General features: G+C 37.5%; 3 protein-coding genes across 15 annotated transcripts; 2 read left to right on the top strand and 1 right to left on the bottom strand.

The window, feature by feature from the left end:
• Positions 1-10,657: 10,657 nt before the first annotated feature.
• On the bottom strand, positions 10,658-22,450 carry TLR3 (toll like receptor 3). Of its 2 annotated transcripts, XM_050973809.1 has the most exons (6): positions 22,342-22,450; positions 21,946-22,143; positions 19,170-19,618; positions 17,749-17,940; positions 14,351-16,176; positions 10,658-13,524 (listed from the first exon to the last, which is right to left on the bottom strand). In XM_050973809.1, the coding sequence occupies exons 3-6, from the start codon at positions 19,611-19,613 to the stop codon at positions 13,296-13,298; spliced, it is 2,691 nt and encodes an 896-aa protein (XP_050829766.1). In that variant the 5' UTR covers positions 19,614-19,618; positions 21,946-22,143; positions 22,342-22,450; the 3' UTR covers positions 10,658-13,295. The 2 variants fall into 2 exon arrangements, with proteins under 2 accessions (XP_050829766.1, XP_050829765.1); XM_050973808.1 differs by lacking the exon at positions 21,946-22,143.
• A 21,426-nt stretch (positions 22,451-43,876) lies between these two features.
• SORBS2 (sorbin and SH3 domain containing 2) lies at positions 43,877-248,072 on the top strand. Of its 12 annotated transcripts, XM_050973797.1 has the most exons (26): positions 43,877-44,092; positions 120,361-120,488; positions 168,573-168,622; positions 176,190-176,216; positions 177,271-177,326; positions 178,294-178,911; positions 186,118-186,603; positions 191,491-191,635; positions 193,949-194,124; positions 199,501-199,567; positions 200,371-200,415; positions 201,605-201,788; positions 204,846-204,960; positions 211,821-211,904; positions 213,980-214,036; positions 217,720-217,772; positions 218,444-218,631; positions 220,859-222,418; positions 225,119-225,207; positions 227,728-227,774; positions 229,080-229,194; positions 229,289-229,417; positions 231,185-231,388; positions 242,363-242,412; positions 245,159-245,265; positions 246,035-248,072. In XM_050973797.1, exons 3-26 carry the CDS (start codon positions 168,613-168,615, stop codon positions 246,094-246,096), a joined length of 4,674 nt encoding a protein of 1,557 aa, XP_050829754.1. In that variant the 5' UTR covers positions 43,877-44,092; positions 120,361-120,488; positions 168,573-168,612; the 3' UTR covers positions 246,097-248,072. The 12 variants fall into 12 exon arrangements, with proteins under 12 accessions (XP_050829754.1, XP_050829763.1, XP_050829755.1 ...); XM_050973798.1 differs by lacking the exons at positions 43,877-44,092; positions 120,361-120,488; positions 178,294-178,911; positions 186,118-186,603 and adding an exon at positions 175,485-175,577 and having other exon boundaries at positions 168,613-168,622; positions 177,202-177,326; XM_050973799.1 differs by lacking the exons at positions 43,877-44,092; positions 120,361-120,488; positions 178,294-178,911; positions 186,118-186,603; positions 211,821-211,904 and adding an exon at positions 175,485-175,577 and having other exon boundaries at positions 168,613-168,622; positions 177,202-177,326.
• On the top strand, positions 234,561-235,979 carry LOC108964901 (uncharacterized). The gene has a single exon (XM_050973820.1). The coding sequence runs from the start codon at positions 234,622-234,624 to the stop codon at positions 235,435-235,437; it is 816 nt and encodes a 271-aa protein (XP_050829777.1). The 5' UTR covers positions 234,561-234,621; the 3' UTR covers positions 235,438-235,979.
• Positions 248,073-248,468: the final 396 nt, after the last annotated feature.

Here is a 248,468-nt window from a genome sequence, read left to right as displayed (position 1 = left end):
GTCAAGGTGTATATTATTAGTAGTAATACTACTTCCATCACTCTAAGTTGGAACTGGAGACAACTAACAAAGGACATGCCAAAAGAAATTAAACCAGAGGAGTTTAGAAAAGTCAATTAAGAGAGAAAAATGCTGACTTTATTATTTGTCACACATGCTATGAGACCTCTTTAAGAGATGATTCAAAGTCTGTTTTGTAGCCACAGCCCCAATAAAAATTATTCATTATGCATTGTTCCCTAGCCAACAATATATAATATCCTAATTTCTAATTAAGCTGCTGCCTTGTTGTCTGAAATAATTAATTTTATTAGATTTCACATCTTTACATGTTCTTTACTATTTTGGAAGCATGATTTGTAACAAATGTAAAGATACTAACCACATCATGCTCTCATAACAAGACATGCTTTATCTTTTAACCTACCATTTACAGCTGGGGCAGTGAAACCTGGAGGAAAAGAGGGTTCAGGGGGACCTTATCACTCTCTACAATGACCTGAAAGGAGTTCATAGCCAGCTAGGGGTTGTTCTCTCCTCCCAAGCAGCAAGTGGCAGGATGAGCAGAAGTAGCCTCAAGTTGTGCCTGAGGACATTTAGTTTGGATATTAGAAAAATATTCTTCACTGACAGCATGGCCAAGCCTTGCAATAAGGCTGCCTAGGAAAGTGGTGGAATCCCCAACCCTGGAGGTGTAGGTGTGACACCTTGGGACACAGTTTAATAGTGAACATGTCAGTGCTGGGTTAACGGTTGGACTTAATGATTTAGGGGTCTTCTCCAACCTTAATGATTTTCTTTATTAATTTCATTCATATTCTCACTTTCTGCTTGTTTGTCTATCCCATACTTGGTTTGTAAAACCAAAAGATTAGTATTTGTATGCCAGATTTCTATAAAATTTTGATGTGAGAGAAAAAAAAATTAAACTATAAGCTCTCTCTAGCATAAATGTGGAAATACATCTGGGGGAAAAAACAGATTTTGAAATCACACAAATCTTTCTTAAACTGGTCTGGGACAATTACCATGGAAGTCTATTTCTCATTCTTCTTTGAAGTGATATAGCAAACAGAAGCCTAATGCCACAAATCTGGGCTGCTCAAATATTCCTCTCTAAAGGGTCCCTCTCAACACAGTACCCACCTGTCAGGGGCATTTTCTTAGAAGTGAATAGACACTACTGGTCAGTATCTTATTAACTGAGCAGAATGTACAAACTTTGTTGCAAACAACACTGAAAAACCATCACTGCACAAAATGGTCCTTCCACACGTTCACCAGCTAATGCTGCTCCATCTTCAGAGCAAGCAAGAAACAGACATGACATGGCTACTTTCCACATTGATAATGTACAACATTCCAGGCATGCATCACAGTATTGTAGTTGAATATTTATACCACAGAAAATTCATAAGAAATACACACATCCTTTTCCTTCTAAGTCAGGTGGTCATCTGTCCAACTTGGTTGCAGTCAGCCATGGTAAGCTCTCCCTCTATTGCTTGAGAAAACACGTCTTTTTCAAGACTGAGAGGATCTTTAGGAAAAGCACTTTCAATCTCTGTAACAACTTCAGCAACCACAAACTTCCAGTAATAACAGAAAGGACTGAATGCCTTTGGCAGACCCCAGAGGAGGTCATACCATCTGAAGACTGCTGTAACTATGCCAGGGCTTACACTTGGTTAATACAACGGCACCAAGTTCTTCCTTCAGCAGTCTGTACCTTTTATGAGACATATCCAGTGACTTTTACAGCTCAGGAAAGCAGTCAGTTTGGCTCAGCATTTAATCACTTATTGCAGCAATACAAAGAAAATCCACGTAGATGACAAAAAGGCCTGCCCCTGCTTACAGTCCCTGTGCCTCAGCTTCCTCAAAATCAGGCTCATTGTGGCATATCTTGAAAAAGCATCCTGGGAATAGTTTAGCTGATGTAACTCCAGTAGGTGCATGTAAATGAAATCGAATTATGAAAAATTGGATAGAACATTCATCTAGCCTTCTGCAGTAAATTATTTTAAGGCAGCTATAATATGTTTGGCTTGTCTGTTTAGAAATGACATGGCATATTAAGGAGAAGGAAAAAGAAAACTTGCCTTGAAAGGTCATACAGTAAATGTTGACCTTCTTAGCTGTTGTTCTAGCAACACATCTTTATCATTACTGTTACTGAACATGCCAGAGGCTTGACAGCTAGCAAAAATACGTTCCCAAAATTATAGCACATCTCCATTTGAGAGTGTCACTCCAGGCTTGGAGGCAATTTTTATTTTGTTCTCATCTTTATTAATGAGTACTGCCAGAAGTGTTTCAGTGCTTTTAGTCATCTGGTTGTTGGTCAATGAATGAAGTACTGACTGTATCTGAAGCATGAAAATACAAATCTTTATCAGAGTCTTTCCACTGATAGTGTTTAATCACACCACCTGATTAGCCCTTTCCTCTTACAAAACTGTCACTTACTGTCTTTGAAGCCATGTATGGGTTACTGATGCTTTGGTGATCATACTACCTTGGGAGCATTTAAACAGTTGAATACCTGGTGAGTTTTTCCTGTGACTATCTTTTTGATCTGACCAAATTACCAGAATTTGCCACAATGCAAATTTTCTTCATATGTTGCTAAAACTCTATTTGTAAATAAACATAAAAGCCTCATTTGGTTCAAAAAGTAGGTAGAATTAGAACAAAAGCATGAAAGTTTCTCTTTGCTTGCCTGCATCACCACCTACAGTTTGTCAGTCCTCTGTGGCTGCCTCCTGCACAGTGATCACTAGGTGCATTCAAAATCATCTCTTCTACCCATGACCTGCTTTCCCTTAGGGTCAAGGCTTTCACTTCTTATTTCATCTGGAGTGAAGAAAAATAATAAAGAAGTGAATGTAATTATTTTCTTAAATCACTGACAACATTGAAAGCAGGCCATCATTTTTAATATTATCTCAATCTGCGTGCATACAACACAGCATCTCAGGCAGCTGTTTGTAGTACGTACACTTAAGTGCAATGCCTCCTATTAGACATTTTCATATTGAATCCTGAAACAGATTTAAAGCTTTTCCAGCCATGATCTGTGTTGAGTTCTGCTCCTATATTTATAAAACAAAGTTAGAATAAACTGCTCCAATTTTTAAGACAGGCTTATTTGTTTATAGTAATTTTATTCTTCTGCAAATTTTAAAGGCTTTGTAATTTTGAAATGCATTCAAGATGGCATTTTAAATCTATTTTTAATTTTGATTCACTGTAAAAATGTAACTGCAAGCATAATTCTTGAAATATAAACAATTTCTGAGTGCAAGATACTATAGAAGTAAATCTGACTTTTTAATATAAATTATGAATGAACATCAAGAAAAATACTATCATCTTAATTAACTGCAATAATAAAGAATGCTAATTAGTGTCTTAGAGAAGGTGTTTTATTTCTTAGGATTTGATAGGAGGCTATTACTGCTGCAGGATCAAGTGTCTGAACAGACAGGGACAGAGTAGCACCCTAACAAAACACTTGGAAGTGATCCACAAGACTATTCTTTTTATGTAAATTTGGAAATCGAGTCGATTTTTTTTGTTAATCAGACTTCTTTGAGCAGCATAACCTCATAGAGATTGGAACACATTTCCCCTTCTGTTCATTGATCTATGAAGAAAATTGCACATATAATGAATCACTGAGAACAGGTGCAGAACTTTATCCTCTCAAAATTTAAAAAAACAAAAACCAAAAATAATCTGAAATGTGACAGTTCTATAGCACAGAGTGAAGCAATGCAATTGTGGAGACACCTTAGTCTGCATATGCTTGGGCATACTAAATACTTTTCTCCTTCCTCTGTAACCACAAATACCCCTGGCTTGAGCTGTCAAGATGCGCCATCATTGCTAAACCATTACGTAGCCAAACTGATTTGAGGACCTGAAAGGTTTCCTCTATTCTACTAAACCATTACGTAGCCAAACTGATTTGAGGACCTGAAAGGTTTCCTCTATTCTACAGCGTGACTTCCATGGTGGTGTACTGGAAGAAAGGCACTACTGAAAAACAAAGTAACAATCCTTTATTCATCCCACAACCACAACTCCTTTCCTAAAAAACAGAGAGAGAGAGAGAGAGAGAGAGCTGAAGCAATAAAATGCAAATAAAAACCAAGCAATTGCACAATACCACTGCTCACCACCTGTGTGGAATATCCATTTAGCTAGTTCAGGTCAGCTGTCCTGGCCATGCTCCCTCACAGCTTCTTGTGCACTTCTCACTGGCAGAGCCCGGGACAGAGAAAATTCCTTGACTTGGGGTAAGCACTGCTTGGCAACAACCAAATATCAGTCAGCATCATTCTCATGCTGAATTAAAACCACAGCATCTACTCAGGAGACAGAAGTCATCAAAGCAAGGGTGTAAAAACTATCACATGCCAACTTGTGAACATTATGAACGTATGTTTTCAAGTGAAGGACTCAAAACATCACAGAAATCCCCACACTGTTATCCATATAGTGTACATACACTTATCCATATAGTGTACATACATCCACAAGAACACATTCACATCCAAACTTTGTACCACATCAAAACTTTTCCAACAAGACTGTAGCAACAGTAAGAAAAGACTGACTGATTCAGTCCCTAGTATTTTGTGAGACAAGAAATCTCTAATTCCTTTAGCATTTGACAAAAATGACAGGAATAATCTCACCACTGCAAAGACTATAAATTTTCACCAAACTACTGCAGTATCCAAGGATCTTCTTCCCTACCAAAAATATTGATGAAAAATAAAAAGCCTATTATGGGCCCAAAACTTAACTAAAAGTATGACCCCCATGAACAATGCATGCTGAACTCTACAGTAATGAACAATTAAAAAGAAACATACCCCTAACTCACAAATTTTTAAAAGAGTTCATGACAGGACAGTTAAGAGTAGCAACAAAGACTGAGGGTCCTTCCTCTTCTTTTCATGGTTGACTTAATAATCCAGTTTATTGAGCACTGGATCAGAAATAAAACGCCTGGTTGTAAACGTATCATCTTCATTTCCAACAAACAATACAAGTCCTTTGCATCTAAGAACAATAAAAGGACTTAGAGCTAAAATGAGATTCGTTGGGTTTAAGGGCTCTGTGGTTGCCTTTTTTTTATTTTTACATTTATTCTTTAACTGATTAGCTTGTACTGCGTCTAGCTCTTGGACCCCCAGTATAAGAAGGATGTCAGCCCCTTGGAGCAATCCCAGAGGAAGGCCATGAAGATGATCAGAGACCCGGAACACCTCTCCTATGAGGACCGGCTGAGAATGCAGGAATTGTTCAGCCTGGGGAAGAAAAGGAGAGACCTTAGAGAAGGCTTCTACTACCTAAAGGGGGCCTGCAGGACAGCTGGATGACTGTGGATGACCCACCCCTGAAAGTGTTCAAGACCAGGTTGAATAGGGCTTTGAGCAATCTGGTCTAGCAGAAGGTGCCCCTGCCCATGGCAATGGAATTGGAACTAGATGATGTTTAAGGTCCCTTGCAACCCAAACCATTGCTGGAAGTCCATAACATTTTCCACAAAACTGAGGTTTATATACAATATTACTAAATGTTAGTAATTATTTTTAGTTGCATCCTTCTAGAGAGTGTAGATGAACGTGTAGCACCATGTGAAATTAAAATTTACTTCTGAGATCTAGTACACCTAATTGCAACAAAAACGTAGACTGTAGCAAACCACCACATTACTATATTTACTATTTTAGATCAGTACAGTAAGGAAAGTGACCAGCTTTGTAAAACTACAATGCCCCATCTAGGTTAGTATGCATTACAGTGTGAAAGAGATCTAGTGCTTTTAGTGGTTAAAACAGGAGACAGGGAACCAGAGTTCCCACCTTCTTCTGCAGCTCATCAGGTTACTTATAAGCACATTTTCAAAGTTAGTAATTAGTCATTTTGAAACCCAAAGCTTGAGCCTCGAGAAATAAAAATTGACAAAAGATAATGATATTGTACATCACAGATAAAGCTGCACTTCTCATACCAAAGTCACAAACATTTTTTTCCATGTGTCAGAACCATTCTGCAAAACTAGTTTCTACAAAATATTACCCACCCTTAAACAACTTAACTTAAGCTTTGCCCAATTTATCTTTAGATTAGGTAGGGGTTGTTATCTCATCTCACCTAGCTATTGAAACATGTTAGGATAGCAACAATAATGTTTCTTTAAAAAGGAATCTGTGTATCTTGGTACATTAACATATTATTGTAAGTGTAGCATAAAGCATCTTCATATTCTCTGAAGAAATGTCATGGTCTTTTATAGCAAAATATACTTTCTCTCAAAAAAGATTTTGAAAGCTTCAAATTTCAAATAAGAATAAGAATATTATCTTTCATATAAGTAAGAGTAAAAAGTTGTGAATTTTTTTCTCCATTATGAAGAAAAAGATTTATTCATTATAAGTCCTCCTTCAATTTGGCTAAAAGAACAGGAAATTTCTATGTAAATAAATAGTAAATGTTAAATCTCACAAAGTATTGACATAGTTTAGCCCTATACACTATTAGGACAAGTAGTTAGTAGTTGTGGAAATCAGAAAATTTAGCATATCTGAGAAAGATAGAAAGAAATCAGTGCTGGATTTTCATTATTTTACACTATCTATGTATTGTCATTGCTATCAGCTTGTATGTACTTAAAAAAAAAAAACTAAGATATAAAATGGATCCTTTCCTTTATTAACTAGTTACTCTTTGTAGATTGCTATCAATGAAAATACACTGGCCATTGAGGTCTTTTAAATAATTTTAAAGAGCAATAAAACTCGTAATGAAGGAACTTTATTTAAGTAAGCAAAAGCTTCCTGTGTGTAACTATCAATAATGTATTATCATATTCTGTAACTCACAAATTCTAATCTCAACTCTAAGCAAGGAATACTAAGGTTTTCAATATTTAATTAAGATGCTTCTTCTAAAAGCTTAAGTGAAGACATCTAATTAAAAAAATGCTAATGGGGAGGTATAGACTTTCCTTGTCAAAGTGATGTATTTTTTTCCTTGTTCTACCTTGTTCTGGTTTGGTTTTGGTTTTTTAAAGACAGACAATACCTTATCAGTATAACTTTTATTGCTATTAACAAAATATTTGAAATGCCACCATGCATACAAAAGTTCAAGTTAGGGGATAATTAGGTGATATCAATTAGAAGTGGTTCAATAGCAAGTCAAAATGAGTATTTGGCTGGACACAATCAGTTTTAAAATAATAGGGTTTATTCTTCATCCCAATACAATCAGTTTAAGAGTGGATTCCATTCTTCAATTTTTATAATGATAAAAGTCATAGACATTTTACTTGGATTTATTTTTGGTACTGAGAAAAAGAAGTAGCTAGGGGGAAATTACAGGGACATAACACTGATTTGTTCTGGCATTGTTTATATAAAGCAATAAACATAAACAGAGCTCTATTACTACACCTAAAACCAGATTAACCTCCCTATTCATAAAAGGCTAGTATTTTACATGAATACAGTAAAAGTTTAAGCCTGAAAGAGCTTACAATGCATTCTGAAACAAAATAAAAAGCTCTAGATTGGAGTAGGGGGAAATAAAAGTACATCAGGGAGGATTTGTGCTCCTACTTTAAATATTATGCTGCATGGAAACCGAAGTTAAAGCAGAGGTTCCAAAATCCAGCTGAAAATGTAAGTGTGCTAGAAGAGATTCCAGCCCTTTAGAGTTAATAACTTAAATATACATTCATTCCTATCAACACCTAACAAAACATAACTGTTCTTCTGATTATCAGTTGTAAAGATTAGCACAGAAGCAGCAATTATAGATGTCCATGAAATATATACAGTAGCTTCCCTTTTTTTTTTAATACTATGAAAAATTCCACCAATACAGTTTTATAAACTCTTCTGTTTTAAATGCACTGAGAAACCACTTCAGTATACCTTCGCTGTAGCAAAATATCACCAAACGGAAGCTTATTTAACAGGTTTCTTTTATATGCTGCAAACCCTAAACGTTCCAAGGTGAGACTTGAAAATTAAACACAGAAGTATCCAAACCAAGTTTCACACCTGTTATTGACACTTTAGAAGCCCACTCGGCAGTGACTGAAATGCCTGCTTTGACGCGCAGTGGCAACCTCGGGACAGAACTTGATCCAACTCACACACCTACGAGAGGGACCTTTACGATCCCTACCCAAGCTCACCATCCCCTGCGCGCCCTCTGCACCTCGGCTTCTCTCCCGGCGCATCCCGAGGCGGGGTCGGGACAGTTTTTCTCCGGCCGTGCGGGGCCGGGCTCTGACCGCTGTCCCCTTCCACGCGGAACCGCGAGCGTTTTCCAGCTCTTCGTTCCTCACGGCGCCGCACACAGCCCGTGCGAGCCACCGCTCCTGCCCGTGAAGATGCGCTTCCCTGCCTCTGGCATACTGCCGGGGGAAGGAAAATCCTGCCCACGGAGATGTTCGGTACCTCTCAGGACACCCAGAGGCAGAAAAAGCCAGGTGGAAGGAAGCCACAGGAGTGAGGGGCGCACACCTCTCCCGCACCCCAGGTTTACGGGGCGCTCACTCACGTGGGAAGCTGTGGGCTGCCGGCCGCCTCGTCGCCCTCGGCCGCCGCCTCCTCCCCGATGTCGGGCAGGTTGATGAGCAGCCCCTTGGCCGCCGCCCGCCCCCCGGGCTCCTTGTCCTTCTCGCTGGGCGCCGGGCGCGGGGTGCGGCCCCCGCCGGACGGGGGTCGCGGGCTGGGGGCCGGCGGGGAGCGGCGCAGCCTGGAGAGAAGGGCGCCCGCCCTCAGGGCCGCCACCTTCATGGCAGGCTGGGACGGGAGCCCCTTCCCGGCGCCGCAAGCCCTATTGAAGGGCCGGCGGCCTCCGGCGGGAGCTGCCCGCTGCCTGCGGCCCGGCAGGCGTTGCTAAGCAAAACAAACCCCGCCGGGCACGCACCGCCCTGGGCGGGGAGCACCGCTCCGGCGGAAGGCCCGGGAGCGGCCCCGACCGGCCTGCGCACCTGCGGGGTGCCGGGCAGCCGCCGGCCGCCAGCAAAGCGTGAGATTTCCCCCTCCAGTTAGAATCCTATCTAATATTACAGGGCAAAAACGAAGCCCACCTGCCAGGGCAGCCGGGCCCTCTTCACACATCTGTGCGTAGGAAGGGCTTAACCAGAAGTGGGGAGTCAGAGCGACCCAAGGCGGCACATCTTTATGGCCGTGCCAGGCGGACACAGAAAGGAGTTGTGTGGAAGCAACAGCTCGCGTGCTTTTAAAGGCGCTCCCAGCCATCCTAGGCACTTTGGAGGGCAGCAGAGGGTGACAGTGGCACAAGCCAGACAGCTGAGGGCACACGAGTGGGGAATAATTAACTTTGCCCTAGTTTTCCAACATTGGGTTGTCTGCCTGGCTGAAGAGAAATATGAACACACCAGCAGCAGTTTAGGAACACTGTAATGCTTAGTATTATGGACAAGGCAAATATGATACCAGCTCAGAACATGAAGGTCATGTGGCCCTTGGAGTGCCCAAGAGAACAGAACAGGCTGAAAGTTAGACCAGTTGCTTTTTATGTATGAGCCCCAGGATCATACATCAAGCAACTAGTTGTACTATCGATTAAGTTGGCAGCTGCTGGTCCACAACAACCAAGGGTACAAAGTGAGGAATTTTATGCCTGCCTTGTCTTCCTAGTACATCAAGGAGTGCAATGAGCTGGCAGAGAGAGCACACAGAACATCAAGTAGAGGACTGAGATTTGGAACTGGGGCATTCCTGGCCTTTTTCTTACAAACCAGGATAAATATGTTCTGACAAAACCTTATGGAATAGATGCACTTAAATCTAAGAGCATCACAATCTGAATTTATTCCTACCATGGTAAAAAGCCCTGACTAAGCCACAATGAAAGTAGCATAATTGACTTCATTGGTGGGTAGTATATTTATCTCAGCTATATATATAAACATCACTACCTGTACCTTGTTCATTACTCCCTGTGTCCTGGTTCTGGCCAGGACTAGGTTAATGTTTGCAGTACCAAGGAGGGGCATGGCTAGGACCCTGAGGTAATTTTGTGTCACCTCACACCAAGCGCAAGGCCCAGGGGTCCTTTCTGTTTCCTGCGGTAAGAACTCACATGTGAAACGATCGCCTCTCTTGTACACTCTGTTATTAATATTGCTCCTGTTACTGTTTGGTTTTTGTTTCATTGCTTTATCAAGTAAATTGTTTATATCTCAACCCATGGTCTTTACCTTTTGTGCCTCCAGTTCTGCTCTCCAGCCTGCCAGGGGAGGGAGGAGTGAGCAAGCAGCACATGGTATAGAATTCTAAACTGGGGAATACTACTCCTAAGCCATGACACACTGTCATTCAAGAGCTGCAAAAACAGTCAGGTTCCACTCCAAATCTCCAGACTTGAGCATTCTGCCTCACTCAAGTCCTTTACATATTCTGCTTTTAATACAAATGGCTCTTCTTTAATCCTATGTAACATTTTTGATATTACAAGTTTGGAACTACTTTTCATTTATTTGGTGTTCAATTCATCAGCAAATCAGCATAATGTAATCTGATGCTGCCCACTGCAATGAGACTGCCCAGTTCAGAAACAGACTGTGAATCCTGAAAGCACTTACAACTGTTAGTCATAGTAACCAAAGCATTTATTTACTCTCATTAAAATTGTCAAACAAATCTACAGGAGCAGACAGAAGTGGGTAACTTTAGAAAAACAGGGGAAATTTATAGGAAAACTTAAGGTCTGATGTAACTGTGATTATTACTTTTGTGCCCTTTTTTTATACATTATGAACCTTTTTTTAATTTTATACATTTTGAACCTTTATAATGTCTTTTTCTGTGGTAGATTATTTTAAACTTAATCTAGGTACTAAAATAACTGTTTAGAACATATACATAATATTTTTATAATTTAAAGGGATTTTTCATTCATCACCAAGTACTTCTTGTTTGCATTCCTAGTTGTATTACAAACCTAAGCATTTATAAGATTTTTTACACTGTTCTGAAACCAATTTTGGGAGCTTTTGTAGTGACTAGAAAAATCTTTAAGAATTTAGACATGCTGTCATTTGTCAGGCTCTAAGGGTCAGAAAAGACCATTAGATAATCTAGTCTGATCTCTTGTATCACATTTCACTGCGGCATTTCTCCATGTGTTCTCTTCATCTTTATGTTATTTTTAATATCCAGGTGAATACTAATAAGATCTATGTGATCTACTAGCATTTTCTAACCAATTTATATTGATATGGAAAGAGAAATTCTGGTGCTATGTGTCACTGCAGATTCAGGACAGGAACTGTGTCACATGTTAGTCTTTAAGTAAGGGAAAGAACAGTTGATATGGTGCATACCTGACACACCATAATTACCAACTTGCCTCCTCAACTTTCATGGCCTAAGCATGAAGAAAGAATTTGTCACTTCGCCTGAAAAGGTGAGAAAGATGAGATGAAAGCGATGAAAGCTTCACAATGGGGATAATCCTATTACTGTAATTAGGGAATCATCATCTATCACTTCAGCTGTAAACAGAACTTGTTTTGTTTTCACTCAGGACTTCCCCAGCAAGTGAAGACATCTGAACCCCCTTCACTATTCCAGTGCATGAGAAATCCTATTTAACTAATTATTTCTCTTGTTTAGGTTTTTATCACCATGGGACTAGGAAACCTATTAAAACCCATTTTTTCATCTACACATATAGCAAATAATGAGAAAAGCTGTTTAAAATGTGAAGTATAGGACTGTTTTCTTAAGCAGTAAAACAGCATTCTTGTAGCAATAGTGGTATTGAAGTTGATGAGGGAAATGCTAGGGGGAAAAAGCAATTTAAAAATATCCCTGAGCTATTGAAGGACCACAGACCTACTAAAAGCTGACAAAGTTTTAAAAGGTCCTTGCAGCAGCAATCAAATTTTAGCAAAACTATACAAATGTCTGCCTTGTGTCTAATTTACAATAACTTGTGCTCAAATTCACCATAAAATTTTAGCCAGTGTTAAAGATTATAAACACTCTTGAAAGCACATTTTGCTCAGCCTCAAGCTGCTAGGCCATATGTTTGAACCTTAATGCCCTGGCAATTGCCATCTAGCCCACATTTCTGTAAAATATGTTCAGGAAAAAAATCAAACTAACTTGATATGCAAGAAATGAACTACAGAATTCTATCTGATTTTTTTAGAGTTTTCTTTTTAGATATCAAAGGCAAAGCTGTGCATAGAGGGAAACAAAAAAATTGAAATTAATCTAGTGTTGAAATTTTTTTCCCACTCCACCTCTAACTGGGGTCACAATAATGTTTCTGATACTATTTAAAACAATTTCTTTGTTTTTGTTGTTGTTGCTTTACCAGTAACAAAATTTTTGGTAATGAAATTGCAGTAGCACCACTTTCTCCACAAAGTTGTCTTCTCGTTATATTATAAAAATATCTGTGCCCTTATTCATTTTTTATAGGTGCAGCAGCTGTGCCTTGGCCACACTTCACATTGATTTCAAGTTCTGTGTACAGGCCCACATCCAGTTTTGTGTGCATTCTAAGAATCAATATGACATCTCTCAGTGTTAATGTCCTGCCAGCTCTCTGAATTTCACCAGAGAAGAGCAAAAATTCTTTTACCTGATACCAAATTTCTTAAATCAAGTGACTCATCAGCCTGAAAGTCACTTTTTGATAGCAACCAGTATTAGACCCCTCAGAAGGCATAATCACAAAGCTATTAAAACTCACTTTGAAGCTCACTTTTGAACTGCAAATTCTTGTTTTGAATTACAGAAGTAATTTTCTATGTTACTTAATGTGTTTCACAAGGAAAGCTTTCCAGCTGGAGATACTGAATCCCCCATGTTTCAAAAGCAAGAGCTAGTGTCCACTCTACCTTCTACAAAGATTTTGCTGTTTTATCATTAATGCATTTTCTTTTCTATATCCCCTTAGAGAGTCTGTCTTTTCTACTCTACATCATTTCATAGAACATCAGGGGTTCTCATGGCTTTTCAGAATTTCTACCACATTTTTAATACACTGATTGAAATGACTATCCACCATGATCCCTTTTAACATCACTTCAGTGCAGCTGAGTTAAAATATCATCAAAAATATTAATATAAACAAATACATTTAAGTTATAGCGCCCATTACATATATTTACAGGATGACAAACCTTTTCAGACCTTCATGAAGACTTGCTAATTTTCCAGTGGTAGAAAATATACAATAAAATGACCCCACAATTCAAATCTGTAGTTCAAAAATCATTCCACTTTACTTTTACTTTTAAGTGCCATCACTAATTGCTGATGAAATGCACTAACTCGTTCCTTCTGGGCTGGCCAGTTCAAGATGCAGCGAGATCTGAACATTCCTCTTCTCAGGTGCAGTGCATGATACAACTTGTAATCTTGGATATCATCAAGAAAGATCAGTATGATGGAGTCCCGACTTTGTTCAATAGCTTGCTGGAGAGCATGATACACCTTGAAACTGAAGCAAAAATAAGGCAAAATCAGTGTTTTCTTTTAAAAAATAAAAAGAGAAAGAAAAGATTAACAGGGGTCTTAATGTCTATTTTGTGATATACAATGGTTATTACTTTTCTTAAATTAGTTGCCTCTAACTAAAAAAAAAATAAAATAATGCTCTAAAAGTATAATTTAAGTGTACTGTCTTGATATAGCCTTGTTTAGCAAAATCCCTTTCTTTATGAGACCACTATATAAAAATAGTGAAAAGACTAATTTAAAGGCAAACAAAAATATTCTTTCAATGCTAGTGGTCTCACTCATTGTTGCTCTTCTTCAAATGTGTGATTTAAGGAAAGCAGTCTGCAAAGATGTCAGCCTAACTTGAGAAAAAAACCCCAACCAAACAAAACAAAGCAAAATACAGCCCCTCCACAAAAAAAAAAAAACCCAAAAAAAAAACAAAAGCATAAAGAAAACCAACAAACCAACCAACCAAAAAAAAAAACCCAAAAACCACAACAAAAACAAACCTAAAACCCAAACAAATAAATCAAACAAACAAACAAACAAAAAACCCACAAAAACCATCCAAGAAAATGCCTAAAACATTGACTTAAATATTCAAATATACACTACCGTATGTGTGAAACAATTAGCTTTATTAACTTAGGAATTATTTTGAAGTATATTTTACAATATATTAGGTAAATATATTGAGGTAGATTTTGAGAGGGTATTTTTCATTAAATGCTATTTTTTATTAAATTACAATTAAAAAATGGTCTTATTAAAATATATCTTAAGAAATTTTTCCCCTTACAGATAAAATTTCAAATCCTACTCACTTTTTACACCAGGGATCCTGTAAAAGGTGTTCAGTCACAACAAAAATAATCTTCCTGCTCATTTTTATGCTGTTAATTGTGGCTTCAAATACACATACACCTGCTTCAAAATCCCGTTCTTCTAAACAAAACTTAATTTCAAAGTGGTTATTTTTTTCCAGAGACATGAAATTTTTAGACACCCAATTCTTGTCTTCTCTTGCATGAATAACATAGGCATCATAATCATACTCTTCCTCTTGTCTCTCAAATTCTTTAAAACCAAGCATTCGATTGACTAAAATATTCCAGTAGAAAGCTATTCTCCACCCTTCAAAATGGATGGTAAGGACAATAAAAATGAATAGCATCACAATACTGGAAGAGATCACAAAAAGAAGTTTAAAAGGAGCACTGTCTTTGCAGGCTGAACTATCAAAATACAAAACCAGACTACCATGATATTTAGGTGGGGTGTTGCAAATGTACTGGGACCTCAATCCAGGTATATCTGCTTGGGTCTCATTAAGCCAATCAGCAAACCAAGCAATGCTTTCACAGGTACAATCAAATGGATTGGAATCCATCTCTAGTCTTCTCAAACTCCTGAAAGGTGGGCCAAATACTTTTTCTTCAACTGAGGTTATCAGATTTTTCTGAAGGTTCAATGAATTCAGAGAGGCTTGGTCATCGAACAGAGCTGCTGGAAGCAAATTCAAATTATTTGAGCCTAAATCCAAGTGTTTTAATTGAAACAGACCCTTGAAAACCTGAACCGGAATTTCATCAAGCCCATTTGATTTTAAATTAAGAATTTGCAAATTGGGAAGACCCTTTAAAAAAAGAACAGGGCCATCTGGATTTGCATGTTTCCAAAGCCGGGCTAAATTATTGTGCTGCAAATCCAAGATGTCAAGTTTGTCAAGTCCATCAAACAAGTCTTCTTTTATGTTTGCTATGTTGTTATTGCTGATGTCCAGGACAGTGAGGTTTCGTAGAGGATGAAAAGGTGAAGGAGAAAGTGCCAGATTACTGCAGCCTACCTTCCTCAGCATCAGTTTTCTAAGGCTTGGGACAAAAATGAATGATTCACTTTGCAAAGTCAAGTTTTTATTATAGGAAAGATAAATATCTTGTAGATTATTGAGACCTTTAAACTCATGACCTGTAAGCTGTTGACTAATTTCATTGAGACCAAGATCAAGAATTTTCAGGTGTCCCAGGGAAGAAAATGCCCCACTTTCTATTGTAGAGATTCTGGTTTTTGTGAGGTTGAGAACCTGTAAGCTAGAATTAGCAAGTGATGAAAATGTTTTATTAGTTATTCTTTGTAAATTTATGTTGCAGTTGCAGAGACTCAGATATTTCAGGTTGTTCAGACCTGTGAACATATTAGCAGTAATTCCTGGAAAATTGTTATTATCCATTATAAGGTACTCCAGGTGGTATAGCCAATGAAAAGAAAAATCTTCAATTTTCCCAGTAAGTGAGTTTATGAGATTCAAATATTTAAGGCTGGATAATCCATAAAATAAACGTGAAGATACACGAATATTATTAAACTTCAGGTTTAAGTACTGTAAACTTGAAAGCCACTGAAATGAGTCATTTTCTATGACAGAGAGAGAATTTTGGGAAAGGTTTAAAATGGTAAGATTTGTTCCTTGCAGTCCCTGGAAAGTTGACTTGCCAATGTAGGAAAGTTTCACATGGCTCAGTGAGAGGTTTCGAATTGCTGTGTTTGATAATTCTGTACAAAGTTTCTTTGTGCGATTTTCACCAAGTTCAACATTGTTCAGTATGAGGCCACACAAATTTCCAATTGTATGGAAACATCCTGGATGAAACTGAAAGGACAAGAAAAAAAAAGTCTTGAGCTAAACAAGGGGATTATGTAAGAAAGTTGTCCAATAAAACGAAAACTTGGAAAGGCTTTCAAACGTGATTTCCAAGAAGAATAGAACTCCTAAACTCAGACTGCTCAATAGCCAAGTTCAGACAAACACTTTTTGGAGTTTACACCTCTTGTGACAACAGTTCTACCATTTATAACATGATTATCATAAATCTGAGTAGTATTATTTTAGAAGAAGACAGAAAATGGCTTAGTGAGATGCAAGTTTGTATCCAACAACCAAAACTCCTTCTCTGGAAGTATCCTAAAATTTTTGATATCTTTCTTCAGTTTCCTTTTATTGGTATCTGCTAGGTATACTAATTTACTAGTTTTTAGGTCTGCAGACAGACAAGAAACCCAGTTTCTCTGTGCAAGCCGAAGCTACTATGAAATCTAATGCTATACACTTGGTTTCACAGTATGGATCGCAAGTTTTTATCATAGTGCTGGCCCCTCATCTTGATTAAGCTATCAGCTGAGGCATTAAATACTCCCTTTTTCAGAATGATTCAAATGCATAAGGCTGCTTTTTAAATAGCAGTACTGCAAAACCAGAGTAGCTGAAAGTGGCACAAAGTAGCAGCGCCCAAGAAAGGAGTAGTGCCATTTACCATCCTTGTGCCAGAATAGCCCCACTTGCAGTCACACAATGAACCAGGTAGGGAATGAGTGTGCCTACAAGCTAACCAAGCCAAAACACCTGTAGAGTTTCCCCAGTGGTCCAGCACCTAGCCTCATAAAAGCTGGTATCAGGAAGAGGGAGGGATGAAGAGGCCAAGTAAATGAGGATGGTGGGATTCACTCTTAGCAGAGATACAAAATTATACCACCTTAAAATATTCTTGTAGGTTCAAGGTACCTATTTTTTAGAGATTAATCAACTGGGAAACAAAGCAAAAGAAACAAACAAAACCCAAATGAACCAAGGAAATTCAGTATTCATGTGCTGAGGGGCAACCAGTTTAGAATTGCCACACTTAACCATCACTCTTCAAAGAATCAAAACACTGAAAAGCAGATCAGATAGCACAGATGGAAGACAAAGCACACGTGGGGTTTTTTTAAAGGAGCGGGTATATGTTTCTGAAATGATTATTTCTCTGATGTTCTCACAGCCACAAGTTGAACACTCTCTTTGATTAATTGGGAAGTGAAACCTAGATTGTATAATCAGACTTGCACAGTACCACACTTTTTACCCACTTAGAAAGTGTGTCGGGCCTTCACCTTCAGCACATGCAAAAAAAGTTTTGCACAGAAAATAGCTGGTAAGGATTCTAAGAGCATCTCAATTTAGGTCTGGCTTGAGACCTCTGATCTACATGAAACCAGCCTTTGCTGATTTCAGTGGCAAAACAGTAATTCTGTAAATCACTGCTGGAGGTCAGGAGGAATGCTGTATAAAATAGAATGGGTTTTGGACCTCAGTGGATCAGAACTGTAATGTAAATGCCATACAACCATAAAGGATAGTTCCATTTTATACTTACACCTGTTAAATTTCTGTTGAAATGCTTCCTACCTCTTTTAGTGGATTTGATGACAAATCAAGACTATTCAATGAGGTGTTGCTAAGAAAACTGAAGTCTTCCTTTTTCAACTCAGTGATTTGATTGCTCTCCAACATGAGTACATGAAGTTTCTCCAACTGTTGCTCCAATCCTAAATTGGCTGACTTCAAAGAATTATGAGATAGGTCCAAAATTTTCAAGTTCTGGAGAGAAGATGCAAGAAAAAAAAGTACAATTTTTTTTTAAATTTTGATTTTATGTAATACACAGAAAAAATTGGGAATATTTCATTAGAGTATAACTGATTAGAAATTAGTTGCAATACTACACTTAAAATAAATGTATAATACAGAAATGGCAGCTTCAAGCTCCTACTGGAAGAAGTATTCTGAATTTTTCACACCAGTAACTTTCATGGTATTAATGGTATTAACCTGCTAATGTATCTACTGCAAACCAAAGTAGATTTAGTTCCTTGATTCACTGATTCATCTGATCCTGCCTCAGATAAAGTGATAAATGCAAAAGTCTACAGCTGGCTGCAGTTACAACTACTGCAGTATTAAACATTGCATTCCGTGCAATGTTTAATACATTTTCAGCGTGGTCCAGCCCCGTAATGGAATGAGGAAGGTGAAGTTCCCAACATGGAAGCTGGTTGCACTCGCTTGTATTTAGTTGTGCCAGCAGTCCTACAATGCAAGCAAGTACACCTCATGCAATTGTGCTGGAATACTGAGTTTAGCAGGAAAGTTCAGACTGACTCAAAACCACATGCACACTCATTGGAACACTGAGTGACAATTAGTACCTACACATTGTCCTTACTTTACTTTTTTTTGTCCTTAGGCTCTTCCCTTTGCATGAGTCCTGCCTGGTGCAAAGATAGTGAAATAGTCCTTCCCTGCTTTCTGTGGTGGTCCCCCAATCTCTGCTACAGACAAGAATATTTAACCACATGTAAACTACCAGAGAAAGTAAAGGTACAATAAAAACATTTTTACTCTTTCTCAGTTCTTAAAGTCCTGAGAGACACTACATTCAGCCTAAACAATGGCCTTCCTGGTTTGAATACTTAAACCTCAACCTTGAGAATTGAGGTTACCAGCTACCCAGGCAGCTCAGATTCCACAGCATCCACTTTGCTATTCTCATCTGCTGCTGCTATTGGCTCAGCACACATCCTGCATGGGAGAGATGCTTCAAAGGGATGCAATACGGAAAAAGGAATGGAGAGCATTGACTCACAAAGATGACTGAGACTCCAACATGCTATAACAGAAGAAGCCACAAGGCCTCTTCTGCAGCAAAAATCAGTGAAAGATTATATGTTGGGTATTTTGAGATATCAAGGAAGTTCTGCATAACACTGGACAATACAGTAAATTTCCCATTTATACTTTACATGAAAAGGTGTATTTCTAACTCTTACCTTCAGGGCTTTGAAAGGATGATTTTTTATATTTAGTCTGTTGTATCCTAGACTGAGCTCAGTCAGGTTGGTGCAGGAAGCAAAGACTCTGTCAGGGAGCTTATACAATTCATTATGTTCTAACTTCAGAATCTGCAACAGGGGCACATTTTGGCACAATTCTGGTTGCAGTTTAGAGATGCTGTTGTAGCCTGCATTCAAGAAAACCAACTGGCTGTACTTGGTCAAATTTGCAGGACCTAGCTGTTTTAGCTGATTATGAGAAATGTCCAAACTCGTTATATTGTTTGGAAGATCAGAGGGAATTTGAGTCAGCTTTAGGTGACTGCAGTCAGCCATTTCATTTTGGATATGACATTGCTTTCCAGTTGATGCACATGGCCAGAAGACAAACATCAGTCTGACACATAAGCTGCTCCACCAAAGAATAGCGTTTCGCATCATTCTATCTGCAAAGGCAAAAAGAACACTGCAGATTACAATCATTTCGACATGACTTGAGTCTTCAACTGAAAGCTAAGCAAGCAAGGCTTAAAAAATATGTGATTTCATAGTAAGCAAACAGTGGTTTTTTAACCCATGAATTTTTTCTGCATTTATTTCTGCAGAAGAGTTATGTCTAATAATATCTCTAAATAAATACTTTTATTTAAAAGCAACATTGTTTTGCACAAAAATAGATATATTCAAAAAGCGACCAACTTTATCTATTATCAATGAACAATTCCAATCGCTTTCTCTTTTCTGATTAACTTTGCATTGCTTTAACATTCATAAAATACAATAAACATGACAAATTGTACATAAGCATCTCAATATTAGTAACTAATCTCTGAGCTTAATTACATCTAAAATATTTATAGTTATATGCAGTAAAAATACATAATATATCACTTCTTTCTTTTACTGTTCTTGCCAGTTTTTATTTTACAAGTCAATCACACAAAATTCTGTCTTTCCATCTTATAAAGAAAGAAGGAATACCAGGCTATAGAAACATATATGAGAAAGTAAGAACACACAAAATAAATCAGTACCAACCTAATCAGAGAAATAAACAGATAACAGCCAAGGTGTAGAGGAGACACTGCCCCTAGATTCAATATATTTATCCAAATACTTTCAGGAAAACTTATACCTTTAAGAATTTATATACTCCACTCCATTTATATCTTTTGGTCATTTAGATTAGGATATCAACACTGAAACTGTAATTTTCAATGTCTCTACCTGTTTTGTCATTACATTTCTAATGAATCTTAGGCTTTTTCATATTTTGTTCCTTTTCCATTTGGTATCCATTAAATTCACCTGGTGATCTTGTAATGAAATTTTATTGTGCAAAGAAAGAAAATTAATTCCATAAAAATTCTGATGAGAGCAGAGCTGTGAGAGCTCAGAAGGGTTTGACTAGCCTTCTGAGTCATAGAGCTTGTCTAATTAAATGGCATTTCTTCTAATCAAAAGAAGAGTCCTCTGTATCTTCCATATTATTCTCTACAGAACTAATCTTTAGTAGAGGGAGAACATACATTGTGAGTGCTTGCCAGAACGTTTTTTTCATGCTGCAGCAGAGGACAGTAAGCTTAGGTTCCTGTCTTCAATATTTTTCTTTTTTAAAAAATAGAAAGCTTATACTTTCAACCCTGATGTGTGACAGTGTCTCCAGTCTTGATACACACTTATCTGTATGGCCTTCTGCCAACAAACTTGGAACCTACCTACCAACCTCAATTTACCAATTAGTTCAGTCTCAGCAGGATGGGCTCCCAGGCAGAGAAGGCTATTAGTGCCCCAGTACAGAACAGGCTTTAGATGGGAATAAACCTGCCTAGACTTAGCAGGAAGCTAGAGGAGCCTCTCAAAAGACTAACTCATGGGAAGTGTGAGCTTTCTTTCTTCTACAGCTCCCATTTTCCTTTGCTAGGAAGCTGTGTTTAATTAATATGATCGAGCTTTGAGCACATTAGACTATCACACTTTAGCAAACAATGAAACAAGAAATGAGAAGAGAAATTAAGCCTGCACATTTGTATAGAAAAAAGGAAGAATTCTTCATAACTGATGTTTTCTAAAGAAACAAATTTCCACTAGCATAACAAAACACTCTAAGGAGTTGACAGTGTAACCTGCAGCCAAACAGGAGCTTAGCAGGTCAGACCCCAGCAGAGTTTGATTCCATAGCTGACATGCCTTTTCAGAGGGCATGCATTAGTACTGCTCCAGTGGCAAGAAGTCACATTATAGTGGCCAGAGGGGAATCTCATGGCTGCCTTTTTGGGAGCAACCTGGCCATCTAAGGGGAGACAGTTGTATAATCCAGTAGGAGTGGGGGTACAAGCAAGGGATAGAGGGACATAAAACATTGCAAAGGCACACACAACGGATTACAAAAGATGGGTTAAAATAAACCTTAATGAAAAAAACAATTCCCTGCTGGGTACTGCATGTCAGGCTGACCCACATCCTGCAGCTCTTATAGCCTGGCTCTCCACTTATCTGCCACCGGTAAATGGGGAGGAGGAGGGGACAACAAACTCTTGGTCCTGCCGACAGCTGCTTCTATGCATAGCCCCCGTATCCCTGTAGCTGAGAAAATAAAGGACCACTTATCCTACCTCTTTCCTGTGCACCCCAACTGCTGGAAACACTAAGGAAGACAAAAGGGAAGCTTATCTGTGCCAGAAGCTTGCATCCTGGTCTGCATCATTCTCAAGGCTTGTTTTAGGGTGACCAGCCAGCTGCTGGTTCCTGCAGCAATTGTGGCCAGGCTCACCTTTAAGTTTGAAAGGCGGAAGAAATGTACTGCGCAATCACAAACCAGGTTCTTTAGCTGACTTCCAGCGAGGCCAAATGGGCTGCCTTTTCCTGGATATTTCATTGTAAAAAGTCTGGAACCAGCTTTAGGTGTTTTAGCTGTATCTGGGGGTCCAGTGAAGAAAGCACACACCCACTGTCAAAATTCAGGGACAGCCTTTCAGGTGGGCAAAAGAAAGAAATACAGTTTTAACATTATGAGCAAGAACTTTAAAAACTGGCGCTGACTTGGCTAACTTGCAAGTGAAGAAAAATCCAGTATCAAGGAAATCACCCGAACTCCTGAGCAGCGCTTTACCTTTGCACCTCGATATTCACATTTCTTACTTTGAAGTGAAGAATTTTACCGACTCACCTCTGCGGACTTTATCCCTGTGTGTCTGGAAGCATCCCACCTCTGCACTTGTTTCTCAGCACACGAAAACCGTGAGGAAACACTCTGCCCAGAGCCAGAAGTGAAACCGAAAGCCGAGGGAAGCGGGGAGCAGCGGGGCCGGCTCCGGCAGTCGGCGGGATCAGCGTCCCGAGCAGCGGCAGCCGCGGTCCCCCGTCCGCAGCGAACCCTCCTGAGATGAGAGGTTTCAGAGGTGCTGAGGATGGAGATAGCTCCTAACCCCACAGTCGGGCTGCTGCTTGTGGATGCTGAGCACGAGTAAACGAATTGAAACATACAGATTTATCACAAAAAAAGCAGGAAAGAGCAGACCTGAACACTAAAGATCTGAGTCAAGTCTTGTCGGGGGACTTCCTGCAACATCAAGGCAGCAAGAAGGGAGGACAGTGTGGCACAGAGTTAGCTTGGATGTGCCTCCTGAGACAATAATAGGTGCTTCTTCTCTTGTGATTACATCGATTTGGCTAAGTTTAACTGTGCTGTTGAAATACCTATCAGGTCACCTGACTTTTAGATGAATTAATTCTTCTAAGGTTGCTCAGTCAATTATTGCTAATTTACAAGCTGTAAAAATTAAATTACATTATCTTTTTGTTGACACAAAAGTGGAAAAGAGTACGTGGGGGATTCACAGGCAGAATATGTTCACTAGCATCATCCCAAACTTCAAAGACAGAAGCATTTACTTCCATACATTTCTTTGTTTAATTCCTCTTGTAGAATAAAAAATGTGTTTGTGAATGAAATCTGGGAACATGGCCAGGGCAGGTAGCTGAGAACTCCAGGCATTGTTTGGGATTTAAGATATCTAGCAGCCAGCCAAGAGCAGTGGCTTTGACTAAAGTGTTTTTCACCTGGAAGTAACATTCAAAATGCCAGTAAATATGAAGAGATAAAGTACAGCTTTGACTCATCAGCTTTGACACTTCTCTGATGTGTTGCTCTGACTGTAAAGATCAACTGCTACTGCAGAATAGGTCACATTGCCTGAACAGAACAGGTATCTGGAATATTCTGGCTTGTAAGAGCAGTCACAACAGTTCATTTCACTATGGTTAGGTTGCTTTAACTTAGCCTAGCCAGGAGGCAAATTAGAGAACTGAGAATTCAGCTCTAGGATGGATTCCTGTTCAAACACAACCTCTCCTCTCTTTATTGAGACAGTTTCAAAGGCAGCCTTTGGAACCCTTTTCACTGCATCTTCCACTGCTCCAGCAAGCATGCATCAGTACTAGCACATATATTATGTCAATGCCTTTACTTTTCATCCAGGGAATTCTAATCCCAAAGAGAGGACCCTGGAGCCAGACAAAGGAGAAGTCACTAACTTTTGAGTTAACCTTTTAGACAGGGTTAGAGAAGGTCAAAATATTTCACTTCATTATACTGCCATTTTATAAAAGAGGTTCCTCAATGTTTCATGTTTGCAGTGCTGGATTCATGTATATATAACTATTGCTCTTAAATATTTTAGCCTTTTTTCATAAGGAAGTAGTAAAGAAGTTAGAATTTAGGACTTAGATATTCTTGTGTTGTGGAAATATTTTTGTATCTCTAAGAACTCTCCCTGAAAGCTGACAGCCTTCCTAAAATCTTGTTCTTATCCAGATTTCTCAATTAAGCATGCATATTAAATATTTCTGATTTGCAATAGTTTCTATTTAACAGCATCTCCCACCGTATTTAATTGTCTGGTTTCAGAATCTCTTCCTTTTTTGTTGTTCCCCCTTTTTCTGGCACATTGCCATGCATGTTTTTACTGTATATTTCCAACAGGAAATCTCTATCCCACTTCAGGTCACACACAGTGGCTCCCATGCCAAGTGGTTTCACTGTGAACACAACAAACTTTAATAATAAGGTAGAAATTCCGTAATTAGATTTACAGTCATGCTTGCAACACAAAGAGCAAACATTAGGACAAGCCTACCACTTTTAGAAATATTTTCCCACTATGCTTTTAAGGCAATGTGATCTCTGGAATCTGAAGTTAACCTGTAGTAAGAAGAGCCACAGGTGTATTTTAGCTTCCCATTTACTGAAATCTCTATCCAGTATCTTTTTTCATTGATTATTTTCACTGAGGAATCACTGTGGCTTCAAAGCCTTAAATGCTCAGATTCCCTTTGAGCTCACAGAAGGTAAGATGCACAGAAGTAAATTGTGGATGCTGTGGGACAGGGAGAGAGAAACACCAAGCGTTTCTCGCAGCAGCTTGTGAGAAATTTTAGGGAGCAGTAAAGATGTGATAACCATTGCCTATAAACAATTTGCAAGTGCTGTTTTTCTATTTTATTTTTCTGTTCCTCTCAAGGACAGTGTGTGAGGAAGATGTTTCTGTTAGTTACCCAATGGAATAGAATCCATCGTAGCGCTCTATAAAAACCGCACAGTTCTTTTGAATAAAGCCTTCTTCACCTTTGCTGTGATCCTGCCTCTCATCTGTTCCTGCCCCAACCCCAGCACACAAGTTACAGTAAATACCTGTGAAAACAGCCAGATAGACCACACTTTGTAATTCCTCATTCCCAATAAGTATTTGGCTGTGCTGACAGCTGACTTCAAATCCTTAATTACTTCTTTACAATGGCCCAAGCACATGTCTTGTCCACATTTTTTTTCTAATGTCTCTCATGAAAATATGGAAACAGCAGCAATAAGTTATTCTTTAGGTTGTTTTTTCTTCATGAAAATAAGCATATTTTAAACTCTATCTGATTTCAGTGCAACGAAAGGAGACAGTCTCAGCTGCCAGGTATTTAAAAGTTTCTGAAGTGCATCACTACAGCCATAGACATGAGTTGCCACATCTAACTTCCCTTACAAGGTAGTAATCAAATCATGAGCATGTTTTTAAAGGCAGTGAATATTGATGGTGAGCCTTCTGGAAAGATTATTGTTTATATGGACTCCACAGGGATGATCCAACTTCTGTCTATTCTACATAGTGTGTGGGATTTTGGTAATGCTCTGTTTTATTGTGAAAATTCAAATATATTCACACATTTCTCCCAATACAACTTTACTTAATTTGCCTTCTATTACCTACTGAAATCAACATAATACAATTTTAGTTACAGATTTGAGGTTGCTGAGCACGATAACCAAAGAAATTGTAACAGTCCTTGTAAAATCAAATTCTGGTATCTGGGGTAGAGCTACTTGGACAAAGTTTTCAAAGAAAAAAAATCAAATAATTTCAACTTCCTCGTTCATGTTAGATTTTATTTTAGTAGTGGTAAACATGACCTGTGTAATCTTAAATGTAACAAATGTAACACAAAAATTATGAATTTAGTAAAAGTATAGGACGAAGTAACCTGATTCAGTGTTCTTAGAACAAAATTTTGCTTCTACAGGTGTTTAAAATTTCTGGTTTTCATTCTGATTCCAAGTGAATACAAAAGCTATTTCAATCCAATCAACAGCTTTTTTAGATCCATTGTCTACAGTGCCATTGTAGCCCTCTCTTTGCAAGACAAACAGGGAGAGTTAGAAAATCATTCACAGAGAAGAAAAAAAAGAAAGGTCAACCATAACTACTGGCAAAAATATCAGGCTTTAACTATGATATTGCTGGATTGAGATAGGAGGTCCTGTGTGTTAGATTATTAAAAAATTCACCTGCAGGCCTTACACATCTGGTTTTTTTCTAAGATTAATAGTGAAAAGTCTTATCTATAAATAAAGCATGGAACAATATCTTTCAATTCCTTCTCCTAGCCAGAACAAGGGCACAAAAAATAGAGAAGTGTGTCTTATTGTAACTGGCTAAATAAAGTACTAGGTTTAACAGTTGATACACATTTACAATTTCATTTATTTATTATGCCAAGTTTTATGCAAGTAGTGGAAATATTGCTATTTTGGACAGAAGTTTATCTATTAAAATTTGTGAAATCCAGGAAAATATTTTAAAACCAAATTCTAAGTCACTGGGCCTGATTCAGTGTGTTGAAGCTAGAGACTATTACAATTTTTTTACTGTATTGCACAAAATGTATTCCTTGAGGTCAGTTTCTTCTTGCCTACAGCTTATTGCTTTGAGCATACAAAATAAATTTGGAAACATTTGTTTGTAAATATAAGTAGGCATTTGCATATAAATATGTTCCCCTGCATGGTAATAGCTCTGCTGTTCTCCATTAACCATCCTGATAAGTGGATTTAATTACCTAATGTGCCAGTAACTTGGCTGTAATTTTGACCCAGTGGGGAATTTAATGGAATAACAGCATAATGTTCAGACTAATTTGCATTAGGGAAAGTAAAACTGGAGAACAATGTTAAGGAAGTGTGAGTCACCACTCTGTGTAGCACAACTAAAGCAGCATGTCTGTAACATTGAAAACTGGTTATCTGTAGGGTTTCTATTTTCTAAAGTATCAGGGGGTGCTTGAGGATAATAAAAATGGGCAGTAAAGACAAGAAGAAATCCTGCAGTGTGTTGTGCATTTAGGCAAACAACAGAAAGTGAGATGCAGAGTTTAAAAAAAAATAGATCCTTAAAATATGGGTCCTTGCTGCAGGAATGAGAGCACCCCAGGCACACAGAAACATAAGAAGCCTGGGGATCTGAACAGAGCATAAAGAAAAATTCCATCTAAGACTGGCAGCTTTCTCCACAGCAGGTTACATTGGGTGAATTCTGACCTAATTTACCAGAAGTAAGGATTTATCACTCACTGCTAATAACACAGGAAATATGCAAGATGACCTGATGATTGAAGGTCACCAGAGAGACTACTTAAATCTAATTAGTTTTTAATATCCAGTTGAAACCTTGTGTTATGCAACCAATCACTGATCATTGTTAATTAAAAAAGAAAAGATACTGAGAGCTAGAAAGATTCTGCAAGAGATGATTTTACATTCTGCAGAAAATCTTGCCAAGCAACACAGCCAAATAAAACCTGTAAGTGACAATCCGTGTCATTGGGATCTGCTTCCTGCTCTAACAGACAGTCTAGATCAGGAGGATCTATCAAACCTCTGCACAGGCCACTGTCACAGACCACAAAACACTACCTACAAGGTAAGGAGCCCCAAACCTGCAGTACAAGTTGAAAAGCAAAGAGAATATTACACAGGAAAATTGGAGGAGTGAGAACATACATTGACAACGGTAGCATCCCTCAATAAAAGAATTTGTTATACTTGAATTTTTGTTATACTTGAATTTTTTTATACTTGCCTATAATATCTACACGGCAAAGAATTATAAGAAAAAATGTCACACGAAGAAAGACATTGCCTTCTGTCAACTGATAGCTCGCTTATGGTTTACAGATATTATATCACACACTTATCTGAATTGCTGGGTTGCTCAGCATTACTTTTTCAGGAAACTAAATCTATTTTTAACAGAAGAATGGGAGATTTTAGAATCCCTGTATTCTGTTTCTCCAAAAAGGAAAATGCAAGCATGTAACATGTTGGTCTATTTGTTGCAGTCATGTCATTCACATAATGCACGTTCAGGAACTGTCTTTTAAAGACAAGTTAATAGGCTTCTTGTGATTTGATCAATAGAAAACAAGTAAAACTTAGCACTCTGATATTCCTCTGGATGTGAAGATAGCCTGAAAAAAAAAATCTCTATTCACAGATTTAGTTAATTATTTTTTGTTAAGGTTTCAATTCTTTCCTCTTGCTTACTGGATGATGAAAGCGGGGCTACTTGTTTGGAAGTTGCTTAAGGAGAAAGCAAGTGTAAAGAGACAGACAGCAAGAGGAAATTATCAGAAGAGCATTAAAAAGTTCTGTGAAAAACTTACATTAATGTTGTAGCATTACAGTCTGTAGAAGCAATACACAGTGGGGAAGAAAAGGGGGAACTTGCCAAGCAGGGCTTTCTGGTCTAGAAGCCTTCTGAAGCAGCAGTTTCTGCATGTGTCTTGCATGTATCTTGAAAGACTTGAGAAAGGTTTGGTGGGTTTCACCTGCCTGAAGATCATTGCCCTGACATCACTACCGAAGATGAGGAAAGTAAACCCAGAACATGCATTTAGCCAATACACCATGCCTGTGTTCTAGCTTCTCTAGAGCCCTTCCCTTTGGAATACTGCCTTTTTTGATTGCTTCAACCTTAGTGCAATTTCTTTGCAATGTTGTTCTCCCATGTTTATACTGTTTCTGATCATGTACACATGTGAAAATAAGACTTACACACAAAGATCATTGACAGTTTAAATTTACAAAATAGGCAAACCTTCTGAAGGTCATCTATTAGGAGCCTCTTGCATCCTTGCCCTAATACTACCCAAATAAATAAACACAACCCATCAGGAATTTTCTATTAATTGTCCAAAGATTAAGTCTACAATTATAACTCTATCATTGTTTGCATCTGTCTAGTTAATAGTTCCAATGTTTTGGACATCCTGGTATATCAAAATAACCTACTTCAGTTCAGAATGCATGGCTATGTCAAGCATAAAGTATAACCCATATTGTGGAAATAAAGTACATAGGCTGTGTTGTCTAAAAGTGACTTCACATCAATTATTTCCTTTTAATTACATCACACAAGCTAGGTATGTTATTATGTTCTTCATCCCAGCTCCTGACCACGCTGGGAAATATTTTGTAAAATCAGGGCCATATATATACATAAACGTGACTGTAAAACAAATTCATTTCTCTTCAATTGAAGTTCAGCATCTTAAATCTATATACCTAATATCTGTGCCTGTAGTGAAAAGAAATGCATGTGAATAGCATGTGAAAAGAATAGCATCAACCAGAGTGTCTCAAAACTGTTATTTGTATCCTCCAAACTACATAATTGAAGTTTCTCTAACTGCCTAAGAATGTACTTTGGAAGTGTACTTTATAAGCAGACCGCGTTACAATGCATCTCCTCTGATCTGAATTCCTTGTGTTATCAGTATCGGAGAAAAAATCCAAATAAACCAAAACCTTAAATTAAAAGCATTAAAACAAAAAGAGAGTTTTTCATTTGGAGAAACTAAAGGAGGTAGTAAAGACAGCAGATGTGATCCCATATAGTACTACCTGACCAAATACATGAGCAATTATTGAATGGGTTTCTTGCAATTCCTTGAGATTTTTAGACTGAAGCTATTTGTCACTGCTTTACTATGGCTAATAGTTGAAATACAAAATGGTTGATACAAAAATAATGGATCCAGAATACTTTTTTTTTGCACTGCATTATTTAGCAACTGACCTAATAATGGAACTATGAGATATAGCTTATTTTAGGTACCTTTATTATAAGAAAGTAAGGAGAAATGCATTGAATCACCTTTTCTGTATAAGAGAGTAAAATAATTTCAAAAGCATAGAGCTGCAATTGGTGCTACTGGCATATTCCACCCCACCCCTACCAAAGAAAAGTATTTATAACAGGAAGTGTCACATTGTTTTATTTTGAAAAGGCGTCGTCGAAGTATCAGATTAGCAGTTTCACTTACTCATGAAGGTGTCACGTCTGTCAGGGTTTGGTACTCTCAAAGAACACCACTAGATGTCAGCAGTAACTTTCTGCAAAATGCTAACCAACCGGTTGGTTTCTATTTAGAAATCGGCACAAGCCCTAAAAGTAGCTCATAAAGTCCAAAGTTCATTATGGAACACGGATCCTTCAACAGCTTCAGAATTCAGGGCTATTTGACTGGCATGATTCCATTTGTTGAATTAAATTTAGAATTACAAGAAATTCCACAGTCTTATCCCAAGTAACTGAACATTTAATACACATTGAATGAATCATTTTATTCAGCTAAAAAAGGACAACAGCCTATGGAATCTGGTATATGTACTGCAATCACTACTCATAAGCCACCTGCTGCTGCTACTGAATTTACCAGAATTTTATCCAAATAACATAAGGAGTAACATATGGACAGAACTGCACTTTAACAGTTTTATAACAGACTATGTCTTGAAAAATTCAGAGGTGTGTCATTATGACAGTGCTGAGATACCTAAAATACATGGCTTATTATTCCTAAGATACAAGCCTTAACCTTTCCCAAGTCTGCCCACAAACTATTCATATGACTTTCTGGTGGTGGATTAATTACAATTATCAAACAAACAAACAAACAAACAAAACACCAAACCAGAAAGCTGAAAACACTTGGAAGGTTTTTTTTTTGGCAACAGAGAAGACATCTGAGAATTTCTCTTCTGATTCAGCTGTGTGTCTCTTCTATCAGCTTACTTTGCTTCCTGCCATGAGGATATATGCCTTACTAAAATGCCTTTGACCTGGCTTTTCTTTCTGAATTCTTGGGCTAATTTATAGAAGCAAGCAGATCTGAACACATAGTGTGAAAATTCACAATGTAGGAACACTTGGTATTGGAATCTAGACTTTTGCACTGCTCATCAAAGCCAGCTATGAAATCTATTCTTACACAGTAATGGTAAATTGTTTTAAATTGGCAGCAGAGTTAGTTGAACATTTTTGTACTTAAATTTCAGTACAGGTTACTGCATCTAAGAAGACACGAATTGAAGGCAGATGTGAAGAATAATTTTGATTTAATACTTTTGTTCCAAGCAATGTCAATAAGAAGTCATGTTATTAGTTTTGTTTCAGATAAGGGTAAGGGCAAGATGTGTTGCAGATAGCATGCAGATCACAAGAAATTCTGTCCTTTGATGTTCCCCTACAGTGTAAGCCTGGGCTGGCTATTTTACTACCCTTTTATCAGTTTCTCTATCTTATAGGTGGAGATTAAATTAGGTTTCAATTTTTAGTGCAAACATGGCCACCTGCAGATAGAATATACTGCATATTATCTGCTGTATTTGTGTTTGCAACCAGGAATGAACAGCCTAAAATTGAACTGGTTTTCCAAATCAGTTCTTTCCATGAGATTTTTCCCACCTGTATTGAAAGTGAACTGACCATGAAATCCAAGGCCTTACCAGTTTCCTTAAGCAGATTATTGCATTGCTATTTTCTCCATTATCTCTTGTTCCTTCAAAATGACTCTTACAGGTAGTTGGGTATTGTGTGAATTAAGTTTTAAGTCCTTTAGCACAGAAAATATCTGAATTTATAGAGCACCTGACAGCCGTAATTCTGGACATTACCAAAGTGTTAGTGCTGGTTGAAAGATTCTATTTTGAAATGTCAAAAAATCTGCAAAATATCCACAATGCAAGTTCTACAGTCCTTGCAAGTTCTATATTCCAGAAACACTTCAGGGTGTGCAACAGCATTGAGCTGTCTTACCTAAGTCACAATGGCTGGACATATCTAAGCACACAGCAAAACTGCTTGAGTCAAACAGTGCTTCCTTGAGCTACACTGTTTAACTTCCAAATCATTTCTGCTACCAAGGCCATTGCAGCAGATATTCAGGAAACAATAGGTAAGAGACAGCAAATCCTTCAAATTGCAAATAAAATCACTTCTGTCAAGAAGCAAGACAGTTCCCAGCACAGCACAGTATTTGTCTACTTTGTGGATTGCCAAAAAAAAAAAAAATTAAAAATTATGGAGGAAAAAAAATATTTACAAATTTAACAATAAAGGGGTTCAAATCTTATTTTAATTGTCTGTTGAGTTGCCTGGATAACATTTTGACTACAAACAGTTATTAGGAGAAGAAAAATAAAAGGGTACATTTCACAGAATCCAGGATCTTAAAGCTAAAAATTAGTTATCCCTTGATAAATGTCTTTTCAATAGTAATATTTACTTTAAGTTAAACAAGTACACAAAGGAATCTAGTGCAGACCAGTAGATCTCACCACTGTTGCCAACTGAAACCACGACACACACATAATTTAGATTCTCAGAAAAATTCAGCTTGGCTTGAAATTGACCTGACATCAGGAGTAAAACTTTGGGCTAAGAATGCTTTATTTTGCATGTTAGTCCAATTATGTTGACAGCTGGAAGCTCTTACATAAATATGACAGCTAATGAATAGCCTTCCCTGCAAACAAGCTGAGATTGTTTTGTTTTGTTTTGTTTTAAAAGAATTATTATTAAAATTATAGCTTTAACACAAAACAGTGAGACAAGCAAGAAAGCTGCAGATCAGGAACACTGAATATACAGAAAATTTTTGTATGCTCTTTCTATGCTTTAAAAATTTTCATGTAATTTTAAGTTATCTCATGCCTCCTTGTTACAGAGCTAAATTTTTGTACATTCTCAGAGTAACTATTCAAAAGCAATTTCTCTCCATCTGAAGCCATGCCCCTCACAATATTGACAAGGTCAGTGAGGTCCACAGGAAGTCATTTGCTGAGTAAGTGCTAGTCATGCAATTTACAGCTGCTTGGATGAGCTGTTTTAATTTACAGCACAGTTTTTCAAGCTGACAACCTGCCTAAAGAAAAATGCCCAAATTATTCCTGTCACTGTTGTATTCTCTCCATGAGTAGAATGTCATCCAGATTTTTAATGCCAGATATAAGTAGGATTATGGTTTTATGTATAGCAGGAACTAGAAGAGGAAGTATTGCCCACTTCTTTTTTACAGGCTCTTTTCATTCCTGTCACATGTAATATGAGATGAAGAAATAAGATATCAGAGCTCTGGAAGCAGTTCAGGGACATAATTGAAGGAGTGATTAATGCTATTGCACAGACACGATCTCCTTAATCATTTGGATACAGAATAGATCGTGACTCTTCAAAAATACTTACAGCAGACATTAGAACACTGTTCTCTGCCAGTTTCCCTGCTTTGTTTCACAGAAGTTTTACATCAACAACTTGAAAAGTTGAAAAGGGGGTGTGGGGGGAAGGTCAAAGGATATCAAAAAAAAAATTACTAGTTCTCTTAAGCAAATAAAACATTGTGTGCATAAATACATTCCTGAACAGTGCCTGGAAACACATCACAGAAGGGTCTTCTAATAAAGTAATCATATTATTCATTACCATTTAAAAACTATTCCAGCACACTGCTCTGTGGTATGTTCTCAGCCTGCTTTGCTGCAGTTAAGAAAAGGGTCCAGGGTTCATAGGGGAGGGCTTGTAAGCAGCTCACAAACAACGTGCTTGAAATTCCTTCCTTTTGTAGCAGGAGTGCAAAACTACAGTTGAATAATCAAGCTATTGAACTAGGATTTATGCCAAAAAGACTAATTTGTAAGCTGTGTCCAAAGTGTCTGGGTTTGAAGTGATTTGCATATTTCTTCCTCTGTTATTCTAGGAATGCTATGGGAAACTTGCTACCCCAGGTCTCAGCAGTAGGTTTCTCATGCATACCTTTCCATACTTGTCTTTGGAAACATGAAAGCAATGACTGTGACAAGCATCAATGTTATATTGGTGTAACTTCTGAATACAGGTATTCATGAAACAGGATTCTAACTTAAAATTTCTCACAATGTACAGTGAGGTTCTATTTATCAAGGCCAGATTAAAAACCAATTGTAATGATTTATGCAAAAGCATAAGGGCTGTGATAAACATAAATAATGAAAGTCTGCCAAATATTTATGTGCCAAGATAAAAGGCAGTAGCTTTCTTATAGCTGTGAAATAGGAAATAGAGATGACAATGCATCCAATGCTGGGCAGCCGTGGGCATTCCCCAGCACAAACTCATTATTCACTACTCTTCTACAAAGCCTGCTCTTGCAGCTGGAACTGAGCAAAAGTGAAGTTTGACTGTGACACCTCAGTGTTCACATTATGGCCCTTATTTCACTGCATAATAAATTACTAATTTAGTAATGGGAAGATATTAAACTACCAACTTAAGTTACTCATCCCTATGAAATTGCTTTTGAATGCTTCTTTAAAGAATGGATGAAAATTATGGCACAAGTGGCTCACTTAGCTCCAGTCAAATAATATTGAACAGGAAAGCTGATGCACTGCAGTGGCAGTTGGATATAAGTCTTTTTTTATAGGGCACAGTTGGATATAAGTCTTTTTTTGTTTACTTCAACCTACACATACAGATGTATCTTCCAGGGTCTGACATTTTACCAGGGTGCTTTGCTTTTGATGTACTTTACTTCTTGTGTGAACTATTATGATTGTATCTCCTACACAGACTGAAGCAGAATCCTTTGGAAAGAGAGTGGAAGATGTGCTGAGGTTCCTTTCTGAAGGACAGCTAATGGAAAGAACATTCAGCACACTGCAGAGTGTCACTTAGTGCTGCCTCACTGCATTGACCTGCCAGGCACCAGGAGCAGGGAACCTTTCTAGTGCTGAGTATGATGGGGACTGTATTTAGTCATCCTTGAGATGCTAAAAGATAAGCTGTCACCACCTCTTTTCACTATCAACCTTGTTGTGGTGTGAAGAGCCCTCCTACAACCACAGTCCAACAAGGGGGTGGAGTTACAGACCCCTAATTTTAATTGCTATTTTTTACTTTAGAGTATCTCAAAAAGATGCTTTCACAGAGGTTTGATACCACATTTATCTGCAGAAGACAGAGCAATATATCAAATTCTTTGCAGCTTGTACAGTATTTTATTAGTTTTTACTTCAGTTTTTAATTGATCAGCAAGTTTTTCCACAGCTTTGCTGCTTAACCAAACTTATCATACTTTCATCAATGTGCAATGCATTGCAATGAATTTAAGGCCCTAAGAACAATCATCTCATTTCTTGATAGCAATGAAGCCATATTAAGTCTTCCCCAGCTACACAAGATCTCTGCTGCAAATCTGTCATCACAACAAATACATATGTTGTGGCAAATGCAACCTAGCTGGCTTTTAAGCTCTTTAATTTTTTATTTTGATGCTTGAAATGCTCTTGCAGTGAAATACAACAAAGAAATCTTTCACTTATTAATAGAAAGTTTTCACTATATTACTACCCTGGATCAAGCATTAGTAAAAGGAAAAATATCTTTATAGATGCATGTACACACATGGCCAGCAAGGATAGGAGAATAGTGACATTACAACTAATCACTCAGACTGGAAGCATAGCCTAAGCTCACGACCAATGGCTGCATGAAAAGAACAAAACAATTCCAAGCTGATTTTAGATATCCTAAATAGGACATTTGGGGGTTTTTGGACTGAATTTTAAGGCTGGTTTTGGATAAACATAACCTTTACAGAAGCCAAAAGCCCATCATGTGGCTTGGAAAGAAGTATTCGAAGATCATTGCTTGAATGAATTTTGGCAGGGTCAAGGCAAAATTCCAACAGTACATACCACCAGTGCCACCCACTTGCAGGACTGCACAAATAGTTTTAGAAAATAAAATCTGGAAGAGACACTTTGTACAAAACTACCAGCCCTCACTTGCAAATTTGCATTTTCTAGGAAGTATTAGGGAAATAAATGGTGACATTATGATAAAATGACTGTCTATATAAACTCATTTTACATCTGTACTTACCCACAAGTTTTGATTTATCGTTGCAGTATTTAGAGCTGGCAAGGTCCTGATTTGCTTTTCTGATTCTCACAGTCCTACCCAAATCCAAACCATTTTGCTATTGAAGCTTTATGTAATCTCTAAGAAAAACAGTATTTCAGTAGACATACTTTTAATGCAAGGGATGTGCAAAAATCCTTCACCCGAGGAGGAATGATCCCAAGTACCCAGGCACACAGGGGTGCACTTGAATGGAAAGTGGCATGGTAGTGGAAAACCTGGAGATCTTAATGGAAAACAAGTTGAACCCAACCTGTGCAGCAAAACTTGCCGACCTCTTGAGTTGCATTAGCCAGCAGGCTGATGGAGACTGTTTTCTCCCTAGGCTCAGCACTGCTGAGGCCACTGTGTGCAATCTGGGCTCCCTGGCTACAGGACAGACATAGACATACCAGAACAAGGGCAGCAAAAGCAATTAAAGGATTGCAGTGTTTTTCACATGACAGTTTGAAAGTACTGTGGATGTTCAGCCTGGAGAAGTATCTGATGGGAGATCTGATGTACAATACTCTTCTCAGTAGCAGACAGAGAAAGGATGGGAATACTGGAAATTGTTTAAAAAAATGTTTTACTTAGGATGATGAAACACTGGAACAGGTTTCAGAGGTTATAAAGTCTCCATCCTTGGAGATATTCAAGACCAGACTGGACACAGCTGATATCAAGCTGCTCTACATGGCCTTCCTTTGCACAGAGCTTTGACTAAATAATCTTCAGAGGTCCTTCCTCCATCCTCAACTATGACTTCACACAATCCATTCCAAAGAGACCAGGCCAACTTAGTTTCCTTTTAATGTGTTTTCACTTGGTCAAATCTGAGTTAGATTAAAGGAAAACACCAAATGTACCACTTAAATGAAAGCAAATTTCAGGCTCCCCTTTACCTTATATGTGATACAGGAAAATATTTGCTGATAATATTGTTAGAAAGCCATGAGCCTTAACTGGGATCTTTACAGGGTGCTGATGAGAAACTGAAACAGCCTATGCCAATGTATTTACTTATACATTTAAGCATTATTAAACATGCATTTAAACAGACATAGTGTATACTATGCAATGCTGCAGCAAACTCAAATGAATTGGTGCACAGGGGTGCACCAATACCTCTGTATTCAAATTTAGATTTTAAATGCAGTTGGTCTTATTCCACCAAGAACAGGGTATAGGGATTCATTTGAAATGAGGGATTAACATCTGCTTCAACAGAGTCTAGAATTTTTGCTAACCCGTTTGTATTGTGCTGATAGCCAAGGGTGGAGAAATAAATACCCCTTGCAATGTCTGACAGTAGGTAAGAATTAGAAATGTGTCCTAAAGCATGATATTTTCAGCTCTGCAGGCCTCTGCATAATCTAGAAGAGGGAATAAAGTTATATAGTGCTTCAATTTAACTAGCCAAAGCTTCTAATACTCTTAATGTCCTGAAATGAGGGCTTCTGTTGACTGTTCTCTCTCTTGCTGGGTCCAAGATTACTTTGTCTAGAACAGCTTCTGATCAGCTCTGAGTACAAATGCCAAGACTCATTAATATGCTTAGTCTTACAGTGTCCCTCATGTAGATGTCTTCAGAGTCATCATTCAAGAAATTAAATTAAATATTTAAAAACATAAAAGTTAACATCAGTGAAAGAAAATATCTACTGGCATTTTCTTGCTGTAAATACTGTGCACTAGAAAAAGGTGAGGGAGCAAGAAGGTTTCCTCTATTGTCGTTTTACTCATCATTTTAGTTTTCAACTAAAATATGGGGAAATTGATACTATATAGGAAACCATAAAATTAGAATATGTAAATCAATATTATATATAATATATTATATTAGAAGACTCTTGGATTTTTATTGCTTATATGTAGGTGATAGCAAAAGATTTTTTAAATTGTAGGTAGCAAATATATTCAAATACATTATGAGTGACATGTTTAATTTCACTCTTCCAAATATACTTACCATATATCCCAAATGATGCACATATGGGAAAAACATGATCATGTAATAGAATAAAATTCTGTATATTGGCCAAGCCAAAAAAAAATTATTGAACTTTAAACACCTGATTTTTCAATAGAAGGAAACATATTTACTATGGAAACATATTTACTAGGAAACATATTCTACTATTTCAATAGAAGGAAACATATAAAGTTTTCTTTACATCCTATAATTCCTTCTAAAGAAACTGATAATGTAACTCCTTCACAGGCTATAAGATGTAATATTGTGTCTTCTTTATCAACAGCAAATTTTTAACTCTGACCATTCTACCACACAACAGTAAGCAGCCAACACATGCATAAATAATCTAATACAGGTTTTGTCTTCAGTCCTAGAGCTGGATGTCTCCTGTTCCAACTCTTCTGAGCTGATATTAGCCATTGACATCTTCATGCTGGACCTGGGAGTAAATAGAACTTTTCTTAAGGTTCTGATGCTCTAGAATTTCATGGATGTTCCAGTAAATGAGGAGCCTCATTTCAAGTGACTGGTAGTACTGACCAGGCTGAAAATACTTACTGAGCAGAGGAAAATTAAAACTATTTCCTTCATTCAGCAGCATTTATTGAAGCCTGTTGCAAGCAGTTCTATAGGGCCTCAAGAGAAAACTTTGCAAGACTTCTTTTCAACAAAACCTGATTGTGGGATGGTAACAGCTCTCTACCCAGTACCTTATTGTATTGTAAAGGCTCAACACAGCCCTCTTGGAATCAATGGAAGTTATACCCATTTGCATCAGCAAAGGATCTGTCTGCAACTATTTAGTGATCAACAGTATATTCTAAAGAACTTGTTTGTTTTGCATTCTCTCGACTTTGAAAACCGTTCAGTTAATGTATAAAAACTTGCACTGTTCAGGAACATGGATCTATTTGCAAGAGGTGACTCATGCTTTTGCTAGGAACAGAATTAAAAGTAAAACAAACTGAACTTAAGTTAGAAAGGAAATAAATACACTGGCAGACAGAACTAAAAGGCTCACTGATGTCACGCTATTAAGTCCTAGAAAATTACTCTATCATTCTGCTGCCTGAGCCTAGGATTCTTTCCTTTCTTCTTAATCTCACTTTCTGGACATTATCCAGCTTACTTGATTCACCTCTCAACTTGTAGCCTCTGTCAATCTTTAGAAAAAACAAGTCCTTTGGATTTTTTTTACTCCTTTCTTCTTGTTGCCAAGGATTCTGTTTAAAAAGCATGCTTGCTTGACTTTCAGGAATTTGCACCAATATAGAATAGCGATGAGTTACAGCATGTTCAAGAAATGCACACACTTCCAAGCACAGAAAGAACTGATGACCATCAAGGCAGCTACAGTATTATGGTGTGTTTATTACACCATTTCCTTTTTATCAGCAAGAAGCTTTATAAATATTTAGTTGTATTTGTTTGAAACTAACAACCAAGATCCTAATAAGCCTGACAAACATTTCAGTACATGTTATCAAGTAAAATATTACAAGCCAGGTGGATATAAAAAGTATGTCTGGAAAGTTAACAAACTCCTGCTTAAAAACAACACTACAAAGAATTTCAGCAGAAGTCATTTTTCATGATAATCCTCAAAGTAATTGGGCATGCTGTCAAACATTAACTTTCAGGGTCATGTCTTGTATTTTATAGTCCAAAATTTCTCACTAAGCTCAACCATAAATCCAACTTTCTGTAATTAAGGGAAGGGAGGTCTAAACAAGGTGAGACAGACAGAGAAGCAGCCTACCTTCAAATTTTTGCATCACCTAGGACAGCAACCTGTGCCTTCCACAAAGTGGGATTATCCTATGCACCTCACTTGACTAAGGTTTGTCCCTATGTCTTGTCCTGGAATTATCTTTCCCTCTGGAAAGTTACTAAACATTTCCAGGAAAAATTCTTGATCCTGAGCATCCCAGATCCATGGACACAGCTTGTAATTGGATTTATATCCTCATCAGCCATTTTTATCAGTGCATGGACTTAGGTGAAAGGCAGTAGAAACTTCCTTGGCCTTAAAGCTTCTTCTCATCTTCATTAACAGAACTTCCCTTTCCCTGGCATCTATCTAATTATAATCCTGATTAAGAATAATGCATCAATTTTATGGTGTAATTCAGACACTGATAGGCAAATGGATTTCTGTTGGGTCAGAAGCAAATTGAAAATCTGCTTCAGAATAACAATCTAATCTAAATAGAATTTTTTTAAATGTTAGTTATCCCACTTTCAGATGAGCCCTACACCCTCCCCACCTCAAGAGTTTTGTGTAGGTAGCTTCCCTTATTGTGAACACATCTTTAATGTAATAAAAAGGAATCCACCTTCCTGCTAAAATTGTCAGTTATGGAGATTAGAATAATATACCTCAGATTTTCTCCTATCATGTCACAAACTGCTATGTATGTACAGTGCAGAACATTTACAGAACATTTTCAGAAGAGATATGCTAACTGCACAGAGTGCAAAACTCTTCACTACTTCATTTTGATCTTTGGCAGGCAGAGAAGGTCAAGACTGTCAAATAAGCAGCTACTATCAGAATATGGATTTGGCCTGTGGTTCATCCTTTGCCAGGACAAGAAATTCTTGGATGGTCAAAAGCAGGGTGCAAGTCAGGTGAATTACCTTGGCAGCCTGGGATGTGGTCCATAGACTATTACATCACTATGTTTATCTAAGTGTAGAGTTATGCAGGGAGTACAAGCAAACACCTGGGCATAGATAAAGCCTGCTAAAAGCTAACAAGATTCCTTTTTTGCTGGACTCAAAGCTTTGATATTTTTCCATTTTCCAAATTATATAAAATATTCCAAATTTTAGTAGTAAAAATTATGATTTTTTTTTTCTTTTCCATTACTCTTAGGGAGCTTCAATGTTTCCTTCTAAAGAGAATGTATTAAATTAAGTGTTGTGCTGAAAAAACCACTCAAATAAAAAATACTTTCCTAACCAAAATATATGAAGATATATTTTCTTTATTACCATATTTCACCTGCTGTTTCTGTCCTTGAACATGACCACATTTCATTCAGAATTTCATTCAGGCTGCTTGGTGTCAGATAAAATCTTGCCCAGGAAGGATTTCATGGAAACCAATAAGTCATGCATAAATATGTACATTACAGGGTATCTTGGCCTACCAGAATTGTACTTGCTCTGAGTTTTGGGGTATTAAACTACATCCAGAAGTCCTACAAACTGTTTTGTTTTATGAGTGACAGAGTGGTTCAGCTCCACCTTTCAGGTGAGCAGGTGCCTGCACTGGCTTGCTAACTGAGGCTAAACCACAAGGCTTGGCTTTCAAAACAAGGCACAACACACTGAAAAAATCAAAACAACTGTGAAGCAACCCATTGTGAATAACACTTAATCTTGTTTTGGTCTGTGCCAACAATCACTCTGGAAAATATTTTGAGGATAATAAGCCCAGCTGTGAATTAGACAGTAATTTAGGACACTGTTCTCAAATTATTTTGCGAGTTGTGAGGACATGCTTTACAGAATTGAAGGCATCAAATACAGAAGTCCCACTTGGTTTTCTGTAGAAAGAAAATGAAGCTGATATATGGAATCAAGATGGAAAATGGAAAAATTATAATGTAATTATTCACAAAAAAACTCTCCTATTGTTCTTTAGTGGGACATTTTCAAGACACCATTTAAGATTAATCCATCAATCTTTTTTTTTTTTTCAGAGAAATGCTTATAGCAAAGTCACCTTTATCTTTCACAGTGAGAAGGCCAATTGTCTTCAAATATGTGCCACCAGTCACTATTGTTATTAGTTTAAAAATCTCTGAACCTTGTTCCACCATTTTTACATACACCTCAGCAAACACAGCACTCCAGCTGTTAAGCAAACATTCTGATGTCTGCTTTAGAGTCTGTCAAAAGCAGTGTACAACAAAAGGAATTCTGGTAAAGAAGCAGGACAACAACATAAAGGTAAAATTGGTGTGTGCTTTACACACATTTTCCTCCTTGTGTACTCTGACTATCTCTGCTGTTACTGTTCACATTACATTGCAGCTACTAGCAAAGGCAAGAGAAGTAATCTGGAGACGTAGGCAGAGTCCATTGCTTTCTAAACATGTAACTAAACACATTCCAGAGATTTGATCTGTAATTATAACACATCACTGAATCTTTCCTTTCTGTTATGAAATTTATACCAAAATATTATTTAATTGCAGTGTAAATACCTTTAATCAAGCACAAACAATTGTAACTATGAACACCAAATTTTGTCCCTCACTTGGTGTTTCTGTTGGCTCCTGCAATCTTTTATGTGCTGAAAGGTCAGGCTGGCAAAAACTTTGTTACAGTGCTAAATGAATTATTGCTCTTTAGAAGAGTCACTACTGGTGGTATGGAAAAGTCAAGCTGAAAGTACATTTGTCAAGATGAAAGTATACATTTGAGAGCAATCATCCTTTTCATCTAACTATTACTAAAAGATTAGGCAGGAGAGAACACAACAGACTCTTCAGTTAAAATAGGAGATGCCCAAATGCAGCTTTCTATGGAAGCTGTACTACTGCAAAGTAAAGAATCTCTAAATCTACAACTCAGAAAGGATTATTTTAAAATTCTTTGGTAGCAACTTAAAATTCTTAAATTTATTCAGTATCACCAAAACCAAAATAGCTACTGAGAACAGAGAGCCTATTTTCTTACCAAAAGTAAAGTAAAAATGGTAGCAAAACAGAATTACAAAAATGTTCAGTTTTGAGAAGGAAAGACACTTAAAAGATAGCACAAATGTCTAAATCGCCTCAAGCATGTTTATAAGATGCCCTCTGTAGTTTATGCTTCATCCTAGCCCCAGGAAAGATGCAGTTTCCATATTTTTATGCTGGGCCACAAAGCAGGGGTATTTGTTGCAAATCATTGATGGCTATAGGAAGGCATCTTGTGTCTGAAGCACTGCACAGGGACCTCACTTCTGAACCCCTCACCCAGACAGGATGGCTGATGGCAGCAACATCTCCTTTACATAAGCTCCACTTAGCCATGGCTCCCAACTGAGTCACTCACAGACTGCTGTCTTCCTAGCAGGCAAGAGTAGACCTCCAAGGCTGGCTTACAGCTTTCTACCTCCCCCAGTGAAAACTTGAAGGGTATAATGTGGGCAACAGATTGTTCACTCAGCTCCTTTTCAGATAAAAAGCCCTGGATGATGAAAGCAATCTGTTCCAATTTTGAAAAATCCATGCTAAACAAAACAATTGCAACTCTTCCTACTGACTCTGTGTCACCAACTATATCTGCAGCCACTGAAGTTGCCCAAGTGTAGGTGTATTCACAAGCCTACTGCATGAGCAGGATTACCATAGCAATCACAGCTCCCAGAAGCACTACCTTGAGGCATTTAAAGACAAACCTGCTTTTGGTGGAATAAAAATTTAGCAGTACAGGTCAAAATCACAGCAGTCCAGAGTGCACCACACCAGGCAGAATCAAGTTTAACACCTCACAGGGCACTTCTCTGGTTCAATAAAGTGGGCCAGCAAGATCTAGATCCACAAACACAGCATAGCTGAGTAATAACCCAGTGAAGAGAAGTCTTTAAAATAGTTCTGTTAAGACAAGAATACTGAAACTTAAAAATCAGTGATTGCAACAGGTGACAGATCCCATCTTTACCTGCTGCTGCAGCCAAGCACCAACATCTTAATTATGCCTAAGAAAGTCCCAAATAGCCATAAGAAATAAATTCATTTAAAACAATATTATCTTTTAACTGCTATGACAGCACACACAGTATCTCTCAAAACCAATAAATCCATACAGTTATGAATTGCAACATTCAGCATGAAGACACTTCATAATAATTCCTCTAGTGCTATTACTCTTGGTAGGTTTTCAGAAGGAGGAGCCTATAACCTACATCTCAAGTAAACACTAATTAGGTGTTAGAGTACCATACTCATTTGTCAGATTTTCCTCCTTCCCTTCATTTCAACTTTTGCTCACCACCTATTTCCTCTACAGCAAACAAAAAAAAATTTGGACACTATCAGTCACCTTTACCCTGTCTCTGAACACCCCAAGTGTAACAGTGTGCTTGGTGCAGCCAGCAGTATTTGGAATGAAAGTAGCTTCATACCAATCAAGTTAAATTATAACCCATACTAGCCTCAGTCCAAATTCTAAAAAGACCACCAGCATTAGACAGAAAAACGCCAGGGATTCCTAACCTGGGAGCTATAGCCAGCTGCAGCACACCAGTAGAGCCTTCCAGGCATCACAAGAACTTGCAGCTTCAGGAAATCACCCTGCAAAACCTAACTGTGCTGCTTGATCCTTCTAGTTCCATCTGGATTGGGCATTAGGAGAACAGCAAACAAAAATCCCTGCTGAACTGAGGTGACTGGAACCAGGTAGGTGCTGAGAGGGGATATGAGCTGGCTGGGCAGTGGGTGGCTTGTGTCTCTGCTAGACAATAATAAAGTAGAGAAGGATGAGAAAGAGAAATTACATGTTAAAGTGTAGTAGTCCAAAAGGCATGTGTTCTAAAGCAGGGAGTCAGAAGAGAATAGTCAGAGTAGAAGCTGAAGTCTGAATTGGGCTACAGCAGTTTTCTGTGAACTTGTTTTAAAGTGGGTCTCAAGCCCTTCCTAAGAAAAGTGGTCAGTTAAAACGTCAGGGAGGCAGCTAAGAAAAGAAGCACTAAAAAGTCCATAGATGGTAAGATAACACATGATTTTAACTTTTTCTAAGGTTGTTTTTTTGTCCCTGTAAATAAACCTAAAATGTGGAGAAGGGAGGTGGGTAGTAAACTAAGAAGATCATGCTTAGAAGTTCAAGTCATCCCTCATGCAACTTGCCATTGTTGCAGGCATCTGCCACTCACAGGCACCCATTCCCACTTTCTGGAACAGCCTTTTTTCAAGATGACACTCCCTCAAACACAAATCACTGCACCCATCACACTGCTGTTACCTACAAGGCCCACACTGCAAATGGAAGTTGTACAAAAGCAGTGGTCAGTCCAGGACAAGACTTCCTCCTTGTCCCACAGAGCCTGCCTTTTTGCATAGCTGCAAGCCTGCCCTAACAGGTTGCACTTTGCTCACAATCACCACAGCAAGCTTTTGCCCACCATGCCTTGCCACACAACCCCCTGTCACCCCAAGGCAAGGCTCCTCCCTACATATCCCCAGTCCTTTCTCGAGACTTTCTGTCCCACTTTGTGGTGGCCTCTGCTTTCCAAACAACCACTTTTCACAAGACTGGAAGCCTGCTCCAAACATGAGGCACTCCACTCATGGGTAAGGGCCCCCACACATAACAGGTCCTCTCTTGGAAGACAAGCCCACCAAAACATGAGGCACTCAGCCCATGAATAGCAGCAGCATGCTCTCCTGCCACCCCCACCACCTCCACACCATATGGCAGCTGCACATGCATGTGCAAGTCTTTCACAAGGCTGTCCTTCCCCCAGCAACTCACTGCTCACAAGCCCACAAGCTTTCCTCAGTCCCTTAGCCTATGGACCAATGCTGCCAGAGCACACTTCACCCTGCCACCTTCAAAGGCATCTTCTCCTTCTGGACAAATCCATTCATCTGTTCCCAGCCATCGCCCCTGCCCCTGCTCCCTTGTCCATAGACTGCAAACCCACTCAAAAACTTATACAAGGGTAACTTTGCTGGCAAACACCATCTGGTGAGCACCCCTCCCATGGAAGGCGTATACAGCTCTGCACCTTTCCTCTGGAAACCTTTCCCGACATCATGCAGCGAGTGCTTTCTCCACAGGCCCAAAAATCTGCTTCAGAGGAGACCCTCAGCCTCTGAACACTACTGCAGCCTCACTCCTGCTGGTCCCCCAGCAAGCAGAAGCTGCTCACAGGCATGTGTCACCCTGGGACGAGGCTGCACTGCTGGCAGGTCACACCTCACCAGAGTGCAAGCCTGCCCAAAAGCCATCCCCTCACTTTAGGAATCCCACCATGGATCTTCCCACCCATGACACCCACACCATCCTTTGCCAATCCTTAAGAAGGCTTCTGCCCACCCCTGCAGGACATACCCTCCTCTCCTGCACAAGGCCTTCTTTCTCCATTCCATGTTCTTACTTCTCTAACTCCACAATTTACTTCAATTCTGAACAAAATGCTGAGCAACATAGGATTGTTGTTCCTGTGTGTGCAGTTGCAAAATAGTTGTCATTATCAAAAGCATGAGAGGTGACACAAATGTTTATTCTTGGCTTTTCTTGGGGTGCTAATGATTAATTCTTAATGTTTCACACTACCCCCTTAAAATTTTTCATACAAGCCTGATAACTAGAGTGGAATGGGTTGATGACTATTACTAGGTATGATAATAGCTATAAAAAACAATCAAGTAAAGGCTTGTTTTCAAGAGTATTTTAACCTAATTCCTGGAAAGGTTCCAATACTGCTTTGTTTTATATCTTTTTTTTTTTCTCTTGTCAACCTTTTGACAGTTTATTTAGCACTAATGTGCTGGAACTAAAGAATTGGTTTCTGTTAGAAAGCAGTAATTTTCTAATTTTTTTAAAGTTTCAATCTAGTAGTTAAATGGGGGGCTAAGATTGTGAGACTTAAATATGGAGAAATATAGCATACATAGCATAGATATCTTGTGAGATAAAGAGCCACACCAATTTCTATAATTTAACCGTATCCTTTACTTTCTGCAAGAGGAGGGTATTTTTAAGGAACAGCTGAACACCTTAAACCCTAGAGAAATTGAATTTCTCAGTAAGAAATTAGTGAATGTTGCCATAGTGTTAAAATAAACCTTTATAGTCTAGCATAAAGCAGAGCATTTAACTTGGCAGTATTTGTTCCTCGTGGAAATGAGTCCAACTGATTGCTGTAATATCTACCCAATAGCAAACCTGCTTGGGAGTACCAATAGCTATGAAATCTTGTTTTCAAGCCACAAAAGCTCAGGACCTTGGGGCTGAATTATAGGCATGATTAAAAACTTTGTTCCTCCTAAACTTAATTCTGTGATGTGAATGAGGCAGGTTTGGTTTTGCCCAGTTCCCTCCTGTTTCAAGGTTTTTCAGATTATGTGGATGTGTGATTTTTACCTTCTTCCTTTTTAGCACACCTCCCTAATTACATTGCCTATGACATTGAATAGTGTCTTATTTTTTCTTAAAAGGAGAAAATTTTTATGCATGAAATTTAAATGTATGCCATACTAAGCTTTTAGTTTGCTGGCCCTGGTATGTTGTCACCTACTCAACTTTCATATATTTTATTTAAGTTACTAACTGAGAAACTATTTCTGTGAGTTTTCATTTCAGTACTGAATGGAATTAGTCATAGAAGAATTGAGCTGGGTTGAGAACATGGTGAAGATTTCTTTTCTTTAAAAATACCAGCAAAACAAATGAGTGTTTTATGCTGGCTACTGTGGGGAAGAACAGCTTCAGTATCTCTCCTAGTCTTTTTCCAAGCCTTTTATTGCTTTCATAATATTGGATTAAGGAAAGCAGAGTCAACTAAAAAAACACAAATAGTATGCTTAGCAAAATACAGTAATTCAAATATAAAACCCATGCTGCATAGAACATGACCAGGCTTCACACTAATAAAAACTTAGTATTGACAAGATTGCTGTGACATGTCAAGAAATAGTGGAAGTTAGAACAAGAACTAAGTTGTCTTCACCCTGAATAAAGCATCTGTAGATGGAATTTCATTTTGCTACTATGAACTAGTTGTATTTTCTATGGCAAGTGTGCTTAAAGAACTAACTGATTAATGATGGTAAAGTGATTTTTTGGTGCCTGTGGCTCCTGAGCTTTTGAGAGAAGTGAGAGAAAATCAGCAGAATACTAACTTGTTTTGCACTGGCAAGTAAATGAAAATTCAGACTCTGCTTGGCTCATAAATTAAGGTAGAAGCTAGCCACACAATTGATCTCAATGTAACCCCTCTGCCTAGTGCTGCTGGGCAGGGCACAAGAATTAGAGTGTAACCCATTCATTATGAAGCAGCTGAATCCTTGTGGAGTGGAATATGAGCTGGAGTTATTTGCACAGTTTTATTGGTGCAAGGCTAGAGGGGAGTTTGCTTTTCATGGAAACTGTATCAACTTTGGCAGAGGAACAGAACTTGTATTTCTTCAGAGAGTTATTTCTTCATCTTTAATATTTTCATTTTTGAGGAAACACTGAACTGTTTCAGTGAAGTTTTTGAAGTGTACTGTATGTGTAAAAATATCGAGCCACCAAATACCAGCTATATGCCAAAATAAATGATAGTTACAGCTACATTTACTACAAGAAATGTAAAAGTGACCTTTCAAAAACCGACTGATAAGTGAAAAGACTCTGTAATAACACTCAGAGTAGGTATTTTCAGATTTTTCTGCATGTGTGTGGCTTAACTGAAGAATCACTAGCTTTTCACTGAGACTGCTGTTACAGTCATACTTCTGTAACAAAGTTAGTCTGCTTTGCACTTGGGAGAAGGGTCTTGGAGTTACATTGTCCGGGTACAATCAACAATGAGGATTGAAGGCAACAAGGTTTAAAATGACAGTGGTAAAATATTTTCTCATTAGATGTGATAGGATAAAAAGTTACTTTTAAAAAAAAATTACATTGGAATATGCCATAGCATCTTCTGATGGGAAAAGACAAAGCACAGTTTGGAGTTCTGGTTACCTTAGGTAGTCCACTTCTGTTTAACAATATAACTAAATAGTAGAAATAATTGCATCTTATATACTGCTTTCATTTATCCCTTTTGAACATCACCTATCTCTGAAGAACTTCCAATTTAAGACTTTGCTGAGAAGAGAAAGAGTAGCAAAATGCATCTTATCTTAAGTTAGGAATTACAGTTCTGGGTGATAGAAATGCCAAGTGTCTTCTGTAGCATAAATGGTATTTCAACACAACTGGCCACAAACCTCAACTGATTTTCGGCCAATATATTCTTAACTGGGGCAAAGTGCTGTAAGTAGTTTCCTGTAGTTGCCCATTCTGCTGTTACATTCCTTGTAAACTCCAGGGCATTTTTATCTAGATTGGTCCAAAGCTTCTCAGTGATAAGGGAAAACTCACATAGCAGAAGCAAGGCTGGGAGGAGAGAAGTGTCAGGTCTGCTGCTTCTGCTACTTTCATGGGTTGTGAATTGAGAGGTAAAGATGCTTCTGTTTTTCTGTTTACACAGTTTTACTATTGTGTAACATTCTGTTCCAGACTCTTTTCTCCTTTTTCTCTCAGAGAAAGTTTGCAAGTGCTTCCAAGACTCTGCCAAGTTTGAAGTAGGCAGTGACGACTGATGCTCTTTCTCCCCTAGACAGCTGCTTGCCTTCTGCCTTACAGTACTCAGCTGTGACTAATAGCAGGGGGATATAATGAACAACTGGAAGCTTGCACAATAATACTATTCAAAGTAGTGTGTGCCACTGTCAATATGAACTCAAACATATTGAATGCCATCATAATGTCCTAGCAGCCTTCCAAACTGCCTGGTAGACTCTGAAAGCCCTCCTTACTGAGACTTTGTGAAACCCTGGCATATGTTATCAAATGAACGGATGTTGTGCTCTTAAGCTTTTCTAATGGAGATTAAAATCTTTGTCAGTTTTGCTTTCTACAGTGTAGCCTTACATAGGCCCATATCTTGTACTTGAATGTGCTTAAGAGTCTTGCTGAGATTGGAGAAAATACCAGTCCCCTGAGGATGTGAGCACCTCCTAGGTTTTTTGGTTAATCTCACAGTTATACCTTTTATTCATTCTTTGAAGCAGCTGCTGTTTTTTCTGACATTTTTCATTTCGACACATAGGATACTAACACTGACTTCTGGTCAAGGCTTTGCATTCCAGCAGTGTTGAAATCTGACTGCTAGTACATCATGTGCTTTGAGGTTGGGTCCCATGGATAATGTACAGAAAAACCGTATTAAGTAGCAGGGTGCTAGTTCCACTACTTATTTACCTGTTTGAATAGTAGGTGCTATGAAAATAAGTGAGAATTATTGAGAAGAGCTTGCCATTTAAGAGCTACACAACTCAGTATTTGGTAGCCTAAGGGTACAGGAGAAAAAATTTATTTGTGGGAATGAGTTTCCAAGGGATGGCTACCGCAGAGAAAGGAGGCAACAAATTCTCCATTAGTTGTACATAAATCTGACTGTGTTTTCTTGAAGCTCAACTGCCTCTGTCCCTCCTAGCTCTGGAAGCTCCCCAGATCTGCAAGCAGGGCTTGTTCTAGGCAGAATTGAGTTTGCTGTAGGACTAATGCCTCAGATAACAGCAGCGTGTCAGTGTCAATAGCTTTGAGCCTGTTAACACACTAACTGGTATTTTTCAAGTGTCCTTCAAGTAGAACATAACATTTTTCAAGGAAAAAGAATGGAATATTGACTCCATTGAATATTTGTTACACTTACTTGATCAGTGATTATTTCAACTCAGTAACCTGCTAACTGTTGCTAAATCTTGCTTTCACTGGAAGCAATTGGCTTTGTAACAGTCAGAGCTTCTAGAATCATATGACACTTGACAGTCTTGCTTTCTATCTTAAAAAAGAATTTCTAGTTCACGAAAACAAACAAAAGTGCACTGTAAAGGTGGTGCAAAGACTGGGGTTATTGCACACATTATTAACTTGACCAGTTTGGCAAAGGTAAGTAGCTGATCTTTCTTTTTAATGTTGAGATTTTTATTTAATAATGCAAGAAAATTAAATTGTGACACATGGAGGTGTTTTGTTTCTGTAATGCTTTTCTTGTGACTTGAGACACATTTCCTGTGTTTTTCCAAGATCTGTTATGATTACAGCATTGTCTTCACTTCTTCATGCTGTACTCCAAAAGATTGCTAAAAAAAAAATAAAGCTGCTTTACATGAAACCTTTTACATTCATTTTCTCAAGACACATTTGAGAAAAGACAGTGTTCTTGTTTAAGGGAACTTCATGAGGAACTCTGGTACAGCTTGCCAGATGTCACTCAGAAGTCAGTTTAAGGTATTTACAAACAGATATATATCTGTCATGCCTAAAGAATACCTGTGCCAAAACTTCCACCATATATGAAACTGCTTGAAAAACACCTTTAAGTAGAATAGAGAAAAATAGCAGTGTACTGAGACTAATATACTAGCTTTCTCTATATTAAGGTATATTGGAGGGCTTTTTTAGATAAAGCTCTTCTTTTGTCTTGATGTTTGATCTTTAATGAAACTAATGAGTCTAAATTTTCTTCTGGTTCTATAGATGCTGATGTTATCTGAGCTATGCATTTTAATTCCACATTAATATATTTGCCTTGAAATTATACATTTTGTCACTAGCAAAGATTCCACTTCATGTTCTTCACTGCAGCTTTCTCTACTGAATAGAAATGAAAGTGTATATGTGATCTACCAAACACAGATTTAGAATGCTAATTCTAATCCCCTTTCCTTCTGGGTGCTGATTGAATTTAGTCTTAGTGAATTATATTGCTGTTAGATTTCACTTCAGTTACTTTAAGTCCTGGTGGATGGTTAGAATGTGCCCAGATATTGTTAGTGCCCTGCAGCTGGGAAAATGTATCTGAACATTTCAGTAGGGGATGGTTGACCTAGCGCAGCTCTTTCATACATAAATACACAGATTATACATAAGTTCTCAAGGAAATCTTCAATTCTGTAGATCTCTTTAAATAGTTGAATGTAATTTGTAGCTGAATAAAATGCTTTATTTAAACTTACAAAGGCCATGAAGTAGACAAGTTGATTCCTGATCACTTTGCATTTTCTGATGCAGTAAAAGTAATAAAGATGTCAAAATTATTAGAAAATTATAGATAAAAAATTGGTGTTGGGTCATTTACTTTCAAAAATAGAGACATTGAAATAGAGACAAAAATAGAGACTTTCAAAAATAGAGACATTTACTTTCAAAAATAGAGACATAGACTGACCTCAGTCACACTTTTAAAATTTAAAGTTTAAATTAAACTGAAGTTTAATTAAAGTATACAGTAACAGAACTTTAGATGTAAGGTGCTCCAGCTTGATTAAACTGTCCATGCACCTTTGACCTTGATGTTGGAAATCCTTGAAAATAATTTCCAAGCTGTTTGCAAAATGGGATTTACTTCAATATAGGTATCTAAATTCAGAAAAGTGATTCTGGGAGTCAGTGCTGTTACCCAATCTTCAGTTAACCTTGGGAACTGGGATTTGTTAGTCTGAGGATTGTAAAGATGGGGTCAGGGAAGGTTAAAAAAGGATATTATATGGCTTTTGTATGTACTGAGATAGCATTGGAGTTTTGATAAGTCTCAGCATATTAACACCTATTCATACCAAAACCCAAACAGGATTCATAAACCTTTTTTCTGCCTGGAAGCTGGTTCTGGCACCTCTTCTCAGGAAGTGTGTTTAGCACTCCTTCCTGGAGGGGTTTCTGAGCAGCCTGTTGTCCTCCCCAGGGAAGGTGCATGAAGGTGCCTTCGCAAGATGGCCTGCTGCTAGGAACTTACCACGTGTGGGTTGAGGTTTTTCTCCCTCTGATGTGAGCAGGCTCTTGGCCGTGTTTTCCACCTCATTTGTATATAACTAGAAAGCTTTAAGCTAATTTGGCTGCTGGTTGAAAACTCTTAGCTGGAACATGTTTCACAGGAAGAAAACACAGTTTTGGTACAGAGGTGGAAGCTTGAGGTGAGGTTCCCACTCCACTTGTGTACACCAGACATTGAGGTATCACAGACATTTTTATCATAGCTATGGTAGCAAGAACCAGCCCTTAAAAGGCAAGTAAATAGCTGTTGCATGTATGAAGATAAGGTTGTTAACTTAAATTTGTATTACACACTTTGCACAGGTGAAAATAACAATGTGTTGTAAGCTTTGAAGAGCTTGGGTGTTTTTGGGTTTTGTTTAAAGGAACATCTGAGAAGTCTGTACCACAATATTTGAGGGTTTTAGTGGTAGAATTCTCATTCTCCCTAAATAGATACTATATGCTGATTTAGTATATGCTGATACATTGTTCTCATTGGTGAGCATTCACTATGAACTGCAACATCAGGAGAATTATCATCTTCATTGTTAAAAGGTCTGTATGAAAGCCTTTCAATATCAGTAAACATCCTGTTTTCTCACTCAAAAACTGAGACAAGTAGACATATATTATGTGCATGCCATTGGCTAAATTGTGTTGGCAATTTCATTTAGTCTTGTAAAATCAAAAATAGATACAAGAATGCTATTCTTGCTTAAGTGATGCAGTTCATAATACCCTTCTAAGATGGATTAGGTAACCTTATTTAACTCTATCCTTTAGAGGTCTTTAATAACCTTAACATATCTGTCATTCCCATCTGTTTTAATTTAAGGCTGATTATGCTAACATGCTTTAAAACTGCAAACCACCTGACCATTCAATATTGTTTTAAGCAGATACAGCTTACAGTATTTTCAGAATGTAAACACAAAGCTTGCTATTGTGAAGCAATTAATTTTATTAGGCTTGTCCTTGTTTAGTCTACATGTAAGCTTGGAAAGCTATAAACCTTTTTTGAGAAGCTTTTCTTGGTTTGGAATTTCCCCTCCCCCAGGAACCTGCTACTGTTCCTGTAACTCTCAGTTTTCTGAATGTGTCTCCTGGGAAATAAATGAGCCCAGCTGAAGGTGAAGGTGTGAGTAGTGAGCTCAGCAGCCATCCTGTCAGATGGGCAAGGAGGTAAAGGTTTGATACTTCCTAACAAGTAACAGATTTGATTGCTCTTCTTCCCAGAGTGTGAATGCAACACGTATGTGGTACATGCCTCGTGGGGTAGTAAAGGCTGCCATGCAGGACAGAGAAAGGGCAACACTGCAAGGGTGCAGGCATGTGCTGTGTTATAACCTGCACACTATCTGGCAAGCAGGCTGCAACCCTATTTTGCTGGAGTGTTCTCATTTCAAGGTATTCATATTTTCATTATAATTGAATATTTCTTTCAAAATAGAAGATTTATTGGGATTGCTAGGCTATTGATGCATTAGGTTAAAGGATGTATTTCCAGAAAGCACTTTTGTAATGTAAACTGTTGGTTTTTTAAGTGATTAAATTGCATGTCTTTATAACTGATCTCCACTCTATATTTTATATATTGATATTTAAAATAAGCTGGAAAAGATAGCTAATTACAGAAGCCTTTTTTTGGTTTTGTGTATTGCTGTGAAACAAGTGGCACTTAAATATTTAGTCAAAATTGGAAAGAAGCTGCTGCTGGGGTGACAAGGCATCATCTTACTGATGATCTACATGAGCATATTTAAGGAATGGTGAAAGGAGACTGTAACCTGCAGACTAATAACTGAGTCAGACCATGGCTCTTCAGTGGATTGCAGTAGTGGAGATGGAGGTTTGGTGGAAGTGGACTGCTTGAAATATGCTCAGTGATAGCCCTTCTGTCACTACTCAGTGTTATCATATTAATGCTGTTAAGAGTTATAATAAAAAGCAGCTATTAGTATGTTGAATATTTTTGTTGGTCTCAGGACAATTTAAAGGACAATTCAACAAGCTGAAGCTAAAGATCCAGAGAAATTTAATTGACCAGAAATTTTCAGGGTGTTTTTTTCCTCTCAGCGAATGTCATCTCTTGTCTTCTGTCTATAGCATCCATCTATCAGCACTGATGGATGTAGTGTATTTGAATAAATACTGTACTTCTAAACTGAGGCTGGCATTTCTTGTTCTCATAGTTCTGTTGTTGCAACACTGGAAAGTAGCAACAATTGTATTTAAGTAAGTGTTTTCAAATAAAATATGACATATGGTAATTATGTCAAGGCAGAGCATGTGTGCCACATGGGGGTAGCATGTTTAAGTGTAGTACAGAAACTGATGGCATTTTCTGAAATTACAGGGACATATCACAGTTCTGATCTTTGGTGACTTGCTAGGATTGCATCTTCAAAGCTCATTTAAGTTTATATCCTGATATGATAAGCAGGAACAAATTGGTCAACTGCTTGTGTCTGTAATTTTCTCAACTTGAGCTAGTTCATTTTCTTACCAAAGCACTGGCATAGCTGAAGTTCAGTGGATGCAGGTTATATCTTGTGTTATTGGTCAAACACCTTATGGGTGAAAAGCTCACCAATCACTATGATAGATTTTCAGTTCCAGGTGCCATTCTTTCTTTCAAAGGCTTCCAAATTAACTAAAGTATACTCTCTAATACAGCTGTACAGTCTACAGATAATGTGTTCTCAGATAAGCTGCTCAACACAGACAATTTTATTTATTTCCATGACAATACTCTGATCACACATTTTCATTACCCTGCTTTACTTTAGCTGGCTACCCTTTTCCTCATGTTTATATACTTTGTGCTTTGTACATATTTTGATTTGTGGATTCTCTACAAAAAAAAAATAAAAAACAACAACTTGTCATTATAGTAATTAAAAGGCATGAGGAGTTAGATATAGACAGGACTTCAATTACATTATATTTAAGAATTAGATTATCTAGATAGTGAAACCTGGATGTTCAATTGCTTTCCTTTAGACATTTTTAAGTGTAAAGAAAGAAAAAAAGTCAGTGTTTTTCCAGCTTTTCTGGGGCAGTTGGGAGTATTGCTGTTTCATGTACATTAATATAACTATATTTATGAGTGTATATATATATTAAGATAACAGGAGAATTGGAAAAGTACTCAGTGCTTTTTTATGTGCAAAATTTAAAAAGTCATCAATGATTTACACTTCACAAAAGCAGTGCTTGGAGGAAAATTTCTTGTGGATAAATTACTTTGAACTGTATATTTATGTGGAAGAAAAGCAATTACTTTAAAAAAAATTTAAATTTTTTTTTTTAGTGTTTAAATTTTTCTGAGGATCACGTGCCTTTGGCAGTGCAAAAGGGAAAATCTGATCTTTAATAAACATAAAGAAAAGGTGTGCATGAGCCTGAAAACTGATTTCCTGGGGTGAATGGGTAAGGGTGAAGATGAATTCTTCAAAAGAAAAAATGGGAGAAAATAAACAAAAGTACCAGTACCACTTAGAGAAGTTAATGCACTTAATTTTTGTAATTGCATTTATCTTCAAACCTTTTTTCTTTGCAAGGGGACAAGGTTCATGGGAAGTTAGTTCCAGAAGAGTTGCAAAGACTAATGGGCTAGAGGTGATCCTAAGCCCAAAGTTTTACCAGTTTTGTGGAGGAGACTCCATACTGAGGGATTGTTTCACACCAGTCTTATGAATGTGTCATTCTAGATACATCTTCTTTGGCTCATAGGTTGTTTCAGTGTGACAACTGGGCACCAAAAGTGACTCCTTTCCCTATAGATCTCCCAAAAGATAGAGAGCTATAATACTGCAGCCACAGACTGAGAGGCAGGAAGCATGGGAGTATCTTTAATAAAGCCTTAAGAGAGCCTCTAATTAAGAGACTTCATTAGAAAAGAAAGCTAAGGCATCTGTTCCTATTTCATGTGTAAACACAAGGACAAGCAATGTTTCTGTATAGTTCTAGTTATATCAATGCAAATTGATATTAACTAGAACTATAAAAAAACATTTTTTATGTGCCACCTTTATTAATGGCACTTTAAAAAAATCATATATGGAGGCCCTGCAGGTGTCTCCATTAACAAATCGTGTAGTTAGACAAGATGGACCTATAAAATATGTGATGCCATGGATCTGTTATCCACACTGCACTCTAGGGTGAAAATAACCCACAGGATCATGCTAGAGCTAGCCCAGACTGAGTGAACCAAGGTGGTATATTGTAATTTGTGTTCTTGAGGGATATTTTTCAATATAGCTAATAAAAGATAAAATTCAGGCTTCAGAGCACATCACACACTGAGTAATCAGTTCTGTACAGTTAGACTTTTTAGATTTCCTTATGTTTTCTTACTTGTGTAGGCCTTTAAATGTATTATTACTCATATATACACATCTAAGCTGATGTATCAGAGAGTAAAGTCAGTTTATAATGCCAATTATATTAAATTAACACTCTAGAATAGCACCTAAAAGGAATACTAAAAAGTCTCTGTGTAATAAAATTAAAAATAGCTAATTAAGAACCACCAGATAGTTATTTTGTTATTTTAATAGTTGCTGGATTGGATTTTAGCTGTTTGAGTAGGCTGCTATTGAACAGACTATTTCTATTAAACGCTTCCCTTGAAAATATATGGGTTTTAAGTAATTTAACTATTACTGGTTAGGAGGGAAAGATCAATCTTTATATAGAGAAGTGAAGGATAAATTGACATAATCATGAGTGCCTCAGGGCTACCACAGAAATGTGTTTCCTCAGATAAAGTAAAGCCAGACTTTTATAAAATTTACATTTTCATTTCTTTTGCTTGCTAGACTTAAAAACAGGCAGTGTTTCTTACAGACATATATGCATTTTGTGTCTACTAATTTGGATATTGAGCACATGTTCTCTCTCTGTAGAAATGTGCTTTCTTGCAAGCCTGATGGGTATGGCATACAAGATATGCCAGGCTGGTTTTATATAAAGGTAGTGCTTGCATCTGTGCTGTAAAAGCTTGAAAACTGGGCTCTGTGTTTCTCAGCAACAGACATGGGGGAGCAGAGGCTTGAAGCCCTTGCCAGAAAGTCTGTGAAACACACCAAATACTTCATAAAACTATTTGAATAATATTTATATAGACTTAGAGTTCTAGTGTTTCAGGGAGTCCTTTCATAAAATCCTGTTTGCATTTGGCAGTAGTGACTCTGTAGTGCAGTAGGTATCAAAAGAGCATTTAAATATCAAGGAAATAGTCTTCAGTATTAGTTTATAGAATAACTATTAAGAATAATGTAGAAATGTTAATATCACTATCCACTGTGCAGATGAGAACTTAGATGTATCATGACAACAATCTGAAATCAAGAAAATCAAAACTGCTTTAGTAATCCATGCAATTGCTGTGTACTACTTGAGGTTAAACTATGAGGAATCTTGCCAGTATGGATCAGAAAATTATCTGTGTCTAGGGATCTTAAAAACATTTCTCAGTTGTTGGATCACTTTGCTCAGTTGGAGTAGTTAGGTGGAAGTGTATTTGGGAGAACCAGTGAATGAATGGTGCTCCTGATGAAAGGTGTAGCTGTGCTTTTCCTATGTGAAAATTGATGAGTTTATTCTGAGCTCTAAGTGATGTGGGGAATGACTCAAGTGTGAAATGAGGTGCTGCCATAACCTGGTGAAAAAGAAAACTGCTGCTTACACTAGATTTCAATGACTGAGGGGGAAGGTGTGATGGAGAAGAGGGTGCATAGTCCCTCTATATGCACCTCACTGCTCTGCAACAAGAAAATTCTTGCCAATCTTCACTAAAATGAGCAAATGTCATTTGAGTTAGCTTGCTTTATTAGCTCATACTCTGGATACAGCTGAAATGTGTTCTGCTGAAATAGCCACAAGCCTTGCAGTATTGCTGAGAAAAGGTAAAACAGGCTGAACCTATACCATATAATTATATTACTTTTTATAGTTCATTTGCTGCCTTGTCAAGGCTGACCTAGAAGAGAGGCTAGATGAAGTTAAATCATAAAGTAGGGATTTATTAAAAGGCCTCAATGGACACACCTTGGGCAGTACAGGAGTCCAGCCAGGGCTACACCCAAGATGAACCCACAATGATCACAAAATGGGCAACCACTCATGAGGTCTCTCACTTTTATGAGTTCTGGTCCATTTGCATACTGGAGTTAATTGTTTAATTACAGCTTTATGTTATGAAGTCACATGCTGCTTGTTTTTCTCTCTTCAGTCCATGTTTTAATGCTCTTGGGCCTCAAATTTGGATCAGTTGTTCTTGCTCCCCAGCTAGGAAAGGAATTGTTTTGTCTACCTATTCTGTGAAGAGAGCTTACCATCCCTTTATATGAAGCTTAGAACTGCACACTAAAGCAGCACAGAATCTGAAAAATATAAAAGCAAAAAACCTAAGGCATCACATTTTCCATACAATGAATATAATCACATCTTGTCAAATTAATGGAAAATGCTTTTCTGAAGTATTATAATAACCAGATTTTTATAGTTTATTTTATATTTCCCCAGAAGATATTGTTTCTTTTTCATTTCTCCAGATTTTTTTTTTCTTATGGTTTATTCAAAAATATAAAAGTAATCTGTGTCTAAAGGCTACTACCTACCAGTTGCTGTGAAGTACAGGCTGGCAAAATTAATAGCAATATCCTGTCTTCTCAACAATATTGTTACATATAACATCGCAGTGATGCAGTGTGGTGTTCATAAATGTGGAGATCATACATATACATTTTGTGCAGATTTCCATAGCCTCATGCAGTCGATGCACAGGCACTAGAATTTTAAGTTCTTGCCCTTTCATAATGTCAGCATGGCTTTTAGTATAGAGTGTTTTTGCACTTGTAGATCTTGTTTGATGCATCCAGGATAAGGATTGCATGTCTTCAGTGAAGAATTTGGATGAGATACTAGATCAGAAGATGAAGTAGAACATACTTTGTAGATGTACAATGTTTTAACTAGAATTTGCTAGGTTTTCTTAGAAAATATAATTAAAAACAAATTAATATCCATGTAATGCTCAGTTTTTCTGATGGAATACAAAATTCATGTTAGCCAGTTAGCCTAAACTACCTACTTGAGGATCCTGTGAGATCACATTAGATGACAGATTTGATTAGGATAATGCTGTAAAGAACAGAGAGCTTAGTTTTACCTCCACCACCAAATTTTGGCCCTGAAACCATTTAGGATTAAAATGTTTCAATGGCCTTTGTTACTTTGAACTGAACACCCTAGTCTTTGCTCTAATGCTGTTACATTTAGTACACTATGCTTGGTCTTAATTCACAGAGTATAGAAAGAATTTGGGCCCTTGGAATTAAAATTAGAAAACACCTTGAGCTGGTACCTGGAACTATTAGTTAAGTGTTTCCTAGGATGAACTAAGGTATTTTGTCCCAAAAAACTGGTTTGCAATTGAGAGAACTAAACAGGGAGGAACCTCTTCTGAAGGCCTAGGAGAAATGGTTTTACCTATAATAAATAACTTTTGCATCCTGCAAATAAGTTTATGTAAATACACCCTAAATGTCCTGTAAAACTGACTAGATTTACAATTAGCTGTTGCACTGAGATTTTTTTAACACCCAAAAATTTTACACATGGCTTTTAAAATTAGAGTAGTTGTAACTACTTGAATTTTCTACAGTATTTTACCTTAAGACTCAACAGAAATAATATTTTTCAGTTTCCTGTAAAATGAGAAAGATCATATTGGAAAGCTGAGGATGAGAAGAATTTGCTGCTTTCAAATCCTTGTGAATTGGTGGATTCAGATTACTTTAAGTAGCTATGTAATATGTTGCAAAGGTGGAAAGCTAATGAATACACAGATCCCAGAATAGAAGATACTGTGTGCTGAAGTAAACTGATATTCTTGAGCTTCTATTAAACTGTTCCCCTGAACAGACCTGAGCTAACATCAGAAATTGTGGGAACTGGCTTGCTTTCAGGATTCTGTTTTGGTCTATTCATATTTTGTGAAAAGGGGTAGATTGGGAGAATCTCTTTTATATGCAGTGCAATGGCTTACTCAGAAGGTATGAGAACATGAATAAAGATTTCTTGAATTGAGATGACTGAACGCTTTTGAGACTGATGGTCACAAGCTTCTTCTAGCCTTATGTTAGCATTCAGATGCACTTAGCTTCACACAAGCTAACACAGAACTAGAAGCACCTAAAAAGAATTTATGCTGCACTTTTGCTAGACAAATGAGTCTTATGGACTTTGTTCCACTGTGTCTAGTCCCTGAACATCTGACCTCTGAGAACCAGTTTATTATGTTTTGGGCATTTCTAATGATATTTTTCTGCATGGCCCTTTTTAAATGCAGCATTCTTAAGACAAGAAATGAAATTATTTCAATCCAGAGAATAATTCACTTACAGTAAGGCAAATGACATCCTGGTCTGTATCAGCAATAGTATGGCCAGCAGAATTAAAAGAGGGGTCTTAAATGATATTGTATTCCAACTTTTTTAATGTATTTTTACATGTAGAAATACAGTTGTTATTGGAGCCTGCAGAATTTTTCAGGATGGTGACCCATAGGTGAAGAGTTGCAGTGCAGTACTATCTCTTTAAGCATGGTCTCTGTGCAGAGGGCTTGATAGAAGCACCAGATCAGTTTTATATCAAAGTCATAGAAACTAATTAAAACACTGCACAGCTTGTCCTGACTACTAGGCTATGCATGGAGCTGGGTGAGCCAGGTACTTCTCATAAAAATAACTGCTTTTCAGGATTCAGGCTGTAATAATAGATGGTAGGTAATAGCTCTGCAGTTTGTAAAGATCTTTAAATACATAGTGTCTAATCCCGGCCTGCTGAAGCTGTACCTAGAAAGATTTTATACACAATAACTTCAGCATTTAGTACAGGCATCCAGTTATGTGAGCCAGGAGTTCTGTATGTCACTCCATGATGAAAGCAAGTCAGAAGCATGGCAGACACAATCATATCAATAGCACTTCAGTTTGAGTTTCATATTCACTGAGCTGGAATAAAAGATGTGAGTGGATATTTTTTAGTCAGCCTGTATAATCTGAAATAGTGTCACGAATGTGGATGTGGATCTGCTTTAGACAGAGATCTGCCTGAAGAGCAGGAAGGGTTTAAAGATTTGATTGACACTGAGCAGTGCTTTGAAATGTAGTTTTTGCAGAGCCCTGTACGTGCCATGTGAGCAGCTCAGCTTGCTCTGTGATGTATGGACTGACATAAGCTGGTGATGCCACTGTTAAACAAGAGTAGTGTGAATTGGAGTGCATGAGAAGGTTCTTGATGTGTGACACTGAGCCTGGGAAGGACTCTGCACCTGCTGCTCTGGCCATTATCCAAGTCTGTAGAACCTGGAACTTCAATGTGTACATGTCTGAGAAAATCCTGCCTGCCTGATGTGCTTCTTTAAAGGAGAGAGCTTGCAGAAGCCTGTAGGTAGCCTGCCCAACTGTGGTACTTGTCTTTGCTGTTATTTGAAAAACTTGGTAGTCTTCAAAATGAATCAGTCTGCTAAGTCTGACATTTATGTCTTCAATAGAACAGAGGGAAACTGCAGGAGATGCTTGGTATGTCCATCTGTTCCAGAAGCATGGCAGACTTCAAGGCAGTTTTAGCTTAATATGCTGCTTAGGATGTGTATTGGAGGGTTAAAAATATCAAGTATCCTTTTCCCAGGGAGGAGTATCTCTTAGAAGTCAGGTGAATAACTTTGGAGATGCTAATTTTGAGTTATTTGCTGCTTTTCCTTAAGATCCAATACGAATCAGATCAAACCCAACTGTTTTCCCCCTATTTAGAGTGGGAAGTAATTTGAGGTTTTGCTTGCTGATGACTACTAGAAGTAGTCATTGTAGCTGACTAATAGTCTTTAAATTTGGAGCATGACCAACTTCTAAATACTTTGAGAAGTGAGCCTTTTTTTTAAAAGAAAGCTTTATAAATAACTTTTCAAAGCCTACTTTTATGAATTCATTAAAATTATTTAAACCAACAGGTAAAATTAACTATGTTAAAAACAAAGAGTATAATGCTCAGTCTGCTGTCTCAAGCAGACCTTTGTTTACATGTGATGGATTTGTTTTGATGAGTCAGATTTCTCTGCAGGGAAGAAATCTTCAGAATTGTCTTTGGATAGAGAAATTAAGGCTTTGCATTTTGCTCGCACTCTATCAACATCACTACTTAGGAATTTTACTCCAGCTGTAAAGGTGCTTGTGTCAGGACTTTTTTTATTAGAATTAGGATATCACTGTAGGAAAGCTGCATTTACTGTGAGATTTATTGGTGCAAGTCATGTGCCAGGAATGTTGACTCTTTTGTAATTTAATATGTAACACACCTGGCAAAGCTGTTCAGTAGCTTTTTCTTAGCTTAATTACAGCAATATTAATTAGCTGCACATTACAGCATCCACTTGTTTCCAGGTTTTTGAAAAATATCACTGTACTGATTTAAATGCAGTATCACACCTCAGTACCAAAATACAGCACACCCTAATTTCTTCTATAATTACGTCTTACATAAGCTTTAACATTTAAAACAGAAGTGGAATCTCTACAGTTGTTTATCTCCAGAGCACAAAGGAATAGAACATATGTTGATATAAGTTGCAATACTGCAATCATTACAGAATTTCAACATCTGGTGTGTCACCAAGAAAGCTGTGATTTATAAGTTAGTCTACACATAGAAACTCCTTCAATTTTTCTAGTTTTTCTACTTTTCTAATTCAAGGATATGTGTACCTTCATAATTACATGCAAAAGATGAATCTAGTGGAAGCTAATTCAGAATTCTTCAGCACTAATTAGGGAGAATAGGCTTTAAAGAAAGGTGGGATCAATGGCATCATGAGATTTATTCCCCCTGGGTGCATTCTCCCAAATGGTTATTACTTGGTTGTGACAATGATCTTAAAATGCCCTTCTTGAAAAATGTAACTATTAGAGTGAGTTTTCATGTTATATTAGTAATTTATTTCAGGATCAGGATTCTGCCAGCCGCTGACATTGGTGGCAATGAAAATACAGCAGAATCTATTAAAACAAATAGAGACAATGGCAGCCACCTGCATGGCCTTTCTCCTCTCAGTAAATTTTCATGCAGTGGTTTCAATGTATGGTAAATTCCTAGTGAAAAGTGTTCAGGTTGTCAGGCAAAAGGTTGAAAGTCTGTTCTCCAGTTAAAATGCTTCTGAATTAGTTAAAATGTTCCCCATTTTTCTAGTGTTAACAAATCCCAGAGGACAGAGTCTGGGGAAGTTGAGAACATGGAACTGCAGAGAAAGAGAGAGAAGGGGCTTTATTTTCTTGTATAACTTGCACACTTTCAACAAATTTATGATTTCTTTTGTATCTTGCATAGCAGTAAGCAAAATGTGATCTATAAATATTTGTAAAATTAAATGTCTCATCAATGGTACGTTGTTTCAGCTATTAGCTGATAATTATAAATAAGCACATGTCCTTCTCTTGAATCTTCAAATTTATCACCAACCTCAATCTCATGTTTTCTGTTGGTTTTTATTATTTTCATTACTGCATTCCATCTTTGCTATCTGTCTTCTGTGACCTTGTTTGTCTGTGGATGATCTGAATGTTTATGACCCCATCTTGCTTAACAGGGAGCATGTCCTTTATGTCTGTCAGTTTTCTTTGACCTCATCTTAGTAATGCCTGAAAGATTTTCTTGCTGTATTTTTGCACAACTCTTATAAAGCAGCTTCAGTTGGTTCTGCTATTGCTAACTCATCTGTGCCTTTTTGTGGCTGCATCAATGTGCCTTCAGGACAAAAATCTGTCCTGCCTCTAGTTTGACTTACCTTTCCTGACATGAAGCTTCTTTGCCTATTATCTAATTGTCTTAAGTTTGATTGAGACCTGTTTCCACTGGAATTAAGTATTTTAAGTATTCCCAGTTCAAAACAAAGAGCTAAATTCACATTGTCCTTGAAAAGGAAAATATTTCATTTTATTTTTTTAATACTTTATACGAGAAAAAACAAAGCTCTTCTTCCCTAGAGCTTCTATTGGGACTCCCAAAACAGAAGAGCATTGAGCTGTACTGGGACTGCCAAAATAGAATAAAAAGAAGCCCTAAAGAATTATAAACTAGAAGCCCTATAAGCTAAGCTCCCAAGTTACCAGGTTCTCAGCTATTTGAGGTATCTTTTTTTTGAGTAAGGAACTATGTTGGAAAACTTTAAGCCACTCTAGTTTCACAAAACCTGTTTACAAACAGTTATCTGAAGGGATCTTTGGGTGCCAGTGTGTTGCATTTATGTACTGACATTTGTATTTCTGGGCATTTATGTGTTGCTTTATGTAGTACTTACTCTGGAAAGTGTAGTTCTGAGCTGGGTAGCTGTTGGACACCTGCTAGTTATTCATCTCTGTAAATTAGCTCACCTATGTAAAACAGTGGACTTAAAACAAGAATTTTGCTCATGATTTCTTTATAGTACATCTCCTGCAATGACTATTAGCTTTTTGTAATTTGTCTAGAACTTAATTTCATGTTGATAATCATGTCGAATTTTTAATGTAACTCCATTTGCTTCTTTGCAAAAAAAACAGCTTATGGCTTTCTGCTGTAATTTTGACTACTTATTCAAATGAGTATCATTTCAGCACAGCTGGATGCATCTGAAATTAGAACTCAGTTCTCAATGTTGAAAAAAAAGACTTAATATTTCCCCTAGACGTGTTGCTCTAGGAGCTGAGGTCTGTTAATCGTAAGGTTTTGATGGCTTTATAGGTGACATGAAGTCTCACTATAAGAAAGTATTTCTGCCTGCATGTTTCCATGTCTTCATTTATTATCCTTGAATAGAAATGTAATATATGGTTACATTATGGTTACATTCCAGATAATGAAAGCTACGTAAGGGTTCAGAGTTCATAGCATGTAAAAGGCAGGTTTGACAGTCAAAACTGTCACATCCACTTGAATTTTGATTATTTTGTTGTTGTTTTTGTTGGTTTTTTGTCCTATCCACCACCACAACCAAGTGATCATGATATTTATTGGTGTAGGTAGGCTTCTGAGACACTTAACTAAAACTCTTGCATTGATGGAAAAATTAGCACTTTTTGTAGAAACTGTGAAAATTCTTTTATGAAACCATGGATTTCTTTTATTTTTTCATTATTGAAAATTAAATATTCACATTTAGAAAAGTTTTGACACATTTCTAAATCTCTGTTACTGTAGAACTGTAATCCAGAGTAGAAATAGTAGAAACTTTCAATAGATTTAGGGCACAATTACTTTAACCTAAAGCATGAAGCTGGAAGGACAATTTTCCAGCCTCAGTTAAATTGTTTGTTTCCTTCATATGCACTAAACTTGGCAGCTGTTCTTATAATCAGTGGGTCAAAGTATGTTCCTGGCTTTGTTGACCCAGCTGTGCACTGTTACAGCTTGTGTGGAAATTGGAAGGAGGAAAATAATCCTATCAAATAGCTTATGGAAACAGTTCATTTCATGCAGGATGACTAAATTGCAAATGCACAAGTCTTTACAAGGTAGATCCCAGTTCTCAGTATGGGTAGAAGGAACAGTCCTTAAAGGGGAACTGCTGCTGAGGGGCAGAGGTGTCCTCTATTACTACCACTGCCAGTGCCTGAATTTTTCTTCTGAGAATTAGATGTTTGTGAATCATATGGTAAGTGGTTTAATTTCAGTATACTTGAGAAATTTTTTTGCTTAATGAATGAACAAAAAGCTTTGCTCACTTAGGAGTGGTGTTTTGGTTAATGAAAATAACTCCTAAATAAAAATATGTTGAGAAAGCAGTTACACCAATCTAGGCCTGTTCACCAAGTGTTGCAGTGTGGATTTGGTAAAAAGAGCTTTTGTGAGCCTCGGAGCAAGAAAGCATCACTAAGGCTAGAAAGCAAAATGCCAGGTAGGCCAGAAGTTTCATGTAGAACACTGATTGACCAGACTGGAAGTTTGATGCATTTGCCCTCCTGTGTTTGAGCACTACACCAAGTGAGGACAGATCCATAAAGCAGCTCTGTGACATGATAGTAGAGTTACTTCATATTCTAATTCAATAGTGAGGAATCCTTTCTGTGGTATCTCTAAGCAACTTCCCAGTGTTTTCTTGTCAAAGTTTTTATTCTCATGCAGTGAAGTCTGAAAGTTGTATCTGACTTAAAAATCCAAGAAAGTGTGTCCTTAGAGGAATCTTAATCACTGTAACTTTGTTGTAAGATTGAAAGTAGTTTATCAATACTTCTTTGCTTTGTATTTTATACATCTTTAAGAAAAACAATGGATCACAGAGATATTTACAGCAAGACAGAACTACAAAATGTATATTGTCACTACCCAACAGCACCATGAGTACTGCCATCCTTCCTTTGCCTTTACCTTTACCTTTCCCTTTCCCATTTCTGGGTGGCATAAAATAGATGATGTAGTAATTATTGGATTAGACAGGCAGATAAGGACTGATGTCCAGTGTGCAAAATATTCAGGAGTGTATCTTACAACATAGTTCAGTGGGGTTTTGTACTAGATTCTCCTAGAGCACATGGATTAAAAGTTGTTGCCTTTCAAGCAAAACTTTGATGAGTTTGAACACTGCTCCTGCAGGCAAAAATACAGAGTACTTCAGTCCTGGTTCTTTTGATCCTGAAGATTTCTGCTGTACTTCAGCTAGTTGTTTGTCCTGAGTGTTTTATGTGTGAGGTAGAAGATAGTGCACAATTTCAGGCTCATAAAATATCACCCTTTTAGAAAGACTTAAGGAGTTCTACTCTCTCTCCATGTTTTGTTTATTTGCATATATATTGAGAGCTGGAAAGCATATGACACTTGTACTGAAGATAAACCCTTTGAAGAATGGGAAATCTACCTATGTTTAATCAAGTTCAAAATCTAAGAAAATTCCCAGCAGCAATTTCATTTAAGTTTTTAGTTTTAGTCCTTTCTATTTTTTCCTGCACATTGACTTTCTCAATGCAAAAAAAAAAAAAAATTAACTTTTCAACTGCTACATATACGAAAAAATCTAATGATGTATATCTAGGCACCACTGCTCCTGTTGCTGTTTGTCCATCAGCATTTTTTTTGCAAGAAAATAGAGCAGAGCAATCAACATTCTACTTTAGATACAAGAAATTTTTAAAAGGAAGTGACTATTAAAGCAAATTAAATAATTGAGGAAGTACATATTGTACTTGTTGCAAAATAAGGCTCTCCCAGAGTTTTTATTCAAGAAAGTGTTCAAAATTTTTACATGCAAATATTGCATCAGATCTGTCACTGTATAGATATGGCCTGAACACCATTGCTACTGCATTGTATTCCTGCTCTGTTCTTCTAGCTTTCCTAGTTTTGTTTAAGGTTACTGTGGTTTTTTTAATTGGAAAAGACAGTTTTACTGAGCCAAAATACTTCTGAGAAGTATGGATGCACAAGATGCAAAGGGAGGGCTATTGCTTTATCATCAAAACATTCAGGGGACAAGATGATTTTACCAAAAAAATGCCCCCACTGTGCATGTAGCTCAGTGTTGTAGGTCTCAGTCCAAGTGTAGGTGTAAGTCAGTCCATTCTACCACCTTGATATGGGAATACACATGTGCAGTGTTCTCAGAACAGTGTCATAATGAATGATGTGTGTTTGGGGTGTATTCCAAAAGACATTCTGTAAAAACAGTACTTGAATTTTAAAGTTCATGAGATGCAAAGAGAAGAAAATTAAAATTACCCCTAAAAAACTTGTAGAGGCTGATTTTCCCTGAAATGTGTTCTCAAGGCTTATTATTCAAAAGATGGGTGACCAAAGACAGTTCCCTTTTTTGCTTTATGCAAAGTGCACTCATGTTTCTAAGCAGACTTTGTGCTGATGGTACATTAAAGAAATAGGAATATTAGCAAATCCTGATAATTGGTGCTTAACAGTATAAATGTGTTTTCTTTAGCACCACAATACTATGGTCACTTAAACTGCAGTGTAAATTTCTAGAGTTCAGCACTCTGAACATCCAATAAGTAACTTAAGTTCATTATAAGCAGCATTATAAAGAAATGGATCTTTCTTCAACTGGAATTACTTCATAGCATCATATGAAATTGCTATTCCACAGCTAAAAAATCTGCTGGTTTTCTGCAATATTGTCTTTTGCAGGAAACTATTTCCACTACTCTGGACTTTGAACCTTTCAGTAAACTCTGTGCTGTACTGTCATAACTATTCAGGTCAGACTAATGTGTTCTCTTTGCCCAGCAAGGAATTATTACTGCAGATTTAGATAACCTTCTTTGGCTGAAGAAAAATATAAATGTAGGAAATGTGAAGCTGTAGATCTTGCCCTGGAAGGGTAGGGCAAGAGGGTTTACTAGCTGAGGATTTAACTAAAAGTCAAGTGGATTGAAGTGGCTGGAAGATAAAATAGTGAAATACTATTATATTGTGCTGCATTCTTCAAGGTGGGAATCTCTGGCTGATTAATAAACACTGAGCTCATTCTAAACTCAAAAGACTAAAAGTCTTTTTAAAGGACATTTTATGGAAATAAATTTTGGATGTTTTTGCTGCCTTGATCTAAAATATATCCCCTTTCACTGAGCTTTGTGAGTAAAGCTTTGAGGGATGGGGTGGTTCTGGTTGAGTTAATATGTATGATGAAGAATTATTGGTCAATATAACAAAGAGAGATGGAGGTTATATGCATCAACAACTGGAAAATGTACTGGAATGTAGAATGTAGAATAAAGTATTCTTATATTAATTCCTCATAAATTGTTATATTAAGCATGACTCTTGTCCTTTTTATCATGCCACAAGCTTGACTACCCTGAATTTCAATTAGCTAGTTCCATTACTAGATTTAACTTCATAGTTTGTCCCAATTTGCTTTCTAAAGAACTAATTCTGTGTGTTTACTAAACTTTGCAAAGTTACACTTTGTTCTTTATCGTAAGTCAAATATCTCTGCTTCTGGCACTGTGTAGCTCTTTTATTCCAGCCTGAATGGTCTATGTACTCTCTCCTCCCATTTATTTAAATAAATGAGAGAGCTTTCTTTTCATCTGTGGTTTCTACACTAATATTCCCTTTGGCTTTTTTAATTAAATTCAGGAGGCTAAACTTTTATCTACCAGTTCTCTGGCTATCACTTTTTTTTTTCTTATTTGCCCTAAAATCTCTGGGAAAGCAGTATGAAAGCTGCACTACTGGTATTTGAGTAAAATATTTGTTCACTGTCATTTTTCCTAGCATTGATTTCAGTTTTGTAGATTTTACAGTTCATGTCAACAGTTTTTTAAAGCTAGTATAGGTGGTCAGCATGGAAGCTTCAGTTGCTGATGAGTTCTATAGTGGTGAAGCCTTTTGGAACTTCTTTCCATGTAAAATTTTATATATAGCTCCTGAAAATCTGAGTTACTCTCACAGGAAATATACAGCTGTCATAGTCTCCAACTATGGCATGCCTATGCCTTGCATCATATGTATGCCTACAGTGGAACAAAATTATGAGTTCACAGAGCAGAGTAGGGGAATAATTTGTAATATCAAAATGCATTCTGGTTTCTGAAAAACCAAGAAGGCGGACTTTGATCTGCAGCTATTTTAAGTGTGTGAACACATGGTCTGAGATATTCTTGTCTAATCATAGTGGAGGTGATTTTCCAAGGGCAGTCACAAACTATTTCAGATAGTTCTTAGCTAGAATGGACAGATCCTAGAATGGAGAGATCCTAGGAAAGATAGAGAGTGTTGTAGCAAAACTCTTTTGTCTCAGATATGGGGATGATAGTACCCAAGACCAGAGGTCACATTCTGCATGGAGAATTACTCTTTCTTGATAAGGCTGGTTCTTGTTGATGGCTCAGCTCTTAAAATATTCCTGGAGAACAATGGGAACCAGAGCACTGTTGACAAATTGATTTGGATGTACTCTGCCAAGTATAGCAAATATACTACAAAGATAACCAAGAGTCACAGCATAAGGCTCACATTTATTAACCCAGTTCTTTTTATTAAAAAGACATTTAAAACAAAATAATCTAAACCCACAAAGATACAAATATGGAAAACACTGGTCTCTTTATCCTGCTTATAATTATAAAATCCCAGCTTTTGTACCTTCTCCATGAGTATCAAGAAGGGTAGAGTTTTCTTAACATACTAGTGAACTCCTATTTGACAGATTTAATTAAGCCAATAGGGTAGACTGATTCTCAATAGTCCACTTTCATGTAGATTGCAGTTTTGTGATGGAAAGAAAAACAAAGACCCTGGCCTAGATAGAAACCTACATACATGCAGTATTTGACCAGCTCAGATCCCTGTCCTTATGATGCTGATAGGAAAGTAGGAAGTACTGACATCACTCTGTTCAGACAATCCTTATTATGGATTCAGTTGGACACTGGAGAGAGCCTGTTCTTATTTAGGGCAGTATGAATTTGAGTGTTACAACAGAAACCTTTAAACAGCTTGTGAACTAGAGATCTTTGTGGTAGTAGAGTTTAGAAACTATTAGATCAGAATAGCTTTAAACTTTAGAACAAAACTTTATTAAATTCAAGCATTAACCAAAGAGTAATTTTTTGCCTGTAATGATAATGCAATTACTGTATGCACCAAACTGGCCTTTAAGCATATCTTATGCTAGCTGCAAATCTACAATATCTGAGAATTGATGAGCTGTGTACTTAGAACTGGTGAAAGTTGTCCTTGATGCTCTTAATCAAGGTGGTCAAGACAATCAGGCTTTAATTCTGAGAGATTTCAGAAACAGAGTGTATTTTTTTTTTCCTCTTCTTCAGTCTTAGTTTTATACTTCTTGCAACCCTATCAAAAAGGAGGATCTTGCCTGCTCTTTGTCTGGTTTATGGGGGTTTTTCAGTCATTTTTCTTAGATATTTGGCGGGACTTAACAGTCCTGTGTAGTTACATTGTTCCATGTCTTGGAATTTTAACTCTGATACCTCCAAAGTGCAACTACATGGATGATCTGGACAAGGGGATGAAGTGCACCCTCAGTCAGTTTGCAGACAGCATTAACTTGTGTGGAAATGTTGATGTGCTGGAAGGTGTGAAGGCTCTGCAGAGGGACCTGGGCAGGCTGGATCGATGGGCTGAGGCCACAGGTGTGAGGTTGAGTAAGGCCAGGTGCCAGGTCCTGCACTTGGATCACAACAACTCCCTGCAGCACTGCAGGCTGAGGGCAGGGTGGATGGAAAGTGGTGCATCAGGGCCAGGACCTGAAGGTGCTGGTGACAGCAGCTGAACAGGAGCCAGCTGTGCCCAGGTAGCCAAGAGGGCCAATGGCATCCTGGATTGTATCAAAAATAGTGTGGCCAGCAGCAGCAGGACTGGGATTGTCCCTCTGTACTCAGCACTGCTGAGGCCACACCTCGAGTGCTGTGTCCAGCTCTGGGCTTCTCTCTGCAAGAAAGACACTGAGGTGATGGAGAGAGTCCAGGCAAGGGGAATGAAGCTGGTCAAGAGTGTAGAGAGGGAGTCCTATGAGAAGGGGCTGGGGGTTTTTAGCCTGGAGAAAAGAAAATGTTAATGCCCACCACAAATACCTGAAAGGAGGTTGTAGCCAGGTGGGAGCCAGCCTCTTCTCCCAGACAGCAAGGGACAAGAGGACACGGCCCCCAGCTGCACCTTGGGAGGTTCAGATTAGACATCAGGAAGAATTCCTTCACATAAATGGTTGGAAAGCATTGGAATGGACCACCCAGGAAGGTGCTGGAGTCACCTTCCCTGGAACTGCTCAAGAAATTCTTGAGTGTGGCACTTAGTGCTATGGCCTAGTAGACAAGGTGGTGATTGTTCCAAGGTTGGACTCGATGATCTTGGATATCTATTCCAACCTAAATGATTCTATGATTCTCTGCATAATTTTATTTACACTTTTGATGGTCATATTGCCTGTAATTACATAAAATTGTTTTGTTTGGCTGCATCGTACATTGCAAGGTATTTGTGTGATGTTTGCTGTGGTTTCTGTAAAATTAACAATCACTTGCCTGAAACACAAATATGAAATATATCCAGATTACATGTATTTACAGACATCAGAGCCCTGTGCTTTTAGTTGTACAGGGAGAAACAGAAAACCTTCTGTATATTAAATGTAAGATTTCAGTTAATTTGAATCTCATCCTGAGAATACTCAAGAGGAGAGTGCTTCTCTCATAAAATGAGGGTGAATTCAATCACGTCTTAATGCAGTCAAATCGCAAACTCACAAGATAAAAAGGAAAAATTGTAAAAAACATCAAGAAAAATATTCACTTGACAGGTTGACTAGAAAGTGGATCAGTGTGTTTGATGAATAATTGATGAATAATGACCAGAACATGAACTCCCTGGATAATGTTGGGTATAAAAGGTTCATCTCCTTTTGGGTTCTGATAGTAGTAGATGGGTTTACTTCTATGTCTTGCAAAGACTACATTTTCTGAAACAACTTAACGTGAAGAGGTAACTAACAGGCTTTACAAACAAAGAGGGTTTTTAAATCTCCTGCTAAACTGGGAAATAAGATAAAGCTCTGTCTTATCCAAAGCCTGTATAAAACATCTAGACTCAGGGAATTTGTATACATATATGGATTCTAAACCAATATACACACCAAAATAATATGAATATACCTGATAGCAGCCTTGCCAAAAATGCAGATATCAAATTTTCTATCATGAAGAAAGTGTTAAGTCATGTTTAAATGTCTTTGTTAGTAGCTGTGGACCAGTTGCTTCTGCTGCTGACAAGAGGAAACTTAAGACTTCATTAGGATTTATTTAAATACATACAAGCTTTTTTCATAGCAACAATTCCTGTTTTATATCACATGTATAACGAGATAATGCAAAAATTCAATTAATTGAAGGTTAAATTCCTCTTTTAAAATATTTTGGCAGCAAGCACCTCTGCTTCTTTTCTCCTGACATAAAATTTTAAGTGAAACAGTCAGCAAAGCTGTGGGATGTCTTAATCCTTCCCTTGCAGTTATTAGAAATGTAACCTTAGTGTCAAACATAATGAAACTTGAAGGTGGCTATAATTTGCAAAATTATGCTTCCATTTACTTTTGTTTGCAATTGATAACTAAAAGAAAAAAACTCATAGCTACTTATACAAATATTATCTAATGAGTTTTATTAGGTTAAAAAAAGCACAAACATGCATATATTGGGCTGCTTTTCTATACTTTTCTACATGTACCACCTACTGGATATAATGTTCTACATAATAGAGAAAGTCTTCATGAAGATAGAACAGTCCTTAAGATATATTCCACATGGGCAGATGAGAAGAGAAATTTTTTTTTTAATTATGATTTAGTTTGTATTAAAATGAAAAAATAATAAAAAATGTACGTAGTCCTAATTGTTTCATGAGACATTTATAAATACCTTGGCATCTCCATCTGCTTCTTCTAGCACATAGCAGTTTAGAATTGTGGTCCTGTGATACTAAAGTACATGACCTTAGAACTTTTTAAACAGCTCGAAATTGACAAGGTCAGCTAACTTTTGCTTATTTGATCAGTCAATTAGACATACTTGATTTATCCAATCAAACTTGATCTTGAGGTTGTTATTTGTTCTTCATACTATTATGGAATAATGTGGAATAAATGATATGCACAAACATTGTCTTTCTCTTTTCAATACAGAAATCCCACCAATGTTACAACCATTTTTCAAATTTTATTACAGCTTTGCTAGTTCAGTGCCTGTTCAAGAATACTGAATATGTAAGACTATATGCTAAAGAAGGATGTAAATCAGTTTTTTTCTTGAAGCTGTGATTTCTCTGAAGGACTGTCTTTTCTACACTGCTACAAAGAATCACTTGCCAAACCCCTTGGTCATAGACACAGCAAGTCTTAATTTCTAGGATAAACTGGATTTTATTAAGGCAAGTTCAGTCTTCTGTATACAGATCAATATGATTATCTAAGGAAGGAGAACAGCCTTTCTAGGTCAGTTTTTTACTCAAGAGAGCCAATAATAGAAGGATTTGCTGTGTCCTTGTTCTATCTAGGCCTGAGGAAAGGCACTCTTTCCTTAGCTTGTAACACAAACGAGGTGCATCAGGAGGGTCAACAGAACAAGACAGACCTTGAAAGCCAAGCAGACAATAAGACTTAATTCTTTCTCAGCACATTGTGAAGTCCATTCTGCAGCATGTGCTAGAGTAGATACTTACCAGCCAAAGAATCGTGTCGCTTCTTCAATGAGGAAGAGCTACCCAAGGGACAACACTGAGGGCAGGACCATACTTGATTCCCTGAACTTCTGAGCAGGGAAATAGTCCATGTTTGTAACCTGGGTTTTTCTGGTACTGATCATTTACCTCATTTCAGTTGAATAATAGAAATTTTCCTTCTTTTATCGCAGCATGATAAAATATCAGCAAATTGAAGAACATGACTATCTCCCCTTGCCTTCAGGCTTAGTTCCCTGGTTTGTCTTACAGAATACTCTATTTGTTGTGTTTTGACTTCTGCAAGACAAGTTCTCCTTTCTGTGCTCAGGGAGATGTCCTTTCGTGTTTGCACAGGCCAGTGAAGGAACAAGAGCAAGGGTACCTACCTGGAAGGGTCAGTCCCAGGTCTCAATCTGGTTGAAGGGCTGGCTATGTGTGTATTGTAGCCTTGAATACCTGAGAGAATGCACACCCTAAGCAGGAGTGTCCCAGAGCCTGTGTCTGAGCTGTTCTACATGGGCTGGCATCTCAGGGGGCAGTGCTACCACGCTGCACTTTGGGACTTGGGTATATCTGTGTATATCAGAGTAAAACAACTGTCCCCAGCCCCAAGTGGTATGCATGTAATTCTGTCTGAACACAAGGAAACTTATGTAATGAGAGTGATTAAACACTGGACAAGACTGCCTGTAGAGGCTGGAAATCTCCATCCTTGTAACTGTTAGACCCAAGAGGCACAGACCAGAAAAACCTGCTCTAGCTGATCCCACATGACCAGACTGCTGCTCTGGATAAGCTCCTGAAGTCCCTTCCAACCTCACTGCTGTTGTGATTATGTAAATATGTTACAGAGATCTTTGGGGTTTAGGAAGGAGTGCAAAACAACTAAAAAATAATGTAATGCATTAAAGAAGTGCAGTTCTTTCATCTCGTTGCTCCTGTAGTTGCTTTTGCTCAAAATCTTAGTAGTGGTAGAAACAAAATTAGTACAGCTGATGTGAGAATAAATAGAATACTGCAGGATCTTCATCTGGGGATGAATTACCAGGTAATATTTGACACTTGAACCACAAAACATCACTGTATCTACAATATTTCTAGGCAGTGCAGGGAAATTTCTACACTGACTTTTCATATTATGTTGGAATTTTGCAACCTAAAGATATCAAAGTCAACCCTTTAAACATTAGGGAATGTAAAGTGCTTTTTGAATTTTAACAGGAGAGTATGTTCCTGACTAAATTTTTTTTCAGCTCAGACAAGTTGTGGGGTTACTGAGGGAATATTCAATAGCAAAACTGTTGATATTGAACAGAAAACTATATTAAACCACTCTTCAGCATTCTAGTCCTTTGAGCTTGTGTTTTCAAATCATCTTGTCTAGCTTTTTCTAGATATTTCAGTGCATATGAGTGTCAAGCAAATGCTGTCTGTGTTGTCTCCAGTTTCCACAGCCAATTATGGAATTTGTGCAACAAATTTGAAAATTTAATACCAATATATATTGTTAACAACGTGTTTGATATATTATGTTAGTACTTCTAAGCAGCACTGCTTAGAAGTACTAGAAGAATTAGTACTTCTAAGCAGCCCTGCTTAGAAGTACTAATTTGTTCCTCTTTGGGAAGGCACAAATCATTTGTTTTGTACAATAACAAGCATGTTCTTAGTACCTGGTAATCTGAATAAACCAAGAGTTAAATAATCTTTAAGGATGCGTGGATAGAACAATTGGCAAGAGAATTGTGTTCAAGCTTGAATTATTTTCGAGCACTTGTGAGGATAGAAATAAATAATTTGAATGTGCCTTCTGTACAGCAAACATGCTCAGCACAACAACTGCACTCTTGAAGTAGCTCCTAATTTTACAAAGTACAATTTTAAAGGTATTTATATGTTAACAAACACAGTTGGGTATAGATGTCTCTAAGGTGGCCCTGCTGCTATACTTAGGAAATGCTTGCTCTTGGAAATATAGTCTAGATTTCTCAATTCTGCTACTGAGTAATTATGCATAATTACTTTAACTCTCAACTGTTTTTCTTGCCTAGTCTATCCTTAAAAAAATAGCATTTCTCAGTTCCCAGAAGATGAAGTGTAACAGCTTACATACAGGCAGTAATTCCTGTGTGGACTCTAAGGTTTCTGTAACAGCTAGGAAGGAAATACTGATGTGTGAAAAATGGAGGGACATAAGTATTCTCAGGCCTTCCAGGTTTTTTCTGTCATCACTTTTTTCTCTTGGGTAAGCATCTCCTAATGTATGAGGCCTGATTATATTGCATGGCTGTGACAACTTTAAAAGTATAAAAACTAAATCTGGTTTAACTGTGGTAATTTTCCAAAACTTCTAAATAAAATAGAAACATATCACATGCCATCTATATTCCTGCTCCAAATGAGATAAAAACAGTTCTTCAGGATTTACCAGCAGTGGGATTTTCTGTACTTGTCATCTGAACAAGTATAGTTATAGATTGAAGAATTCAGTAGTACTATGTGTGTTCCTTCTAGGAAAGCTCTGCTTCTAGTTCATGAATCCTAAATGCTTTAGCACGGATAAAATAGGCTTTGAAAATGTAACTATCAAATGTTGTTTCTGTTGGAGAGTGGCTGAACTGGTTCCCCTGTGAGGCAGCTACTTCTATTGTGTTTGCTCATATTCCTGCACAGATTGCAGGCAGGCTCTTGCACACGCTTGCACACTCAAGTGAGAATATTGGCTGCATGTACTCTACTCTCCACGGCCTGGGAATATGCAGGTGTTTGCTCAAACCCAGTACTTCCCCTGAGGTGCCTCTTTACAGTTATTTGTCTGAAGTAGCAGCTTTATTTCCACAGTTCAGAGAATTCAGAGAATCTTTCATTGCTACTGTTCATGCTGATTAGTGCAGCTAATTGAAATTTGCGTTAGTGACTTGAGCTTATTTTTCATTTAAAAAAAAAAAATCCTGTCCTCATTTCATTAATCAGTTATGTCAATTTAATGTTTTCAGTTTTGAGCTCAAAAGCCCCAAAGCTTCTGTAGTGAATTGTAGTCTAATAGCACTTTGGTAGAAAGAAATTTTTTTTCATTTCTGTACCTTGTGGTGAATCTTAAAATGAGACCTAGAAAATCTGACAAAATCCTAAGAAACAAGCCACTTTAAAGCTGAGTTTTGAGCTCCTCAGCTAGAGTTATTGGTAGTATAATTAATGCCAAGGTTATATTTCCTTTTTGCTGTATTTTGTTTTAATTAAAAGGAACTGTATGCTCAAAGATACCAGATATGCACTGAAGCCTTTTAAATGCTTTAAGGTTTGCCATTTCTCTGTGGAGAACTGACAGTTGCTTGCTCTTAAGTGAATCTGAATCCCTCATTCCCCCTGATACATAGACTGATACATCACAGGCTGGAATGAACTTTGTGCTGCTTCTAGTAGGGATTCCTTAGAGAACTCCTATTTCCAGGCTGGCTGTCACTCTGCAGTGTACTTACCACAGGAACTGAGTTTATCTGCAGTTTTATGCTATTAAGCTGTTCAGTGAAACCATCCAATGTCTTGTATTTCAGCTCAGTATATTATTTTTCACAAGCTTGTGATGAATCCCAAATTGTGCTCTTGAGGAATGATGGATGTGTAGTACAAGATAAAGATTGTCTTGTAGGATCAGTGAGATAAGCAGATTAATCTCTAGCCTGACCAAGTAAAACTTACTGAGACTGAACCTGGTGAACTTGGGTTCAGACCACGCTAGGACCAAGGCACTTTTTTCATAAGCCTGAACTGATTTGCAGCATGCAATCTAAACATATTTTCTCTACTGACTGAGGACCAGGGGCAACTGGTAGCCACAAAGAATATCAGGATTTTTCTCAAGAGTATGGTTTTGATTATATTGGTGTGGGTCGACAATTCAACCAGATAATTTAAAGGGTTTCTTCAGTGATTCTGTGAGATATCTCTGGTGTCTGACTATCCTGTTTTAAGGTTCCTTATTTAGCCTGAATATTTTATAAGATGGGTGAACAGCAAACTGATTGTAGACCATTAGGACCCTTTTGAAGTTTCCTACTGTTTGCTTGAATCTAGGAGATCAAGAGGGGAAAAAAGCAAGAAAAAGAAATCTGAAGTTCAAAATCAAAATCTTTTTACATTTTAGTCGTATTCTAAAGTTCTATGGAAACTCAACACAGTGGAAACAAACTATACAAGCCCCCTTAGGAAAAAACCAAAAAGCCTCCTGTGTCTGGTTTCTAGAATTCAGACATCTTGTTTTACTCTCTGCTTTTTCTTCCTTAATTGGGTTAAGGTATCCATGCCAAATCTTCTGTTGAGTTTATTTCTATCGTGACAGTGCAGGAAGGGTGTAAATGATGAAAGTGCTCCAAGTGCCCTAATCCTGCACTCAGGAGTCACTTATCAGGGGGACACTACTATTAATGGGGACTCCTGGCAAGTAGTAATGGATGTTTTATCAGTCTCCAGAATCATTTGAGCATACCCTATGAGTAAAATAATATTTTCACATTTTAAACACTTATTAAGGTTGTGCTCAGAAATTACAAGACCTAATTAACTGTTTGTCTCTGAACTGGAATATATTCCTATAATAAAGAATCCTCTACTGAGTAAATTCCTGTGGTTTTTGTAATTATACTGGGTATCCATTAGCCTGAAAGGTCAAAACCATATAGACCTTCTGCTTTTTGTCAGGCTTTGTCTGACCTCTCACTGGCCCAGAAAATAAGGCAGTCCTCTGCAGATGTAGCTGTTAGGGGACACAAGAGATTCAGGGCTTGCCAGAGGGCTGAGCATTCTACACAGCTTTGGTGTGTTTTCTGTCTGTGCTCCAGTTGCCTAACCTGATGAATTACAGGATTGCAACACAACTGGTGTTTAAAAAGATTTAGGGAGACTGTCTAGTCCAATCCACTCTGCTCAAATCTGGATAAGCTGCAGCAAGTTGCTCAGAACCATGTCCAGACAGATTTTAAACATCTCCAAGACTGGAGATTCCACAACCTCAGTGGACAATTTCTTCCAGAGTTCAATCACAGTAAAGTTTTAAAATGGAATTTCTTGTTTCAATCTGTTTTCTTTTTGCTTTATTGTTCTTTCACTGGATGACACTAAGACGAGGGAAAGGAACACTGCACCCATATACTTAGCAGGGTTAAACTTGTTATTTTTCAAAACCACACATGTTGCATGTATGTGTTTTAATGGTCTCTTACAGAATAAATACTTCCAGTGCAGAGCTTTCTGTCTCAGCTCAGCTGGCCATTTTATATCAGTGACACAGTCCTTGTCTTTATGCTGCAATACCTCTAAGCTGTTAATGGTTTTGAGTTTTTGTGAGAGCAATGCCTGTGCTGTAATGCAGACTAAGGTTTCCATCCACTGTCATAATAAAGACCATTACTACCTTTTCTAATGCTGGCTTCAGGAGATACTTTTGCATGTCATGAATTTCAGTTCTCATGCTATGTCCTGAATTGTGAGTCTTTTATAGTTTGCAAGATTGCGATGTTCATGTCCAAAGTGCTATGGGTGCAATACCTTTGCAAGATTGCACACTGTATAAAAATGACAGCCAAAACCTAAAAGCAAGCAGAAAACTTGTATCACTGCAGAATACCTCAGAGATGGACCTAGCAGATCACAAAATGGGTGTGCTGGTATATTCATGTATTCTGTCCCTGCAATCTAACTTACAGCAAGCAAATGCTGTCACACCCAATAACTACATAAGAAGAATTAGGATTTAGTCTGCCAAAACAACAAAGTATTCTTAGTTTTTGAGAAATGCAGTCCACTGCATCTTCTATTGTTCAAACTGTCTTTGTTCAATTTCTCACATTATCACTTTTGCACATAAAAGTACACCCGGGGTATTTCAGATGTGGGTGGTGTTTTCAGGACTGGGAGTAGAGATGTGGAGTTGCTGCCATGCCACTGACTACCTGCTGTGAAATCGGGCATGCATTTGGCTTCATCCTTGGAACTGCTTCTGTAAAAGCTGTGCTTCTAAGAATGGTTAGAATGAGCTGCTCAGCCAGGAATGCTGATTTGCCCAGCATAGTGATATACTCCCAAGAAAAGCTCCTTTTGTGTTTAAGGGATGCAGATTAGCACAGATAAGAATTTGTAGTAAGCCATCTAATACCAGTTGTCAGTTACTTAAATATTTATCACATGAAAATGCAACATGCTGAGAATAGTCAAAATGAAACAGTGCAAAATAGATGCTCTGTCAAAAGGCTGGATATAATTATGGACCTTTGGATTCTACACATTTAAATTTCAGTCCTACAAAGTTACTGTATCTTGCTCTGTATGGGCTCTCTTCCTTCCATTCCTTGTAACTTCAATAGGTATGAAGGATATTTATCTTACCTTGAATATTCAAATAGCCTGGTTCTACTCAAGACAAAATAGTTACTCGCTGTGTTCATATATATGAACATATATGAATGTATATGTCAGCTTATTGCTTGAGCATAAGCTAACAGATTTTAGTGCACTTACTCTTTGTATTTCAGTGTTCTGAAATGTCCAAATTCTTTTAGAAGTATGTTTTGAATGGCATAATATCATTGTGCAGCAGTGATTACTGAAAGCCTTCAGGACTGCTTTATTTCCATGTGCATCACTCCCCACTGGAAGTTTGCTGAGGCTGAGGCTTGTTAGTGAGTGTAAATGTTTGTTAATGAGATTAGCTTACAAATAGCAGCTATGGTTTACTAGAAAATGCTTCTTAAAGCATTGCTTTTTAAATGAAGCTCTTAAAATATCAGCATGAGTGGAGGAGGACCACAAGGATCCATCTTGAATAAGGAAACTGCCAAACATCTGCTATGTCAGGATCCTGGTTTATGATGCTAAGCCATAAACAAAGGACTCCTGGCCACGATTTATGATAATCACTGGCTAGAGCTACCTGCCAGAAATTATGCCTTCAGTAATCCAATTACATGAATGAAGACAAGAATCCGTGGTCAGGGCAGTTGCCAGCATAGGAAAGGCTTTTTCAATTTTTATAGGATTTTTGGGGTTTTTTAATACCAGTAACAATTATTCATAAAAATCCTAAGTAAACAGCTTTGTGTGGCTGTATCTGTAACCATAATACTGGGAATCCTGCAGTAAGGCCTCAGGTCAGTGGAAGATGGAGCTTTCTTCTCATGGGAGGGCACATGTTGCTGCTTCATTTCTTTACACTGGAAAGACAGAAGTCTGGAGGAGAGTTCCTTTTTAGCAGGTCTACGTGTAGCTGCACACTTGAGGAGTGTTCTAGTGATGTTTCACAGGTATTTTTTGAGCTTAGATTCAAGAGTAAATAGGTGGAAATAATTGGTGAGGGGGGGAATTACCTTTATGCTTGAAGTTTTTCAAAGAGGAGAGAGGTTTTTTGCTAGTCTTTCCCAGACATATCCTGCTCCAGGATATGGAGTGGGAAGCAGGGAGTGGGAGAGTGCATACAAAAAAAATTGCTATATATTAATGTTGCTTCGGTAACCTATTTGCTGTGCTAGAAATCATCATAGTAAAATCTTTTTGGCATCTTAGTTTTCTGACCTTTGACAGCTGATGTACTACTTGAAAATAAAAAATAAGAATTATAGTTCAAATTCTCAGTAATTTCATACATCTAAAAGTATATGTCTTCTCTTAAGGGTTGGGACCTCTCCTCTTGAAGATCAGGGAAGCAAGAAAATTAGTTAATTGTTTTAAAGAGAACAAATTCAGAGCTGAAGTTTAATGTTTATTTTCATCTCATTCTGAGTGTGCAAGCTCTCCCAAAAATGAAATATTGATGCTTCATGCAGCAGGTCAGGGATTAAAAATACAAATTTAAATTCACTCACTGATTTAAAGTGCTTAATTTATCTGGTATTGTGATGTTTTGGTAAATGTCATCATTGCTTTATTAATACATTCAGATTTTTTTTCTGATCTAATATATTCATACACTGTTTTTGTACAATAAATATTTAGTATGCAGTTACTATACAGACTAAACACTCTCCCCATTTTACAATTGTTATTGAGCTATGAGTGTTGTGAGGGAGTGAATTTTTTTCTGCATCTTAGCTCAATTGATTTATTTGAATTTAGTAATACCTAGACCAACCTCACTGCTTAAAATTGTACCTCTCATTACACACAAATGAAAAAAAGAAAAGAGCAAATGCACTGGCTAAGGGCAGTGATTCTGCACAGGTGGGACTTGGGATGGTATTGGGCCTGTAGGATGTTCTCTATGTTCATGTGAATCTGTGTGACCATAACTGTAGTTTCAAATCTCATTGTAAAATGAGAGCTAGCATTTTAGAAAAAAAATTTACTGATAAAATATGGTGAATGTCATCCAGAAAAAAAGGAAACATTACCATGTTACTTTTACAAGCACTTCAATAACTCACACTCTTGTGAAGACTGGATATCCAATGAATGTTTTTCATTGTATTAACAATGCAGGTATTTTTAAATATAACTGTTTTAAGGGTGCATGTAATGATATTTAAGAGAATGAAATTATCAATTTGGAAATAGACAAACTTCTTTCTAAGTTTATTTTAGGATTGCATCAGCTTTCAGTTATGCCACAGCTTTTTATAGCTTGACTAGTGCTAGTGATCTCATTCACTTAACCTGATAATAAAAATAATGGAATACCTTGATTAACTTGAATGGCAGCTCATATTGATATGGTGGTTATAATTAACCACACTGCAACAAGTTGCCACCCTGTGCTTTGTCTTACCTTTTACAACCAAATAACTAGAATAAGATGAGGCACTGATTAAGAACAAACAAACAAAAAAATTAATCAGAGAGTGTCATAATAGGGCTGTGTATAATTTCTTTAGAAAGAAATCAACCTTCTTTGTTTTTCAGAACACTTAAAAATAAGTGAGAGCAATCCAATACAGAGCGTGGCCAAAAATACCATCAGTATTTTCCCATCTCTCTACAGACCATATATAGTGCAGGCAGGAGAGGTGCTGCTGCATTCAAGGATATCAGAACTCCCCGAGAGGTAAAAGACTGGAGAAATTTTTCTGTAATGGCACATTTTAAAATGAGTAGACTGAGATGTGGTTAACTCCTTTAAAATAGATAAATAGCTTTAGAGCTCTTAGGGGTCCTTTCTCTTTGGCTGCCTTTAGCTCAGTTTGACATAGGTGGGGAAATGATTGTGTGCTCTTACCACTTCTTCAGGCTGACTGCTTGCTCTGACGTCTGTTCCCTTCTGTTTCAAGCCCCAACCCAACCAAAACAAACAGGCACGACTTGTCAGTTTGGTAAAATACCTGCTTATGTTTCTGTATTTGCTGCAAGCTTTGAGATGCTGGAAATGTGTGCGAATGTAAATTTATACTGTTTATTATGGTGGAACCAAATTCTCTATTAAAATAAACAAGACACTATGAGAAGGTATTGTTATGGCTAAACTTCTTTTTAAAATGCCTCATTTTCCTTTTACCATCAGTTCACTGCAGGACAAAGTCATTAAGAAATGCAGACTCTTCAATAGCTTCTAGTAACTAGCAGAATGAATCTTAACTGCATCATCAGCTGTTTAACTGCAGTATAAGTATCCTTATAGTGATATGTAAATCAGCAGGACATTATGAAAGACAAATATGATGGTACCCTCTTAGAGTATCTGGAAAACTTGCTGGAAAGTGTGAAAGGAGACACTGATTACTCCTGATGAAAGAGGAAATTTGTGAGATCTTAATGATAAACATGAATTGATACAATCCTGAAGTGTGTGAAACTTAAGGCTACTAAAACTAGTGCAAGACTTGCAGAAATTCAGAACCGGTTCCTTTGAGTTCAGCATATCAAACGCTGACTTCTCATCATACAGTTTTCTATAGACTGAGCTAGCTACTTAGAGAGTTAGGGCTCCTACCTACCACTTCACCAAATGTTAGTGCTAATTCTGGCATCTCCTGTAGGTGGGAGCCCAGGCAGTAGAAGAGGCTGAGTTGTTTTTCTGTTCTCTCCTAAAGTATGCTCTTAGCAAGCCAGTCTTTCAACAGACTATATATAAACTAAGCTGCTGAGCCTCAGAAATGTATATATCACTCTGTTTATAGACCTTCAATGAATGCTAATTCATTGACAAAGTGTGAAAGTGCAGCTTTTCAGCTAAAAAGACTAGGTGTCAGCTCATTCGATTGGAATGTACAGTATGTGATTGTATAACTTCCTGAACTGGTGACATCACTGATGACCAACCAAAAAAACTGGACTTCTGACTGTGATTTCTATTTGTAATGTTCTAAATATCAAAGATGAGATTAACTATTTGGCTTACCATTTTGGGGTAGAATTATAAACAAAAACTGCTTTAATGTTTTTGCATATGTCTGATTCTGGCAACTAAAAATGCTATAAAGGTTTGAAGCTGAGTTCTGACTGCACTGGACTTTCAGGAGGGAAATGTAGGAAACTGTTTAAAGAAGTAGCTATTCCCTAGAGTCTGAGTGCTTGAAAGCAGGGACATGTTTTAGCTCAGCTGATGTCATGGACACATATTCCTCAAGATGTGGCCAGTAATGAATGGATGCTTTTCATAAGTAGCTAGTGTTCTAAAATAACATCAAGCTACAGCAAGTGATAAGAAAATAAATTATTTAGTTAAGTTAGCCCTTCAGAAGGCTGGAATTTTACTTTAGGCTTCCTTTGGCTTCCCTGGAAATTCCTTATGTTTATCACTAGATTTAATGCTACTATCATTAAAACACTAGAGTTTTGCATTTGATCAGAGCACAGTAATAGATTTAGAGTTCCTTACAAAGAAGGCATACAGTATCACTCAGATTTTATTTCCTCATTGTAGAACGCCTGTTGTGGTCCTAAAGACAAGAAACTAGCTCTGAATATTTTCCAGCTTTCAGTGGAAGTGCTGGAAGGGCAGCTTGGTGCTGTGCTCCCAGAGGTTTTTGGCTCTCAGCAATGTTCTCAAAGTATACATTAGTGCAGTGTAAATCTTCAGCTTCACAAAGCAGATGCTTGTAGGCAGGCTTGGTCACTGGGGCCCTGCTGGTGGTACCAAGGGCACAACTGTGTTATTGGTAGACTATGAAAGAGAGAGGTGGGATGACTGTGCCCACACTACATACATTTTGAGCAGGGTGTGATGCTAGCTGTTCCTCTTCAGGAAATAAGGAGCAAAGAGCTCATGATAGGAAATACAGTGACTTCCCTGGCCTTCCCATGAGTGCATCTGAGTGAAAAGATTTATCTCTTCCCAGCATGATTTATTCTTATTGTTTGATGTGAGGTCTTTCTCCAGTCATTCATCTGTCCTAAGGGATAGGATATGGCTAATCCATAGACAGCAAACCATTTTGATGTGGCTTTATCCAAAACAATTTACATGCTTCAGGGTAGTCATGAAAGCTCCCTGATAATTCACTGTGGTGCAATTGTGTAGAGCATCCCCTGGCAAAGGCAGTTAACTCTCTTGTAAACTTGTTTTCAAATGCTGCACAGGAGAGAAGTGCAAGTTCTCTGTTTTTTGAAAATTATCTTGCATCAGTATGGAACAGTAGGCTGAGTTTTATTTAGAGCCTGGGAATACACATACACCCACTCAGTACTCCCTTGAAAGGTGTTAACTGTGAATATTAGAATACTGCTCAGTTCAGAGTTGTTATCAGTAATTCCATTGTAGCTCCTAATTACGACTAACAGCTCTTATCAAGAGCTATGAAAATTCACACAGCTACTCTTGTTGAACAGAGTTCACACCTATATTGCTCAAGGAACACAAATCCTGATAGCCTATGAAAATATCTCATTCTTAATATTTATTTTTAATACTTTCATCAGATATGACAACCATTGTAAATCAGTGGAAATTCTATCACTTCACTTATTTCTGCTGCTGTCTCTGAAAAATAAATTTATATAAACTGTAAAGGCAAATATAAAAAATGGGAGAAGAATCCTGAGAATCATTACTTGTTCCAGATAATTTTGTTTTCACATGCTACCTTATAGGGACACATGTAAGTTCACCTGTTCATTTACCATCAGTAGGTACATTGGAAAATAAATGTCTGTGAAGCAGCAAAGGAGTTTACTGCTTAAAATTTACTGATGTGATTTCTGAATGCTCTACTGAGTTTTCTTGAAACTTTTAAAAAAAATAATTTTATTACTGTTCAGGAAATCGAATGACTAGAGCTGAAGAAACGTAATGAAAAATTTAGGAAAGAAAAAAGAAACCAATACAAAAAGAGTCCAAGCCAAGCCTGTCTGATTATTTACCAAGGTGTACCCTTTAAAGATTTTGGAGCTTGAAATCTTTATCATAGTAGGAAAACTTAGTTAAATCAAGGACCTGATAACAATGCACAGCTTTGGAATATTTTTTTTTTATTATTTTCCCCTCAAATCTCTGCCTAAATTCAAATCTGAAAGAAGGAAGTCTTCAGCTTTATACAGTGAACTTCTATCTCCCTCAGGCTCTTGGAAATTGCTTTTCTCATTGTGAAATAAGTCACCATACTATAACTTTGAATATTCTCTCTGCTGTGAATCGTGCTTTTCAGATCCTTTTAGTAACAAAGAATTCTTTTTCTTTCAATAAAAATAATTTATTCCACCTACATTTTCTTTGGGGACTCCATGATTACTGTCAGAACAGAAGCCTCAAGTGTACCTCAAGGTATACCTCAAATACTTGTTAAAAATAAACCTCTGTTAGTAATTAGCTGTAAGTAAAGTTTCAGAGCAGAAGCACTGAAAAGAGCTGGCTGTGAAAGATGTTTTCCATTGCAATCTACAAAACCATACTGAATGGATGAAAGTGAATTTTGTTGTGGTTTTTTTTGTGTAAGAATGACTCACTGCCACTTCTTTTCTTGATGCTACAGGTCTTAAAAGGAATTGTCTGACCACAAAGTGTGTAAACTGACAACTGAGATTCATCCTTATTCAAATCTCAGGACTCATTCCATAAGGAATAAAATTTTCATTGTTCTTGAATTTAATTTTCTGATATATTTGCATCTTGCATAATCCATAGTATTAATTATTAAGTCTTACTTTTCCAGTTGTGTATTAAGTTGTTCTTAGCAGGGATACTAGTTGTTGAAGAACAGTTCAACTTTCACCACTATCTCTTTTTTCTGACAGAGCCGTGCCCACTCTGCCCCAAAAAGATTACATGATGTTTTTTAAAAGCAGGGGAGTTTTTTACTTCTTCTGAATTCTTGTAGCTTGTTTTCCATGGTTGTAACTAGATCTTTAAATTTGTAAATAAGTGCTGGATGAACTCAGACAAATAATGGAAGCTTACATGACAGCATAACTGCTCTGTAAAAGCACATTAACCAGATGATCCACTCTGGCCTGGAGCAGTTTAGTAGATTAAGATTTAATAAATGGGAAGAGAATAATAAATCTGGGTAGGAAATGTGCAAAAAGGATTCTAGACTGCTTTCAAGAGTGACCCTGGCCGTGGTCCTCAGCTGTTGGGGCTTTCCTGGCCTAACAGTAAATGGGCTGGAACTGTAAAGCTGTGGTTCAGGTCCTAAAGCTGTGATATAGCAAAGGTACTGCTGACTTGGTAATTACTGTGCCTTTGCAGGGAAAAGGGGCAGTGGGACAGAGTGCTGTTGTGTGATTTGTTGCAGCCATTGACAGAAGACAGTGTTTGGGATTGGACCTGGCTGCCAAATTTGGGATGAGCTGTTACTGTATGATGCTTCTCTCCTTCCCCCTTCTGGAATGCTGACAAAAGGTGGACAAAATAAATGTTTTGTGTTTTCTGTGTATGGATAAAGGACTTGCACAGGCTAGAGGTGGGTAGAGAGCATGCTCTATCTTTTTCTTCTGTATCCTTGAATTTAGAGCCAGAACCTAGCAGGGTGAGGGTTTGCACAGTGGAACTGGAGCTAAGATTGCACCCTACAGTCAACTGAGCAAATGCAACTCAGTTATGTGCTCCTAACTGGGAAATGGAGCTCTGTTTCATTTTGGACTGGTACACTAGAAATACCAGTTCTGTCTCCTCATGCATTTTCAAAACTCTGGGCTCTTGTTTCACTTAGAAGAGTGAACACTTCCTCAGTTTTGACCTTGGCCAATGGAAAAAAGCCCCAGCTTGGTCCTCATAAATGTAATAGTGTATTCAGAGTTTCTCTATTTAAAATATGTGCCACTGGAGAACGAGAAAGTGATAAGTCATTAGGTTTTCTGATAACTCATTAAAAAGGAGGAATGTATTTGGAATTCTTCACACCAAAATGCAATAAGATTTTCCCTGTCTATTCCTGACTATTTACTTTAGTCATGTTGAATATAAAGTCAAGTTTATTGACTATATATCAAAGTCTCCAAGTGGGAAGTTAAAATTCAAAAAGCTGCCACTGGAAGCAATGATGGGTTTAAAGGAAAGCAACTGGGCCCATTGATTAAGGCCTTGACCAGGACTAAAGGCAGTGACAGTGAAAATCATGTATCTCACCACGTGGAGTGTTGGAGGAACCTGAGGTTGGCCCTGGTGTGATGTCAGATCACAGGGTATGTCTGGGAAGCTGGAGAGAAAAACTGTGAAAAAAGCAGGAAGATAAAATTCCTTGATGTTGTAGCCATTGGCCCATTAGATGATTTGGGGCAAATTGCTTGTCTATGCTTGCTTACCTACCTCAAAAGTGGCAGTATATTTATCATTGAAGAGCTTCTTCATTGCTCTAACATTGTTCAGATTTTCCTCAGCTTCCTCAGTCATTTTGAAGCAATTGAAAATCTTTAGCTCTAGAAAAGTTGAGATTTTTTTTTAATATTAGGTAGGGAAACACAAAATAGTAAAAATTGAGTTCCAGACACTGACAGCTATAAGTATGTTGTAGATACATACTTTTGCACATCTAGTGAAACCCTTACATAGGATTGGTAAATTGAGTATTACTTAGGTTAGCCTGATTCTGGTGAGTTGCATGAAAAACAGCTGGCTTTATAATTCCAGAGATGTTTTAGAAACCTTGCACCCTCATCCTGATTGCCATCTCTGAATTTTAAGTCAGGTTTTTCTATTCATTTTTGGCCCTGAGACATCTTTCTATTCCTAAATAAAAGCTTATCCTTCAGAAAGGATACCAAAATTTTCATATTTCTTGTCCTGTTTTTTCACTCCTTGGGGAGAGAAGATGTAATAACATCCTCCTTGTTCAGATACAACCAGCAAAAACCAGATGAAAACATGACATTTACAGTGAGTAGTGGGTAAAGTTATAGGCCTGTCACAAAACAGTAGTGTCCTGCTGGGCCACTGCTCTGTGGTCAGTCAAAGGTTGGTTACCCCTTCTGCTTTTAAGCTTTGGTGTTGTTGCACTGGAATTAAAAGTAGTTACTCTGCCTGATAAGCATGAGAGACTCGTGCCTTACACTAAGCAAAGTGCTGTCAGCTAAAGGTGGTCAGTTAGAAATTAAAAGCAGGATAGGTTTTTTCCAGTTTTCTTGTTGCAGTTATTGACACTTGTGCTTCAAAATGCTTTTGGATAGATTCACAAATATCATTCTGTCTCTGCTGAGGAGAACTAAGAAAAGTTTTGGTGTTTCCCTTGGGAAGTATCATGTTGCAAACTACTGCTTACTAACTTCTGCAAAACCAGGAGCCAGGGTTTGGTGTGCTTTGTGAAGCTTGAACAGCACAATTCTGCAGTGTTCTTGGGCAAGAAAGGAAGGAAAGCTGACAACTGCTATGCACCAGGACTACCAGTCTGCAGAACTATTTTTCTTCCTGTTTTGCCAGTCTAAATTCTTACTAATCAAAACTACCACGATCTGGAGAGCCCAAGTGATCGATTTCTTTCCCTATCAAAATTCATTTTTAGAAACATGGCCCTGAAACATCTGAGGAAATTCCCCAGAACTGCTGCTTTGGCATGAAATTTTTTGGTATTACTTAAAGAATTTCAGAGAATGGAACTGTCCAGATGGGTGTTATGATCCCCTGGACATAGCATTCCTCAGCATCAAGAAGAGTGGTGGTGTCAGGGTTCTCCACTGCAGTCTCTCAGCATTGTTTAACAGCTGAATGTATGTACCTGTAGGTAGGCAAATGCTGGAGCTGATGGTATTTAAACTGGTTGCTGCAGAACTGCATAGAAAAACTGTAAATGAACTCTTTTTACTCCAAAAAAAAAAAAGATTAATTATGAACTGGTAATCACTACAAATCAAGGGCTTTCTGCTGTTATAACATATACGGCCAGAATTGCATTCAGTGAAGCCTCACTGAATTTGTTACACTGCTTCATTTGTTTGGAAAAGCTAACTTGTTAAGTAGGAGTGCATGGTCATATGGATTTGTTCCATTCTCATAGTTCTGAGATAAAAATTTGAGGCAATGCTTCTTGGAAATGAGCTGCCTCATCCCTGGAAACTCCACTCTCTGAAAAGCCAGTAAGAGGATCTCAGTGGTGGAACTTTCATTTCACTTAATGCGCAGTAAACTTCTCCGGGGACATACTAAATAACAAACAACATTTTTCTTGGAGCACTGAGTATCCCATTAACAAATCATTTATCAAACAATATGTATCAGATCTCTGGCTGGATTTTTCAGCAACAATAATAATTGTAATATGGTTTGATAATTTTCAACTTTTAAAGGGTATTTCCTGAGACTCTGAGACAAAATTCCCTAATTTTTGAGGTACTATTTATTTTTAAACTGCCCAGTCTATCTAGTCTTTATTTTTCAGATAACTTGACGTAGCTGTCTGCCTTACACCTTTTGTGTGCAGTTTTTGTTCAAAATGGTGTCAATGTATCAAATAAATAAAATTACATGTCCTGTAGAAACTAAAGACTTTCTGAGGGAGTTCAAAACTGATTTGGAATTTTGTGATATAGTTGTTCTTTTTAGCTCTTCAAATGCTGAGAAGCTCATACTGCCAAGTCACCTATTAAGTGCTTAAACAGGAGCTTTTATCAAGGTTTTTTCAGCATTACAGCTATCTAGCATTACACTATCTAGTGCCTTACCATTTACCTATTTTAAAAAGACATCTGCTGTGCTGTGTTGTTGAACGTTGCCAGGTTTGATTGCTAGCCAGAGCCTGTTTGTCCTTTAGGCACTGACAAATTCGTGACTGTGTTCCAGAGATGTGACAGATAATCAGCTGCCTCACAGTGTCGGTAAAAGGTAACCCTGACCTTTCCTACAAATCATTAGTGTCAATTATAGTCCCCACCTACATACTTTTCACCCCTGTGGAGGAAAAAAAAATCAGGCTTTTTCCTTTTTTTGTTCTAATAACAAAAGTAAATTTTAACAATACAGTGCCAGAATTTTCTGCATAATTTGAATATTGAAATATATCAATCTGGGAAACTACTGGAGATTTTGTTTGGTTATGTATTCTACCTCTTGTATGGATGTTAGGATACTGATTTCTAAAAAGATAAGGTACTTGAAAGAAATTCCAGATGAGGAACAAATCAACTGAAGTGGTCTTGGGTAGATGTTGACTTTACATGTTGATTATTGGCAGAACACTTGAAAATTCTTATTACACCGAACCAAGTATTTGAAAATAGTACATTGAACTCATTTCATTTCATAGACATTAACTATGTAGCTCTGAAGATCCCAAGAGTGCTGTTAGCACCCTTCTGAAACTTTCCTTCAGACTGATCTTTCCATGACGTTCCCTTTTTCTGATAAGCAAGAATATCTTTGTGATCCTGCTCCTGAAAAGCCAGTTACAAAGGGTAGAAGCCTGGCACTTGGGACTCAGAATTCCTTTGGTGCCTGTCCCTGGACATGTGTGATGATGAAACTGCATACAGCTATGCCATGTGGCTAATTAGCCTGAAATTTGATTTTGCCTCCCAAGTAACTTTTATGTGGCTGACAATTCTGAAGTTGTGCTATATATCAGACGTAGCCTGATGTAGTACAGAAATACACAATTCAGAAGGCTTTTCTGCCACTGATGCCAAAGCCATTTATTGAGCATAGACAGCACTTAAATTACAAGTTTATGCTATTTCATTTCTAGAAAACAGTGATGAATGGAAGAATTGTATACAGGGGTTTATTCTTTCAGGGGTTTTATGCCTTTTGTTCATATTTGCTGCAAAAAAGACCAGTAAAGGCCTTGATCCAGCAGAATTATAGCTCCACCTTTATTACCAGGCATTTTTCCACTACTACATATTATTTCTAGAACTGACATTGTCTTCCTTTGTCTTCCCTAAGTTCAAAAGTATTAATTCTCTTCTTTTCTTGTATTTTTTTAATGAAAAGGATAATTATATTAATGCTACCAACTGCATGGGCAAGAAGTTATAAAAAACTTAAGCATTGCAAACCAATTGAGTCAACTGATTCAGCTTAGTGCAATGTATGCTTCTCCTTATCTACTCTATCCAGTCTTTCCTTTAAGAGAAAGGAAGGAGTCACATGGGTCATTTATTCTGACTAATGAGGGAAATAACATTGGACACCACCTTTGACAGTGAGTGGTGAGTGCCCAAGGCACAACTTCATTGACTGGGAGGTTATTGTTCATCTTGGTTTTAGCCTGCTAAAGAGTTGGAAGATAGGCTGTCAAGTACCAGGAGTGTTTCACTGTGCTGTTTTTATTCTTTCACTCTTATTTTGTCAGTAGGGTAGTTTCATTGGATCTTGACTCCCTTCAAAAGTGATACTTCTTGCTATAAACTGTGTAATTTCATCAGTCCAAACCTCAGATTATCAGTGGGTGGGCAGTATCTGCTTTTAATCTCTATGTGGTGCTGTCCTTTAAAATCCTCACCCTGTTTTTTCCCTGCTTTCAAGTATATTAGTTGCTATGGAAACAACATCAGTGTTGTGAGCTTCTAAATCTTGAATACATTTGAGTCTCTTGTTTTCTTTCCTCTTGTTTATATACAGTGGTTCTTTCCCTCCCACACTAAATCTGCAGCTTATTTCAGAAAGTGATGCTGAGCAAATTCTCCACTGCTGCTTCCTTTAAGTTAAATGCCAGGAGTCCGTAGTATCCAACCATTCTTATATCAGAGATTCTGACACTACTTTTTGTGTTTCTGCCGATTTGAGTCTGATCCTATTTGGAGAAACCAAAGATCTAAATTTTTGTGCCAGAGAATAATAAATATCTATAGTAATTGAAAAACAAAAACTTAGACAATTGGTTTTTCTTGTATCACAGAATGGTTGAAGTTGGAAGGGACCGCTGGAGATTGTCTCACCCAACCCCCCTGGTTTAGCAAGACCATCTAGAGTCACTTGTCCGGGGTGTAATGCAGAAGGCTTTTGAATATCTTCTATAACAGAAATGTAACACCCACTGGCCAACTTGGGCAGTTCTCAGTCACCCTCACATTAAAAAAGCATTTTCTAACGTTCAGACAGATTTTCTGTGTTTCAGTTTGTGCCTGTTGTCTCTGATCCTGGATACTACTGCATGCACTAGCCTCTAACTCTGGAGTTAAAGGCTCCTTGCACAGGGAAACCCAGACACAGTTCTGCAGCTCTGAAGGGCTGGGGCCTCACCAGCACTGTGGAGAGGAGAAGGATCACATTCCTATTGCAATATTTTACCTTTCCCCACTCTAGTGTGAAGTCTAGATTAAGTTTCTATGATAAACTCTTAATGTAAGTGAGGTACCTGATGGAAAACTGGCAGCAGACTTTTTAATATAGTCATGTTTTGCAATTTTATACCTGTTGCTTGAACACTGCTCAAGACCAAAACTCAAGACAGAGCTGAAAGTCAGTTTGGGCTAAAAGGAAGTGAGTGTTAAATTAAGTTTAAGAAGCCAATCCATGGCTACACTGAATGAGAAGGCAATTGTAATCTAGAAGTACTGTAACAAAAAAGCTGATTCACTTCCTAGAATAAAGGATATATCTGGCAGGTGGTCAGCTAAAGTTCCTAATGTGTTATGTTGTCCCCTAGAGAAAATAAATAAGCTACCAAAAAAGTACAAACTGCTAACCTCCAAGAGGAGGTAGGTGCTGCTATTTGTTTAAGCAATTCTGGAATGCTTTGGCATTGTTTCACTTCCTAGCACAAAAGAAGAAATGACCTCTTCATGAAAAGAATGCTGTGGATAAGCTGGTTGCTACCTTATCAACTCTGCTATTGTAGTTATGCCAGCCAGACATGTTAGTGTGACTTAGACATACCCTGCTATGGTATTTACACTTTGTCAGAAGTGTTTTGAGATTGATTTGTGACCTCATCTGGCATAGAGAGATGCTGCCAAGTTCTCAGAATTGATAACATTTAAGTCCCCTTTCCAAGTTTGTTTAAAATTCCCTGTCTTCAAAGAACTTGGAAAAATATGGTGGTTTGCTACCTTTATCACACTTATTTGCTGCTGATCTTCCCATTCATCTGCTCTTTCCAAATCTTATTGCTTCTAATAACTGAATCTGAAATACCACAGCTACTGGCATTTCTTTCTGATACTTTTGAGCTTAGGTTTTAAATAGCAATTTTTGCAGGGGGGATTGTGAAGGTAAGAAAATGCTGAATTCAGGGAATCTAACTTTTATGAAGGGCAGATCTTTACATATTCTCTGGTTATGTGTGAGGAGAGTCAGAGACAGATTGGACTAGCCCAACATGCTCTCTATCACTTAATAAGCCAATCTAATCAGGCAAGAACAACTCTTTTGAGATGAGAGCCACAAGTATGGTCATGTCTAGGGAAGTGCTCTCTATTTTTAGTAAGCTGATTCTCAGCATTGTGCAATGTTGAAAGTAATGGGTGGGGGAGCTGGAAAGAGATCATTTGGGGTTGATTTTGTTAATTAATTTCTTCTTTGTTTTTCCTACACCACTTAGAATGAAATTAGATTGGTCAGAGGTATATTAAGAAGAATACTTATTTTTTGCTGGGTAGTAGTGCAAGGGGTAGAAAAATACAACAAAATGCAGGTGGCTGAAAGAGATTGAGGCTATAGGGAAAAAAACCCATAGATATGGACAAACAAATCTCTTTTTTTTTAAGAGCAACAACCCCCATCCTAATTATTAGCAATGACTCAGCTATCTCTAGATTCTGAGATAGATTCTCTAGTTCAAGTTGTACAGAAATAGAACAGTTTGAATTGATTCTTGTTGGTTTAGGTCTTTGTGCCAAGAAAACCTAAGGTAGGATTCATGAGGAGGTCTAGGTCAGTTGTAAAAGTCTCTTGCAAAGCATTTTCAAGAATTGTGGGCAGCGTGAGAAAATCAATGTTCCTGCCTCATTTTTCCACTAACAAACTCTTCTTCCTGCCGTTTTTTATTTTAATTTCTCACAATTGATATTGTATAAATGTAGTGATTAGATGCTGAGAACTGTTTCTCAAAATGGAGGAGAGGAATGCATATCCTAATTACTAGAGTATGAAAGAACAGCCTATGTAGTGGTATGAAACAAGCTTTTGAAATGAAGTGACAGCAAATTGGGAAAACAGGGGCCTGAGGCTTTCTGGCAGCTGCTCTCCAGGAGTTACAAAGCTGAAGCAGTGATTTAAGGAAGAGGAAGTGATGCCAGGGGAGAAGGTGCAGTTCAGCAGGACAGTGGCAGTAGCCCAGGGATGTGGTTCAGGCTTGGGGGAAGGAGAAGGTGATGAAGGATAACAATAGAGGGGTAGGTAAAAGTTTCAGATTTATGTATCATAAATGGAGGAAAGAGGAGGCTTGGAGACTGACAGCTTATCTTCCTAAATATCCAAAAGTGATCTTTGAGAAATACTCACAAATTTTCAGCATAGAGGAGTTGGCTGTTGGTGTCTAAGCAGGGGGAATAACCTTTGTCCTGGATATTTGTTCATTATGCTTCCTCTATAAATTGCAATATGTGAGCAACCTCTTAGTGAGAAGTTAATAAAATTTTCACTTAGAATTCTGTTTGCCCTACTCTTGGAGAAAAGATGAGAAAACAGCTCCTTTTCATTATGTAGCTATCAATCTCAAGTTTATATTTTTCTACACAAGTGTAGAATGTGCAATAAGACTTCGTAAGGTATGCTGCCAAGTTTGGTTTTCCAATGGAGTGGGAAGCACAAAATTTCTAGCACTGTCAGCAATTCAGGCTCTGCACTGAGAGTAGAATTTGATGTTCCCAGGAACTCAGGCTTGTAGGGTTCTCCAGTTCATAACAGAGGCAAAACTTGTTTTTTTGGGTTCTGGAAACTAGGTAGCCTGTGGTGTTCCTCAGGACTTCATCTGAACTCTTGCTTAGGGCTATGAATTAATGTAGTTATTTAATGGAGCTCTTAGTACATGACACAATCAGGACTGGAAATCTTTCAAGTACAAATTGACCAGATAAACTATTAATGGTCTTGACAATCTCCTTGGCATTTTCTGAAAGCACAGTGCATTTCAGCAGCAGTTTCTCATTTTTTGTTTTGCTTTAGGTCACAGATGACCTCTTGGTGCTCTTTCCAAAATTCTGAGGATAACTTTAAGGCACTTCCTTTGTGTGTTAGTTTTGTTTTGAAGGCTTGCTATTTTCTCTTAAAATTGCATGTTCAAGCATTCATTTTTGGGAACACATTGAATATTATGTCTTTTTGAGCTCAAGTTCACATTTCTTCTCTCAAATACCATTTTAAAGATCTGAAAATGGAGTATTTATCCAAACTGTAGTTCTCTTGATTTAAAATCTGCTCAATACCATAAAAATTGAGGTGTTTTCTTGGGATAAGTGAAAACAAAGTTATATATGTGTTATGGTGTGTGTGTGCATATGTACATATGTGTGTGTGTGTGTATATATATGTACAGCTTTTAAATTAATATAATTGCAATAAATAATCCCATTTCATAGCCAAGCAGAAGAGAAAAATGAGTCTATTTTAGATTCTTTTTTATCTTACTTAAAATGCAGCAGAAATTAATCCAAAACTGTATGTCCAAACAGCTAAAAAGAAGCTTAATTTAATTTTTGCAATATTTTGTATTTGAGGCAGTTAAACTTTCACTGTTGCCTTTTTACTAAATTACATCAGAAAGTAAAATACTAAATGTAGGATAGAAAATAGAGTGGAATTTGCTCCAGGAATTCACTAGTATTTTTAACCCTGGTATGAAACATGAGGGATCTAGTCTTGCTAGGTTAAGACTCTTTCATCTCTAATTAATTACAAAAGTGCTTCAGGGTTTCCTTTTAAAATATTTAAATATTTGTTTTTAAGAAAATCAAAGTTAGTTCTCTCTTCTCTCCTTTTTCTATGGCTGTACTCATGTGGTGAAGAATGTGTCTTAAAGGGCAACTGTGAATAAAGGAATATATTTCCTGTGATAAGAATTTCCCAAATATGCTCAAGAAAAGGTTTCTGCAATGCTCTTGTGATTGTTTATTTAAATGCATGACACACCTTAAATACTTAAATCAGTCCATTGCTCTATTCAATCTAGATAGAATTCTCTGTCAGCATCTTTGCCAAGTATGTCATTGAATCCACAGTACAGAGAAAGTCATCAGGGTTGTTATTGGTGAGAACCTGAAAATACAAAGCCAATAACTGGAGTTGCACTCAGTGTTCAGTAGCTGGAGAAGCTACAAACAAGTTTGACTCTGGATAAAATTAAATCTTAATTCCAGTTTACTCGTCTACAGGTCTCAGGCAGTTAATTATAGTAATGTCTTGGGAATTGGATATCAGTGCTTTTTTTCATAGGCCTGTCATCACCTGGAACCTTGGAAAAACAATGTTAACGACTCTGTACTTCAGCATACCCACCTACAGGTATTCATTGTTTTATCTACTGCTTTGCATTCAAGCAAGTTGACCAAAAAATATTAAAAAAACCAAATCAGTCTCTTTAAATTTGAGAACTTTGATAGATAATGATTTCTTTATGATTATAACAGTCCAATTTCTGTTATGATTATAACAGTCCAATTTCAATCACTTGATAGTGTATTGAAATGAGAAAGACTTTATAAGTCTTTCTCATTTCAATACACTATCAAGTGATTACAGAAATTGAATGAGGGTCAGAAAGATGGGTGACTGTTAATGATATTCAGGATGGCTGAACACTAGGTGTTTTCCTGCTTGGATATAATAATATCCATAGGAAAAATTTTAATGCCATGCAATAAATGAAATGCTGATTTTAATATAGTAATTGCTTCTTAACTTAGGATCTGCTCCTTTGACATTTCCTGTCCAAGAGTGACAATGCCTTTTAATATGTTACTGTTCATGCTTTTAAAACAGTGTTGGAATGCAAATTAATTATTCATAAACCAATGAATTTTAATGGTTGTATGCAAATCACATTTCTTGAGTTGATTTAAGAATTAAATGTTGCCTTAATGGTGGCATATGTTTTATATTGTATGGAGCTGGTTTGAGACAGCTGGAAACCAGTTTGTGAAGGAAAAAGCAGAACAGGCTAAAATACAGTGGTGAATGATATGCTGATAGAAGTATCTAGAGACAAGGCTGAGAATAATGCTGTTTCTGTCCCAAAACCGAAGACTGTTAGCAATGTTCTGGTGAGGAATTGGTGAATGCTAGTTTTCTTTCAGCTCTGATTGCTCTGGTATGAGCAACTGTTCTCCAGGTACTCCAGGTGAGATCAGGAAGCTCATTTGAATTAGCGTGGGAGTAGGATTTGAGCAAAGATACCAAATGATGTGTTCTATTTTCAGCTCTGTTCTAATACAGCAGGCAAGTGGTTATCTTTAAGCACTTAAATACTCATTGTAGGGTCAGTATCACTCTATGCCTTGCACTTACATTTTTATTAAGGGGAGCATGCTAGCAGCCCTGATTTCAGCTGTCTGGTTCTGGATCTTTCCTAGAAGCACAGACACACCAGTGTAACTGAGCCTGGGGGAACTACCAGAGCTTATTCAGTCTCACAGCTTCACTGTGGGTCCAGTTCACATCCTTTGATGTCATGGTTTTAGAGGGTTTTGCCAGAAGAAATTTTATGCCTGTGCAGAGCATGCATCAGAAACTGTTTCAAGGACTTCTGTGGAACTTTTAGGTAAACTCAGGTTAGCTCCTCACAATTGTGCTTTAATTGTTTGCTGAATTGGAGCCATAATCTGCACTTGGGTTAAGCCTCTTCTAATTTCTGCCTAATCACTTATGAAGCTGCAGAGAAGGAAAGGTTGCATGTACATGTATAGTGTTAAATCTTGTGTGATACTCCAGGAAAAAGCTTCATCAGTCTTTTCTAAAAGTGTGCCTGCATTACAGACAGAGTTCTAGATCCCAAAATACTGAATTATGAACTTGAAATCTTAAAACAGGTTCTTATTTAAAAAAAATTCAGAAACATTTTAATGGATATACTTCCACTGTACTTTCAGGTGCCTGCATATGTTTGGATACAGCAATATGGACAAACATCCTGAAACCTTTCCAAGCTGTAACATATTGTTTAAAAACTCATGGCCTCTGTTTCCAAAAGCTATTTTAATTTTTCTGTGGAGAGTGTGGTGACAGTAACTGCACTTAGTGCAATAAAGTGATAGAAAACCTGCTCGTGTCTTCCCTTAATGAAGAGCATTTTTAATCATTTTTAAAGTTAGTGACTGTATCAATGCATTAAAAAGAAAGAGACTGGATGTGCAGTCTGTCTCATGTTGCTCATTAACAAAAAAAGTTAGTGAACCAATCATGGTGAAATGGTCCTCTTGTAATGCAGGCTGGTTTTGTTTTAATACTTAGTATGTAAATAATTACTTCAGTTGTTTAATGTTTTCCAAGCAAAAGCTTCAGAATTGGGTTGCCAAATCAGCAGACATCCCTTTTCAATCAAAAAATGACTGTTGAACAGCAGCGATGGCACCAGAAGTATGTGTTTGAGTCACAGGGGCAGGGAGTACTTTCACCGGATGCTAGAACAGACTCTTAGCCCCAGCTGCAGGTTGAGAGATGTGGACATCCACCCATCTTTTTTAAGAAGGCTAAGAGACAAAGAAACAAGACTCAATTAGCATTTGTGTTGAAGCACCTGTATAAATATACTAGAATGTTTTGGCTCCAACACCTCAGAATTCTAAACAGAATTTACTTTCTTGTTTCCTCATGAGCCCCTCCCAGGTCACTTTCACAGAGCTCAGTACTCACTTTCAGAGAAATTTAGACAAGGAAAAGAGGGTGAAGATGCTGAAGGAAGAAGTGTGTAAAATCCACTCAAGTGGACCTTAGTTCTCTGTCCAGGACTCCACAGTGACACCACTGCCCTTGGATCCTGAGAGCAGCAAATTCACTTGGAGGGGTGGAGCAGCAGAGCTTTGTCCACAAGTTGTATTCAGAGGTGAAAAATCTGCTGTAGCCCTAGAAAAGTAAAACTGAACAAGGAAATGCAATTATTTCATATATGTATTAAGTCAATCCCTGCTAACAGCTGGGAAGTTCTGACCAATACTCAGAACTCTTGGGTATGAAATGCAGTATTGCTTGCTTAGATATATTTAATGCTTCTAAATGACTTTTTGACAACTTTAGGCTGATGGGTGTCACTTGTGCTCTCGTATTCCTGACTCCCTAGGCAGTTGAGATACACGTTCATGATAGGTCTTGAAGAGCACAAACTTTTATGAGCAGTTTTAAATTCTTCACAAATGTCTCCTTTTCTTCCTACTTCTAAGTGAAAATTTTTAAAAAGTGTTATTCTAAGTAGAGTAAAATTGGTTTACATGGTTATTGCAATGTACAATCTTTGAAAGTTGTCTAACAAGCAGGCAACGTTCAAGTTCAGCCAATATGTTTATGAACACTAAGAATTGTGATGTCATGGGTTAGGTTATTGTGAATGAATGGGGACTTAAGCTTTAGTGTTGAAAAAACAGCTGACTATTGTATAATGGCTATCCCTAATGGTTATTTCCTAGGTAAGGACGATTATTTACCCCGAGTGCTTATACAGTTCCCTGTCAATTTTGGCGCTTCAGTTTGGCGCATGAGAGGCGCTTCCCCGGCAGCGTTCAGGCGGTGCGCGGGGGGCTCCGAGCGCTGCCCCATCCCCGCCGGGCGCGGGGGGCTCCGAGCGCTGCCCCATCCCCGCCGGGCGCTCCGCGGGTGGCTCCGAGCGCTGCCCCATCCCCGCCGGGCGCTCCGCGGGCGGCTCCGAGCGCTGCCCCATCCCCGCCGGGCGCTCCGCGGGCGGCTCCGAGCGCTGCCCCATCCCCGCCCCATCCCCGCTGGGCGCTCCGCGGGCGCGGTGCCGGCGGGCCCGGGGCGGGCCGGGCCGCTGTTGGCTGTTGCCATGGCTCCGGCAAGCCGGGGGAGCCCAATGAGCGCTCTGCGGCGGTGCCGAGGGGACCAGCCATTTTGCTTATGGAAAACAATGTGACATATTATGCTGTGCTATACCGGGGAATAAACAACAATCCCGTCGGGGGACGCAGAAGAAACGGGCATATTAGTGAGTAATGCGGGCGGGAGCGCGGGCTCGCCAGCTGCCATTTTGACAGGCTGGCGGCTGCCGCTCCCGCCGCTGCTCGGGGGAGGTGGAATGCGGGGCGATAATGCTGCATATCTGCTGTCAGGCAGCGGAGCGGGGGTTTGTCGTGTGAAGGCAGGGCTCCTCCGCAGTGCTGTCTCGGCAGCTCGCTAGCCGCCGCTCGGAGCCCAGCCGGGATCCAGGGCCGGGAGTCGCCGCTGCCGCTCGGAGCGCGGCTGGCGCCGGGCGCGGCACTGCCAGGAGCAGGTGTGCGGCTCGGCTCGGCTCGGCTCGGCCCGGCCCGGCGCCGCTGCGGCTCCCGGGCTGCTCCCGCCGGGCGAGCTGCTGCCGCCGGACTCGGCCACAAAAGGGATCCGCTGTGCGCCTCGGCTGCTGCGGGAGAGGTACCTGGGCACGGGCTGGTGCGGGTCTGGGGCACAGCTGGGCACAACTTCGTGCAGGAAACAAGCTTCTCTCGGTATCTGTGCCTTGGCTTAGGTCGGTGGCTGGTTTAGGGTGGTTGCTGAATTCATTGATCTGACTGCGTTGTCCTTAAACGTTTCGATGTGTGTTGTTCCATATGGTTGCTGATTCAGAAGGATGCTTCCAATAGTTGATAATTTTTTTAGCAGATAATTCTAGTAAAAGGCAGGGATTATATTTTTGTTTGGATCGTTATTGTGTTTTTTATTATCAGGATAGCGTGGGTGAAATAAAATATTATAGAACTCGTGAGCATGTTTGCCTTACATCACGGAGTTCATCCCTAGTAGATTCCATGCATTGTGTTCAGCCTCGGTGTTAGATTTAAATTGTCCAACTGCTGCTGTGCAGTATGTAGGTCATAATAAAAAGCAGCTTTTTCACCAGCTTTCAATGGACTGCATGCCCCAGTGCTGTGGTTGATTAGTTTGTGGTACTTGTGCTGTTAAGAGTAGTGGTATTAAAGCCAGCTCACACCTCCTTTTTAAAGATATCGCACGTTCCGTGCTAGACAGAGCACAACACACCCATTGTGTCCCTCCGTTTGGCGTTCAATAAAAGGAAGGAAACGAGCACTCCACATGGAGCACCAGCACATTAATAGCGCAAGACGGTTAAACTTTTATTGAACAATCCCAGGGATCCTGAGATAATCTACTGAAGGTAGAGACAATAAAAACACCGAGACCTATATAAGGAGCTAGCAGGAATGGGAGAGGTCTTCTGGTAGGGACTGTGTTAATGCCGGAGATTTTTCAGTGCAAAATGAATGGTTCTGAATAGTTATTAATCACAACACATTTGCTGTAGTTAAACCTAGGTCAATAAAACCTCAATCCCTCAGGACAGATAAGGTTTCTATTTAAAGTAGCATTTTCCCAGCTACCAACTGTATTCTTATGCATTAGTGCAATTTCTGAATTGTCTTATAATGAAATACATACAATTATGAATACTGATCTAAATATTCTGATTCACTTTGCATCTATAGAAAATAAGATGATATTTTGGTCTTAAGCCTTCTCTAATAATTATGTGGATTTAAGTCCCACTGAGATGAGCCATTTGTTTGGACAGTTGAGTGGGCATGAAATCAAGAATTCGAGGTCTGGTATCTTTATAGTTAAATTAGTAACCAGCACTCTGTAACTAGGAGCCAAATTCCAGTGTTGTTTCTGTATATATCCTGCAAAGGCATTTGAACAAGCATGATCAGCAACTATCCCCCAAGTGAGACGTTGCATTTGGAAACAGCAGTATATAATTGAATTGCTACTATGTGTTCTCCCCATGAGAAAAGCTCCATCTTACTTGAACCATTTCAGGATTTTGTTTTTTGGTGAATGCACACACACCAACTTCTTTATGCCTCTGTGTAGGGGTCACACAGTAAGTGGTTTAGAGAACTGCCTTCATCTGTGATCTAGAAAGTGGAATGTGCCTTTACAGTGTGGACTGCATGAATATTTATGATTGAGTCTGTAATTATGAGGAAAATTATAAACAAGCAGAGCTAGTATTTAAGATGTTGGTAAGTCTTTAACAAAGAGGGAGATTTTGTTACAACAATAAGAAACATGAATATAGCAGTATACAAAGTAAAGGATCTTGCAGTTCAAGGTGAATTGATTCTCACTGAGGATTCTTCTCACTATGAAGAATTTATGGTTTGAGGAAAACAAGTGAAGACTAACAATGACTAATCACTAAACAGTGTGCACCCATTAGGTGCTGATAGATGCATCTTATTAGTCAGTATTATTTAAACCAATATTCTGTGCTCTTTCCATTCTGCTTTTCTCCTTTTGTTATTTTTCTCATATCGATTCCCAGCTTCCCTCTGCTTCCTTACTGTCTCTTTGGCAACATCTGATCCCATCAGAGCTATTTGTAAATCAAATCGGTGACTGTCAGTAGTGGCCATGGAGGTACTGCAATAGAATCTGATGTGGAGGAAGAATTTCAATGAGTTAGAGGTAAGAAACAGCAACTAAGTAAGGAGCGTATCCAGTGCAAACTAATTCCACATCATGTAAGTTTTAAAGGCCTAGAATTGGGTCACTGATGTAGAAATCAAATGGGCATGCATGGAGAGGGACATTTTTCCTCTCATGATGATTTGAAGTGTACTCCTAAACAGAAGGTTTACAAGAAGACCTTGACAATAATATGACTTAGGACAAATTGGAAAGCTTGGTATTAGAAATGGTAGTGTAGAGTTCTAGGTGAAGTCTAGAAGTTTTTCTAGGTTTCAGTGGAACCATGTTTTGTTTTTTTTTAAGAGGTGATATGCATTATTGGAAAACCTCTAGGTTATCCAAAGTCAGGCTCTCTCTTGGTCAGCAGAGATGTAAATAACATCAGCTGTCATGCTTTAACATTACAGTCGCTTCAAACATTTTTTAGACAGATGACCTTAGAAGGTGACTCTGGGTCTGTGTGTAGCTCTTAAACAGAATACCAACAAAGCAAAACCAGGCAGATTAATCCTAAAATGCAGTGTCATAGTAGCAGGTGCAAACAGTGATAGAAATGAGAGACCAGGATGATCGGAGGAGGTAAAATGAAGTGGTAACAGCTTATTTGGTATGCTGCTTGTTTAGAATAATCAGGTTTGAGCAAACAGTGATAAGCATCAACCAATCATGGGGTGTGTAGGGCACAGTAACCTTATAAGAGCTAGTGTGGAAATGTGTTCTCTGTCCTCAGCCTGTGGACTCTTCTCAGCGTACTTACAGACATGGCCAGCCTGTGAGCAGCAATACAGAAGGGATGTGCCAGGGAAGACACAGTTACTGAGTTAGGGTACATTGTATGATGTTACACTGTGAAATGGCTGAAGTTCACTTCTGCACCAGAAGGATCAGGTATTGAATGTAATACATCAATTATGTGGTTGTGTCTGAAATGCAGAGCCTCCATCAGATGTGACCTTGCAAAAGTATTTCTGTTCTGGTGAGGCTGTCTGCACAAAAATAGAAATAAAAATTGTTAGTTTCTACCTGTTTGTAAACTAGAATTGTACAAATGTATACTTTGTGGTTGTGTCCTACTGCTCTGATACCAGTCCTTTCTCATGTCATTCTTTCCTATTGAATTAAGCATGTTACTGTTGCCAGTGTGAATTTCCTTTCTTTACTCTTGTATGTAGCATGTAGCTTCCTATATGAGAGAAGACTGTGCCATAGATGCTCTGTGTTCATTTTTATTCAAGTAGTCTTTTGTCAAAACGCTTTCATGAAAAGACACAAGCTGACCTTTCTGAAATTATGAAGCTTCTTAACATTTAAAAGCTAAAACAAAAACTAGAAAGACTTTCAAAGGCACTGATGTAATGGAAAAGTTCATGTATGGGAGGGAAAAGGGAGAGAAGTAAGTACTTAAAAGGGCAGCATGTATCTTTGACTAAAGGCATGCTAGATGACAAAATTTTAGATCTACTTCTGCTTTCAGTGTTTTTGAAGCATGTAATGTGTTTTTCTGTTCAGATGTATTGTTCCATAACAGTGATACATCATAGCTAATGCTGCTATGAAGTAGGAAATTCCAAAGGCGGACCCGTTTCTTCTGTTATTTCTAACTTCTTTCCCTAAATAGATTGATTTTTTTGGTCTCTCTGTACTGAATACAGATAGTGTTCTGACTCATCCACCCTTAAAAACCTCACCAACCACCATCAGGGGGTTGAATAGAACAGATGTGGTTCTGTGCTCTTAAGTAACCTGAGTAACATAGTGCACTTTTGAAGAGGTGATACTGAAGGTCCTGAGTCTCGAATAGTGGGAAAAACCACTAAAAGGAAAAGCAAACAGTCTTCATCTCAATCATTACTATGATCAAACTATAAACCAAACTTTTTTATTAGCCTTTTCATAAAGCAGCTGTTAAATAATGCTGAGAGACAGAATAATGAAAGTTTTACTTCTTTTAAGGGTACTCATCTTGCATTTTATGTACAAGTATTAAAGCAGTGTACAGCTGAACTGTTTGTTGGGTACCTAAAGCTATCCTTAGTTTAGCATCAGTGGCTTATCAACTAAATTTGTCCACAAGAATAGTAGCTTTATTTTTTTGCTTCTTCAGGACCCAAAAGAATATGCAGGAATGCATGATGAAACCAAATGGAAATGGAGTCAATAACTGCAGTTCTCACAGCTGAAAATCAGATTCATTGAAGTTTATGAAGATAGTAAAATGCATTGATTTCTAAGGCTGCATTTGGTTGTAGGATCATGAGTTATTCTAATCAGAAATCAGTAGTTGTGACTGAAGGTCAAAATAGGTGGAAGGGTCTTTGTGTTTTTTCAAACAGTTTAAGAGCAACATGTCTAGTTTCTTAATGTATTGGTGGTTTTGTGGTTTTATTTTGATTTGGGGTTTGGGTTTTTATTTGGTTGGTTTTTTGGTTGTTTTTTTTTTCTTTTTTGAACAGCACCAATAGGTGAAATCCCAGTTCAAGCAGGCAGCAGGGCTGAAAGGTGACTGTAACCCTTCCTAAGAGGCTTAGGTTGGATGGTGTAGTCTGTGATTAGAAGGGGTAGGGGCTATGTCAAGAGCAGGACAGCCACAGAGCATTCTTGCCAGCATGATGCCATGTTTTATGTTCAGGCTAATTAACCATAGCCTGAACAAAAAGCTTCATCACCACAGTGTACCTTGAGTGCTATATTGTTTAATAAAGCCACATATTTCTCACTGGGATTAACTTGCTGAAAGCTAATGCTTTATCAGAGTTTAGTTTTAGCAAATGTTGGGGTGGGGGAGGATATCCAAGATTCAGTTATCTGGATCAACTCTGATGTCTGAAAAATGCATGAACTAGAAATTATATGTTACTGCAGAGGGTCTCTGTGCATATGAACAGTATTTTCCCTACCTGAAGTGATCATAAGTGAAAAGTAGTGGTTCAGGCAATAGAACAAAGCATGAGTTAAATAAATTGGGTGCTTTGACTGTTGTTTTTCTTTTAATGTTCATTTTTAGAAATTAGACATGACTATAAAATAAAAAAAACCTTCATTTTTTAATCATAAATCAATATGTATAAACATTTATAAAAACAAATGTAATCTGACATGTTGGCATCAAGCAGGTGCAAAATGACATTTTTAAGGTACTAACTGCCTGTTTCTCCCTGATTTTTGTGTTCATTTGAGAACTTCAGATTCTCTTATCTGTTGATATGACAGCTTTTCTAGTACCTGGACTATGATAAATAAGGAAGAGTAAATAATTGGTATGAGGCAATTATTGATTGGTGAGAATTACAAAAAAATTGTATTTTATGAAGGTTATTTAGTAAATCTTCAGGACAGGATGTTTTGCTCTCTCCAATAAAGCAACCTTCATGGACCTTCATAAGGAGCGGATTAATGGATTAGATGGCCCAAGTTTGTTGGTATTTCAACTGCTGTTTGCAAACATCACATGTGTTCTGAATTTCTGACCGTTTCAGCTTTTGAGACAATCCTAAATTTTAGGGATTGGCCTAGGTGAAGTATCCAAGAAATAATTCCCTTTTGAAGACACAGGTCACACTACTGACTTTTGTGTATTTTGTGCTTTGTGCTTGTTAAAATCTTACACAGTTATTGTCTGGTTTAGGCATCAACCTTGTACCTTCGTTCTTTCTTCCCACTAACAGTAAAAAAATTAAAGAAAACCAAGCTGTAGCAACCCAAAGGGCTGCCAGTGCAAAACACTGGGTGTGTTTCCTTTAATTCATGTATTGATCAGGTACATCACACTGCTCCTTCTAGCCAGTTTATGCAGTTACACGTTTTAATAAGCAAATCCTGACAGAAGACAGCAGTTGCCAGCACAAATTTAATTTAATTTAGTTTCTAGTGAATTTCTAATGAACAGGGAACTCTAAGCAGTGACATTCTCCAGATAATCAAATTCATGGTAATTGCAGTTTTTCTGTTGGAGAAATCTGTATTTGTTAGGAATCTGAAGGAAATAATTATTTCAGTGTGACTGATGCAATCAAATGGTTTTCTTTGAATAAGTAAACTATAAAAAGAGGCTAATCAAATGAAGTGCTACTGTATGAGAGCAAAACGAAAGGGTGACAGGTTTGACAGTAGAATAAAGACCAAACCAAAGGCTTTGTTTTGACATACATGCAGATAATCAGGCAAATTCAAGTCTTTTAAGAGACCTCTTCTATAAGGGTCACTTTACAGATACGGATCATGTAATCTGAGCCTTGCAGATTATCATTCTACTTCTAAACAAGTTCAAGAGAGAGGTTTTTAATTCCTTATTTGCATAGCCATAGATTTACATGTTCACATGTTTTTGCCATTGGCATTTGATTCAGAGATGACTGATTTATGGTCTTGAGCAAAGGCCAAATTCAGGACACACTTTGTCCTGTCAGGACTGCAAACTCTACCAAATTGTTTGAAAGCCAGCACCTGTTGTAATTAATACATACAAAGCAGTAGGAGGATCCCTTCCAGCTTCAGGAAATACTTATCTTATGAGCAAAAACAATAATAATTGCAGAGATGGTATGCTAAATTAATTCAGGTGTGAATATGTTTTTTGTTGTATTTAGGGGTGTAATCATCTTAAACGTAATTCTCTAAAATCAGTCACTGCTTAGATAAAAAACACAAATGAAAACAAACATGTCAGTAAGAGCTACAGAAAGTACAGCAGGGTCAGGTACTCTTTGCAATATGTGCTGAACATGAAAGATGGGGCAGGCTTGATGCAAAGGTAAACTGAAAAGCAGGTTTATTAACACATGGGTTTGACCTCTGCTTGACTACAACACCAGTGGTTTTCTTGATTTCCTGTAGCAGAAATGAAAATATAAAGGGGGTCTGAGGAAGAAGCAAATTGTAGCTTTGTGGATGAACTTGGGAAGTGTTCTTATGATAAAAGATTACTGCTGCTTATGAGTGCATGAAATGTATGTGGGGAAATTTGAGCAGATACTGTGAAGAGACTTCTGGGAGTTGCAAGAGGAGACAGGAAGAGAATTACAAAAGTGCTTGAAAGGGAAAAGATAGATATAATTGCTGCAGTGACAAGACAACGAGCCATCTATATGTGCCCTCTATTCTGGGCAGGGACAGCTACAGTGGCTTCAAAGAAAAAAAATATTAGACTGGTCTCATGGGGTGCATCTTGCATAGATCAGAACGTGTTACTTAAAACCGTGGGTTCAGATGCTGGAGTTAAATTGTGTGTTGACAAGAGGCCTAAACAATAGCATTCCTCATGGGGGGACCAAAACAAAGTTAGAAATCAGATTTCAAAAGTGCTGTGGAGAAATCAGTCCTCTCAGGAAAAGCTACAGCACACACTCAGAGTGAAGGGGAAACAAGTGTGAAGAAACATGAGCCACTTCCTCGAGAAGTTCACATACCTGAGCATTAAAGGGTTGGGGTTTCTTTTTTTTGGTTGTTTTGGTTTGGTTTTTTGTTGGGTTTTTTTGTTTTGTTTTTATTAAAAAAACAAACAAACAAAAAGTCCCGTTTGCATTATGTTTGCATTCTAGTCAAATCTCCAGCCTATACACAGTGTGCCAGGGCAAGCTACACATTTCATTTTTTAAATTGATTTTTAGTCTTCATCTGCACACATAGTAACTCCAATTGAAATTTTCAGATTTGAAAACAAATTGATCTCCTTCTGTGTTTTTTTTCTTTCTGTAGTTTTTTATTCTTGGGAGACCCAAATGGATGAATCCCATCCCTTCACAAGTGCTTTAGGTGAAGCATTAGAAGTCTACATTTTCAATGTGATTACCCATTATGGAAATAGGATTCTCTCTAGCTGTCCTGCACCAGCAATGGAATAATGCAGTTTTGAGGGTGAGATCAGGTGGTAGGGAGCTCTAATTTCTGTCCCTTGGTTTTGCACCAAATTGTTTTAACTGGGACAAAGTCTGTTAGAATGTTGATGGGGTAATTCATGTGTTTTGCTTTATACACAAGTGTATTAGGGCTGCAAATGTCTTTATGGAAAATGTCCATTTCTCAGTGTGTTACTTGGTTTGAAAATTATGAACTGAGCTGGAGCTTGGAGGTGGCTTGAGGTCAGACATGACTTGAAAGAATAATTATATTGCAAGCTTTCATGGGTGTAGTCCTGTCAAATCTATGTAATTCTCCTGTCATCTTCAGTATTGTATATGTTGTATTTAGACTTCTATGGACTTTATCTTCCAGTATGTTTAGGAACAGCTTCTCTTTATGGTCATTAAAACTGTAGGGGTTTTTCTGAACTAATTGCAGATAATGCTGAGAAAATTTCACATTCAATACCTAAAATTGTCAAAACAATCTGATAATATATGTAATTTAAATCTTCATAAAAGAAACCACTTCTTTTGAATTCTGGACTTATTTTCTCTGGTGAGGACACGTGGATAGTTTTTACTAAGCACTTTCTTAAAGACCTAAAAGGATTTTTAGGTTTGCTTTGCCCAGAGGCAGATAAATTTTTTTAATGAACTTTTTTAGGGATAGGTTTGTAACTAAACTCTGAGGTGTCTACCCTTTTTTGTGGGTACAATAAACAATTGTAGAATTTTTACCATTACATTTTCAAAACCGTGAAATCTAATGTGTTGTTTCTCATAATCCTAAATTAGTATCTTAAGCTGTTAAGTGCTGAAATGATGATTCAAGTTTGGCCTTGTAAGAATCCTGTCTGAATAATATTTTTAAAAGCAAGGTCATGACTTCAAGGCAGTTGTTCTTCCGTGACTTACTTTAAACCTGGGTGTTGTCTTTACCAAGACATACTCTAAACAAGGAACTTAGAATTCATTTAAATGTTTGTTGGAAAAGGGCAGAGAGGAATTTAGCAAAATGACACTTACAAATTATATTATTATAGACTTTGGTATTTTTGAAAGCTCTAATTGATGTTTTCTCTCTTTGAATGCAATGGTAGGAATCCTTCCTGAATTAATTAAAAGTAGTTACAGTAAATGTGTGCTTTTAAAACACCATTGAAAAGGCCTTAGCATCCAGATTTTTGCTATTCTAGCTTTAGGTTCAGCCCAAAGTGCCTGTAAATTTCTTTTGAAAAATACCGGAAAGATTTATCTAAAAGGTGAAAAAAAGTGTTGCACTTGTGTTTATTTGTGTCCCTTGATATGATGATTTTCTGATTGTCATTACTTGCATCAGCATTTAAGTCTTACTGTCATTGGTAAGATCTGGGCTGAAAAGGTTGGCACCATCTTGAATGAATCTGCTACCCTTATTTACAGTGTATTTATTACTGGAAACAGCTTCACATGTTTATATACACAAATTTTACCATATTTTGGGGATGCTCTGTTAGATAAACAATCCTGCCTCTCAAAACTTGATGAACATCAGAAGTTATGTTCAAATTGTGCATTTCAGCTGGGAATCCTGCAGATGCTAACCAGATTTTCAATCTGAGGTCAGTGCAATTGTGATGTTGTTTCACCTTAGGCTTCCTGTGCTCTGTGTATCAGACACACCTGTGAGTTTGAAATGTCACCATCAAAACCAGGTCACTTGTTTCACGAGGAGGAGGAACCAGGAAATAGAGATGTCTTTGTGTTGTCATCTCAAAGGCAGCAATGTTTCAATGCTGCATCATAAAAAGATTTTGTGTGTTGACTTCTTTAGGTGTGGATCACATAAACGTTAGCATAGAGGTTTGATTTTTTTTTTTTAATATATTTCAATGCTCTTTGTCTTTTTGAAAGCACCGTTAAAATTATTTGAACTGCTCAACTTCTGGACAATTTAGACTTTGATCTCAATTCATGTGTGTCTAGTTCATGCCACCCATCTATCATAAGCTGATTTTGTTATAAATAACCAGAAGCTGTACAGACACTGTGTAAAACTATTAATGATTTTCCCCCTCTGTTGTTGCCCTCTGCTTTCAAACTCCAGTCTTCAGATAACTGTCAGTCATATGTAATTTTTTTTCACCCTGCTGATCAGAATGTAAAGGCTGACAAAAAAACTCATCAAATTCTTTTCCAATGCTCTCCTTATGAGCAATTTGTTTAATTGCTGCAGGAATCAAATGTGCCTGAGCTTAAAATTTAAGTCAATGGGTTCAAAGCAGAAGGCAGGGCAAACAGAACACAAACAGTTTAATGTTGTTTTGGACACTAAATTTGTAATAATTAAACTTTTGCTAAGATATGTCTGCTGTCTACTTTTGATGCCTTTATATACAAGGCTGTAATTTGACAACATTTTTATCTTTACCATCTCCTTTGGGAAGTAAGATAGAAAACTGTATGATTAGCTATTCTGTATAAAATTTGGCAGAGAAAATTTATCTTTCAACCTCTCAATTTTGTTTTTCCATTTAGGTTAAGTTTTCAAGCCTCTTTAGAAGCAGAGGATACCACAAGTCACTGACTTTATCCTTCAGGTTTTTTAAGTGCAAATGTGCACTACTCTGTTGCTGCTTGTAGTGATCATTGTCTAAGGGTTAAAACTGAAGTTTTCTGTTTTGAACAGTCATTTCATCAAGCTGGTGAACAGTAAACAGCCTTAAGGGGAAAGAAGTGCCTTTTGAGCTGTTATTACTAATAGGCAGAGGAATTTGAAAAACAGAGGATGTTAAAGTTCTGAGGAAGTAAATAATTTCTAGGAAGGGAAATCCACCTTTCCATGTGTTTATTTTTCAAAGAGAGGAAACTACCTAGTAGGTGTAAAACTGCATGGATACAAAATAGGACATCTACTGAGGATTATGTTACATTTGACTTCAGTTGTCACCTATCTTCAGAACCCCTCTCCCAACCTTCTTTTGTGCAGCTTCAACCACCTTAGATTTATGGTATGACACAGGTGCTCCTTCCTCTACCCAACGTGCAAAATATGTACAGTCGTGTTATTCCAGCTTTCAGTTTGTTGCTGTTTAAGAATATTTTTAAGGATCTTTTCTCTCCACCTTTCTGGGTGGCACTGGCCTTTGTCATATGAATTGTGATCTCTTTAATGGCCTAATTTTCCTAAGGAGTATCCACTGCATCTCATAAAATGTGTAGTCATACTGGCTACTAAAAACAGAGATAGCAGAGAAGTCCTGTTTTAGAGATGTGTCTGTAGACTGTCTTCCTTGTGGAAGAATTTTTCCATTCAGGGAGAAAGTTTGCAGTGGAAAATATGGCTGCAGTTTTGAATTCTTCATTACTGATGTTCACTGATCAGCAGTGGAAGCTTACCTATGGAGAAGAATAAGGAAATTTCTAAAAATTCCTAATGTAATGTCACCATGGTGACTTTGCTCTTCTTGTCTCTGTTATTTGCCACTTAAATGAGAGTCAAATTCTGTTAGCTGAAAAATTACTTCTGACCTACAGATAATTCAACATGGAGCAATTAACTGGCAGCACAACTGTAACATCCTGCATTGCCTTGAGTACAGCAAATATCAAATTGACTTTCCTGAGCTAGGAAAAGCATTAATATAGTTCAAACAAATGTTTCAAACTAATAGCCTGTTCTGCAATTAATAGTCCTGTAAAGAACACAAACAGCAAACAAAAACTCATTTTCACTTAGCTGGAGCAATACATGGTAGATGACTACATTATCATGTGCCTCTATTAACAAGAAGAAAAAACAAACACAAGCTCAGCACTGATTTCCTGAGCCATTCTCCACTGGCAGGTGTTGGTATCATGCTTTAACTTTGCTTTTGGGAGCTGTAAAACTTCCTGGAAACCTTTCCTGGAGTTCCTTTCCCTCCAAGCTACTGCATGAGGGCTTGTCAGATCTTTGGGAAAATTATGATCTTCAGGAACAAAGAGATTTGAACAGGAAGGGGTCAGTTTTCTGTTTTAGGAGCTTCCTGTTGCGTGCTCCATCATACTGCAGAAAGGAGTGTTTTTGTAGGGAGCAGGAGCAGGCTTGGTAGGCTCAGGCATTTTGGCAGCACCTTTTCTTGCTGATAAGCAACATGAAGGTGGACAAAGGTGGAGGCAGTGTAGCTGCAAGTAGGTTCAGTCTGCTGGTGTCATGTACCTGAGCTCTTGAAATAGCTACCTTCTTTGCAGCCTGAAGGACTGATCATTGTCATGATTATGTGAAACTGGGAGCAGCAAAGAAAGAGTTTGCCAAAGCAATTTGTGTCTTGGTGAGCTTTGTCTGACTTCATCTGTTTCTATTATGTCAATATTGTATGCTGCCATTAGAGGTAGGAAGCATAAATACAAATGTTGGGTTGCTGAAAAATAGATATTGCCTTTGAAATCAGACTAATGGGGGAAAAAAGAAAGAGGTATCAGAAAAATACTGGACTCTGGTAGTGTTACTTTGCATTCCAAAATGCTGAAGAATGATCTCATTAGGTTGTGTTTTCAGTTGGTGGATCACAGTAGTAAAATGAATAAACTGACTGAAGGACCAGTGATGTAAAGATGGTTCTCTACACTGTTGTTTGACTTGTAGTGAGAGGTTTTGTACTCACTTGAGGTGACAAGTGCCCACCTTAGGGTTGAGTGCCTGAAAGCCTCTCCTGCAGCAGCTCAGCTGTTTCCTACCTTCTATGCTATGAGTAGCAGAAAACATTAAAATTACTTAATAGGTAAAGCTAAGGATTGTTTTCATATAGGTCCCTTGTTTTTTCATTACTAGCCTGGCAGCTCAGCAAATTGGCAGAAAACCATTGTGTTAATTATTGAGAAGCCTAAATTCCTTTGTGGATTTAGTCGTGGTAATTGGAATAGAAGCTGAGTACAGAGTGCGGAGGTGTAAAGCTGGCCTGGCCATAATCTGGTGGTTTAAGGAAAAGCAGAATGCTGTTAGGCCTTGTGTGCTCTGTAACATAAGTCTTTGTGGAGCAGGAGGAAGGATTTTGCACTTGTGTTACTTCTGTGGATTCCTTTTTCCCTTACATGGACCAGCAGCTTGAGAGTGCCAGCTGCACACAGGATCATGGCCCCAGAGCCTGGTGATGGCAGTTCTCCCACGAGAAGGGAGCAGTTCTATCCATGGATAACTCTGGGAAGGTGTTAGTGTTTCAGAGTATATTGCTCTGCTGTAAATATTTCAGAGTAACTGAAGGCAGTTGCTCAAACTTTCTCCTGGGTAAGTTTTTTCTTTCTTATGCTTATGAGAGTGCAGTTCTTGCTCTGTGAGCCACGTGGAGGATGTGATTACTCTGTGAAAGAGGCCAGTGTCCTCAAAAGACCAGACAATAGCAGGACGCTTGGTATTGTGTCACGGAAGTGGGAGATGTGACTCTAAATCCTTCTGGAAGTTTAATCCAGGTTTTCCATATCCGTGGCAGGTGTTCTAATGTCCATCACTACAGTGTTTTTAGGAATAACGGGATGGCATCAAGTCATCTTCCATGGTTTTGCTGAGGAGTGGAAAAAACCCGAGAACGTCTTTTGGATACTTGTGCCTCAGATTTAAGATTGATAAAACACAAGGTTGCACAGGACAGCTGCCACCAAAGTCCTTTCATTAAGGCAAGGCATTGCTTGCTTGGCTCAGGAGGAGAGTTTTAACTAGCTGTTAAAAGACAAGCAGATGCGTAGAAATTTGGATGGATATATATATATATATATATAAAATGGGTATTTTAGATATTGCCCCTTTTCATTTGGGCTCAAAAGACCCTGTTACTTGCATTGGTAAATCACAGATTGAGTCCTAGCTTGTTTACATTTCTGAGGTTCAGGCCTTTAGGAAAACACCACTCTGTAATGCCCTCAGCAGCTTCCCAAAAAGCAGCCACAGTCTTACACAAGAGTTAAGCACAGTCTAGCAGAAAACAGACCTGAAGGACAAATAACTTTGTACCAAGTTCTTGAAACAATGGCCTAGCAACGTATATTAAGAGTGAGATTAACAATAAGCTTCTGTTCCCCATTTCCTGAAAATGCCTTCTCACGTTTATTTTCCTGTTCATTTTTAACTGTTTGCTCTTGGAACAGAGGAAGTTAGTTTTACTAGCAAAGTAGGCAGGCATATTATCCTGTTGGTCCAGTTTCAGAATGATAGCTGCAGTGGCTGTGGTCATTTTTCACATCATTATGAGAGCAGTTACGTGGTTTGCACCCAGTTATAGGGAATTGGCTAAAGTATTGGAATTGGTTCTAACAGGTGACTTAGAGCCTTGAAATATTTAGGTAATGTGCTTTCAATAGTTGGAAGGGTTTAAATTCCTGTGATTTCACTTCAAAGTTGAGAGTATCCTTACATTTTAATGAAGGTATTTGGTGCTGATTCAAAGGTATAATAATAATAATTTTTAGTGGATTCTATGTGATATAATGGGATTATTGAACATATTAAAAATTACAACATAGCTGCTTATTATAACTGTAAAGTATCTTACCAAAAAATAGCTAGGGGTTTCAGTTTAACATAAATCTAAAGTCGAAAATGAGAACTCAATATAGCTAAAGACATTTGGTGTCTTAAAGAGAATGCAGGTCTGCTGTTCTGCAGAACAACAGCAGAGTCAACTCTTCATGAACCATGAACCAACTCTTCATGAACCATATGCTATTTTGCAGGCCAGTTCATGTTAATAACGTCAGAGTGTGATTCTTTCTACTTGCTGTCTTGACTCATGTCTTTCAAATGCCTGAGTTATCTGTAGAACACTTCTGTGACAAATTCAGAAAGCTGCTCTGATGCTCTGAGTGCAGGCATCCCTGGCACTAAGTTCAGTTAACACAAGTTCATGCATTTTTACTTGCATCCCGTTATACAGGATTAGCCACAAATAATGTTGTATATGACCTGTGTGTAGCAAGGTATTCCATCCTGTCCAGGAGCATGGCCACCCTTCTTCATAGCTCCATTACTTTTCAGCAGTGGGGGCTACTGAAAACACACATGACATTGACAAAAAAGTCTTACTTGTAAGATCCTTCAAGTTTCTATAGGTCTAAAACACTTATGAGGCTAGGTGAAGTCCAGTACAAAGCATGTGATCCATAGCTTTCCTTCTGTAGATTTTTTTTTTCCTGCACTCTAAAAAATACTTATTTCAGAGATTGAGATGATCAGTTCTATGAATGCACACTCTCAAGGGAGACTTCTGAAAACAGAGTACGTCCATTTTGCTTCCATTCTCTAACATTAAATTAGTTTTATGTTACCTGGCATAGTTCAGATAAAATTCAAGAAATATTGTTATTAGGAAAAAAAGAAAAAATGAAAGAAATCATATCCATACTCCTCATTTCTTCCTGAGGCAGGTAACATGCAATTCATTTAGACATACTACTTAAACATATTACGCTAATCTTAAAGTATATTAATAGAAGAATGTATAGAATAATACAAGGAAAAGGAGTCATTACACCTGGCTCTGCAGTGTTCACCTGCATATCTTGAAATGTACAGGGACACTTCTCAAAAGGATTATTCTCCTTCAGCCCTTCCATATGAAGCTTCAGTGACTCAACTGTGTTTGAAGGGCTAGGCTTAGAAAAAAATCAAGATTTCCTTTATGTGAATCTGTACAGTGAAGCAGGTGTGCAAATTTTGTCTTTCAGTATTTTGAACAACCTTCTGGATCTCTTACCTATTGAGATTCTTTCCTCTGGTTTATGGAAATCTCTGTAGTGTCTGTCCTGTAGTGTCTGGCCCCAGAGCTCCTGGAGACTTGCAGCACTTAGAGCAGCAGTGTGAACTGCACACTTCTTGGTCATGTTTGAATTCTTTAGTACTAAAAATTGATTGAATCACTCTAGAGTGGGTCACTAAAGAAATTATATTCTTAATTTTAGCATTGACAATAGCAAAAAATGAAAGAGATTATTGTCAGTCTCTTAAAAGCATAAGGTAACAGTCTTGGTAGCAGTGACATAATTGTCTGTTTTACTAATAAACATACATGTACATTTATCTCTGAGACCTAGATGATATATGTGATATTTCTGTCATCTCATGTTTCCTGTGGATAAAAGATGATCTGATTTGTATGCAGTAGCTAAAGCACCTTAGTCTATATCAGAGCAGTGCTTATGTCATGTTTAGTAAATGCTATAAATACTGATAGGTAAACTGTCATTTATTTCCACAAGTACAGTTGCAGAGAGTGTGTGAAGAAACAAGGTAGCAAGACAGGTTAAGTGCTGATGGTGACTCAGCTAATGGTAAATCTGTCTTCTGAGAAGATGCCTCTGAAAAGAAATGCTGAGCTGCAAACTGTTGTGTATTAAATTATGTCAGTAGTAAATTGATACTGCTAATAATGACTTTTACACATACTTCTAGTTTTGTACCTGTGTAGTGTTAGTATTGAGCATGTGGATATTTATTGATTTAGCTTGTAACTATCAGATGAAAGCATTATGGATGGCAAGGTAATGTAGAATCTGACACTAGTGGTCTGGTAGATACAGGTCTTGTGTTTATTTACAAACTATACTCCTTGTTCCACTTGACCATTACAGCTCTCAAGCTGGCTATAACTCACACATTATCTGAAATTTAGGCTATTGGAGTCCTTGAATATCTTTGTTCATGAATCTCAAATATAAACTGAGCTTTTTATCTTTGCTGGACTAGTTTTGTGGTAAAATTATGGTCTTAAACTAGACATCAGGAATGAAGTAGCAGTAATGATTAATTTAACAGGTTGGTATTTAGAGTTTGTGGATTTTGTTGTAGCTTCTTTTAATTGCTGTAACACTAAGAATATTTGAGATCAAATGAAAAGGATGTTTTTGAGCTAACGCAGAAGGAATTTGTGCTATATTTTTATATTTAGCAGCTTTTTCGTTATTGTTTTAAGTGTTTTATAGCTAATAATTTCTATGCAAGTCTTCAGGAGAAAATGTGCTTTTCATATTTGTTTATAACAATGAGCATTGCTTTACTCATTTAACAGTTTAATAAATAGCTTGTGTCTGGCATCCTGTTTCATGTGTCCATATAACTTCCAAAGAGCTACTATTCATGAATAAATCAGAAATGAAGGTGTTCTAAAATGTTATCAAATGATTGGGCTTAAGTAATGTGACTGGAAATGCAGCAGATATTGAGACATTTTGCAATCTTACCACACCAACCTGGTTTAGGTTTTGAGCTGTGAGAGTAACTGTAAGTCTCACAACTTTTCCTTGAACAACAGTAACAAAATTTTTCAGTGGCAGTACCTAACAGTGTGATGATGCTTGAGAACTTTTTCTGAGGAAGCAAAACCAATAATTGCTGAGATACATAGAGGGAAGTTATAGAGAGGGATATGATGGAAGCTTTCTCCTCTATCAGAAGAGGCTGCAAAAAATTAACCAGTGATAATTTTTCACTGACTCAGTTTATCTGTGTTTTCTTAGACTTCAGAGTAATTAGCTTTTTTCTACCCATGAAGATGTTCAGGGTCTTTTCTCAGAGTCATTACTTTGTATTTATACTTTCTATTTCCCAGTATTTTTACATTATGGTAGGGTAAGTTGGTTGGTTGGCAACGTGACAGAGGAGGACAGGAAGATATTTATCATGTCAGTGAATGGCCCTGGTCAAAAAATTGGAATTACAGCAGCTTCAGGTCACTGGGCTTCCAGAATAGTACTGCTGCTGAAAATGGAAACTTGAGATGCAGACTAGAAGCAAACTACTGGCTTCAGTCTTGGTACACTGATTTGTCTTGTCCTTGGATGTGTATACCAGTCAGATATGATGGGCTTTAATGCAAATAGAATTGCTCCCATCTCAGATGAAATGTTGTGTAGAGAAGGCAAAATATCTTCAGGGATAACCAAACTCAAAAGGTGTTCCTCACATTGAAAAATATCCATGGTGTTTCATTGTCTGAGCTAAAAGTTATAATCTTGAAGGTCCTGATCTCCTTTTAACAGTAGTTTGGTTTGGTTTTTTTCATCAACAGTAGTTGTTCCTCGCTCCTTCTGTTTCTTTAAATAAGAAATTGGACAATGAACAAAGTTTTTTTGCTATGGATTTCCTGATTTTTTTTAGCTTGGGTTGGGAGGCTGCTTGTGCTGTAGTACATTTTCATTTCGATAGTAGGCAAGCCCATTACTGCTGAAAATAGCTCAAATGTTCTTAGGGAAAAAAAAGCCAGCAGCTTAGACTCTTTCTCTTTCTCTTTTGCAGGCTCTTGCATGTGAATTAAATTAATTTCTTGAGAGAAATCTTCATAAAGGGCTAAATAAACAAGGTCTACATACACAGAAATTTTTTTCTTCTGCTGCATTTGAGACACAGCTAAACTCGTCTGTCTGGTAAGTCATACTTTTCTTAAGGATTTGTCTTTCTTCCCACCCTTATGACTTGCATTTCTGAGTTTCTAATTAGTGTTCAGAGAAAACCAGCTTCAGCTTCCTGGTAGTACTGGTGCACTCTGTATATGAAGTACAAAGATCAAGCTCTAAAGGCATTTCTGTGCTGCTTTTACAAACTTCAGAAGAGTATCTATGATTCTGTATGCTGCTTTGGTATACATGGGGTTTAATCATTTATCTACTGCTTTGTTCTAATTTTGCTGTAATAAAGGCATTAAACATTTTAAAGCAAAAGTGGTGATTGTTCTGTCTTGGATTTACCTGTTTGAATGTTCTGCCTTTATTAAAGTAATGTAAGAATGTGTATGGCAAAGTATATTCAGTGTCAAGTCAGAGTTTAAAAATAAACTTTCCCAACATTCATTCATGTCTCATTGATTTCTGGTTTCACCTCTTCTAGGTAAAATAGGTTGATGTTATTAAATACAATGCTTTATTTTTCTTGGTGATGTGCCTATTTCATGGGACAGTCAGCATACTTATCAGTAGTCTTTAACTGATCATATAATTCTGTAACAGTACTATTAAAGGTAGAATTTATGTCTTATAGTTTCCTTGGATTTTGATTGTACAGCTTGAAACATTTTTTTTCCCTTTGATTATGAAGTATTTACTGGAGTTTGACCCAAACAAAAGCAAGTTTTTCCTTTACCTTCTATTTTTATTCTTTATAGCAATAAGATGAAGAAAGTCTTGGAAGAGCAGAAAATGTTTAGCTCTGTGCTGAGGTTTTTCTAAGCAGTTGGCTGGCATTAGATGGCACCCTATATATACCCAGACCATCTGATCACTTATGCTGCAATGCTTTGGCTTACCACAATTACTGTGTACTTACATACTGCATGCCCTGGTTCTGCACAGCTCATTTTGCAGGCTTTGGTATAGCCCTGACATCAGTTTATTTAAAAAAATATGTTGAAAACTCAATTTCATATTTAAGATAAGTGTTACATTTAATATAAAGCAGTAGTTATCTTTTCTAAAAGGAAAAAAAACCCAAACAAAACAGATCAACATTCTTACATAGAAGCTGTTTGGAGGCTTTCCAATTCATTTAAGTTTTAATAAGAAGCTTTCTATCTTATTTTTGGGTAAAAGGAGAAAAGCTGAAATGGATGTCTAGATTTCATAAAAAATATATTGCTTGTCTTAAATTGATGGTTTTCATATAAAAGGAGTTTGTCACCTGAGAATTACTTCTCAAAAAGCTGAAGCTTCTGAAGGAACTTAAGACACCTCAGAGGCTGTGCTGCAATTACTCTTTGAGCAATTTAGAAGCATGTGATCCAAAGACATAGCTGGAGGAGAAATTACACAGAAATAGGCTGCATTATAGACACAAAATAGATACCAATTATTTTCAATTAAAAAAACTGCTTGAACTGTTCAAAGCAAGGACCTGTGATGGTCTGTTCATGGTAATTTCTTAATTTGTGTAAGCTTGAATTTGCCATGTATTTTGCATGCAGTTTTTGAGTGAATAACAGGGCTGACTTAGAGGAACTTGTTTCTGGCATGCTAACACAACCCAAACTTTAGCTGAGTGAACTTGGCACAAAGTTCAGCATAAGAGAAAATCTCAGGAGAGCAGTGGAATTCCTTTCCTTGAATAAGTATACCTCAGCATTCACGGGGAACAAATGGTAACATTTTGTGCAAGTTTCTGCTTTGACAATGTGTCTTTGTTCACTTCCCAAAAGAGAAGTCAAATACACTGAAAAAAAAGGCAACAACTTTCTTATTTGAATTTTTCATTTTACTTAATTTTATGGTCCCAAGGAAGCCATTAAATCTGGGATGGACTAACACCCTTGTTTATAACTTTTTGTGTATGTAGAGAAAAGGTTCATTTAGAACAGTTTGATCACAAAACTGTGTTCCCTCTTTAGTGTATTTGCAAGCTCAAATAGAAGGGTAGGAGGCAGGTGTATCTGTCAGCATTTTATGATGGAATTATTTTATCAAAGTGTCTCAGAAATTATTTTTTTTTTGCCAACATAAGTGTTATCCAAACAAAATATGATATTACCAAACTGTTACCTTGAGAAACAAATAACTTAACACAATAACTTAGGTTTCTTGTTAAAAGCTTTGTGCTGAGAAAGACCTTAGCTTAATGTTCTGTTTAGTCATGATGTTACTTCCATGGTGTGGGCTTCTATACATTTACTGATGACAGTGGAGTTTTATGGGAACTGTTCTGTATGGGATTCTCATCTGTGATCTAAGCATATCAGCAGATCATAGTAATGTGGTGAAACTGCATGGATTTAATATGTGACAATACTGGAGAAGAAAAAGGTGTTTTGAAAAGTTGGAATCGAGACCTGGTGGTAGATTGAATGAATCTGAGTAAAAGGCCATGGTGCAGCCATCTCTTCCTGACATGAACTGCAGACTGGGGATATACCAAAATGGAGATGCTGAGAACATTCATATGTGACACCTATGAGCTGTGTCTGCACTGGTCTACCTGGCCATGTGGTATTTTCAGATGGTAATACATAGCTCTGGGAAAAGTTTGTGGTGGGGTTCTGTATGTAACCAGCTGCTATAGAGGGCTGCAATTTTTATGGCATCCTGGTTATCTCGTGTCTGCAGTGGTGCAAAATTGCAATGCCTCTTTGTTGGCTTTGGAGCTGTGGCTGTGCTTAACCTTTCAATTGATCCAAATGAAGCAGGAGCTGGCAGGATTCCCAGCTTCTCACAGTAGCCTCTGCTCATCATCATTAATCTGTGGTTTGGGGGAAGAGCGTAAAATTAATCACTTTATTAATATTCAAGTACAGCAGTCAGCATCTTCTGTAAGAATTACTAATTTTAACAATAATGTCTAAGCTTTTGGTTGTTTAACTTAAGAAAACCAGTCTTTTAGATAAACATTTTCCATGTTCTGCAACTTCAGGAGTATTAGTTTTCCATCTTAAAAAAAAAAAAAAGTTATAGTTGCAAGTGAAAAGCCGGCAAGCAGGCACTTTTGCATATGAAACAATGAATAATTTTCACTTCTGCTCCAAGCCTTGAGTTTCATTTGATTCTAATTTTCCTAAAAGTTTGAAAAGTACTGTTTTAGGAATAAAGTTGCATGTACATGGCCGAGAATTCACCTTTTTAGCCACAGAACCACAGAGTGGGTAAGGTTGGAAGGAAGCACAGTGAGGTCATCTGGTCCAAAATCCCTCCACTTGTGTGCTTGTACTTTATTGAGAAAAGCATGCTTTTAAGCACTTTCTTCCTAAATAATCTAATAAGTGTGCTTTAGTCTGTTTTCAAGGTGGTTCACATAAGGTATTATCTGTTTATGCTCGTAAGACTGCATTTGTCTCCATAATATCAGTGTCTCAAGAATTGGTATGTTTCCTTAGTGACTAATGAATAAATAAATAAATGTTAGAATGTTTGATGCTGTGTCATCTTTAGTGCTGGACATGACTTGGACACCTAGGCTCCTTCCACACTTGAGACTGCTAATGACTTGTTTCCCAGAAAGGCTCCCTGTATCAGTCATTTAGTACAAATGTATTTAGAAGGGAACTGTCCTGGTGTAAAGGAGACTTTTAGCATGTGTATCTTCACTAGTCTGTGCAAAAAGAACAGACGAAAAACGCAGTAGCAGCTCCAGCCTTTTGAAGCTGAAGTCCAAGCACCAAGTTCCTGTGTGAGGAGCCTCTTGACTTTGAAACTGCTCCTTGAGGCACCTGCTTAGGATTCAGTGACTTGTGTGGTTTATCTTGATGGATCTAGTGAGCTAAGGCATGAGGTGCAGCTGAGTGCAGCAGAGCTGTCTGTGTGACCCTGAATCTCTGTGAGGCCTCTGGACCTTCTGGAAAGCAGTGGATTTCTTCTCCAAAGTCGAAAAAGGTTGACATAAAAACAGCAGAGATAAACAGTTTATATAGCTAATAATTTCCTAGTGTCTTACTTAACTCCTGGGAGGGAAGGAAGCAGAGGAGGTACAAATGGGAAGGTAAGCTGTGTTGCTCATGTAAAGGGACAGTTGATTTGGAGAACGAGAGGTCTGTCTTGGTAAGATTTAGTCTTTCAGAACAGTCAAGTTCTGACCAGTGGATGGAATTGTTCAAGAGTTTTCATAGCCTTCAATATACAGAATTAACTAGTTAATCTTTCCACAGTGATGATTAGTCAAATAAAGGCACTTGGAACTTGCTGTTAGAGGTCTGTTGGTTCTCCAAATGTGTAAAATCACCTTTTGGTTCCTACTTCCCTTCTGAGTCCTGCACAGAGCTTTCCAGTGCTGAAAAGGGAAGCTGATGGCTGATTTTAGGAACGTTACAGCTCAGGCCCAAAGTACCAGTTTAAAAGTGAGAATAAATCTCATGTAAGACTTGGTTAAAAGAAAGGATATGAAATATGTGTGCATTAAACAACAAATTTAGATGTTATAGCTTAAAGTCTGGGGACATTCCAATGTACTGAAAGATTCTGCTTTTTCCTGTGACAGAAACAGTGTTTAAAAATGATCTTAAACTCCTGCAAGCAGAATAAAGCTAGTGTTGAAAGTTTTTGAAAAATCTTCCTTAGAGTGTATTTTGACTTTGTCTGCAGACAAGTTCCTAAGAGCCTACCTGTAGTGCAACAGCTGGATGTTAAAAGCTGTATCACCACTTCTTAGTGGTACCTCAATAATATGTTCACACAAAACATTTTGGAGTAATGGCTTTGCATTAAAGGAAAGATTCTTTATTAAAATTGAGCAGATGTACAGTTTAATCTGTTTGAACTGAAATTCAGTTTTGACTTAGGGGCCAAATTTCTGAAAAGCACTGTTATTAAATACCCTTTTTAAAAACAAATCCAAAGACTAACCAAATGAACAAAACCCCAACAACCCCCAAATCTTTGGAATTAAAAGGCTGAAAAGCCTAACTATGCAAACATCTGAATTTCTAAAAGGCATAAAGATGTATTGCAAATGGGCTGTCTGAATGATTTGAACTTTTAAGTCCTCTGTAGTTTATATATGCTGGTGCAAAGGTTGCTATACACTGACCTCTCCATCCTTATCTGGATTTCCCTCTTTTATGTAAATAGATAAGCATAAATCCACTGACTTGGAAATAACTGTACAGTTTCTTGCTTTGTAGCAGCTGACTGCATGGTGATTTTCTAGCGAAACACTGAAGTGGCAGGCAGCAGGTCAGCATGGTGTTGATCTGTCTTCCTGGGATCTAGGAAGTCTCATCCAAATGACTTAGAGGGCTTAGATTTCTGTAGTGAGATGTGCCAAGTGTTTGGTTGTAAAACCAAATGATTCATGAAGAAAAGTTACATTTTTTTAGATAGGTATTAAAATACATATATTAATAATAAGGAATGGGTAGAAGAGCTGAAATCAACAGTGCTGATTTCTAATCAGAATTTGAACAAAACCATTCAACCTACTTCAAATTGAAAATACCATTATATGACATAGGCAAGGAGCATGCTTTTGTAAAATTTTCAGATCTTTATATTCTTTGGGGATAGGTAGAATGAAAAGTAATAGTGTGACAGTAATGCTCTAATACTTGCAGTCTGTTCTACTCTTAGCAGTAATATTTAAGTGCTTGACCAGAATGTTTGTTTAGAGTTGGAGAGCTGTTTCCAGTTGAAATCTGGGCTCCTTTGAGGAAGTCCTTTACAGGCCAGCAAACACAACAGAGCAAGTTTGAAAAACCTTTGAGTCAGCTGGTTGAATTTCTTGTTACAAAATGTTTTTCATTGAGTTTACTGACTTGTCTGTCAATTATCTAACAAACCAGAGTGGCCTGGACAAAGGTTGTTCATATTCTTAAGGCTTTAAAAGATTTGCATATGTGTCTGAGCCTTTGAACTGTCACAAACAGCTCTGCACTTGCAGAATAGTTGACTGTTCTCTGCTACAACCTCTGTCTACCTATCTGTGCTAAAACTCCATCCCAAGATCGCTAGTGTAACCATGCAAATCACTGCCCTGCTGTGGGCAGGTGAAATAAAGAAAGCAACTTCAAAGTTTAGTGTAAGACCACTGAGTTGAGACAATGGTGGTTGGTTTGGCCCTTCAGATACAGCTGTGCTACTGACATGAACTGTGACATGTCAGACCTTAGGCTTTCAGTCACTTCTCTGACAGCTACTTCATTTTATTGGCAAAGTGTCGTTGCCTTTGACACTGGCATCAGTAAATGTCACTGTGACTATCTTCTGTGCAGCGTTTGCATGTTGAATTCACACATGGTTTTCAGTCACAGCAATTTGGTCTGTGTGAAGTCAGTGAAATGCTTTAGTCCATTTGACACAGGCAACTCTCTGCTGGCAAAGCAGTATCTTCTGAGATGAGATCTTGTGTGTTCCAGTCTGGCCTGGCTTCTTCTATGTCTGGAATGAGCAAGACATTTACCCTGCTCTATCTCTCTGTCACTGCAGGGTCAGCCCAAGATATATTTGTCAGTTGACTCTAGGATGGTTTTGGTTTTGCACTTCCTTCCAAACATTTTTTGTGGAATAAGTACTGGTTGGTTTACCTTTTTTTTTTTTCCTAGGCAATATATGAGGCATAATTATATTTCAGAATTCAAGTGCATGTTTGCAAGAAAGGTGTTTGACTAATCGTGACTAAGTAAAACTTCACACTAGATTAGCACTCAATTGGAAGATGCTCAGTTAGCACTAGAGTATAAAGAATTAAGCTGATGTGCTATACTTCAAAATCCATGGTACAAAAGACCTCCTTTTGAAACAGATCTCTTTGGCTTTTTAAATAGGCTTATTTGTGACCATAGTGACCTGCATGAGAATTATCTGCTTTCTGAATTATGTCACCGACTTAGCTATGGATATGAATTTATAGGAAGAGAAAAGAGTAACAAGCTATAACAACATCAAAAATCTTTTTCCTCTGTAGTGGACTTACCTTAACACTTAATTCATTGTTAAGACTTAATCTGTTAAAGTGTTACCTTAAAACTTAATTTACTGCTTATCAAATTTTGTCTCTTTGGAATAATTCTGCCTTGATGGCTGTGATAAATATAAAACTGAATTTTTTTTGTTTTTCTTGCTTTCAAATGGATTTCAGAACTTGATGACCTTTGCTGAAAATAACTTGAGTAGCTGGAGCCATAACAAGGCACAACTTTGTGAGTGCATGTGGTAAAGGCTCAGCTGTTTGAATGATATTTATCATTCCACAGATAGGCTAGCTAAAGAAATAGAGGAAATAGAAGATCAGTCATGAGGGTGAAATATAAAACTTTAAAATCTTTCCTAAATTGTTTTTGTGACTAATTATGAACTTGAATTTTTTCCCTATTAAAATATTCTTACTCAAATGTATGTTGTGTTTTCTAATCTATATATTAGAGATGCATATTGAAACATTTATAGTTAGTCTGTGCTCGTGCTGAGGGGCTGTGATAGGTCAAACTAGATCTATAAAATTGCCAGTCTAGAGTGCCCTGACTTTAGTGATGACTTTGTCATATTCTTTCAGCACTATTGGTGAATGTTCAGTGACAATTTCAGTCTTTGGATTGCAAGTACATTGCTTTTTGCAATTCTGCTGCAAGTGAGGACATGGTTATTGTTTGTGCCTGCCTACTAAGATTCCAGTAAAAACTTTCTCTTGGAACCAAGAAAAATATACTCCTTTAATAAAGAATTTTACCAGAAATGTCACTGCTAGCTTTTTTAAAATGTGGTTGACCAAGGTCATGCTACAGTCAAGCATTCTGTTCATTAATTGCCAGGATACAATTTCAGTGCTTGAAAGGGCAATTCAAAGGCTTCATTAAGACCTTTGGTACAGTCATCTGTTTTATTCTGCTGATGTTTTCTGCCTGTGAGCTTGAAAGCTTCAGAGTGGCTTTCCAGAGCTGTGTCTCGGAAATCCCTGGGACACCACAAGCTGCTTTGCAGAGGTGAGGGAAGGGCAGCACCCTCACTGACTTTGGTGTGGCAGCTGCTGCTGTGCCTCAGGATACAGGTGTATCCTCACACTTCACCTTGTGGCAATACCAACAGCCATTCCTACAAATCCATCAGTAGGTGTAAAGGGTAAAGTTTGTTATGTGTGAGGAAAGCCTAATTGAAGGAAAGGAAGGAAGCAGGAAGTTGTCTCAATTTTTTTCATGTTGCAAATAGTTCAGTGATTGTCAAATGGGCATTTAACTCTACATGAACACAAGCCCTAAGACAGCTTCAGTCTCTTGACTGAATTTACTTTTCTGAAAGGAAGGGATTTCAGCCTTGTGGTAGACAAGATATTATATCTGAAGGAATTTTTCATATTCAGGGATGCTTGGGTGAATAGAGATGCTGTTGCAAAGTTGATTTTGCCAGTATAAATTCTTGCAGGTGCAACATTCCCCTTTTCTGCCTGGCCCTCTATTACAAATTTTTTTTTTCCAACAGTATTCCCTTACACATTGACAAATGCTTAATACTGGGAATTAAAATAGTCCTTGTGAGGAATTAGTTCTGTTTAGACCGGGTAGTGTACATGAACTCATTATTACTAACACTGCAACTATATTTCAAATTACCTTTTAAATTGGATCTTATTTGGTAACTTATTATATTTCCTGTTACTGTATTTTAGAGATTGGGAGTTGCTTTAATGCAGCAATGAATGACACATTTAATATCAATACTAATGTTGAAAAAGATTTTTAACAGTTGTTACTCTTTTGGGTTTTGCCCTTGTGATACAAAGCATAATGTTGGTTACAAATGGACAGACCATTCTTTGGAAAGGACATTTTCTTCTGAGAATGACTGAGTAATTTATTTTGTCCCTATTTCTGATGTCAGAATTTATTTGAATTTTGTCATTCACCTTTGTGGCTTTTTCTTAATCTCCTTTTGCTATTAGAAAATAGTATAGTAGAGGCAATATTATTGATGTCAGTATCTAGAGCAATGTAAAGGTTATATAGCTGAGAGCAAAATCTTTTTTTACTGTTTGTTTGAAGCTACAAGTTGCAAAGGGAGATGGTGTAAGTAGAAGTACTAAGCCAAACTGTCTTTCAGAATTATTCAGCGCTGGATCACTGTGTAATGCAGCTAATGTGGTTAATCAGTTGTCATTTCTGAGATTCTTTAGTGTGCTCACTCTTTGGAATGATGAAGCCCTTCTGGCCTAGACAGAGGTACTAGTTCTGCAGCTGAGACCAGGTCTCAGATAAGCTTGTCTGACTAGTTGCTTGTTTTCAGTGGGACAGTTAAGGACATTGGGCAGTGAACCATTAGTCTGAACCACCTTGCACGTGAAGTCCATATGAACTGCAGGCCAAATTTGCTCACATTTTCAAAATAATGTTTAAATCAATATAAGTTACCTAACTGAAAATGTATGTGCAAAAACATTGGTCCTAGTTTCAGGATTAGTTCTTATTTATCCCATGTCAAGTGATCAGTAGCCCTAACAGAAGGAAAGCAGAAATGGCAGGGAAAGGAGATGCAACTTTCATGGTGAAGGCAGGATCCCAGATGGAGCTGAACCAACTTTAGAACTGTGGAACTTGTCTTTGGTAGCCTTTGTAGGAGAAAATGGAGAAAAATAACTGGTTTGTACACGACCTTCAAATGTAATATACCCGAGCAGTTCCAGATCAGTAGTCTTACCTTTGAATATAACATTGAGTAGACATGAGAGTTTATTTTAAGATTCCTCTGAGGTTTACAGTTTTACAGAATCTGCTTTCTGGGTAATAAAAGTTAGATTCCAATAGTATTTAAAAATAAGTCATACCATTAACTTTTAGAGCAGAGGATTAGGTTGATATTAACAAATGATAACTCTAGCCTTTTTGGGCCATTCCCTGTGACTGCTTTAATGTGTGTCATTGCCTTCTGAAGAAAGCTTTGTTGGTCTCCTTCAAGAGACAGGGATGAAATATGGGAAATAAGCTGTCAGCACTAAAAGTTAGCCTGAGTTACTTTGCCTTCATACCACTGCATGACCCACACACACCTTTTTTTTCTCTGTCTCAGTACAAGCAGCACCAAAGCAGTCATGAGGTACAGGATTACAGAAAGCCAAAAAAAGCACACTGAAGTAGAGAAATCTCTTAAATAAACCATATCTTCCCATACTCTAGAGGTGCCCTGTTTTTAATTCTCTAATTGTAAATTAAGAGTGATTAAAGTGATTGTGTTTAACATGAAGTTCATTTTTTGAGCTGTTCAGGTGAGCTCAGAGTGAACTAATATGATGGAAGAGAACCTGGTCTAGACAGTCATCTTACCTCAGTGCACTTGAAAAATTAGTAGGCATGTGGTAAGCAATGGGGTATTCATCACAGCAGGTAGCAGATGATTGTCAGCTTTCCCAGTCCCCTGAGCAGAGATAAGTATCCATTTATGCTTCTGTCTAGGCAACCATATATTCCCCCATTTACTAGGTTATTTAAAAGGCTTCTGTTTAATCATAAATATGACTGTTCTTCTGCTCCTCCTTAACAACAAGATTTTAGCTGGATTTTGGATAAAATCCTGAAATACTTAGCAAAAACAGTCTTTAGCTCTATAGTTTCTTGATATATAGCTCACTAACATGACAGAAGGTTAGCCATTACTTTCTTAGAAAAAAAATTCATCCCCATGCCTTCTACCCTAAAAAGCAGAATCAGTTAAATATGAGCTTCAAACCACAGAGATAGTAGTGCATTTCAAATCCCAAATTAAATTTTACTGTACAGCAAAAACTGGAGAACAAACAGATGCAAATTACTGTTTTGATAATTTTGCAGTGGAATTTTAAAAATCAAGAGTGTTCCCAGAATATAAAATATTCATAGCTTATATGGAATTTTCATAACCCCTTTCACTGGGTGCATCTCAAGTTTTACAGTTCTTTGCCTTGTTCATTAAATATTAAAGTGTCTTCATATATTGGCTTCACACATCATCTTTAATGCCAGATACTGATAATCAGAACTTCTAAAACTTGCACTATGCATGTGGAATTTGCTTATTGATACCTATCATAGTTGCTGCAACCTTAAATCCTGGAGAGTATAGAAAAACTTTGGATGCAATAAGTAGGAAATCTGTCAGGTCCTGCAAGCAGGTGAAAGATTTAAGATGATGACATGTTGATAATATTTAATCATAATGCAGTACTAAGGATTGGTCATGAGGAAAAAATTCTTTACAGAAAGAGTGGGCAGCATTGGAACAGGCTACCCAGGGAAGTGTTGGAATCACCACCCCTGGAAGTGTTAAAAAATGTGTCAGTGTGTCCCTTGCAGTCATGGTTTAGTGATGAACACCATGCTGCAAGGTTAATGGGTGGGCTCAACAATGTCAGAGGTCTTTTCCAAATATAATGGTTCTGTGATCATAAGGATTCTAAGATAAGGGAATTCTTCCATTGTTGTTCTAGCTTGTTCCTTGAATAGAACAGTATCCATGATGATCTGTATCCCATCAGGATCTCAGCTGTATCTGGCAAGAGGGAATAAATAGACTAGGGCTTCACTGTGGAATCTGCACATTAGTAGTTGTTTTGGAGGGGTTTTTCTGTAGTGAAAACTAGCCTTAATTTTCAGTTTTGGGAAGAAAGAACAAAAATTTGAACTCTGTTGCATAGACACCTTCTGAATATACTAGGGGCAAGACCCCTTTTTTATGTGTTTTGGCCAATAAACACTTAGATTATTGTCCAAGAGATGGTCTCAGCCATTTTCTTAAAAGAAGTCTCACAAAATTAGATTAATCTTTTGACAGTTTCTGTGTTTTAGAGGCTAAAAATTAATTACATGCCTCCCTTCTTCATATTGGTTTTGTAAGTACAAATAACTATTCATTACTTTTTTAATTTCAATACCTCATTTCATGTGTCAACAGCAGCACTACTGATGTTGTAATTGCTTCTACCTTATGAATTCCTTTTTATTAGAGAGTACATTTTCAGATTTTTTCCATTTATTAGCAAAATACCTTCCTGTATGGATTTAGGTGCCTATGTTGTTGTTCTGAGCTCCTTGTTCTTGACAGAATTCGCAATTCTGAAAGCTATTCTATATCTTATATGTGTACTCCTGTTGCAGTCAAGCTGTTTAGGCACAAAACAACCTTATTCCCTGTGCACAAGGAGGCAAATGCATCTGGATTCTCTTTGGCTATGCAAACTAATATTTACCCATGTCCAGCATTTCTGTCAGAAGATTATCAGCAAAACCAACAATGCATTCATTTAGATTATTGTAAAAAACCAACAGTCTGTCTAGGAAAATGAAATAGTGAGGTAGATGGTGCCATTAAATTTTTTTTACTGTCAGAAAGGTACAGGTGTTCATGGAGAGAACTAAGGTGAAGACTTCAAATTCTGCTGGAAACCTGGCAGTACTCAAGTGATGTAGAAACTTGAAACCTGTTGCTTCAAGTCTTCAAAGAAGTGTAAACTCTTCACAAATCAGGTCATAATGACAATACGCATTTGGTCTTAAAACCTGGAACTCAAAGCATTACAATGAGCAAAGATGCTCCTTAGAAAGGGATTGAGAGTCCTGTGAAGTAACATTTTAAAAATTATACACTTGAAATTCAGCATTTCCACAAGACTTGGGTTGGACCCGCTGAACTTCAGGCCCTTCACTAATGTGCCAGATTGGGATTCAATATGGAGTCAACAGCAGCTCAGTCAGAAGGAAGTCTGATCTGGAATAGATTTCATCACTCCTTGAAAGCACTCATATGCTTTGCTCACATAAATAGGACTTGCAAAAGAAATTATTCATCTTTAAGTAAATGCAGTGATTCTAGCCCTTTAGTCTCTGAGAGAGATGGCAAGCCATCTCTTCTCACTTCATGACACACAAACACTTGTGCATAAAGTCTCACTTCTGTATCTCCTAAAAATTTCAACTTTGCCTGAATTTGAAATATCTGCCCAAGGCTTGAAAAGACATTCTAGTGTCCCAAATTAAAAAGTAGGTTAGCCCCAGGTATAGAGGATCCAGGATAAAATTTCTGTTTTAAAGTTTTTAACTGCCTTGGCCTGAATAGCTGATACTGTCAATACTGCTGAAATGTAGTGTTTCTGCAACCGCTAAATTGCATGCATTAAAATAAATTAGGATTCCTGCAGGTGTCTGATGAAACAATTTAGAATGTTTAGTTTAAACTAGTTCTAAGCACCCACTCCTGCCAGTATTACTTTACATAAGTGATTTCAATTCTAATTTTCATTTATAGGCTCAGCTTGAGGGAGGAATGTTTGCCTCTGCTATTCTTCCTTGCATGGCTGGAGGAAAACCTGTGAAATTCATGTTCTTGGAAGAGACTGAGTCCCCAAAACTAAAAGTTTTCTTGGGCAGCACCAGAATTCACAGAAGCACAGGCTCCATTTCCCTTGGCATGACCCAGCTATGGAGCACATCTCAGGGGAGACTTTTTGTCTAGGCAAGCATGCAAATCCCTTCTGTGCTGAGGCCACCAGTTAGTGCCAAATAAGGTGGCAGTTCTGTTTTTCTGATAACTAGGAAGTAAGCTATGCACAGATAAATCCATTCCACACTCTGGAAAATTGTGAGTACTTCTAAGTGAGGGAGGTAATAGCAGTTGTTTAAAAAGAGAAATTCTTAACCTTACTGTAAGGTGTAAAAAAACCCCAAAGGAATCATTGTGAAATTAGCTTTGTACATGATAGAATACTTTATTTGGAATATATTTGACTTAAGGGTACCAGTGCTATCCATGGGAGATGTTCAAAACAGTATCTTAAGATTTCTTTTGACAGAAGAAAGACCTTGGAATTGTCTTCTCTACTGCTGTCTCTAACAAGCAGTGCTGGCCACCCAAAATCCTGTGTGCATGGCTTGGCTGAATGAGCATTGTCTTCCTAATGGTAACCTTCCTACACCTAAGGGATAACAGGTGAATTTTGACAAAGTTGGAACGAGATTTTAATTAAAAAAACAAACAAGCAAACAAAAGAAGTTGCTGAATGTGCTGGTTTTAAAGAAAATTCAAAAATTCTTTTTATGCAGTAGTAGAAAGCTTTCAAAAGATGACCTCCCTAATACCCTTATAGAACAGAACACTGAAATTTCAAGTGAACACAAACATAAACATGCAAACTCTTACTTTTCTTCTTTATTTAAAGGAAAAAAAATTGGCAAAAGACCTTAAAATAACAAGCTATTTCTTTAGTTGTAAATGTGTAATCAAGTATAGAATATGTTGACGGTTTAATTTATGTATGAACAGATTTCCAGTGGCTTTGGAGTCTTGAGTGGCTTTTCATTATCAGCAGTTTTTTGGTGACAGGAATGTATCTAATTTAGTTATCTGAGAAGCAGCACAGTTTGAATAACCAGCTTTCCACTTTTAGAATCTCTTGATAGAGAAGACACAGTTTTTTCCATGTTAACTCATCTTTGAACAGAATTCACACTAGGTTGTCAGAATTTTGCTTTTTAATCAAGTATTGTGCTAAAAAAAGAGTTGATCTGCAACACCATCTCAGAAGCAGAGAAAATCATTAAGTGTAATTAGCATCAAATATTTGTTAAGCACTGGTAGATGAGTTGAGTCTATTCAGTAATAGAGAAATTGTTTTTGGGTAATTTGCTGTAGTAGTAACACATGAAGCATGCATGATTGAATAAATCTGCACAGAGATCTTTTTTATAGTGAGTTGTTTTCCTGTAGAGTAGCAGTTTTATTTTCATAGGATATGATTTTTTCCATCATTCTTGGATATGTGAATGAAATTTTTTTTTGAAGCCTCACTTGTTAAATTGATAGGTTAAGGTTGCTATAGGTATTATATCTCCTCATACATTCTTAGGTATCATTTTTCACTTGCAGCAAATGCAGGGATGCAGAAATTGGTAGGTGACGTGGAGAAACCCATGAAGAGTTTGTGCAATGCATTTGTAGTGTCTGAGTATACTATTCTGTGATAATGTAACAAACAAGAACCCAGGTAAGAAAACTGAATATGAACTGTAGCCTAGGCTTTTTGCATTACAGCCTTTTGGCTAAATTCTGGACCTGTCAATGAGATGTATTTCTTCATTTACTAGAAATCAGTCACTATTGAGAATAAAAAACTTAATATTCTGTAGCTTCAAGGTGCAACCTTGAATGTTTACTAGGGACCTTCTTTATGATTCAGGTTCAGAGTTGTCTCATTTTGAAGCTACAGTGCTTTGTTTTGTCTATAGTAGAGACAAATGGGTAAAACCAAGTGTAAATGCACAAGATGGTATGGGTAAGCTGAATGGAGGAAATAATTCAACTAGCAGCAGTCTCGACTTATTTATCAGCTGTATGACCTCTAGGTGGATGCAAAAGCTTTACCTATGTTACAGGATTTCAGAAGGAAGAATGACAATCAATTGTTTTCGTAAGTCTCAATCCTAGAATAGTTTATCAGGATTCATAACAGTAAGCGCTGATCACAGGGTAATCTGACTTGTTTTTAGCAAAGAAATTTGGAATTAGGGCTGACCTTTTCAAAAAACCAAGAAGTACTGCTCAAAGGGAGTTCATTTCTGCACTTAGTCTCTAAACCCCAAAGAAATTATCTTTGCAAACTAATGAAGATAAATTAAGCACTGTAGCCTATGGCACCTCCTTCAAAGCTTTATATGTAAATGTTAGGGCTGGAATTAGGTCAACCATTTTCTGGATATATTTTTCTAATAGTGCTTAGTGTACTACTGAAACTGTAGAAAACAGTAGTTTCTGGCTCTCTAAAATTGTCAAGGAGCAGTGGAAGGAAAAGGTGATTTGAGAGTGACCTCATGGCTTTGAGTGCAGCATGTTAATGGCATTTCAGTTCCAGTCTCTTAGTTGTCATTAAAGAAATGTGATGGAGTAATTTCATCCTTGCTGATAAAGTGATGAGTTTGAAAATGGGGGGATCCACAAATGAAAGACCCCAAAGTGCTGGTCTACAGCACTTTGTTTGTCAACAGCCCGTGCTGGTCAGTGGTGTCCCCAGCAGTGGCCAGTCTTCTTCAGCATTTAAGTAACAAGTGAGAAGAGACTGCAGTTTCTCAGGTTTAGTGAGGGCACTGTAATTGCTGCCTTTGGATGGACCAATGCCCACCAACCCTGAGATCATTCTGACTGGGGAGATGTTTTCTGCAGTCTGTCACAGCAGCCAAGCTCTTTGCACTCAGATCACGGGGTCTGGCAACTGATTCAGCACAGGGACAGGCATACTGCTTGCTGAAGGTGGTTGTAAACAAGCCTCAACAAAAGTGCTTGGCAGGGTTAAGCCACTGAGGATCTTTCTTAATTGGGTGTTCCAAAGTGGTCAAGAAACCCCAACCCAAGTTTTTGCATAGTGCCCCTTGTCCCGTTGTGCCCAATTCCTGAGTGCTTTCCAGTTAATTGCATTAACTTTCTCCTACTGAGATGAGCACAGTTGGTTAGAGAACACCAAAGGTTGTTCTCTAACCAACTGGTTGTGGGTTGTGGGTTCCATGCCCATATGGGCCATTCATTTAGGAACTGGAGTCAATGATTCTTCTGGGTCTCTTCTAACTCAGAATATTCCATAAACTTCTCTTGGTGTAATGAAGATGTTCTCAGAACTAAACCTGGTCAAATAAGGTACTTGCTAAAAAAATAAAAATGGGCAATTTTTTTGGTGGCCATTGAAGAAAAGATATTTACATAAAGTGTTCTGTCACAGGATGGAAATGTTTATATTAAGTTTTATACAAATATTATTCTACTTGGCAGACTCTACCTGAGATAACAGCAGATGTATACTTTGTAACTTAGCAAGATGTTGCTCAAAACAGCATTTGTGAGTTTCTCTAGGAGGCAAAATAAGACAATTCAGAAGCTAATAAGGGCAGATATTTGTGTTTGGAGATAGCATTTGGGTAATACAAACCAGCAGTTACTCTTAGCTTGCCACCTCCTCCAAGCCTAGGCAAATATTTCACAGCACCCGGTGTCAAACTCAGGATTTACTTTTACAGCCAAAAAGCATGTAAGTGTGCAGAAAGAGGAATTTATTGTTAGTCTGTCAATGTTATGAATTCAGTCAAAACAGACCAGTACTGTTACTGGTTTACTGGCCTGTTACTTTTACTGGTAATGGCAAGAATTCCATTTTCTGGGCTATTCTGGACTTGGCAAGAGAAGCATAGAAGGTTGAAGTTTCCTGTGGCCTGTCTACCATCTTTGATTTTGGGATTAAAGTGATGCCTCAAATCTTAGAATTTTTTTTGTGCATCTGGAATCTTCTCCTGTTGGAGTTGTTGACTGCCCAGTGCTGTCTACAGCTAGATTTACCTTCTGTTTCATGTTTACCAGAGTGAGTCTAATAAGAGTTTTTCTGTGTCAATTATGTTGGGTCACAGTTTTCTAATTTCTTCTAGTGAGCACTTGGTTATGAGGCCTCCAATTCTCTAGTCAATAGTTTTGGAAACAGTTTATTTCTAATTAAGCTTTCAGTTGAAGTTTACTATCTTTGTAGCAGAGTTGCAATTGCTGTGATCAGAGGGATGATCTCTAGGACAGTAATTCAGAAGGAAGTTTAGTTACAGACTTATATACTTACTATATGGTGTCCTATAATTAGATTTAAGGGTATTGATCTTTAAAGAGAATGTGAGTAATCTGCAGTTTTACCCAAGGAGAAAAAAAAATCACAAAATAGTGTCAGAAGAGTACTCGAGTACTTTTAAGTAGAATTATATACAGGTAGATAACACTGAGCCTGTTATTTTGGTGAAAGTGCCCTTTAGTAGATAATAGTAATAAGTATTTTTAACTGTCAAAAGAATATAAATTACATACTGGGACTGCACAGTCTGTCAAACAAATACTGTATGCCTTGTTTAAAATTAAGAGGAAATAGTCTTCTCCATGTTTGTGAACATAGCTTTCTGCCTTCTTTGTGGGAAGTGTAGCATTGAAGTTTCTGGCGTTACAGTTTCTGGCATTGCAGCTCTAGTACCAGAAAAATGTGAGAACTAAGACTTCTGTAAAACCAAAAGCAGATGTGTCAATTTTTTCTGCAAGAATGTCTTGTCCATTAGAAATATGGACTTGATATCATGACTACCCAACAGCTGCTGTTCAAAAACTCCACTCTGCAGACAGCAGCTGAACCACTCACTCTGTAGACTGGATTGGAAAGAGCGTGTCTGATGAGCATCTGAGAATGATAGCTGGAAGGCAACACTCATGACAGCTGGACCAGTTAATAGAGACACTCATGCCTAGTGTTGTGCAAAGAGCAGCACTTGAGATCCTGGTGAGTAGATGGGGAGCATGGAAGGGTACAGATGACACAGGGTGCGTTCTCAAATACGGTCCATAATTATACGTACCATTTCATGTATGTGATACTAATTGCATACATAATTTCTGGCATCCTGATCCTCATGTTTACCCAACTATGGAATTTACATGTGAATTTTCTTTGTGCATATGCAAATTGTATCACTTATTTTCACATGCAGTCATCTGAAAATATGAGGACACACTGCTGCATTGCATCAGGGTGTACTCATCTGGGGGCTGACTCAAGGCTGTCCCAATATGTGTGTTGGTTATGAAAGAAATTATTGGGCAAAATATTTAGTGTGATCAAATCACAAGTTTTTAAATTACTGTGTTTTCTCAGCTCTTCGTATTCCAGAAAGAGTATGTCAGATGCTGCATTGATTTAAAGCAGATTGCTCATCTAGGTATTAGTAATGCTCTGTACAATTCAATGTGGCTAATGAAGCACTGCGTGCTACCTTCAGGGCTATAACTGTGGCTTGGAATAAAAATATGACCTTGACATTCTTTGAGCTGCACAATGAAGTGGTCGATAGGAAATGACTACAGTTTGTGATCCCATATAGTCACCGAGTCAATGCACATTGTGTTCCCAAACACAAAGAGAAGTAAAAGCTGAAGAGGAACGTGACTTACCACTCTTAATACGTCCAAGTAAGCTGTACATCTCCATTTCCTATTGTACAAAATGTCCTTTGTTGACAAGCTATGTTTACATTGAGGTGATTGGACACTCTTTTCAAGTGGTTAGTGGGACAGATGCAATAATATGCTAGGGATTCTAGTAAGACATTATTCTGACAAAGAAACAGCTCATTGAAATGCCTTGTATCTTTGTGAGATAATTTCCTGGCCATCTCAAAGAAGGCTGCTTCAAATTTGGGGGAAAAAGCAACTTTGATGGTAAAAATTGAGGCCTATATATGTAACATAACATATATGCTTATGTTCATAACTACAGTAAATAATGGGAGCAACTTTGGAGCAGTGCATTAACTTTTCTCATTTCTCATGAGAAATTGCTGACTCATTGTAAAACTTTCAATCTGAAATTATCTTTTTAGCAAGTCCACTTTCAAGGTACTCTTTCAAATTATATGGACAGTTTTAAAGTACAATGTATTGAACTTCTGAAGTATGTCTTTACCTGGAATGACAGGGATTTAATAAATTAACTGTTGTAGAAATATGTAGTTTTAAATAAAATACTTGACATCACACTACAGTTTATAGTTCAAATAATGTGAAATTCTTTGCAGCAAATATTACATAGTTCAAGAAGTTTCGAACAATAACATTTTTTTAAAAACCCTGACTCCATTTATATGCCTCCCTTCACTTTTCACCAATGACTTTGATTCTTATCTCCTTTTCAATCTAGATCAGTTAAAAAAAAAATCCAGCCATTATTTTTCTCTGTGTGTTTCTTGTTCCCATTTTCAGAATTGGATGTGTACTTAGCTGTGCTGTTGAGATTGTGGAGTTTGGTACAGCGATAGGTAATGTCTGTTGGTTTTGCTGCTGTATTTTATTATTATTATTTTACTTATTTTTTATTTCTCACTGCTTTCTGGGTAAAAGCTTTTTCTTGTACTTTTCTTGTACTTTTTCTTGGCAAATCTTGGCTTTAACTCTTCTGCCTAGCTGGATGCACGTGAGGAGTGCTCAGGGACAACTGTTCAGGCTTCTGTCACTTTCCCAGGGAGTGCTGCTCCAACAGAGCTCTACCAAGGCTTTTATTATACTCCTCTTTTTACATCCTGTTATGTGAAGTGAAGCTCTTAAAGGTTTCCTGATCTCAGTAGGGTGCAGAGGTAGCCCAAAAATATACCAATCAAGCCAAAATGTCTGCAGGCCTGGCCTCTTCATCAGCTCTTTGCCCAGTCATCTTTTTGTTTTAGGGCTTCATTGCCCTTTTGTAACTATGTGTCTTTTCCCAGTTGCTGATTTCTTTTATTCTTTGGCAAACTTTTTAGTCCTACTCTTATTTGTCTTTCTGAGATCACATTTTCTGGAAAAAGCAATGGGAAGTGGGTCTTATACATTTCACCAGTTCATTAGGTGATCTGTTACTTTCACATTACTCACCACATTATTCATCACTCTCAGCATTTTAGGGGCAAAGGGAGGTTAGTCCCTGCTCTACCCATTCCAGGGGATTGGATGCTGTTGTGTAAGGGGAAGCCATCAGGTGCTGGTGATTGCTTGTTGTTCCTGTTCTGGAAGATATGAAGCATGTCAATTCCTTCTATACTGTAAAAGTGTTAAACCTAATTTAGAGGTCGTAACTCTATCCAGAGATTTCCTGAAGGAGACTGGAGAGTTTAGTTTCTTTGCTCCAATACTGTGGTACGTGGCATCTTTGTCTTCTGAACAGCAGATACGTTTTAGTAGGTAAATCAGGACTTGGTCCTGATCTTTCCTGCTAGTCTGATGTTGGTGTGCTGTATGTTGATTTATTATACTGTTTATATGCACATTTCTTTTGTAAAATGTTTATAAATGTTTTATATACTTGTAGTTGCAGGGTTCACCTAGAGGCAGTAGTCATGTAGTTAACTACAGTGGATATTGCATATAGTTAAACACAAGCTGGTTTCATTTATACTTTCAAAGGAGTCCAAATTAAAAAATCTAAGATGTGATCTTGCTGTTACGTATCCATTAAATCATCCAACAGAGTTTGTTTACATGGTCACACATTTTGGGGTTTCTTCTTTAATGCAGGGAGATGTGTAATTTTTGCTTGCTTCAAGAAGTCATGCAGTGTGAGAAGACGAATGAGCTGCAGATTTAGATTGTTTTAGAAACACTTGTCCAAGTGCACAGCTTCTCCTTTGATGCTACAAGCTTAATAGAGAATTTGGCTAGATGTAGAACATCTGCATCATTAGCCTTAACAAAAAATGTAAATGAAGAGAAAAAGGAGCTCTTCAATTTAGCTGTGACGCATTTGCATGCTTTCTCCTCTTAGGTTGCACTGACTGTTTAGGGTACAGAGATACTCTTCTGTGGGAATTTATAAAATCAGAGGGTTTTGGAAAACTACAAAATGCAACCTTCCCTGAATGACATAGGACAAACTGCTTCCAAAATATCATACAGCCAGGGTCCAAGTTAGAATTCACTTCAGTTTAGAAATTCAGACTCTTCTGTATTCTATAGGGAACCTAGACAGGACAGTGAGCTTGAAATCTCTGGAATTCCTTCAGGGCCTGTGGAAGACAGTGTATGTGCAATGAGGATTCAGGTAACCCAAACAAGCAGTGCAGAATTGTGCTAGTTCTAGAACAGACATGGAAACGTGGCACCATACCTGAGCTTGTTAGATTTGTGAGGGAAAATGTGGGACCCTTGCTAATCTTAGAATTAAATTATCTTTTTGCTGCACTATGCTTTAGAAACCTGGAAGTTTGGAATGATGCCAGCTTGGGATCTTGAAGCAATGGCAATTGAATTTTATAAACATACACTTAGAAAGCTGGATATACTAAACTCAGATTATTATATGTCTGGGTTCTTCAGCTGACTTGGCATCCCAGTCTAAAGATTGTATCCTAATTCTGTATTTACATGCATGGCCTCCCTGGGAATTCTGCAAGAAATTGGATAGTAGGTGTTGGCATTCACAATGCATCTCTTGTTAAGGAGAATTTACTTCTGCATGCTCTGTCTCATTAACAGGTATCGCTGTACCTCTGTTACTATTAGTAAAAGTTTAGTGAAATATTTGTCTGTTTACTCGTGTTGGCAGCTGTGTTCTGAATTTGATTTTACTCAGCAAGAGATTTGCAGTGGTCTGTGTATTTGTTCCCCTTGGTTTCTCTCCCAAGCACATCTGCTATTCATGACATTCATCAGGTATAGAAAGCAGCACCAGAAGGAGATGTATAAAAGCTCAAGTCACCCATCCCATTTTTTAAAAGCTGGCACACATGAAAGTGTTTATTTCTTACCTTCATAGGTATTTTTCCTTTTTTAAAATAAATAATGATTTTCAGTTTTGTTTCTCTTCTTTGAGCAGCTAGTGAAATACTTGTTTGCAATATAAAAATACTAAATATGTACAGTGAGCTTTGTTTATGTGCATTCTTCCCACAAATATGATGCCTTCATCTTGTTCTCTCCAGGGCTGAGTTTTCCATCATCTATATTTTATTAGTGTTGTTACTTAACCCATTGCAGAGGGTAAAGAGGGGGATGGGAAGGTGTCTGTTCTTGTAGCCATCAAGGTGCTTTCTGCTCTCCTGAAATGTTTACTGCTAACATTTTGTAATTTGAAATAGCAGTCAACATACAGTTAATAGCATTTAAATGTATAATGAGCAATTCCTAGGTGTAGGATAGGAAGGACAGATTAAGAGGCTGGATTAAAGTGGTTGTATCAACAAAATCTGGCATTTGGAATTTATCAAAGGCAGAGAATATTCAATCTTAGCAAGCCATGCCTTTTCAGCCCTAAGGTTCTGTCACCTTGTCACTGATGCGAGTTTCTTGGTATTGCAGATTCTTGGTGTGGGAAATAAGGTGGGGGTAGGTTCTGAAGGAAATGATTGGGGTTTTTGTCAGCTCTTCAAGTGACGAGGCACCCTTATCTAGACCTTCTGTCTTCTTCTCCTATTACCATAAATACAACCTTTCATATACTTTATAATGCAGAAGTGAGGCAAAGCCATGCAAACCAGTAACAAAGGGCTTTGTGTTTGAGAGGTGCTAGGAAAAATTCACTAATAAAAGAGTCTACAAAAAATTTAATATAATTTTTCTTTATTTCACTGTGTATGTTAAATTATTAATTTCTAAAACTACTACTAGTAGTTTGTTCATCAGTAGAGAATTGCTATGAACACAAAAAAATCTGGCTTTAGTAACCCTTTATTAGGCTGCTCTTTGCGCCAAATGTTTGATAGCATTAAAATACACCAGTAATTTTTTAATTCATAACATTTTTATTATTCTGAGAGAAAGACTTGTAACCTTCTGAATTCAGAGGTGAATAGATTTGGTTTAGGTTTTTTAGTTGCTCAGTTTTGCAGTAGCTGCAGTTTTTTAAATATTAACATAATTTAATCTTTACCGTAAGGCATGATCAGCAATGCAGTGTCAAATGGTATCTGTCAGCTTCTTAAATTTTTCATATTGGTATTCAACTTGACAGCTAATTTGCAAATCCCCTCCCCCACTACATGTGATGCTGTAACTTTTAGTATGGATGAATCCTCTGACTCCAGAGCTGGAAATTTAAATTCAGTGTGGTATGATCAACAATATTCAGTATATTAGAGGCCAAAGATATACATGACTTCTCATTTAGTGCAAACAGGAAAAACAGAGCAAAGAAGCAACAGACAAATAATCTGGTGGTTTCCACTGGAAATTTCTGTAAGTATGACCAATCAGGTAGGAAGGGAAATCTGACTTGATAGGTTCCCACCTAATAGGGCTGCCCCTTTGTAACCACATACCACACAAGAAGGCTTTGGATGCTTTTACTATATAAAGATATGTTCATGTCAAGGAGTTTGACTGACAGTTTTGTAAACTGAAGTATTGTGTATGCTTAGAAAAGAAACAACATCTTGTGTCTAGATATGGAAAAAATATTTGGAGGGGACATTTTTGGAATGAATTAAAGAAAAGAAATAGTCTATAAAAAGTTCGACAAAGCAGAAGGCATAAAAATATCCCTGTACTTGCTGCATTGCAAAACTGCAGAGTTAAAGCTGCTTTTCCAGTTCTTACAGTAGCCAAAAAATTGTTTAGGCTGCTTTTAATATAAGTTAACTGAGCTCAGTTAACTGTGTGTAAGTAGAAAACGTATGCTTTCTAGTATGCAAAATCAGTGCTAAAAATCTGTTTCATGTGAGGGTTTTTTTTTTTCTCTGAGGCCTTAATCCAGCAGATTTCTACAGTGCATGGTTAGTTGTAGCTTGGGAATAATCCCATCCTTATACAGAAAAGCCTGTTTTTAGATCTCAAAGAACACCCTGGATTCTATGAGCATATGTTAAAGACTTTGACTCAGAGCCCTAATGTTTTTAAATAGGAAAGCTAGGAATGGAATCTTAGTACAAGCCTGGTATTAGCCATAATTACAGCTTCAGATATTCAAATCAGAAAGTTTAATTTCTCCACAATATGCACAGATTTGTGTCTACAAAATACACCATGGCAATGTCTGTTACAGGGAATACATCAACACTGTCGTCAGTAGAAGAAAAAAAATTATTATTATTATTATTATTATTGCTATTATTATTACGATTACTATTATTATTACTATTACTATTAGTATTACTATTATGGCAGCAGTTTTCCTTTGCCTTGCTTTCCATCATTTCTCAGCTTGCAGATTGTCTCATGTCAGAAAACTCTTGTATCATATGGAATAATGCTGTCATTCAAGGCTAAAATTAATATGTAGGCAGTTCTTGGGCAGCTGATTCTATTTAACACATTGGGAGCAGAGCTCACCCTTGGCCTTCCTTTTCTGTGTGCGAATTCCACAGACTGTGCCTGAACAGTTGGCATCTGCAGTGGGACCAAAGCACCAAACAGAGGATGTGCAAAGCCCAAGAGAGTCCTGTGTTGCCTTGCTTCTCAGCTGATGCATCCTCAGTGCTGTAGGGATGCTGTAATGTTGTGGCATCATAATTTATCCTAGCAGCATGACACAGTATTAGTACAAAGCCTTGAAGCTAGTGTCCTCATTTGAGAACCTGTGAAAATCTAAGGTTATTTTTGGACCTTTGCATCCTTCAGATATGGTTTATGAGATGTGTAACAGCCTCATCTGTCTTAAGACAGCAGAGGAAACTTGCTTCAGGCTTTTCTATCCTGCAGCTCTCAAAGTACCCTCTTTGTGTACCTATCCTATTAGGGAAAGTTGGATTTTCAGCAAAGATGACTGAAGGCAGAGCACTAAGATGAGCTGAGACTTCATGCCTATGACAGGAGCTAAGCTGCCTGAGCCATGCAGGCTGGAGGAAAGGCAGGAGCAGTGTGTTGCTGCCTTTCCCTTCAGCTCACCTGCCTTTAACAGCATGTCAGAAAGCATTGCACTGCTGGGTCAGTGCTCCATTAGGGAAAATGTCTGACCAAGCCATTGTATGCCATGAAACAAAAAGGTCTGGAATTTGCTATAATATTGTAAATTATTCCATTATTTGAGGCAAGCTCAGGTGTCACTGCATAGTTTCTGTAGGAATTGGAATTTAATAGCTTTTCTGTGATTCAGTATTTACTCTGGGCGGAAAGCAAATTATGAAATATGACTACTTACCTTATCGTGGTTACTAATTTTGCTTCTGGTGCATTGTGGCCTTTCCCTACATTGATTTATTTACTTCTTTCATGAGAAAGTAAAAATTCAAAATGTGCTTCTGTGCTTTTTTATTTTAAATGAACTTTTAATATTATATAGGGCTCGTGCTTTCTGATACACCTTTCTTGAGTATGAACTGAACACTTCCTCTTAGTGCAAGCAGGATGAAATGGGTTTTATGAATCTCATTAAACAGTTGTTTATATACAAAAAGCTATTAATGAACAGGTTTAATGAATCTCATGAAACAATTGTTTATATACAAAAAGCTATTTTCATATATATGGGCTGGTAATGTTTCTAAATAGCACCCACAGTCATCTAATTAGACACTCATGGTGTTAGTAGGCATTTGTAGTACTCACAGGACAAGGACAAGGGATCCCTGCTGAAAATTTCCATTAAAAAGATAATTGCATGGCACAAGGTCTTTCTGAAAATCTTGCTTAAATTTTTTCCTGTTTTTAATTAGGTTCTGAGATCTAGATCTAAATAGACTGAAAATAGAAAAAGGATTTATTTTTGTAGGTAGTAGAATTAATCATGCCAGCAGTGACTATGGAATTGTGAAAGATTCAAAACAGTGTTTTGCTTATAATTTTATGATCTAATAATCCTGGTAGAATTGAGTGTTTGGTGTATACATGGATAAATTATTTCATATTTTGCATGCATTATGACAGATTACATCTGGTTAGTTAATAACTAGAGTACCTAGGTGTGTGCTACCACTACCAGGAGTGTCCAAATGTTCTTTTTTCTTAAGATGAGATTTCTAGGAATTTTTATTCTCTACCATCACCCTATTGGATTCAACTATGTGAAAAGCTGATGAAGGCAGAGAACACCAGGCCACTCTAGTATGCCCCTTAACAGGAACTGATCTAAAAAATGCCTGGTTTGTGTCTTGGCTGGGAGTAATGTGCTTTCTTTAAAAATAAAATTTAAAAACCCAAAAAATGTGTAAAAAATCCCAGCACAGAGTAACCACCGGTTAGTGTGAAAACGTTGCTGAATTAATTAAAAAGTTGTTTTCACTGGTAAGATCAGTGTGAGTTACTAAAAATGCATAAATAGGTAAAGATGGGTTTGCACACATTCAGTCAGAATTGGAGAGCAACCAACAGAGTGGTTACTGGGGTACTTTTACCATAAAATTTAGATGGAACCTAAAAGAAGTATGGTGAATTTCAGCTAAGTCAGAGGGACTCAGTGTAGGGGCTATAGGCTACCTTGAAATAATCTGTTATTCTTGGTCAGCATGAAGAAGGAAGAGGTGCAAAGTCTTAGCTGTAGCCTAGTTTTGAAGGGAATGAGAGAAAGATATCATGCACAGATGAAAGTGTTTGGTTCAAACCTTACGTATTGTGAGATGATACTTGTAACACGTAATAATACCATGGAGAAGAAAGAAGTTTTAAAGAATATTATTAAATGTGTTTGAGCTCTTTACATTGTCTTTCTGCTTAGTGTGTATCATGCTTACTGAAATAATTTTTAATGGGCACCTCCAGATTGAGGAATGACAAATGGATCTCAAAGTATATTCTGCAAAACTGTAGGATGGAAACTAAATCTGCTTCTCAAGGCCTTAGCAAGGGCTGGAAGAGAAAAACAAAATGCATTTCTTGTGGTTTGTAGAGGTTCTCAGTCAAATGGTTAGTGCAGGTTGGACCTAGCAAAGATACAGGTCTCTCACATCTCTGGCCAGTACAGGAATGGCAAGTTACAGACCTAGCACTGTACTGCTTGGGCTGGGTTTGGGGAATCACGAGGACAGAGTCTGGACCTGAGAAGTCCTGGTCCTTTCACAGGGAATAGCTGACAGCTGATGATTCCTGCCACATGCACATTCTTGCACAAAGGTCAGTGCACTCATGCAAAGCATGGTTCTGTGCTTGTTAGGAAGACAGACCAAGAACAGCATAAAACTTTTGAGAATCACTGATAGTTGTCTGTGCCATATTTTCAATTTCAGAGGTTTATTCTGAAATGTTATAAATGCACAGGGACTGCTATTTCAAGATCTGTAATTAGCTAAAGAGTCATATAACTGCACACAGGGATGTCCTAAAAGTGCCTATCCTTCTAGCTGCCTTTCATGTCAATTTTCACAAGCTTTAGAAGATCCTGGGGGAGGGCATTTGTGTAACCTTTCCACCACGAGAAGCAAATTCATATACATGTGTATAATTTTTACTTCTTGGAATGCAGGTCTTTGCAGTTGTTGGCTCTTCCACCAGTTTTTACATAGCAAAATATAGGTATAAAAATAAAGATGTCAGGAAGATTCAGGATGGTCTTTGGATGGTAATTTTTCTCTCAGAAAAGCCACAGTCACAACAGAAGAACACAAATGTAATGACTGAACTCACAGCAGCAATTAGGTCCCATAAAAACTCCAAATTAGGTCAAATATTGATGGAAAAACTGATGCCAGCTGGGGAGAGTTTGGAACTGTGAGTGAAAGCATTGGACAATTCTGCTGAGGGAAAGTAAAAATAGGTGAAGTACCTATTTTTGTCTTCGATGCTTTCAGATATTTGCAATAACCTCTGATGTGCTGGGTTGTCCCATAGTCTTTTTTGGAATGTTGTTTTAACAGGTTGGAAAAAATCTATGCAACACATCTGCCATAAAAAGCAGGAAAACTTGCTCCATAATTAATAAGTGCTTTAGATGTGTTTATGGAAATGAAAAGAACCTCTTCAGACCTGTGCTTTAGCCATGTTTTGCCTTGACTGAATCCTTGTATCTATTTTCAGCTACCAGTTTGTGGTTAGGTGGTGGGGTTTTTTCACAACTTATTTTAGGAAAATAATAAAATAGTCACTACAAACAATCAACCAAACTTCTTTCATCACAAATGCCCAGTAAAAACGTATAGTGAAAAGGTAGCTAAGACAGTTGTCATATCCTTGGCCATGTGCCTCTCTGTGTTACTATTTGCATTGGGAGTTGTTTACATTAGGGGATAGATTTGGCAGGTAATAAATTAGCTATAGCTGTTGAACGTGAGTCTCAAAAGCTATTTGCCCATGTGTTAGCATGGCTAAGGCATTTATGGTTTTTTATGGGGTAAAATGAGAATATTTTTGAATGTACTCTGAATAATGGATACAGTATGTGTATACATCTGTACGAGCTTTCTGCTATAAAGCTAAAATATGAAATTCCTATAATGCTTAGACTGGTCCAGGTGGCAGAGGCTAGAAATAATTTATCAAAAAGTTAGCCTGTAATTACAGATCTTGAGTCTTTACTTCTGCAATGATTTTTCATGGACACCTCTTTAGGAACTTTTGTTGGCTAATGCAAACACAGCTCTAAAAAAAAATTCACCGTTTAACCTACAGTAAGCTTAAGCTTGTGCCAGAAATGAGCTTGTGCATAATAAAATTGTGTCAACACACTATAAAAAGAACCCACTACATTTTATTGTAAATTAAACAGGTACATTTTTTTATTCTAAAGCTGAGCTACAGAAAATGCAATTCTCCCTTACCTCTGCAATGTTCACTCACTTTGCTGGTGATACACAATGCACAGTTGTTCAGGTGCACTCCAGAGAAGAGCTAAACCCATTCTTCTCCCCAGGCTTGTTTATTTCTGACCATCATTTTCTTGGTGAGCTCATCAAGGTCATTTTATGTCATTTCCTCCTGTACTGCCATCCGTTGGGGTTTTTTAGTTGATTTATTTTTTCTTGGTTTTGTTTTTATTTTTTTTAATATATACAAGGCAAAAGAGCCCCTTTTCACCACTTGATATGCAAAGTAATGGCATTCAAAGTGGAAACTCTGGAAGTGCCTGAGTTTAGACAGGCTGTCCACTGCTATTTCCAAAGCACACAAATGGAATGCGGTGGAAGGGTTAAAATGGAGCTGCAGAGCCAACCTGTACCTACCCCTGACATCCCTCTGATACTCCTGCTAGTGTAGCTCCTGTGCAGGTGGCTGTCATTGCTCTCAAGGCATGCAATCCACTTCTGTTCCTCTGGGGAGGTTCACAGGTCCTGTTTCGCAGAGCTGCTCCTTGGGCTGAAAGTGCTGCCTGGAGTTATTTCATCCCTGGTGCAGGACTGGTGAATTTCATGAGTTTCCTATCAGCCTGTTCCTCCAGCACTTGAGGGACCCCTCCATTCTAACAGGAACTTCCCAAGCCTGGTGATCTCCATGAATTTGAATTTACTTGGTACTAATGACCCATAAATGCACTGTTTCAATGAATGTTTATTTTTTAATAAGGAGCCAAACTTATAAGTCTGGTAATCTGTGTCTTTGTGCCAAATGTACATGAAATTCCAGAAAGTTCAATACCAAAATTCCTGGCAGGCATTTTTTCTTGCTCCTTCACAGAATATTTTGTTTCATTTATTTAACAAAATTATACTGCCAGAGTTCATATTCTTTGTTCTCAGGTAGAGAAATGAGTCCAGGTGCCCTGAGGTGCAGTCCAGTACCTAAAACCATATGGTTAATTTACTCTGAGATAATTTACAGATTATTTGTTTAAAGGAAGCCTTAGCAGTCTAAGTTAATATAGCAGAAAGTTCATTAGCATGTGCTCCACAGTGTCCATTGTGGCTGCTGTAAGTTAGTTCACTTCTCAAAATTGCCACTTTTTGCTCCCAGGAAGAATTCTCCAGGCTCCTCTCAAATTCCTTTTCAAAAGACTTGTCAAAAGCAGTGCTGAGAAAATGACTCTTACAAAACCACTGCCTGCTTTCTCTGTTATTAAACTCTTCCCATGTCTGTTTGCCTGGCAGCAGCAGCTACAAGAGCTCCAAAGATGAGAGAGGCACGCCATGGAGTAGCGCTGCTCAGCTGGTGGGATGCTGTGACAGCTCTGACCTCCGAGTGACTTGCTAACTCTACATCCAGTGGAAGCTCAAAACAATTGCAGCCTGTCCAGCTACACCCACATTTGTTTCCTGCTGTCATTCCTCAAGGAAGTCTGTGTGGGACAGGGGTGTGTAAAATGCTCTGCAGCAGCAAAACAGTAGCGGCTGAAAACAACACAACTTTCTGGTGTTAATGCCCATCATCTTCATGTGTGAGCCATGCGTGCAAAACTCTGTGGAATAAAATAGTTAAACATGATTAAAATAGTTTAACAAATTGCTAAACATTATTAGCTGAGATGTGTTGGAGTGTGGCAGTTCACTGTAATTTAGGTTTGTATTCACTTAGCCTAGTATTCTTGGAGAAAGAAGCGAATGGTTTGATAGCCTTCTAGACAGAAATTTGTCTTATAAGAAATTATAAGACAAATTATATTTGTCTTATTTCTTATAAGACAAATTTCAAAAGTATCATTTTAGTAAAGGCATGCCTGCTTTTCTGTGAATCTCAACATCTCTAGTATCTAGCTTGGTAGATATTGTGTGGCTTTTTGGCAGCAACTTTCTTGAGTAACATATCAGCTCATATAAACTACAAAAATTCTCAGATGAAAAACTAGATCAGTGGAGAGAAGGGCTCTTCATCCTTCCATGTCTTGGAAACAAGGCTCAAAAATAAAATGTGCTTTTTACTTGTGTATGTGGTGATATTTATGTAGCAGGTGACAACGCTGATCTTAGTTACTTCAATAAAATAATGTTTGTAATGGTGAAGTCCTCAATACACCTGGTTCAAATATGCTGGTAATGCTTAACTCTTAAAAGGAAATCATTTGCATTTTAAATATTAAGATGAAGTCCTTAACCTAAGCTGGTCAGGTTTTTAAAGAATAGAAGTTGATGGAGGAATCTTACTCATTTTCTTCAAGTACCTATTTCTACAACAGTGTTCACTGTGGATGCTCTTTTAGATTATAAATCTTTAGTTGTGTAATTATATATTTCATGGGGAAAAAGGAGTGACAGGTTTTGTTCCTTTGAGATAGCGCAAACAAAAATGTTTTGCCCCTGAATTAGGCTGTCTTAATGCTGTGAAGTCAGGAAGCCATTGGATGTCCTTGGTGGTATGGAAATAGGACTTCTGTGGTGGAAAAAGATAAAACCAGTATAAGAAATTTTCATTGGTTTTATAATCATTAACATGTACAATGAATTTTGCTCTTATATACAATACTAAAAACTGAAGTGATGCATAGGGAAGAAGAAATTACAGAATTGCTCTTTGATAGTTGTTGATAGTTACAACGTTTTTTACAACAGTCATTTGATTTTCATAATAAGGTGATACTTTGGAGACTCTTGCATAGAACTTACTATAGAACTCATATTAAAACACTGAGCACTAATTGTTTTATGAGAATTTAAGACAAATGCTGGTCCCTTGTAAGTGTATCTATCACAAAACAAAAATTGTGAAATGAAAAAGCCCAGAAATTATTTTAGAGCCACTGAACAGATCTGCTTTGTGGTCCTTCTGCAAGCAAGTCCTCCAACTGGTCGCATTCCTACTTTCACATGTACATTCTGTATCTGCTTTCTAGAGGCAAAATGCAAAACTTTTGTATTGTAGTCATCGTTCTGTCCCCTTCTATTTGCTGTATGGTAGTACCACAATGTATATTGTTGACCATTAATGTATACAGGTAACTACAAATTGTGATTTATTGCACAATTTAGCAATAAATCACAATTTGTAGCAATACAGTGGTTACTTGTGGGTTCCTTATTAATGCATAGTAGTAGTTTGTATTTACATAGTCTCTAAATTGAAAACAACAAACCAAGAAAGCCTGTGTTGTGTTTGATGTTGTAGTGGTGGAAGAAATTCCATAGTCTGTAAAGTCTGTTTACATAGAACTTCCTTGTATGGAACAGGTTTTTGTAAATGTGAAATAATTAAGGGTTGGGTCCTAAACTGAAGTAAAAGGGCACCATTGACCTCAGTTGAACTTCACTGGTTTAGAACAGCTGAGGAAATAGCAGGAAGTATTTGCATTCTTCACTATTTCTAAGACTGGAGGATAGAGAAAAGAGTTGACCAGAGGGCAAACAGAAAAAAATCACAAAGTGTTGCAGAAAATTGTACATTTTAGTTTGGAGTAGGACTTTTATTGCTAATGTTAGGCAAACATGCATTAACTCTGATGACTCACTTTTTGCTTTCAGTTCATTTAAGTAGTGGTTTGGTATCATTTAAATGAAGCTGATACCCTATTCGTGCAAAACTTCAGAGGTCATCAAGTTTAAGCACAGTTTCCTTGCTTTTAGCAGGAAAGTAGAGGAAGTTGTACTTATACTAAGTGCAAGGTTTCTTCTTGGAGGGATATAACATGCAGCATTTAGTTTCTGTATGCTTGTGGAAATGAGAGGCTTTGGGCATGCATGGGCAGCTTTTGTACAAGTTCAGGTGTTTGGAAGACTTGTGCCTGATCCCCATTGGAAATGGGGTACATTAGAGCAGCTGTCTACAGTCCCTGAATTGTTGTAGATGTGACTGAGGTATGGATTTGTGTCTTTATTGCTCTTAAGCTCAGGCCATATCTTCGTCTGGTATCACTATTGCTAAAATTACTAAACTGAAGCAAATTATCCAGTTTCTTAAAATCCTGGATAGAGTGATGGATTGTATTTGCCAGCCAGCAGAGAGGCCATGAGACACAATGGGACATTCAGCATAAAATAAGAGTACCAAGGGCACAAGGGAACAGTTAATAATTTTTGAAACCTACAGTTCTGGTTCACTTAATATTCAGAAGCATTTGCTGTTTCAGAGTTTCTGCACTTCATAAAAATTCAGTGGTTTGTGGATGGCATGGCCTTAGTTACTAATTCACTGCTGATACATTCATAGGGCCTTATCTCCCACTCTAAGTTTTGTTTATGCTGGTGTCACTCAGCTGAAGACAGTGCAGCATGGTCCTGTACTAGAGAACAGATGCAGCTTATATCTTTCTTTAGGCATCCACAAAGCCTGTAATCACATCTGTTACCATGTCTAGTAGTGCAGTTTTTGACATAGTTCTTCTCCCAGTAAGATAGTCTGCAATCCTCAAACCAAAGTCATATTCAAGAACCCTTGTCTGCTAGACACTGATTGTACAGTATACTTCTTTACCATCATAGTAACTTATTGAACAGTTGCAAAGAGTTTATTTCTTTTTATTTGGTACATATTCTACTGGCTTTGATGTTTTACAATAAAAAGGCTTCACACCACATTAAGAATTTTATTCAGCAGTGTTGATTGTTGTTGCTAATGGATCGAATTTGATGGCTGTTGCCAAAGCAGACTAAGAATGTATGTTGTGGTTAATCCCAGATAGCAGCCAAGCCCCACACAGCTGCTCCCTCACTGCCCCACCAGCAGGATTGGGGAGAACTGGGATGCTAAAAGATAGAAAACTCCTGGCTTGAGATAAAGGCAATTTAATAGAGAAAGCAAAAGCCACACACTCAAGCAAAGCAAAGCAAGGAATGAATTCACTGCTTCCCATCCCGGGAGAGCAGGGTCCCTTTGTGTGAAACACTGACTTGGGAGGACAGAATCACAGAACCACTGAGTGACTGTGGATTTTCAAAATGCTCAGTGTTTTTTGCTATTGGCATTGGCTTGCCATGTGATGTAAAAATTTCTATCAAGAGTGATTCATCTGTTGTACAGTCTTTCATTGTAGTTGTGTTGAAACCACCACATTTGTAAAGTAGTGAGAAATAATAAAATAATGTTACTGAAAAACAGTGTGACAGACACTTAGAAATTAGTCGGAAAGTGCATATAAGAAGATATCTCTTTCCTAAGCAAATAACAAGTTAGATTACTATGCTGTATCCAAAAATCAATTAAATTAATTCTAAACAATGCATCACAGGTAGGAGTAGTAGAGAAGGTTTTTAAAGAGGAAATATGAGCATGAGATCATGAGGCAGCTGGTTTCAAGGAGCTATAAATTATTCTAAATAAGAGCAGAATTTATATATCATAGCTATGTAGCAGAAGGGAGTAGGAGAAAAAAATGAATTTTCTCTTTACTTAAATCTGGTGTTTGCCTTGTGGTTTCTTTAAGGTAACTAATACTACATTAAAATATGCTTGAAGGCAAGGCACTGTTGCTGTGTCAGTGTTAGGCTGAGGTGAATCATAGGGCAGAGCTAAAGAGCTGAGGGGAGGTGCATGGGAAACAGTTACTTTGCTTTACAAAAATTGTTTTGAAATTTACAGAAAGTATTCCAGACTTTGTAAGCAAATCAAAACCTTAACATCAATGTCAAATTTCTGTGAGTGGAAATTCAGATTAAGATAATTTTTTTGAAACATTTAGTTTGTGTTGCTCTTCAGAGCCTATTTACAGTGAACTAACTTATTATATTTAAATAAAAGGTTAGACTAGCCAAAAAATCAAACATGTAATTTTGAAAAAAAGCTAAGAAGTAAATAAAACCAAAACAGGACCTCTTAACAATCTTGCAACTTATGCATTATTTTCCATAATTGCTACTCTTTTCTGTGAACATTTTTCTATGAAAAGTATTTTCCTACAATTATTTTCCAAACACAAAATGTTGTATTTGGGTGGTAAATTTGACCTCATCAAGTTTAAAAGGGGGTGTTCATACATAGTGTTCATTGCAATAACCCTATAAAGAAGTGCACATTTGTCAGCAACAGGGGCAATGCTTCAGAATGGGATTTTGAGTGAGAGGGAGGCTTCCAGGAGGTAAGACAGAATGGGATGAAGTTACAGCCAAAATACCAGAAAGCAGAGAGGTGTTCACAGCCACACCTTTGAAATTAAAGGAGTTAATTTAGGAACTTCTGAACCTATGCCATTGATAATACTTAGAGCAAGTGGAGATAAGGAAATTTATCTTGGATCACCTTCAGAAATGAGGGTAGGATGTCAGGAAAGTGGGACTGTGTGGGGTTAGACATACAGGTGACAAATGAGTATGAAAAGAATTGTAGTACTGAATGAAAGTAGAGAATTTCAGCAAGAGAGTAGAATAGAAAGGAAAAAAAATTCATGTGCATCAGCAACAATGCTGGCCATTTATTCTCTAAAACTGTTAGTTTCTCAAGACGTATATAATTTTTAATTATTTGAAATAGAAATCAGAACACTAATCTGTCCTGGTCAAAATTTCCTTTTAAAGGCAGATTGATTCCTGCATACATTCCTTTGTTTATGCAGGGACTTTCAGAATTATCTCATCTTTTGATTGGAAGTACTCTGATACCATTTCATTTAGATAGCAGAAAGAACATCTTACTACTTCAAATGTTACCAATCTTCAGGGAAGGTATTTACATCTCCTGGGGCCAATTTAAGGTGATGGCTTTGTGGAGATATTAAACTAGCTTTTTACATTTTAAAAATTATTCCTTTTTTTAGGCTTCTGGTTTCTTGTACACTGTGTTTTGTAAACTGCTGTAAGGAATGAAAAAGCAATTGTGTTTTCAGTTCATTAACTTTATGAATTTGACAGCTTTTCACAGATAGCTATTTCATGACTTCAGGAAATTTCAAGACTAATTAGCATAATTCCTTTATTGAATGAGAAAGGTGCATATTTAAAAATGCAGTGTAAGTTTAAACATTCTTCCTTTTCATTCAGAAAATTTGGATGAAATATCAATAATTTGAGTCACTCTAAATTTCTTAAATCTGATTTAATGTTGGTCCTTTAAATGTTGAATCCTAGGAGACACTTACTTCTATACCCATCTGCCTTTCAGTCCTCTCTTACTGTTTCATGTGGCTAATTATACTTTTTTGAATGGTTATGAAATAACAAGTTCTAAATAATTGCTATAACAAGTTCTAAATAATATTGCTATAAGCCAGACTATTAAATATAAAAATCCTTACAAAGCAGATGTTGCTGAATTCCATAGTTAGTATACTTTTTCAGGCCTATAGTCCCATTATTTTTTAAAGATTTGAAAATTTTACCAATCTATTATTTAGGACCATAATTTGTAAGATAATTAAAATTCACCAATTGCCTCTACAGACTTTTCTGTCTGCAGAAAAATCTGGAAATGGTAACTTTAAAGATACTGTATTCCATTGTGAGGATTGCTGGGCTGCTGCCCAGTAGCTTGTAAGGAATTTATGAGTGCTGAAAAACATCCCAGGAAGCTGCTGAGAAAACCAAGAACTGACAGAGCACCCTGGCACTTCTTCCTGACAAAACCCCTGTGGGCTTTCATGTGGCTAAGCTGAAAGGAGAAGGTTTCAGGCTTCCATGACAGTGTTGGAACATAGACTGTTCCCATCACTGTTCAGTGGGATTAAGTCTGAATCCTGGTTAAAGTTCTGGATTTTCATACAGTGGTGAGTGAAAGCAGTAGAAAGGTAACAGTGTTATCCATGTTTCTCTGTCTAGTTTGTTGATAGTAAGATTTGCTTACCGTTAAATTTCCATTTTTCAAGCTGTTTTAAATAAATTTCCTCTTCAGTGAAAAAATTACTGTAACTTGTTTTGCCCCTTAACAATCAGTGTAGTATATTAATTAAAATCATAAAATGCATTTACCTTAATGATATTTTCTTCTTCAGGACACTCCTAAACAAAATTAGCATGCCTCTACATTAACTGTGCACATTCACATGAAATACATGTGCTGGAGTTGAAGGCTGTGTCTTTGTTAGGTGCATGTGGGTTGGCATACAGCTGAAATCAGTTGTGCTCTACAAAGCAGGGGAATTTAATGAGCAAGCAACAGTGGCTTTCAAAATGACACACTGCTTCAGTGAGCTGTATGGTAGGTGGCTGTGGTTATAAAACTATAATTAAGAGTGTGGGAACTGAGAACATCTGCTAAAGGAATGGCACTTACTGTTGCCAATTTAAAATAAATAAACACATAAAAATGCCTAGTGCTGTAAAATTGACATTAAGATACTGGGTACCCCAGATTAAGCTGAAGAGATAATTTTAATAATTATATTAAGTAATCTGGGGGGCAGTACGTGAAGGAAGATGTTCTGTCATGCTGCATTATGTCATCTATCCCCCTTTTTGTTATTCATACGGCAGCTGATGAGGTTGAACAGCTGGTATTACAGCAAGGCATGTAACTGATCCATGTGTTTTCCTGAAACTGATACCATCCCATGTGCAGGCACTCCCTGAGTTGGTTGAGTGACACTTAGCAAGCAGAACAATGAGCCCTAAATAGCACTTGTGGTGGCGTCAGAGCTGGGGCTGCTGCAGGTACCTTTGAACTAATCTGCTGTAACAGACTGCGTTTGGAACCAGGGCTAAACCCACTCAATCCTGTTGCCATCAGTGCTCCTGGGAACATACCCTTGGCAAAATGTCACTGTGTGCTCAGGAAGCAGAAAAGGATTTGTATATGCACTATCATAGGTCATTGTAACAATGAAACAAACCTTGCCTTAAAGCTGAAATATTCAATCATTTTGTTTAGAACTGCACTGTTAACAGCCTCTGTTAACTAGCTGCAGCAGACCTATTGTCTGTTTAACTATTATCATAATCTGCTCGTTTAAGATTCTGTTTCAATGTAATGGTTCTGTTTACATTAAAAATTCTGGTCACCTATAGTTTAGCTAAATTTGGACTCACTGGCTGAGATACAGTGAAAAACTTTAACACAGCTTTGATAGGAATGTGACTTTTCCCTCTCATTACAAAAATTCACCAAAAATCTGTTTGCAGATGCTCAGTAGAGATTTGGCAAAAGCAGAATCTGAAAACCTATTCCCACTGCACATGAATGGAAAATTAGAATTGAGTACTTGAATGCTTCTAAGTGCCAGGGCTAGTATGGGGAATGAGTGGGACTATTCATGTAGTTGGTACTGCAATGAATGCTAGAGCAGTCTGAAAATGAGGTGCTGGTGTTTGCTATTCTTTCAGACCCACTATAGACCAGTCTTTGCAGAGGACAAGGCTGCCTGGTTTGAAGACTGAGGGAATAAGAGCAGTAGACTGTGACAAATTGCCTTTGGCAGGGGAAGGAGGAGTTTGGTTTGGAGAGTAGTGGCAACAAGATGGGAATTGAGTGAGTTAAGAGAGATAAGACTGGCCAGGAAGGGATCTAGGGCTGAGAGCTTAGAAGGCAGATGTTTGTCTAATGGCTCTAGAAAAGTGATTTGGGTGTCCCTGTGGTGCCAGATCATGAGACTTCAGTATTTCCCCTTCCTTTTAGAAGGAAAGCAAATCTAGAAGATGATGGGCAAAGGAATTACGTTGGCATTGTGAAGGCTGTGGTAGGAAATGCCAGCTGGTGCTACCTGTACTGCTTCAGCTTGTTCCCTCTGTGTGGATGTAGTTATTGCAATCATCTTATAATCACTTGTTTCTGCAAATCTGTGGCCTCATCCAGAATGCAAACTGGATCTCCTCAAGGGATGTGGGAGAAGGCTTGGGTAAGGAGTGGAGGCAGTAATAGACTATTCAGGGTGCTTCTTCCATTTGCTGGCATGGTTTGCTTTGGTAGTAGGGAACTAAGAGTGAAAACTCCTCCTGATCTGTGCCTCTCCCTTTTCATTCCTGTGGTAGTGGGTCCTGTACATTATTGTGGAAGAGCACAGAAAGCTCTGACTTGTGGGTGGCTGGCAGGCAGATTCCATGCACTGCACAGCCACACGAGGCAGTGCTGTACAGGCACCCAGTCACCTCTCAGCTCATCCCTAACCTTGTCCCCTGTTTGCTGCAAACCTGGCACAAACCTCTGATGTTTTCTTTCAACATTTCTGTGAAGAATTAACCTTTTTTGTGTGCCATCTCACAATTGTTCCAAAATCATTCTGCTTAATCTTTGTGAGTTTTAGTTTTTGACAGTTTCTGATTTGCTCTAGAATCAGTAAAGGATGTGCTCATTAGCAGAAATCTTAAATGTGCTGGTGAAGAATAAGGTATTGAGAGGGGGAGAATATGATAAGCATACAATCTGGAATTTACCAAATGTGTAGAACTTCTGAAATTCAGCTAGCAGGTACAGATAGTTAGTATTAACACTCCTTATTTATATGAGTTAACTATGCTCCCAACCATAATAGTTGGTAGTTCTTTCTTTGGCTGTTTATATTAGGAAGAATTGTAGGTTTTTTTTGGTTTTGTTCTATATAGCATTGAGGCATATTAGATTTCATGAGGTCTGAAATCAGCTGACATTACAGTGCACATATGTTGTAAACAGAAGCAGTGGCATTAATTTGATGTCTGTTATCTGGAGGAGTGAAACCCTATGAAATGAACATTGATGAATGAGCTCCATGGGAAAAGGCAAATTGCAGTGTCAGCAAAACATGCAAACTCAAGCTTGCAAGGCTGATTTTTCTGGTTTTCATGTGTTGTACATAAAGAGTTCTCCTTGTTTTGAGAGAACAATAGTATTGCTGCTGTTAAATATCTTTCCTCCAAACAGTTAAGTCTCCAGTGGGACTACAGCAATGCCAAGCATGCTATGATTCTTGAAAAATGGCAAAATGTGCTAGGAGTTAATAAGATACCCTGCATGGTATAAGGCAGGCTTTATAGCAGGGATAGAAGATAGACATTTATAGCATTTAACTTGCTGTCACTGATGAGTCATTTAGGGATTGAGGCATTGTGATAGAAGTCAGCATGCAGACTGAAAGACCAAAAGTATTTCTTGTGCTGCAGAACTGAAGAAGCCATATGTCTGTTCAGACCAACAGTGAATGAATCTACTCTGGGTTTTGCTTCACAACTCCTTAATCTAAACTAAAATCTTATTATCTTTATTTTCCCCATTTTATTGCTTTTAGTTCTTGTCATTTTGGGTTCACGGGGTAGATCTGCAGATGTACCAACAAACCTAAACTGGAAGATGTGGCTCAAGGAAGGAGCCTCACATGTTCTCTGTGCCAGGAGGTCACTGAAGTAGGTGTGTCACTAGTTCTGATTCTGGTCTGCAGGGCCAGAGCAGAGCTGATCTCAAGTCAAGCCCCTGTGTGGATGTCAGGCTTTGACACTTTCCCTTTTGCTGGAGAAAGTTACTTCTGCTTGCAAAGGCTGAAACACCCTTTGGAATTGAATCACACCGAGGCAGTTCAGTGAGTTCCAACTGTGTTAGTCATCAATCCATGCAGAGCTTGGAATGAATGTAATGGAAAAAGCTTGGGTTCAACTCTTCACCTTTTTAGACAGCAGAAATATTTTGGTTGTTTTTGTTGTCTTCCTCCTGCCTAACAAGGCAAATTAAACTGGATGCTGTGTGGGAGAGAGTTTTGTGGCTGGCTTCATAAGGTCCATGCATTTATCGATATACAGCTCCTAAGTCTCCTTTCCTTCCTGAATTCACCTTTACCAAACAGTGCTAGAGTGTATGGCCCACCTGGCTCTGGTAAGGTCTGTATTCTCTGTGAGAATTCCTCATGGAACTTGTAAGCCTTCAATGCTGCCAAGACCTCTGCATCCCTGTCAAGCTTAGCCAAAATTGGCCACAGGTTTTAAGTACTCAATGGAGGGGTACTGAAAGTTTTCCTGTACAATCCCTTCAAATTAATATCTTAGAAAATAATAAGGAATAAAATATTTAACTTGGTGTCTTAGTTAGTCTTTTAAGTTATAGTCATTCTTCCTGTTTTTATGTGTGTGTTACAAAAAGATTAAAGCAAAATGCTGCTCCTTCAGCATGCTTAAAAGAATATATTAAGGAGTTTTGTATCACCTCACCCATTGGTCCACCTCTCTTAGCTATATGTGACATTACCCAGTAGTGCAGGAAGTGTATTTTTATATTTAGGACAAAACTGACAGAGGCAAACAGAAATGGCCTTTTCTTTTTTGAATTAACACTATTTCCACTGATTCTATAGGGAGTGGTATTGACTCATGGCGGGGAAAAAGCCCAGTTTGAATGAGTTCTAATTTAGGTAGAGATTTATGTATGTTTAGTCTGAAATTGATACATATTCCATACCTAATAGACAAGAGCAAGAATGCATTGTTTGTCATACTGTATAGAAACAGAAAATTAGACAATACTTGAAGTATTCAAGTGGCCAGTGATTTGCAAAGTTCAGGAAATGAAACTAAAACTGTCTTATGTTCCTGATGACTTTTGGTTATTGTGATCTAAAGAATCCAGATTTAACCCTTCAGTGATGAGTTTCTGACAAGAATATAGTTCTAATGATATTTGTGTTGAAAAAGATGGAGAAATAGTTGTATATTCTGGGAATATTTGTATTTTCTGGTAAATTAAACTTTAAATAAAATTTTAAAGGCTGTCTAAAAGATTTGACAGGTGAATTCTGGGTTCCACTGTTCAGAAATTGTATTTCCTAAAAGACAAATACTTCATCATGATGAAATGAAAACTTTCAGAAGTACTGAGAACATGCAGAATGCCTTTAAGGCACTCTGTCTTACAGTGGAGTTTTTTGTAATTACATGTGTGCACACCAATCCACTGCATATTTACTTCAGTGACATGCTCCCATACAGTAATCTTAAATAATTCCCAGCCCATGGAATGAGTCGCTTTGATCAAATGCAGTTCCTGTAAAACAACAGCAAATGTGGAAGACAAAAGCAGGGAACAAAAATAACCACCACTAAAAGCTAAAAATTTAAAATTTGGTAGTATTAAAAACAGTAGTAGGTGCCTGGATAAAAGGGTAAGAAATGTGAATTGGAGTCAGCAAGTTAATGGAACTTTTCTTTTAACCTTTATTCATTTAATGGAACCTTTCTCCTTTTTTATTTATATTGAAGTAGTAAAAATAATGGAAAAAAATCACAAACACCACAAGCACGACTGGAATTATTAATTAAATTTACTGTAGTGGTAGAGGAGGAGATGCAGAATGTAAGAGCAGCAGTTTGTCCTCCTCGTTCCTTTTGCAGCTGTAAAAATAACCAGTAAAATGTACAGAATGTTGTCAGCTTGAATAACTTTCTTGGTATCCTCATATAGTTGCAGTGTCATTTTAGGAAAATGTTCTGCTACTGAAGTATCTGACAAGTATTTGACATGCCAGCAAGTACCTATTTAGAACCAAGTGCAGAAATTTTGTTTGTTTTTCACTAGATACCAAGTCAAAATACGTATCTAGTAAAAATCATGCTACAAACAGGCAAAATTTTAAGCTTATGTTTTCTCTAGAGAGAGAGACTGACGTTGATACCAATTTAAATGCAAGTGTTTGAACTTTTTCTATTGATGCTCTGTGCACAAAGATTGCTGTCAGAAACCTGCAGTTTAGAAATATGTAGTCTTTGCTTTTCCTATCAGAAAGTCAATAAATTGACATGTTTCTATGTTTCATGAAGAAACTTGGGAAAAGATGATACCAGTTTCTCTTAATTTTGCATTTATAGCATTCTCAGAGAAATTACATTAGGAAAACTGTCTGGAAAGAAGTTCCTGTGTCATCAGATTTATTCCCCTGCATTCAGACTGTCCCATTTTTCACATACACTTGACAAGTTCAGAGTCTTAAGTCTGACCACAGCACTCCTGACAAGTGCTTCAGACTTTAATGATTCTCATGAATAGAAATTACCTTACGATTTTCAACTCGGATATAAGATACCTGAATGGTTAATAGTGCTTTTATTTCCTCCACTTGCATCCAGCCCCTTGATGTGCTTATAGGGAATGATCAGCCACAGACTCCTGTGGTGGATTTTCCTGTATCTGATACTCTTTGAACATTTGTACATGGGAATTAGAACCAACTGCCATTGTCCAACGCAGTCTTCAGTACACTGAATAACAATGTTAGTATTGTATCTGCTGAGGAAATAGGCTCAAATATCTGATCTGCTGTAAGTTAGATATCAGCCTAAGATAGTTTGTTTGTAGTACTGCAGATGGTCCAGGAAACAGAGCTTTTGTGTGTAGGGATTTCCCTGGTCACACACTTAGGGCTGCTGAGTACAATGTGACTTATCTGTTGTGTTCCAGTAGAAGTTTATGACCATGTACAAATTATTCACCATCCCAGTTGTTTGATGATCTGACCAGTTCATTTGCAGATAATGTGCATATGTGTAATATGTACAATGGCACTTAGCATGAGGATCTCTTCTTTTAAGAAAAACTTTAAAGTTAAAATTACAGAAACTATGATGTGAATTGTCTGCCTATGTTTTTCTCTTTGATTATCTATCTGAAAAGACTTTAATTAGAACTAGACTTCTAGCTTCTGAGTATTCAGATCCTTGCAGGCTGAGGCAGTGTGGTCTAGGGCAAACAGTATTTATGCTCATGTTTAACATAAAGCATAGAAATAATTCTGTGGGGCTTTCATAAAGCACATACTAAAGCATATGCTCAGCATATGCCTTGCTGTGTTGGATCTTAGTAAAGATCCCCTGCCATTTTGGGAACTTCTTGTTGCATGTTAATAAAACTGAAACACGGAGGAGCCATTTTCATTATGGGCATCATCTGCCTGTGCTCCATCAAACATTTTCTCATACAAAGAGTATATTTGCATATAAGCTTTCTACTTGCTTGTAGGCTCAGCAAGAGAGACTTCTAGCAAGGAAGCCTCAGGACAGTTGTTCCTTTGTGCAAGTGTTGGTGTCACAATCTAAACATTTGGGGTTTGTCAAGTTTTCATTGCATTCTCATTGCCATCGTATTCCTGCTAACAGTAAACATCTGAAAGAATTTCTTTTAAATAGGGAGAGAAATAAAATAGTCAGCTTCACTGTACTTCCAGAAGTAATGCTTCATACTTTTTTTTGTGCCCTATCACTGAGTGTATGATTTGGCATATGAGGTATATGGACTTGCTGCAGAGCAGGAATGCTCTGCAGAGTCTAAATGATGTGCATTAAAAGTATATACTGCCACATGCAAAATAGGATCCTGCCTGGTAATAAATGGGTGTTTGTAGATCACCTGCAATGTTTAACTGACTGAATAAACAGTCCTTGTAGTAAACTCACCACTGATTCAATTCCTTAACTTTGCAGATATTTTCTGAAGCAGATTACACTCTCAAGCTCAGACTGTGAAACTGGCAAGCACCATTAATGAAAGTCTGACACTCCTTCTCATGCAAGTCAGGAAAACTCCTGTCCTCTCCAAATATCTGGGAGCTGCTCTCTACCTAAGAAAATGACAATCTGTAATTTTCCAGCCAGACACACGTATCTATCCTGCTGTTGATCCATCTGCACTCTGTGTTCCAAATCCATTGCTCCTCTCACCAGAGGTCCTTGGAGTAGAAGTCAATACAAAGGATGGTTACTATAAAGGGCACATACTAGAATTGGATTTAGAATTAACACTCTATCAGAAAATTACCTTTAAAATCTGCTTTTCATAATATCTTTTGTGAAATGGCAAAGAGCAAATAACAGAATCACAAAATTGATAAGGTTGAAAGGGACCACATTGGGTCACCTGGTCCAACCTTCCTGCTCAGGCAAGGTCACCTGAGAGCACAATGCACAGAACTGTGTCTAAGTGCTTCTTCTGCCTTAATGTCTGTAGGTGCTTGAAGATCTGAAAAGGAATGGAATTAAACCCCTAACAGTAAAGTCATGATTCATGAATAAACTGAGGGTGGGGAAACCTTCCTTGACTTCTCACTAACCCTTTTTATAGCTCCATATGAATGTGGAACAGAAGGGGTGACAGAATGTTTTCCTTCAGCACCCCACACTTCAGAACTTACCGGGAACAGAAGTAATTACAAGTGGATATCAGGGTCTCCTGGAGAAAATAGAGCAGATGTCAGTGAGATTCCCACAAGTCTTTTCAGTAAACCTCTTGCAATGCAAAGAATTTCTGAGCTGTTAATCATTGTAACATTATCAAGGACATGTATTTAGTGAAACTAAATGCAGCAGTGGTAACTACAGTTGTATGCAACCCATCAGACCTATTTGTGTGCATTAGCACAGTCATTCATTTCCTGCTGCATTAGCTCTTCCAGGTGAAGCTAACTACAGAAGAATGTCATGAAGATTAATCCAGGATTCCCCTCTGCAAAAGTTAAGCCTGCTACTGTGCTTAAACTTAGTGTGCTTTTACCTCAGCATCAAAACTCAGGTGTGAGCCCGATCCAGGTGACTGATTTTGAAAAGTCACTCACTGCAGTGGTGCTCTGTGTTCACAGACCCTTGCAGGCCTTTGTTCTGTCACAGCACGGGCTGAGAGCTGAGTGTCTCAGCTGATGGTCGGGTGTGCATCTCGGCACTGAAGTGTCTGAGGCTTCCAGTGCAACATTCATTGCCTCTCTCATGGGGAAACCCATTCCCAAAGAACAATTTTCAGGAGGAAATTAGGAAGGAGCAGAAGTACAAAACAAAACCAGCCCTTTGCTCCCTGTTCCTCCCTCCACCACTTCCTTCTTGAAGCAAGGATCTTAAAGACTGACTGAAACAATGTTGAATAAAATTGTTTTAGGCATATTGTATTTAATTTCATTGCCCTCATTTGGCTTCTACCCCAGTATCATAAAGTACTTGAGTGTTGCTTTAGCTCCTTAGAAGCAGAGAAGTCAAAATAATTTTAGTATTAAATACAAGGCCTGTGGTTTGCCTTGTATTTAAGGTGAGATTTGGATTGCCTTATTTACAAGCATATCGTTTAGGTATGCAAGATTAAGGTGTTTTTCAGCAAAATTAGATTAATGTGGAAAAATTAGTGATTTGTATGAGGTCCCTCAGTGAGTGTCAGCAATGTTCCAGGTAGAAGTTGGTAGGAGTACAGAGCTGTAGTGCTGAAACTGAGTTTAGTCTGTTAAAACCTGAGTCAGAGTTAAGCAGGCTTTGGGTAAATATATCGAACCACCTGCTAGAAATCATTCTAGCACTGCAGTGTTCCAAGAGTCCTGTACTTGTTGGGTCTGAAAATAAATATCATGTTGCATTTTGTGTCTTATATGTGGTACAGTCAGCAATTCAGTTCCAAGCTAAAAGAAGGCAAGGAAGTGGTGTCTCCTCTAGCAGTCTGAAAATGCAGTGGGAATTTGAGGCTGTAAGAATATTCTGTAGCAGATGAAGAAATGCAAAATTTCAGTCAGAGACCAGATATAAAAAAATAAAAAATTGTCTTAGTTTTTATCTGAGCTTTTAAAAATTCACAGCAGTACTTTACTGATAGCTGCAGCATAAAAATAATATTATAAAACTTCATTCACTGCCTGTTGTTTATTTCCATAGCTCCCAAGAAATAAAAAAAATCAAAAAATCAGGAAGTCTTTAAAAATACAAAAAAATACATCTTTTTTTGGTCACAAAACTGACTGAAAAATAGCAGCAGAGATCAGATTATTTCTGAAAAACAGTAATTTTTTCAAGCACTGGAATGTCTGGCCTTGTTAGGAATACAAGGGAATATGGCAATATACATATTACCTCAGAGGTACAGTTAATTCAGGGTTCCTGTTGAGTTGAACTGAAACTGGAATTGTTTTGATATTTTTATTTACTTGTATTAATTAGTACCTTAATCTCCCATCATAAAAATGGCCCCTCATGCATACATTCCAACTTACTCCAACATAGCCAGGCAGTTTATATTTTTAATTTCTTTTTTGAAGCTGTAATACACTGCAAAATCTGATTTTACCTTGTTTTATCTTGGACTTGATGTGGGAATAATGCAGTAATTTTTTTTTTTAGCCTTCAGTATTTTGACCTCTGGTGTGTCTGCCCATTTGCTAAAGTAGATTCTGTTGGACAGTGAATATGTAACACTACAGCTAAGACTGGCTAGTGTGCAGATGCCACTTTCTCCTGAGATAAAGCTTTGACAGAAACTGGCAGTAGGTGGAGAATAGTGTCTGCTCCATCTCATGGCATCAGTGGGTTAAAGTTGGCTGTTACATAGCATGTTATGAGTTTTCTGCAGTTGTACTTTGGCTGGTTGTGTTTTAATATTTGGTTTTTTTGTAAGTAATGTATAGAGTTGGGGTATCTAAATAGATTCAACCTTTGTGTGCACTTTACATTATTTTGGTGGAAGTTATCTTTAAAAAGTGACCTGATTGGCTACTCCATTAGGAGTTTTCCTAAGGATTCCTGTGAGTGCCAAGACTCATGTCCTGATTCTGTGCATAGGAATACATCAAGCAACAGTAAGAATGTCAGTGTTGTCTGGGGAGACATATTAAATCACTGGATGAAAACAACCACATCTGCTTATAAATCATTGAAAAAGACTTGGTAACTTTGGCAGCTTAGAAAATATTTGGGGAGTGCTACTCTTCACATCTTTTAGTTTGTGCAAAGGAGTGAATAAACCTTATAAGCTTTTGAAAATATTTCCACATTCCTGTATGGAAAATATTTTTAGTTTATAGTTTCAAGACCAGAAGTTAATCACTAGGTTTTTTTTATCCTACAGCAAATATTTACAAGAAAGCTACTAAACACTTGAAGAGAGGGTGACTTATAATGGAAGTGACAGCTCATCTTTAACTTTGGAAGGACAAGCAATACCAATTTAATTAAAGCAGTGTTAAAATAGGACTGCCATTTGTATCACAGTGATTCTCCACCCCTCCAAAAAGCTCTGCTGCCATTTTGTACCACACATTCTTGTCCTGTGCAAATTAATAGATGGTTTTATTTTCCGCAGGAAATCTGAAGACTTTTATAGCAAATCCTCCAGTGTCAAAATGAACACAGGTATGCTGCATCTGTGAGATTTTTTTGTGTTGTTTTGTGAGCAGAGAAGATCCCAAATTTACTAGAATTTTCATAAACAAATTGTACTTTAGTTGGTGCTGAACGCAAAATAAGCAAGATATTTTAATAGTATGCCTGCTTATGTCCATTTGTATCCCATATATAAAATTTACATACATGTTTTTCTATGTATGGACATATATGGATACACAAAATAAAAGTGCATGCTTAAACTTCTGTGCTTAATTTAATAGTATCAGTTTTGTGTGTGTGTGTGTTTTCTGTGAAAATACATAGTTTGAGGATACAACAGTGATGGAAAAGTGTGATTAAAGCATCACATTTTCCTAAGAAAATGCACATGCTTTAGAAATCCTTTATTTCCATTCTTTACTGTCACTAAATTAAAGGGCATATAATCCCTGTATTGTAATATTGCATTTCAGCTGAGGATACTCTTGAGGATGTGTTATCCTTACAGTGCTTTGTATTTTCCCTCAAGTTGCTGTAACAGATGTACTGACCAAATTAAGGACTCTATAGAAAGTAATCTTTGTGATTTATGACAGCGTAGTAATCCTTGCTCTTGAACTTCTGAAGCCAATAAGATAGTGCTGCTCTTTGTGCTGGAAGAGGGAACAGGCCTCTTGAAAGCAGGCTGCTGAAACTGTGGCCTCACTCAGGTGTAAATTCTCAGTTGCAGTCAGCTCTTTCAGACTCCATAGGTGAGCTGTCTGGTTTGCAGATGAACTGTGCTGCGAGGATAGACCTATCCATCCTTTCCAAACCAGTGGCTTTATCATTAACCACAGTGCTTCACCATGTCATGATATGTGGGATCTGAGGACCAGAACTACCTTTGAAGTCTGAATTTCTGCAGCATGCTCTAAGTCAAAGGGATTAGCTTTTCCGTGGTAGAGGTGCCATTATCTAGATGACTGTATTAATCCAGCTTCATGGCGTCCTGTTGTCTCAGACAACTGAAACTCAGTAGGATCCATTTTTGGAGCATGTCTTTTAATACAAAGTCAAATATATTGTTTCACTTGAAACCACTGTTTCTTAATGGAATAAACAGGAAAAATTAAGTTGCTAGTTTGAGTGTGTACTTTTGTTCCCCAAAGTTTTGGTTGTTCTGAATTGTTTTTCAAATCCTAACCAAGGTGGTGTATTTTTTAGTTCTAAAAATACTATTTGAAATTTGTCCCTGTCCTCTCTTATTTTTGGTGGAGATGTCTTTCCTAAACATGGCAGTCTGCATAATCCAGGTAGTACTAAAATACGACTTGTTTCACGGAACTGTAATTTCAGACGTACCTTTGCTAATCATCATACTATAATTACATTGTGCATTGCCATCATATGAGTCAAAATCACATGATAGAGGTAATTTTATAGCTTCTCCTTCAAAAAATATGAATGAAGAGGTAAATTGCCAGTTTGTGCTACTGCAGCCCCAAAGTATGGCTTTGTTCAATGTTGTACTAAGATTTTTGATGTAAGTTATGAATTCTCAAGAGAGAAGAAATAAGATTTAAATAATCTGCAGCTGAATAACTTCTCTTGGGGATTGGGAGTCTTCTGATCACACAGGGGCCTTAAAAACAGACCTTAAAGACCTGAACACACCTGAAATCCTCTCCAGATACTTAAAGATACCATGATTTTAGGTTGAACTTTAATCTACTCTGCACTTGGACAGTGAAAACATTTTTTTCATCTTCTATGTGCTTGATATTAATGTAGATGTTATCAGCTGCACTGAAAGGAAGATATTGACAAAATGTGGCAATTCTTACCAGTTCTATGAGGTAGATTGTTTTCTGACTGCAAAAAAAGTTTAAAACATGTGACTAGGGTGTAAGAGTGGATTTCTTGCACCTATCCTTGCACCTATCTAAGGTATTACTTCATTAAGAAAGAGAGTTACTCAAGTGGAAGCTGTTCTATGTGCTGTTCTGGTCTAGCTATTTCCTTTTTTTCCTTTTTTTCTTTTTTTTTTTTTTTTTTTTTTTACTTTTTTTCTTTCTACAGTACTCTGCCATTTGAACATGAGTGCTACAGCTTTGGTTTGGATTGATGGGGTTTTTTTATTTCACTGCTCTATAACAGAAATTTGTGCATGGTGCAATTTAGGTTATCAGATGCTATTAATTTGCTACTAGTTTGTTTTTAAAATATGCATTTCATTAATGACTCCTGCAGATAAATGTGCTCTCTAGTTTGATGCCAGTAACTGGTGGAGTGGCAAAGCTAATGTATATGCAGCTTTAAAAATAAAAAGTAAATCTGCTGCTTAGACTGGGTTCCTCTAATCCAGAGTTGCCTGTGGCTGCAGACTTGGCAGTCTGTCTCAGCAAACCCTCCGGAAGATATTTTTGTCTACAGAGAAAATGTTTTGAAGAGCTTTGGTTTGCAATACTCTACCATATATGGGAGGGATTTTTTAGCATTTGATGTTAATTCTGTTCCACATGTTAGGAAGGAATATTCAGCAGCATAAGGCAATGAAACATTTTTTCAAAAGCAAAGGAGCAGAGGTAAGATATAGAGAAGGTTTTTCAGAAGTATCAAGGGTTCTTTGGCTTCCTTTTGGAGTTCAAATGTTGTCCTAAATTTAAAACGGTCTCACAGAATGTGTGTGTGTTTTTAAGCCCAGAGTAAGTAATCATCAACAGAATCATATTTTAAACTATATTTAGGGGGTTTCTTCAATAAGTCTTTGGGTATTTTACAGATTGATGAACATCATTAACTTGGTTGCTTGATTAACTAACTCACAGAAAACATGAGCTGCCCCTGAAACTCACTTCAGATTAAAACACAGGATAAATGTCCTTATTGTTCATTATGCATATGTGCATGCACAGCTCTTGTTGAGGAGAGGTAATTGCATTGAGGAATAAGAAATGGATAGAAGTTAATAGTTAAACAGATTCTTAGTGTCCATCTGTAAATATTTTGTCTGAATTTCACACAGAGCATTCTTGATAAATGCATCTAATTTTAAAGCTATCAAACAAGTGAGCTGTTTGCATTAGATGAAGCACATAAAGAACAGCCAAGAGTGAAAAGTATGAAGTTCTGGAAGACTGCTAATAATATCTGTTTGTTAAAATTATTAATGGAAGTCATTACATGGACTATTCTCTTACATTTTGTCTGGGAGACAGGAACATAATTTCTTGGATCCATGTAGAGTTCCTGAGCAGATTGTTAAGCCACTTTTAGATCACTGAAGTAAATTAGGTAGGCTGGAGTTCCAGGCATTCTACAAAAAATTTAGATTTTAGCAGCATGAAAGAACCAAATAACAGGTTTACCTGTCAGTGTAGATTATATGGTAAAAAATTCATCAGCACATGCAAAAAGGAATTCAGACATAGAGTGGAAGGAGAGGAAGCCCAAGTAGTAGTCTGCCTGCCAGGATACTCCCAGGCCCATCATGGGAGCCATCAAAGGCCTGTCTGTGTCCATATTCCTGGAGGAGCACAGGGACACAAGGGCATGCAAGAACACAAGTGAGGGTGACCCAAAGAACAAAGGGTCTCTCCCTTGTCCAGGGCTGTCCCAGGAGAGCAGGCATGGAATGCATGCCAGACTCGATGTTTGAGCCCAGTTAGTTGCTGGAAGGATCCACTCTGTCCACATGTGCCATTCTCCCTACAGGACCTTCAGCCAGGGAGGGACGGGTGGTGAGCACATTGTGCTGTGTTAGTGGGAGTGCCTGGGGCTGTGTGTCTGGCCATGTATGGCTGTGGGGTGCACATCTGTCTGCTGGGAAGGCATTTCCAGTCTCCCTCCTGGTTGGACCTGGGGATAAAATGAGGCAGCAACTTGGTCTGTCCTGGATGGTTGGACTCAGCACTGTGTATTTAGCTCAAAAGTTCAGAATGCAAGGAGTAAGAAGCCCTGCTCTAAAGACTTCTAAACTTGAATTCACTGTGCAAACAAAAGGGAAAATGATAACATTCACAATTTCAGTGAATAGAATAATAATCAGCAAACCTAATGTTTGGATGCCATTTTTCTTTTCTTTAATAAGCTTTAAGAGCTTATTAAAAATTTCTTGCCCCTGGCTGCTCTCTCTCACCCCTTCACACAAGATCAGCATCCTTTCATCATCTTTGCCCTCTTTGTTTATGCCACTGCTTTTACTAACTCTCTGAAACAGTCTTTTTAAGAAACCCACCCCTTGCTCTTAAATGAAATGGTGATGTTTTGAATTGTCTCCATCTGGCTTTGGGGCAGGACCCAACCAGTAGACCATTTGTCAAATACAGATACAGCTCACTTAGGATGAGTGTATGCTGTCTCTAGTGGGAGCAGCTCCTGGGGCTATGAATTTAGGGGGAAGGGTTAAATGTGGAAACAATTAAGAGATGAAGAGAAAAAGAAGTTACAATTACATTTTAGGCCATTTTGATTTTGAGTTATTGCCCAACTTCATATTCTAGCACTGCCTGCAGACCTTAGCTGGTTTGGGTCTCCTTTGCTTCAATGTTAAAGCAATTCCTAGTTAGACAGGACTCCTTCCTGAAGAATTTTTTGGGTCAAAGGAATTGTGAGGGTGTGCATGCATATTTGTGCCCATGTTTTTTATACATGCAAACATTTTGTACAGAACGTTTCATATAACCTCATTTGTTCCTTAAGTGACAGCTATGTTATATAATTGCTTATAGTTTGCAAGTGAAATGAGCAGAAGATCATTAATTCAGTCTCCCTTACTGTTTCTTAATACTCCACACTCCACTTAATGGGAGCCTGGCCTGAACACAGATGAGAGGGTGGAACCCATCATGCATCAATATGTGCTGAGCCACACACATTCCTGTTCTGCTGGAGATTTTGCACAACTCAATATTGTATAAATGTGAGGTTATGTCTTAACTGAATGCTAATTAGATGTCATTATTTTTTCTACAGATACTGATAAATAATGCAGGAACAGACTTGTGAATATATATAAATTATAGATATAGGGGTGAATATGGTATGTAGTCAGTTATAATCTGTTTTATTTCTCTTGCATGAAGCCAAAACACTTTGCTAGATTATGGGAATTATAAAACTCTGACTCGATTGAGTTACATTAAAAATGAAATGGAAGCAGAAATTCCTGAAGTTAAAATAATTAAATGTTTGTAGTCATTTTATCGTTGTCTTCACTTTCTCTATCATGAAATTCAGGAAGGTAGCTCTTGAAAAATTACAAATAAATTGCCACTTTGTTTGAATAAGAGCTGTGACAGTACAAAAAAATTCTTTGCACGTTAGCTTATATTAAATGTAGTATGCTTTCAAAGTCTGCCAATATTCAGATTAGAACAGAACCTCAGTATCAACACATCACCAGATCTCATTGGAATTACCTCTGTTGTATGTCAATGGTGGAGGAAAAGGAGTACAAGAGTAGAAAATGTAATTTCAATTACCATTTCCATTCTGTATTTGTGGAAGCAAACTAAAACACATGTACAGATTTGATAGCCATTGCCTTTGTGTCACACGGACAATGCCAATAATTAATGGCAGGTAATGCAGTGCTTTCAACTACTGCTGGCTGAAATAATTTGGCCTTTTGCCTTGCACCTTGGAACTGGCAATGAGTCTTTGGTACCACTTACCTCTAAGGCAGTGGCTCTGATGTTTGCCAGTGTTAACAACTTCTTAATGCATATCCTACAGGGCTTGTGGCCAGGGGAGTGTTGGAAGGATTGAAGTAAAGAAAAATGAGCAAAGAAATACCAGGAGCTTACTTCTCTTTTAGACCTGGGTTAAAGATGACTCTGTGGCTCAAATCACTGCTGTTATGGCAGATACTTTCTGCAAATAGGTTGCAGGTCTTCATGAACACCTTAATTTTATAAAATTCCCTGTCACAGGTTACAGAAACAAAAAGGCATTTATCGTACTTGTAGTTCTTGACTTCCTTGAAGCACTAAATCAAATCTCAGTAGTATCAAATACTACAATTGAAATAATTATTTTAGTGAAGAGCAGGAAAATACTCTAAATAGAATTGCTAAGAATATTTATTAACTTTCTTTTACAACTATGCTAGAGTTGCTAAAAAGCTAAGTTGTGGGAAACCTGTCTTCTAATAATAAGGGAGTATTTAAAAAATGTAACGGCAGCTCCAGTGAGAGAGAAGTAGAATAAAGAAAGGAGCTGGGCAAAATCCAGAAGGAAGGTTTTTGTCTATACCTCATTTTTAAAAATTATTTTAGATTTCTAGTCATTTCCTCAGAATGTTACTCCGTTCCAGATATATATTTCTTTTATTTTTTTAACTTACATTAGATAAAAAAGGGGAAGAGGGACAGCCAGTTCATTCCATCAAAATGAAAAAAAATTATGCCTTCACTGGTAATTTTGTTTTTTGAGCATGAAGGATCTAAAAGACTGAATAAAAGTACTTTGTCAGCTGATCAAACATGAGCTTAGTTTATGAATGGTGTCTTTCTAATGCCTACAATGAAATTATTTTACAGTGCAGATTATTGATTAATATTATTCTGGAATGCCTAAGCCTTTATCTTGATTACTTGTTTGCTTTTACTAATTAGCTGTAATTAAGCAGTCTTTCAGGTAACAGACTGTATATATTTCCCTTGTGGATTAAGTATTAAACACAGCTTTCTTCACTTATTCTCTGTGAGGTTTATTGTTATTTAAAGCCTGTGAAATTTTATGTATTCTGCTAATCTGCCAAACCTGCAAATTCACACATTTCTGCAGCAGTTCCCTGACTGCATGCTTATTTTCATCTATGTTTGGCATATCTCCCACTGTGGTGTGTTGCATGTGCTTGCTCCCTTTGTCTGGGGCTGCTGTCTGTATTGTTTTGTGCTTCCAGATAGCGGTGGGTGTGCTCGCAAGCGTGCTGCAATGTCTGTCACATTAACAGCTGTGAAGAGGGTTCAGAGCTCTCCAAACCTGTTGGCCTCAGGTATCACCACCAACCCCTGGGATACAACTGCTGAATGCCTTTTTTCCTACTGTTATTTTTATTTTGCCAGGAGGAGAAGGGTGGCACTATTTCCTGTTACACTGACAGATGTATTACTTCTACAGTGCTTTTTAGAAAGTCTTATTTCCTTTTTAAAAGGTCTTAATTCCTCTCTGCCTATGTTTAGTAGCCATTCATGAAAAAATATGGAATACTTAGGAAAAAATTAATTATATTTTTAAATTAATAAATTGTTAAATTAATTTTGCCCTTGATATGTGTTTTGGGTCTCACATCCCCTGTAATTTCTTTTCAAGATAACAAAGCATGAAAAAGAGGTTTTGCTTATTACAAACTTTTCATTGAAACTTGATTTAAAAAGTCTTCTCAAGGAAAGGAATCTGAGTGTTGTTTTTAAATGATTGTCAGAAGCTAGATTAGTTTTTAAAAATAATTTATGAAGATTGTTTACCTAAAAATATTCATAACAAGTAAAACATACTAAATATTCATTATACAGGCAGAACTGCTTCTTATCAATACTTCTGTGGGGTTTTTTTGCAAATTTGATTTATTTCTAACACAAGTTAATATTGGATATTTCTTTTTCAGGGTCTGATTCTCAGTCTCCAGATTCAGGTAAATGAAACACTGTATTATTTATGTGTCAGTGTAATACCATGTAAGTGGATGAATTGCAATAATCTTCTTTTTATTTGATTTCATTACTCCATACTTCCTCATTCTTCAAGGAAAGCACCCCTGAAATTATGTAATTCTAATTGTTAATGGTTAAGGCCTCAAATTCAGGGCTCATTTGAAAGCAGTTATTTCATGTAACAGAGGATATGTTGTCAGAAAAATGAATTGTGGGGGAAAAAAACCAGACTGCTAATTTGGCACCTTTAGCTTCATCACTGTGGCACCATTCAGTGGTACTTGCTATTTCCTTTTTAGTGCCTTACTCAGGATTGCAAGTTCTGCCCACCTTCACTTAGCAGCCTGCTCACATAATGTGTCACTTTTCCCAGCCTCTTACAGTATTTTGTCTTCAACATCTCCCTCTATGTTTGGCCAACGCTTTGAGGGCATTCCAGGTCTGAGGACAGAGAAAAAAGCATGGTTGGTTGGTTGGAAAGTAGAGGTGTCATTTAGATTTTGCAATAAGATTGGAACACTGTTGGAACAATGAGTTGGGTACTGGGGTGAGATTTTGTGAAACTGCCATGACCAGCTAACTTTGCATGAGCTGTTTTTCAAAATCTATCACAGCCAAGAGGTTCAAGAATATAATCTAAAAGTGAAAAAACTTGAGCCTGATTTATACAGGGACCAAAGCACCAGCACCTCAAGAGGACTCTCAAGCTGAAAATCCATAATGTGTATGAAAATTGTGGGAAGAAGTCTAACTGCCCAATACCAGGACTGTGGTCATTGCATGAATTCTCTGAATTTTAAATATTAATATTTTGTAGAGTGGCAGCTTTGGCCATGTTCTAATAACTTCCATGGTAAAACAGCATCATTGTCAGTTGTGCAGTTTTTTTAGTAGCTGTGTTGGGAGCAGTGCAGATGTACCAATCACACCCAAAAAAATGGTTTCCTTCTTTTTTATTTGCAAAAGCTTGGCGATCTTACAACAATGGCAGCAGAGAGACACTGAATGGAGATGCCAGCAGCTCATCTCTTTCAGCAAAAGGCTTCAGGAGCGTGCGGCCAAATCTGCAGGATAAAAAATCACCAACTCAGGTAAAACTGGACACACCACGTCTAATGCTGCACCACTGCTGGGGGTGAGCATGTATAGATGGGTTACTTCTGTGAAACACTGTCTGATGTCTTGCAGGCAGTGTGAATCACCTGCTCATATGGGTCACTACAGATGAAGCATACTCCACACAGGCTGTATGCCCCCAGGTCAATTACCAGAAATTGCTTTCAGGGTGCAAGACAGCTACATAAAACTAGGTCATACACAAGTAAAAGCTTTCTAGGAGTCTTCCTGGACTTCAAAGAGTATTTATTAATAGTTTACACTCAGAAAAATGCACCAGTCATCAAAATATCTGAGAATTGAGATGTACTAATTATATGGTAGGAAATGCTTCTGCCTGTTTTGTGGAACAATGTAATTAGAGAGCACTAAAAACTGAAACAAAAAAAAATCAAGCAAAAAACCCACACAACATAAGCAAAAAAAACACCCCCACACTTAAAAACATCTTTATCTCTCAAAAAAATAACAACATACCAATTTCAATACTCTCTCTGGTACTGTTTTAATTCAAAAGATTAAGAGGTTCCGTATTTTATATATATGTGTTTCCTGTGAATAATTGCTTGCTATCTAAGATCATGGAGCACTTTCATACCTGAATGCTTTCACAGCAATACTTCTTTTTCAGTATAATAATTGTTTTTTAAAAGAAAATTAATTATTGTGGGCTTCCTTCTGATCCTTTCTGATCCCACTTTGGTCTGAGCAAATGGAACATCTGGCTTTTTAAACAGAAGTTGCACAGGAAATGGTGGTGGGAACCTGACCAATTTAGTTGTCCATTGAATTTAGCAATGTTGAGATGAAGCCCCTTAATTTGCTAGTTCCTTTGTTTAAATATAAAAGTCCAACTGAACTATATCTCCTACTAACATTTACTTTCTTTCTGTTTCTTCTTCAATGTTATTTTGCTGTGTGTGGACGCTTTTGGCAAATAAGGCACCTCTGCCACCTCCTAGAAAAGAAAGCTTTTGGAAACCGAGAGTAACTAATCACGAGAACGAAATTAATCTCCAGGCAGTCACTGCTGGTCCAGCCAAACACCTCCTCTCAGATACTGCCTATTACACTAGTGAGACATTTGTGCAGGAGACAATGTCTTCTCAAATATCTAACACAAGTGTGTCCTATGCACAGAAAATCATTAAACCACTGACCTCAGTCCCCAGTGCAGACACAAGCACAGGAGCTGGCATTAGCCCTGCTCTCCATCAAGGCCAAAGGCAGCAGTCTCCAAAACGTAAGATATCTACCCTGAAATTAACCCAGACACGTGACCCAGCAAGTAGCATTCCTTGTAATTCACAGCAACAGCTCAAGCCTGTTGAGGAGCCAGTATTTTCAGAGAGGCCTGTCTCACCTGCCTGTAACCCCATGCCTGAGATACACACAGCATCTCTTTCCGTTCACATAGTTCCCACCCCTGACAATAAAGCAGAGCCTGAAATCCAAGATCATCCACCTAATATTTCTCCAGACACTTCAAAGATGTCTTCAAAGGATTTGGGACAAAAGTCTACAGTTCTTCCTTCTTCCCAGGCTGCAGAATGCCATGTGGTATATTTAATTTTTCCATCTTTTATTTTAGATCTTCATGAATCACTTAATAACCATCTGTTTAGTTATACTTACATTACCAAAGTTAGATCTTGTGTTTTCTGGGTAAAACTACCTGTCACATGGACCAAAACAGAAATGAACAAAACCTGAAGGTTTTAGAAGGTTATTGAAATAAAAAAAAATTACTTAGCTGAGATGACTTCTTTGTTCCTCTGTGAGCACATTACAGAGTGCAAATGCAATATGGGAAATTAGTGTACTGTAGGTGATGCATCTCAAGTGCTCAAGAGGCACTTCCTAGAGAGGATTGCATTAGAGGGTTATGCTGCCATAGATGCTGGGAGGATCAACTTATGGATAGTTAGGTTACGTTGGGTTGGGTTGGGTTGGGGGGAGCTTAAATGCAGCTCTGTCAGTTTTCTAGGGCCACAAAAAGTACTTTTTTGTCAGTCAGTGCTTTCTGCAAGGCTGGGCACTGGCACTCTCTATGTATCCTGTGCAACAGAGCTTTTTAAAGAAAATGGGTTTGTAAATTCTTTGTCATCAACCTCCATATGAAACATCAGGGGCCACTGAACTTTGAGGTCCATCTGTTTTCCCTATACCTTACACCTACTGAAATGAAAATTCTTTCACTATTCCTATCTCACCTAGGAGGAATTGGACTATTGGACACACAGCTAGGACCAGAGGAGTCTGAGCAGGGTTTGTCACCATTCAGAAACTGCCAGAGTCAAATAAAATAAACCTGGGCACAAGAAAGTGAATACATACCAGGCAAAAGGAGAGCTCTGAATAGGCTTTGTAATTTCTACTCTGCTTTACCTATCCACATTAGGATTTTTCTATTTACAAAGATAATTATTCCAGTATATCTACCAATATAACAGCTTATCTGTGTTTGAAATGGATGTACAGAGATTGCTGTAGGTCTAGGCATGTCTGCCTCAAAGCTTTGTCTGAGGGAAATCCCATCACAGCATATTTGTGTTCATCTGGTTCTGCTGGAATCATTGAGGCTACTCTGAAGTAAATACAGCCCTATCTTGGAAATTAAAAAGTCCATTTACAGCCCTGTTGTCAATAGTAGTAACACCTCTGCTTGTCCAGACTGAGCTTCTTTCAGAGCATCACATTCAACTAGGTCTCTACTCTGGAAGACATAAGAATCTGCATTAAAAACAGGGTAGTTTTAGAGTTGTCATGTGTCTGTCTCCCCCTTCAAATCCCAAGTAAAATTTTTGATCAGAACAAAGCTCTGTTAAATTGTGTGGCAACAATCTGCAATGCTCATTTTGAATTCTCTCCATTATAAAATAGGAGCACAGAAGCATTAACCACATTTTTCCTCCTCAAGACTAGACACAAAACTGTCATCTTAAATCCTTCTCTTAGACTGCATAAAATTTAGAACATTTTGAGAAAAAACAAGTTGCTTTACCCTTTAGAAGAGCCAGTCTGCTACTCAGTGATTTTTGTCAGGTAAGACAAGTCAGTTCAAGCAAGAGCCACAGTAAAGAATTTGTGTCAGAAACAGTAAGGAAAGCTGAGCCACAGCTTTTTCTGGTACATAGGGTAGATATGAAGATATTGCCAGTCTTTTAAATATGGACATCAAGGGATACTATCAAACAGCAGAACAGGTCTAGGTGTGGCCAATTCAACTTTTGCACCTGTTATCTTTTCACTTACAGTTGCTCAGCCTGTTAGAATCTGGTGCATTATATATGGGCAGATAAATCTCTCAAACAGAAAGTATGATAGCTAATAAGGATTAGGGGAAATACCTTTTTATTATCAAGAATAATACTCAAAGTCGAATCAGCAAAACTAAAAATAATTCATCTTCTAGCTGCTTTTTTTAGAATTTTAAAAGTCAAAACACATTTTCCATTTTCCTTTTAATGTAGAATCTTGTTTAGTTTCACTTCAAGGTGAAAAAAATCAGAAAAGTATCTGTGGCTTATTTGGCAATTCTGCACTTAGTTTTCTGCTTTCTCCTTGATTTCAATATGTGGGAAGCACTATCAGAAATTTGGTGACTGGGTTGCTCTGAATAAAAGGAGAAAAATTTCAGTTGATCACAGAGATCATTAGGGCATGTAGCCATCTTTTCAAGCTGTATCCCTTTATGCATCCCTTATCTGCAAAATGCAGCTGCCATTTTCTGTGATGTTCAATTTTGAAATAAATTCTAATGAAGGGGGGTGTATTTGGCATCACAATTGAGTGGTGGAGCCAGTGGGCTCCTTGTTAAAATACATACCTAAAACTAGAGTACAAATCAGCATGTGAGATGGTGTAAAAATCTGCATCAGGTGAGTTCCCAAAATGAAGATGCCATGAACTAGAATTAGAAAGAAAGGCTGCAGCTATATGTTTTAAAAATATTTATTTTATGACTCAGATCTCAGTTTAAAACCTTGAAATTGTTCTAGCTAATACCAAATACTATGATCCCTTTAGTGCTATATATCATAGTATTTCAAAGGTCACAATTTCTCTCACTTAGAAAATTAACACTCAGTATACTATGCAGGATAGTATTTTCATTTTTTAATTGTTTTAGATCTGCAAGCTCTACAGGACTTTGTATAGGAGTTAGAATACTTTTGTACCTGCATCTTATAGGTTGTATGTCAAGCTGTGTCCTCAAAGGATGCTCTCAGACTGTAGATTAGGCCTGCCAGCAGTGTTTAAAGTTGCCAGAGAAACTCTCAAAAAACAAATGCACTTAGAAAGGTGCAACTCTCCCTCTGCATCTGGGTTTATGTATGTGAAGGAGAATGAGGTAAGATCAGGTAATCATCTCTTCTTAAGAGGTAGTAAAGAAGAAATACCGTTCATGTGGGTTATCTGTGTCTAGCCAACATGTGCAACTGTATTTTGTCACAAAGTATGGAAATGTACAGCCCAGAGGGAGCTTGTGTGGTCCAGGTTCATGGATCTTGCTGTTTGTGCTCCTATTTGCACTTTGTTTCAGTGCTTATCTGTTGAAACTTCAGGAGCGAGCAGAAGTGTGCTGTGACTCACTGAGTGACATTTTGTAAACACTCCTACTCAGAGAAAGGTTAAACCCCTTAAAAGTATACATGAAAATAGAAACATTCAGGTTGCTCAGTGTTGTTACATTATTACAGTCTCAAGAGATGCTGCCTCTCTGTACCATACTGCAGATACAGGAGCAATCACTGTATCTGTTTCAACAGAGAAATTTGTATTTGCTAGTGTGAAACCAGTGCAGGTAAATTTTATTGTCCAAGTTTCTTATAAGAGGAAGTTATAAACTGATTAAGAATTCTGAACTGCATCTTCAGAAATAAATACCTGATTTTTTTTATTATTTTGTTCCAGGGTTCCTAAGTGTCCTGTTGTTCTAGATATCACTCTCTGAAACTGAGGTTGCAAAGCAATTTTTATGTTATTTGAATTCCTCAGATGAGTTGAACACTTGGTTTAGTCCTGATGTCCTGGAGGAGTAAAACATCTACTGCAAATGTTTATGAAAGTGTTTCTTTTGAAAGCATTTAGCTGTAGAAATGTATATCAAGGACAATAAATTTTTAAATAAAATCTAAATCAATTCATCTAGTACATTTCTGAGTTTTAGATATTGACAATATATAGAGTGATATGTAAGAAAGAGAAAACTGGTTTCAGTATTCTGGGCACAAATGTGACGTAAAGAAAATTGAGCATGTATTTTTCATTTTAAGTTCTGCAGCACTAGTATTGCTTTAGGGAAGTGCTGAACTACACCTTCTTATGCTGAATTTAGAATAAGAGGGCTAGGTAGAAAAATGGGCATTGGAATATAATTTTCAGAATTAGTTTGAAATCAGCTTTTAATTAATAAAAATAGAGGTATTTTTACCCATTTTTGCAAATGTATGGGTGTAATTTGATTGTTGATTACTAAACTCTGCTCTGTATTAACACAATGAATTTATTCACTTATCTCTGAGTCTCCTTATCTGTGTCTTGACTGTTGAAGCAAGGCCAGGACTCTGGTGTCATTAGTAATCTCACACCACTCCCCACACATCTTGCATTAAAACCAGAGATGACTGATTTTGAAACCCATGCTAGGGTCACCTGTTTACTTTGTATGAATTGGATACCGGCTGTGTTCTTCAGGCCTGACATTTTACTATTTGATGGAAAAGAAGCATTTCAAAGGACCAGCAGATGGCTGCAGCAAAGGCTGCTCTTCAGACCTTCAATTCACATCAAGACTGATGCCATTTATCTGTCTCTCAAGTGTTGCTCCACAACCCAAAACAGCCACAGTCTAGCTAGTTTTTCATCAGTCTGATTGATCAAGCACTTGCTTGGCATTTAATCTGCCTGATTTCTGCTAGGATTTCTTCTGCTATATCAATAATAAATCTAATCTGAAGCATGCTGAATGGAACCAGTATTAAAAGTTTTCTGGAATGCCTTCAGCCTTGTCTTTCTCATATTTTTCACAGTGAAAAATATAAGAAAATATGGATTCATAGCTGAGATTGCATGCACAGTGGAAAATATGGATTAGTAGTAGTAGCCAGTTGCATGTGTTTGAGATTACCAATGTTTCATGTTTTTTTAAGTGGTGTAAATCAGTTTTCAAAACCAGGGCTGTTTTAAATCACAATTTCAGCCCCTCTTTCCCAGAGAGAAGATTATATATATGAAAGTATTCTAGAGCCAGGCAGAATAGAAGTTCTACTCTACAAAGTCAAGAAGCTTCATGTTGGGAATCAGCCCCTAGAATTGCTGCATTCCTTCTGTCTGCATTGTAAGAATAATAACTTTATATTCTTTTTAAGAATTGGCCTTGATGAAAGCAGCTATTATTTGCCAATCACAATGAAATAAATTCTTTGATATCTCAGTTTCGTTAGCTCTCTGGATGCACCCTGAATATGTGTCGTTGTGTTTTCCATCCCTTCTTTTCTCAAGCATGCAAAAAATCTCCTCAGTTCAGAGCCAGAAGGTTTACTAGATTTCTCAACTCCCCAAGATTTCCTGTTACTTTAACATATAGAGATTAATTTACACATTTTGGCTCATTCATATGTAACTTGAGAATAAGTGATCTCAAGAGCTTGAGAGCTTCTTTTTGGCTCTGCCTCATAATTACAGCATGATCTCCTGGTTCTTGTCTTCTGCTGGAGATCTTGATATTATGATCTCATGACAGAGATGATGAAAATCATCATGAATGATGATTCTGTCTCCCCTTTATGTACTTGGGAGGTGAAATTACAGTTTCTAATATGTGTATGTAAATGCTAACACCTTAAATATATTATGCTGTATAATCATCCTAATTTTTCATGACATTATGTTTAATAGTATTCCATTGTTCTTTGGAAGTTTCCATTGGCAAATTAATTCTCTGTGAAAATCCTGTGTCCTTTTACAGTCATGAACTCAGTTATTGATTATTTTAATTAAGAGGTAATCTGTTCAGGTCTCCTCTATGAAAAGATTAAGTTGACAGGTGTTCAATTGTAGATTTGAAGCATTGCTGTGAATAAGATTTGGATTTTAAGTGGTTTGACTAAGTTTCTTCACTGTTTTGACTGCAGATTTTAACAGCAGCTTTTGCCTATTGTTGTGAACCCTAGAAATCCAATGATGCCAAAGATTTATTTTGAATCAATTGGGACAAATAATAGATATCTGTTCACGTACTTAAGATTCTTTTCTGTAATGCTTATTCATAGGGATGGTCCCATTGACCTCAGTAAGGTTGTTTGTGTAAATTCTAGTTGATCTCAACAAGAATTATGCAACTGGAACCCCAGTGACCTCTTGTAAGTAGCATAATCTGGGTTGTGTTCCAAGTCTTCCATAAGGGCTTTAGAAGATATTTTCAGATTTTGGATTAAAATGCCAAAATGGCATTTTAATCTGATGGCTTGAAACATTTTTTGAATGATTAAAGACATCTGCCTAGCCTAAGCATAGTAATATGTTATCCATATTACTGATAACAAGGTGATATGGATGACTGAATGTTTCTTTTTATAGTGATATTTACTACATTTAGTGTCTTACTGTCCTCTGTTTTACATAAATTTGAAATCCCAAACACTCTTTCCCAGTAGGTATTCCAGATGTCCTCAGCCCTATCAACAGTGAAACCCTTAGTGCTGGAGTAGGCAGCATTCTGAATACTTAGGAATTAATGGAAAGCTTGTGGCTTAATGGGCAGTATAGAAGGATTTGTGTAGCTGTTTAACAAATACTAGATGCCAACATGCTTTAGTTCAAAAAGAAGTTGCAGATGCAAAAAGCCAGTTGCAGGGCTAGTTTAAACTGAGTGCCCTGTGACTGATTTGAAATGACAGAACATAAAGCTCATACATTGTGGGCAGTTTTCAGAAGCACTCTCATGAGACTGTTCCCTTCTACATTTAAGGACCTGTGCTGAATCCAAACTGGCATGTTTTGTTTCAGTGTGTCCTGTTCTTGTGCTCCCAGTCTTTGTTCCCCAGATTTATACCAGTTACCCTAACAATCCTTATGTCTTCTAATGTTGAAAAGACTTTTCTATGCATACACCTTATAGAGTAGATTGTAACAGGGTGCTTCCAGGGTGCTTGGAAATTCTAAGATCATCCAAATATTTTTATTAGAGAGGCAGTGGAGAAGGTGTATTCAGTCACAAGAGGCAAAAAATTCTACCACCTATTACTTGCAGATCAAATGAATAGTTATTGTGTTCCTGTATAGCTGGCAGTCCTGCTCAGCTTTATATTACAGTTAATTTCAAAATCATACCTATCCTTGACAAAATAAGTGCAACATTTACCGAGATCAGACTTGTGCAGATGCATTTTTCCTTTGAAAACTACATGGACATGACATTCTCTAGCCTCACATTTATGTGAAGAATAAAATAGTGTGACCCCCTCAATGCACAATGGAGATCATTAATATTGCAGTACATTATGAATATTCATCCTCAGCACACTATGGTTTCTGGCATTGCTTCCACTAGTATTTTATGCATTAATTTCTTTCATGTTGTCCTACTCTAATATAGAGCATGGTTGATTTATTTCCTAATCTTTGTAAATGTGAACTTGGGTGGCTGAAAACCTTACACTTCTGTAATTCCCCTACACCCAGCAAGAGGCGAAGGGAAAAGTTCTTTATTCATTAAGTAATCTGTTTCTTTTCTTATTTTTTTTTTCCCTCAAATCTCAGCTTGGAAACCAGAAAGTAACTGCCCCTGTGATGGAGGTAAATGCTTCACAGACACACAGACAAACAGCAACAGAAGCTTCTCCACTGCCTCTTCCTTCTCCTGTGGTACCAGTTAACAGAGCCTCTTTCTCACCAGACAGTGGCACCCACCTAGTACCATATTCTTTGCCAACGCTCGATGATTTTTTGCCTTCCCTCTTTGATCAGCCCCCAGCCCTGTCCCAGTGTCCATATAAGTGCCCGTTCCTGGCTGCTGCCAGTGCTGCCCACAGGAACAGGAGCGAAGCAGCCTCTGTGAGCACAGACTCGGCCATGAGCGAGTGCTCCTCGCGCACGCTGAGCGAGTGCTCCACTGCCGTTCTAGATGAGCTGCAGACTTGTAGCTATGATACCACTGACTGCTCTGAAACACCTTCCCCAACCCTGAGCCAGATGTCTGCTGTGTCAGATGGCACCACCTTAACCAACACTGCTGCCACTTCTCATGTAATTATGCTTCCTTTTTTCCTCCTCCGTTTTGTTCAAACAGGTTGTCAGAGGGGAACAGAGTTCGAGCTTGTCTGTTATCCCATTACACAGACGAGTAACTTGGTAGTAATTTTCCGTGGTCACAGTCTGACAGTATTTTGTAACAGTTGTTTAAAAAAAAATCGTTGGCATAGCAGATTTGGGAGTAGGAAATTATTGCACAGTTGTGTGGCCAGCTAAGGTGTATCAAACGCTTTGCTTAAAAGAAATTAAATTCAAGAAATACTTGTTCCAAAGTATTAAAAGCAAGCATTCCATGGAGTTTGAAGAAATTTGTTTAAATTATTGCTAACTGTTTGCAGGTTTTTGGAGACTGGACTACCACCATTTTTGATTTACATTGAGATGCAGATTTCAATAATGTTATTTGTAAATTCATAGTAAACGTTCACAGTATTTAATGCAGGGTTTTTTTCCCCAGCCATGGTGACTGCACAAAACTGGTCTTCTCTCCTCTAATTAACCTTTTCCTTTCCTAAGCACAGTTTCTTACAGGACTGAACTGCATAAATAATCTTGAACTATTCAAGTGTCCTGTTACTTTTCTCTTGGTTAAGTCAAGGGAAAAGCCAGTATGCAGTTAGACACTTTATATGTACATTACTTTTCTGTACCTTAGTATACTCACATATGTGGAGAAAGAAGGTATGGAATCTGGGTCAAACCCAGATCACTTTTGATTTCTTTTGAGATTATCCACTTGATTAAAATGAGTCAGAACAAAGCCTTCATTTAAATTGAGCAATTCATTGCTGAATTGCAAAACAGAGAGATGTTCTGAATCCAGAGTTTTACTGGGTCACCGCAGTGTTCAAACTTTGTATAAATACTTCAGCATACAGTAATTTTCAAGCCTGAAAAGAAATAACAGTATATATACATTTTTAAGCTTTGTGTATAATTTATAAAAAGTATTTGGAGTCCAACCTTGCAAAAAGTCACCTGGAAAGCCAATGATTGGTTGTTAATGCTCTGGATGCTGCTAAAAAATAATAATAATAGCAGGCATGTAAAAGCTTTAATTCTTAACTTCTGTAACACAGCTCTGAAAATATTGGGTTTTTTTAAGAATCATTACTATGAATCTGCATAAAACACAGCACTTGTAGCCAGAGATCCCATAATAAGTATAGACTGGTCAGACAGAGTCACCCCATGACCATTTACTAGCCATGGGAAGCATGGAATGTTTATATTTTCTTGTAGCCTACTTCTAAAATTGTCAGCTAACTGTATATATTTTCTTTGAGCATCATTTTCTTGCAAGCTAAAGTGAGCAGTTGGTCCTCCTTTCCCTTTTTGGGTTATTCTCCCAGCAGAAGGCTATGTAATAGTCAGGTCTGACCACCACTTTCTCTTTTAGACACGGCAGGGATGAGTGTGACGTTTGTTCACTGTTCATGGACAAAGCCAAATGGACAGACACTCACCCAAGAGCAAGAATGCCCAAGTAGTCCTAAGAACCTCATAGAAATTAAACTGCTGGCAAAACCCAGCTCTGCAGTATAGAAAATTCATCATCTCCCACGCTGTAGAGAAGGGTCAGATGGCTCAAAATGCATCCATGAAATGAAAAAACAGTGGGGAAGCTGGTGACACACACACATGTGTTGGTAGTGTCTCTAATCCTGAAATGATCTTCATTCTCAGATTGCTGTTGATTTTGTAGGTGATAACCACTGGGAGAATGATAAAAGTAATGTAGTATTGGGCCATCCACCACTCTACCTGCATAAGATATAACCATGCTTGAGAGACTTTATGTCCACGTAGGGGATGTTAAATTATTTTTGAGTTTCTTAATGAGACTAGACAAAAAAGTTGTAAAGCAACTTCTAAGAAGAAGCAGCAGCAGCATCAGGAAGAGCTGAGTCAACAAAATTGACAAATATTCAAGGCAAAAGAGAGCTAAATGTAAAACTGGTCAATTTTCTTTACCTTTAGTCACAAATTACAGATTCTTTGAAAATCAGAAGGATGAGAGTTGCAATTCTTATTTGGGCCTATGCTTAAAATTGGAGTTAAAATTAGAGAACAGCTGGTTTTGGAAATTATTTTTTCTGGTTGTATTCCAATTATAAATTATTTTATAGGGAACATTTTCCCTATAAAATAATTTCCATAGGTGGCTCTTTTTTATGTAATTTGAAATTGTGGAATCTAATGGAAACTTGGAAATGGAAGTACACATTAGATTTTTGGTTTTTTCCAAGTTCCATGACTGTCTTGAGCTTCAGTTGATTCTGAGTATTTTAACCTGATTCAATGTCTTGAGGTCAGGTGTGTGCTGTGCAGCATTCTTGCAAAGAACTGCTCAGACATCCATACTGGGACCCCTTCTCCCTGTCTCAGCAGAGGAAAAGTTAGGAAAGAGCTCCTGTCCCAGATGGATGCCACCTTCTCTTCTGATTCAGAAATCCAGAGAGCTACTGTTTCTGATGCTCAGGCAAATTAGAGGAATTTTAAAGCTGATACCTCATAGGAATTTTTACAAGATCTTGATTATCTTGCTGCAGAAGTAGGTGGCTCTACTTGCAGTGGAGGACAGGTTAAGTAAACTGGAGAAAAAAAATTGATGGAGGTTGCTAGGGAAAGAAGCATCATGAGAAATTGTTATTTTCTCAGTAAATTGGAAAATAGGTGCAATTTGGTTGAACAGGGTTTTTTTCCCATATTGCTTCTTTTCCCACAAAGATGACCTAGGAAAGCAAAATGTCTAATTCATGAATAGGCATCTTAAAGGATTTCACTTCCTTGTAAAATCTGGGAATAAACTCTGTCACCTGGACCTAAAGTGTCACATTCTTAGATTGAAATGTCAGTTACTACCATATTACTCCAGGGGAAGAAAAGGCCTTTGAAATTTCATAAAACTGTCTTCTTTAGCTAACCATGTAAACCGTGCAAGATGCAGCAGATGAACAAATGAAATAGCCACCTTCACAGACATTTTCCTCAAAGAGATAATCATTAGAAACTAAGAAATTATAGCTGAGCTGAGATCTTATCTAAGACCTTCAGAAGCAAGCCCAAAAATGTCATATATGAACATGCCACATACGCATTTATGACTGATGTCCTTCAACTACTTATGTGGGTCCTGTTTTCATGATATTTTGTACTCTTCATGTAAATGCCTTGCTGTTTAACTGAGCTATTTGGTAAAGCCCTTCTCAGGAATATCTCAGTCTTTTATTTCAAAAATTCATAGGGGTATCTTTCCAGTCTGCAAAGAACTCTCACCAGTTCTGCTCAGAGAAACAAAAGCCATAGGAAATGAGTAAGAAGGTGTAAGACTCTGCACACAGTTGTACAAGCTCTCCCACCAAGACAATATGTGGGAAAAGAGAATGGGTGAACACCTGAAGTAGAGGAGAGATAGCTGGTCTCAGTTTGAAACCTTATCTGAAAACATGCCTTCATTGAAATGCTGGTTTTCAGTTATGTAGCTTTTCTATTCTTACATCTCCAAAGCTGGGTGTTTTTGCAGGAGAGGATCATGTAAGAAAAGCCAATTTACTTTTGGTTCTGGTGTTTATTAAGAGAGGAGACATTTAAACACAAAACTTTCACTGGAGACATCACCACAACAGAAACTTTTCAGCTCACTTCTGAAAACAGGCATCCTTAAAATGACAAACCCCTGAATGCATCTAGGAGTTCACATGATGTGTGCATAGGACCCAGAAATTGTTTTTTCTTTCTTAGCTATGGGAGGCCAAGATGTTAAGAATTTCAAATCAATTCAGTAATCTCCAAAATACAAATGCATACAGAAGGTCATAAATAATTTAATTTTTATTTGTGAAAATAATATGCATTTTAATATGTTTTATTTATGCTTTGCTACTTCAGGTAGTCTCTTGTTTACATCTGCAACATTTTTTGGTTCATTTGTTGTATAAAATTGAGCAAAGTTTGTAGTTCTTCTAATTCAGATTTAAAGAACAGTTCTGCACTGAAGGAGATGTTGCAGAACGCTTTGCTTGCTTTTTTGCTGAAATATTCACTACCCTCTTATTTCATTCAATGCTTTCTCAGCGTCTCAGTTTTGATTCTTTCAATACTCCCCATAAAATTGATGCAGCCCTAATGCAGGGATTCTAAGCCTGGGGGCAGATAGTTTCCTCTTGTGAAGTGCCTCTAGTGACTAAAGCCTAAATGGCTTTAGGTGCTTGCTGCTTTTGCCAGTTTGCTTAGCTCTCCCATTTTTGATTCTGTTCTGTCATTTTGTGGCTGTGGGTTGTTGGGTTTTCTTAATTGGTGCTATTTATTTTTATTGTGACAGATTACATATCAGCATGCCTCAGTCACTCCAGCTGGCTTCATTTTTTAAAGAAATTTCTTTCACTCTTCTCAGCTAGTCCTAAGGAGACTTTTCCCTTCAGTCTGCCCAGAAGTTCCCATTAATATCCATAGTGCTTGAGCACGTGCACTAAGGGAATAGGTCTCTTGGTGTGAGGGATCTGTGGCAGACAGCCTTTGTCACACAGTGCTGGGAGCTTTTACTGCCATCTTCATTTTATGTTGCTGTCAGACATCTGCAAACCTTGTTTGTGCCATTGTCATTGCCTTGCCCGTGATCTCTCTGTCACCTTCCCAAGGCAGCATGCGTCACAGCCAGCACACACAAGGAGAGAAGAGGGCAGGTTCAAGGTGTAGAAGGACCACACTCTGCCCCCTTGGTGACAAGTTTTGTGTTTCAGTGAATGCAGATGCCATTATGGCTGTGTACCTGACAACTGGGAATTGTTGCCTGGATGAGTCTTGCATGGCTCTTTCTTTGGGATTGCAGTTGGAGAGCTTTGTGTGTAGTTTAATGGGATGTTGTTTTGTCTCTCTCAGGCTCAGATCACAGTGAATGGGAATTCTGGCACTGCTGCCAGCCCAGTGAGTCACTTTCAAAGGCCTTTTTCCCCTTCTTCAGCTTACCCTCCACCAGCTTCACTCAATTCCAACATTGTTATCATGCAGCATGGCAGGATGATGGGTAAGCCTCACACAGAATGTTTGCTTTATACATTACACAACGTGTTCTGATTCATGTGGTAAAGACTGCAAACAATTGCAGAGTGCTTCACATCCATAATGAAGGTATTGTCTATTCATCTACCTTGGGAAGTAAATGCAAAAACAAATAAGGGCATTTATTGTTAGGTACAGTAGTGATCCTGAACTGGAGTTACTGTTAGGTTTATAACCCAGGTGTGTGAGCTAACCTCTTGCCAATTTCCTGCTGGCTTTACCAAGGAAAGGGCATCAATCAGAATAGCTCAACCTGTCCAGCCCTTTCAGATTATGCCATAAGAAACTGAGGGCCCACTTTGTACTTTGCTCCTCCCTACAACTTCCTTCATTCTTCTGCAGAAATACTGTCAAAGAGGGAGACTCTGGGCTTTTAAAAACCAACAGCCACATCAATCTAAAACTTGTTCATGTATTTTTTTGGGCATCTTTAATTTAAAAATTAAACACAAACCAAAAACTATCAGCCTTAGGCTCTTTGCCAGTATAATCCTGTTTTGCCAAGAGAATAATTTATTTGCTGCTTTTTCTACCAGTGTTGTGCATATTTAGAAAAGATTATACATGCAAAATAACTTGAACGTGGTCCCAGAGTTTACATTTTTTTTTGTGCTTGCAGGGAAATTAGGTGACAGTTCTTGCTCTGAGACATCTTAGACAAATGCTGCTGTCATCATAGTGATAAGTACAAAAACTGTATACATGGATTACTCCACATCCCAGAATTCTAGGCGTTTTGAGTGCTTCCAGTTTGCTGATCTAAAGATCTATCAATATTGGTTTTGGATATACTTAAAATATATATTTTCCCAAGACTTTCACTCTCGTATGATGCTGAATTTCAGTGTTCCACAGTAACAGCCTGATTTAATTCTCTTTGCTCATGTAGAAATCCCCCTGATGGCCTCAGTTTGAGGCCTATAAAGAATGAAGGATCAAATCCAAAATGTTTTCTAAATTTAACACTGTGCATTTTGGGAAAAAGTTCCAAATATTCAGACGTTTGCCACACAGAGTTGCCCCTCGCCATATATGTGTAGCACTGAATTATTTACAGGATTTCAGACTTGAGTAAACAGCTGAAACAGCCATGCCAAATCCAGCACTGCAATGGGAGTGAGCAGAAATACTCAAATTAAAATTAGAGCTTTCAGTCACCGGAGCTCCTTTTGCAGGCTCACATTACCACTCATATTTTTCTTCAGAATAATCCGTGGATATTAATGCCACATGAAAGTCAATATTTATTGTCACCATTAGTGTTAGAACATATATTTTCACTCCCTGCATTCATTTATCCTGCAGTGGAACTGTCTCACTGTACCTGCATTTGGAAAATAGAGGCTTTGTAATAGCAGCCCACTATTTACTGAAAGCTGCTCCCTGAAGGAGTAGGGCTCTTTTTTCTGTACACAGGAAAGAGTATATTTTCTGCAGAAATACAAATTTTCATCTCACATCCCAGCACTGAGGTGTTTTTTGTTAAGCTTTGTTCTGCATTTTAGAAGGAAATGGTAATAGTGATGTATTAATTTCATTAGTTTTAATGGAAGATTTGAGGGGGAAGGGTAGAAATATTGCAGGTCACTATAAAACAGTAGCAGCTTGAACACTTCACCTGAATTACTGTAGGTGGATCATCAGATTGCTCTACAGGTGCTGGGTAACCAAAAACCATTTTTATGGATTATACATGGAGAGTCCCATAAATATGTCAACACACATTAAGGGAAGAGCACTGTATGTCAGGATTTTTCTCTTAAAAATATTCATGCATCAAAACTTCATGTTTCTTAGCATGTATGACATAAGTTTTTGTGCAAGGCTGTCTTCTGTGCTTACAGAACAGCAATTTTCTGTAGTTTGCTACACTTGGTGGGTGGAAGTTTTGAAATTATGTCACTGGTTTCCAAGGAATGGGTAGAAAAGGTGCAAAGTTTGATTTATAGGAGAAAGGCTGCTGCACTTTTCTCAACAGATTTCACTATGTTTGTGGGGTTTTTTTCTCTTTTTATTGAGCAAGATGTTGTGAAATAGTACTTCTACTCTAATTCTGAGTTTAATAGTTTGTCTGGTCCTCAAATAAGTTTATAATTCTTTTAATGTAACATTAAGTAGGGCAAATCCCTAGTTAAGGTGATATTTCTTTAAAAGATGTATATGTATGTGATTAAGATTGTCAGCCTTTGTTCAGTGTACTGAAATGGGGAAGTATGTTTTAACTGCCAAGTATGATTATTCTGTCATTACACAATTTTCTGTCATGTTATCTTTACAGAGTCCACAGAGACATACTCACAGCATGTTCAGAATGTTGGCACCACCACCACCACCAGTACAATACCAATCTGTAGATCCTCAGAAGAAGAAAAAAAAGTTACAGTCATTAAAGCTCCACATTATGCAGGGATTGGCCCGGTAGATGAATCTGGAATCCCTACAGCAATTAGAACGGTAGGAAATTCTGGGAAATCTGTGTATGAACTCATACAATGAACTGATTGTTGGTAATGGGTTTTTCACATTCTTCTACTCTTATATAATTTGGAATAGAGCGTGTGTAATCAGCAGCCTTGTGAATATAATATTGTGTGTTGACGAAAAGGAGAATGCTGATGGGAGCATAATTGGGCAACCTCATGTTTCTAGTTTTAATTAGAAGTAGCCAAAATTTTGTGTCTTTCTTGTGTCTCTTGTAGTTCTTGCCTTTTGGAGGTGCACGGTAATTGCATTTGGTTTATTCCTGAAATAAAGCTTATGCATTGTATATGTGTGTATGCAAATAATCATTTGTACATCTGTGTGTATATGCAAAAATCTTACACTTCTGCATTTCTTGGGGCAGTGTTCTCCTGTCATCAGGGTAGAGTAGAAGTGTGCAGTTTTGTTCTGATGGCAATCTAAGGGAGCAGCATTTTCGTGACAGTGCAGTAAATAATCACTGTGCCCTTGAGTGACACGTAAGCGAATAGCTGGGGAGCCCTTTCATTGTGACCAGCCCGGTTTTGATCATCTGCTGCTGGTCACTGCTTGAGTGGTCCCAGGATGTCAGACTGAGGAGTTTTGTTTTCACTATGCTGAAGCATTCTTTCCACTCTGCTGTCAGGGCAGCCTCTTCTGGCTGCTCCGGAGAGCGCAGAGGCAGCTGCACTAGGTCTGGGAAGGCAGCACTTGCCGGCCTTCCCAGCCAGACAAGAACTGCTGTGCTGGACGGAGAAAGGGAGAAGAGTGGGAGCCAGGATGAAAGCGGCAGAGCCCTTGCAGGTGAAGTCTTAGTGAGGTGCAGGGATGTAGCAGCTGTTGGATGTATCCTGTCTGCCAGTATTGACATATGGGGCTATGTTGTATTGCCAAGAATTGCATCAAGGGACTGAAAAATTAGAGGGGAAACCAGGAATTAATGGAGAAAACCAATAGGAAAAAATCAGGATAAGTGGTAAGATGGGGACAATTTTTTGTAAGAATGGGGGAGAAGCTGGAATTTCTTGCTTTATTTTTCACACTAAAAAGTAATGTGGTCAGAATCCTTTAAAAATGAAGACATTTCTTTCCAGCAATGCTCTAGCTTTCTGTCCTCTTTTTAAGTAAGTAGTCTCTTTGCTTTATATTGGATATGGTAATTGGTTTTGTGCTTTTTTAGTAGCAGATTGTTCTAATAGGGTGCATATCAGTTATATAAGATTATAACAGAAATCCCCCTTAAGTGTGCCTAATGAAGCTGGCAATCTGCCAAACTATATTTAACTTTCAGGTTATATGATCTGAGTCTTTCAGATTTTCTCCTAAAAATGCAATTCAGTTTGAATTAGGACATTTTCCTGCTGGTTTTGCTCTGGTTTTTGGCGTGTTTCAATTTCAAGAAATCTTATAGCCTGTAACCTTGCTGTTATAGAAATGATTCTCACAACGAGATATAAATTAAAACTTTATGCTAGCGTGTGTATGTGTAAGAGTGTGTCTGATGTGCCATTTTGCATCCTTATTCTGCTTCCTTAAGACATAGCTGGAAGTAAAATTGTTTTCAAGGTGCTTATTTGAGATTACTTTATAAGTGTGCACAAGTATATTTGAGCCCTGTGTATCCCAGCTGAGCAAGAACAAAGTTGGTATAGTTGTCAGCAAGACTCAAATATGCTGCACCTTGCAAAAGTGCTAAAACTGCATTTTCCATTAATAGTAGAAGGTAGAGTATATCACCTGCCTTTTCTCCAAGGTCAGTGAGCAATCCAAATAGGAATCTTCTCCCAGAAGGTTCACCCTCAGTCCGTCTGAAGAGAGAAGTTTTCAAATTCAGTTTATCGTTGCACGTAAAGTTTAGAAGTTTCTTACTCTTCTCTCTTTGCAAAAATGGCAACAGTCTATCAAAAAAAATGGTAAATGACGATTCAGGGGTGTTGGGTAACACAAACTGTGTTCCAAAATGCTGTGCTGCTCAAAGTTTAGCATGTTATTAGAACTCAGGAGTCTCTGTCTTCCAGACTGAGAGTGCTTCTTAGGAGTAAAGACGTTTTGCAGGATGTGATCATCTCCTCCAAATCTGTCTTCACTCTTAGAACATGGTTTGAGACAGCTGTTTAGCCAAGAAAAACAGAAAGATGTTCTTTCTATTCCTGCTGACCCATTTTGTGTCAGGCTTCTGAGGAGGGAAGGACTCCTATAAAGCTTTTTATTTACTCAGAACCCCCATCCCATGTTAACATGTTCCTTCTATGCCACTTTATCTCCTTCCAGCTCTGGGAAATGCAAGTCTGAAAATTCAGATTGTTGTTAGGTTCTGCCTTTGTGCCAAGCTCTGCCCCATAGATGGTCAAATTCCAAGACACTAAAAATGAAGTCTCTGAAAAAGCAAGGGTAAAATGCTGTCAGAAATGCTGTTTTTTCAGTCAGAAAAGCATTCAGTCAAATATAGCACCATTTACCATTGAAAGGAAAAGCCAGATTCATTGAAAGCAGTAGGGCTGCACTGTTTTAGTACATGCAAAATTATATCTTTATATCTAATTATCAAAAATAATCTGTAGACTGAAAAGACCTCTACTTAGTAAGAATGAAAAGAAAATGAAAATAAAGAATGAAGTAAGAATGAAAATAAGAATGAAAAAAAAAAAATCAAGTCCCACTAGGTTTCTTTTCCATACTTAGTGATGTAATATTATAGCTCAAAAAAACAAAAAAAAAAAAAACCCAAAAAAAACCAGAGGTCCACTGAAAGTCTCAGAATATTCTGAGTTGGAAGATCCACAGGAATCATCAAGTCCAGTCCTTAAGTGAATAGCCCATGTGGGGATCCAAGCATTATTAGCACCCTGTTCCCACCAGCTGAGCTAATCTCAGGGTCAGAGAGGCCTCCTTTAATTGCATGCTTCCTGATGGATGATTACAATTCTGCAGGGATTATGGACTCTCCTGAGAAGCAATTGCTGTTCCTTGTTATGTCCTCTACGTGCTGTTTGGCTGATTGGTTTTTTTCACATATGATGATGCTGTGTTCCAACATTTAATTGCATCAGCTGTAATGTCTGCAAAGCAGGATGGCATCTGAATGGCTTTGTGCATTGTGAATACTCTTAATTCCTCAAACAATGTTTTGTGTAGCATTAGTGACTATAAATAGAGAAAATTAATTTCAGAATTAATATATTCTATTTCTTAATCCTGTCTGGTTTATAACATAAAACAATGTTACCCCCTGAGGCTGAAACCCCTAGGAGGAGTGTGCAGGGGAGATGATGAAAGAAATATTCAAATATTCAGAAAGGTGTTGGGAAACCTCTATTCATGGAAGCTTCTCCATACCTGATCTCTATGAGGGAGCCTCCTTTGACTTTGTGGAGGACCAGGCAGTACTTGACAAACAGCAGGGACATGGCAGTAGTATTTATGCATTATTTGCAATTTGTTCATTGACCACTGGTTGGAAGACTCTTCTTGGTTTAATGCAATCAGAAAGGCAGTCACAATATCAAGGGACTGTTGCTGGGAGAAATGAGGAGAAACAGGGAGGTTATGTCCATCAGTGTGAATTGCTTCAGACCTCCTGGAATTGTAAACTTTTGAGCAATATCATCCTGGAGTACTAAACAGCATACATGTTTCAAGTCCAGCTAAATTATTCTAACCAGAGTTCCACTACTGTAGATATTTAATACCTTTAAGGAAACAATATTAATATGACCCAAATCTGCTTCTGAATAGCTTACACTTGGTGGAACTCAGCATATTGGTAGGTGAGGGAAGGAACCTATTTTATCTTGAGACAAAACTGAATCTCCTTTACCTCTGTCTTGCAAGGCAGGACTAGGTAAAAAGCATAACTCTGCTTTATTTTTTTCTTACCCAGGAGGTCCCCAAGTTCTTCAACTGACTGTCAGCTCTTATTTTAAACATTGTTATAATAATATTTAGTAGCAATTTTATGAGAACTGAATATGAGTCCTCAAAATACAGGACTAGGCAGAAATGCCTAGTCCCTATAATAAGAGCTCACCATTTTAAACAGAACATATTAGTTATGTACAGATAACAAGTAATCAAGGCAAAGGTGGGATTTAGTAAAGATGGCAGTGTATGCTGAACACATGCACATCTGTCCAGTATTCTGTAGGGAAGAATTCATAGATTTTTGCTTTTTGTGGTAAAGAAGAGTAAGCAAAATGATTGCAAATTTGGTATTTGCTGGTGCAAGACATTACACTTCAAGAGGGGTCCTTTGAATTTTCCCTGTGTACCATGAGGTTTGAACATAGTGGTTTTTGTGGTTGCCCAGAGAAGCTGTGGATGCCCCATCCCTGGAGGTGTTCAAGGCATGTAGCAGCTGTTGGATGTATCCTGTCTGCCAGTATTGATATCTGGGGCTCCACTGGATGGACCTCCAAGCAACCTGGCCTAGTGAAAGTTGTCCCTGTCGGTGCGAGGAGTGTTAGAACTTGATGATCTTTAAGGTCCCTTTCAACCCAGGCCATTCTGTGATTCCATGATTCTTTGCATTAAAACTTCTGCCTTTACAGCTACTGTGGGGCAAGTAAAACTTTAACACCTAAGAAGGATAATACTGAAAACATGTTTGTCTTTGTGTTAATCCTTTCCTGGAATATTATCATCCTACCTCAAAGAAAATTGCTGTAAGAGAAAATTCAGAAGGGTGAGAGATAAAAAGAAGCACTAGCAGGAGTCAATATGAGCAGAGTTTGGGAACCTTGGGATTAGGATTACTTAGTTTGCAAAAGGAAAGATATCATTTAATGAGTGATTATTGAATAAGTTAAAAAAAGTTGTCTGGAAAGGGCTTTTAAAACTGATAAAAAGAATACACTTTGTCAACAATCCAAACATTAATTCTGAAATATAGTGTGGGCTTAGTTCTTTTCTCAGTAGTATTACAAAGTCTTTCTGCATTATTTAACAATTACATTTAGAAAGTAATTTAAGTCAGAAATTGCCAGGAGGTCAAAAAAGCACTTTTTACATGTTTGTAATCATAAGTGCTGAGGTGTTTCTATTTTCCTGTATAGAATCTAGCATTCATCATTGTCAGATATAGGGCACTAAGGTGATGAGCTGTTGATCTCGCAATAATTCTGATGTTCTGAACCATTATACCCTCCCAGGATCGGAGTCCAAGACTGACTCAGGCTTCAGTGTCTACCAGAATTTGTTACAGGAATTCCATGATACAATGCATAAATACATTCAAAATACATGAAAACTATTATATTAAATAGGGAATAACATATAATATTTCTTTCCAGAATAATATTAAATGTCTGATCCAATCTGTACACATGGGTATTTTTATTTTGTTGTTAATTTTTAAAACTGTATTTTTTTCAGACAGTTGACAGGCCAAAGGATTGGTACAAGACAATGTTCAAGCAAATCCATATGGTTCATAAGCCTGGTGAGTATGTTCTTGTCTTTGTCTCCTCTTGTCCAGTTTGAGGGATGAGAAATTTTCTGCTGCAAATCTCCTACCATCTGCCTTTCTTTTGGAGAACTCCAGTGTTAGAACAGCGTGGGCTAGTAAGCAGGCTGGCTTAAGGAAACATTTTGTGCCTGGATTTAGAATATCTGTCATAGAATATCTTACTTGGTTTTCCTGAAACAGAGCTTTGGTGACATTGCTAGCTTTAATGTCCTTTATGATTTGCCCCAAGGATGTCAGGAAACTGTGTGAATGGCAATTATGCTCATTATATCTCTGGAAGGAAGGAGACATTATTCATCTGAGGTAGAGCTAACATTCAGTATGGTCACACAGAATGTTAGTGGGAGAATAAGAAATGTAGGCAGGAGAATATTGGCTTACAGACTCTAACTTGAACACTAGTCACATAGAAGATATTTAGGATTGCCTTTTGTGGTAGGAACAACAGCTTAACAGTCTGTAGCAGAGGAAGGCTGACAAAAGGAAGGAATCAAGCCTGGGAAGGCGAAAAGAACAGACAAAAAGTAATTTGCAGTTTGGTGCTAACTTAGTAAGTATGCAATATGAGACATGAGCAGAAGATACAGTACAATAAGATGGTAAAAACAGCCTGATTTTAATGGGAAGACAGAGTCTTCCAAAAGCACCTATGAGATGAGGAAAAGAAATGTAGTTCTTGAACCAGTCTTCTGTTTGTATTTGCAAAAACAAAGCTCAGTTTCTGTGATGAACTGGCATGTATGGCACTACTGTAACATATGTATTTCTTTTTGTAGATGACGACACAGACTTGTATAATACTGCATATGCATACAATACTGGTAGGAATTACTCCGTGTTCAAAATGAAGCTTTTGTTAATGTCAGCAAGTGATGGTGTCGTTAACTCTTCACGCTCGCTTCTGTAATGCTTGTAGACACACTTCCTAGTGTCTCGTTTGATCTCAGTTGTTCGTGCCTTTTCCCCCCAAATGAAACAAGTTTTAGTTTCATTCTTACTACAGAAACTAACTTGGCAGCTGTGGACCTCTTACTGTAGAGGGATGCACTTAGCACTGTGGTTTCTTGATTGCATTGCATTTATTTTCACTAGTGATTGTTGGTAACACAGCCTTTTCTTTATAGAAATGGAAAGGGAACTACTGTGTGAAAATGAAAATACTAATTACTGACATGGAAAGACAAAAATATTGTACTGAATACACTTTAAAAATATGAAGCGAGAGTGCCTAATAAAACTGATTTTTTTTTTACAAATTTCTCCATTTTTGTTATATGCATTCATGTTGACGTTATTTAGCCACAAGAAAAGACATATTCATCTAAGATATATAATCATTGTGTCTTAAGAAGATTATGTCCATATGGTAAAATTATTTCCAAAAAAAGGCAAAAATGAAAGCATGAATAGACTGTGTGCAAAAAGGCTATAGTGCCTTCTGCAAAACAGCCATTCAAAATTTTTTATTTCAGCTTTTGTTGCATTAAACATGCTCTCAATAGGGCCTTTTTCTGTGCTGTTCACAAGTTCAACAAGTCATCACTTGTTGTGGGTCAGTGGTTAGACATCTCTTTGTACTCTTGTGATCCTCTTCAAGACATGCTATTGCCTCATCATCACAAACCAAATAGTTATTAAAACAATCAAAAAAGGTGTCTTTCCTGCCTCTTCTCTACCTTCTGGACATGGAACAACTGAGCAACAGGATGAGCCTGGTGATTAATTACAGGCTGTCATTAACAGATGTAATGGATGTATACACCCATTAACTTCTCCATCAAATTAATTTGTTTTAACTGCACTTTACCTACGTGTTTGTAATTTTGTGTAAAAAGATATAAGAAGCTCTCTAATGAGCTGCTCAATACACAGTATTTAAAAAACTCATTTACACATTTTTGTAATCTTGCCATTTTATTGAGTTACTGTGGGTTCTTGTAGCATTCCATGTTGTGCTTTTTGAAGACTTGCCCTCATGTTGTGACTGTTTCTGGTTTTGTTTTATATTAGGTAGCTACAGTCCATCCTTCTCTGCTCAGGCACACCCAGCTGCAAAGACACAGACCTACAGACCACTGTCCAAAAGTGCTTCTGACAGTAGCTCTGATGCCTTTAAGGTCTCGTCCCCTTTGCCACCCCACGTGCCACCACCAGTACCACCACATCGTATGAGGCAACGGTCTACACCAGAAAAGTAAGTTTGTGCATTTTCAAGAGGTCTTCTTGCCAAGTACAGTACTCCAGTTGCAGAATATAACAAGGGATAAAACAGCAGCTCTAGAATAATATGATCTCAAGGGCTTTATTCAAGGGTCAGTCAGGTGATGAGGGGTGATCTTCACCAGGAGTCTGGGCATCATGCATGGTGCTGTCATTTCTTCAGTGTGCTAAAGAAGTGTTTTTTCTTATTCATGATGCAACCATGAGCATCATTAAGAGTTTTTATTCTCATTAGTGTTATTGTCCTTCTTGTTGTGTTTCAGAACAGTCTGTGCTCCAGGAGCTGTCTCCTGAGCAGTAGTTAGCAATAGTCTCTGATTACGAAAGGCCATTTGTTTTATCCAGCACCAAAGAGAAAGGATGAAAAAGATGATGTAATTCAAAAGTCAAGGGAGAGTAAAGCTGTACAAGACTGTATAAATCAATCCCCATTTCCCCAGAGTTCAGAAATCCTTTATACCCCCATTTTTTTCAATCTCTATTTTAGTATACCAAGGCAGTGTTTACAGATTAAAGAGGCATTTTGGATATTTCATAGTTCTCTATCCAAATTCTCTGCACAAAACCAGGTCCCACTGGTTAGAGTTCAGTCTGGATTCAGTCTGGAAAAAGTTATTTATTAATAACTCAGGAAATAAGTGCTTATCCTTTTGATAAAACCTTGCAAGAGACCTGCATACAAATTCTGTTGACTTCAGCATATCTGTAGGTACTAGCTCAAGAAAAAAACTTCTTTAGTGTTTACATTAATTAATACTACCTGTTAATATAATATTATGTTATTATAAATCTATATGTGTGTCTATATATATATATTATATATTAAAAGGGTAATATTTTTCCTTTCATCTGTGCCTACAAGCTCTGCTGTCTTGGTTATACTCAAGCAACAGAAGAGAATTTGACCATTTCTGTCAGCTTGGACATTGTAAACATATTTATATGTAGAAATGTAATTATATTAAACAGGTTCAAGTAATTAGCAATTTCAATAAAATATTATGAGGAAAGACCATACTAAGTGTTTAAAATTAAGACACAGCTGTGGCTTTTTAAAAAATTTGTAGGTAGTGCAATCCAAAACGGAAATCAGTAGATACACATACTGCAGAGGAAGATGAGAGTGCTTGATGGTTACTGATTTTGGCTTCCCTGTTGCCAAGGGCTGGTTGTCTAGAGGAAATGCTAAAGGTTAGAGTTGGGCTGCCTCACATAGGCCATGAGGCTTGAATTTTGTTAGCAGGTCATACAGAAGTGCAGATTTTTTTTAGCAGGACACCAAAATGTGGAGCTGTTTAGCTTTGATCTCTGGAGTTGTGTGAGTTGTCCTGTGCTAGGCCAAATGCCTCAGTCTCAGAAACTGAGGCCTGTTGCAGTGCATCTTGTCAAGCTTGGAAACAGCTGCTGAGCACTGAATTTGGCTATTTAGCCTCCCCTTTTAATCTCCTGCATGATTCGACAGGCAGTGGAAATCTGTGTTCTCCAGGCCAAGGGATGCCAAACACGTTAGCTATGCATTGCCCACTGCTGAAAGCTACAGCTTGTCAATCTTTTCCTGCCATTGGGAGATTCTTTTTTTAATTGCCTATAAAGCCAGAGTATTTAAAATTTCATGTAAGAGGCTTAGGTCCACATATATCACATGTTTTATAGCTGCGAGGCAAGATATGGTTTGCATTAGCAGTTGAGCTCAAAATATAGTCCATACAGGATAAAAGGATGAAAACTGTAAATTATTTGAACTGAGTATGAATCAGAATTTCAGTAGCATCCTTTTTTCTTCAGCAGATTGCAGTATAATACAATTCCATCAGAATATTTCCATTTTCCTATTCATTCTCAAAAAATGTAACCTTTTCTGCTCTGAAAATAATTTTTTCTCAGTGAAAATAAACAATAAAGCCATGTAGAACTACTTCCCTTTAAATGTAGGGCATTGTATAATTAGAGATGTCTGTGTCCCTGAAATGCACTTGCAAGCGTACTATAAACAAAAGCTACCCCATAGATCTTTTTAAGGCACATGACATGTGCATTATGATGTCAGGTCACATCAAACCAAGTCACACCAGAAAGACCAATAGGACTGATAAAATTTAATCAGTGTGTGCTCTTTCTTATCAAATACAGACAATAGCTGGTAGTATTTCCCCTCCCCCTTCCTCCAACCTTTGAGTTACAAGTGGGTCATTTTACACAGAGTTAAATAAAAATACTGTGTGAGCTACAGTTTTCCAAGTACAACGGAGGTAGGTACTACAAGAACTGCCATGCAAAGGGTAGCTCTCACTGTAACTAGCTAAGCGTTCCCCCAAAATGTATATGTACCTAGTAATATGACATAAATGATTGAAAAAATATGGTAGCATGGGTTACTTTTTATTATTTGCATAGCATTATTAAATAGAAAGCAATTTTATAATTATAGAGAAAATGGTTACACTTCTATTCCAAATTCAACTGCCAAATTCTTCCTCTTGTTTATCTATTCAAGACAGAGAAACAATATGCTGCTTACAAGGATATTCAGAAGCAATTCTCCTACAGATCAGGATAATGATCATCACACAAACGTTTAAAATAATTCCTAATTTTTTGCCTCAGAAAATTTTATAACTTTTAAAGTATATTCAGCCTTATTATCATATTATGTGATGACAGAAATACCTACCACTTGCCTATATTAGTATAGTGCACAAAACATGTATAGTTATTTGCAATGGTTTGCATGTTTTTTTGACATGGTATGCCAGGGTAGTTTTTAAACTGCTCTACTAGTTAAAAGAAAAATATGAGTATCACAGGCTGGACATTTCTAGTATTCTTCCTGCTGTTCTGAGCATACCTGCTGCAAACAGGTTAAGATGTTACAGTAAAACACTGGGATGCCAGGCTAGGTGTTCCACAGCTGAGATCTGGAAATATCAGCTCTTCTGAACATCATCTGGCTTTGCAGATGTCTGTTGTGCAGAGCTGTAAATCACAAGGTGGTGACAGAAAATTAGCTCAGTTACTTGTGTTTGTTGTCTAGGAATGACTGGGATCCTCCTGACAGAAAGGTAGATACTCGCAAGTTCCGTTCTGAACCGAGAAGCATTTTTGAGTATGAGCCGGGGAAGTCATCCATCCTTGAACACGAAAGACCGGTAAGACACACAAATGAAATGGGTAGCGCAGTAAGAGATTTGGTAAGAGCTTATCTTTTTGTTATTTACTATTAATAATTGCTACTTGGAAGAATACTGAAGGTCCTTTTTCAAATACGATTTTGCAGCAATTTGTCTTTGCTCTTATCGGATGGTTGTATTGAAAAATTGGGTTTGACTTGTCTGCTTAACTTACATCTTCCAGTGCTTCCAAGAATTCACCACCGTGCAATCTTCATGGATGATAGACGAAACAGATGGAAACTGCTTTTTCTAACTGGTGTGCATCTACAGCACTGATTTTTCAGCAGTATTAACAGCACATATGATATCTGAGTAATTAATGCATAAAAATAAGATATTGGCATTTTCAGGATGTGCTGAATTGTATATCAAAGGAGATTTTGGTCAAATACTGGCTGAGGTTGCCCAGACAGGACTCGCCTGAACACAGCCCTGGGCAACCTGATATGATTAGACCTACCTTTAGAGGAGGTTGGGCTAGATGACCTCTGGGGGTCCTTGCCAGTCTCAAATACTCTGTGATTTGAGTGAATGTACATTATGAATGAGTGTGCATTAGAAGTCTTTATTCCTGCTTTCTGAATAATTGTAGCAATTGTGGAATAAAGCTATGCTTAATGCTTGCAAAGTGACAATTAACAGAAGTTTTCATTTGCTCAAAGGCACATTCACCCAGCCCTTCTTATTTAACTTTGTGCTACCTTAACATTTTCTTACTTTAGAAAAGCTGTTATCTATCAATGGTGGTATTTTCTTTTCTTGGTCTTTTACTTTGGGTTTGAAATGTTTGAGGGAGTCCAGTTTTAAGGAAGAGGTTTATGAAATGAGTACTGGGTTGATTTTTGCTTCTGTATTACATGTTTGTTCACAGAATTGATTTTGACAATTTAAAGCAAATTAAGGAAATGACTGAATTTCAGAATATGCAGTATGTCAACAGTGTGAAACACCTAAACCAAGCACCTTTTCTTTTGTTTTTGTGGCCTTTGCAGGAATCTATTTTTTTGTTAGCTAGAAAACAAAAAGCTCTTTTTCTGTGAAATTGAGTTCTTGCAGAATCAATGTGTTTTTCAAAGAGGAAATTGGCATTTCTGTAGGAACTGAAATGCCATGAATGTAGGAACTTGAGTGCCATGGCTGCATTATAAACACTGAGGTAATTTTCCAGTTTTCCCAATGCCAAAGTGTAATAGCAGATTCAAATTAAAAATAAGAAAATTACACTGACTTGAATACAGTGTATTCCAAGAATGGCCTCACTTTTTTAATAAATTACATTTTTTGCTACTGTAATGTGAACAAATATAATTCATGTAACCATTGCAGTGCTGATGAATATTGTCAAAGCTATATTTTTTCAATTCTAGCAAACTAATGAAATAACAAGAAAATTAAGTTTGCTGACTGTTCCTGAATCTTTTTTTCCACTTGCTTATGCATTTTCCTTTTGCCAATCTGAACCAAAAGATGGAATTTTGAGCTTTGTTTGGTCATTAAAATAGTGTCATGCAGAAAAGCTTTAGTCATGTTGTAGTCATGTTACTTACTAAGCAATATCCACCAAGGGTAAGGTCATACTTTGCCATCTTGAAGCTTAGACTAAAAGTTTAGGCTTAGCTGATGTGCATACAAGGAACCATCTCATTGGATAAGAAATTTTTAAAGCTGAGGGAAGTACATTCATGTACAGAATTAAGAGATTTTTTTGTTTATCTATTATTCAGAGGTGAAAAAAACTGGAAATTATTATAAGATGAAAGTTTTGCTGACACTAGTGTGACATAGTTGAAAAAAATAGGGGGCTATCATAGTTTCACCAATCTGGAATGTCTACTGTTGATAAAGATGCTATTTAGCTTTATATAATTAAGATACTTCCTTTGGACCATGTTACAAACAGAAAATTAATTTGTTTCACTGAAGTATTTCCTTTCCTTGTATTCATTGAATGGGATATAGAAATTAAAACTAACTTCTTAAAGAATGATCAGCAAAGCAGGTCAAAAGCTCTTTTCATTGTGCATAGGAAAAGCTGACATCTGAAAATAATGCATTGGTTCCAAATTCAGATGAAAATTCCAAATTCTCAAATGTGTCAGTACTGCATGAATTAAATCTTCCATCTTAATAATCTCAAAATATTTGATTTCTAATGTCTGAGAAATTGTTTTAATGATACTGAAGGAAAGTAGTAATAAAAAATGTGGAATATAAAATAAATGTAGTAAATTAATATTGCAAAAGATGGACACTTATAGTGTCTGAACTAGAAAGTCATTCTTTATTAGTTTTGTCAAAATCAGAGAAGTCTAAGGAAGTTTTTCTAACACTCCAAATCACCAATTTTTTTAAAACTAAATAATTTCCATGTCTACAAGATTATAGTTTTGATGGCAAACTTAGCTGTTAAAAATAGAAAATATTTACAGCTACCTTGTATCATAATCTGTCAAGTCTGACAAATCAGACTTGAGAGATTAGCATTCCCAAATCTGCATTAATTAAAACAATGTGAGAAATAATAAACTAAAACATTAACCTAGTAAGAAACATGAAATGGATAGATTGGTTAGGGATCACTAATTGTTATAGATGCAGAAGGATGAGTGTGGTTTCAAACTGCTGCATTGTGTAGTAGCCTCTTCCATGAAACAGGAAATTAGTGTGGTTTCTTCCATAATTTGAATTTGTAAGAGTATAAATCATCAGCATAAAGGAGAGGTTTGGGATTAGTACTTTGAGATTACAGTAGAAATTTGTGAGATTGAGGCATTAAATAGTCTTACCAGACATGGTGATAACAGATTCTTTTTTTCCTATTTCAAGAAGCCACTGATAGGGTGGTACAAAAGTTGTTTTGATGTATGTTTCTATCTCCAGTGTCTGCAATTCAGCTAAATATTCCTCTTTTTCTCCAATATCATCCAAATGATGGACTTGTTTCCTAAAATGAATGTTTACTTTCCATTAATAAGTAAATGGCAATGTAACAACTTAATCTTACTCATGTGTAAATGAAATTAATTTTGTTTTTACTAGTTTCTACATTGCATATATGAGAAGCAATTCCTCCATACATTTATCTATTTCTGCAGTAGAGTATGTAAGGAAAAATCTCAGGGTTGCTGTAAAAAAAGACCTCATAAAACTGGTACATGCAATGCCTCTATTTTCATTAGTTATTTTACTCTAAGGGTAAAAGTGTACATGTGCTAGTCAAATAAAACTGTGACATTAAATTTTAGTTCTAGATTTTTTAATCTCTGTGCAATATACAAATTTTCTACTGAGTTTATATGCAAGAGGAATTCATGATTAGAATCAATTTTTCTAAATTACTGTTTTGTCAAGTACCAGAAATAGACTGGGCTCGTTCCATGATGTACATCTGTTGTTTTTTGTTTGGTTTGGTTTTTACTGTAGTGAAAAATTGGAAATTTTTTTTAGAGAATGCACATTTGGTTGCTTTTGACATCTCAATCTGGTTATCTGAATATTCCACTTGGTATGCTTAATATGGCATTATAAAATATTTCTTCTCCTAAAGAAATAGACTAAATCCATCTGGTAGTAGACTTGGAATTACCACAGCTATTTAAAAGTAGTCCAAAAGAAAAAGGAAAAAAAAAAAAAGAAATAAAATGAAAGAAAATTCTTTGGAGATAATAAAATGTCAAAGCCAAATTTACAACAGGCATCTCAGCCCTCTGTTCAGACAGGCTTCAGTTTGGTGTCTGAACATGCAAAATGCTGATCTACATCTAAGAGCCATGTAACTCATGAATTTAAATGGACAGTTTTGATTATTACCTGTGGATATCTATTTGTGTATCAACCCAAGAACAGGCAAAGATATACTACAGATGTAATTTTGTTCATTGTCCATGTTCTGTACTTGAGTATTGCTGATGTAGTGCTGTGTTGACCATCTGGTACAAAAAGAATGAAGTTACTTAGTGGTCTTCAGTAGTATATTTTCAATGAATAATCAAAACATTACTAAATTGCTAGATGAAGGATAGATTGTAGGAACATCATTTGACTAGCAAGTCATAAAAAGGGATTTTCCTTTATTGCTTTTACTTTCTACTCCAGTAGTTTGGGAGATACTTAGTGACACTAAGCCAAGTGCAGCTTCTAAGTCAAAATGATTCATTCATTTTAAGTCTCTTAGAAGGGGAGATAATAGAAAAAGCTCTGTCAGCAAAACTGAATCCAAAAGCCCAACAAAATCAATTGCCTGTGTATTGATCTTGGTAGAACAGGGATTGCAGTCATCTCCAGAACTGCCAGCAGCAGGGAATTTGCAGACTTTAGTGCTCAGTTTCTTTTTGTTTGCTGCCCTCTGCGGTTGAAGCTGTAAATTAAAGTGGACTTGGCTGCATGGAGTTAGCCTTACATACTTTTTAACACCCTCATTTTATTTGCTACCCAAGAAGAAATGAAAACTTAAAAACTAGATAAAATACATTATTTCTAGATTTTTCTTTACCAGCAGAAACACAAGGGTTCTAAATCTTGCAGCTAATTGCAAGAGTATTTGAAGTTGAAAAGGGAGGCACCTCCCATTCTCATTTTTGTCTTCTTGGCTGGTTTAGGGGAGCCCAGTTGATCTGTCAGTGTGTTCTGCCTCCCTGCAAGGAGGGACATGGTTCCATCACTGTGTAGGTGTGGGGCTGCTGCTCTTCAGGGCACCTTGAGGCTCAGAGTAATGTCAGTAGGCCAGGACTTCTAGGGCCAAAAGTTCCACAATTCTTATCCTATAAACATTTAAAATTATTTGTTTGTTTTGTGTAAATACACCCATTTGCTTTCTGTGAAAATTAATTTCTTGGTCGAATATAAAGGTAAATGCATGCAATCTTTAAACATACAGTAACTTAGTTTGGAGAAAGGATGGAAAATAATTATTTAGTAATCTGTCTTCTCAGATTATACAGACGCAAATTGTGGAATTTTTTTAAGATAAGCAAAAAAACCTATAAATATGGCAAGCATTCCCTGTAATTCCTGCATATCAACATGATATACAGAGTTATCTTCTGTGTTTTGCATCTGTCAGTTTTTGCCCTCATGCCTTCTTATCCCTGTAGAAGAGAATCCTGTAGTTTTTTCTTTCTAGTCTGTATTAAATTCAGACATTCTAGGAGTCAGCTCCTGAAACTAATTTCAGTAGTGTTTCTCTATGAAAGACTTGGATGTCTGTAGTTGAGTTCAAGCAGTTGTCATCAGTGCTGCTGAGCTACAGCTGTGGCTGGTGGAAATGTAAGGGCCCAACCCCAGAGGAGCTTCACTTCCTAACCCTTCTGTGGAGCACAGCAAGTTTTTTCATCAGTGGAATTTACTTCCCTCTGCATTCACAGGAAAACTACTTCTCTTACTTGAAAGGGCATTGTAAAGATAAGTGTGTAAAACAACAGCTGGGGTCCAGATATTTCATGAACAGCTCACAGATATGTGAGCACCAAGGTAGTTCTGAAGGATTGTTGACCTTTCAATAGACCAGAGTTGGCAGGCTGTCCCAGTAACACCAAAGGCAGCAAGAAAAGTGCTGTAATATGTTTAATTACCTGAAATGGTCAAAAGCACAGTGTTATCTCTTGCAGAAAGCAGAAATAGCTGTATGTGATTGCTCCAGTCTATTGGTGGCAGTTCAGTTGGAGGAAAAAGTGTTCCATACTTGATCACCAGTGTCATTCTTTATGAAGGACCCTGTCTTCTTTGATGAGTGCTTTCTAGGGCACACCATAATTAGTGTCTAGGTTCTGATAATTACAGTTCTGGAGAAGCAAATTTTAAATTCAGAAATGTCTTTAACAAGAGGATTTCTCTGTTTCAGAGATCTGTAAGCCAACAGCCCACTGTAATTCTGTGCTGCATGAAAGCCTACATCAGATGCTACAAAGAAACTGAAGCTATTTAGAAAGTAATTAATGCAGCCAAGTTTACAGTTGATTAGATATCCCATTGAGAGCTGTACTGTTTTGCACTGTCATGCTTTCATGCTGCCTGAATAAATCAGTCAATTATTCTTCTGTTCACTGAAGAATTTCCTTAATACTATCTTCAATTGCTACTTTATCCCTTGGTTGTGAGAATTTTCAGATGAAAACAATGTATTCCACTGTCGAAAAAAACGCTTCATTATGTCAACAAGGCTATGGAAGATAAAGCATTTCACAGTACTGCTGAAACAAATATTATAGAATGCATAATTATTTTTGTTCCCTATCTTTTGACCCAGGGATTTAAAATATACCAGTTCCTTTTCATATGCTGAAGTGGCTTTTTAACATAGTCATGCTTGCGTGATGCATATTCCTTATCTCTGCTCAGTGCTTGCTTCAAGACATGAAGATTCAGAATTAACATGCTTTGTGAGAAGACAAAGAATGACCAAAAGCAATACAGATAAAGTTGTGTGTTTATTGCTGATCTGATGGGCAATTTCCTGCCTGTGCTGGAGAAGACAGTCATTTGAACCATCTTCCTAACAAGGAATCTTTAGCAGCATTAAATGTTATTAACTAATGCAGTGATGTTAAAGAAAAGGTCAAAGAGCCCTCTTAGCATTAATAGTGTAATTTTAAAATGTTTAACATCTTCCAGTCCTTGGAAGAACATCAACAAAAATAAAAAGTACTAAAGCTACCAGTGAATGACAGCTCTTGAACACGAATATTCTCTATCTTAAATACCATCTTCATTCTTTGATTTTATTCCATTTCTTCCCCCATATTTGTTCTATGTCTGTTTGTTGTTAAAGTGACACAGCATTTCTAGCACTTTGCTCAGTGTGTGCCTTTTCCTTCCCTTTTCCTTCCCAACTGCTCCAGACTGATCGCATAAACCCAGATGACATAGATTTAGAAAACGAACCCTGGTTTAAATTCTTTTCAGAGCTGGAGTTTGGACGCCCGGTAAGTGAGGACAGAATATTGATATTTCCACTTTAGGAAAAAGTATTTTTCGAATGAGGAATTTAAATTACCAAATTCAGCAAGTATAAGTCAGTAAAATTATTATAAGGGGTTTTTTTTGAGGAAGGGCAGCAAAGTCCATGAATACAAGTATTTTTTTCAAACAGACTCTTAACTTGCTAGAGTAGTTATAGTAATAGCTTTAATAAGGACTATGTATTAGATAAATAATAGCATGTAAGTATTTAATAACAAGACAAATTCCATAATAAACAGGGAGGTTTACTGGTTTCCCTAAACTTTTTGCATTTGGCTGGATTATTTTTTAACAATCTTCTAGGACAGAAAAATATGACAGTTTGCATTAGGGAAGCTAAGTTACAAATCATACCTTTTACTTAAAGGACCAGATATAAATTTAAATGTATGAAGCCAGAAACAAATTTCTTACAGCAGGAACTACTGAGGTTTTTTTTTCCTTTTCTTCATCTCTTTTATGCATACATGCAGAATATGTATTTTTTGCCTGAAAACAAAGATATGGCTTTTCTCTGTTTTCAAGCTGGACACCTGTTTGAATGTACAGATTTCAGTTCTGTTCCATTTTCACAAATAGCCACTACCCATCAAAGGGCTCTGGCAAACAGCTGCTGATTTAGACCTGCTGCCAGCACTTAGTCCTAAATTATAAACCTGAAGCATTCTATCTGGCCAAAACAGCTGAAAATCAGAAATATCTCAAATTTTCACCTCTGATTTCCTAAGCACTTGCAGTTCTTCTGCAAATACCATAGGTTTAATTGTATTTAAGCACCTAAGGCTGTATATTTTTCACAAAGGTAAAACAGTAACACTGTCCTTGAGGCAAGACTGAGAACTGTGTTTCACTTCGTCCCTGCACAACGCCTTAACAACTAGGTTGGAGATGCACCTGCTCTTGCTTTTGCACACTCCCTCTCTAGCTCCACAGAGCTCAAATTCTTTCCTGTACACTCTAACATCTTTAAGAAAAAGGATAGCAAATGTCTCCATCCCAGAAGAGTGTCTAAGAGGATAGCTGGAATATCCAGACAGGCAGGAAACTAAAAGTTAAAATCCTCTTAGAAAAAGGAGAGAAGTAAACCTAAGCACTCCCTCAGTCTTTTTAAGCATTCTCATAGCTCCCCGAGATTTTTTGAGTTTAAAAAGCAGAAGCCACAGGCCACAGACAGAAAATCTAAAGAAGACATGATCTTGAGAGTATCAGGATTTAAAATATCCCCATTTTTTTCTTTCCCTGTCAGCCAACAATTTTCTGGAGGCCTATCAGAATTTTAATTAGTGACATGCCAGCTACAGGAGGAGCCTGAGCACTTGACACAGGGCCTTGGAGGACACCCTGGAGCCAGGCACCTTAGTCCCTTCTGTAGCTAGCCATAAGCCAAAATCAAAACTCCCTGCTGCTTCAGAGAGAGCAGAAGAGAAAGCAAATCATATACACTCTTTTAAAACCTTAATGTTTTAATCATAGCATTTTAAAAATTATCCATTGAATACCCTGTGAGAATTTTAAAAAGAAATAAAGGTAGATATATCTGGGTTTAATTTCTTGTGCTGTGGTCTATAATGATATCACATTGTCATGGATTACTTTTTATCTCCATTATCCTGCTATTGATGTGGTATCATCATTTCTCCCTCTAGGTGGACAGAAACAGTACAGATAAATTCTTCTGATTAACCATATCTCAACAATATTTTACTGATAACAATACCTTTTAAGATAAAATATATTGAAATTCCTCCAAGAGAGCATAACTGTGATGCTTCAGACTTTTCTCTTTCAGTGTTAAAAACTGCTAGTGTTTATTCAACCATTCCAGTTGTGAATTTTACCACGTAAAGTTACTAACATTTTATTAAGATATTTTAAAAATAGCACATTTATCCTTCCTTTCTACCCGTGTGTGTCACTCTTTGTATCTGACGCTGTCAACACTTAATTTCTAACTGTGTCACCTTTTCCACATGTTTCATTCCTTGCTGCCATTGATCCTACTCCATTTCATCTCTACACTTCTGCTTTTATGATGCAGCCACCTAAAAAGCTTTTGGACTATGTTCAAGACAGTTCTTCTGGTGTTTCCAATGAGGTAAATGAATGGTTCTTTTTCAGATGATTCTCTTGGTAAGAAGGGTTGGAATGCTCACCATTGATATCTTAGGTTTGTTAAAATTTAGTGGTTTCCTTCTGATAGCTATGAGACATTTCTAATTCACAATCATTGTATCTTTGTCTTCATATCTTTCCAGATCACTAGTGCATATGGATGTTGATCTTATTATCCTAGGAACTGTGAGTCCTTATACCCAAAACTTCTCAGAGATTAACACCCAGAATTACACAACACTCCATATGTCTCTAACTCTTTTCAGAGTTGGGCAAGTGCATTGCTCAATTAATCCACTGGCACAGGATATTTTTTTATTAAAATGTCTGACTGCAAATTGTATGTGTCGAGTGAAAGCCTTTGTGGCTAAGCTGTCATTTCTCCAATTAAGCATTTATGAATAAGGTTGCTCATCAGGTAAAACAGCAGGTAATAGTAGTTTTGTAATTTATAAGTCAGGATTGACAGTTGCTGTCAGTACTCCAAATAAAATTAATCAAGATCAGGTAGTGGGCTGACATTGCCCTACTCTGAGTGGGAGAGATTCAGGCTTTCATTACTTCTCCACTCCCTCCCCATTTTTACAGCGTTAGGGCAGAAGTCAGTGAATCCTCTGCTGGCAACTTTGCTTCATATGGTGGCTTTACTTCATCCATATTTGTGATTCACTCTCATCTTCTGTAGTTTCTCCAAAAGTTAAACTCAAATTGTGGTCTTAAATTTTTGCTGTTTGCAATTTACCCTGGTTTGATTTTAAGCTCTCTATATATCTAGAAAAACCTCATAGTTGTGAAATTTGGGCCCAGTTCTCTGAAAGAAAAAGCTTCTAGGCCTTTTCTAATTCCTGTTGGTTTTCAATATATCAAGGAAGGCAATTCAAAAGCCCTAACATGACTTTGAAATATTTCCATGTTCAGTAGGTCTCGGTAAAATGGCTATAAAGTAACACTGATTTTCTCTTTGATTAATTTACAAAGAAGTCCTCTCTTTAATTTTGAAATTTTAATAATCTTTAAATATGATAAATCATGTTCAAAAATGACAGCAACCTAATACTTCTCTGGAGGGGGAGACTATTCAAAATAGCTTGATAAAGTATTATAGCCATCATGCATACAAGGTATTTGTTATTTTCCTTTTACCTTTGCCTACTTTCCTTAGCTCCATTTTTAGTCAGCATTAAAGTCTTGATGCATGAAAATAGCTAAAATACTGGCCTAATTCTAAATATATATATAATTTTTAGTACAACTAAATCAAAGTATTCAAAAAAGATTTTATTTGGTAGTTTGGAGTTGTGCTCTCCAATATTTAATTTTTTTTCAAGTTGCCTTTATTCATATAGAGCAGTATTCATATTGTGGAAGATGGCTAATTATTTTTGGAGATGGGAGGGATGTGTTCAGTTGGGCCATCTAAAAGTTGGTCAATAAACACCCCAGAGATGACAGGACAGCTGCAAACAGTAAAACAAGTAGTAAAAAACAACCACACCCAACGTTTACTTTCACCTTTCCTCTATATGTCACATCAATGAAGCTCTGCCTGTGGAGAGAAGGCATAAACTCCACACATTCTGTGAACAATAACAGATGCCTGTAGTAAAAATTAGTGTAATAAAAATTAGTGTTGTAGAATGGGCAGCTTACAGGATCTGTCATAGAGAAAAAGCTTCAAAGCCAGCATCAAATAAAGGATAAAAAGACAAGTTGCATTCAAGGTGATAAAAGAATCTTAAGGATGAAGAGTGAAAGCCAGTAACCCATCAGTCAATTTTGGCATGGTAGGCACTTCACTTCTAGCCATCTGTGTGTAGCCTGGGGAGTGCTGGTGGTGAGGAAGTTCCCTCTGGTGTGATTTCCATTGTGTGATCCCATAGCCTTCCACAGGAGACAGTGAGGATCTGCTCCACCCTTGGGAGTGCCATCATGGTCTGTACAGGCATGGAGCTACTACAGGTGGTGGGAAGCAATCACTGCCTCAGGACCATTTGGCCACTGTCAGCTCCCAGGTGGTCAGTGGTAGCAAGTGAAGTGGTTGGCATCTGCACAAAAGAATCCACAATGACAATTTACCTGCAGGGTCTGCACCCCTTTGTACAACAGCTCTGAGAGATCACCTGTGGTCCTGAATTTCCTTCCTGGCTGGTTCCAGACCGTGGCAGGGACTGGTCAAGAGGAGGAAGATGGTTGTGGCCAGTTTTGAAATGTGACTCAGGTGTTTTCCAGGACAGGCTGAATGTGTGTTTTATGGGTAGTGTAGGGAAGCACACAGACCAGAGGCCTTTGCTTACTGTGGTTATGCTGGCTGTTGGTGTGAGCAACTCTGTGTCTGCCTTCTGTGGTTTTATTGCAGGCACACCCCATAGTATTGGATATGTATCTTTAAATCACTGCATTTGGAGAGTGATGGGAGAATTGTCACAAAGTACTTTTAAGCCTTCAGAGGGTGTAAAGAAAAACTTAAAACTATGAACTATGTGAACATTTGGAATTATCTTAGCTCAAGTTTTAGATAACATTTGTTTCACATTGTGGCATGTTTGTGTGGCTCTCCCCACCTCACAGTCCTAAAAAATCTCTTCCCAAATATTCTAGGACTGCTGGTGACTTCTGGAGATGTACCTAAGTGTCAGTTCACAGATCTGGGTGAAGTTCTGTTCATGAACTTGCAAATGAAATCACTGGGGAAAAAAACAATCCAACAAAAGAAATGACTTGCACAGCCCATGGCTGCCATTACTTTGGCAGTCCTTCAGGACAAAGATTTTTCCATGAGGGAAAAAGCCAAGAAGGCTCTCTATAAAGGGAAAAAATATTTTCTGCACCTTAGAAACCTTTATGATAGTTCTGTTTCTAGTCCATTGAGTTATGGAAAGCTGAAATGACATGGCAGGAACTTGAAAGAAGTTCAATTCTTGAATCTGACTGCTTTGTACCTATGAAGAAATACCCCAGGAACCATGAAGTTCATTCTAGATTCATACCTGGGTACCAGAATTGTAAAATTCCTTAATTCTGACTGAAGGCCTGAAATGGTTGATTTAAAATCAGGAGTCATTTAAAGTTGACTTTGTATTAATAATAGAGTTGTAGAAGTTCCATCTCCCAGTGTTCATGCAGTAGCTACATCTGTAACTCCATAAGCAATGACTGATCTTTCTTACCAGGATTATAAGGTACACAAGGCCAGTTGCTCACTACAAACGTCATGGGATTGACAAAAGTTTCTGTTTCTTATTGATTGTAGGATTTTGGTGAGTAACTGAGAGATGAAGAGAAGCTTTGCAGACCTCACATGTACATAAAGGAATAATTTTCAGATGTTTCTGTTTTTATAGTAAAAATTTGTTTCAGCTGTCCTGTGTCTAGTTTTGAAAAGTATATAGAAAAGCATGATTTGGGATCATTATTTAGCAGTGCTTTAAAGGAAAAAAATTACTGAAGTAGAATAGGTAATGAAATCTAGTGATGCTTTTTAAAAGCTGCATAATTTATTCTCATGAAATGTTGCTGTGTCTGTGATGGAGTGCTCAGGATGTCAATTATCATGGGCTATTGTAGCAGGATTTGCCACAAGTAGCAAGGAGTCATCAAACATGATAAACAGAAATTGTCCCTCTATTTCAAATACAAAGATAACAATCCATGTGTTTGTTTTCACAGGCTTCCTTATATCATCACTATTCAACAGACAGAGGCCTGGACAGGCCCTCCAGGTAAGAAGTACTATCTCTACTTCAGCAGACACAGATTATCCAGCCTGAGGGTCTTCTTTGGGACCTGACACCAGCAGATGTAGTGAAGAGTCAGATCCTAACATTCACCTTGTGAGCTACTGGCAAATTATCTGCTTGAAGTGTTGATTTTGATACTGATGTGTAGATTTTATTTTAGTTTTACAAGGACTTAGTGTTTGCTTTTAATTTAACCACACTGTGTTGTGGGTCTTTCCACTAACATCCCTGAGCTTCTCTCTCAACAGCAGTGATTTATTCTTCACCCTTACTGCCTGCAGTGAATTCAGTGCTGTTTCCCTAAGCATGATGCCTTGACTATTCTCAGTCTCTATCCTTTTCATATCTTTGCACCTAAACTCTAGTTCCAAAAAATAGTCTAAAAGAACTCAATGCATTTATTTCAAGGAAAATGGCATAGTAATGTTGTGTACAACTTTAAAACAATCAGGTTAAAAACAAATTAATGTTTTCACTGCAAAACAGGCTGTAAGATATGTGAGACCAGTGCTTCTTCCCTTTACGTGTTTTTCATCTATTTATTTTGGCATTTTTTAATCTACAAACCAATAATATAATTACAACCTTACTTCTTAAATTCCTGAATTCTGCTCTCAGAGTCAGGCTGCTACTGATACTGCTTCTTTCTGTAGTTCTGCAAGTACTGCGAGTGACTACAGAAAGCGAAGGAAGTCAGAGCCTGCAGTGAGTCACCAGAGGGCACACAGTGACCAGAACGCCAACAGACCTAACCTGGGCAGGACAGACACACAGGGCTCTTCTTCCACCCTTAGGAAGCCTCTAACTAGCTCATCTCCTTCCTCTCCATCACGAGCTAAAGGTGAGACCTCATTAGTCAGCAGAAAAGTGCTGAGGATGTGTTGTACTATCTGTTGGTGTCAGCTGCCTGGGTGTGTGTCCCTGGGGGATGTGATGTGAAGCAACAGCTTTGGGCCTTTCCTGACTTGTTCATTCTTACAGGGCTAATTTTAAGCTAGAAAGCTGGGTTTGTAACAAGGATTTTCCAGTTTCAACTGCTTGTTCTAACAAAAGAGAATTGGCTAAAAGAAGACTATGAATTCTACCACAATATATAAACCCTAATATTTTTATTTACTCTACTACTCTCTTACTAGATTATTGTGATTTTAAAACTGGTTTTATTATATTGAGAGAGTAAATTGAGACAACCTGTAAGATTAAAGTGTGTGTCCAGGATAGTAGACCTTTCAAATCCATAGCTGATGTCTTAGCTGTCAGTTATCAGGACCTAATCAATAGGTAATCAAGAAAACATCCACAGTTATCAGAACCTAGTTTAATCAAGAAGGCATCCATAATCTGATTTTTACTTTCTAAATCCTTGGAAGTATTTAGTACAGCTGATGCAATCTAATTAGCTGATTTTTGGCAAGTAACTCACCATCCTGTTACTGTTTTCCACATCTCTCCAGGAAAGAGATCACAGAGTCAGTTGTTCATTTGGGTTTGGAAGTTTGGATGGGTTTTTCTAGAAAGACAAGAAAGCTTCCAGTAAAACATAAAATGGAAGTAATATATAGAATAATATTGAATATAATATGTCTCCTGTTCAAATTATTATTTTTCTATTCTCTTATTTGCTCTATTTTGTAGCTATACTACTCAGTAAACCTCTGTAACAGTAAATTCTCAGTGAAAAGAACATAATATCCAGACTGCAACAGAAGGTGTCAAAGAAAAGCAATGAGGAACATTGAGAGTGAGGTGGTTGAAAAGCAAATGTTTTTTTAAAATTTAAAACATTAAGGTGTTACAGCAGTAATTTTAAAAGTGGAATAACTCATCCATTTGGCTTACCAGGCCAGGCAGTAAAAATTAATTGATTCCACTTGCCTGCACGTGCCTTTGACTCCACCACCAATAACAAGCACTAAGAGTGACTTCAACACTTCCTGTGTTTGAAAATCCTTCTATTAAGAATATCTTGCACAGCCAATTAGCTTTCAGAAGGTGCCACTGTTCTCTCCCAGCATTATGACCCCTGTAGAATGTTAATTTTTCTTGAACTAAACCAATTTGTTAAAGAAGGAGCACATTATAAACTGTTTGATCACCATGAATTTTGAACTCAAGTATTTCAGTTTCAGCTCTAGATTCCATTTTTTTTAGAAAGCAGACTGAGCTGTTTGAAGCATCCTTCCTGAACTGAATATTCCCACTATAAACTATTTTTGAAAGTTCAGTGCAATTATGAAAGACCACCATTTCAAATTTGTCTAGTAGTGTCTTCTAGATCTACCATGGACTTAAAAATATGTCTTAAAGCTTCAAAACTCAGGCCTTTGTTATGGAAGTCAATCTAAGGGTTATTTTTACTTCTACATTGTGGTTAAGCTCAGTAAACTGATACACCTTCCTTTACACTTGTATAGCCCTTCCTGAGCTACCTTGTTCTGCCCTGCATAAGCTGTACAAAACACTGCTCCCTTCAGGCTACCCCCCAGGGAAGGAGCAGGCTACCTGTGAATGACATGGAGAAATTTCCTATTTAATCTGATACAAAGATTTATCTTTATTTTAACTATCTCAGAAGATGTGGATGCTGTGAACTCTGGGTATTATACAGGTTAAAAACCATAAACAACTTTTTCAGAATGCCCTGTTAGAAAAGTCAGTATTACCCTGAGGTCTAGGTTTGTTGTGTGGCTTCATCTTTAAATCCTTTGCAGCTTTTATTGTCTGTTGACCTGCTTAAAAATCCCAATTAATCCCCAATTCATGCTTGGTTTCTTATGTTGCTTTGATGGCAGGGGTTGTGGAGGAGATAACATCTCCATAATTAATAAGGAATTCTTTCTGTTGTTTAAATTATCATGAGTGCATTTTTGCAGCTGGAAAATAACTTAATTATTAGCTCTGCAGTCCTAGGCTGTAACTAACTATGTACTGACCTAAGCTAATAGATGCTCTAATTGCTATCTCTTTTCTAGTCTTTCTAATACTTACTGATGCTAATTCCAACTTTCTAAATCTTTTAATTTCTGGCAATGTCTCTTTTTTACCATGCTGCTCTATGGATCATAAAGGTGGGGATATTAGCAAAGTATATCCATCCCTTTTAAGTTACTCAGTGCACAACCACAACACCTCAAATGAATTAGATTACTGTAGCACTTACAGACAACATTTAGCTGTTCCAAATGATTCAAGAAGGGCAACCAGCTACAAGAATGGCTGGCAAATGACTCGCCAAAATGCAGAAGTCTGGAGTAGCACAGAGGAAGCTGCTTCTCCAAAGAGGAAATCTCGTAGCTGTGATGACCTGTTGACAGATGATCACGATAGCTATCCCGATGCACAGGCCAAGGCTGAAAGCATGGGCTCTCTGTTATGTGAGGAGGACTCCAAAGAAATTTGCTCAATGAACTGGAACTCCCCATACGCCGAGGGCCGTGGTAGTGGTAGGTCAAGAGTTCGTCACAGATCTGCGCACGATGCTCCAGGTTTCCTGAAGATGTACAAAAAGATGCATCGCATCAATCGCAAGGACTTGATGAATTCGGAGGTGATTTGTTCTGTCAAGTCCAGAATACTGCAATATGAAAAAGAACAGCACAAAGGTATTCTTCAAGGCTGGAGAGAGTCGTCTACCGAGGAGGTGCCCAGAGACATGGTGCCAACCAGAATATCTGAATTTGAAAAGTTAATTCAGAAGTCAAAATCGATGCCGAACCTCGGTGATGACATGTTGTCAACAGTTACATTAGAGCCTCCTAGAAATGGCTTGTGTCCAAAGAGGCGATTTTCTATCGAATCCCTGCTGGAAGAAGAAACTCCAGTCAGACATCCCTCTCAGGTACAACGGAGCTACAAGTCTAAAACCCTGGTGCCAATTCATATTGAAGTGACCAGTGATGAGCCACAACGATCACATATAGATTTTTCAGACAGTGATCAAGACGGAGTGGTTTCTGATCTCAGTGACTTTATCCAGATAGAGGGTTCATCCTTTTGTAGTGAAAGTGACTTTGATCACTTTTCCTTCGCTTCATCTGAAAGCTTTTATGGATCAGGCCATCACCACCACCACCATCACCACCATCACAGGCATCTCATCAGCTCCTGCAAAGGGCGCTGCCCAGCATCCTACACCCGCTTCACCACCATGCTAAAACATGAAAGGGCTAAGCAGGAAACCACTGAAGATCCAAGGAGACAGGAAGCAGAATCCGGCCTGTCTAAGATAGCATTCCTCGTCAGTCCAGTGCCTTTCCGGAGGAAAAAAAGTGCAGCTCCTAAAAAACAAACTGAAAAGAAAAAATGCAAGTCATCTGTGTTTGAAGCACTAGATTCTGCACTTAAAGACATCTGTGACCAAATCAAAGCTGAAAAAAGGCGGGGAAGCTTGCCCGACAACAGTATATTACACAGACTTATTACTGAGCTGCTTCCAGACATTCCAGAAAGGAATTCATCTCTTAAAGCTCTGAAAAAGAGTCCCACGCACCAGCCTTTTCATCCACTGCCTCAAGATGGTGCTATCCATTGCCCACTGTACCAGAATGATTGTGGAAGATTACCTCTTAGTGCCTCTTTTCCAGACATGGATGCAACTAACAACAATGATAGTGCACTGTGTTTCCAAGGTGGATTAACTTTCTTCCTCTGTCCTTGTGATTGACTTATCCAACCTTACTCCCTGTGTTTCCCACCCTTTCTCATTCCACTTTGTGTCATCTATAAGAAGCTTTCATCCCACAAAATTCTTAGTGAAGGATATAATTTTCACATAGGTGTTGAGGATGGATGAATTTGCTGTCTATTCACAAAATACAGTAATCAGGACAACTGATGCATTTCAACAAATTGAAACTAAATTAGTTCTATAAATTATAATGATGTTACTAAGCAGTGAATTTGTGCATCATAAGATGCTAGTCAAACTAAAATCAACATGCAGGTAACCCTTTCTTTACCACTAAGAAAAATAGACTGTTGAATCTAAAATGTATTTTACTATATAATTTTGTTAAATTTAAGTGATAAAAATGCTTTTAATTCTACCAGTATCATGGAAAGTCAATTCTGTTTTCTTATGAGTCCACTACTTTGTGTTACTTTTTGTGAATAGATATTAAGGTCATTTTAGGAAGTTTCCATTTCCACTATTCAAACAATTTCCAATTTCTGTGGCAGCAAAACTAATTCTTTCCATAGAATTTCAAAATGTCAGTGAAATTTTGAGAAATTTCCTGTCTTCTTAGAAGGGAATTTCTCAGTAATCAAAACGTGAATGAAATTGTCAGGATAAGTATGATCGATCTGTTTTTAAAGTTACTGCTTTGAGTTGTTTATTGTTCTGCCTCTTTTTTTTCGATTTTTCTTCTATTTTAATCAAAGAAAAGAAAAAAATAGTTAAAATATAGTCTTGAAATCCCAAATGAATGTAAGAGAGAATGTCTTTAATATACAAATTATGCAATATTTGATCAGACTCATCCTTATTCTCACATATTTTTGTGTAACTTTTGCAAGTAGCACAATAATAAATATGTATTTCAAGAGAAATCAGAATTGAAGCTGTTACCATCTTTTGTTAACTAGTTGTAATAGGCATATTTAGAATATAAAACTTGGTAAAAAAACAGCTATAAAGCACAGTTCAGAATTGAATTAGTCATAATTGAGGCCTGATCATAATTAACCCTGGCAGACAGTACTACATGATGAGACTGAAGTTGTTGAAAAATGTTTTTTTCACATATTGTAGTTGCTAAATGAGAATTTTCCAGTCTGTGAAAACAAGGAAATCCATAGTGTAAAGTAAATGTGGGTTTCTAATAGCTTTTGCAGCTAGGAAGGAGCCTGGCATGAGGAAAGCAACACACACTGTCAACATTAATATCCATAAAGTAGCATGGAGAATGAGTAAAGCAGAATATTCCATTAGTTTCCATCAGCACCAGTCATGGCTGAGCTCTACTTCTAATCAAGTTTTCGTTTTTTGCTGGATGTGTGTGCATTTCTTACAGCCACACAGAGACCTGAAGGTCATAACAGATGACTGAAAACTACCAGTATTGACTGCATAAGGAACTGTGGAGAAAAGGAGGAGATTTTTTTGTCCTAAAGCTTCTGCATTTTCACTCCTTTCCAATGTCCTTCTCTTACTGCTAGAAATTTAGGGGGAAAAAAAATAGATGTGTTTGAAGTCATTTGTTGTATCTTTAGGTTTATGCAGTAGGTGTACATCCTCATTCAGGAACACATGCCATATCAAAAAAGCTGTCCAGAACTGGTGCTATGATATACTTATTGGGAATGACATGCTTACAACCAATGGCATAAATAATAAAATTATCTCTTTACCTCTGTTGTATTTATCAATAGCCTCAAGTTTATGTGGCCTATCCAACAACCAATTCGAATGGATGAGATGCTTTCATTTCTTTTCTTCGTTCCACTTGCATTTCTTTAGAAATGTGTGACAGATTGTGGGAGTGAAGTCAAAGGAAGACAAATATAAATCATGTTTCCACTAGAAAGTGCCACTGTGGTAGTAGGAGACTAAAACAGTACTTCTTAGAAGTTAAGAGGCAGTTCATTAAATTTCACATTTCACATTTTCTCTTTTCACATTTTCAACTTGCAGAGCTGTAGAATGTATAAAATTTTGATTTTATCCTTATCAAAACATGATAAAATATTCACCATCCTGCAATAAACATTGGTAAACTGTGTTTTAGAAATGTCTGCCACATAGATTGGTGACTAATATGATTTGTATTCCATCTCTTAAGACAGAGTTGTTTTTATCCAGTAACATCCTTTTAAATTCCCTTGTGCTGCCTAACATGTGCCCCTGGTAAAGTAGAAATGCATCTTAGATCACTTAGGAGGAAACAATGTTTCTTCACATTTTCTCATTGAAGCATGCTTGAATCATGTGTTGTGCATGTAATTATGTGTTTCCATTGCTGGCATTCCAAAAGAATGTCCTGCAACCTGATGGAGTCTGAGTACTGCTGCCATGCCTTCCACTTGGCCCAGCAGGGCAGCATCCCTTTTCACAGTGAGGCATAAAGACACTCACTTGATCCTCAGTCATAGAGTTCCTTCTGCTCTGAATCAGAGGACAGCCTTAGCTTTACTCAAAGTTAGTTGGTTTTCTTTTTGTTTTTTTTCTTTAAAAGTGCTCTTTACCATCATACCACATGCTTTTCTTTCTATTAAATGTAAAACAATAGATTTCAGTGTCTTTTCACCCCCCTAAATGAAAGCAAGCAGCGTCCCAGATTTGAATGGTTTTGTTTATCGTAGTTTCACATAATTTCTGTTTTCAGTAGACCAGGAGTCTCCTGGAAGCTATTCTTCTGCTTTCACTGATGTGGGACGATGTACTCCAAGGGAGAGAAGAGGAACTACAGACAAAGAGGTAGTGAGACAAGAATAAATAACACAGCAATATCCATATGGAAAATTGGTAACATATTTGAGACAAGATTTGTCTTGGTTTTAAGACCATATAATTATGGAGACCAAAGGAACAGCATCTTCTTTTTTCATTAAGGAGATTGGTACTTCAAAAAATTAAAATACTATCAAGCTTTGTAAGATAAGCTGTATTCTTCTGTTCATTATTAAATAGACATGGACATAAATTCACCAGTTATTGATCAGCTCTGTCAAAACTGACTGGAGTGTGTGTTTCGAACAGAGAAAAATAATAGATTTGACTGGGGAAAGGCTCTTCAGAAACCCAAAGTATTACACAAAGAAACTATCTTGGTAGTTTCAAAACTGATACAAAACATCTATCTTTCACTGTTATTTTTGTTTGGAAAGCAAACCACTGCTGTCAGTGGATTAGATGAAACCTGTTATCCTAAGAGGAGTCTCTAACATCTGTTGCAGTTGGTGATTTTAATTAGGTACTGATTGCTTGTAGCAGTGCTTTGGAGGAGGAAATAGAAGCAGGCATACCACTTTTAAAGTAACACAAAGCATCATTGAAAAGTACATATTGAAAAATAAAGTATATTATTCTGTATCTTAAGAATGCTTATAGATCTAGAACTGTAAATGCTCTCCAAACAACATAAAAGATTACTATATTTTAATTGCTAATAGATAAGATTTTGCTCTGTGCTATATACCTTGATAAATGGTGGTATAGTTAGAACTGAATTCAGAACCATTTATACCACACTGATGTGCTTCTATTGCTGCAATTTGATTAAAATTCTGATTTTTTTAAAAAAGATTTCTCATTACAAAATACGGTCTAAAAAAATTTCCATCCCCATATTGTTCCATAGGAGTTCCATAGTTCCATAGGAGCCATATTGTATGTTTCTTTTAAAGAATCTTGTGACATGGAAAGTCATCTTTCAGTTTGAAAATACATAAAATACTTCAATTACAAGCCATTTTTAAGATCATTTTAAAAGGTTTAAAAATGTTAAAGAGAAAAGGCATCTCTATTTCCAGTATGCTTTGTACATTTCAAAGTGTTTAGTATTTAAACAGCTCCACTGTTCTTTTAATATCCACTTTTTCTGTTATTTGCTTTAATAGTTACAATACCAGCTCTACCAAAATCAGGAAAGACTGAATAGGGCTTGGCTACAGTTGATATGAATCATATGTTGATATGAATATCCCCTCCTGTCTAAGAGACTGTTTTTAATAACAGCAAGGAACAGAAAAATGCTTTTAAATTGAGGCTATCTTATTTGAAGGAGATCTGTAATGGAAAATTGTATTAGTATGGCAAAATTCAAGTTGACAGGATCCCTATAATAAATTCGGGGACTTGTTATTATAGTAAAGACAATTCTGTATGTGTGCTAGATTTGCTAGTCTTAAAATGGCAAGGAGAGTACCAAGTCAATAACACCTGGCCTGGAACAAAGGTAAAATGTAAAATTTACAAGTGTCCCTTTTTATTCCTGTCATAAAAAGATGTGCACCTCTACATCATGACAAATAGTATCTCTCAGAAACAGTATAATCAGCTCATACTAGTCACTAGTACATCCTGGAGAGGCATTTATTAGAATGGGGTGATCTTATCTGTGCAAGTACTTGCAGAGCAAGACTAAATCACTTCAACAAATGCCCTCATGTGGTTCTGCTTTTCACTTCCTCTGAAGTATCTGCTGCTGGCTCCTTGACAGATGCAGACAGTCCATGAGTAAAGCTGTTGGGTCAGATCATATTTTCATTATTGGGACAGTTCACATTTTCATTACAGCTTTGAAAACAGTGAAAGTGTGTCAGCCACGTAGGTGAGAAGAGTTAGGGCTGTTTTACAGGTTTTTTTTTTTTGAAACAATATTGAGCTTACATGTACTTGGTGACAGAACTTGATAAATGTATGAAAGAAATGTTATCATGTGATTGCCTGTGATAGTACGAGAGCTTGACAGATGACTCAGATCACCTCCAGTCCTGTGCTTTCTTAAAACTATGAATGTAATTATAGAAATTAAAAATATTCCATCCATTTCCAGCTGTCAGAGGATATGTATATATATAAATGTCATGCATCAATGCAATTGAAATTAGCCTACAGATAACAAGTTTACTTTAAAGGCAGCTAAAATACTGCAGAATATTAAGTATGTGTATTTATGTTGTACCTAGAGATCTAGTTGCCTACAAGCCACATTGATATAGTTAACTTTTTAAATTTACTTTGCTACTTCTCTTAAACACCAAGTTGCAAAGTAGTCTGCATTAAAATTTAGCTATTTCTGGGTTTAGAACACTTAGTCCCAAACACCTAATTGCCTTAAAAAAGAGAGACATATATTTCATTGCCTATTTCCTCAAGAACCACGGTAAAGCTCATCCTTTTCTTTTTGGATCTCGGTCACCTTTTAAAAATTGAAACATATTTATCATCTAGTAATACTACCTGAATGTATTAATCACTTCACCTGTTTTTCAGAAACTGCCAGCTAGAGCTGTATATGACTTTAAAGCTCAAACTTCTAAGTAAGTACTAGACTTTTGTTCATTCAAGAATTCATAATTCAAGCAAACACTTTTTGCCACCTAAGTGGTGTTCAAGCCAGTTTCAACAGCGAGTGCCACAGATATGAGAGCCCTGCTTGCTGTCACAGTAGTCCCTGCACTAGCAAACTGTGTGAGAAGTTACTTTGTAATAAAATTATCCTAAATTATTATATTCTCCATTGTATCTATTTGAACACATGAATAGCTGTGCATCTTCAGCCTTCTAGAGCACTGGTTGTGAAGGACACACATGGAATGCTCTTTGTTTAGGTGACAGAGGGAAAATTGCTTAAACTACTGTCATAGACAATGAGTTTATCAAAAGTCTGTATGATGCTTCAGCCTCTTCCAGTCTGTCTTAACATACACAGGCTTTCTGCAGGATGTGACATGCCACATACCAACACAAAAAGCAAAAAATTGGGAACCGCTGATTTAGGACATGAGACAGTCAAAGTAAAATGTAAAATGTCTACAATTCATTTCTGCTATTGTTCCAGTGATTCAAGACATTTAAACAATCGTTAGATATGACCAAACACTGACGCTAGAATTACATTGGCTGTGTCAGGACAAAACTCACAACTGAAATTACCAGAGCAGTCTTAGCATTACCAGAGAGCATTAGCTCTTGAAAACCCAAATGGATGATACAGCAAAGATCTCCCAAGCCAGGATCTGCAAATATTCTTAATGATGTTAAAAAGTCCCTTTTTTGGTATCCAGCATTTAACAATTCACAGTCTTTGATATTGAGAAATGGTGAGAACATAATCCTGTGTCCTTCCTGCTTCTGAATAGCTGTTATGAAAGAAAAAATGCATAGAGCAGAAGCACACCAAGCTGTTATGCTGCAGAAAGGTAGTGATAAGCCATGAAGATGTGGAATACACTCTGTGGTCTCCCTACTGAATTCATGAAGAACACAGCAAGTACCCCTCTGTCATAAAATCAGTACTTAAACAGGTGATCCAAAAGACATCATACTTGCATACACACACCATACTAAGTTCTCTGGTGGTAACTAGCAATGCTTCCTTGAAATCACAATGTAAGACAGGCCTTTGTAACCTATAGATACTGCATGGGATTCATAAATGCAAGTCATTTGATTTTACATGTTATGATCAACTGATAAATGTACCACAGCTGTGACAGTTTTTCTTCAAATGTTTAGTTGTTACATTCTGTTTCAGTTCCAAACTGTAAATATCTCAGGAACCATGCAGGGAGAAGAGTTAAATGTAAAGCTATAAACATCTGATATAAATAAATTTGTTACAGAGAGCTGTCCTTTAAGAAAGGAGATACTGTCTATATCCTCAGGAAAATTGATCAAAACTGGTATGAGGGTGAGCACCATGGAAGAGTTGGAATATTCCCAATTTCTTATGTTGAGGTTTGTTCTTTGTTTTAATTCTTTTAATTAATTTGGGTAATAGGTCCACAAACCACATGAGAATGATGAAAATCTGGTTTTTCTTTTTCCTTAGAAACTTTTTCCCCCAGAAAAAGCACAGCCTGCCAGGCCACCTCCCCCTGCACAGATTGGAGAGATTGGAGAAGCTGTTGCCAAATATAATTTCAGTGCAGACACAAATGTGGAATTATCACTTAGAAAGGTACAGTTGAGAACTATCTTCCATCAAAATACAATTATAATGTCTCCTGCTACACAGAATCAATACATAGGTAAATACTGTGCTTTGTGCACTCTGCATTCAAGACTTGCAATGCACAAAGCAATGCCAGGGTAGGAAACTCTAACATAATAGCTTGTTGCCTTGCAGTCTGTCTCAGCTACCTGCAAATATTGTAAATGTGTTTTGCCTTTAATTTGGACTGTAGCAGAGCAGCACATGCAATCAGCTGCTAACTGCCCACCTAAATTTTGAGTTTTCACTTCAATTGTCTATTCTTTTTTTAAATTATTCCTGGCTGTCACTATTACAGTAAGGATTTTAATGCAGAATAAATAGAAAATTACAGAAGATAAAAGATACCAAAAAAAAAGCCTCAGAGATATTTTTGTGAATGTAAATATTTTATTTAATAACAGCTCTTTGTTTATAATGTTCTGTTATCTTTGCTGTGCATATCCAATTGGCTATACTGAATTGCACAGGAAAAAATTATGTTTAATTTCTGAAGTTTGTTAGACACTGGAATATTAATACTGTAGAGAAACTTTATTATTGCAGATATTAAATACTTAGTTGTAAGTAGTGGTTACTTCTCATCCACTGGGAAGTTCTGCCCCTCACTTTTTTTTTTCTTTTTTTTTAAGAATTAGAGTTGATAGAAGCTTTCCAGTGATTTGTTTTTCTTTTGAACAAGAAAGTAAGGATAGAGGTGTTTGTGCTGACCTACAGCCTAATCCAGCTCTACTGAAAATAATGGGTGTTTTTATTCATTTGAAATTTGTAAAAGTCAGAGAGGTCTAAAAAACCCCAGGAATAGGAACATAGATCAATTAGAGGTTGGGGATAATTCGATGTCTTATTTCTTTCTAAAATTAGTTTTTGTGTTTTATTGTGGTGATCATAATCTTGGCAGCCCAATTTTTGTTTGTTTGGAAAGTTTATTTGCACTGGTTTTCCTTTGTTCCATCTCACTAAAGACAATTGTAGTGAACTCCACATGTCAACTACAGAAACAAAATTAAAGAAACCCAAAAGAATGCAAAAGTAATGGGCAAGGATTTGTTTCAGAAAGACATGGTTAAAAGAACATCATGTAAACCATGATGTTCTAAACATCATGAAGTAAAAGGTTTGAATATAAGGTTGATGTTTCCCATTTCAATTTCTACAGTTTCTAAGAACAGTGAGGTTCTGCCCATTTTACATGGGAAAAATGCTCATTTCTCTCATATTTTCAACAGACTCATACTTTTTAGTTTTCTACCTTCACTTACTCAAATTTTACTGATAACAAAGCACTTGCATGGATTTCATTGGTTAACTTTTATCACTCTCAAGAAAAAATGGGCATAGAAGTCAAGGCATACTATAGTTGGGGAATTAGCTAGTGGTTTGGCCAACAATTAAAACAGGTTATGTTCTAAAGGAAAGTGTTAATGGTAATCTCCCAGGCAAGAGGAGAGGACTACATGAGATTCCCCTCAGATAAAAGAACAGCATTTATAGTCCATGCCTAACCCCTCATTTTGCTGGGATGTTAGTTTTATATATGGCTGTTATCAAAGGGAGGAAAAATGGGAAAATGGAGATGATGCTCAAGACTGATGAGGAGCAGCACTGTTGGGAAGATACTATTATGTGTTAAAATAATAATAGTACATAATACATAATAATAATACATAATAATATGTACAAAATTAACTTTCAATGTATGTGCTGATAACTCATTTTCATAATGCATTTCAGGGAGACAGAGTAATTCTTCTTAAGCGAGTTGATCAAAACTGGTATGAAGGTAAAATACCAGGAACCAACAAACAAGGCATCTTCCCTGTCTCCTATGTAGAAGTCGTCAAAAAGAATCCATCAAAAGGTGTAGATGACTATCCTGACCCTCCAATACCCCAAACCTATTCTAGTGACAGAATACATCATTTAAGTTCAACTAAGGTAAGGATTTTCTGATGTTAGCTGGCACCCCTAGAGTGGGTTTAGAAGGACTTGTAATATTTTGTTAACATTATACATAACTTAGGATTAAGTACAGAACATTTTCTTTCTTGCACAGGTAGAATTGCATTACGATGTTGTTAAAAAATAATTTTTAATAGACAAGTGTGTCTCATATTCTGCCAGGATTTATGCTCTTTTCTTACTTGGCTATTACATTACTTTTAGTAGAGACAGGTGAAATTTGGGCAGAAAATTCAAGTCAACAGAGAAAAATTTATTTGGGAATCTTGGCAAGAATTTGAGCATTAAGTGTATGTCTGGCAGATTTCTAATAGCACAATGTGAAGACATTCCCATAACACAGCTGTCCTAAATGCCTACAGTTCTGTAAGCATGCAGGACACAGCTTGCCAAGACCAATTCTGTACCTTTTGAAGCAAAGGAGAACAGCCAGTGATTGTGAACCAAAACCTCCCTCCTTTTGCCATTCACAGTCTATGAGGAGGCTAGAATGTTGGTACATTCTTTGGAGTGGTACAAGCTGACAGTATTGTTTCATTTAGGAGTGAGATGGTTGTCATCACATTGTCAGGGAACTTGAATGCAGACCTTTATGGTTGTATATTTTTCACACCAGATGAGCATTGCAGGTTCTGAATTGTTCTTCCTAGTCTAGATAACCACCACAAACCATACTACAGGATGCTGCAGAAAGATTCCTGTGCTCTGGTTTATCATTCACTTGTGAGGCTTTGCACTCATCTGTGCAGGGACCATAACATTTTGGCAGTGATCGAAACTAAGGAAGTTTCTGCATACAAACTGTGGTTAGAATTAACTTGTTATCAATTACTTTGAACACTCAAGATGGAAACTTTTCTAGATCTTCCTCTTTACCTTTGCTGTGTATCTCTTCAGAATGGGCAGTGTTTTGTGAGTAATTATAAACTTTGTCCTGCTATTAATTCATGGTTTTGTCCTCTTTTCTACTTCTATCTACTTCCATACTTGGTGATTGTCCACATGCTTCGACTTGGAAAGAAGTTCCACATTTACTAACTACTTAGGGGTTGTAAAAAGCTACCCAAATATGTCTTTTATAGGCAACAGTAGCCCCTGAAAATATTTCTTATTTCTATTAGTTAGTTTGAGACAGTTGGTAGAACAGGTCTTGTCTGGTTTTCCAGAATGTGTCACAACAGAGAACTGGATCCTATCTCTTCTATTCCCACAAAACTGCTCAAATAACATCAAATTCTGTAGCTGCCAACTGAGGTATTCATAAGCTAGGACTTATTGTTACCGGAATCCAGAGGGTCCTGAAGGCAAGTCGAGACTATGAAGCAGCTTAAGTGCTCCCTATTCCAGAGATGCCTCTCTCTGTTTTCTATGGTGCAGGCTTCTCTCTAAGGTATCCTGCCAAAGCTCCATAGCTCTTGTTGAGCACAGGTGATGCTTCAGAGCGTGTACAACCATATTACAAAAGTATCCTGTCACTATTATTAAGTTAGTTTTTACTAGATTAGGTTATGAGGGAAGGAAATTGGTAGAAGCCTTCTTTTTAACACAGGATACTTCTTCAACAACCAGGTTAAAATAAACCAAAACCACCTTCCACTGAGACTCTTAAACAGACATCTTTTTTCTGGATTCAGCTGTATTCAGAATTGGCATATCCTGAAGAAGACATGTTGTTCAGGCTACCTAGAAGCATTTCATCAGTCCTGAAGATGTTCTAGAGTGTACCATACTTTCTGATAGCACTTTCTCTATTCCTTTGGAGATTTTTATCACATATCGCTCCCTGTTGCTAGAACAATTGTACTAAACTTCTCTGGCCTAATGGCAGTAAGATAAATAAGAAACACAAGTTGTGAGCAAGTTTTGCTCTCTGTAACTTGGCCTTATCCTTCTATATCTTTAGATCTAGTTCAGCTTATAGTCACGGGAAAGTAAAAATGGTGAAATCTCCTCAACAGTATTATTGACTTTAAAACCACAGGTTAGGGACCTTTCCTTAAGAGGAATGATTGAGGGAAAGAGACTGAGTATTTCTGTAACAGCCCTGTAGCTCTGCTTTAGCAGAGTGCATTGTATCAGTCTATACTGTTTACATTGGTACAGAAGACTCTGTAACAAAGGTTTGTCTAACTATAATATAAAGCTGTTTGCCTCAAGAAAACTCAAGCAGAAGGTAAGTAAACTAACCTCCGTATTCTGCAACATTATATTGTAGACTTCTGAAATTATTTTTTTCTACTACATTAATAATTAAAGTGTGCTGTAGTCCAGATAACTTAGAGGTGTACATCTGATTATTTTGGATAGTTGTAACGATGAGATCAAAATATTTTTGACGCAATTTTAATGTTGAGGATTTATAGTAATAAAAATGCATTTTCAGTATTTACTGAAGCAATGGATATCTACTGATGCTGTGTACGTATGACTCACCAGTCTCTCATTCTTAGAAAAGGACGTTTCTTTTACCAGAAGGATACTTCAATCAATATTGTGTAACGGTACTCAAAGCATACTCTTGTGTACTGTGCTGTCACTATTTTAAAAGCATTGTTTACTGCCTGTGTCCAGTTTGAACTGAATGTACCTTTCACAAATGTTAACATCATTTTGAACTAATAGGGTTAATTTTGAAAAACAAATTCATTCTGAATTCTCAAATTCATTCATTCTGAGCAGCTGCTCATGCCTTAATAAAAGTATGCAATGTATTAAAGATGTTTCTTAAACATATACTGAGAAGTACTTAGAAAAAGTATAAGTATTTACATTTTAGTAATTAGAAATTACCTCAGTTGTTGTACTTAGAAAGAAGTATTTCATCACACCTGAAGTGTACCTCTGAAAATTCTATTCTCAAAATAAGAGTAATGGTTTGGGAAAATTTCATTATTATTAACTGTATGATTTAATAACCTGTGACAGGCTCACTAAGAGAGCACCATGAGTAACATAACTTCAGCAGATCAAATGCAGTTGCCTTCATGAATGCAATGATTCAGATTTGTCTTGGTGTTTGACATTTATGCCCTAAGCATAAGTTTCATGTTTCAAATGTCTTTCCTGCTGTTCTGATTCATATAGGAGTGATTTCAGACACCCATGGTCACTGAAATTGTACCCTGTAATCCAGATGATGGCACAGACATTTTTCTTTTTCAATTTACTCATATCCTAATTCTCTGTCATGCTTATCTATTTAAATTCCCATGTTTTTCTTATTTTTGAAGTTGCCTTCCCAAGCACCGACCTCACTTTCCAGACAACTTCCATCATCTTGGTCACCCATTGATCACAAGATTCTCCAGGTTGACTGTAGTGACTTGTTCTCAAGGACTGTTGGGTTTTCACATTCAGGCATGTGCAACTTAACTTCTCCATCAGTTCCAGACAGTTTTCTTTGTGACTTAGAAGAACTCAATTCTTTGGCATTAGCAACCTCCCAGACTGTAGCAATCTCCCCAGGTAATAGCATTCACCACATTAAGGATGGTCAGTTTATGCCAAATACAGAGGTGTCTCTCAGCTCTCCTACAGATCTCCCTCTGTCCTCTCTTGTATCTCCCTCTGTCTCATCTTCAGCCAGCTCTTCTCATGATATAGTATATAAGCACGTCATCAACAATACCAAGTCAGGAAAAGATAAACACTTAGAAAGCATAATTGACCCTTTAGTTATTGATGTACCTAGAGGTTTGTCAGATACTACAAGAGAAGGTGAACATGGCGCTATGCGTAACATCCCTTCGCCATATGAAGAAAGTTCATTGTCCAGTGTGCTAGCTGCAAGTGCTGAAAATGAAGAGGAAATCTGTACTGCAGACCTGTCACTTAATAGAGGAGATCAGACAGAACCTCAAGAATCAGATTTCTCCAAAGAAGCACAAGACACAACAGAAGAATTGACTAGACTGTATATAGAGGAGGATCTGGTACATGACAATTTAGAATTCCCAATAGCAAGAGAAGATTCTTTGGATTGTTATGAAGGATATACTTCACCAGATATTTTTAAGGTATTTTAATTTCTGACAACCCTGACTTCTGTGTTCAGATAACTTAGTATAATTATTCTCTGCCTTGTATTCACATGTTTGTATTGTGCACAGGCACACTTTTATATAATTGCATTTGATAAAATTGAGCTCTGAGCAAGCTGGTTTAAGAAGAAAGGTGTCCCTGCCCACAGGTGGGAGGTTGGAATTAGATGATCTTTAAGATCCCTTCCCACTCAAACCATTCTATGATTCAGTGATTAAAAATTGTCAGCGTTAGGGGACAGTCCCTTCTCAGAAGCAGGCATATGCACCATTGTAGATTCTATGAGGTATCAATTGTGCTGGTCCTTTCCCTCCCTAGCCCATGGCGTGCTGCCCCTTTTGAGAGAGAGGCCCCAGCAAGCAAATTGCTGTCAACAGCCTCCAGAGGGAGGGACATGTGCCTGCTGCAGAGACTCTGTGGTTTGTGCTTGGCATGTGTCAGCTCACAGCTGATGTATTTATAGCAGGCTCTGTTACAAGGATCTGACTAACAGTAACAGATCAGATTATGTTTGGCAGGAACACAAATGCTTCCTCCCCAAGCCCTCCCCCGTTCCTCTTTGGGACCGTACATCCCAAGTGAGCTATCCAAAGTGTGTGCAGGCCATTAAATGCCACAATGTAACTATAAAGTTTGTGTGGTTTCCAGGCATAGCTCTTTTTTCTGTTTAGCACTTACTTCAACAGACTATTCAGGTAGTTGCTTTCACTGACAGCATGCATGTCAGGTGCTTAGGACAATATGTTTTAGGCCAAATGTTAAACTATTTGATTACATTTTGCCGTTTAATTACATTCTACTCTTAAATGACCTGAAAAACACGGGAGAAAAACTTAAGAATAGAGGTGAAATCCTCGGCCACAGATGTCAACTTTTTAATGCTTTCTGAGGCAAGAAATGTCTTCCAGAAAAGTAGATGACTAATAATAAAATTAGCATGAGATTTGTGATTGTTTGGGTTAGTTACATGTCCCCTTACTGAGCGTTTGACATCCTTCAGCTGATTTTGGAACACAGTTTTATAGCAGAGCTACTTCTCATATTTCTTAAACATTTAAGCCAGCTCTGCTTTCTGCTGGAACATCAGGAGACTGATCCTCTTTTCCATCTTTCTTCTAATCTTCCATTTCCCTCTGCCAAGGCACCTACTTCCCACTCCGTTCCTACAATATCCCTGCCTACTGCTTCCCTCTCTGCTCCTCTCCTCTCTAAACCCTTACATCAGCAGGAGAAAGACTCACTACAGTTAAAGGTAACTGCACCTCTTGAATATGGATTGTTGTAAATCTTCATGTCTTTTAAATAACTGCAAGGCTAACACTGAGTTTGATCTTCTCAGATGTACTGCTTTCTCTACTAATATTAAATAACATAAGAAATGGAGGATTGATAGGCCTTTTTCAAGTGAAACACAAGGTAAAACTATAACCACTGTAATATAATAATTAAATAGTTTAGGAGATACCAATGATAGGAAAGCAGAAAACCTTCTACTCAATTTCAGGTTCATACCAGGACAGCATGTAACTGAGTTAATTGAATGAAACAGAACTGTATTCCAGTATGCAGAAACTAGATAACATTTGTGTTTCTGTTTTCAATTTTAATCCAAAGCCTGGGAGAAAAGTCATAAATTTCACAGGAAAGCACCACTGCTGAGGGTCATGTTCTAAATACCAATTCTGTTAGTCAAGGACTGGACAAAGATTATTCCCTCTTCAGGACTACAGTTTGTGTCAGCATTGAAGCTCTGTGGCAGAAAAATGAAAACTTGCTCTAGAAAGACAAAGTTAATTTGCAGCGCTGACTTCCAGAAGATTTGTCTGCTCATGAAACGGGGGAAAAGTAATGTAAAGAGCATCTATCCTAGAAAAGTGATCATTGCATCATTACATCTATGTCATAAATACCCTCTTTTTTTTTTCTTAAGATCTACCCCATTTTACAATGTGCAATCATAGAAAACATAGACATAATGGACTTCAAGAAGTCTTAAGATCAACAAATCTGTTGGTTTTTTTCTGAAGCAGGAAAGAGACATAAGGCTTCTTTCCAGGGGATGAATCTGTCATGAGCTTAGGATTTTTCCACCTCAAAGAAGGGGTAAAATAGAGTACTGCACTTGTTTCTTCAGCTTTTAATAATGTAGCAGTTGGTAGAATGCTTTTAGTGCTTTTGCTTAGCCCAAGCATAAAAATTAAGAACATTCCTCATCTACACTGAAATTCTTTTTAGGTGACCTATATATTCTTTGCCCTTATTTGAGCAAGGTGTGTTAATCTGAACTGAAAATAAATAGGAAGAATATATGTTCTTGAAATTGTACACTGATACTTCAGGAACTTTTGTAAATTTTAAAATACATATGTATACGCACACACACACACACACACACATATATATATTTGCTATGTGGCTTAAAACTAAAAGGAATACAAGGAACTATGGGTGGGAAGTGTCACTTCACATTTTGTTGGTGGGAGAGATGTGTCCTCCAAAAAAAGAAGTTTGAAGACACATCCTAAGGAGAAATGCTGACATTTTTCTGCCTCCTCTGCCTCTCTTGGTATCTTTTTTTGCTGTTCTTATTCACCCCTCTCCTAAGAGGGGGCTGGTTTTTGGGGTTTTTTTTTGTTTAGTCACATTCTACTGACAGTCACAAATACCAAAGAAAAGGTTTCCAATATAGCACTCTGCTCTCCTCCCATTCCCCCCAACTCACTCCTGCCCATGAGATTTCACGTGGGCTGCACACACACCCCTTAATTACTGAATTCAGACAAACATGAAGCTGATTTGTTGTGATGCTGACAAAATGAGGATACTTTCATGGAGTACTTTCCACCAAGTATTTACTTGCTTTCTAAATGCAAATCCAGGGGGTGTGTTCTGTTTAACAACAAGGAATTACATTCACCATTGGTATTTCTAAGGTAGCATTTCTGCTCTGTGCTGTTGAGCTTTTCTGTGTTATTATCTGAGCTACTTCAGGGGGTGCACATGCAATAACTGTTCCAATTGCATATGCTATACATGATTCATCTTCTAATTGTAACATGTAAGGGTGCGTACCAGAGCAGGAAACCCTTGGGAAAAAAAGATACAGTGGTAGCAGTGAAAATAGCAATGAAAATACAGTGTACTAACAGTAGCCCTCCTACCTGTAACAATTGCTTTTTGTTATCAGGAAAAGCATGTCTGACTTGCATGTATGAATGAATGAAGCAACAAAAATCCCATGGTGCTTCATTCTTAAACTCTCGCTTGACAAAGTTTTTGTGGTTCTTCTAGGCTAATTTAAAGAGGGAGCTATTTGTTATGGGTAAACCTCCTCGTAGCCCAGTGATGACTAAGAGATCCTGCAGCTCACCTGTCAGAGGTCACAGCTATTCACACAGGGTATGGTACTGGATGCCCAGTGTGCAGTAACAGCTTTTCCATGGACAAGGAGCTCAGTGTCTAGTCTTTCAGTATTTTGCTTTTTACCCAAGTGTCTCAATACTATCAGTATGCTGTGTTTTCTTCCTGTTGTGCTTCTGTGCTATGACTGAGTAAAGGCAACAGGTCTGTGTGTGCCTGAACTTTTTATATAAATCCACTAGTGTATTGTATCTCTGCAGTACTGCATGGTATTTCCAGTGCTACGAGGTGTTTTTATTTAGTTCTTTATAGTTAGTCTAGTTCTATTAAAATTACTCCTCTCTTTCAAAGCATTTTTATTTTATTAAAATTACAGCTTCTAAGAGTAAAAAATTTATTCTCCATTTCATATATACAGGCTTTTGCATGTATACAGACTGATTTTTTTGTTTTGAATCCATGTCCTTCTTTTCAAAATGTTTTGCTCCTGCTACATTTTTTTCACTCAATACTGCCCTCTTTATCCAATCATTCCAGATTTTAATACTCTTTAACCTTTCATCTGTAATATGACTGTAACACAACTCTAATATTTTCACCTAGCCAGAAACTCAGGTTGTTTTGAATTTGCATGGATTTTGCTCAAAAAGGTAATCTACATTATGTTAAGGGAAAAAAAAAAAAAAAACAAACACAAAAAGTCAAACACCAAAACCCCACCCTCAACCTGAACAAGATGAGAATGAGAATTTGTGGTTTATGCTTTACTTTCAGTTCAGGATTTTTTTGCCTTTTGCATTAGTTTCTTAACATTTAGGTCTTACAACTGGTAATGGGATTAACTGTTTTCTATGCTGTTACTGCTAATTTTAGTTGATTATTTTTCTAGTGTCTCCCTTTTTAAAATTTGAATATTAGTTTAAGATATGCAGGTTTGTGTAACTTCCAAAGTCTTAGCTTTCTGGCAAGCCTCTGCTTTCAGGTATTGAGAAGGGGACAGTGCTTTCTTCACTAATGAAGACAGTTCAATCCTAGCAAGGGCAGGATTCTTGTAGTAGCAGACAAACACTGTCTGACAGAAAGGCCAACTAGGAATGAGAGCTGTAAAAAAGGGATTAAGGCCTATTTTAATTTTGCACATTACTCCAAATGAATGACATGTTTCCAGTATATTAAGAGTGTATAGGTCAATGTGTAGTGTGCTTATTACTTTAATTCCAAAAGTAAAAGAGCACGTATCATGCACCTAATTTGGATACTCAGGACTCTACAGAACTTTTATACGTAAGTGCAGTATCAATCATGCATGAAAATCAGGCATATAACTGGGACCATTGACTTGATTGCACACTCCTTAATGTTCTTGGATTAGGTCCTGCAATATTTCCCAGGAAATAGGACAGTCTGGTAAACTGAGGTGCAGCTGAAAATTAGGAATCTTTGTTAACAGTCCTTTGTCTAGTCAATGCAGCTGTATTTGAGAATGAGAGCTTAGGGAAAGAAAACAGGGAGAAAGCTTCTGGATGTCAGCTGGGTTGTTATTGTGGAATGCCTCCAAATAGGGAGCAAGCACCAAGGTCCCCTTGCTCAGACATACCACCAATCACTTCACCCTATTTCTCCAAGATTGTAATTTTGTCACAAGACTGCTTTCTCTGCAGCAATAACATAGAATTAAATCATGAGTCACCTTGATTCTTATCTATTTCTACAGTGGTTAACTAGCAAAAGAACCTTTTATGAAGCATATGAAGAAAAAGAAGATAATACTAACCTACCCAATTTCTTCCTGGCTTGGTATTATGTTCAAAGCATTAAATCATTTGTAGCATTGTTTAGGATTTTACCTCCATTGTTTATAGGAGAAGTCCTTAATCTTGGTTGAGTTCTTTTCCATCTCTATCTTTGGCATTCAGCTCAGTTACAGACCTGATGAAAGATTAGCAGCAAATCAGGGCAGATTCCAGTCTAAATACAAAGAATTCTGACTATTCTCCTCTTGCTAGACAAGCAAGCCATTGAAGGAGGTTTACTGAGAACTGTTTAATTTGTAATCTTTACTGTTTATTCTTCAGTGAAAATTACCCATTTTTCTTGTACATGGGCAGAGCAGAGTTAAGTGAGGGAGAGAAGACAGCAAAGAGTATAAACATTTTTTTTTTAATTTTGAAAATCTGTTTCCCACCTAGCATTCAATAATATGAATTTTTAAAAAAAATCTGTACTCTATCTTCCTGCAAATTTAGGCACCTTTTAAAAGTTATACTCTATAGACTGTAAAGTACAGATTGTTCACAATATTTTCTGCACGTATTCATAGAAACTGCTGAAAGGAAATTTAACTAATTTCATCTGGAGATGCTGAGAGGGAGAAGAGGGGAAAGAAACCTAACAAACTACATCTTGTGTTTTTCTGTTCAATTTTTGTCATCAGCCTGTGGATTGTTTACAGCTGCCTTCTCTCTTGGAAGATTGTATCATCTTCAAGAGTGACTGAAATAGTCAAACTAAGAGAGAACTGTGGGGCAATACAACAAATTCCATGGCTTAAAGATCAGGTTGCAGTTTACTCAATTCATGAAAGAAAGTGCTATGAGCAGTGTTTGATATCCACATTCCCAAAACAGAAATGGTTCCCAGACTTGTCTCTACAGAGTGACCAGAGGGCATCCTCAGTCAACAGAGAATATGATCCCTGCTCATATCAAGAGCTTTTCCAAGCAGCTGCTTCTGCAGTTTCTGGCCCCAGACAGATTCTAATCAGTATAAGTCAATAACTTTCTAAGCAGGATATGGTTTCTGTAGAAGGTTAGTATTTTTCATTTCCATGCATCCAGATGTATAGATTATTATTGCTCAGTAATGCTCCATTAAGAAGGAACATAGTTCCTTTCAAAAAGCTTTGCACTGGAAATACAGTCAACTTTTTTCTGTTGAAGTGTTAATTGTTATATTCACAAAATTAAATGTATTCTTTCAAAATTGTTTTCTGTTCTTTGCCTCCCAACAGCCCGCATGGCTTGAGATGAAACAGAATTAGTTAAAGCATAGCATGTTATGCCTGCCAATTTAGTACTTTGTGTGTGTAATGTAAATTGGGATGTTGTTCGTCTGTGAATTTTCTAGATTCTGCCATTATGTATAGGAGATTTTATTTCTGCTTATCTAAAAATATATTTCACCCCAAATATGTATTATGTTCATCAATTGCATCTGATTTTTCTAATATTATTTCTGTTCACAGTGAAGAGGCAGCAGGGTTCTATTCCAGCTTTGTACTATGCTATAAATAGAATGGACTGTTGATGAAGTTCACAGTTTTGTTTAGTTTTTATTATGACCTCCAAAAATCCGATCTTTAAACGTGCCAAGATTCAGTTGTTTGTCATGTCTCTTAAGGATTTTTTGTGAGCTGGAAGGGGGGCATAATGGGCCATGGTTTTACACAAGGTAGAATATGGACTCTTGAGCAGCTGTGTTACACCCCTATCCAACTATTTGGACCTTAAACTGCAAATCTTTATTACATTTCAAATCATTTCATTTCAGCCACAGCGCCCTGTGCTTTCTCATGAAAATATACACGGTGGGGGGGAACCGTAAGTATAATTCTTGTCTACTAAACCAAAACCTAACATTTAACTAACAGCTAGCACATCATCAGATAATTTTTTAACTTGCCAAGTACAAATAGGAAAAGATTTCACAGATTTACTGATAACTGCATGATGTAGGAAGATAGCCAAGAAAGTCCCAGAGGGCAAAGCCTTATTTGTTTAATTTTAGGTTCAGTGCAGCCAGACATGGCAACTTAACAGTTCTCCATTATCTGTACTTACAGAAGAGATTTTGACTTTTTTCATTCTCTCCATTTTTACATCTTAGCAAAATGACAATTACAGATTCAACATTGATTCAGCTGATCTGCTTTACTGACTTGATACAATTATTCAGAAACTGTTCTGGATGTGAATAGAGAGACTTGATAATGTTGATCACAGGAATACAGGCTCACGCTTTTTGGTGTGATTTACAAGTGCAATTCTAATATATGACATACAAGAAAAGTTTTCTGGAAACTGTAGAAGAACCTAGAACTCAAGTCTTATTTTAAGTGCTTGGGATATTTCAGTACTGACAGTTAAAATGCAAGTTCAGTGCAAGATTGTCTTGAGATTTCCCCCCTTCCCCAGCCCTGCACTCAGATCCTACTTCAGTGATCACTGAAACCAGTAGCCATTCTTCCTTTAGCATCAGAGCACTTCAGCATATGCCCTATTGGATAATTTTTCATAAAATGGACCTAAGGTTTTTTGTCTAAAAATGTTGTTCAGTTTTCCTTAGTCATTTGAAGATGAAAAAGAGGGGCAAAAAGTTACCAGATAGATATACCACAAATACATAATTAGATTTGGATATTCAATCTCACTAAAACCACAGCTTCCTGTTGGTATAGTTGAGCATACTGAACCACCTAACTCAGTTTTTAAAGTGATAATTTTCTAATTCACCTTGTTCAATATATTATAAGTAGGTAATGACTAAAGTTATTGATCCCTAAATTAAAAACAGAAATATATTAAATTTATATTTAAATTTATATATAAATTCTCTTGAATATGTTTTCTGTTAGTATTGTAGGTGCCAGTAGAGTTTTCATACTTACAAGAGTCTTAGATTAGCATAGAGAGAATGAAATTACTACAAAGGGGTTTTTCAGGTGGATTATCTAGAAACTACTAAGATTGATTTTCTAAAGTACAAAGCGAGCTCATTGGTAAGTTCTTGTTACTGTACTTGAGTAAGTAATTGGCTTGAATCCTATTCATGACACATTGCATCTGCAAATCTTTTCCTCTTGGAAGCTGCATTTAATTATTTTTTGGAATATCACCATAGCTCTGCTTTCCTGGAATGATGATAAGTATAACAGAAAACATTATTGCTACTTAGTTTTTTGCACAGATTGTTCTTGCTCCTGCTACACAAATTACCAAAGGTAATTGCTTAAACAACCAGTCTCTTTCCATTTTGTTAGAGTAATTAAAATATAAAAAGAGACTTTTGGGGCTTGGGAAGATGACTGCCAGTGACAAGAAAATAAGGTGGTTTTCTTTTTTTCTTGGAACATTTTCTTCTTTTCTAATCTCCGAACCATCAATGTGACAAATAAGTATATTTTATTTAAGATAACCGTCATGAAACTAAACCTAGCACGAGTCTGTATATAGCATTTTCAAATTGGGCTTTCAGGAGCAGGAATTTTTTACTAAAGTAAACATCTTATTTAAGCCATGAAAACTTAGCCAGAATCATAAACACATCAATGAGCAAGCTATCTTGTTTGTACTGGGCAAAGTGTAATGATGGTATTAAGGTTTAAAACTCAGTGAACTGTTCTAAGAGAAAAGAATGGATACAATCATGCTTTGGTTCACTAATCTGAAATTAAAACTATATCCTTTTCCCAATTTCTGCAGTGGTACCCTGCTTCTTTTTAGACAGTCAGTCATATCTAAGGCACGGTTACTTAGGAAAAAAGGCCAATTCTGACTCTGCAGGACTCATAGGCTTTTACAACAATCTTCCTGTGGGCTGTCAGCCCAAGAACCTTCAGTACCCCCTAGTGAGAGTTTATTCTTTCAATTCAAAAAACTTTAATGAAAAGCTGGCAAGGAATGAAATACAATGTATTTAGTAATTGCTCAGCTCTTGCCATTTTTCCACCTTATCTCCTGCAATCTGCAGCCCTGGCCAGGTGTAGAAGCACAGCTCAGGGTTTTAATATTGTTTGAGTTTCCATCCATATGTCCTCTGATTTCATCCAGGCCTCTCCCTCACTCTCACAGATGGCTTATCTGTGTAGCCACTGAAGAGCACAGGGAGCTCCCCCAGGCACAGTGACAGCATGTGAGGTCTGCTGTGCTGGGTACCCTCACTTGTGTCTGCTGCTGGCTTCTCAGAGCATAAAGGCAGAACAGTGGTAGGTGCTGACCATGGAAGCTTACAGGGCTAGCACATCTAGACTCTCCTTTAAAAGTCCTCTGGTTGGTTACTGAACTATAACACTAAAATGTTTTTTAAAAATGCTTTTGAAACAACTAGTTGAGGAGCCATCAGACTTGCCTTAAAACCCAGTCTTCAATGTCTCATGAGCTGCCTTTTTAATGAAGGTTTTATTTACTGATAGTTCCTAACCCTCAAGTCTACCAGGCAAAAAAAAATCCTTTTCCCCTCTATTTGCAAGAAGTGTTTCTTCTTAATGTTTAAACCAGATCCTTTACTTGAGCAAAAGTTCAAGGAACTCTTACTTCTTTTTAAAATGCCTCATTTGTCCTATTTAAGGTTTCAGGCTCTATATAACTATACCCCTAGGAACGAAGATGAATTGGAGCTCAGAGAGGGAGATGTCATTGATGTGATGGAAAAATGTGATGATGGATGGTTTGTGGGTATGTTTTGATTTGGTTATCTTCTTTTTTTCCCCCCCGACCTGTGCTGCCCTCTTCATGTAGTGTCTTTCAAACAGCTTTTGGCATTTAGTGTAATAAACTTGAACCTGGCTTTATCAGGAGAAATCCCAACCAAAATCCACTGAAATTAGCAGGTGATTTTGCACTTTTGTCTTTTAAAATTGATAGATGCCAAATTGACACATGGCTCTGGATTGTTGTACAGCATTGTTGTCATTTGTGACACAGAATGGACTATGTATTACTTCTCTCTTTATAAAGGCCAGGCAACTTAAAACCTTCTCACAGGAGTACATCCACAGCATTGACCACTTGTGAAACCCAACTGAACAAATTACGATTATTACTGAACAAATTATGATTTCATAACCAGGCCTAGATATGGCGGCTTAATCATTTCATAAACACTCATGCACACTCAGCAATTAACATAATCATCTGAAAAGTTCTTAATATTTAAAAAATTCACATTATTTTAATAGAGTTCATGTTGTTTAAATTATTTCTATGTACCAAGAATTTTAGCACAGCTTTTAATCAGGCCTAACAATTTAGTCAAATATACCTCTTCATTTGCATTTTGCTTCCTGTGTTACACTTTGTTAAACCTCACAAATAAAATTATATAGTATAAGGAACTCTAGATCGTTCTGCTCGTGCAATATTAAACTTAAAATATTTAAGGCCATGCTTACATAGTGATTTTCTGTTGTTATTCCCATCTTTCATCTATTGCTTCTAATTTCAGGAACCTCAAGAAGAACCAAATTCTTTGGTACTTTCCCTGGAAACTATGTCAAGAGGCTGTGAAATTTTTTTTTTCTACTTATTTATGCTGCATCTCTGCAACACATCTGCATAAAGCTGCTAGAAAACATGCTACGCTGGCCTTCTGTTTTCTCGCTTGCAGTCTCAAATAGAGGCCATCTAGTTCATCCTCATCCCATCCCACCCGCCAAACCGTCCCAGCAGTATTACAGCAACGACCACAGTGGGAATAACTAAGCTTTTCTGAGACAAGAGGAAGCATTTCAACATTTAAATACTCCCTGCTTTAAAGTCTTTTCATGTGAAACACAATAGGAAAAGCCTGATGACAGGTACACAAATGAGTTGCCATGGGGGGGTGGGGGGGAAGGGGGAAAAATTAATCTTGGTTTGAACATTTGTGGTACTACCATGAAGTCTGGTGGGATTTTTTCAGCATGCATGTAATACAGAGGAAAGTTGCTGTTTACTATTTTTTAAAAAATTGATTTTACACATTCTTATTAGCTTGGCGGCATTTGTTGCTTCCACATTGCTGTGTCACGGGTTTGCCTATTGTACTGGTTTACAATGTATGACAAACTATAATATAGACTTTTTGCCTGCACTTGTATGCTGTAACAAATGCACAGTGACTGTAAAATCTCAAGCAAGCAAAGTGAAAAATGGAAGAACAGCAAGTGTTCTGAACGGGTGCAATGGTATTGGCTAAATCTTTTTTCTTTTTTTCCCTAATGAAAAACTGTAGTGAACCTGTAGTGTATTCTGGTAAAAAGTAAGAAGTGCAAAAGGCACAAAGACTGGGGAAAGAGGATTTAAAGAAGAGCAAGACAGTGCTGTAAGCATAGACAATAATAACCTGCTGTTGATGTCTGATATTAAATGGTTGTAATCAAAATGTTGTAATAGTAAGCAACATGAAGTGTAAGAGGTAGTGTTTTTACTTATCAGGAAATTAAAGAAGCAGGAAGGTAAACAGTGTTAGTGCAAAGGGTTGTTGGATTTTGGTTTTTTTCTTTCCTAACATAGCCACCTGAAAAATATTCACAAGCATCATGTACTGATTTATTTCACTATATATGTGTATGTATGTTAATGAAACCCGAGTTACACATTCTTTTTAGGAATTTAGACAGAAAAAAAGTCACAAGTATTAAAACCAATATATTTTAGAGGTGTTGGGTTTTGGTTTTTTGTCTGAATGAACAAGTGTTTGAAAACATACATTTTCCATAAGCAAAGGTAAGCATAAATAGGAAATGAAATTAAGGCACAGGATGATAATGACTATGGCTTTATAAAAATAAAAATTTGGATTTGGTTTCTTTGTCACCTTATAGATGGCAAAAGCTTCTGCTGCATTTTTCATGGGTAAAGGATCAAAATTATCAAAATGTATGTAGTCTCTGTAGCATTTTGTACATAATTTTGCTTTTTTGTACAGAGCCATTTGGTTGTTGATTTTTAAAAAATTAAGTTTCTTATTTGCCCTCTTCACATACAGAACATTTCAATGCGTTTTTCTTTTCTTTCTCTGTTTACCATAAGCACATCTGGATAGTGCAATTCTGTAAGATAGCCTTTTATGCAAAATTTTATTAATTAAAATATGGTTTACCAGCCAAATCTAAATGTACATATGTCTTTATTACTGAGAAAGGTCAATAAGGCAAAGGTAAAGAAACATCTTTGTGCAGCATACCTTTATTATTGCAGATTTCATGGCAAAAGCTTTATATTCAAAGGCTTTCAATTTTAAACTAGATCTGCATGCAGCTTTGCTGTGAGATTAATACTATCTTTGATGCCATTTATGATTGAGGACTTAAATATCTGTTGCCTGTGATATTTAAAAAGTACTGTTTCTACTCTGTATCTGATTTTAGAAAAATGCAGGTTTTTCATACCTGAGTTTCAGGTAACTGACTTTGAATTCCTACAAGCAAAAGGTCTCTGTGGTTTTTTTGGTTTTTTTTTTTTTTTTCTTGAATAGACTTCTAATAAATTTTGCTTGGAGTACAAAACTGTTTCCCCCATCATTTCTTCAAATACAAATAACTTACCACTTAAGTATTGCAAAGTGCTTAACTCTTCAAGCTTATATGCAAATATTAGTACACCATGTACTTACACCCACACCCCCCATCAGTTATGTCTATGTGCCACTAGCATTGCCCACACAGCTCTCACTTGGTCCACTTTTGTGGCATCCCTGAAACACCTGACTGCAAAAGTAACATTATGGACTTTCTGCATAGGAAGTCCATAATTTGAGATGATTTTTTCTTGCCAGAACCACCCTTCACATAGAAACACAATGTATAAACCCTTTATACATACCAGAAGTTCCTACATCCTAATCTTTCAACAAAAGCAAAACAAGAACTCCCATGGTAAATGACAGCATAGGAACA

This window comes from Serinus canaria, chromosome 4 (genome assembly GCF_022539315.1).
Source record: "Serinus canaria isolate serCan28SL12 chromosome 4, serCan2020, whole genome shotgun sequence".
NCBI lineage: Eukaryota > Metazoa > Chordata > Aves > Passeriformes > Fringillidae > Serinus > Serinus canaria.
The sequence above is the reverse complement of the archived record's forward strand: the minus strand, read 5'-3'. Positions and strand labels throughout refer to the sequence as shown.

Coding starts and splice junctions, on each gene's coding strand:
- TLR3 (XM_050973809.1), bottom strand. CDS start 19,613: ATGATGCGAAACGCTATTCTTTGGTGGAGCAGCTTATGTGTCAGACTG. Junction 17,941..19,169: donor ATCCTTTCAAAGCCCTGAAG/GTAAGAGTTAGA, acceptor TCTTCTCTCCAG/AACTTGAAAATTTTGGACCT. Junction 16,177..17,748: donor CATCAAATCCACTAAAAGAG/GTAGGAAGCATT, acceptor TTGTCCTTTCAG/TTTCATCCAGGATGTTTCCA.
- SORBS2 (XM_050973797.1), top strand. Junction 222,419..225,118: donor TAGTGCACTGTGTTTCCAAG/GTGGATTAACTT, acceptor TGTTTTCAGTAG/ACCAGGAGTCTCCTGGAAGC. Junction 229,195..229,288: donor TCCCAATTTCTTATGTTGAG/GTTTGTTCTTTG, acceptor CTTTTTCCTTAG/AAACTTTTTCCCCCAGAAAA.
- LOC108964901 (XM_050973820.1), top strand. CDS start 234,622: ATGTTTTTCTTATTTTTGAAGTTGCCTTCCCAAGCACCGACCTCACTT.